The sequence below is a fragment of the Tamandua tetradactyla genome, chromosome 11 (assembly GCF_023851605.1).
Source record: "Tamandua tetradactyla isolate mTamTet1 chromosome 11, mTamTet1.pri, whole genome shotgun sequence".
NCBI classification, from domain to species: Eukaryota; Metazoa; Chordata; class Mammalia; order Pilosa; family Myrmecophagidae; genus Tamandua; species Tamandua tetradactyla.
The window spans coordinates 48,323,044-48,569,439 of record NC_135337.1 but is presented as its reverse complement, the minus strand read 5'-3'; the positions used below and the strand labels follow the sequence as shown (position 1 = coordinate 48,569,439).

Sequence of the window (246,396 nt, the reverse complement as noted above, 5' to 3'; positions counted from 1 at the left end):
GTATGTAAATTATATCTCAGTAAAGCTGCTAAAAGATAAATTTTTAAAATAGAATGCAATTTTAAAAGTCTAATGGCATCGTGGGATTTCTTCGGCCTTTCTTGAAGGTCATCTAGTGCTGAAAGTCTTTATAACATATGCATGAGTTTCTGAATACTGTGCTTTAGAAAAAGCAACCTAGTTATCCAGGCAGAAAAATATAAGGGACTGGTTACGGGCAGAAGAGTGATACTTAAATGTAATATTCACATTTATTTATGTGCCAGGCACTGTGGTAAACCATTTAATTGCCTGACCATTCAATCATTTACTCAAAAATATTTGTTGAACACTTTCTATGTGCTAGACAGTGTCCTAGGTGCTGAATCTAGAGTATGAATAAGACCAAGTCTCTCCTTGCAGTTTAGTAAAAAGAGAAAGACGATAAACATGTAAACACACAAATTAATACTTTCAAGTAGTGAGATGTGTGTTTTAAAAATAAAAATAAACACAGATCATGGGAAAGAGGGCTGGTTTTAAATTGAGGGGTCGGGGAAGGCTTCCTGGGCAGGTGATTTGCACTAACACCTTAAGGATGGGAGAAGTCACCCAGCCAGGGCAAGAGCGGCTTCGGTAGTGGGAAGAGCTAACGCAGCTCATTAGACAGGGATGAACTTGGTGTGACCAAGTGGCGGAGAAATGGCAATTGTGGTCAATGGAGGGTGCTGTTTCAGGAGATGCTGGAAAGAAAGACAAGGATTTAAACTGTAGATCTTGAAGACCAGGGTAGCATTTGATTGAGATTTTTTTATTCCCAGTGCAATAAGAATCCCTTAGAGGATTTAAGTAGGTGGGTGATGTGATCTGATTTACATAACAAAGGTCACCCTCGGAGCTTCCAGGAGACAAAAATGTACCAGCGAGGAAGAATGAGGGAAGTAGAGGCCAGTTAAGAGACCAACTGGGCAGGTGAACTCACTGCCCTCCTCCCTATGACAGACTTAACTCCCAGGGGTGTAAATCTCCCCGGCAATGTAGGACAGGACTCCTGGGATGATCCAGGACCTGGCATGAAGGGATTGAGAAAGACTTCTTGACTGAAAAGGGGAAGAGAGAAATGAACAAAATAAAGTTTCAGTGGCTGAAAGATTTCAAACAGAGTCAAGAGGTTATCCTGGAGGTTATTCTTATGAATTATATGAATATCCCTTTTTAGTTTATGGTGTATTGGAGCAGCTAGAGGGAAGTACCTGAAACTGTTGAACTGTGTTCCAGTAGCCTTGATTCTTGATGATCACATACCTATATAAATTTTACAATGTGACTGTGTGGTTGTGAAAACCTTGTGTCTGATGCTCCTTTTATCCATGGTATGGACAGATGAGTAAAAAAATAAGGAAAAAAATTAATAAATAATAGGGAGATGACGGATAAAAAATAAAATGAGTAGATTGAAATACTATTGGTCAATGAGAGGGAGGGATTAAAAAGTATAGGATATGTGAGTTTTTTCTTTTTTCTTGTCATTTCTTTTTCTGGAGTGATGCAAATGTTCTAAAAATGATCATGGTGATGAATACAAAACTATATGATGATATTGTGAGTCACCGATTGTATACTTTGGATGGACAGTATGTGTGTGAAGATTTCACAATAAAAATATCTTTACAAAAAGAGTGTGCTGCGGGTGTTAAGAAGAGATGATGGTGGCTTAGATAAAGGTGGTGGGAGCAGCGAGGATGAGAAGTGGTAGGATTTGGGATGCATGTAAGAGGAAAAAATCCAGCAGGATTATAAAGGATGTAGGGGATAGAAAAAGAGAGCTATCGTTTTAGTTTGTAAGATGCCAGAATGCAATATACCAGAAACAGAATGGCTTTTTTTTTTCCATAATGGCTTTTAAAAGGGGAATTTATTAGGTTACAAGTTTACAGTTCCAAGCCTGTGAAAATGTCCAAACTAAGGCATCCAGGTAAAGATACCTTGGTTCAAGAAGGCTGATGACATTCAGGGTTTTTTCTCTCAGCTGGGAAGGCACATGGCACACATGGCAACATCTGCTAATTTTCTTTCATTTCATAAGGTTCCTCTGGGGGCTTTTCCTTCTGCCCTTCCAGAGGTCTCTGGCTGTGTACACTCTGTTGGTTCTGGTGTCTCTAAAGCTTTTTTCCAAAATGGTTCCCTTTTAAAGGACTCTAGTAAGCAATCCCATCTCATGGAGACCATCTACTCAAAGATTACCACCCACAATTGGGTAGGACACATCTTTATGGAAACAATAAAAGAGGTCCTACCCAGCAACACTGGATGAGGATTACAGAGCATGGCTTTTGGGGGGTACACAACAGCTTCAAGCCGGCACCATTATCAGGGATGATGCTTGATTTTTTGGCTTGAGCAAACTGGTGGGTAGTGCACCATTCATTGGGATAGCAAACCTTTCCTTTGAGAATGGCTTTACTGTATCCATGTTACATATGAGGAAAATGGGGCTCAGGAAAGCACAGCCACTTGCCCAAAATTATTCATCTAAGGAACGGGAGAAACAGGTTCAAAGCCAGGTTGACTCCAGAGGCCATATTTTAAACATTACTCAGTATTGCCTCCTGTCATGGAGCTCCTTCATCCCTAGCCAGCCAAGAGATGGAAATCATATAATGTGGCAGTGGGTAGGGAGAGGAAGTCTTCTTGGTAGTGAAGGCTGATGGGTGGGTTTGTCTTTGAATACGAGAGAAAGTTGCAGCTTGGAAGAGGAACATTTTTCTGGTGAATCACATTAAATAAGCAGAGTGATTTAAACCCAGTGTCAGACTGAACTGAGATTGACAGCTAATAAAAGCCCAGTAATTACAGGAAAACATCAGAGTGGAAAGTATAGGGATTCTAGAAACACCTGCAGCTATTTAATATATCTTATGTTTGCTCCAGACCAACAGGCAGCTCCCAAAGCAGGACTGGTCTCATTATTGAGCTAATGGACATTATGCTCAGAGGTACCTATTCCTCTGCCAAATAAATCAGAATTTTAAAAAGTGAAGCCTGATACTGCCGTGCTGCAAATGTTGCAAGGACATCACTGAGTGCTTTAGGTGTCAAGTTTAATTTGACTTGGCCTTCTCGATTCTCTAAAGAAAGGCTCAGGAGGCATCCGCCTCTCTGCCCTTGCTTTTGGGGCTGTGACAGAAATCAGATCTGATTCCCTGGACATGGTTTCCCAAACAGGGATTGCTACTGTGGAGCAAGTGGTGATGTAAGTCGTCGTGCTCCTTATTCCCTAATTTTGCTTTTGTTTTGGGGGGTGGGGTACATGGGATGGAAGGAGAAATTTGTTCACTATTCTAAAATACTCTAAAAATAGTCATAAGCCCCCACTAAATGGCAGATACTATTCAAGGTGATGGTGACAAATGATTACAAATTATCAGAGCAGAAGTGACAGCAAAAATGAAATGGCAAAGTTCTGATACCTGTTAACAAGCGTTAGAGATAGCATGTGGAGGGAAGCAAGCCAGACACAAAGGACAAATGTTGTATGATTGCACTGATATGAAATATCTAGAATAAAGAAATTTATAGAGACAGAAAGTAAATTAGAGGTTCCCAGGGGCTGTGGCGAGGGAGGAAGGGAGTTGTTGCTTAATAGATGCAGAGTTTCTGTTTGGGGTGAATAGAAAAATTTTGATAATGGATGGTGGCGATAGTAGCACCACGTTGTAAATTAGTGCAAGTGAAACTGCACACTTAAAAATGGTTAAAATGAAAATGTCCATGTTATATATATTTTCCACAATAAATAGAGAAGAAATGGCACGTGTAGGTGTATGCACCTGTCTGTGTGTGCACACGCGCTCCCTCTCGGGCTCCTGCCCTCCTGTCTCCCATGGGCACCTGTGCAGAAGCCTCTGGGGGCCTGCACTGCAGCTGTAAGAATCAGCTGCCTGGAGGGCGGGCAACTCCTCTGAGTGCTGTAGATTTTCCTGGGCATTTTTCACCTCACAACAGCTCTAATGACCTTGGCATGAAGCTCTTACTAGGGATTAATAACTGGCTGGGCTTAATGGCCCTTACTGTGTCCTGGGCCATTTTCCCAGCCAGCCATTAATTCCAGGCAGTGCCCTGGGCTCTGGCCATTAAGGATCCACGGGCCTGGAGGCTGCTCTAAGGCAAATGACCACAGCTTCCTTCTCTGCAGACAGAGGCTTCACAACCCATTCCCACTTCTTCTCTCCACAGCATTAGTACCAAGGCCTGGGGTTTATAGGCAAGTTCTTGGTAAGGATGCTACATCTACTTCTTATGTCTCCAAAGGTAGGTTTTCTAAGAGGACTGAGAAGGCAGGAGGCTGGCATGCATTTCTACATTTACCCACCTACCCATTCATTCAGTATTAATGAGCATTTGATATGGTTCAGGATGGAAAAGAGATTTCCAAGGCTAGGGTGACTTGACTTGAGTGTCCATGATTCCTACCAATGGAAGGAATGCCTTCCCAAATGGGGCCTTAAAGAAAATGTCCCAAAGAAGCAGGGAGGTTGAATCCTAGGAGTATGGAGTTAAAGAATGCACCTGCGAGGGGATGAATCCCTGGGAGCCACCTGCCCTCTGGTGTCCTCAGGGGCATTTCATCTCCCAGACAGACTGGCAGAGTCACAAGTTTACTTTCCTGCAGTCCACTTAGGGATTCATCAACCCAGTGTACGAAGGCTTCAGGGAAGTACATGTAAACACTGCATCAGGAGTCTTAGCTTTTGATGAATAATAATGATATTTCCACCCAGATCATTAAGATGACGGTGGGACTGAGGAGTGGAGGAACATGGCTCTCTCAGAGGACTGTAAAACATTCTGAGAATCAGGGTCACACGTTGTATAATCTTTAGTCATTCTGTCTCTCAAGACATTGACAATTCCTCTGATTGCAGAAAACTTTCATTTCCTCCCTCTTTGGAAGTGATTCAGTCTTTGGTACAGGCTTTGCTCAGCGGCTGGAAGTGTAACATTATGTTTAGGACAGCTATTGTCATTTCATTGGCACCACTTACCAAAAGGCACTTAAAGCACAATTCAGACTTTGATCTTTTTTGCATTGTTTGGTGCATCTGCATAGTTCAAAGAATGAATTCTGGTGCCTGAGGTTCTCAATGCTTCAGAGCTAAGGCAGGTGGCAGGAATCCTGCAGGGAGGCCTTCTGGGACCGTGTGGACCCGAGGGTGTTTTGTAAGTGTCCAGTAATCACAGACCGATATGGCATGGCCAGGAACCTTGGCCTTCCCTGAAAAGGGTCTTCAGCTGGCCTCCTGGGGGAGGAGAGACGTCCTTGGAACCCCCTTCAGGCAACGGTTGGTTTAACTGTCCACCAGTCTCCAGCTGTGAGAATCACTGGCAGAATAATTAAATATGGGTGAAAGAGATGCTGCTGGGACCTTACTTCAAAATGTTTTTCTGAGGAATAATAAGCACAATGTCTTGAAAATTATAAATCAAACTGAGAAATTCAGGATGCCAGTTATAAGTGTGGTTGATGAGAAAAAGCCTTAGGTTCCAATGGGATAAACTCTTACAAAGTGACCTTATTAACAAATGTTCTGAGATAGCACAGTACCTCAGGGGTGTATTAAGTGCTTGGTAAACGTCTTGTGAGTGAATGAATAAGTGAATGAATGAATGTCATTTGGTCTCAAGTATCTCTTTGATCCCCTTCCTGTCCCCCACCCCGCTTTTTTTGTATGGGGTATGGCGGGGTCATATTTCATTAATTTTCCATGTGAGCATCCTGTTATTGCAGCACCACTTGTTCAGTTTTTTTTGTTTGTTTGTCCTTTGTTTTGCTTGCTTGTTTGTTTTTTGGGAAGTGCATGGACTGGGAATTGAACCCAGGTCTCCCGTATGACAGGCAAGAATTCTACCACTGAACCACACTTGCACCCCCTGTCCCCCCCTTTTTAATAGATGAGAAAGTTAATTTACCTCATAGGGATATTTGACAAATTAATACAATTATATAAAGAATTCAGAACAGTGTCTGGCACATCATGAACACTTGATAAATGTTACCTGGCAGCTCTTTTCTTTGTGCCCCAGCCTAGCTGTGCTCTGCCAGCCTCCTCCTCATATTCCATCACACTTTGTCACACTCCTACTCCCCCTCACTATACTATAAGGTCTCTAGCGGCTTCTGTTGTCTGCATGACTTTGCATTCGTATGGCCTAGCCCAGAGCCTGTCACCCAAGAGGAACTGAGGGTTGACTTAATAATGAGAATCTGCAACGGGAGAAGTTCCATTTCACAAGCACATGTCGCTTACAAACCCAAAGGGATAAGTACTGTATACTGAGTACTTACAATGCGCTCCACAGTGATCATTATAACAGCAGCTATATATTATTGAATGGTCCTTTTGTGCCAGGTTCTATGGTAAGTATTAGGTGCAACCACATGTACTGTTATTTTTGCAGATCAAATAGTCAAATATTGGCAGCTTCAAATGGTTCAAGTCAATACTGTGTGAGTCTTTAGTTTCTCATTCTACCAAGGTAGAGTGAGATATTATCCTCGGTGTAGAGTACAGAAAACTGTGATTTGTTGAGGTGAGTGATTTGCCACAGTCCTCTAGCTGATAGGGGCTAGAGACCAGGCAGAAACCACTTGTCAGATGCCGGAGCCAGTGTTCTTTGTCCCTATGCAGTGATCGATGAAGTTGGCTGCCCTCAAGGTGCTCTCCTTCTGGTTCTGAGAACAGAGATATGGCTAAGGAAAGTCCCAGAGTAAACACAAGTCTAAATATATAAGGTATTAAATTGGGTCCGATTTCCTGAGGCTGTGCAGGGAGCCAGCCTGTCCTCTGCAAAGTTAACAGTGAAGGAGGGCAGAAAAGGGGAAAATCGAACAATGCAACGTTCCCTTACAACACTGATTGTCGTTTCCTTGCACACTTGCTGCCCTCGGCCTCGGGCCTTAATTACATTATCTTCAAACAGCAACTAAGAGATATTTCTCATTAAACATGAACAGAGGAATGTTAAATTTGCTCAAGCTTGGATGCTCAGAAAGCAAATCATTGGTGTGCAGGGTGTTGAAATGAGCATTGCCACTGGAATTTTCCCCAGTGGGCACTACAGGGCCAGGACTTCCACAAGGCATATGCTCGCTGCAGGTGAGAAAAGGACTGGGGTCGGACAGGGTGGGAGGAGTAGGTGGGGGAGGGAATCCCCAGTGAGGTGTGTAGCCTGAGCTGGAGGCTTTCTGTACGCTTTCTAAAGATGGACCAACCCATTTTTCCCCATCCCCTTCATACAGGGGAAACGATTCTAATTCTCATTTCAGAATTATGGCATTCAAGAGGTTACATATTGCATGTTATTCCCCATGTGATTCTTTGATGATGCTAACTTAAGATAAGCATGTTTATACAAAGCATTCAGGAATATTAATAAATGCTTAATTCTCAATAAGGTGCATTAAGAGCATCGGAACTATGCAGTATAGTCTTTTTGCGGGAGGGAACTTTGGCTTCAGACAGATTATCGGTTGAAAATAACTGGTAACTAGTGAGTAACTTTACTGCTGTCTAGTTATACACCCTTAGGTAAATCTGAGTAGCCTCATCTGTAAAATGGTGACGATAGCAGCCTCGCTGGGTTCATGTGACAATTTGGTTATATTATATCATAAAGTCCGTAGCCCTCGGTTTGGCAGGGCAATGCTCTCGCTCTCTTTTTCTCTTGTGCAACTCTCCTTCTCAGCACTTTGGAACAGAATGTCAGGGCTGATGAAGTGACAGAGGGCTATACTCTTGGGGTGGCGGGGCGGGGGACGCCGCTGTGGGGGGTGAGCGCCTCGCTGCTGACAGCGCCCCTCTCCCGCTGCCTTCCAGCCCCTGAAAATGCACTGCAGGGACTGCGCCCTGGTCACGAGCTCGGGGCACCTGCTGCACAGCCGGCAAGGGACCCAGATCGACCAGACGGAGTGCGTCATCCGCATGAATGACGCCCCCACGCGGGGCTACGGGCGCGACGTGGGCAACCGCACGAGCCTCCGGGTCATCGCGCACTCCAGCCTCCAGAGGACCCTCCGCAACCGCCACGACCTGCTCAACGTCAGCCAGGGCACCGTGTTCATCTTCTGGGGCCCCAGCAGCTACATGCGGCGCGACGGCAAGGGCCAGGTCTACAACAACCTGCAGCTGCTGAGCCAGGTGCTGCCGCGCCTCAAGGCCTTCATGATCACGCGCCGCAAGATGCTGCAGTTCGACGAGCTCTTCAAGCGGGAGACGGGCAAAGACAGGTACCGAGCGCGGGCGGGGGCCGGGACACCGGGGGCCGGTCACCTCCCCGAGCGTAAAGCTCCTGCCACTCCCCGGACGGTCCTTCTGAGACTGGGCTGCCCAAGCTGAATTGGCAAAACAAAGTGAAACGAAGCACTAAGGCAATTATATGGGCATTTCAAACACAAATCCCTGCTTTTGAGGAGGAGGCTCTGTAGCCGCTGGGCTGCACCAGTGACAAGCAGGAGAGCTTTACTGCGTTTCATTTAACGTGTGCTCTTTACCTCTGTGTGTGGGCTTATTTTTCCCGTTAAAAGCCAAGCATTTATTCAGTCAACAAATATTTATTGAGTACCCACTACTGACACTAGGAAGTCAAAAGACGGCACAGCCCTAGACCCTCCCCTCACAGAATATAAAGTCTTAAGAATAGTGGGCATGTGAGGGGGGAAGGATGGTGCCATGACACAGAGCAGGCAAACCTGACGTGGTCCAGGGCAGTGTTTCCCAAACCGCTGGTTACAACTCCATGATGGGACATGAAATAATGTGGTGAGTCAATACGAGGTTTTTTTTTCTTTTGATGTAGTGAAAAGAATGAATAAAATAGATAATAACAGCATGCATCCCACATAGTTAGGGAAAGTATGGTTTCATGAAACTTTTATTTTGATTTAATATATATGAATATGCATGTGAATATTTTCTTTTGGGGGTGAAGAAAACGCTCTGGAAGTCAGTAATCATGATGGTTACACAATCTTGTGAGTATATTAAAACCCGCTAAATTATTTTTTTTAATAAAACGAAAACCTAAACATAGATATGTAACCTAAACATATATATGTACACATAAAACGTACATATATGTTTATCTACTCAATCATGATGTAAAATATCTCTAGGTTGAAATATTTTGAAAAGCACTGCTCTAGGGGATACGGTTGAGGCCTTCTTGACGAAGAGTATTTGAACTGAAAGCTTGGCTGAGAAGTATTTAGGCAGGTGAGGGAGGACCTGGGAGGGAGAGAGAGTGGCCGGCTCCCATGGGTGGGAGCGAGCAGGCAGTGTGCAGGAGGAAAGTCCTCTAAGGCTACAGTCAGACAGGCTGGGGAGAGCGGCCTGAGCTGAGGGAGAGAGATGAAAGGCAAAGAGCTGGCTGAATCTATGGAATATAAAAAGGCATCTAGGGATGGAGGAGGGCAGTGCAGTGTTAGCCAAACATAGAGCTTTGTATGGAATTCTGGCTCTCCTACTCACTAGTTAGGTGGCCTTAGACAAGTTATCTAACCTCACGGAGACTCAAGTGACTTTTATGTGTTAAAAGGGGACAGTGGGGCAGGCCATGGTGGCTTAGCAGGCAGAGTTCTCGTCTGCTATGCCAGAGACCGGGATTCAATTCCCAGTGTCTGCCCATGCAAAAAAAAAAGGGGGGGTGGGGGACAGTGACTACCTAATAGAATTGATCTAATGACTAAATGACCTTGTTTCCTGAATTCTAAAACAGGCAAATTTATAAATAATGCATATTTCATGGTGTAACTTACTTTAAAAATGTAATCAATTGCCTATCTTAAAACTGAACATACATGATAAATGGAATAAAGAATATAAAGTGCTGAATCCATTGCTTGGCAAGGATAGTCAGCTCATTAAAGAATAGAGCTTTAAAGAAAGACAAAAGTCTAGTCTCCCCAGATTATTTTGTGTGGAGCTTTTCTTTTAAATCCTGGAAACTTTGTGACCATTTAAAGACTGGGATGGGCAGGAGTGGGCGTTGAGTCTGCAGAGAGGAGAGCATGGCTGCTGCCTGCTGTGGCCTCCAGCAGATGCCATGCTTAGCCCCTGCCAGTGAGCAAGTAAAGGTCTAGCTCATTATCACAGGTTGCTACAAATCCAATCACTTACTGCCCTTTAAAAACCACAAATAAAAGGGACTGTCACCCATTTAAATGAGCTATTTAAAGAAAGCATTTTACAAAGCATGGAGAGAGGGGAGTTATATTCATAGTTTGATTTTTTACAGGTTGGAAAATTCAGAATAAGTAGAAATACTCTCTTCAATAGAACACAAGTCTCTCTTTTGAATTATAATGACTGTATTTATCAGGGTTCTCCAGAGAAACAGAACCGACAGAATATGTACATATATATGCATAAGAAATTGACTCGCACAACTGTAGGGGCTGGTACTTCATAGGGCAAGCTGCAAGCTGGAAACTCCAAAAAAGGTGATGCTGAAGTCCTTAATCTGAATTCTCCAGGGAAGGCTGACTGGCTAGAAATTCCTGCAAGATCCATTGCTGAAAACTGAGTCCAAATTCCTCTTCTGATGTCTGAAATCCTCAGTTCTGGCTTTTAGGTGCTTCAACTGATTGGGTGAGGAGTCTCCCCACATTGTTGAGGGAAATCTCTTGTCAATCATAGATGCATTCAACTGATTGTAGATGCAAATCCTACCTCCAGATGCCCTCACTGTTAACAAGCAGACCAATGCTTGACCAAGCACCGGGACACTATAACCTAGCCAAGTTAATATGAAATTAGCCACCACAATGACTTTGCTAAATTTAAGAATTCTTGGAACACTGCTATAGTGTTAGCCATTTAAGATAACAATTGCTCAGGATCTTCTTAAGAGATTATTTAAAACTGATAATACAGAGACTAAGCCCTTTGGTCGCTTAGATCGTTAGGGAACAATCCCATATTAAGGCACATCTCACTCACTAAATTGCAATCAATGGTGAGAAGGGAGCCGAATCCCTGGGCCTCTCTTTCCGCAAACAGCTGTCTGCTAGGCTTCCGCACAGTCCTAGATCTAGAATCACAATTATAGATTTGTAGGGTGCCAGAGTACATGGCCACTTCTAGAAACTCTCATCTTTAAGAAACTGGCTTAAAGAATCTAATAGTGATTCGATATTCTTATGACTTAACCTGCAGCCCACTCTAAACTAGAAAAAAGCCAAGTCAAAATCAGCTGAAGAATCAAGCTACATCTGTAAATTAAAACACAAAACCTTTAGGATCCAACAGTATTTCTGTTATGTGCTTTTTTTGAAACCCAGCTAAACAGTGTCGTGTATTTAGATACACAAAGTACGATATACTTAATTTTGCAAATCTCAGAGTCAAGACATTCATTTCAAGTTAATAGTTATAAGAAATGGGATCATTCAATAGATTTTGATTTATAGAAGTTTCACCCTACTTAAAACTACAGAAAAAAATGACTCAGGAACTATCCGCAATTAAGAAGCATGACAAATGACATAGATGGCTAAGTAGTATTCTTTGATATTAGAAAGTAACTGTACTTGAAAATAACTTTATAATTGAATAAGGGTACATTAGGAAAATATGATTCAGAACCAATATTATAGTAATTAGATAAAGGAAGCATAAATGAAATAACTGCAGGAGAATATTTCCATAGAGATTATAAATGAGATTCTGGTAGAGTAGAAAGGCCTTTAATTGTAATTTAGTATGCACTATAGAATTGTCAGCTCAGTGTGTTACTTCATCATATAAAAGAATATCTGATAATTTTCCCTAATAAGCACATGACAGCTCTTCATATTCTTTCATTACAGCTGATTAAGTGTGAAAACAGTAGATATTCCTTTGTTGGAAAAAGAGTGGAAATCTTTTTAGAAAGACAGCACAAGCAGTTGCGCCTCTATAATGCGATCCCAAAAGGCTATTATTTAGGCAGTCTCAGGAATTTTAAGTGGCACTTTAAAGAACTCTCCAGTTCAGTTTCTTTTGTCTTCCTCTTTGTATTCTCCCCGATTTTGTTCTGCCCATTTCTACCCATGCATCTTCTTATCTGTAAAGTCACATCCTCCTGTATTTCAGGCTGTGATTTGTGATCTCTCTTGCATCACATGAAACAAAGCCAAAATTATGGGGGAGTCCTTGGCCCTAGGAAAAGCCCCCTTTGCATTTCCAAGAGCTCCAAAAGTGTAAGGCTATACGCCTGATGCCCAGATCTGTGTGTTGGGGGTATAAGTGAGCCATCATTCTGTTCCTGGACTCCACATCCTCCTAGTTATTAACTCACCCAGTGTTTAAGTCTAGAGCAACTGTCAAATGCATCATCACGGCCTGATAGGTGAAGGCAGACTCTAATAGAAGGAAAGGCCCTTCCCCCTACAGCTCCACCCCATTCAGTCGGCTCTGCTCCATCCTGGCTCCTCCAATCCCAAAGGTCTTGTGAATATATAACACTGTTGTTAATGCTCCTGTGGACTGGAGGCTCCTGGCCTTTGTAAATACTTCCTGGCTAATAATTGTGGCTCCTACACAAACTCTGTAGCAGAGTGTTGGAACAGTATCAGTTTCTTCAAGGGAGCTAAAAAACACTGGAATGGCTGAATTATTTACTTTGTTTCCTCCAATCTAGCAACCAAAAGAGGAGGAAGGTACTAGGATGTATCAATGCACGAAGGCTAGTTGATTTTCATGGCTGTTCTTTCATTTAGTCCTTAAAATGGTCCAGTGAAATAGAAAGTCTCATGCCTGCTTTTATAGATAAGAAATGGAGGCCCAGAATCAGCAATATCCCGCCTGAAGCCATCTAGCTGGCTGGTAATCAAAAGAGGTGAAATTTGAGCCTATGTTGATCCAATATTTAGGAGCTTTTAAATGCTGCTTCCTGGAGTATTGCTGGATCAGGATGCAATGGAATAGAGAAAAAATGAGCAGAGATTAAGAACTAGAAAGTTGAAGCCATGAACTCAAGAATGACTAAATCATAAGACAAAGGACTCCTTAAAAGATACTCTTTTTATCTTGATCTGTATGTGAAATGAAAATAATGCAAACTAGTTAACAAAGGGTCTTCCTTCTTCTCAGGTAAGCGTGCTACATGCTGCAAGTAGAAAAGCTTTTCTGTCACTTTGTTATTCGGTTATTCACATCACATATGGTGCTATGGCCAGGCAAAGTCAGACAGTCTGACCTTGGGGACGAGGTGTTTGAAAATGGCTAATGAGGCATGCCATAAGCACTGGGAAAAAAAGCAAAAGCAGCAACCCCTGAAGAATTGAAATTAATATCCACAGCCACATAGAATGGTAGACCAAGGAGCCATTCTCAGAGTCAAATTAGACCTTGCTGCTTTGTCTCCATTTATTCTTAGACTTGGCATGTGGTCAGAGTGCATTATAGATGTTTAAGTGGACAAATAAGTGAATGTTAGAACATGTGGATTCGTTCCTTAGAAATTTGAAAATACTTGTATTTCTAATAAAAATCTTTAAAGGGCCCTGAATTTTCTAAGGTAAAAGAAAACAAATGTTCAACTTAAGCATAAGCATTCCTGTGACCCTTTTCCTCTGGTCATTAGTCCCTTCAATGAATGTATTCCTTCTTAAGGTAAGACATACAATCAAAATGTAGATGTTGGGTGGGCCATGGTGGTTCAGCAGGCAGATTTCTCAGCTGCATGCTGGAGACCCGAGCTGGATTCCCAGTGCCTGCCCATGCAAAAAAAAAAAAGTAGATGTTAATTAGTCTAATCAAAGGCAGGTTTTTACCATTTGATAGATAGATAGAAATTGATTGATTGATTGATTGATATAGACAGGCATAAACACCTACATGCTTATTCATGTTGAAAGAGCTCTTCATTATCTAGCTTTCTTGGGGAACAAGAAGTATTTCCAGTTTCTCAAGTATTCTGATTAATAAAGAGTTACCATTTACACAGCAATTTTCATAAGAAACTAAATGCGGTAACATGCATTTACATGTGGAAACACTGATCATCATCTTCGATAATAGAAAAGTCTTTTGATCACCATTTTAGCACCACATTTCCAGCCGTGGTGGAGCATTACCAGGAGGTATCATCTTTGTACCATGCTCTATGGTGGTGGTGTTAAGAGATTTCTATATGGTAAATTTCCAGGTTATTTACAAGATTGAGTGTGTGGGGGTGTATGTGTGAGTGCATGTATTTATAGTCAGCTTTGTTCCAGAGAAGATCTAAGATAGTATTGGCATCTGAGTCTACTTTGCCAGCCTGCAGACTTAATTGTCGTTCCTTCCAGGAAGATCTCCAACACTTGGCTCAGCACTGGCTGGTTCACGATGACGATTGCACTGGAGCTCTGTGACAGGATCAATGTTTATGGCATGGTGCCCCCAGACTTCTGCAGGTAGGATTTATTCTGCAAGTGTAAATCATCGGCAGTGTCGTGCAGTGTTCATAAATATCTGATTCCAAATATCAACCGTGAAACCTGTCTAACTGTCTTCTTGAAGCAATTCATTAACATGTCCCAAGTTCTGGTTTCAGAAACAACAAACAACATTTAATTATGTGATATAAAATATTGAAATATTTGTACTGCTGGAGAATTAATCCACCTTGTGGGCTTCATTTATCCTCTGAATATTTATCAGCCAAAAGGAATGCAATAATTGGCATAATATTAATGATGAACAGGCATTAAGAAATATTAGGTTTATTCTCATTTTAAAGGAATGTAGTAATTTTTTATGAATTAAAGAAGGCAATTTCTTTGATGTGAGGCCTGTTTTCTAAAATTTAAATATTCCTCTGAGCCCCTTTAGCTTGCTATATCAGTAACCTCTGATTTGTGCTTCTAAGGCCAAGAACACAGTTATAATTATTTTGATGTATCATTTTAAAGAGAATTTACAGGCATCTCTCTTGCTACTTTAAGTTACTGCCTAGCACATGCCCAAGCAGACTTCTGTGCAGACCAACAAATATTGGTACTGAGAAATATTCAGGGCCTGATTTTTTGGAGGCCTGCATGAAAACTCACCCTTAATTTAAAGTGGTGATGCCAACAAATGCCCAGTTTTCAGGAATGCCAGGTGCACCCTGCTTGTGACCTCAATTATGGTCTTCAAATGATGATTGTGGGATGGGGGTAGGGGCGCATTCCTGCTTGTTAAAATGTACACTTGCTTTGTGTCTTTTAAATCTAGTAACTTCTCTAAGGCCATTGGGCTTTTGAGGCAAAAGCTACAATTGGGAGGATTGAGGCAAGGGTGAGGGAGTGTTTAATCACAGTCATGCTATTGCATTCTGCCATTTTTATCTCACCGTTTGTAATCTAAAGCATCAACACAGCAGCAGTACTAGCTCCTATATAGGAGTAAAAGCCACAGAGGAGAAAGATAGATGTGGACAGAGCAGGTCTTTGACAGCTGCCCGGACTCACTCATTCCCAATAGTGACAGAAAGTAACCATGCAGGGTGTGGACTCTGGAGCCAGACTGCACAGGTTCAAAGCCTGGCCCAGCCACTTAGTAACCACGTGATCCTGAGCTAGTCCCTTCATCTCTCTGTGTCTCAGTTTCCTGATCTATACAAACAGATGTGATTATAATAATGACTTTGTCGCATAGGGTTATGGGAGGATTAAATAAGCTATGTATAGTGCATGGAACAGCACCAGGAACATAGCGTTAGCTTGGATTCTCACCCATTTCCTCATCACTTACTTCATTGCCCTCATTTCCCTGGTCAGCATCTCATGTGCCAAAAGTAGGGAGGATGGTATAAAAAAGCAATCTGCCTTCTCAAACCAACAGGCTAGCAAAGGCAGAGGAAATAGCACTAATGGACACACAAAGAGCTATCAATGTTGACGGTTATACAGCAGATATAATTATGTAGTATTGCCATTAGGAGGCCAGTGATAAAAGCATGAATAAATTGAAATGTTAATGACTTGGAGTGTTCAAGGAACTTTTCCATTTTTTATGGAAAACAAAAGAAAGGCAAGTTAACGTGTCATTTATCTTACTCAAAGTTAATTTGTCATGATTTCATGTACAGAAGATAGAAACAGTTTATGGAAGGATACTAACAAGGAGATCCAGATAATGTCCATGGACCATATGTTGCCCTTGGCTCTGGGTTTCTGTTCTTCAGCTACTATTCCAAAGAATTAATAGTTGTTCTTACAAGATGCTTTCAGCAAGAACTCTTCAAAAGGATCCCTATACCCTTGGTTCTGTCAGGGAATGGGGGAAAGTGTGCTAGGTGTCATCTGGTGGAGAGGGTTGGAGATAGAGAGAATTCTGCTCTCAGTCATGCCTGTTTAGGAAAGGGTAAGAAGGGATGTAGTGAAAGCAGCATGGATTGATTCACATGTTCGTTTAATCTTCTTTCCCAGCTCATGTTGCTGAACCACCACCAGGCACTTAGCATGGTGATTAAGAGCCTGGGTTTGGGGGAAGACAGAGGTAGGTTTGCAATATAGCTCTGCCAGCTCCTATCTGGGTGACCTTGAGTCTTGGTTCATTCATCTGTAAAATGGAGATAAGAAAACAGTAAGAGCAAGCAGGTCATGGTGGGAATGAAATGAGATAATGGAAATAGAGTATCAATGCTGTATTAGTCAGGGTTCTCTAGGGAAACAGAACCAACAGGTAATATTTGTAAATATTATGAGAGTTTATAAAATTGTCTCACGCAAATGTGGAGATGCACAAGTCCAAATTCTGTAGGGCAAGCTGCAAGCTGGGAACCCTGCTAAAGGTTTTCAACATATTCCCCAGGAAAAGCTGGCTGACTGAAGTAGAGATGAAAATTTTCTCTTTGACTGCTGAAGTCATCATTTCTCCTTTTAAAGCCTTCAAGTGATTGGATGAAATGTCTCTCATTCAGAAGGCAATCTTCTCAGTTGATTGTAGATGTAATCAGCCATAGATACAACCAACTTACTGACAATGTAAGGCCATGAAATATCCTCATAGTCACAGGCCAGTGCTTGCTTGACCAGACAACTGGACACCATTGACTGGCCAAGTTGGCGCATGAGCCTGCTGTCACAGACCAAATGTTCGGCATATAGTTCATGCCCAAGAAAGACTATCATCATCATTCCCAGCTTCCTTAGATTGTCCAAACTGCTATCACAAACACTACACAGTGGGTTGGCTTAAACCATGGGAATGTATTGACTAACGGTTTTGAGGCTAAAAGAAATCCAAAACCAAGATAGCAACCAGGCTTGCTTTCTCCCTGATTATTGGCATTCTGGGGCTGGCTTCTGACAATCATTGGAGTTTCTTGCTTGTATTTCTGCCTCCTGTCATGTGGTGATGTCTTCTCTTTCCTGGCTTCTGTGACTTCCTGGTCCTCTTTATAAGGCTTCTAGTAGTCTGGATTAAGGTCTCATACAGTTGGCCACACCTAAACCAAACTAACATCTTCAACAGGTCCTATTAACAATGGGTTCCACACACACACAGGAATGCGAATTACGATTAAGGGAATGTTTTTTTCTGGGGTACGTAATCTACCACATTAGCATTTGGAAGTTGTCGTGAAGGGTGCCAAGCATTATGGGGGATTCGAAGAATAGAACAAGCTCTTGTCTCCTAGAAGCTTGTGATAAACCTTGCCCACTGCAAATATAATGAACACTGCAGAGCCACTTACCATGTGAATGTAAACAGAGGCAGCATTTTGCAAGTCCCATCCAAGAGTTAAACGACTCTTGCAAAAGAGACTGAAACATGAACTTGTCAGTCAGTCTTGCTACTGGCCTCACCATTTTCCTTTGTGTCTTTATTTTGAAAGAAGCTGGATCCAAGGGGCAAAGAATATATAGAGGTCAAATCTATTAAATTCCGAAGTGTGGTACACAGGTTAAAGCTCTAGGATACTTACTTAAGGAAGTAAAATATCACCAGGTCCAAAAGAGGCAAGGGAAGATTTTATGAGAGGGCAAAACGTGAACTGGTTGAATCCCCACCCCAAATGTAAACTACCCAAGAGCAGATATTTTGTGTATTTTGTTCCCTCTTGAAGTTCTAGTGAGTAGGAAAATATTTATTTTCTGTCCTTGCATATAGCAACTGCTCTGTAAATATCAAGTGAAAAAGGACTCTGCCCTCCACTCCCTCCTTTGTCCTGTAGTAAGAAGGGCATTGTATATGACTCAAAATAACCATTTCTACCTCGCAGAAGCTCTGTGACCTTGAGAAAGCTGTTTGACCTTACCAAGTCTTAGCGAACTTGGACAAGTTACTTAATGACTCCATGTCAGGGAAGTCTTTACTTCTATATCTATAAAATGATGATGAAGACAGTATTTGCCACTAGTTTTTATGTGATGCTTCCATAAGGTCATAGATGAGAAATGCTTAGCAGAGTTCTGGTGTATGTTAAACACACAGTAAGTTATCAGAAGAAAGAACTCACTCATCTGTGAATGTGGACCAGTAGCGCTTTTTAAGGAAATGCCGAGATAACACCAGTTAATGGAGGTCAGTTGGTGAGGAGGCCCTAGCTGCTGGAAAGGAGGTGGGATGTGTGGCCTTCTGTGTGAACTGGATTCCACTTTTCTTCGCCATTGAGAATTAGCTTCACATGGCTTCTGGCTGCTCTCAGTTTACCCATTGCTTCCTTAAAGTGCCCAGACTCTCATTGGAATAAATAGACACATGGGGCCAAAAAGAGCCATTGGTCCAGTTTTAGCAAATTAGCTGTTTCAGACCTTAAGACACAGTCAGTACCCTCAAAAGAAGTAATTTACTACATTAATCACAGAGATTTTCATTCATTGAACTAACTAATGCTGGGCACTGGGGAGGTAATCAAAGATGAATAAGGCAGGGTCTCTGCCTTCAGTCCCTTGTGTCTCACTTGAAAGCAGTTCGATTTATGAGGTAACAAAGATTACAAAAAGTTCCTAATAAGAAATTATTCACTCTCTACCTGTCAATAGCATCTGACCCACTGAGCTTTATGGAAGCAGCCTTTTCTGCCTGTCAAACCTTACCCTGAGAGCTCGTACATTCTCCAGACCCTATCTGCTATAATAGATTTGGGTCAAGGCGCCAAGACAGAGAATGTTGAACCCTGCAAGCACACATCATCAAGAGCAGAATCACCTCTATCTGTTTTACATGTTTCTTTTGTATAAGTCTTCTTTTCAATAAAGTTTCCCTTAGCAAATCAGAACTTGGAAAACCTCTGGTCTAAGATCTAATCATGCTGCTATCAAATATAAATCAAACTCTCCCACACTTTTCAGAAGAATTTATCACCTTTTTTCATTGCAGGGAAACCAAGGCATAGAGAAACAAAGCATTGAACTTACTCCTGCAGTCTTTTCTACCACTTCAGATGACAGGGACCCAAAGAGAGTATGGCTGCTAAATACATGGCATAAAGAGGGGGGCTGAGGAGGGAAGAGAGTAAGGAACTAGATTATGTCTTAGGAGAACAAAAAGCTAAGATATCCATGAGTGTCTGATCTCTGAGATAGTATGAGTAAGATACCCTCTCAGCCTGATGCTGTCATTTTCTATCCAGCTGCCTTGGAAGTGTGGCCTTCTCATTCCACCCAAAAGTCTTAATCACTCCCAGGAGTCATTCAGTGGTCAAAATACTTCTAGTAGCCCCTCAAAGTATTAAGTACATGGGCTCTATAGGAAGAACCATAGCCCTGCATTTGTATTTAAAACCACGGATGGAAACAATGTACGTATAATTGGCCCTGGTGCAGATGAAAGACATATCTTATTCAAGAGTTGGCAAAATCTAATACTAACTAAAAGACATTCAAGAGGAATACAAACTTTTGCTCTTTAATCTGGTATAATAATAGACCCCAACTGCTCTCTGCAACTCTCTTTCCTCTCCAAACACCACTGTGATGCCAGATTAAAACTACAAATCTGGCCCTGTCACTTAAAATCACTCAGTGACTCCCCAAAGTTGTTAGAACAGCCTTTGTACTCTTTCGCTTAGCACACAAGCCCTTCAGGATTGGCTTCTGCCTACCGCTTTAGTCTTATCTTCTCTACTTATACAGATTTATGTTAGACATACTGAAAAATTTGTAAAGGAAGTCCCCCTGAAATCACCTGCCCTATGCTCTCAACTTGAAATGCTGATCCCCTGCTTTCTTAATCTGTCTGATTACTTCTGGTTCTTTAATAATATCAAAGGCTAGTATTTGTGTGCACACATCACATGCTGGCCATGTGTGAAGCATGAATACATGCACTATTACCTTGAACATTTATAATAATTCCATGAGGCAAATACTATTATGATCACCATTTTAAATTTGAGCTTTGAAGATAGGAGACAGCTTGCCAAGGTCATAGAGTAGTTAAGCAACAAAGGTAAAATTTAAATTTAGTCTTTAGGGCTCAAGGGACAAATCTTTTAACCCCTCACTCCACTGTTTTAGAGGAAGCAGGCATTCCTTTTTAAAGCTTTTCTGGACATCCTGTCGTGTCAGACATCTGTGTGCCCTCTAGGCCCTCTGCTTCTCCACTCCTGCCCATCTCACTGATGGATTTGTCAAGCTCCTTTATTTGCCTATAGGTTCCTTGATAAGAGAGACCATGCTCAGTCCACATTTGTATCTTTACCGCTTGTCATTATGCCTGGCACATAGTATGTGTTCAGTATATATTTGCTTAGTGAATGTATCAAAACTTTTCCTCTCCTGGAGGCTGTTTCAAAAGATTGATTCTGAATTTATCTTGAAACCAAAAGTGCCAAGTGAATGAAAAGACCAAATTCAGATTGTGAAAGGCCCCAGAATTCAACAGTGGCCACCTGAAGGAGGACCCTCACATCATTCTCAGACAGGTCCAGGGTTGAGTCCCCAAAGTGGGAGCTCAAGCAACAGCCCACCCGGCCTCCATCACCACTCTCTAGGCCTCATTAGTGTTCAGAAAGCTGGAGAAAACTAATGCCATGCTGCACCAGAGATAACATCAAATATGTTATCCTGTGGACAGTAGACCCTTAAATCAATCCATAGAGGAAGCCAAATCCATTCTTTCTAGATGGACTATAAATTTCAGTGAAAAGATGTTATCATTGCTTTCCAAACTAAGTTATGTTGGGTATTTTTACTCTCATTTTCCATTGTAAATTATTTGCTCTAATAATGGCCCAAGCATCTAAATTCTACCTTAATAATCTTATTTCCGGTTGTACTTAGCACATTGCCATATTTACAACTCTCTGTTACCCATCATTTCTCCAGTATTAATTAGTGGAGTAATGACTCAGAGTGATCACTGTCATGGAACTAAATTAATATCTCATCCATAATGTGAAGGACATCTCAAAGGTATCATGAATATCAGAGAGTTGATCCTACTAGAATTATTAGCAAGCAAATATTAATAAAGCTGCCAGCATAACCAGGAAAGTTCCTACTTGGCAACAATCCACTGCATAGGATCAGACACTTACAGAAAACAGGTATGGAATGATAATACTACCCACATGGTTTACATTTATTAAATAGACTTACAATACTTTGTTGCATTTCCTCCTAGATGTTCTTTGTTTCTTCCAACTTTGCAATAATTTGATCAGCTCTTCCCAGTCACTTTTGGGTGTTCTTATCGCCTCCTTTCTGTCTCCCATGAGCACTATTGATCTGTTCTGACACATAGGGCACCATCTGAGGTGGCCTGAGTCATGGGGTTCGGGGGTTCTTGGGTGATTCACTTTAGCTTCTTGCCCATGAAGGGTGGGAAGCTGAAGGCTCTTGTTTCTCATTGTATCCCAGACACATGAGTATTATCACACACTCATCAAAGATAAGCAGCAGTTTTCAAGTTGCTCCAAAGGCAAAAACTGAGGCAGTGGAGTAAGGGTTGCTCAGTGGGTCTCAGAAGTCTGGGCCAGATGTCCAGGAAGGGCTGTTTTAGGAAGATTTTCTTCTTAATGTCACATGGTGTCCCCAAAAGTCCCAATGCACTACAATTTCTAGAACCACCTAGACACTTGGCAACTATTAATTCAACTCTATCCCTCAAACATTTCCTGAGTACCTACTATGTACAAGGCACCATGGCAAGAATAAAGTATTGTTTAGAAAGAATATCTGAGAGCTCTAGGGAGTAGCAAAGGCATTGGACCTTCCTTGGGACATTGGCAGCTTTAGAGACAATCCAGTCCCAAATCCAACTTACTTGTTAATGTTAAGGGGTTACTTTCTACTTGTACACCTTAGTTTAAAAGAGTCATAGGGAAACATTACAAACCCTGCTGCCATTAATGTTAGTGGTCAGTATTAAAATGAGCATGATGTCTCTGCTTATCACCCTGACCAACTGCACAGAGCCCACCCATGCACAAATATGCTCCCAACAATGGGCTGCTGATCCCAATGGGAAACTGAGGTGCCATTAGTAGAGAAATCCCCACCTGGTGGAATAGGAGTGTTTCCAAGATACGGAGCCTCAGTCCTAAAGTATGGGAATCTAGAGTCCACTCACCTTGGTCTACATCTTAGCCCTGAAATTTCCTCAATTTCTCCATGTATGAGTTTTCTCATCTGTAAAGTGGGGATAACACTACAACCTCTCGTATAGGGATATTGTGAGGATTAAATCTGTATATGTAGAGTACATAGCACTGTGTCAGGGCTGAAAGGGTCCAGTCAAATAGCTTGGATAGTATATGAGCAAAGCTTAAAAGTCAGATAGTGAGTGGGCTTTCTACCTGTGTGCCACCTGGAGGCTCGGATTTCTCACCTATCAAAAGGGAGCAGTGATCCTTACCTCAGAAGACTGATGGAGGTAAAAAGGAGATAACCTGAATTAGTTAAGCACCTAGGCTTAGCAAGTATGTACTAATCAGTCATCTCAAAACTCACTATAGTTTAGAAACTCTTAAGGAGCTTTAAAATATTTATATACATATAGGTTTTAGTTTGTTAAAGCTGCCAGAATGCAATACAAGAGAAATGGAACAGCTTTTTAAAAGGGAATTTATTAAGTTGCAGGTTTACAGTTCTAAGGCTATGAAAATGTCCAAGCTAAGGCATTTCAGGAATAGATACCTTGAGTGAAGAGAGGCAGATGGGTCCAAACCCCTCTGTCAGCTGGGAAGGCACTGGCTGGCATCTTCCGAGGTCTCTGGCTTCTGGACACTTCTCTCAGTGGAAGATACATAGTAACATCTGCTAGCTTTCTCTCTTCATTTCATAAGTCTTCCCTGAGGGCATTTTCCTTCTGCATCTCCAAAGATCTCTGGCTGTGTGGGCTCTGTCAGCACTGAAGCTTTTTCCAAAATGGTTCCCTCTTACAGGGCTCTGGGAAGCAGCCTCACCTTGAATGGATAGAAACACAACTCCATGGAAACCATCTAATCAAAAGTTAACACCAGGCAGTGCAACAGTGGTTCAGTGGCAGAATTTACGCCTACCATGCCAGAGACCCGGGTTTGATTCCCAGTGCCTGCCCATGTCAAAAAAAAAAAAAAAGTTGACATCCAAAATTGAGTGGGCCACACCTCCATGGAAACAATCAAAAAGGTTCCACCCAACAATACTGAATGAAAATTAAAGAACATAGCTTTTCTGGGATACACAACAGTTTCAAACCAGCACAACAAACATATATACATATGTATTTTTTTAAATATTTATGTTTTTAACTTTTTGTTTTGAAGTGATTTTAGACTTAACGGAAATGTTGCAAAAATAGCACAGCAAGTTCCCATATATCTTTCATCAACATCAACATTCTATTGATGTTTACGTTTGCATAACTCTGATATACTTACCAACACAGGGAAATTCGCGTTGGTACAAAGCTCATAACTAAACTACAGACTTTATTCAGCTCTTACCAGTTTCTTCACTAATTTTCTCTACCTACGCTTGGCCCCAATCCCAAATCCCTTGGCATTTGCTTGTATCCTTGTATCTCCTTAGTCTCTTCCAATCTGTCACAGTTCCTCTATCTCTCCTGGTCTTTCATGGCCTTAACACTTTCGTAGATTACAGGTTAATAATTGTGTAGGAATGTCGCTCACTTTTGGTTTTTCTGATGTTTTCTTATGAGTAGACTGAGGTTATGCGTTACTGATAAGAATACCACAGAGTGGTAAGCCCTTCTTGGCACATCTCATTAGGGGCCACATGATATCAGTATGCCTTCTAACTAATTATGTTAACCTTAATCACTTGGTTAAGATGATATCTGCTGAGTTTCCCCATTGTGAAGTCATTATTTTCCCCTTTGTCATTAATAAATATCTTGGGAGAGTTACTTTAAGATTATGCAAATAACTTGTTTCTCCTGGTCTTTTCCTCCCCTCATGTTGCATTCCTCTGTGGATCCTACCTGCAACAATTACATCTGTGTTATTCTACTCCTGACTTCTCTCTTTCTCTCATTCATTCTACATTTATTAATTGGGATTCTTCTGTAAGAAAATTATATTTGTTTTTTCTTTTGGGAGAAAAGAATACAAAAAGGTGAGTTCATCTGCTATTGAAAAAAGAAACAAAAGAAAGCAAAATGTTTCTAACTATGTAACTTAAAAAGTGTATTGCTTTCATTTCAGAATAAGGCTGGCTAATGGGGAGGGAGACTTCTCCACCCAGAGAAGAGGTGGGAAGGCAGCATTATTGAGGCTGTGTAGCAAAGACCAGAGCAGTGCCAGGGAAAGCAGATGAAGGGAAAGCACCCACACCCTGTTTGAAAATTAAGAAATAAACAAGTGCCAATAATTATTTAGTTACACCAAACATTTTGGGGCAAAGTGTGATTTTAGTACAGGTAATTATATGATAGAGGCCTACTTAACTTTCAAAAAAATTTTCAATGCAATATCATTGGCTTTAAATAAAAATCTAGGTTCTCATGTTGACGGACTGTGGACTTTGGGCCCTCTACATGATGCCCAATGAATGCAGGTGTCTGAAGGATGCACTGACAGAGTAGATTGGTGAACAATGGTGTATACTTATGAACAAAGGTTTTGCAGCTCCAAAAAGAAACAAAATCATGAGGAGTGCAATGATGTGAATGAGCATGTGGGACGTTTGGTGAGACAAAATAAGCCAGAAACAAAAAAACAAGAATGGTATGGTCACCTTTAGAAAATGCTTATAAGAAAACAGCGGCCTAGATTGTAAACTTTTAAAGCAGACACATTAAGTCCGGAGTGGTTATTATCATTTCTGGATTTTGAGAGGCTTATATATATGATCTGATATTTAAAGGTAAGAACGAAGCTGAACAAGTTGGGGTTAGAGTAATTCAGAACGTAGGGGTAAAGAAGATAGTGTCAATATTTTAGAACCACATGTACTCTTTGAGACTAATGGAAGAAAGGTTTATTTGGTCTGGAACTGAAATTTTCTGTAGTGCATAATCTAATTCAACCTATCTGTATAGCTCATTTGAACAATTGAAACACAGGGAGCACAGTATAAGAAAGAGGACCCTTAATCCTGTATAAGTTATTGTAATGCCTGGATACATCTAGAGTATACTGAACAGAAAAAGTATTGGCAATGTCCCCTGAAGGATGGGGAAAAATATGGAACGATTAAACCTTACCATCAGGGAATTCCCTGATACTGTGTCAAACTTTAGGGACACCCAAATCAATAGGCCATGCCCTCAATCAGAAGGGCTTACTCTTGTGAAGCTTATGTAAGTAGTGGAGAAGCTTAGACTACCTATAGGCATGCCTAAGAGTTACTTCTGGAGGACCTCTTTTGTTGCCCAGGTGTGGCCTCAGTCTCTCTAAGCCAAACTCTGCAAGTGAAATCATTGCCCTCCCCACTACGTGGGACATGACATCTAGGGGTGAAAGTCTCCCTGGCAGTGTGGGAGAGGACTCCCAGGGATGAATCCAGACCTGGCACCATGGGATCAACAATTCCATCCTGACCAAAAGGGGGGAAAGAAGTATAATTAATAAAGTATTAATGGCAGAGAGAGTTCAAGTAGAGTTGAGAGGCTACTCTGGAGGTTGCTCTTACGCAAGCTTCAGTTAGACCTTGCTACCTATCATAACTTGCCAACCCCCAACCAGGACCATTCCAGCCAATCCTAAAGAACACCTAGGGCAAAATACAAGATTCCACAAGGATTCCATGCACTAGAGTAACTTGCCAGAAACTTACAACCTCCAGATAGGGCCCTAATCCAGATAAGTCCTAAAACCTAGCCCAGCCTTTCCAGAACCCCAGATAATTCCATCTCCTTACCCCATATTAGTGACAGACCCTTCCAATATGAGAAATTTAGAATTGCCATAGCCAAAACACCCCTAAAGAGAGGTATGGAAAGATTAAAAGTAATGGTGGAGTTATACATAGAAGATAGGGTTTAACAAATGAATATGATACTGAATCATTAAATTGATATCTCTTTTAGTTTCCAATATTTTAGAGCAGCTAGAAGTAAAAACCTAAAATTGTGAAATTGTAACCCATGTCAAACTCTGAAATATGTTCTATAGCTAATTGTGGTGCTGTGCTTTGAAATTTATAGCTTTTCGTGTACATGTTATTTTTCACAAAAAAGAAAAGAAGGGAAAAAATTGACTATGATGATAAAAAAAATACATTTAAGCCCTCTAGCCTCCTACATTCTGGAGTAGCTAGAAGGAAAAATATGAGAGGATCGTACAGTAGCCCATGACAAACTCTGGGATCTGTCTTGTAACTACTTGGTGAAGAGTACTTTGAAAACTAGTGCCTTTTTATATCTTTGCTTTGTAGATTTGTTATATTGTACAATAAAAAGAGTTTTAAAAAATCTAGGTTCTCAATAAAGGCTTTTAATCAAGCAAAGAAGCATGTGTTTCCCTTAAATATATAGTTCTCACATCTCAAGCACTTTTTATTTTGAACAAGTCCACTCCTTACATTTGTGCAGTCTGGGGCAAGAGTTCAAATAGAGGCCCCTACACCATATGCCCCCAAATTTAAAAGTGATAAATAAAATAAGTTTTTACATTAAGAAAAATGCTATCCCTTTTCCCCAATTTATTTTATTATTTCTTATTATTTCTTTTTTTGCATGGGCAGGCACTGGGAATTGAACCTGGATCTCCAGCATGGCAGGCAAGAAATCTGCCTGCTGAGCCACTGTGGCCTGCTCCCATTTATTTTTTTATTCACTGTGATGGTTAAGTTCCTGTGTCAGTTTGGCCAGGTGATGGTGTCCAGTTGTTTGGTTAAGCCAGCCTTGGCCTGATTATTCCTGTGAGAACATTTTATGGACTTAAATAATCAGCAAGTTGATTGTATCTATGGCTGATTATATCTACATTCAACCAAGGATATTGCCTTCAACAATGAGAGAAGGCTCATTAAATCAGTTGAAGGCCTTAAAAGAGGTGATGATTTCAGCAGTCAATGGAGAGAACTTCCAAGTCTGCTTCAACCAGCTAGCTTCTCATGATGAATTCATTGGAAACCTTTATTCGAGTTCCTAGTTTGCAGACTGCTGTATGGAATTTGAACTCAAACATAACCGCAGTGATGCAAGCCAATTCCTGTAAAAAAAAAAAACTCATAATATTAAATATATGTATATATATCCTCTTGGCAATATAATCCTATATAGCCTACAGTATATATATATGTATATGTATATATATATACACACATTCCTATATATATATATATATATATATATAGGAATGTGTGTGTGTGTCTCTGTGTGTGTATGTATAAAACATCCTATCAGTAATATAATCCTGGCTAATACAGATTTTAATACCAGAGGTGGGGTGCTGCTATTGCAAATACCAAAATACGGAAACAGCTTCGGAGTTGGATAATGGCTAGAGGCTGAAGAATTGTGAGGTACTTGATAGGAAAGGTCTAGATTTCTTTGAAGAAATATGGATGTTAAACATACTTCCAAAGAGGCCTTAGAAGAAAATGATGAATGTGTCATTGGAAATTGAAGGAAAGACTATCCTTGTTTTTAATTGGCAGAGAACTTGGTGAAATTGAGTTCTGATGGCAAATGGGAGGCAGAACTTGAAAATGATGAACTTGGATGTTTAGCTGAGATTTCTAAGCTTATAGTAAAATGTAAAAGGATAAGAGATAAGATGCAAACTGAATTCCAGGGTGCAAAGAAACCAAAAACTGATGATTTGGAAAATTCTGAGTTTCCAGAAACTGAGTACCCAGAGAACAGTGCTTCATATGAAGATGTATCTGAACATGGAACCAGTCATTAATTTCCATGGAAGCCAGGTTTGGAGGGGTAGTTATCCAGGAAGGATCTGTGGGAAGTCCTGTTGACTAACAGTATGGACCCCTGTGAACTATATGAAAATCTACTAAAATTTTTGTGTAATTTGCATGAACAGAACCACTGCCAGCCTGGCTAAAAGGAAAGAGAAGGAAAAATTGAAGGAAGAATGATTTTAAGGGCAGAACCGTGAAGACAATGTCTGGACTGAAGACATCTTCTCAGGCCAAGAGAGCAGCCCCACCCATGTGTGTGGAAAGGGCAAGTCTGTCCCAGGGCTTGGAGAAGACGGGCCTTCCACCTTATTGTTCAGGAAAAGTGCTGCCACCCAAGTGCTTGGAGAGGGAGGAACACGTGTCCTGGCATTCCAGGAGATCCTGGCTGCCATCTTGATGCTTGAAGGGTGGAGCCTTCATCCCAGTGTTTGGGGGGAATATGGTTTTGCACAAGCACTTGGAAGAGTTGGGGCTGCCACTCCATCATGCCTGGAGTACAAAACATCATTCCATAAATGACTTTCAGACCTTGAAATAATGGATTTTCCTCTGTTGGGCTCCAGAATTGTTTGAAACCAATGGCCCCTATTTTCTTCCAGTTTCTCCTTCTGGAATGGAAATGTGTGTCCTGTGCCTGTCCCTCCATTTTATATGGTTCTCTAAGTTTCACAGGTTCACAGACAGAAGGGAATTGTGTCCCAGGACAGACCAGACCCATAATCAATTTTTGATGAGATTTTGTACTAACTGTTGTTTTCTGAAGTGACTTAAGGCTGTTGGGATGTTGTGATGGAATAAATGTATTTTCCATGTGGAAAGACCATGTCTTTTGGGGGATGAGAGGGTGGAGTATAGCAGTTTGAAGCTGTATGGACCCCAGAAAAACATATTCTTAAATCTAATCCATTCTTGTAGGTGTGAACCTATTGTAAGTACAATCTTTTAATGAGATTACTTCAGTTAAGACATGGCCTAGCTCAATCAGAATGGGTCATAATCTTATTACTGGAGTCCTTTTTAAAGTGGAATGAAATTCAGACACAAAAAGCAACAAGCTAAACATCAACAAAACCCAGAAGAAAAAGGAGAGTCCATGTGACAAGCTAAGGACCAGGAATCACAGCAGTCAGCCCCAGAATGCCACAGTCTTCAGAAGAAAACATTGCCCTGATGGCCCCTTGACTTTCACTCCCCCCCCCCACTTCAAACCACGATCAAAGACAGTAAATAAATTCCCATTGTTTAACATGACCCATTCCATTGTATTTGCTTGAGCAGCCTAGAAAACTAAAACAATCAGTTATGCAGTGAAATCAGCATGAACTCAGGAATATTTAATTTTATAGGTTATATAACCGAATACTGCTGTTATTTTGATGTTCAAATCTAAGGTGCTTTTAAAAATATCCATGTCTGTGCCCCTCTCCAAATCAATTAAACCAGAATCTATGGGCATGGGCCTTAGGCAGTGGTATTTTTTTAAAGCTCTTGCAATCTTCCCACCTGCTTCCTCTGAACAAGAAAAAAAATCCTTCTTCACCTCATTCTGGTGGATTTATTCCCACACTGGCCTTGGGAGCTGATGAGAGGCTGCTCACACTTGGGGAACTGCCTCTGTGATTATCATCCCCCCACCCACTTCTCCGTTTGCTCAGCTTCACTTGTTGCCCAACGGGAACCGGACATCATTCCTTTTACATCTCCTAGCAGAAATTCTGCTGAAGTGTACTGTGATTTTCTTTGGGGTCCAATGGAGGAAGGAAAAACCATGGCAGCCTTTAGAAGGTCAGATTTGAGAGAAGTCCTCAGGAATTATTTTCTTCAGCTAGGAAATAATTTTAGGAATGGTGGATTACAGCTGACGGCAGGCTCACAGCTAGGGAGAGCTGGTCCTACAGGTACCACACTGTGCCTTCCCAGGACCTCCAACCACTTTTCCACTGGTTGGACAGATTTTTAAAGCATGGAACAACCTCCATTTACTTGAATGACTTATTTTGATGCCTTTGAAGTCATAGTAAAAAAATATGTAGATTTAACTCTCCCTTGTGGAAATCAATATGGAGCTAAATAAGTTTCCATTCAAAAAGATGGTCTTCCTGAATAAGGAAATTGATCCCATAGTATCCTTTAGACAGTTTCCAATTACTCCCTATTTCTAGGTGCCAAATCGATCTCCTGATATTTTTAGAAACCTAATTGTTTCTCTAGTTAGACTGATGCCAATAATGTGTCCAAATCTTAGATGAATCAGATTTAAAACGTTGTCCATGATGGAATAAAAGCTCAACTCTGAATATACCATGTCAGCATGAATTTGGCATTGCTCCCAAAATTATGTCCTGTGAATCTGGAGAGGTCCTACAAGTTCCTATTCCTTTTTGTTCATTTTTTTCTTCATAATGGTCAGGGTTTTTTTTTTTTTTTTTTTTTTTTTTACTACTATGCCAGAATTTTTTCTACTATGCATTTTCAGTATTGAAAGCTCTTTCTATAGCAACTGTAAGGGTATTTCAATTTCTAGTGTACGTAAATAAGTGAAATCTATAATAAATAGTCAGAAAAGGGCATGGACCGTTGTTTCACTGCAGAAAATAGAGATACTTCTGAGACAGGCATATTGGGATACAAGGTGTTAATTCAACACAACATCCAAGCCAGGATGAAGAATGTTTAAATGGTACATGACAAAATAAATCTCTTTCCCTGGAAGAACTTTAACCTAAAAGGAGAGGCAGCTCAAAGGTTTATTGTTGTCAGAGCCACAAACTTGACACTCTCGATAAAACACTTCGATCCCTGCCCCCAGCAAAGTTGCTTTTCCAGGAGCCATTTGTGTATTGATCTCCTCTGAAGAAAACAAATAGGTGTCTAACAGAATGAGCAGTCTTGGGAAACCAAGTTACTGTACTTAGAGTAGAACCCAAATGACCTGTGGGAGAAGCCCCAGGTCATCCAAGTGCTAAAAGGTGGGTAACAGGAAGCTGGCCAACCTGGGTCATTTTTCTTCTTAGGCTCTCCTAAGGGGCTGGTCAGTGAGTACAGCTCAAGGTAGGAAGCTTTGACGGCTGGTAAGTTTTGAGTAATCTCATCATTCAGACTTCAAAAGAGAGAAGAGGTGAGTGGACCAGCTTAGTATGGAGACCAGTCCCTGAAACCCGAGTTCTTGGGGGGTAAATCTTTTAGTAACCCTACAACAGAGGCCCCTCACCCACATCACCTTGAGGCAGTTTGAGGATGAGGTGATATAGAGGTAGAATCATGCGGGAACTACCAGGCTCCAATCTAGAGCATGAAGGGAAAAGTGGTGCCATCTTGCTTTCTGTCTTCTTTTCCTGTCCGTGGGAACAAACTAGGATCATCAGTTTTCCATAATTAGAGGAAAAGTTGTCTTTAGAGGCTTGCTATTAAGCTGCTAACTCCATGTAACTTTCTCTCAACATCAGAAATCCAAAAATTGTGTGTTGAACACCTACTGAGCACTCTTCTAGGAACAAAACAGATGAAGCACTCTTCTAGGGATAAAAACAAAATCCTGCCCTCATGAACAGACAATAAGGAGGTAAACTGCAATAGCAATTTCAGAGTGACTGATGCTACCAGGGAAATAAGGATAAGCTGGAGAGAAAGGAATAGGCATTGGGAAGGCCTACTTTAGGAGGTGACATTTGAGTGGATTCCCAAATGGTGAAAAGGAGGGAGCCAAGAGGAGGTTATCATGGGGGGGAAAGTTTTCTAGGTGAGGGACTGTCCTCGAGTGCAAAGGCCTCAAGGAAGGAAAGAGCTTGGCAGAGCTGAGGACCCGGAGGCCAGTGTGACTAGAGTACAATGGGCAAGGCCGGGGGATAGGAGACTGGAGAGGAACCGATCATGTAACTCCCAGGAGGCCACGCTCTTAGAATAGCAGGAAGACACTGAGGACTTAGAGGCTGTGGGAGGAGGGTGAGGAAGAGGAAGTTCTGTTTTATATTTTGTAAATACCTCTATAGCTACATCTAATAAATACACTGTAGGTGGCAAGAGTTGTATTGGAGTCTTAGTGATCTGGGAAGCCTAAATGCTCGTTTTCAGTCTCTTTGTTTGATATTTATGGTCGTTGCACTTATTTAATAACCTCAAAACCTCTTCACTTGCTTATTCTTTAAACATTAGAGTAACTGTTTCCTGAAATTCATTCAGCTAGAAAGTATGATTTGTTTTGTTGTTATGTTATGTTGTTAATCAGTTATCTCTTTTTCTTCCTATAGGGATCCCAACCACTCTTCAGTACCTTATCATTATTATGAACCCTTTGGGCCTGATGAGTGTACAATGTACCTCTCACATGAGCGAGGACGGAAAGGCAGTCATCACCGCTTCATCACAGAGAAACGCGTCTTTAAGAACTGGGCACGGACATTCAATATTCACTTTTTTCAACCAGACTGGAAACCAGAATCACTTACTGTAAATCATCCTGAAAATAAACCTGTGTTTTGAGGAACGAACATGCCAGACAGAAGTCCCACATGCCCACTGGGTCAGACACCAGGGCACTGACCTTCCCAAACCAACCAGACAGGAAAGAGGAACAGAACTTGTAGCGGGAAACAGCTTCATTTCTCAGCAAGTACCATGGACAGATGCCTCCCAGGTGTGACGACAAAGCAGGGCAGTTGGTATTTAAGGAAAACGTTCTGATGAGTGTTGTCCCTTTCAAAGGCATTACCTTAGAAATTGAACACTCATTTTAATGATGCTGCCATGGCTAAAAACATTTTGGATTCTTGAAGTATTGCCTTCAAAGCCAAAACATGAGCAACTCAACAATCTTAGTTGATTCCTTTATAAAAATGCCACATCAAAAGACATTTTTATAATCAAGTTGTATCCTAACCTGAACTATAACCATTGTCATCTCTTGGAATCTGTACGTGTGATTTGTGAAAAAGCAGCGTGAATGTATGGACATGATTTCTGAAGAGCACATCTCCACTGACTTTCATAAAGCAAAAGTCCAATATTTATTTATTGAGAGTTTTTTAGTGCACTCTAGGCCAGTATTTTTATAGATTATGATTATGTGGTAATTTATCCTTTCTAACTTTTTGATCCTGAATGATGGCTGGGAAAGGCCTTTATTGGGTTGTTGAGTTGTTGTGTTCATGATGCTCTTGCTTAGCATGCAGTTGGTATTTGACTTGGAAATGTTGTGTTACATTTTTTGAACCCCTGGTCTTCGGGAATTGCTTTTTCATAGTAAGAATAGCTTTTTCCAAGGTGCAGGAATGCTCCAAAATGACAACATTTAAACCAAAAACTGTGTATTCAAAAAACATGCTAACAAACTCTTAAAATCTACTCCAACTCTAAAATTCTGAGTCTCTCATTGAAGACATTGCACTTAGAATTTTAGGCTCCAGTATTAGCAGGCCATTATTTTTTGTGGCCTTTTATATTCCCCTACTAACTATCCTCCCTCTTGTGGTTAGAAACATACTTCCTTCCTGGCCCATTGGCTTAATTCTACTCCTGTTTCTCTTGTGCTTCTTGCACCTCTGCCTGTTCCCCCCACAAAAACACACGTCAGTGGTGTTCCTGCCTACAAGAGCAAGAAAGTGCCGTTCTTTGAGGAGAAGAGAAGTCAGGGAGGTTCCCTGTCAGACACTCACTTACCCTGTGAACTATTTACTCCCTTACTGCAAATCATCATATATTTTTATTCACTATCACTACCTAGTTTGGACTAAGTAGTGAAAGTGAATTATTTTATTCAAAGTCAAGATCAATTAGCATTAAAGAGCTCCATTTAAACAAGTAATATTGCTCAAAATAGGCTTTTAAAATATATGCCAGTGTTTTCTTTACATGGCTTAGGAAGCATTAGTTTCTCTAATGCCAAGTTTGGAGGCACCAGCAGAGATTTGTGTATGAAGACTGACATTGTTTTATAGAACATGACCCAGCCTGTAATTTAAAAAGATTTCTCACATTACTGCTTCTATTCCCTTTCCTTAATTAGTAGTATGATTCCAATCCCTTGGACTAACTGCAGGAGATAAAATTGCTATTAATTATATGGATTACTGTTACTGAGATTCAAATATAGTATGGATATTTACATAGCAGAAACAAAGTTGATAATATTATGATGTGGCGTGAGCTGTTAAAAGCCAATAAAATTTAAATGTCTTTCTAAAACATAGTGGTATGTGATCTTTAAATTTCCTCACAGTTACTTTGTTATACTTTTTTATGAGGGAAGTTTTAAGTTTACAGAAAAATCATGCAGAAAATACAGAGTTCTTATATACGCCCCATTATTAACACTTTGCATTAATGTGGAACATGTTACAATTGATGGAAGAATATTATTATAATTGTACTATTAATTATAGTCTGTTTATATTAGGGTTCACTGTTTATGTTGTACAGTCCCTATGTGTTTGTTTTATATTCTCTAGAATATTATATACAACCTAAGATGTCCTCTTTTAGCCACATTCAACTATATAATTCAACATTGTTAAAAATAATAACAATTTTGTTCTACCATAACCATGATCAGTGAGATCATGCAATATTTGTCCTTTTGGGTATGTCTTATTTCACTCAACATGTTGTCTTCAAGGTTCATCCATGTTGTTCCATATATTAGAACTTCATTCCTTTTCACAGCTGAATAATATTCCATTGTGTGTGTGTGTGTGTGTGTGTGTGTGTGTGTGTGTGTGTGTGTACCACATTTTGTTATTCATTCATTAATTGATGGACACTGGGTTGCTTTCACCTCTTGGCAATTGTGAATAATGTCACTACGAACACTGTGCAAATATCTGATTGAGTCTCTGCTTTAAATTTTTGGGGGTATACCTAGAAATGAGATTGAGTCATTTTATTCCAACGTAATCTCTTCTGCAGCATAGACTCTGAACGAACAATGCTTTATGAGCTTATGAAAAAGTGTATGAATTTTATCCAATTCACTTATAAGCCACCTTTACCATCACCTGAAGAGATTGTTGTTCATATATGTGTCTCCTTAAATAAATATTTACATTTATGAAAATTGGGAAAGTCATAATTGAGACATCAAGAATGGAGCTATATTACCTAATCTAGTAATATCTCATATGTCTGTGTATCTTCAGGCTTTACATTAAAAGCAAAAAAACCATAATGATAGCTCCATCTTTTTTATACATTTTCCCTCTCAAATACTCAAAAGAATAAAAAGCAACCAAATTCTGAAATTGCTAGGGAAATATTTTTAATCTACATGTAGCTTTACATGTCGATAGTTAAATATGTACAAGGTTAAATATATATAGTGTAAATAAGCATAAAAGAAATTATACCTTGGGCAATGATTTTATTACAGCATTTTTAAGAATGCCTAGAACTCTGGTAGATTGCTCTGAGGGACCTTGTTGTGGGTAATTGAATTCTTATCATGTCACTATCAATTCATGACTGTCAGTCAACACCACTCAGTACCATTAAGCATAATCTCCTATATAAAAGGTGACTATAGAGCCATGTTTACAGACCTCAGTGATTTCAAGATCCAATTGTGTTTGAAGCTTAAGTTGTACTCATTCTGTTACATACCTTTTCTTCTCTCCCCAACTGTGCCATCAGCTTCCTCCTAGCTTTTAAGATCACAGTAACACAATGCCACAGCTGGCCGATCCACAGCTTTTGTTATTTCAGTGTAAGAACATTTGGCAGAGACCACTACAACAGATAGCCATTATGGGCAAAGATGCAGGAATTCACAAACAAAATCAATCACTTCAAATGGCCCATAAAAAAGAGGAAGCTCACATTTAATATTCCACAGTAAATATTCACCCAAGAAAACATACATTAAAAGAACATTAAGAGGTAAATATCCAGTGTTCTGTGTGGGGACCTAGCTGTGTGATTTCCATTATGGTTAATGGGTGTTTGCAGCTAAGGCCCTGTGCTTCACTAACCCTGGTATGTACTTCTAAGGGCTTGACATAAAATTGAGCAATTCAGGAACTTTCAAGGTCCTAAGATTTCAGAGTCAGACTTTCTTCAGAAAAAATAAATGAAAACAAACCATGAATCACTGTGCCTATAGGAGAAATGTATGTTGTCTCTTGGGATCCTTAGTTTATAGCGAGATTTGTCTATCACATTTCACACGACACTCTCAAGGCAGATTAACCTTATTTTCAGAAGTCTCTCCACTTCTGATCTATTTAAATTACACCTCTTTTTTTGAGATTAAAAAAAACTCCCCTCAAAAACTAAAATTATTGACTTACAAGCTAAGTGAATGCTGGATAAAAGTGGAGAGAAGTTGAAGCCCTCTTACAATTAAGACAGTGCTAAAAAAAAAAAACTTCATATGTAAATATTTAATACCTGCCCAAATATTTGCCCTCATGTAGCAGTGACATTCTTTCAGCTATATACCCTGCTTTATGCCAGGGTGCCAACTCAAACGTTAAATAGACCTGCTGTCCGATTCTTCTCTGCGGTATTAGGTGACGATGTTAAACTCCTACATATTTCATAACCAATACCCATTCATTTCTTCTACTTCACCAAGTCATGACCTTCGATCAGTGTATTTGCCATCATCCTCTCCTGGTTTCCTTCTTTTGTCTACAGTGTACTCTTAAAGCAGCAGTCTTTGGGGATTGTCCAGGTTTTCTGTGTAGCATTTTCAACTAGAAAGTTATCGGGGGAACAGATTTGGCGTAGGTACTGCCTGAGTAACGACTGTGATAGGCAGGAGGGGTGTAGCTGGACAGGGTCCTTCAGAAGTACTCTCCAGGTTTGCCTGAACTGGGGAGTTGGGGATGGAGTGGTTTCTAAAATGTGGGACTTTTTGATACTATAACCTGAGCAATCTAGGACAGTGGGTCACCGTGTCAGGAGACCACCTAAAAGGGAATTTTAATACTAAGACCTTGGGAGGAAAAGAGTGAACCATTGCCTGGGTTCTAGTACATGCCAGAGATACTCTGCAATGGGAAGAGGAGAGAAAATGTCCATAGGCTTAAAAATGAGCTATTCCAGCTCACTCACCTCTACCTACTCAGGGTATTGGGCTACTATAGAAATGCAAAAAAGGCTGAAATCCTGTTTGTTTCTACTCAGTGCCCAAATATTTCATGCTACCTTGGATTGCCCTTTGTCCTTTTATGTAGATGTCCTGTAGTCTAATTAGATTGTAAGCTCCTTGAGGGCAGGGACTGTTTCCCCTTCGTCTTTGTAGCCTCAGCCTAGGACAGTGCCTTGCATACAATAGGCACTCAATAAATGTCTGTTGTTGATGATCTCTTTTTTAAAACGTAATTTTATTGAGATATGTCCGCACACCATACAGTCCATCCAAAGCATATAAACAGTGGTTCAAAGTATCATCACATAGTTGTGCATTCATCACCGTGATAAATTTTACAACATTTACATTCCTCCAGAAAAAGAAATAAGTAGAAAAAAGAAAACCCCAAACATCCCATACCCCTTTCCTCACCCTTTTATTGACCACTAGTATTGGACTGTATTCAATTTTAAGACCTACAATAGAGGTAGGTTAACTAAGACAGTGTAGTATTGTCAAACACATATATGTATGTGTGGAACAGAACAAAACATTTCAGAAGTAGATCAACACAAACACAGACAATTGACTTTTTGTTTCCTATATAGTTTTACAATCATTGCCAAAGACAAGTGCTACTGGATTACAGTTCAACTGTAGCATGCAGGCCCCTGGCAGCAAGCAGGCTCCTTGTTTATTCAACCTACTCCCTCTTTGGAAAATCCCAGCCCCAAGGACAGTTGAAAGCACATGTAAACAAAGATAAGAGGCTTCCATACGAATCCCCTCCCCCATAACCACTCATCCACTTCTGTAAACTCAGCCTTGCAATCCTTCCGGGTCTGATCACGGGCACACACCCAACCATCTCCCTCAAGCATCACCAGTTATCATACTGGGAAAAACCCTGCCCCAAACGAGCCATCTTACCTATAAATATCTTGTATCAGCCCCAGTTCAGGACTCTGACCTTCAGAGGCTACTTGGCTGAGCCCTATGGCCACAGACAAATAAAACCTACTTCCTGAAACTTCATACCCTTGATCCTGGTTCCTTCTGTTTCCGCGTAATGTTCCAAGAGGCTTGCAGCCTCGTTCCTGGTTAAGCACTCCAGTCCTGTGTCCATGTAAGATTCCTGGAGGCTGAGCCTTGCTTCTTGTTTTGTGATATACAACTTCAGGTATTTCCTTCTGGCTATTTTGAAACATTAGACACTAAAAAGAAGTATCTATGTATCAGTCAGTAGTCACAATCATTTGTTACATCCTAATTTCTCAGTTACAACTCCTACTTCTCATTTGATCTTCCTCTCAATCTTCAGGGAAAAATAAACTGACTAAAATAAACTTTTGAAAAGACTAGAAAAAGAACTCCCTAGGATTTTTAGGAATACTGTTGGTTGGGGCTCTTAAATTTGACACAATTGATTAGTAATTGTGTATAAATACATTTTCCATTTAAGAATAGGTGATGAGATAATTAAGCTATAAAGTAGAGAACCAGGAGGGAAATTAAGTGGCTTTTATAGGGTCCATCCTTAAACTTATAACCTCTTTCACCAACAAACTGACGGGGTTGGAGTAGGATAACGTTGCTGAATTCATTATGTGTGCTAATGCTGCATGCACTGAGCGCACAGGCAAGTAAAGTTCAGCAAGCTTTGTGTTCATGCTGTTAGCAAACTGCTCTTAGCACAAATTAAATTTCATATTGATAAATGCTGTGTACCATTTGCAGAAAAGTGGAAAGGCAGCTTGGGCTCTGTCCTCTGTGGCTCAACTGAAAGAGGCAAGAATGAGAAGATGAGTTATAGCCTGCCTTATATTGACAGCTCCCTAAAGCTTCTAGGAATCTACCTATGGTTACTGAGATTCCATAAAAAATAAGCATACATTTTTCTTTAAAAAAAAAAAACAAGAAAACCAGCAAAAAGTGGCCTTATGTTTCCATGAAGCAGATCCAAAATATTTTCATCTCTAACAAAGCGTAAGGGGGAAAGGGTGTCCTCAGGCAGTGTATCCCAGGCTCTTAATTCACTGCGTAGAAGCCCTGGCCAGCCCCTGGTGTCCAGTTATCTCTGGCATTGTCAATAAAGGTGAGTTAGCAGCTAATGGATGCCTTTATAGATATCATAATCATTGCATTCTTGACCATGCGGACACTGGATATTCCTTTTATTGTTGTCTACTCTTCTATATACTCCATTTTTTAAATCACAGGATAAGGGCTAGAAGATGCTACCTTAAAGTAAGAAGAGTGGCTATCTCTGAATGGATAGGATTATAGATTATCCCACATTTTCAAAATTTGTATTATAATCATAAAACATCATCCCATTAAATATTAAGAAAGACATTTGTAATAGGATTTTAAACAGAATCCCAATGCGTATATTAAGAAACATCTAGTATATGCCATATCTAACTACCTATCTTAAAAGAATGTCTTTGCTTATTAAGTAAAGCATCTGAAAGAGTAATATCTTTAGTTCTTTGCCATATGACTATTTCTTCAAGTTCAAAACCAAATGTAGAAAATCCAGCAGATTAAATCAAAACAATTATATTTCAATTACTGACTACCTATTGGGTGCTTTGCGCAGTGATAGTGGCTTTACATATCTATTACTGCATGCTCATCTTAATTGATTTTGCAAATAAACTAAGACTAAGAGAGTTTTTCTATTTGGCCCCCAGTCAATGAAGATTGGAGTAGACTCATTACTCGCCATGCACCAGGCACTCTTCTAAGTACTTTACATATATAAATGCTTTGAAGCCTCACAATAGCCCTTTTTTATTATTTTCTTATTCCCCTTTACAGATGCAAAAAACTGAGGCAAAGGGCACTTCAATAACTTAACCAAAGTCACACCGCTAGTAAGTGGGAGAAACAAGTTAGAAGTCAGAGGATCTGTCTCCGGAGTTTGTCCTCAATCACCATGTACTGCCTGCAGAAATTTATTCTTATGGGTAATGTAATTTCTATTAGATTATTCATCATATAATATTTGATACATACCGAATAATGTGCAAATATATAAATTATGAAGCAAATATAAGAATAAGAACATTATCACAACACTTGAAGCTGCTTGAAGCTTCCCCATCTCTTTCTTTCTTTGTTCCTCAGAGGTAATTACTGTCCTGAATTTTCTGTTTACTAGTTTCTTGCTTTTTAAATCATTCTATTATATGCAGATATATATGTGAATAATATATTGTTTAGTTTTACATATTTGTGAACATTATAAAAATGTTATAACACTGTGTATTATCTTTTACAACTTGCTTTCTTCCAAGATTATCCATTTGCTTTGCATATTATTCTAGTTGATTTTCACTATTGTATAATACCATTGTGTGCAGATACCTTAATTTATTTTTATTTGTTCTCATCTCAGTGAACATTTGTTGTGAATATGTACAAAGCTTTTATGAACATTCTTGGTAAGTACTTCTAGTATGTATGTGCAAGAGTTTCTATATTATATACCTGGAAATAAAACTGCTATACTATAGAGTGAAACTTGTTCACACCTGCTTGATATTGCCAAATTGTTCACCATATTGAATGGACACAATTATACCCTATACATAGTTATCCATGTCCTTGCTAACACTTGATATTCTCAGATTATAAATTTTTGCCAATCTGGCAGATGTAAATCTTATCTTATTGTGGTCTTAATTTGTATTTCTCTCATTAATTATGAGGTGAAGCACTTCTTCCTATGTTTAATTCCCATTAGTGTATTTTAACTATGAAATGGCTGTTTGTGTCTTTGTTCACTTTTCTACAGGATTACTTTTTCTTTTCTTTTTCTTTTAAGGTATTCTTTCTTTTATTATTTTTTTTTGCATGGGCAGGTGTCATGGGCAGGTTCATGCATCAACTTGGCCAAGTGATGGTACTTGTTTGTCTGGTTGGGCAAGTGCTGGCCTGTCTTTTGTTGTGAGGACATTTCATAGAATTAAATCATGATCACATCTGCTGCATTCACAGCTGATTCCATTTGTAATCAGCCAAGGGGAGTGTCTTCTGCAATGAGTGATGCTTAATCTAATCACTGGAAGCCTTTTAAGGAGGATTCAGAAGAGACAGGCTCTCTTCCTGGTTCAGCTGGTGAGCCTCTCCTGTGGAGTTCATCCAGACCCTACATTGGAATTGTCGGCTTCACAGCCTGCCCTCTGGATTTTGGGCTCTGCGCTCCCATGGTTACGTGAGATACTTTTATAAATTTTATATTTGAGAGTGTTTCCTATTGATTCTGTTTCTCTAGAGAACCCTAACCAATACAGCAGGCCCAGGGAAGCTCTGCCTTCTGAGCCACTCTGGCCCACCCTTAAGGTATTATTAATATATTTTTAGATGCTTTCTTGATGGTGGTGTTTATATGTCGCCTTCTAATTTGTGACTTTTCTTTTTCTGTCTGGCAGATGTAAATGAACCAGAAGCTTTTGATTTCAATGCAGTCAATTTTTAAATAATTTCTTGAAATTTTATCTTATTTAAATAATCATTCCCTATTCCTGATTATTAAGGATTTTCCTAGTTTTATTCTAAAAATGTGCTCTAGTTTGCTAGCTGCCAGAATGTAATATACCAGAAATGGAATGGTTTTTAAAAAGGGGAATTTAATAAATTGCTAGTTTACAGTTCTAAGGCTGAGAAAATGTCCCAATTAAAACAAGTCTATAGAAATGTCCAATCAAAGGCATCCAGGGAAAGATACCCAGGTTCATGAAGGCCAATGAAGTTCAGGGTTTCTCTCTCAAGTGAGAAGGCACATGGTAAACACAGTCAGGGCTTCTCTCTCAGCTGGAAGGGCAGATGGTGAACATGGTGTCATCTGCTAGCTTTCTCTCCTGGCTTCCTGTTTCATGAAGTTCCCCAGGAGGCATTTTCCTTCTTCATCTCCAAATGTCGCTGGCTGGTAGATTCTCTGCTTCCTGTGGTATGTCAGTCTCTGCTCTCTCAGAAATCTCTCGCATACTTCAAAATGTTTCCTCTTTTATAAGATTTCAGTAAACTAATCAAGACCCACCCAAATGGGTGGAGACACATCACCTAATACAGCTTAACAACCACTCTTGATTGAGTCACATCTCCAGGGAGATGATCTAATTACAGTTTCAAACATACAATACAATACTGAATAGGGATTAGAAGAAATGGCTGCCTTTACGAAATGGGATTAGGATTAAAACATGGCTGGTACATACATTCTTTCAAACCAGCACAAAATGTATTCTAAAATTTCAAATGTTTTCGTCTTTCTCGTGGCAGTCAGGTACTTATTTTTTTCTATTATGTGAGGTAGGAATCAATTTCATTTTTATATAGATACCAATTGTCTTAGTACCACTTACCGAAGAATCCATTCAATTGTCTATATATGTGGGGGGTTATTTCTACTCTCTGTAATGTGTTCCATTTTTATCACATTGCCTATCCTTGTACTGCTACCACACTGTTTAATTACTATAGTTTTGTAAGCCTTAATATCTTCTAGGGCAATTTCCCCTCCCTTTATTCTTCTTTTCCTAAGGAATGTCTTACTTTGTCTTTTTATTGTCACTTTTTGTTGTTTATATTTTTACTGAGGTGTAATGTTCATCCAGTTAAGCTCACAAATTGTACATATGTAAATTGATGAAATTTTACTGTATAGGGCTACTACAAATAAAATAATTATGAGCATTTTTCTACATGCATTTGGTGGATATTTCTGTTGGCTATATGGCAAGATTGGCATTCCTGATGTATAGGATATACCTGTATTTGGCTTTGGTAGACACTGCCAGTTTTCAAGATAGTTGCACCAACTTGCCTCACATACTTGCCAACACTTGTTACTGTCAGTCCTTTTAATTTTAACCCAATACCTGGGAGATATAGTGGTTTTACACTGTGGTTTTAAATTTGCATTTCTCTGAAAAGTAATGATGCTCAGCATATTTTCATATATTTAATGACCATTTAGATATCCACTTTTATGCAGTGTCTGTTCAAGGTTTTTCCCTATTTTTTATTGGGTGGTCATTGTTTTTCCTATTGACTTACAGGAATTCTTTATACTGTTTTGATTTAGGACTTTTGTTGAAAATACATATGTGCTGGCTTGAAATTGTTATGTACCCCAGAAAAGCCATGTTTTCTTTCCTAATCCAATCTTGCGGGGGCAGACTTATTGCTTAGGGTGGGAACTTAATTGGATTGTTTCCATGGATATACGACACACCCAGTTGTGGGTGTGACCTTTTGATTAAATGGGAATGTAACTCTGCCCATTCAAGGTGGGTCTTAATTAGTTGACTAGAGCCCTTTAAAAGGGGAAACATTTTGAAGAAAGCTCAGTGCTGACAGAGACACAGATATTTGAAGATGCTTGGAGTGCCAATAGAGGGAGAAGAGCCCTGACATGGACGTTTGGAGATGCAGAACCCAGCAGACATTGCCATGTGCCTTTCCATGAGATGCTAAGCAAGCTGACACCCAGAGGAACTAAGTGAAGGCCCATAGACACTTAGAAAGGAAACCGCTGGTATCAGAAGCTGGTGGCAATGGAACAGGAAGTAGAACCAGCATATGCTAGCCACATACCTTCCCATGTGGCAGACATCTGCCTTCTTTGAGTCAAGGTATCTTTCTCTGGATGCCTTAGTTTGGACATTTTTATGGCCTTAAAACTGTAAACTTGTAGCTTAATAAATTCCCTTTCTAAAAGCCATTCCATTTCTAATATATTGCATTCCAGCAGCATTTAGCAAACTAAAACACCACCCTATCAGTAACACCCTGCAATAGAATTGTACACTTGTTATAATTCATGAAAGAACATTCTTATGCTTGCTCTATTAACCACAGTCCATCACCCACAGCAGGGTTCAAAGTGTTACACAGTCCGATTTTTACCTTCTAAAAATTTCCTTTTTAACCACATTCACAAACGAAAATTATCCTCACAATAATGTGTTACCATCACCACTATTTCCAAACATTTACAAAACCTAGATAGAAATTCTATTCAAATTTAAGCATCAGTTCGCCATTCCCCTACCCCAATTCTATTCCCTGGTAACCTATTGTGTTAGTTTAAAAGCTGCCAGAACACAATATACCAGAACTGGAACAGCTTTTAAAAAGAGAATGTAATAAGTTACAAGTTTACATTTCTAAGGAAGTGAAAGTCTCCAAATTAAGGCACAAACAAGAGGTTACCTTCATTCAAGAAAGGCTTATGGGTCTGGAACACGTATGTCAGCTGGGAAGTCATGTGGCTGGCCTCTGCTGGTCCCTTGCTCCTGAGCTCCATTGCTTTCAGCTTCTGGTCCTGTTGGGGTTCCTCACTTTGCTTCTCCCAGGCTGGCTTTCATCTCTTGGCTTCTCTTGATTCTCTCCAGGTTCTGGCTTGCTTAATATCTCATGGCAACATCTACTGGGCTCCAAGCATCTCTAAACATCTGTGTCTCTGTTCTCTAAAGCAACTGTTCTCCAAGGGTCTACCTCTGCTCTCTCTGTTGGCTTTGAGCCTTCTGTCATTTCTGATTTTCTCCAAAATGTTTCCTATTTTAAAGGATTCCAAGAGGAAATCAAGACCCACCTTGAATGGGTAGAGTCACATCTCCATCTAATCAAGTTTACACCCACAATTGGGTGTGCCACATCTCTGCAGCGATAATCTAATCAAAAGTTTCTGCCTTACAGTATTGGATTAGGATTAAAAGAAACAGCTGCCCCCACCCCCACAAGACTGGATCAGGATTAAAACATGCTTACATGGCTTTTCTGGGGTACATAATACTTTCAAACCAGCACACCTATTTTCTAAATTCTAACTTCATGATTTTGCTTGTTATAAATTTGTTCATATTAATGATATCATGCAAAATTTGCTCTTTTGTGTCTGGCTTATTTCACCAAACCTAATGTCTTGAAGGTTCATCTATATTATCCAATGCATCAGGACTTCATTCCTTCTTACAGCTGAATAACATTTCATCATATGTGTATAGCCCATTTTGTTTATTCATTCATCACTTGATGGAGACTTGGGTTGCCTCCATCTTTTGGAAATTGTGAATAATACCACTATAAACATCAGTGTGCATATTAAGTCCCTGCTTTCAGTTCTTCTGGGTATATACCTAGTAGTGGGATTGTTGGACCATATGGCAATTCTATACTTAGCTTCCTGAGGAGCCACCATGCTGTCTTCCGCAGTAGCTGAACCATTTCACATTCCCACCAGCAGTGAATGAGTGTTTCTATTTTTCCACATTCTCTCCAACTACTGTATTTTCTGGGTTTTTTTTTTTAAGATAGTGGCCATCGTAGTAGGTGTGAGAAGACATTTAACTGTGGTTTTGATATGCATTTCCTTAATAACTAGTGATGTTGAGCATCTTCTCATGTGCTTTTTAGTCATTTGTATTTCCTCGTTGGGAAAAAATGTCTATTCAAGTCTTTTGTCCATTTTTAATTTAAGTTATTTACCTTTTTATTGTTGAGTTGTATGATTTCTTTATATATTCTAGATATTAAACCTTATTGGATATGTAGTTTCCAAATATTTTCTCCAATTGAGTCAGTTGTCTTTTCACTTTCTTGACAAAGTCCTTTGAAACACAAAGGGTTTTAATTTTGAGAGGTCCATTTATATATTTTTTCTTTCATTGCTTGTGCTTTGACTGTAAAGTCTAAGAAACCATTGCTTATCACAAATCTTGAAGATGCTTCCCTACATTTTCTTCTAGGGGTTTTATGGTCCTGGTTATTATATTTTTGTCTTTGATCCATTTTAAGTTAATTTTTGTATAAGACTTGAGATTGGGGTCCTCTTTCATTCTTTTACATAATGATAACCAGTTCTCCCAGCACCGTTTTTTTTAAGAAACTCTGTCCCAGTTAAGTGAACTCAGCAACCTTATCAAGTATCAATTTGCCATGCATGTAAGGTCTAATTCTGGACTCTAAATTCAATTCCATGGTCAATCAATCTGCCTTTAGGCCCGTACCATACTGTTTTGACCACTGTAGCTTTGTAATATGCTTCAAAGTTCAACTTTCTTCTTCTTTTTCAAGATGTTTTGGGCTATGCAGGGTCCCTTATAATAAATTTGGAAATTAGCTTTTCCATTTCTGCAAAGTAGGTTGTTGGAATTTTGATTGGGATTGCATTGAAGCTGTAAATCAGTTTGAGTAGAATTGGCATCTTAATGATATTTAGTCTTGGAATCCATGAATACAGAATGTCCTTCCATTTATTTAGGTCTTCTTTGATTTTTTTTAGCAATGTTTTGCAGTTGTCTGTGTACAAGTCCATTACATCCTTGAGTAAACTTATTCATATATACTTGATTCTTTTGGTTTCTGTTGTAAATGAATTTTTTCTTGATTTTCTCCTCAGATTGAGTATTACTAGTGTGTAAAAACACTACTGATTTTTGTATGTTAATCTTGAACCCAACAGCTTTGCTGAACTAATTTATTAGCTTTAGTACTTTGTTGTAGATTTTCTGGAACTTTCTATATATGGAATCACATCATCTGCAAGTAATCAAAGTTTTACTTTTTTTTTCTGATTTGGATGCCTTTTATTTCTTTTTCTCACCTAACTCCAATGGTGAATAATGGTGGTGACACTGGATATCCTTGTCTTATTACAGCTCTTAGAGGGGAAATGTCCAGTCTTTCATTGAGTATGATGGCAGCTCTGGGTTTTTCACATATACCCTTTATTGTGTGGAGGAAGTTTCCTTCTATTCATATCTTTCTAAGTGTTTTTATCAAGAAGGTATGCTGGATTTTGTCAAATGCCTCTTCTGTGTCGATTACGATGATTGTGTATTTTTCCCCTTTGATTTGTTAATGTGGTGTATTACATTACACCACATTTTCTTCTGATTTTCTTCTGTGAACCCCCCTTGCATACCTGGAGTAAAACCCACTAGATTATGATGCATAATTCTTTTAATGTGCTGTTGCATTCGATTTACAAGAATTTTTGAGGATTTTTATGTCTATGATCATTAGAGACATTATTCTTTAGTCCACTTTTCTTGAAGTATCTTATTTGGCTTTGGAATTAGGATGATATTAGCTTCATAGAATTATTTAGCTAGTGTGCCCTTCTCTTCAATTTCTTGGAAGAGTTTGAGGAGGAATGGTATTAATTCATCTTGGAATGATTGGTAAAATTCACCTGTGAAGCCATCTGTTCCTGGGCTTTTCTTTGTTGGAAAGTTTTTCATTTTTTATTTAATCTTTTTACTTGTAATTTGTCTGTTGATATCTTCTATTTCTTTCGAGTCAGTGTAGATTTTTTGTGTGTTTCTTGGAATGTGTCCATTTCATCTAATTTTTCAAATATGTTGGCATACAGTTGTTCATAGTATTCTCCTATGACCCTGTTTGTTTCTTTGGGATCATAAGTAATGACATCCCCCCCATTTCTGATTTTATTTATTTGAATCTTCTCTTTTTCTCCTTGTCAGATTTCTCAGTCTAGCTTAGAGTTTGTCAATTTGTTGATTTTTCAAAGAATTTTTGGTTTTGTTAATTTTATTGTTTTTTATTCTCAATTCCATTTGTTCCTCAACTATTTTTTATTATTTCTTTCCTTCTGCTTGCTTTGGAATTAGTTTGTTGTTCTTTTTTATAGTTCCTCCAGGTATGCAGTTAGGTATTTGATTTTTTTTTTTTTTTCAACATGGGCAGGCACCAGGAACTAAACCTGGGTCTCCAGCACGGCAGGTAAGAACTCAGCCGCTGAGCCACCAGTGCCCACCCACTCTTTCTTCTTTTATAATGTAGATGTTTACAGCTATAAAGTTTCCTCTCAGCCCTGCCTTCACTGCATCCCATAAGTTTTGATATGTTGTTTTCTCATTTTTATTCGTCTTGGCAAATTTACTGACTGCTCTTGCAATTTCTTCTTTGACCCACTGATTGTTGAAGAGTGTGTTGCTTAACTTCCATATATTTGTGATTTTCCGGTTCTCTGCCTGTTACTGATTTCCAGCTTCACTCCATCATCGTCAGAGAAAGTGGTTTGTTTAATTTCAATCTTTTTAAATTTATTGAGACTTGTTTTATGCCCCCAAAATGTGATCTGTCCCAGAGAATGATTTATGAGCATTTAAGAAGACTGTATACCTGCTGTTTTAGTGTACATGCTTCTCTATATGTCTATCAAGTTTAGTTCCTTCATCATGTTACTCAAGTTTTCTGCTTCCTTACTGATCCTCTGTCTAGCGGTTTTATCTATTGATGAGTGTAGTGTATTGAAGTCTCCAACTATTATTGTAGAGGTGTCTACTTCTTCCTTCAGTTTGTCAGTGTTTGCCTCATGTATTTTGGGGCACCATGATTAGGTACATAAGTATTTATGATTGTTATTTCTTCTTGGTGGATTGCCACTTTTATTAATGTATAGTGTCCGTTTTTATCTTTTTTACCAGTTTTTCATTTAAAGTCTATTTTACCCAATATTTGTACAGATACCTCAGCTTTTTTTTTTTCTTTTTTGGTTACTATTTGCATGGAATATCTTTTTTCAACCTCTCCTTTCAACCTATTTTTGTCTTTGGATCTAAAGTGAGCTTCTTGCAAACAACATATAGTTGGATCATGCTTTCTTATCCATTCTGCCAATCTGTGTTTTTTGATTGGGTAGTTTCATCCATTAACATTCAGTGTTAGTACTTTAAATGCAATACTTACTTTAGTCATTTTCCTTTGGTTTTTATATAAAAATCTATTTTTGTCTCTTTTTGTCCTTTATTGCAGCCACTTCTGTATAGCTGATCCTTTAAGATGTGTTTGACGGATTCCTTTTTTATTTCTGTTTCTGTATATTTTTAAAATCCTTTCTTTGTGGCTACCCTGAGGTGTATAACGCACAAGCTACATCTATAACCTACTGTTTCAGTTTACTAAAGCTGCTGGAATGCAATATACCAGAAATGGATTGCATTTTACAGTGGGGATTTATTAGCTTACAAATTTACATCTTGAGGCCATGAAAATGTCTAAATTAAGACATCAACAAAGATACTGTCTTTGATGAAAACTTCCAGCATCTGGGACACCTCTGTCACATGTGAAGGCACATGGCTGGATCTGATGGTCCTTCTCTCCCGCATTTTGTTGCTTTCAGCTTCTGGCTTCAGTGGCTCACTCTTTCAGCTCTTCCAGAGACTTTTTCTCTAAGCTTTATGGGCTTTTTCTGTCTTTTATTCTCTCAAAAAGGACTTCAGTAAAAGGATTAAGACCCACTTTGAATGGGCTGGGTCACTTCTCAGTTGGAATAACCTAACCAAAAGGTCTCACCTAAAACTGCTCTGCACCCACAGTAATGGATTAAAAGAACATGAACTTTTCTGGGGTACATAACAGCTTCAGACTACCATACCTATTAATTTAAAAGATACCTACTTAGCTTCAGTAACATACATATTCTCTGAATCTTCATTTCTTCACACCACTCCAAGTCACTCTCTTGTCTTTTCAACCACAGAACTCCCATTAGTAATTCTTATAAGACAGTGTTTTGCTCACAAACTCTCTCAGTTTCTTTTTATCTGTGAATATTTTAAACTCTCCCTTGATTTTGAAGGACAATTTTTCTGGATAAAGAATTTCTGGCTGACAGTTTTTCACTGAAAGTGACACCACTGCCTTTTCATCTCTTGGTTTCTTATAAGAAATCAGAACTTAGTTTATTGAGTATCCCTTGTATGTGAAGAATTGCTTATCTCTTTTTGCTTTCAGAATTCTCTTCTTATTTTTGGCAATTGACATTCTGATTAGTATGTGTTTCAGAATGGTTATATTAGGATTTATTTTGTTTGGAGTATATTGTACTTTTTGGACATGTATATTTATTTATGTCTTTAATAAGAGTTGGGAAATTTTGGGCCACTATTTCTTCAAATATTTTTTTCTGCCCCCTTTTCCCTCATCTTCTCCTTCTGGGACAACCAGGATGTTTGCGTGCTTCATGCTGTCACTCAAATCCCTGAGACACTGCTCAATTTTTTGTATGCCTTTCTTTCTCTTCCTTTGACTGTATGATTTTGACTGTCATGCTTTCTTGTTCATCAATTCTTTCTGTCTGTCCAAATCAATTATTGTTTGCCTCTAATGAATTTTTAATCTCAATAATTGTCTTTCATCTCCATAATTTCTGTTATGTTTCTTTTTATACTTTCAAAATTTTCTCTATGATCACATATGGTCTTAATATCCTCTATCTTTTTGTGCATATTTCCCTTCATCTCCTTGAATTGATATAGGAGATTTGTTTGAACATCTTTGATTTATTGTTCCAACTTCTGAGTCACCTCTCAAGTATTAGTTTGTTCCCTTGATTGAACCATATCTTCCTGTTTCTTAGTGTGGCTTGTAAAATTTTGCTAATGCCTAGGCATCTACTTATCTTGATGCATTACTTCTGAAGGTCCATTTCTCCCTCTTCTCTAGAGTTTTATTGTTGATTGGCTTTGTGTTAAGACTTTTCTTTGACACTTGGTCCAACTTATTACAGAGCTTTAAAATAGCCCTGTTTAACTGTTCAGATTTTCTCAGCTCTTTTTTTTATCTGATTCTTGCCCTAGATATGCAGTGCAATTTTTAAGATTGTACTTTTTATGAAATTGTTTCACCTTCAGGAGAAAGCTTGCTTCCTTCTGTTCCTTCTCTGGACATTGTGATCCAGAGATCACAGAAAGGTTTTCTGCAGACCTTTCTACTGAGCTCCTATGATTTGTTTAAATTCTCTCCCTCACTCAGTGCCCACTTTTCCCTACACTTTTCTATTCTGGCACCCATCCTATTTTGCAGCAGTTTGATTTAACCTGCTTTTAAAATATTAAAACATTTTTTTCTGTGGGATTTTCTGCCTCCAGTTTTTCCCTATTAGGGTATCCTGCCCTGGAATCAATCCAGAAAGATAGGCCCCCTCAGAAAACTCTGTTTTGCCTTTAGGCATCCAGCAGATGGAAACTGGCTGTGTGAGGGCATGGTAGTTCTTACCAGTCTTTTCTATTATGGTTTCTCTCCTTCTTCCCCAGGGGACACTTGTATGCATCCCTCTGCAGCAGTTTGTGTTCTGCTCTGGTTCTCTGCAGGTTTAGGTCCCTGTTCCTGGATATGTGTGGCATTCTAACTCGCTGCTGTGTGTCTGCTGTCTCAGTGGAAGGGAGCCGGGCTGTGGTGCCTCTTTGGGACTCCCAAGCTGGCAGGACCAAGTGAGGGGAAGAGGAATAGGTGCTGACTGGCGTCTGGGATGGAATTGTCCTACCTGAGATTTTTCTGTTTCTTCATTTCAGCATTTGTGAGGTCCTTCTACAGTCTCTACCATCCTCTAGAGTTCTAAGCAAGTAGAGTTGGTCCTTTGACTCATTAAATCTCTGTGGTGGCTTTTTTCAGGGGATGTCTTATGTTACCATGTTGATGATGTCACTCAAGTGCTTTTTTATTATTCTTATTTTTCTCCTCCAAAAGGTTTTTAATCATATGTTCTTTTGTTATTCTTTTAGCAGTTATTCCATGTTACAATAATTTTCATTGACTTATTGAAGTCTAGCTCTTATCTGTACTTTCCCACTCCTAAAACAATGCAAGAGTATACAGAGTTTAACTTCATTAACCTCTCTTCCACTCATTTGTGTTATTATCATAGACTTTATTTCTGTGTTAAAAACCCCACAAAACTTTATTATTTCTTAAAATAATTATTATTTCATATTTATCCACATTTTTACCCTTTATGATGTTTCATTCGTTCCTGCAATTATGTATTTCCAACTGAAATATATGATTTCTTTAGTACTTCTATTAGGCAAGTCTGATGAGGAAGAATTAGCTCAGGTTTTGTTTGCTAGAAGGGATTTTATTTTGTTTTCATTTTTGAAGGATATTTTTACTGCACATTGCGTTCCACTTTGACAGGCCTTTGTTTCTTGAAGCACTTGAATGATGTCATTCCATGACCATGTAGTTTCCATAGTGTCTATTGAAAAGTGAACTGGTTTTTCATTGTTCTTTTGATGGCCTTATTTCTTGTTTTCTTGGTTGATCTTAAGGATTTGTTTGTTTGCTAATTTTAATTAGAAATCTGTCATTTTCATTAGTCTTTCTGAAAAACTAGCTTTATCTTTACTTGTTATACATTTGTTTTCTCTTTCACAAATTTCTTTTCTTTTATTTGTCATATCATGCCTTCTTCCTTTAGGTTTTCTTCTCTTTCTAATATCTTACATCGAAGAAGTTAGTGCTTTAATATTTAGCTTCCTTTCATTTCTAATACAAAAATTTATGGTAACAAAGTGTGGTTGTCTCTGAATCCCAAAGGTTATATAATTTAGTTTTAAAATTATTTAGTCATGTATTGAATTTTCCATTATATTCACCCTAGGTTGGTCACATGTTTAATTTCTTTAATTTTTAATTTTGATTTTGAGATAATTTCAAACTAGAAGAAGATTGCAAAAACAGTTCAAAGATTTCCCACATACCCCTTATCCAGTCTCCCCAAATGTTACATTTTACATAAGCATAATGAAATGATCAAAATGAAAAAATTAACAATTATATATGGTATTAACTAATCTGCAGACATTATTAAAATTTTGAAAATTGTCCCATGAACATCTATTTTCTTGACCAGGATCCATCCAGAATCCCACATTGCATTTAGTAGCCATGTCTCCATAGTTTATTATCTGGGACAGTTTCTCAGTCTTTCTTTGTCCAGTGTAAATTCAGGTTATGCAATACAATAAAAGGGATATTGTGCTCTAATAAGTGCATCTCCTCAGTAAATATAAGATGTCAGCATGTGTCATTAACAGTGATGCTAATTTTGATCATGACATTAAGGTGGTGTTTCAAGTTTCTTCATTGTAAAGCTACCATATTTCTCTTTGTAATTATTAACAGTATTTTGGGGAGAAATTTAGAAAAATGTAAATATCTTTTTTCAGCATATTTTCATCTACTACTTTCAGCATTCATTGATGATTCACTTTGATAGTATTTTGTTGATATATTCATATGGCATGTTGATCTGTAAATTTTCATTTCTCCTGGTTCCTTTATCAGGCTTTGTTATTAGGGCGATATTGTTCTCATGGAATGAGTTAGGAAATGTTCCCTCCTTTTCAGTTGTTGGGAGAGTTTCAGCAGGATTTGTATTAATCCTTCTTGAAATGTATGACACCTCTGAAGTTATCTGGTCCTGTTGGGAGGTTTTTACTGGGAAGTAAAACTGATTCAAATCTTTACTGGTTTTTGGTCTTTTGAGATCTTTTATTTCTTCTTGAGTTAGTGTAGGTAGTTTATGTTTTGTGTGAATTTGTCCATTTCATCTGTGTTGTTTAATTTGTTGCTATACTTTGTTTATAGTATCCTCTTAAATTTTTTCTTTTTTCTATGGGGTCAGTAGTAATGTCTACCTTTTCATTTCTAATTTTAGTTATTTTGTCCTCTCTTTTTCTTTGTGAGTATAACTAAAGCTTTGTTGATATAGTCATTTTTTTCAAAGAACCAACTTTTCATTTTGTTGTTTCTCTCTACTGTATTTTTATGCTCTAATTCATTATCTCTGCTCTAATCTTTGTTATTTCTTTCCTTATTGTCTGTTTGGCTTTAGTTTGCTCTTCTTATTCTAGAGGTTAGGTCTCTGATTTGAGATAGTTCTTCCTCTTAGAGCCATAAATTTCCCTCTGAGTATTGTATTTGCAGTGTCCCATAAGTTTTGGAATGATGTGTTTTCATTTTCACTTGCCTGAAGATACTTTCTAATTTCCCTTGTGATTTCTTCTTTGACCCACTGTTTAAGAGCATATTGTTTAGTTTCCACACAATTGTGAATTTCCCATTTCTCCCTGTTACTGAATTTTCATTTCATTCCATTGTGATTGGAGAAGACACGTTGTATGATTTCAATGTTTTAAAATTTATTAAATCTTTTTTTGTGACCAAACATATGGTCTATGTTGGGGAATGATCCTGTGCACAAGAGAAGAATGTGTATTTACCTGTTATTTGGCGAAGTGTCCTACATATGTTTTTTAGGTCTAAGTGGTTTAGAGTGCCATTCAAGTCTTGTATTTCCTTATTGATCTTGTGTTTAGATGGTCTATCCACATTTCAAAGTGGTGTATTGAAATCTTCTACTATTTTTTTTTTCTCTTCAAATTTGACAGTATTTTGCATCAGTAATTTTGGGGCTCTGCTGTTAGGTGCATATGTTTACAATAAATAATTATAATTTAATTTATGATTATATCTTCCTATTTAATTGACTCCTTTATCAGTATATAATGACTTTAATTGTCCCTCATAAAAGTTTCTTACTTAAAGTCTATTTTATCTGATATCACTATAACTATCTTAACTTTCTTTTGGTTACTGCATGGTATAGGTTTTCCCATCCTTTCACTTTCAACTGACTTATGTCTTTGAATTTAAAGTGAGTCTCTTGCAAACAGCACATGGTTGGGTCATGCTTTTTATCCATTCGGCCAATCTCTGCCTTTTGACTGGAGAGTTTCATCCATTTACATTTAAAATAACTATTGATAATGCCATACTTTCTTTTTTTTAAAAAATGATTTTTTTAATTGTGAAAACTAACATAAATACAAAAAAAGCAATAAATTTAAAGCACACTGCAACAAGTAGTTATAGAGCAGATTTCAGAGTTTGGTATGGGTTTTAGTTCCACAATTTTAGGTTTTTCCTTCTAGCTGCTCTAAGACACTGGAGACTAAAAGAAATACCAATCTAATGATTCAATAGTCATACTCATTTGCTAAATCTTATCTTCTTTGTTATAACTCTACCTTCTCCTTTGATCTTTCTCCCAATCTTTAGGGGTATTTGGACTATGTCTATTCTAACCTTTTCATGTTGGAACTGACTGTTGATAATATGGGCTAAGGGGATGGAATTAATCAATATTCTGTAGAGGCTGGCCCCTCTGGGTTTCAGGACTTATCTGGCCTAGTAACCTATCTGGAGATTGTATGTTTCTGGAAAGTAATCATAGTGCATTACTATGATTTTGGTTGGGAGTTGGCAAATCATGATAAATATCAATATCTAGCTGAAGATAAGAGTAGCCTCCAAAGTAGCCCCTCAACTCTATATGAACTTTCTCAGCCACTGATATCTTATTTGTTATAATTCTTTGCTCCTTTTTAGTCAAGAAGGTATTGTCAATCCCATGGTGCTAGGACCATGCTCATCCCTGGGAGTCATGCCCCACGTTGTCAGGAAGAATTTCACCCCTGGATGTCATGCCACACATAGAGGGGATAGTAATGATTTCACTTGCAGAGTTGGGCTTAGAGAGAGAGAGAGAGCCCACATCTGAGAACAAAAGAGGTCCTCTGGAAGTAACTCTCAGGCATAACTATAGGTAGACTTAGTTTCTCCATTCCATATATAAGCTTCAAAAGAGCAAGCCTCAAATCAAGGGCTTGGTCTCTTGACTTGGGAGTCTCTAAAGTTTGAGACAGTATCAAGGGTTTCCACAATGGTAAAGTTTAATAGTTCCAGTTTTTCCCCATCCCTCAAGGGATTTTGCCAATATTTGTTAATCAACTGCTCAACATACTCTGGGATGTATCTGGGCATTACATTAAGCTATACAGAATTACAAGCCCTCATTCCCATTCTAGACTCCCTGTGTTTGGGTGCCATGCTTTCTTTTGTATTTTGTCTGTATAAGTCTTATTCATTTTTTGACACTCAATTGTTCATTAATTCCTACTTCCATAATAATTTGGTTTTGGTATTGTACCATCTTGGGTCCTTTTTCATTTCTCTCTGAATACATTTTTCATGTATTTTCTTTGTAGCTTCCATGTGGTTAAAATTTAGCAGACTACATCTATTACAATCTGATTTGAATTAATTCAAATTTATCTTTACTAGCATACACATACACTGTTCCTATGCCCTTGTCTCCTTTTTGGGTAGTTGCTACAAATTATATCTTTGTACATTGTATGTCCAAAACCAGAGATTTATTATTAATTTTTACACCTTTGTATTTATTGCTTGTAAGAAGTAAGAAGTGGAGTCACATACCAAAAACTACATTGTGTTATTCTAGGATTTATAATTCCCATTTTGTTACCTTTATTGAAGGTCTTTATTTCTTTATGCCACTTTGGCCCACTAATATCCTTTCGTTTCAGTCTGAAGAACTCCCTTTATCACTGCTTATATGGCGGGTCTAGTGGTAATGATCTCCCTCAGCTTCCATTTTTTTGAGAATGTTTTAATTGTTGCTTCCTTTTAAAAGAAAGTTTAACCAGATATCAAAACCTTTGACGTCAATATTTCAATTCATATCACGGCTTTCTTGACTCTATGGTTTCTTATGCAAAATGGGCAATTTCTTTGGACATAACTGGTTGCTTTTCTCTTGCAGCTTTCAAAACTCTCTCCTTGTCTTTAACACTGAACAGTTTATTATCTGTTTGTGAATGGATCTCTTTGAATTTATCATTTGTGGTTCATTGAAATTCTTGAATGTACATTTTCATGCTGTTCATTAAATTTGGGAAGTTTTCCCACCATCATTTAAAAAATATCCTTCTGCCCCCTTTTATCTTTCTTCTCCCTCTCATATTGCTGTATTACATATATTGGTATGCTTGATGGTATCTCACTAGTCTCTTAGGCTCTGTTTGTTCTCTTTTATTTTATTTTTCTTTCTTTCTGGTCCTTAGCAGAATTATCTTGTCTTAAATATCATCGATTCTTTCTTTGGCCACATACAATCTTCCATTGAAATAGTCTACCAAATTTTTCATTTCAGTTATTTTGTTCTTCAGCTCCAATATTTCTGTTTGGTTTACATTGAGTATCTCAAAAAGCATCCCATATCATTTATTCATTGTGTTCCCATATCCTTTAGTCCATTTCCCATGCTTCCTTTTATTTCCTTGAGCATATGGAGGATCATTTTCATAAATGTATTTCTTGATATATTGTCACATACCATATAGTCCATCCAAAATATACAATCAGTGGTTCACAATAGCATCATATAGTTGTGTATTCCTCATCATGATCATTTTTGGAACATTTGCATTGCTCCAGAAAAAGAAATAAAAAAAAAAACCCAAACACCCCATACCCCTTAACTCTCCGTCTTATTGACTACTAGTGTTGCAGTCTACCCAAACTTTTTTACCCCTTATCCCACCTGTTACTTATTTATTTTTTGTCCTTATTTTTTACTCATCTCTCCATACTATGGATAAGGGGAGCATCAGCCACAAGGTTTCGCAATCACATGGTCACACTGTAAATGCTATATAGTTATGCAGTCATCTTCAAGAATCAAGACTGAGGGGGCAGGCAAGATGGTAGCAATAGTGAAATGATGAATCTAGTTCATCCTCCAGAGCAGCTAGTAAATAGCTGGGAATGGTACTGAACAACTGTTAGGGGAACATCAGTGACCAGACACACAGCTACATCAGTCTGGATGAGTGGAATGGCTGAGATCCTACACAGAACTGTAAGGGTCCCCAAGCTGTGGAGGCTCATACCCCTCCCCTACAGGCATGGCAGGCTGGGTCCCTGAGGGGAAAGGAAACAAACTTTACTAGTAGCAAGGGCTGAGCTAAACCAAGCTCCAATTGTGGAACTAATTAACAAATTCTGACTACTGGAAACAGGCCTCCAGCACAGATGAAATAGGAATAAGCACTAAAGGACCTAGGAGTTTTTGTTCCAGAAGAGAGGAGGCAGGGCTGACAGAAAATAAAAAACAGGACTTTTTAAATTGGACAGCACAATATACTGGAAAAGGGCAGGACCCCAAGAAAAGGGGGGTACACAGAACCTGGAGATACGTAGAGTTATTTATCAATTCAAGTTCTTGACTGGCAAACCCAAGGATCAGAGGTCTGGCTCTGAAAAGGCTTTTTTCTTTTTTTTTCTTTTTAACTTTTTAACAGCTCCTTAGATAGAACTGCAAGCACTCTCAGATTCCAGCACTGCCCCAGGTTAGGGCCAGACTAAGGCATGTCTGAGAGATGAAGTAACTAGTCAGATGAAAGGGGTTAATTCTGTAAAGGAATTATCTTCACCAAGAAGAGGGGGGAGGGGCCCAGCTCTGCCAGGATTAAAACTGTAGGTGGAGCTTGGCTGAGCTACCTTCCCTTGCTCTCAGTAAAAAATACTTAAAGATACACCCTTTACAGAATTATCCCCTTCACCTGACTAGTTACTTTGTCTTTCACACATGCCTTAATTTTACCCTTGCCTGGGGCAGTGCTGAAGCCTGAGAATGCCCACAGTTCTATCTAATGAGCTGTTAAAAAGTAAAAAAAAAAAAAAAGAAAGAAAAGAAAAAGAAAAAGAAAGAAAGCCTTTTCAGAGCTGAACCCCAGCTCTCCAGATTTGCCAGTAAGAGCCAGAGTTGGTACATGGTTCTATGTGCTCCCTTTTCTTGGGTCCCAGCCCTTTTCCAGTATTTTGTGCTCATCCAACTCAAAAAGCCTCTGTTTTTTTTTTGTTTTTTTTTATTAACGGAAAGAAAGAAAAAAAAAAGAAATTAACACAACATTTAGAAATCATACCATTCTACATATGCACTCAGTAATTCTTAACATCATCACATAGATGCATGATCATTGTTTCTTAGTACATTTGCATCGGTTTAGAGGAACTAGCAACACAACAGAAAAAGATATAAAATGTTAATATAACGAAAAGAAATAAAAGTAGTAATAATAGTAAAAAACAACAACAACAAACAAACCAACAAGCAAACAAAAACAAAAAAAACCCCCTATAGCTCAGATGCAGCTTCATTCAGTATTTTAACATGATTACTTTACAATTAGGTATTATTGTGCTGTCCATTTTTGAGTTTTTGTATCTAGTCCTGTTGCAGTCTGTATCCCTTCAGCTTCAATTACCCATTGTGTTACCCTGTTTCTAACTCCTGCTGAACTCAGTTACCAATGACATATTTCAAGTTTATTCTCGAATGTCCGTTCACATCAGTGGGACCATACAGTATTTGTCCTTTAGTTTTTGGCTGGATTCACTCAGCATAATAGTCTCTAGGTCCATCCATGTTATTACATGGTTCATAAGTTTATCTTGTCTTAAAGCTGCATAATATTCCATCGTATGTATACCACAGTTTGTTTAGCCACTCGTCTGTTGATGGACATTTTGGCTGTTTCCATCTCTTTGCAATTGTAAATAACGCTGCTATAAACATTGGTGTGCAAATGTCCGTTTGTGTCTTTGCCCTTAAGTCCTTTGAGTAGATACCTAGCAATGGTATTGCTGGGTCGTATGGCAATTCTATATTCAGCTTTTTGAGGAACCGCCAAACTGCCTTCCACAGTGGTTGCACCCTTTGACATTCCCACCAACAGTGGATAAGTGTGCCTCTTTCTCCGCATCCTCTCCAGCACTTGTCATTTTCTGTTTTGTTGATAATGGCCATTCTGGTGGGTGTGAGATGATATCTCATTGTGGTTTTGATTTGCATTTCTCTAATGGCCAGGGACATTGAGCATCTCTTCATGTGCCTCTTGGCCATCCGTATTTCTTCTTCTGGTAGGTGTCTGTTTAAGTCTTTTTCCCATTTTGTAATTGGGTTGGCTGTCTTTTTGTTGTTGAGTTGAACAATCTCTTTATAAATTCTGGATACTAGACCTTTATCTGATATGTCGTTTCCAAATATTGTCTCCCATTGTGTAAGCTGTCTTTCTACTTTCTTGATGAAGTTCTTTGATGCACAAAAGTGTTTAATTTTGAGGAGTTCCCATTTATTTATTTCCTTCTTCAGTGCTCTTGCTTTAGGTTTAAGGTCCATAAAACCGCCTCCAGTTGTAAGATCCATAAGATATCTCCCAACATTTTCCTCTAACTGTTTTATGGTCTTAGACCTAATGTTTAGATCTTTGATCCATTTTGAGTTAACTTTTGTATAGGGTGTGAGAGATGGGTCTTCTTTCATTCTTTTGCATATGGATATCCAGTTCTCTAGGCACCATTTATTGAAGAGACTGTTCTGTCCCAGGTGAGCTGGCTTGACTGCCTTATCAAAGATCAAATGTCCATAGATGAGAGGGTCTATATCTGAGCACTCTATTCGATTCCATTGGTCGATATATCTATCTTTATGCCAATACCATGCTGTTTTGACCACTGTGGCTTCATAATATGCCTTAAAGTCAGGCAGCACGAGACCTCCAGCTTCGTTTTTTTTCCTCAAGATGTTTTTAACAATTCGGGGCACCCTGCCCTTCCAGATAAATTTGCTTATTGGTTTTTCTATTTCTGAAAAATAAGTTGTTGGGATTTTGATTGGTATTGCATTGAATCTGTAAATCAATTTAGGTAGGATTGACATCTTGACTATATTTAGTCTTCCAATCCATGAACACGGTATGCCCTTCCATCTATTTAGGTCTTCTGTGATTTCTTTTAACAGTTTTTTGTAGTTTTCTTTATATAGGTTTTTTGTCTCTTTGGTTAAATTTATTCCTAGGTATTTTATTCTTTTAGTTGCGATTGTAAATGGGATTCGTTTCTTGATTTCCGCCTCAGCTTGTTCATTACTAGTGTATAGAAAAGCTACAGATTTTTGAATGTTGATCTTGTAGCCTGCTACTTTGCTGTACTCATTTATTAGCTCTAGTAATTTTGTTGTGGATTTTTCTGGGTTTTCTACATATAGTATCATATCGTCTGCAAACAATGATAGTTTTACTTCTTCCTTTCCTATTTTGATGGCTTGTATTTCTTTTTCTTGCCTAATTGCTCTGGCTAGAACTTCCAACACAATGTTGAATAATAGTGGTGATAGTGAACATCCTTGTCTTGTTCCTGATCTTAGGGGGAAAGTTTTCAATTTTTCCCCATTGAGGATGATATTAGCTGTGGGTTTTTCATATATTCCCTCTATCATTTTAAGGAAGTTCCCTTGTATTCCTATCTTTTGAAGTGTTTTCAGCAGGAAAGGATGTTGAATCTTGTCAAATGCCTTCTCTGCATCAATTGAGATGATCATGTGATTTTTCTGCTTTGATTTGTTGATATGGTGTATTACATTAATTGATTTTCTTATGTTGAACCATCCTTGCATACCTGGGATGAATCCTACTTGGTCATGATGTATAATTCTTTTAATGTGTTGTTGGATACGATTTGCTAGAATTTTATTGAGAATTTTTGCATCTGTATTCATTAGAGAGATTGGTCTGTAGTTTTCTTTTTTTGTAATATCTTTGCCTGGTTTTGGTATGAGGGTGATGTTGGCTTCATAGAATGAATTAGGTAGTTTTCCCTCCACTTCGATTATGTTGAACAGTTTGAGGAGAGTAGGTACTAATTCTTTCTGGAATGTTTGATAGAATTCACATGTGAAGCCGTCTGGTCCTGGACTTTTCTTTTTAGGGAGCTTTTGAATAACTAATTCAATCTCTTTACTTGTGATTGGTTTGTTGAGGTCGTCTATTTCTTCTTGAGTCAAAGTTGGTTGTTCATGTCTTTCCAGGAACCTGTCCATTTCATCTAAATTGTTGTATATATTAGCGTAAAGTTGTTCATAGTATCCTGTTATTACCTCCTTTATTTCTGTGAGGTCAGTAGTTATGTCTCCTCTTTCATTTCTAATCTTATTTATTTGCGTCCTCTCTCTTCTTCTTTTTGTCAATCTTGCTAAGGGCCCATCAATCTTGTTGATTTTCTCATAGAACCAACTTCTGGTCTTATTGACTTTCTCTATTGTTTTCATGTTTTCAATTTCATTTATTTCTGCTCTAATCTTTGTTATTTCTTTCCTTTTGCTTGCTTTGGGATTAGTTTGCTGTTCTTTCTCCAGTTCTTCCAAGTGGACAGTTAATTCCTGCATTTTTGCCTTTTCTTCTTTTCTGATAAAGGCATTTAGGGCAATAAATTTCCCTCTTAGCACTGCCTTTGCCGCGTCCCATAAGTTTTGATATGTTGTGTCTTCATTTACATTTGCCTCTAGGTATTTACTAATTTCTCTTGCAATTTCTTCTTTGACCCACTTGTTGTTTAAGAGTGTGTTGTTGAGCCTCCATGTATTTATGAATTTTCTGGCACTCCGCCTATTATTGATTTCCAACTTCATTCCTTTATGATCCGAGAAAGTGTTGTGTATGATTTCAATATTTTTAAATTTGTTAAGACTTGCTTTGTGACCCAGCATATGGTCTATCTTTGAGAATGATCCATGAGCACTTGAAAAAAAGGTGTATCCTGCTTTTGTGGGATGTAATGTCCTATAAATGTCTGTTAAGTCAAGCTCATTTATAGTAATATTCAGGTTTTCTATTTCTTTATTGATCCTCTGTGTAGATGTTCTGTCCATTGATGAGAGTGGTGAATTGAAGTCTCCAACTATTATGGTATGTGTGTCTATTTCGCTTTTCAGTGTTTGCAGTGTATTCCTCACGTATTTTGGGGCATTCTGGTTCGGTGCGTAAATATTTATGATTGTTATGTCTTCTTGCTTAATTGTTCCTTTTAATAGTATATAGTGTCCTTCTTTGTCTCTTTTAACTGTTTTACATTTGAAGTCTAACTTGTTGGATATTAGTATAGCCACTCCTGCTCTTTTCTGGTTGTTATTTGCATGAAATATCTTTTCCCAACCTTTCACTTTCAACCTATATTTATCTTTGGGTCTAAGATGTGTTTCCTGTAGACAGCATATAGAAGGATCCTGTTTTTTAATCCATTCTGCCAGTCTATGTCTTTTAATTGGGGAATTCAGTCCATTGACATTTAGAGTTATTACTGTTTGGATAATATTTTCCTCTACCATTTTGCCTTTTGTATTATATATATCATATCTGACTTTCCTTCTTTCTACACTTTTCTCCATATCTCTCTCTTCTGTCTTTTCGGTTCTGACTCTAGTGCTTCCTTTAGTATTTCTTGCAGAGCTGGTCTCTTGGTCACAAATTCTCTTAGTGACTTTTTGTCTGAGAATGTTTTAATTTCTCCCTCATTTTTGAAGAACAATTTTGCTGGATATAGGAGTCTTGGCTGGCAGTTTTTCTCTTTTAGTAATTTAAATATATCATCCCACTGTCTTCTAGCTTCCATGGTTTCTGCTGAGAAATCTACACATAGTCTTATTGGGTTTCCCTTGTATGTGACGGATTGTTTTTCTCTCGCTGCTTTCAAGATCCTCTCTTTCTCTTTGACCTCTGACATTCTAACTAGTAAGTGTCTTGGGGAACGCCTATTTGTGTCTAATCTCTTTGGGGTGTGCTGCTCTTCTTGGATCTGTAATTTTAGGTCTTTCATAAGAGTTGGGAAATTTTCAGTGATAATTTCTTCCATTAGTTTTTCTCCTCCTTTTCCCTTCTCTTCTCCTTCTGGGATACCCAGTACACGTATATTTGTACGGTTCACATTGTCCTTGAGTTCCCTGATACCTTGTTCAAATTTTTCCATTCTTTTCCGGATAGTTTCTGTTTCTTTTTGGAATTCAGATGTTTCATCCTCCAAATCACTAATTCTAGCTTCTGTTTCTTTAAATCTGTCGTTGTAGGTATCCATCGTTTTTTCCATCTTTTCTACTTTATCTTTCACTTCCATAAGTTCTGTGATTTGTTTTTTCAGTTTTTCTATTTCTTCTTTATGTTCAGCCCATGTCTTCTTCATGTCCTCCCTCAATTTATCGATTTCGTTTTTGAAGAGGTTTTCCATTTCTGTTCGTATATTCAGCATTAGTTGTTTCAGCTCCTGTATCTCATTTGAACTATTGGTTTCTTCGTTTGACTAGGCCATATGTTCAATTTTCTGAGCGTGATCCGTTATCTTCTGCTGGCGTCTGGGCATTTAGTCAGATTTCCCTGGGTGTTCGACCCCACAGGTTGAAAGATTTTTCTGTGCAATCTCTGGGTTCTGTTTTTCTTATCCTTCCCAGTAGGTGGCGCTCGTGGCACACGTTTGTCTACGGGTTCCACCAGTTAAAGTTGCTGTGGGTCCTTTAACTCTGGAAAATTCTCACCATAGGGGAGGTTCGGCAGCCGAAGCGTCTTCGAAGAATGCCAGCCGGCCTGGGGTTCCGAATGCGGGGAGGGTCGCCAGCCACCGCAGCACGGGAGAGCGTCCGGCCGAATTAGCTAGTCGGCCCGGGGCACCAAGCGTGGCGGGAGGGCGCCAGCTGTCGCAGCCCAGGAGAGTGCACTATTCCCAGCTGACGGGGGAGTCACGTGTTTGGAAGGGATCCCCCGGTCACTGTTCTCCGCAGTCTGGGGATTTCCGACCCAACTATCTCAGTTGTTCCGGGGGGCCTCGTGTGGTGGGGGCACCAGTCGCCGCGGCCTAAGGGGACCGCCTGTCCAATTCTACCAGCTGGCCTGGGAAGGTGGAAGGGAGGGACTCCGGTCGCTTGCCGTCCCTCCCAGGAAAGCCCGTGCCCCTTGGTGATCTCACCGGAGCTGGTTCTCCCAGATAGTCAGCCGTTCCAGGATGGGGTACGCCGTCCCTTTGATCTCCCTCGTGGCTCCGGGAGCTGCTCTGTATTATCTCCACTCCCCCAGTAGCTGTTCTGGAGGAGGAAAGGTGAGGGCGGCAAGGCTGTAGAGGCTGGTGGTGGAGGAGCCGGTGAAGGCGGGGAAAGAGGGCACCGTGGTGGTTGGAGAGCGGCCGGAGCAGGAGGGGGAGGAGGGGGGAGAAGGAGGGCGGGCGGGTCGGCTGCTGCGGGGCGTGGGCGCCGCACGGCGGGCCGGCGGAGAAAGAGGGGGGAGAAGGAGGGCAGGCAGGTCGGCTGCTGCGGGGCGTGGGCACCGCGCGGCGGGCCGGCGGAGAAAGAGGGGGGAGAAGGAGGGCGGGCGGGTCGGCTGCTGCGGGGCGTGGGCGCTGTGCGGCGGGCCGGCGGAGAAAGGCTCTGTTGTTTTTTATCAGCCATGCCCCCTCTCTGCTGGGACAAAAACTCCTGGTTCCTTTAGTGCTTACTCCAGGTTTGTCTGTTCTCAGAACTCATTTTCAACAATCCAAATTTGTTAATTAATTCTGTAATTAGAACTTGGTTGAGCTATCTTCCTTGCTCCTAGTAGAGTCTACTTCTTTTTTCCTTTGGGTTACCAGCCTGGCATGTCCATGGGAGAGCTACACCAGCCTCCACGGCTTGGGAGATTTACATTTTTTTATGGGATCTCAGCCATCCCATGCATTCCAGACCATTGTGCAATGTGTTTCTGGTCACTGAAGTCCCCCAAACAGTTTCTCCATACAGTTCCTGGTTCTTTATTAGCTGCCCTAGAGGATGAACTGAATTCCACATCTCTTTATGCCACCATCTTGCCCCACCCTCGAGGATCTTTTTTTTTAAAGTCTCTATCTGGTAAGTACAATGTCTGTATTTTCTTCATTAATGTATTCTGGGTTTTAACCTTGTTCCTTCGGATGGGCCATCATTTCCTATTCCCTTGTTGATCTTATAATCTTTTTTTAAATGCTGAACATTTTAACATTTTAAAGTATTACCTCTGTGATTTAGACCTTAAGCTGTCTGTCCCATAAGTTTGTATCCAGCTAGTGATCTGACAGAGATTTTCTTGAGTGCCTGGAATGGTACTTTTCATAATTTACCAGAATTGCCCTCCTGATCCTCCCTGAATGATATAGAGTTCTGCTAAACCCTGGAGTTACAAAATAATTGTTTCACTCAGTTCCTACAAGTTCAATAGTTGTCTTGGTGAAGGGACTGACTCCTGGAGTTTCCTACTCCACCATACTCCCATAATCCTCCTTAGTGTTCTTTTGACTAATATTTTGAGGGAATGTCTTTTTTCTATTCTTTTACTTTTAATCTCTTGTTTCATTTATTTTAGATATTTTTATAAATGAAAAGATATTTTCCTTTACCAAATCTAATTGCTTCTCTTTTATTATAGAGTTGAATTCATTACTTTTTAGATGAGTGTTATATTTTGACTTACTACAATCTTACTTTGCAACCTCCATAAAACCTTCTATTTTTAGGCTTATCTCTCCTCTATATCTCTTTCTTTTGAGTTTGATTATTTCTTTTGAGTCTTTGATTATTATTTTAGTTTTATCTTTCCATTCCTTTTGGCAGTTATATACTTTACTTATATATTCTGCTGGTTGTGATTTTTGAAATGGAATTTATCTTATATACTTAATAACTTAAGAAATTCTATGATTAGTCAATACATGCAAATTGTTCCTTACCACCAGAATAATCAAAGACCTGAGATCCCTTTAACTCTCAATCAAATGCTATGCATTTAAATTATTTTTGTTGTTTATACATTTGTTTATTTGAATTTATACTTGTATATTTGCTTTTCATCACTTTTTTTTGGTCCCAGAATATTTTTCTGGATTCCTTTAATTTTACTGCAAAGGAAATCTTTCAGAAGTTCTTCTGGTGAAGATTTATTTCGTGAGTAAATGACTTCAGATTTGTGTATCTGAAAATCTCTTTATTCATCTTTGTTTTTCTAGATACCCAATTCTAGGTTGATAATTTTCTTTCATCTCTAATGATATGGTTCCACTATCTCTTCATATGTTGCTGTTGACAAATCTGCCATCATTTACTTTATTATTCCTTGTTAGTGTCCTTGGATACTTATTAGAGCTTATTTTTATCTGGGCGTTTTTTTCACAACATATCTAGGTATGAATTTTCTGTATTTATTTTGCTTGGTATATGAGATACTTCTTAAATCTGTAGACTTTGGTTTTTATCAATTCTGGAAATTAACCATTATCTCTTCAATTATTACCCCTCCTACATTCTATTTCCTCCATTTTGGACTCAGAATAGATATATATTGGAACTCATTTTCTCCTTAATACCTCTTAATCATTCTCCATGTTTTTTCTTTCCCTATTTCTCAGTGCCACATTCTGGGTAATTTAGAGTTATTCTTCAGTTTGCTAGGTTTCTCCTCAGTGGATCTAATCTATTATGTAATCTAACGCAACATAAAACATCTCACAATTCAGAGCAATGTCCTTTTGCCCAAGCCTGTATTTCTGGTAATATGATTTTTGGGGGGGCAAAGTCCTTTGTAAACTCCTTATTAGGCCTGTACCTATATAATCTATATATAAAATCACCAAACAGCAAAGGAAGTAAACCTCATGAGGGAAATTCAATAGGTGTTAGAAACAAAACTTTAGATATTTGAATTATTAGATACCGAACATAAAATAACTACATATGACTTATTAAACATTTTTAAATGGATTTTAAAATGAGCAAGTTGTCAAAGACTCACCTACAATTTTCAGTAGCATTTTCCTGTATTCCTATATGCCAGACCATGTTAACCTAAAGAAAAAAAATTAACCTAAACAAAGAACTTAAACATTTATCTATGTTAAATTTAATTTTATTGGTTTCGGCTTGTCAAAATAACTTTATTCTGTCATCTCTCACATATTTAATCCCTTATTGTTTGTGCTAACTGTAAGGTTGATAAGTATATTTTTCAGAAGGATGATATTCTGGCAGAGGCTTCCCTCCAGATTAATAGGAAGCTATTAATTTTGATATGACAGATCTACCACTATCTATTATTTTCATCCAGTGCATATTTCACCACTTTTTTTTTTTACAAGGATGCAATAGAAGCCTTTACCAAACACTATGCTGGAATAACAATATTCTGTCTATATGATCTCCTTGGCCTGTCACCAACCTAAAAAAAAAAAACCACAGTGGCACTTGGTGACTGCTGCATTCCCTCTATAAGTCCTTGTTTCAAACATAGAATTTTCAAAGCCCTGTTTTTGTCACTCTTGGCTCGTTTAGTATGTGAACCCTCTTTGCAGTAATCTACTATTGTTTTCAGTTTTCTCTTTTCCTTGTGTTGCTACCACATCCTTCCACTTCTTGGGCCCACATGCCTGTCTCCTCCCTCCACTGGATTTCAAGAAAGATATGAGCATCTAGCCTGGCATTTTAAAAACCAGGAACACAGCAAGACAACAGGTTGGAAGGGTTGTTTTGATTATATGTGTCATGTCTTTCACTATCAGTTCTTGTCCTTTCTTGTGGTAGTAACAAGGTCTGGGTTGATAGTTATGAAAGGGGCCCATTCAGCTAACCCCTCCAGGAGTCCACAGCTATCCTTTCTGTATAAAATATGAGGTGTGGAAGGGATGGCAAAGCCAGCCAGATCCAGTCATGAAGTGGGGGAAGGCCATAGATGGTTCCCTGGAAAGAAGGCTCTTGCTCTGATGATGTGCTAAAGTGGGGTTTCAGTCCTCAGAAGAAGTCTTTGGATTGCTGCCAAACATTTTCAGCATTGATAATAGCAAAATAGCAAGTTCAGACAAGTATTCAACAGTAGCAATAGGTTTCACTGAGGAGGCAAGACGAAAGCTAAACTTCCAGGATAAGCCCATGGTGTGGGTAAGTAGAGAGAAGTGAGTATAGACGTAGCAGAAAACTACAATAATATGGAGAAGAGAGCTTAGAAATAAAACTACAGCCAGATTTTGGTGAAATTATTGAGGGCTTTGAGTATCAAGATGAAGGGGGTAGAGTTGGTGTAAGCAGTTTATTACTAAAGTTCATTAAACAGAATATGAATATGAATATTTTATATGAATAAAGCAGTGCTTCATGGAGTTCTAGGATTGTTAAAAGCTTTTTCTGGTGCTAAGATTTCTTTAATGAAGACATAAAAATTACTTTAAGTATCAATATTTCAATTTTTACAAAATTATTCCTTGTTCTCAAGGTCATATGTGACTCTAAGGTAGAGAAAAGAATCTTGAGTTATTTTATTTATTTAATAAGCCTTCATCCTTAATAGCAGATTACTTTTACTATATTATTCTTTTTTTAAAATTATTTATTTATTTATTTTTAATTTAAAAAAATTAACTAACAAAACATTTAGAAATCATTCCATTCTACATATATAATCAGTAATTCTTAATATCATCACATAGTTGCATATTCATCATTTCTTAGTACATTTGCATCGATTTAGAAAAAGAAATAAAAAGACAACAGAATAAGAAATAAAACGATAATAGAGAGAGAAAAAAAAACAAAAACCTATACCTCACATGCAGCTTCATTCAATGTTTTAACATAATTACATTACAATTAGGTAGTATTGTGCTGTCCATTTCTGAGTTTTTGTATCCAGTCCTGTTGCACAGTCTGTATCCCTTCAGCTCCAATTACCCCTTATCTTACCCTATTTCTATCTCCTGATGGTCTCAGTTACCAATGACATATTCCAAGTTTATTCACTAATGTTGGTTCACATCAGTGGGACCATACAGTATTTGTCCTTTAGTTTTTGGCTAGTTTCACTCAGCATAATGTTCTCTAGGTCCATCCATGTTATTACATGCTTCGTAAGTTTATTCTGTCTTAGAGCTGCATAATATTCCATCGTATGTGTATACCACAGTTTGTTTAGCCAATAATAATATATTATTCTTGCCAAGTATATGTGTGTGCATGTATGTGTGCGCACACATGTGTGTGTGTGCATATCTATGTGTTTGCAGTTGTATTCTGTCTATCCTTGATGGGTTTCTGACATCAAGCACCTGTCAAACCTGAAGGATTGATTCTGGCTCTTAAGATGAGAAAGTGGCATAGCTGAGGACAGAAAAGGGAGCCCCAGTTCTCTGACTCCATTCAATACCAAAAACACAGTTATTGAAAGCCGAGTGGAGCAAAAGCTATGTGAGCCAGTGCGTCTTACAAGCTCATCCTCTACTTCCTTCTTCTATAAGCTGGGGTTCTTCCTGTCGCTTATATTTGTAGTGAGAATTAAATAAGAATACATGAAAGGTTCATGTGAACTGTAAAATGGTATATTGAGTTTCACCAGCTGGCTCAGTTCCAGCGTGGGCAGGTGCAGAACCAATGGCCTAGATCCCGAGAACTGGAGAGTTGCTTTGAAAGTGCTCTAAGGGAAATGGCTACATGTTTCTGTAGATACCCATGAGGCCAAAACGTTGTTATGACCATCCCCATGTTAAAATATCCACCGACTAGATAAGCACTCCCGACTCAGTGCTCTTCCCCTCTCCTCCATCTTCTCTGACTGCTTGTCTTTTTTTTTCTTTGTATGCTGTATGGCAGGGTCACATTTCATTCTTTTTCCATGTGAGTATCCTGTTATTGCAGCAACATTTGTTGAATTTTTGTTTGGGAAGTGCATGGGCTGGGAATCAAACCCAGGTCTCCTGCATGGCAAGCAAGAATTCTCCCACTGAACTCCCTTCGCACCCCACCTGATTGCTTGTCTTTTAAGACTTGATGCCAAGTGCTGCCTCTGCTGAAGCCCTTCTTGTTCCTGCCATGTGGAGCTGCCATGCTTTTCCTGTTGCGCTGAGTATACGTCCATTCCAGAACTTTTTAAATGGCTCACTTTCCACTCTAGACTGGAGACTCCTCGAGGTCAGTCTAACTGGGAGCCATTCTTCTCTTTAGCATCTATTACAGTGCTTAGATTCAAGTAGAGGTGCTTGGAAAGAGAGGTAGAGAAAAAGAAAAGAAATTATTTCACTCCACATGAAGAGGTTTATGTCCTCCAGTTTATAATTGAATGGGTGATAAAGATGGACATATGTAATGCTGACACAAGAAGGGTCTCTGGGATGGGGAGGAGAAGAATTTGACTAGAGGGTTCCAGGGAAGCCTTTGGAACCACTCTGGTGAGTTACAAGTGTCTTTATTTTACTTCATCTTTTGCAAAGTACTTTAACCAATTATTGGCTACACTTTTGTAATGAGTTAATAACCATTGGCTTATTTTTTTCTGCAACAGGTTATTTCTTCCCTTTTGAAAAGAAAAGTTTTCTGGAATTATTTAATCTATGTTTAAATCCAATTAAGTAGTAAAGAGTCTTTCCTGCCTTTGCCTAAGTCAACAGAATCTCAAGGTTCATGGAGTTATGAGATAAAGGAACACAGAGCTTTTGAATCAATTCCTCACCTCTCTCATACCCGTTGCTCCCTCCTTGTTCAGCACTCATTCAACTCTCATCTAGACTACTGTGATCTTCCAGAATTACCTTTCTCCAATTCAGTCTACCCACAGTGCCAAGTTAATCTCATAAAGTATAAACCTAAGTTAATCTCATAAAGTATAAACCTTTGCTCAGAATCTTTCTCTGAATTTTGACTACCTGCTCGATTTTTCTCGTTCTCTAGCCTGGAATTCAGGGGCCCCAGGTCTGTACAGGTCTTAGCTCTTGCTGCTCCTGGAATGTGTTCTTAAGCTCCAGCTATACCAAGGAACTGAAGGTGGCTCCAAGCTGTGCTCATGCTGCTCCCCCACCTATAATAATGCTACTCTCTTTCTTCTGTCCCCACCTGTCAACAAGACTCTGCCACAAGAGCCTTTTCCATCCCTCCGCACTGCCTTCAAGGCTTAGTGGGGAAAATGCCCATTGTTGGCAGCCCAGCTTCCATGTCCTACCTGCCAGGTCACATTTCCCCATATTTTCCTTGGGAAGTCAATCACTCCACTTATAATCATCTGGTTTGGGGGGGACTGGTCCTCTTCACAGATACTGGGGTGGGCTCTAACTGGCTTAAACCTATTGGCATGTAGTGTCTCCCCAGGTACAATTATTGTTTCAGGGATGGAAACACCACCTATGAAGTATACATACTCTTCCCCACAGCTCATGGTCCTTTAGGGTTTGGAACTGCTGCAGTCATTTTTGCCAGCACCACAGGAGCAAACTTCAGGATGAAGCAAGGCTGAGAAATGGATCTTAGACTCTCATTGGGTCCTGGATCAAGCTAAGCCTGGAGATAAATCTCTCCTAGATATTCAGTTACATGAATAAATTCTATTTTTTTTTTATTTAATCCTATTTGTGTTGGCTTTTCTATCACTTTCAAAACATTTGAGTCTAACTAATACTCTCAGTTCAACGACACCGTCTGGAGCCTCCCGGATGCCCCACACCCACACCCCCGCACAGCTTTAAGAGTTCTCCTCATCAGTGTCCCAGGTCCCCATTCCCTACTCTAAGCACCTTAGAGACACAGAATGTGTCATTTACACACTTAAACGTTGGAAGAATAAAGACACAATGTATAGATTAGATCAGCAACAAGGAGCGGGTGAATTTTCGTACAAAGATTTAAAAAGTGCCTGCTGGCCACTTTCCTTGGCTGTGGTTCCCTATGCCTTCATTTGACTCTGCTTGGTAGGAAGTTTGGAGAAGCAAATATAGCTAGATATTGCTGGAAAGCGATAAACTGATAGTTGTGTAGCATTTCTACACTATCCCAATGAAGTCAGCAGATTTTAAGGAAAACAAACAAACAGAAACAAAAACTCTAACTCATTTATTTTCAAACTGTGGGTCATGATCAATCGATAAGTTCTAAAATAAATTTTGTGTATTGTGATCAAAATTTTTAAAACAGAATTATAATGAAATAGAAAAGAAACAACAGGTACATTATAAGAAGAAAGAGCATTGTTTTGTAAAACTTTAATTATACAGGTACATATATATATATATATGTATATATTCCCTGGATCACAATGTAAAATATATTTCTTTCTGTAGGTGGAAGCAAAAGACTTTTGAAAGGCATTGTTTTAGCTTCCATGTGAGACGATGCTATAATACAGAATACAAACTAATAGAATTAACAGTCCATGTGACATTGGAGAGCATACTATTTTGTAAAACTTCTTTTTCTGTCATATAGCGATATATACATGTAGGTGTACTGGGTCATAATGTGAAATGTATTAATGTATTAATTAATACATTAATTAAAAAGTTTGAAAACCAATGACCTGTCTCGTATCTGAGGTCAGAAATGTTAAAAGACAGTAGATTGTCTGAGCTGCAGCCAGCGGCGTGAAAGGAAGCAAGAAGAGTCCATATGATGAATGGTGACGTCTGCTGGGTAGCAGGTTTGATCCAGAGCCCAGCAGACACCAGAGCTGGCCAAGCCAGGGCCTACCTCTTTCCATCCTTTTTCCGTGCCCAACTCCTCAAGGCATTTAATTAAAAGCCACAGAGACACCAGGTCCAGGAGCCTTTGGGGAAAGAGAAAATATAAGAGGCTAAGCATGCTGAACTGCTTGCTACCTTTGTTTTGGCCTAAAGGAAACCTGAGGGGTTTTCAAGAAAATCAATTGGGATTTGAAGTGGTTTCAGTTTCTGGAGAAAAGCAAGAATAAAAGCACCCAAATGTCTCTGGAAAAGTAGGTAACTTACTTTAAAAAATGTTTACTCGTCTCATGTTTTAAATTGTTCATCTCTTGTCTTCTCTATTTATTTTTAGTTTATTTTGTTCTCTAGAAGTTTAGCACTTAGAGAATGTTATATTTCTTTGACCAGTTTTAGCTTATTTTTAATCTTCCTTTAAAATAAATAATTTCAGCTTCTTGGCTTACTCTTTATATTCCATTTAATTTTTACCTCCATTGTTTTCACTTTAAAAAGCTTTGGTTTTCTTTTCTTTTTCTACTTTAGCTTTATTCACAAATATATCCTTGAAATTCTAAGCTTCTGATTTTACCAAGTTTTTAATTTTTTTTCTCATTTATCCTTAATTATACTTTTAGATTTCTGAGCTTCTGGTTTCATTTTTTAATCTATTTAATGCATTATTTTTATTGCTTTTATTTGGTTTCTTTTATTCAATCTCAATGTTTCTTCTCCACCTTTGATTTTATTGGCTTATAAATATATTTACTTTTAATTTTTATTACTATGTTTCTTTTATAGTGCACATTTATCATGGCTGACAAAACACTGAGCAAAATTCAGGCTCTTAATTCTGATACTATTGGCCTTCTTAATAGTTAACCAAACTAGAATAGTTCCCACACCAGTCTGCCTCGAATATGTTTTTTTCTGTTTGATCCATCTCTCTTTCAGGAAGGGTTAGAAAAGGATTCAGTTGCCGAATCTCCCATTCCCTTGTTTTCATTACAAGGGGTGAGGAGAAGCTGCCCAGACCCCAAAGAATCCAGCATTTTTAAAACAAAGGCAACAGAACTGCTTTAGAATGGCTTCCACCTACATGCTAGGTCTTGTGAATGGCCTGGGCAAGCCCTGACTGTCAGAGCTGTATCAGCAGGTGGCCCCCTTTCATCTCTTAACCCTCAGTTTTAAGTCTCCAAGGAAAGCCTTCAGAATAGGGGGGAGGTGGTGAGAATTGGTGCGAACTCTTTGCCCATCTCTCTGGGTGGGAAAAAGACTTTTCCTATAACCCATAGGCATAATCTGAACAATTTAAATGACTGCGGGCAAGAATCTCAGCACTAATGCCATCTGGTTTCTGTGGGGAGGTGTATCAGTCAAGGCCCAGCCAGTAGACAGAATCTGATAGTAACTTGAACAAGGAAATAGAGTAAGAGGGGATCTCCTAGTGAGCAATAAAGCGAACTATAAAGATTAGAGGAAGGGAAGATATTAAGAGAGGCCACCACCCCTAAGTCTGAGATACGACATTATGAGACAGGGGGCAATGTGGCCCATGGATGGCACGGAAGTTCACTGAGGTGTCCTTTCAGTGGGACTTGTAGAATGCCATTCCCTGAAGTCCTAGGAGGAGCTGTCCTGAGAAGAGGATACCTTGGAACACACCAAAAACCTACCTGAAGGGATGCAGGGAAAGCTGTCTGGGAGAGGTACCTTGCTAGCACCACTCTTGGATGAGGGTGTCTGAGGGGTGCCCTGGGGTGGGGGGTGGGTGAAGCTCATAGGGATATGCCCACCTTCTCACTCTGCTGCAAAGCCCCTGGAGTGAGGTTGCCCAGGGTAGCCATTAGAAAGAGAAGCTTCTTCCTCCTGCAATATTCCTCCAGCACTCTCTATTGACAAAGCTTAACATTGTGCATCCTATAAAGGAGAAATTCTTAAATGGTTAAGCTCCATTAACACAGAACAGGTAAGTGGATTTCAAGTTGAGAGACCAGTTGATAACTGGAACACTACACCCCTGTTTGGGATAGAATCATGCTCCCCACAAAAGATATGCTCAAATCCTAACCCCTGGACCTCTGGGTATGAACCCATTTGTAATAGAATATTTGAATATGTTATTAAAGTGTGCCCAAATTGAAGGAGGGTGGGCCTTAATCCAATATTGCTCAAGTCCTTATAAGTAAAGGAAGTTGGACACAGAAGTAGAAACCAGAGGAGACAAAAAAGAGACAGATCTCCATGTGATGGATGCAGAGATTGAGCCACCACGAAAATGCTACAGACTTCAAAGAAAAAAATAGTCTTGTCAATACATTGATGTGGACTTCTGGCCTCCAAAACTGTGAGACAATAAATTCCTGTTGTTTAAGCCAAAGAGTATGTGATATTTGTCATAGCAGCCCTGGCAAACTAAGACAATGCCTTTGGCTATTTGGCTTCCATATATATTCACTTTTCTACATATATATGAGCTTCTGTACAACAATGAAAAACCTATATTTCCATCTAACAAGATAGTGCTATCCTTTTTACAAATGAAATAATTTTCACCCTTTATCAAAATCAGAAGATGCGTGGTCCCAACAATCACTTTATCTATTGCTCACTATAGAAATTATTCTTCAAATTCCATCATAGTCCCATTGGACATTATGTTACCTAAAGATTACATTGTAAGGTTAACCATCACCAACTTGTATAAAAATAAAAATGTGAAAAAGGAGAAGAAAATAGCTTGTATACATATACAAGCAAAACAAATAAAGCTACTATAGTCCTTCTTTCTGTAGTTGGTTATGAGAACATAGTTGGTATCTATAGTTCTTTCTTCCTCTACCAATTCCGGATTTCTGTTACTCTTGCAGCCCATGTCTGATGTTCAATTTGTGCCCATTCATAGAAAATTTGGAACATGAAAAAGAAAATAGAGAAGACAAGCTGGATAGCAAGGGAAAAGATGGTATGTTCCATTTGGGATGTACTGAATTTAACATTCCTGGGGGGCTTTTAAGTCGAAAATGTACTTCTGGAACGTGGAGCCATTGACATATAGGTGATAATGGAAACCACAGATGGGGGGTGAAAATATCCAGGGACAGTGTAGAGTTTGCCTTTTTTTTTTTAATACTTAATGGTGGGGGTCACATTTCATTCTTTTTCCATGTGAGTATCCCCTTATTGCAGCACCATTTGCTGAATTTTTGTTTATCTGGTTTTTCGTTTATTTGCTTGTTTGTTTGTCCGGGAAGTGCATGGGCTGGGAATCAAACCTGGGTCTCCCGCATGACAAATGAGAATTCTACCACTGAACTACCCTTGTACCCCTCAGTATAGAGTTTGAAGAGTTTAAGGACAGAGCTCTTCAGAACATCAGACATGGGCTGCAAGAGTAACAGAAAGTTAGAATTTTGAAAAAGCAATAGTGGGAAATTGAGAGGGAGAGGAATAGAGAAATCTAATCTGGTTGCCTTTAGATCTTGTCTCATTTAAGTTTCACCTCCTCCTCAGTCTTCCCTGCCACTTTAGCTGACAGTAAATAAAGTTTTGCTATATACATTCATATAGCAATAAAAATCCAAGTTTCTCTTTAATTTTACAATTTTAGAATACTTAAGTGGCACTTGTCATTTTCTGCTATGCAGTAATTTCATCTTTTCATGTGCATTCTTTCTATAATAAATTTACAACACCTCAAGAACAAATCATGTCTTTGTATTCCTCATAGCACCTACTTGAGTGGGCAACACATATTAACAGTGTTTATATGTATGACTGCTGTGCAACAAACTGCCCTAAATTTAGCAGGGTAAAATAATTTTTTTCTAATCAGCATCTCTCAAGGCTCTGGGGGACAACTATGTGGTTCTCACTTGGGGTCCCTCATGTGAGTGTAGTCAGAAAACACCTGAAGCCTCCTTCATTCACATCTCTGGAAACTGATGCTATTAGCTGGGACTTCAGCTGTATCTGTGGCCAAAATATTTATACATGGCTTCTCCAGGTGGTTTGGGCTTCCTCAGAGCATGGAGGCTAAGTTTCAAGGTAAGTGTCCTGAAAAGTGAGCTAGATGGATGCTGTATCACCTTTTTTTTTTTTTTTTTAACTTTTATTGTATAGTATAACACATATACAAAAGCAAAGAATTAAAAAAGCAATAGTTTTCAAAGCACTCTTCAACAAGTGGTTACAGGACAGATCCCAGAGTTTGTCATGGGCTACCATACAGTCCTCTTATATTTTTCCTTCTATTCTGCTCCAGAATATAGGGGGCTAGAGGGCTTAAATGCTTTTTTTTATCATCACAATCGACCTTTTTTTCTTTTTTTGTGAACAATAACATATATACAAAAAAGCTATAAATTTCAAAGCACAGCACAATTAGTTGCAGAACATATTTCAGACTTTGACATGGGTTACAATTTCACAATTTCACGTTTTTACTTCTAGCTGCTCTAAAATACTGGAGACTAAAAGAGATATCAGTTTAATGATTCAGCATTCATATTCATTCGTTAAGTCCTATCTTCTATGTATAATTCCACCAATCACCTTTGATCTTTCCATACCTCTCTTTGGGATTGTTTGGGCTATGACAATTCTAAATTTTTGATATTGGAAAAGTCTGTCACTAATATGTATCACCTTTCGTGACCTAGCCTCAGAAGTCATGCAGTTTATTCTGCTACATTCTATTTATTAAAATTGAGTCACTAAGACCAACTCAAAGGGAGGGGAATTTAGATTCCACTTCTTGATGAGGGCAGTGGCAAAGGTTTTGTGGATACTATACACAGTAAATGCTAATTAGATGCTTGGCTTCAGGCATTAACTACATTTTTAAAAAGTCACAGACTGAAAAATAAGTGTGAATGAGAGTGGCTAACAGTCTTAAAGGTCTGAATATGAATTGATAATGCTACAGTCAATCATCCCATAAAATATGCCAACCATAAGTATTTGTTTTACAAGTCAGTGTTTGTAACCTTCTTTTATAATCTCTTTTTAGGAGATAAAAATTGAGCTGTTTAGTCCAGGAAGATGTCATAGATCAGTGCTTCTCCTACTTTCATGTGCATATGAATGACCTGGGGATTCTGTTAGAATGCAGGTTCTGATTCAGTAGGTCAGAGGTGGGGCCTGACATTCTGCATTTCTAGCACCAGGGTAATACTGCTGCTCCAGTGACCACATATTGAATAGCAAGTTAGTGTGATCCCTCTGTTTCCTGGGATGAGCCCTATATAGAGGTATGCCACCACAGATCCTGTAGCTGCTTTACATGGCCATGACCCTCTGCCAGGTGAACCCCTAATGCTGGAAAACTAATGTGCAGGCCTTTTAGAACTGGAATTAAAGGAAGAGAGCCATTTTCTTCTTTCTGGTAGAAGAGGCAGGGATGTGAAATTCTAGAGTTACCAGACATGTGGGAAAGCCAGTTTCCAGAAGGGATCAAGGGAAAAACAAAGGGAATCCAGGTGACATTCTAGTCCCTAGTGAGAGTCAAATCAGATCCCCCTCTGCAAAGATAATATGAAATATCCTATTACCCCATCCCAAATTCCCCTTTTAGCCTTCATTTTTTTATTTGGGTTCCTATCATGTGTTAACCGGGGTGTGTTGGTTTGAAAGTATCATGTACCTGAGAAAAAACATGTTTTAATCCTGATTCAATCTTGTGAGAGCAGCTGTTTCTTTTAATCTTGATTTAATATGGAGGCTGGAAACTTTTGATTAGATTATCTCCTTGGAGATGCGGTACATCCAATTGTGGGTGTGATCTTTTGATTAGATGGAGATGTGACTCTACCCATTCCAGATGGGTCTTGATTTAGTTTACTGCAGTCTTCAAAAGGGGAAAGATTTTTGAGACAGATACCACAGAGCCAACAGAAACTTCAGAGCAGAGCTGACACAAATGCCAACACTTGGAGAACAGAGACACAGATGTGTGGAGATGCTTGGAGCCCAGCAGATGTCACCATGAGATGTTAAGCAAGACAGAAGTTGGAGAGAACCAAAGGAAGCCAAGAGTTGAAAACCAGTCCTGGAGAAGTGAAGTGAGGAAACCTCACAGGAACAGAGGCTGAAAGCAATGGAGCCCAGGAGCAAGGGACCAGCAGAGGCCAACCACGTGACTATCCAGCTGACAGAGGTGTTCCTGACCCATCAGCCTTCCTTGAATTAAGGTATCTTTCCCTGGATACCTTAGTTTGGACATTTGTATAGGCTTATAACTGTAAACTTATTAAATTCCCTTTCAAAAAGCAGTTCCATTTCTGGCATACTGTATTCCAGTAGCTTACAAACTAAAACAATGGTGGCTGCAGGGATAACGCTTTTACCTCCTGGAAATTCAGCATCCACTGTCTTGAAGTAACAATGGAGAAATTCACATCAGATTATTATCCAGATGATCTGGGACCTGAGGTTAGATAGACAGTCAGTTAAATAATGCTTAAAGGGTGTACTGAACTAAGTGGTGGGTCATGGAGAAAGAAGACACTAGAAAACTAAGGCTAAAAGGAGACTGAGTAAAGCCTTAATCTACCTAAAATAGGAAAAATCCTGAAACAGAGGGAAAAGAGTCTTTGAGTTGAAATTCCTGGACAGTGTTGAAAGAACGTGAAACAAAATTGTTACCAAAAAACAATCTGCTGCAAATAGAAGGGAACAGGATAGTCTAGAAGCACCAAGGCTAAAGTTTAAAGGGTGAATCTCACCTGGCAGACAATGACTAGGTACACCTTGGGCAAATTAAAAGTCTCTGAGGCTGCAAGTAGCCTAAGTGGAAAAGAATGACAGTGACCATCTTCCCATGTTTGGAGTAAATGAATTTTTAATCACCACTTTCTTGGCTACACCTTCATCTATGATGAGCTACACAGTTAAATTAAACCAAATATTTCATAGCACATTTCCAAAATAAAAGCAAAAAGAAAACCAACAAAAAAGCTGGTTCCTACCAAGGTGAATTTCATGAATTGAAAGACTTTTATATTTAAGCAGCAGGTAGTTAAGAAATATTTAGATTCTTAGTTACATGTTTTCAGACAGGCACATGGAAAACAGACAGCAACAGAAGAGCAAATATTGGAAAACACATTCTTTGTAGTAAATGCCCTTGGGTATGAGATGTGACAATGAAGTAATAGGTTTATTCCATAAAGCAAAAATGGAAACTGATTATCACTATTTCATAGCTATACCTTGTGATATCTTTATAAAATATTTCTTTCACAAATTAAACAGTATCTCTTACAGATGAGCTTAATTTTGGTACAACCAACTGAAAAAAGTTCTATTTTAATGCAACATTTGTTACAAAGAGTCTAGAAACACACCAGTCAAAATTTCAAATTATGATTCCCACAGTAACTGTAACTCTGCTATACAACATACATAATGGAAGAAATGTTATCAACATATACCATAGTAGAAAATATTCAGGAGGCAGAAACAAGCTGAGTTATGCTTGTTGTGGGAATCATCATTTTCAAGTAGCCGAGGATATATAAAAATTGAAACCATAAATGCATGCATTATTTTTTAAATTTAATTCTAATTTTTTATCCAATTTAATCAGCTTTGCATCCAAACTATATTTCATCAACTGCTTTGCATCCAAACTACATTTCATCAACTGCAAATGACTGTCTTTTGTAATATTAAAATCGACATCATTTAGTTCCTTTTTCACAGGAAGTCTATCTTTGCAGGATGGCATCATTATACTTTGTCCCTCCCCCAAATGTCAGGACATGGCTGTTGGGAACCATTTATCTACACTCCTTTTCTCTTGGAAGGACACAGTCGGGGAGGAGAAAGGTATACCAAAGAGAATAAGAATCACAGAGAGTAGCTAAAAAAGGTAATAAGTGCAAGAAAAAGAGGGGCATCATCACAATTAACTTTCCCTTTGGTATCTTCCTAAGCAGAAGTAAGAACAATAATACCACCATATATTTACAATTTCTAAAGTGTTCAGTCATAACATTATCTCATCTGTCAGCAACATTATGAAAAAGCAAAAAAGAAAACACCTTTCAGTTGTTCAGCTCTTTGTGTCTCAAGCAGAATATATTTAAGGATGTGCTTTTATGTTATCATTTAAAGTCTGGACCATTTAATCGCACTTAAAATATTTCTTAAAAATACCCACTTACCTCATGCAGAGGATTTCTTACTATGGAAAGCAGAATAGACTTTATGTAAAATGATTATGGTTACAGGCTAAGTATTTAACATAGGTTAATCTTTTTGCTTTAACTATATTCCAAAAATTCAGTAAATGGAACAAAGAGAGAATAACTGCCCTTTGAAACCATCTGGGCAAAATTAATCCAGTATACTTTTCCCAGTTTGGTTTTAACTAAGAAGGGCACCTTTTACAACCTCTGAAGATGAATCTTTTTACTTTCCAGCAGTCCTTACAATCAGAATATGTTACATTATACACAAACTAAATTACTGTGGCTCAAGAACAATCCCACTTCCTTTACCACCCTAAGCAGCTCCTCCCTACCGTAGTGTTCATACCTTCGCAGTCAACCTTTTGGTCTCAGCACTCTGTGATCAGGCGATTCAAATTTAAGTTTGTCCCCCTTCACCTTTTCTATGTACAAAGGGATCCTTCTCCATATAATAAGATAAAATTTTCCTTCTTCACTTACCTAGTGCACCAATAAACTTATCAATTAAATGAAGTACCAGAGCTGGCAAAAGCTTCAATTTCAATTGCTCTAACTTAGAGGATAACAGTTAATTCTCTGCCTGGGAAAGTATGACCATTTTCTATGCGACTAGGGGCTAATATTTTAAGTGCTAAAGGAAAACAAATCCTAAGGAATATTAATTTTGGGAGGTTTTATTGTGGAGGAAGAGATGCAATGACTAAAGATTAACATGTAAGTTCTTAGGTAAAACATATAAAGGGATCTCCTGAGACAACATGAATACTTAACATTTGGTGTTTTATTTCCCTCTCATATGCAAAATTATGAAAAGAAAGAACAATATCTGGGGTTGATTACAGAGTACGATCTCAATACTATTTCCAGTTATGAGAAAGATGCAAAGATGTGTGGTGTGCTAAAAAATAAATCAGTGATGGGGATATGAGCTCTTGAATTGTCAAAGGCCATAAAGAGGGCTTACTGCCTTATGTGATCCATCAGTCATATATGAAAGCAGGACCATAAATACAAACTTTCCAAATAGGTCATCCATGCTATAGAATTGTTCCTAGGGAAAGTGTCAATCCAGCCATGTTTAACTTAAATAGAATAAAATAAAATGCTTTTGGCTATCTCTTTCAGGACAGAAACTAAAGAGGAGGTGAAAAATTCTAGAGGGTTATACTCAGACATGGGGGTGGAAAATGGGGTTTGTTTTTGTTGAGCAGTCAATATGTCAAATTCCAGAATGTCTTAAATTTTCCAGGCAAATTGACAGCAAAAAAAGGTCCTGGAAAATTATCAGTACCATAGACTAGAGACCAGTTTGCATACATACTTGCTTATTATTAAAGCTGAAGATTCCACAAGTAACTAACGGTAAAACACTGACACATTAAAGAATACCCAAAGGGAAATCTGGAACAAGTGGTCCAATAGCGGAATAGTGTTAAATAAATTACTATGCAGCTATCCATAACATGATCTCAAAGAATATCTAAGGAGAGGGAAAAGGCTAACACATTGTAAAGTAAAAAATGAGGTTACAGAATAGTATATTCTAAATGGTGTCTATTTTGAAAGAAGAAAAATATGTAAGTGCACAGAAAAAGAGAGGGAAGAAGTTCACAAAAAAATAGTAACAGGAGCTACTTCTGCTAGTGAGAATTTAATGTCTACACATTTTTTCTTTTCCAAATAGAAAAGGGATGAGGGGAAATTATTATTTTCAAAAAGAATCAGAAAGTTTTTTCTGACTTCTTTATCCCATTTTTGTCATAACACAGAAAATGAAAAACTGAAATATATTTAGTGGCATGAAGCTATAGCATTATGATTATTTCTCTTTAAGTTAAAAAAATCAATACAGTCCACCCAAATTTATAGTTTCCTTATACTTTTTGGCAATTCAAACAAGAGCAATCTATATCAAAACATATAGTAACATATTTTTATTCAAGGTGGTGGTCTTCTCTGCAGTCTTCTTCACAAATTATTGTGTCTAGAAAATGAACTTCATATGCTTGATTCCATAAGTTTTAAAGAAAACCATGATAATGAGCGCCCACAATCCCAGTATAAATCCCTCAGGAGGATGCCAATCTTTCAGCTTTGGTTTCTGCAAAAGAAGAATGTCTTGTTAATTTTAACAGTAAATAACTCAACAATGAATAAAGCAAATACTGATATAATATAGAGATTTCACTGATTGTGCTTTAAGGGGGGATGGTAATTTAGCCAAAATGAATATATTGGGATAGCAACAATGGCAAAAATTTCAAACAGGATAAATAACCTTAAGATAGGTCTTACAAAGATCAGTTTCCATTTATATTTTGTTTATATTTAATTTCCTTAAAGGGACTTTCCTTTGATCACCATATCCAACCATCCTTCCTCACCTAATTCAACTTATTCTAATAGTCTTTCTCACCATGAAAGTATTCATCCTGAGCTTATCTGATTTTTCTCTCTCCTATTAGGCTATAGCTCTAAAAGGGCCATCTTATCTACCTTGTTCATTCTATATTCCCTGTACCTACCTTCCACAGTGCCTGGTACATAGGAGTCACTTGTATACTCAGTAAATCAATGGAAAAATAAGTGCTTCCATTCATTTAGATATTTAACAAATATTGTTTGGGGGTCAGTGGCTTTGGACATGTTGAAATGCCAACTTTTTAATATCTCTTTGGGTTCTCAGGGTACTTTATCTGTAATTCCTTCTACTGTTACTTCTATCTATTATTGTAATTATCTTTATTGTTCATCTGCAAACTTCCTGGGGGCAAAGTTGGGCTAATCTGTTTCAATCTTCTTCTCCATTCCCTATCTTATAACACTGAGCCAAGTGCCTTCACTTTTCCTTGCCAAGCAAGGAAAGGTAGATCAATCTTTTCCCCCATTAGCTATCATTTCAACAGCTATATTATGGTTCTGAAATTTCAGGTTTCTAACTATGATTTTTTTTTTATTAGAGAAGCTGTGGGTTACAGAACAATCATGTATAAAATACAGGATTCCAACATATCACTTGTGGTGGTTTGAAGGTGTGCAAACCCCAGAAAAACATGTTCTTAAATTTAATACTTTCCTGTGGGTTGTGGACCCTTTGTAAGTAGGACCTTTTTATTTTTATTTATTTATTTATTAAATATGTGCACTGTTCTGTATATATGTTATGCTTTAATAAAAAGTTAGCTTAAACACAGGTTCTGGGAATGCACTGCTGATGGGAATGTAACATGGCGGAGCCACTGTGTTAAAAAGTTTGGTGTCTCATCAAAAAATTCAGTTTAAACCTGGGACAGAAATCCTAGAATGAGCTGTGACTCAGCAACAAGGAATTGAGAAAACCTTTTCAACCAAAAGAGGGAAGAACAAAATGAGACAAAATAAAGTGTCAATGGCTGAGAGATTATAAGCAGAGTCAAAAGGTTATCCTGGAGGTTATACTTATACATTATATAGATATCACCTTTTTAGTTAAGGTGTAATGGAGAGGCTGGAGGGAACTGCCTGAAAATGTTGAGCTGTGTTCCAGTAGCCATGTTTCTTGAAGATGATTGTATAATGATATAGCTTTTGCAATGTGGTTGTGTGATTGTGAAAACCTTGTGTCTGATGCTCCTTTTATCTACCTTATTGACAGACGACTAAAAAATATGGATTAAAAATAAATAAATAATAAGGTGAACAAATGTTAAAATCAATTTAGTAGATTGAAAAAAAAAATTCAGCATAGCATTACTAATTGATCCAGAAATTCCACACATTGGCACATAACCCCAAGAACGGAAAACACGGACCCAAACAGACACCAGCACACTGATGTTCACAGCAGCCAAAAGGCGGAAACAATAGCCAAAAGGCAGAAACAATAGCCAAAAGGTGGAAACAACCCAAGTGTCCACCTAAAGACAAATGGATAGATAAAATATGGTATATACATAGAACGGAACACCACTTAGTGATAAAAACATTCTAATACAGGCTTGTTCTAGTTTGCTAGCTGCTGGAATGCAACTCACCAGAGACGGATTGGCTTTTAATAAGAGGGGATTTATTTCATTAGTTCTTCAGAGGAAAGGTAGCTAACTTTCAACTGAGGTTCTTTCTTACTTGGGAAGGCACAGGGTGATCTATGCTGGCCTTCTCTCCAGGACTCTGGGTTCCAACATCTTTCCCTGGGGTGATTCCTTTTTGCATCTCCAAAGGCCTAGGCTGAGCTGTGAGGGCTGAGATGAGGTATGCTGAGCTGTTTGGGCTGTGGTACATTAAGTTCTCTCATTTAAACACCACACAATTAAATCAAACATCATTCACTGCAGCAGGCACACCTCCTAGCCAACTGCAGATGTAATCAGCAACAGATGAGATTCACATACAATTGGCTCATGTCTACAGCAATAGATCTAGGCACCTTCACCTGGCCAAGTTGACAACTGAATCTAACTACCACAAGGCTGAAACATATGTGAACCTTGAAAACACCAAGCCAAGTGAAACAAGCCAGATACAAAAGGACAAACATTGCACGATTCCAGTTATACAAAATATCTAGAACAGGCAAATTCATAGACACAGAAAGTTGATTAGAGGTTACAAGGGGGTGGGGAGTCAATCCCTAATGGGTACAAAGTTTCTGTGTGAGGTGATGAAGAAGGGATAGTGATAATGGTTGCACAACACTGTGAATGTAATTAATGCCACTGAATTGTACGCTTAAAAATGGTCAAAATGACAACATTTATGTGCTTATATTTTACCACAATAATTTTTTCTAATTAAAATAATCAGCTTCTGGAATGAAAGTGCTCAGGAAAGAGTAATAATAATAATAGAGTACGGACCAGCACTCACTGGGTCCCTGGCATGTACAAAGGACTTTGCCTTCATTGATTGTAATCTCACAAGAACCCAGTAAGAGGGTGATGATCAGCCCACTTCACATATGGGGAGAAACTTCAGAGAGATGAAGGAACTTGTCTAAGACCAAGGTAAGTAGCAAAGCCTGGATTTAAACTCAGGTGCTCCTCTCTTTCCAATAAATTAAGCTCCCTTTTTCCCAAATAAAAGGTGAGAGTAGTAAACTTTTGAAGCATAATAGAGGCTTATCTGACACAGAGCTCAGGGAGGAAAAGTACTAATACATGCTACAACATGAATGAATCTTGAAAACATTACTCTAAGTGAAGAAGCCAGTCACAAAAGACTATATATAAAATGTCCAGAATATGCAAATTCAGTATGATTCCATCCATATGAAATGTCTAGAATATGTAAATCCATAGTGACAAAAAGAAAATTGGTGGTTCCCAGGGACTGGGGAGCAGGGCAAATAGGGAGTGACTACTAATGGGCACAGGGATTCTTTGGGAGGCAATGGAAATGTTCTGGAATCAGTGATGGTGATAGTTGTGCAAACTTGTCCACATAGCAAACCACTAAACTGTACACTTTAAAAGGGTGAATTTTATAGTATGTGAATTATATTTCAATAAAAATATCTGTAAATGAATACATTCTTTGAAAATCAAAACAGATTTTACGGGGACTTCCTGGAAGATGGCGGCTTAGTAAGACGCGCGGATCTTAGTTTCTTCTCCAGGACACCTACTAGGGGAGTAGAAACGATACAGAAAGCGCCCAAAGCCACAACAGAGATAAAAAAAGACAGCGTACCCCATCCTGGAACGGCTGGCTGGCTGAGAGAAGCAGCTCGGGTGAGATCGCCGAGGCGCGCGGGCCTTACCGGGGGGGGTGGCAAGCGGCCGGAGTTACTCCCTTCCCCCTTCCCGGGCCGGCTGGGAGAATTGGAGAGGCGGTCCCCTGAAACAAAGACGGCTGGCGCCCACACCACGCGCAGCCCCCGGACCAACTGAGAGAATTGGATCGGAAACCCCCAGGCCGCGGAGAACGGTGACGGGTGGGGGAGGCCCCTTCCAAACCCGTGACTCCCGGGGAACGTGCACTCTCTCGGGCGGGCCGCTGCCGCTGGCGCCCTCCCGCCACGCTTGTTGCCCAGGGCCGACTAGGAAATTCGGACGGGCTCTTTCCCTGGCTGCGGCGACCAGCAACCCTCCCTGCGTTCGGACCGAGGGCCGGCTCAAGCCGCTTCGGCTAGCGAACCCCCAGGACGGAGAGAGTTTTCCAAAGTTTAAGGTCCCACAGCACCTTTTACTGGTGGGACCCGCAGACAAACGTGTGCCACGAGCGCCACCTACTGGGCAGGATAAGAAAAACAGAACCCAGAGATTTCACAGAAAAATATTACAACCTTGCTGGGTCCAACACCAAGAGAAATCTGAATAAATGCCCAGACGCCAGCAGCAGAAGATAACTGTCCACGCTCAAAAGATTGAGAATATGGCTCAGTCAAAGGAACAAACCAATAGCTCAAATGAGACACAAGAGCTGAGACAACTAATGCTGAATATATGAACAGAAATGGAAAACCTCTTCAAAAATGAAATCGATAAATTGAGGGAGGACATGAAGAGGACATGGGCTGAACATAAAGAAGAAATAGAAAAACTGAAAAAAAAAATCGCAGAACTTATGGAAGTGAAGGATAAAGTAGCAAACATAGAAAAAATAATGGATAGCTACAATGATAGATTTAAAGAGACAGAAGATAGAATTAGTGATTTGGAGGATGGAACATCTGAATTCCAAAAAGAAACAGAAACTATAGGGAAAAGAATGGAAATATTTGAACAGGGTATCAGGGAACTCAAGGACAATATGAACCGCACAAATATACGTGTTGTGGGTGTCCCAGAAGGAGAAGAGAAGGGAAAAGGAGGAGAAAAACTAATGGAAGAAATTATCACTGAAAATTTCCCAACTCTTATGAAAGACCTAAAATTACAGATCCAAGAAGTGCAGCGCACCCCAAAGAGATTAGACCCAAATAGGCGTTCTCCAAGACACTTACTAGTTAGAATGTCAGAGGTCAAAGAGAAAGAGAAGATCTTGAAAGCAGCAAGAGAAAAACAATCCATTACATACAAGGGAAACCCAATAAGACTTTGTGTAGATTTCTCAGCAGAAACCATGGAAGCTAGAAGACAGTGGGATGATATATTTAAAATACTAAAAGAGAAAAACTGCCAACCAAGACTCCTATATCCGGCAAAATTATCCTTCAAAAATGAGGGAGAAATTAAAACATTCTCAGACAAAAAGTCACTGAAAGAATTTGTGACCAAGAGACCAGCTCTGCAAGAAATACTAAAGGGAGCACTAGAGTCAGATACAAAAAGACAGAAGAGAGAGATATGGAAAAGAGTGTAGAAAGAAGGAAAATCAGATATGATGTATATAATACAAAAGACAAAATGTTAGAGGAAAATATTATCCAAACAGTAATAACACTGAATGTCAATGGACTGAATTCCCCAATCAAAAGACATAGATTGGCAGAATGGATTAAAAAACAGGATCCTTCTATATGCTGTCTACAGGAAACACATCTTAGACCCAAAGATAAACATAGGTTGAAAGTGAAAGGTTGGGAAAAGATATTTCATGCAAATAACAACCAGAAAAGAGCAGGAGTGGCTATACTAATATCCAACAAATTAGACTTCAAATGTAAAACAGTTAAAAGAGACAAAGAAGGACACTATATACTAATAAAAGGAACAATTAAACAAGAAGACATAACAATCATAAATATTTACGCACCGAATCAGAATGCCCCAAAATACGTGAGGAATATACTGCAAACACTGAAAAGGGAAATAGACTCATATACCATAATAGTTGGAGACTTCAACTCACCACTCTCATCAAGGGACAGAACATCTAGACAGAGGATCAACAAAGAAATAGAGAATCTGAATATTACTATAAATGAACTAGACGTAATAGACATTTATAGGACATTACATCCCACAACAGCAGGATACACCTTTTTCTCAAGTGCTCATGGATCATTCTCAAAGATAGACCATATGCTGGGTCACAAAGCAAGTCTTAACAAATTTAAAAAGATTGAAATCTTACACAACACTTTCTCGGACCATAAAGGAATGATGTTGGAAATCAATAATAGGCAGAGTGCCAGAAAATTCACAAATACGTGGAGGCTCAACAACACACTCCTAAACAACGACTGGGTCAAAGAAGAAATTGCAAGAGAAATTAGCAAATACCTCGAGGCAAATGAAAATGAAAACACAACATATCAAAACTTATGGGACGCAGCAAAGGCAGTGCTAAGAGGGAAATTTATTGCTCTAAATGCCTATATCAGAAAAGAAGAAAAGGCAAAAATTCAGGAATTAACTATCCATTTGGAAGAACTGGAGAAAGAACAGCAAGCTAACCCCAAAGCAAGCAAAAGGAAAGAAATAACAAAGATTAGAGCACAAATAAATGAAATTGAAAACATGAAAACAATAGAGAAAATCAATAAGGCCAGAAGTTGGTTCTATGAGAAAATCAATAAGATTGATGGGCCCTTAGCAAGATTGACAAAAAGAAGAAGAGAGAGGATGCAAATAAATAAGATCAGAAATGGAAGAGGAGACATAACTACTGACCTCACAGAAATAAAGGAGGTAATAACAGGATACTATGAACAACTTTACGCTAATAAATACAACAATTTAGAGGAAATGGACGGGTTCCTGGAAAGACATGAACAACCAACTTTGACTCAAGAAGACATAGATGACCTCAACAAACCAATCACAAGTAAAGAAATTGAATTAGTCATTCACAAGCTTCCTAAAAAGAAAAGTCCAGGACCAGATGGCTTCACATGTGAATTCTACCAAACGTTCCAGAAAGAATTAGTACCAATTCTCTTCAAACTCTTCAAAAAAATCGAAGTGGAGGGAAAACTACCTAATTCATTCTATGAAGCCAACATCACCCTCATACCAAAACCAGGCAAAGATATTACAAAAAAAGAAAACTACAGACCAATCTCTCTAATGAATACAGATGCAAAAATCCTCAATAAAATTCTAGCAAATCGTATCCAACAACACATTAAAAGAATTATACATCATGACCAAGTAGGATTCATCCCAGGTATGCAAGGATGGTTCAACATAAGAAAATCAATTAATGTAATACACCATATCAACAAATCAAAGCAGAAAAATCACATGATCATCTCAATTGATGCAGAGAAGGCATTCGACAAGATTCAACATCCTTTCCTGTTGAAAACACTTCAAAAGATAGGAATACAAGGGAACTTCCTTAAAATGATAGAGGGAATATATGAAAAACCCACAGCTAATATCATCCTCAATAGGGAAAAATTGAAAACTTTCCCCCTAAGATCAGGAACAAGACAAGGATGTCCACTATCACCACTATTATTCAACATTGTGTTGGAGGTTCTAGCCAGAGCAATTAGACAAGAAAAAGAAATACAAGGCATCAAAATTGGAAAGGAAGAAGTAAAACTATCACTGTTTGCAGACGATATGATACTATATGTCGAAAACCCGGAAAAATCCACAACAAAACTACTAGAGCTAATAAATGAGTACAGCAAAGTAGCAGGTTACAAGATCAACATTCAAAAATCTGTAGCATTTCTATACACTAGTAATGAACAAGCTGAGGGGGAAATCAAGAAACGAATCCCATTTACAATTGCAACTAAAAGAATAAAATACCTAGGAATAAATTTAACTAAAGAGACAAAAAACCTATATAAAGAAAACTACAAAAAACTGCTAAAAGAAATCACAGAAGACCTAAATAGATGGAAGGGCATACCGTGTTCATGGATTGGAAGACTAAATATAGTTAAGATGTCAATCCTACCTAAATTGATTTACAGATTCAATGCAATACCAATCAAAATCCCAACAACTTATTTTTCAGAAATAGAAAAACCAATAAGCAAATTTATCTGGAAGGGCAGGGTGCCCCGAATTGCTAAAAACATCTTGAGGAAAAAAAACGAAGCTGGAGGTCTCGCGCTGCCTGACTTTAAGGCATATTATGAAGCCACAGTGGTCAAAACAGCATGGTATTGGCATAAAGATAGATATATCGACCAATGGAATCGAATAGAGTGCTCAGATATAGACCCTCTCATCTATGGACATTTGATCTTTGATAAGGCAGTCAAGCCAACTCACCTGGGACAGAGCAGTCTCTTCAATAAATGGTGCCTAGAGAACTGGATATCCATATGCAAAAGAATGAAAGAAGACCCATCTCTCACACCCTATACAAAAGTTAACTCAAAATGGATCAAAGATCTAAACATTAGGTCTAAGACCATAAAACAGTTAGAGGAAAATGTTGGGAGATATCTTATGGATCTTACAACTGGAGGCGGTTTTATGGACCTTAAACCTAAAGCAAGAGCACTGAAGAAAGAAATAAATAAATGGGAACTCCTCAAAATTAAACACTTTTGTGCATCAAAGAACTTCATCAAGAAAGTAGAAAGACAGCCTTCACAATGGGAGACAATATTTGGAAATGATATATCAGATAAAGGTCTAGTATCCAGAATTTATAAAGAGATTGTTCATCTCAACAACAAAAAGACAGCCAACCCAATTACAAAATGGGAAAAAGACTTGAACAGACACCTCTCAGAAGAGGAAATACGGATGGCCAAGAGGCACATGAAGAGATGCTCAATGTCCCTGGCCATTAGAGAAATGCAAATCAAAACCACAATGAGATATTATCTCACACCCACCAGAATGGCCATTATCAACAAAACAGAAAATGACAAGTGCTGGAGAGGATGCGGAGAAAGAGGCACACTTATCCACTGTTGGTGGGAATGTCAAAGGGTGCAACCACTGTGGAAGGCAGTTTGGCGGTTCCTCAAAAGGCTGAATATAGAATTGCCATACGACCCAGCAATACCATTGCTAGGTATCTACTCAAAGGACTTAAGGGCAAAGACACAAACGGACATTTGCACACCAATGTTTATAGCAGCATTATTTACAATTGCAAAGAGATGGAAACAGCCAAAATCTCCATCAACAGACGAGTGGCTAAACAAACTGTGGTATATACATACGATGGAATATTATGCAGCTTTAAGACAAGATAAACTTATGAACCATGTAATAACATGGATGGACCTAGAGAATATTATGCTGAGTGAATCCAGCCAAAAACTAAAGGACAAATACTGTATGGTCCCACTGATGTGAACGGACATTCGAGAATAAACTTGAAATATGTCATTGGTAACAGAGTTCAGCAGGAGTTAGAAACAGGGTAAGACAATGGGTAATTGAAGCTGAAGGGATACAGACTGTGCAACAGGACTAGATACAAAAACTCAAAAATGGGCAGCACAATAATACCTAATTGTAAAGTAATCATGTTAAAACACTGAATGAAGCTGCATCTGAGCTATAGGTTTTTGTTTTGTTTTGTTTTGTTTTGTTTTGATTTTACTATTATTACTTATATTTTTTTCTCTATATTAACATTCTATATCTTTTTCGGTTATGTTGCTAGTTCTTCTAAACCAATGCAATGTACTAAGAAATGATGATCATGCATCTATGTGATGATGTTAAGAATTAATGATTGCATGTGTAGAATGGTATGATCTCTAAATGTTGGGTTAATTTCTTTTTTTCCGTTAATTAAAAAAAAAAAAAAATGAGAAGGGATAATTGGAGATGAAGGGATACAGACTGTACAACGGGACTGGATATAAAAACTCAGAAATGGACAGCACAATACTACCCAATTGTAATGCAATTATGTTAAAACACTGAATGAAGCTGCATGTGAGGTATAGGTTTTTTGTTTTTGTTTTTTTTGTTTTTTTTTCTTTCTATTATTGTTTTAATTCTTATTCTGTTGTCTTTTTATTTCTTTTTCTAAATCGATGCAAATGTACTAAGAAATGATGAATATGCAACTATGTGATGTTATTAAGAATTACTGATTGTACATGTAGAGTGGAATGATTTCTAATTGTTTTGTTAATTCTTTTTTTAATTAATAAAAAGAAAAAAGAAAAAAAAAAGAAAATCAAAACAACACACATAAAAGAATAGCATTTATCCATGCATCAGATAGACAGATATTAAAATGTTGCCCAGAGTGCAAGAAAAAGAATATCCCAATAGATTGCAGGTGGGAGTGTGAGAATCAGCACAGCCCCATGGAAGGCATTTGGCACATTAAATTGTAAAATGTGTTACTTTATCACCTATTGATTCCCCTTCCAAGCTTATTCCAGAGTATCACACAACAGCCACAAAGAGGCATGAACAAGGATGTTTATCACAGGATTACCTTTTTCTTTAATGCAATTCTATTGCAATAAATTCACATACCAAACAAATTATCTGAAGTATACAATCAATGGCTCACAGCATCATCACATAGTTGTGCATACATCACCAGGGCCAATTTTAAAAAGCTTTCATGACTTCCGGAGAAGATGGTGGCTTAGTAAGACGCGCGGGTCTTAGTTCCTCCTCCAGAACAGCTACTAGGGAAGTAGAAACGACACAGAACAGCTCCCGGAGCCACGACAGAGACCAAAAAGACAGTGTACCCCATTTTGGAACGGCTGACTGGCTGGGAGAACCCACTCCGGTGAGATCCCTCCCTCCCTCCTTCCCGGGCTGCCTGGGAGAATTGGACAGGCGGTCCCCTCAAGCCGCGGCGGCTGGCGCCCCCCCCACACGCGGCCCCCGGACCAGCTGGGAGAATTGGATCGGAGATCCCCAAGCCGCGGAGAACGGTGACCGGGGTCCCTTCCAAACAGGTGGCTTCCCGGTCTGGCTGGGAAAGGTGGATAGGCACTCCCCCAAGCTGCGACGGCCGGTGCCCCCCCCGCCACACTTGGTGCCCTGGGCTGGCTGGGAAATTTGGACAGGCGCTCCCCCAAGCCGCAGAGGCCGGCGACCCTCCCTGCGCGCGGATCCCCGGGCCAGCTGGGATTTCGGATTGGCACTCCCCCAAGCCGCTTCGGCTGGCGACCCCCCCCCTACAGCGAGAGTTTTCCAAAGGTAAAGGAGCCACAACATCTTTTACTGGTGGGACCCGCAGACAGATGAGGGCCACAAGCGCCACCTACTGGGCAGGATAAGAAAAACAGAGCCCAGAGATTTCACAGAAAAATCTTTCAACCTGCTGGGTCTCACACCCAGGGAAATCTGAATAAATGCCCAGACGCCAGCAGAAGATAACGGATCACGCTCAGAAAATTGAAAATATGGCCCAGTCAAAGGAACAAACCAGTAGTTCAAATGACATACAGGAGCTGAAAAAACTAATGCTGAATATACGAACAGAAATGGAAAACCTCTTCAAAAGCCAAATCGATAAATTGAGGAAGGACATGAAGAAGACATGGGCTGAACAAAAAGAAGAAAGAGAAAAACTGAAAAAACAAATCACAGAACTTACGGGAGTGAAGGACAAAGTAGAAAAGCTGGAAAAAACAATGGATACCTACAATGGTAGATTTAAAGAGACAGAAGTGAATTGGAGGATGGAACATCTGAATTCCAAAAAGAAACAGAAACTATCGGGAAAAGAATGGAAAAATTTGAACAGGGGATCAGGGAACTGAATGACAATATGAAGCGCACAAATATACATGTTGTGGGTGTCCCAGAAGGAGAAGAGAAGGCAAAAGGAGGAGAAAAACTAATGGAAGAAATTATCACTAAAAATTTCCCAACTCTTATGAAAGACCTAAAATGACACATCCAAGAAGTTCAGCGCACCCCAAAGAGAATAGACCCAAATAGGCGTTCTCCAAGACACTTACTAGTTAGAATGTCAGAGGTCAAAGAGAAAGAGAGGATCTTGAAAGCAGCAAGAGAAAAACAATCCATCACATACAAGGGAAACCCAATAAGACTATGTGTAGATTTCTCAGCAGAAACCATGGAAGCTAGAAGACAGTGGGATGATATATTTAAATTACTAAAAGAGAAAAACTGCCAACCAAGACTCCTATATCCAGCAAAATTGTCCTTGAAAAATGAGGGAGAAATTAAAACATTCTCAGACAAAAAGTCACTGAGAGAATTTGTGACCAAGAGACCAGCTCTTCAAGAAATACTAAAGGGAACACTAGAGTCAGAAACGAAAAGACAGAAGAGAGAGGTATGGAGAAGAGTGTAGAAAGAAGGAAAGTCAGATATGATATATATAACACAAAAGGCAAAATGGTAGAGGAAAATATTATCCAAACAGTAATAACACTAAATGTTAATGGACTGAATTCCCCAATCAAAAGACATAGACTGGCAGAACGGATTAAAAAACAGGATCCTTCTATATGCTGTCTACAGGAAACACATCTTAGACCCAAAGATAAACATAGGTCGAAAGTGAAAGGTTGGGAAAAGATATTTCATGCAAATAACAACCAGAAAAGAGCAGGAGTGGCTATACTAATATCCAACAAATTAGACTTCAAATGTAAAACAGTTAAAAGAGACAAGGAAGGACACTATAGACTAATAAAAGGAACAATTAAACAAGAAGACATAACAATCATAAATATTTACGCACCGACCAGAATGCCCCAAAATACGTGAGGAATACACTGCAAACACTGAAAAGGGAAATAGACACATATACCATAATAGTTGGAGATTTCAATTCCCCACTCTCATCAATGGACAGAACATCTAGACAGAGGATCAATAAAGAAATAGAGAATCTGAATATTATTATAAATGAGCTAGACTTAACAGACATTTATAGGACATTACATCCCACAACAGCAGGATACACCTTTTTCTCAAGTGCTCATGGATCATTCTCAAAGACAGACCATATGCTGGGTCACAAAGCAAGTCTTAAGAAATTTAAACAGATTGAAATCATACACAACACTTAAGGAATGAAGTTGGAAATCAATAATAGACAGAGTGCCAGAAAATTCACAAATATGTGGAGGCTCAACAAAACACTCTTAAACAACGAGTGGGTCAAAGAAGAAATTTCAAGAGAAATTAGCAAATACCTCGAGGTGAATGAAAACGAAAACACAACATATCAAAACCTATGGGACGCAGCAAAGGCAGTGCTAAGAGGGAAATTTATTGCCCTAAATGCCTATATCAGAAAAGAAGAAAAGGCAAAAATTCAGGAATTAACTATCCACTTGGAAGAACTGGAGAAAGAACAGCAAACTAACCCCAAAGCAAGCAACAGGAAAGAAATAACAAAGATTAGAGCAGAAATAAATGAAATTGAAAACATGAAAACAATAGAGAAAATCAATAAGACCAGAAGTTGGTTCTATGAGAAAATCAATAAGATTGATGGGCCCTTAGCAAGATTGACAAAAAGAAGAAGAGAGAGGATGCAAATAAATAAGATCAGAAATGGAAGAGGAGACATAACCACTGACCTCACAGAAATAAAGGAGGTAATAACAGGATACTATGAACAACTTTATGCTAATAAATACAACAATTTAGATGAAATGGACGGGTTCCTGAAAAGACATGAACAACCAACTTCGACTCAAGAAGAAATAGATGACCTCAACAAACCAATCACAAGTAAATAAATTGAATCAGTCAGTCAAAAGCTTCCTAAAAAGAAAAGTCCAGGACCAGACGGCTTCACATGTGAATTCTATCAAACATTCCAGAAAGAATTAATACCATCTCTCCTCAAACTCTTCAAAAAAATCGAAGTGGAGGGAAAGCTACCTAATTCATTCTATGAAGCCAACATCACCCTCATACCAAAACCAGGCAAAGATATTACAAAAAAAGAAAAATACAGACCAATCTCTCTAATGAATATAGATGCAAAAATCCTCAACAAAATTTTAGCAAATCGAATCCAACAACACATTAAAAGAATTATACATCATGACCAAGTAGGATTCATCCCAGGTATGCAAGGATGGTTCAACATAAGAGAATCAATTAATGTAATACACCATATCAACAAATCAAAGCAGAAAAATCACATGATCATCTCAATGGATGCAGAGAAGGCATTTGAAAAGATGCAACATCCTTTCCTGTTGAAAACACTTCAAAGGATAGGAATACAAGGGAACATCCTTAAAATGATAGAGGGAATATATGAAAAACCCACAGCTAATATCATCCTCAATGGTGAAAAATTGAAAACATTCCCCCTAAGATCAGGAACAAGACAAGGATGTCCATTATCACCACTATTATTCAACATCATGTTGGAGGTTCTAGCCAGAGCAATTAGACAAGAAAAAGAAATACAAGGCATCAAAATTGGAAAGGAAGAAGTAAAACTATCACTGCTTGCAGACGATATGATACTATACGTCGAAAACCTGGAAAAATCCACAACAAAACTACTAGAGCTAATAAATGAGTACAGCAAAGTAGCAGGTTACAAGATCAACATTCAAAAATCTGTAGCATTTCTATACACTAGTAATGACCAAGCTGAGGGGGAAATCAAGAAACGAATCCCATTTACAATTGCAACTAAAAGAATAAAATACCTAGGAATAAATTTAACTAAAGAGACAAAAAACCTATACAAAGAAAACTACAAAAAACTGTTAAAAGAAATCACAGAAGACCTAAATAGATGGAAGGGCATACCGTGTTCATGGATTGAAAGACTAAATATAGTTAAGATATCAATCCTACCTAAATTGATTTACAGATTCAATGCAATACCAATCAAAATCCCAACAACTTATTTTTCAGAAATAGAAAAACCAATAAGCAAATTTATCTGGAAGGGCAGGGTGCCCCGAATTGCTAAAAGTATCTTGAGGAAAAAAAACGAAGCTGGAGGTTTCACGCTCCCGGACTTTAAGGCATATTATGAAGCCACAGTGGTCAAAACAGCATGGTATTGGCATAAAGATAGATATATCGACCAATGGAATCGAATAGAGTGCTCAGATATAGACCCTCTCATCTATGGACTTTGATCTTTGATAAGGCAGTCAAGCCAACTCACCTGGGACAGAACAGTCTCTTCAATAAATGGTGCCTAGAGAACTGGATATCCATATGCAAAAGAATGAAAGAAGACCCGTATCTCACACCCTATACAAAAGTTAACTCAAAATGGATCAAAGATCTAAACATTAGGTCTAAGACCATAAAACAGTTAGAGGAAAATGTAGGGAGATATCTTATGAAACTTACAATTGGAGGCGGTTTTATGGAACTTAAACCTAAAGCAAGAGCACTGAAGAAAGAAATAATTAAATGGGAGCTCCTCAAAATTAAACACTTTTGTGCATCAAAGAACTTCATCAACAAAGTAGAAAGACAGCCTACACAATGGGAGACAATATTTGGAAACGACATATCAGATAAAGGTCTAGTATCCAGAATTTATAAAGAGATTGTCCAACTTAACAACAAAAAGGCAGCCAACCCAATTACAAAATGGGAAAAAGACTTGAACAGACACCTATCAGAAGAGGAAATACAAATGGCCAAAAGGCACATGAAGAGATGCTCAATGTCCCTGGCCATTAGAGAAATGCAAATCAAAACCACAATGAGATATCATCTCATACCCACCAGAATGGCCATTATCAACAAAACAGAAAATGACAAGTGCTGGAGAGGATGCGGAGAAAGAGGCACACTTATCCACTGTTGGTGGGAATGTCAAATGGTGCAACCACTGTGGAAGGCAGCTTGGCGGTTCCTCAAAAAGCTGAATATACAATTGCCATACGACCCAGCAATACCATTGTTGGGAATCTACTCAAAGGACTTAAGGGCAAAGACACAAACGGACATTTGCACACCAATGTTTATAGCAGTGTTATTTACAATTGCAAAGAGATGGAAACAGCCAAAATGTCCATCAACAGATGAGTGACTAAACAAACTGTGGTATATACATACAATGGAATATTATGCAGCTTTAAGGCAGAATAAACTTATGAAGCATGTAATAACATGGATGGACCTAGAGAACATTATGCTGAGTGAGTCTAGCCAAAAACTAAAGGACAAATACTGTATGGTCCCATTGATGTGAACCGACATTCGAGAATAAACTTGGAATATGTCATTGGTAACAGAGACCAGCAGGAGTGAGAAACAGGGTAAGATAATGGGTAATTGGAGCTGAAGGGATACAGACTGTGCAACAGGACTAGATACAAAAACTCAAAAATGGACAGCACAATAATACCTAATTATAAAGTAATCATGTTAAAACACTGAATGAAGCTGCATCTGAGTATAGGTTTTTTGTTTGTTTGTTTGTTTGTTTGTGTCTTTTTTTTACTATTATTATTATTTTTATTTTTTCTCTATATTAACATTCTATATCTTTTTCTGTTGTTTTGCTAGTTCTTTTCCTAAATCAATGCAAATGTACTAAGAAATGATGATCATGCATCTATGGGATGATGTTAAGAATTACTGATTGCATATGTAGAATGCAATGATTTCTAAATGTTGTGTTAATTTCTTTTTTTCTTTAATTAATAAAAAAAAAGCTTTCATTATACTAGAGAAAAAATGAAAAAAGAAAACCAAATCCTTCCATATCCTTTACCTCTCCATACTATTCCCCCATAGTATTGGTGTGGTACATTTGTTACTTTTGATGAAAGAATAACAAGATACTGTAGGTAGGATTTTTTGATGAGTGTACTTCGGTTAAATTGTGACCCAACCACATTCAGGATGGGGTCTTAACTCATACCTGAGTCTTTTATAAACAGAATTAACACAGAAAGAGAGAGAGAAAGGCAAAGAAGCAAGAAGCTGAAAGGAACAAAACCTGGAAGAGAAGGTAGAGACCAGCAGAAGCTGCCATGTACCTCACTATGTGGTGGAGGAGCCAAGGATCGCCAGAAAGAAAGCATTGCTTTGATGTTGCCTTGGACATTTTTCTCAGCCTCAAAACTGTAAGCTAATAAATTCCCAATGTTTAAGTCATCCCATTCATGGTATCTGGTTTAAGCAGCCTACGAAATGAAAGCACCACCCTATTAATAATACTTTGCATTGGTGTGGAACATTTGTTACAGTTGATGAAAACCATGTTTCTATAAATAAGTTTACTAATAACTATAGTACATGGTTTAAATTAGGTTTCACCTGTGTTGTGCAGCTCCATGAAGTTTATTAAAAAAACTATTTTTTAGTTTATAAAATTTATAAACCAAATTTTTTAGTTTATAAACATTTTTTAATGTTTATACTACTACTACATATGCACCTAAATTTTGTCTATTAACCACATTCAAATGTGTAATTTAGTGTTTTAATTATGTTCACAATGTTGTGCTACCATCACATCCATCAACAAAACTTTTCTATCATCCCAAAGAAACTGAACATTTTAAGCCTTAACTTTTATTTGCTACCACCATCCTGTCCTTTGCTAACCTATAGTCTAGATTCTGACTCTATGAGTTTGCTTATTCTAATGATTTCATATCAGTGAGGTCCTACAATACTTGTCCTTTTATGTCTGCCTTATTTCACTTAACATAATGCCTTCAGTGTTCATCCATGTTGTCGTATGTATCAGAACTTCATTCCTTTTAATGGCTGAATAATATTCCTGTGTGTGTGTGTGTGTATACATATAACACCACATTTTCTTTATCCATTCATCAGTTGATGGAAACTTGGGTTGCTTCCATTTTTTGGCAATTGTGAATAATGCCACTAGCAGCAACGTTGGTGTGAAGATATCTGTTTTGAGTCCCTGTTTTCAATTATATGGAGTATATATCTAGAAGTGGGATTGCCAGATCATGTGGTAAGGTAATAAACATTCTGGTAAACCATCAAACTCTCTTCCAAAGTGGCTGCACTATTTTACATTCCCATCAGTAATGAATTGAGTGTTTCCATTTCTCCACATTCTCTCCAACTCTTGTCATTTTCTGTTTTTTTCTTTTCTAATAGAAACTATTCTAGGGGGTGTGAAATGGTTTGGTTTTGATTTGCATTTCCCTAATGGCTAATGATGTTGAGCATCTTTTCATGTGCTTCTTGGCTCTTTCTGTATCTTTCTTTGGAGAAATGTTTATTCAAGTTCTTGCTCATTTTTAAATTGGGTTGTCTTTTTTTGGTGATTTGAATGATTTCTTTATATATTCTGGATATTAAAACCTCATTGGATATTGGCTATATGGCTTCCAAATATTTCCTCACACTGTGTAGGTTGCTGTTTTACTTTCATTGCTCATGCTTTGGTGTAAAGTCTAGGAAACCTCTGCCTAGTTAAATAAAACTTTTAGGAAGCCCTAAAAATTCTTCCCTATGTTTTCTACTGGAGTCTTATAGTTCTGGCTCTTATATATTTGGGTCTTTGATCCATTTGGAGCTGACCTTTGTATATGCCATGTGTTGGTTTGAAGCTGTTACCTGCTCCAGAAAAGACCATGTTCTTTTGTGGGTACAAACCTGTTGTGGGAAGGACCTTTTGGCTAGGTTATTTCTACTGAGATGTGATTCAGGCCATTCAAGTTGGGTCTTAATCCTTTTATTGGAGTTCTTTATTAGAGGATAAAGGATAGGAAAAGCATAGAGAGCTTAGAGAGAAAAGCCCCAGAGATGCTGAGAGGATTCACAGAAGTTCAGAGAGGAGACCACTAGAACTAGAAGCTGAAAGCGAAAAAACCTGGGAGTGAAGGACCAGCAGATGCCAGTCATATGCTTTGCTATCTGACAGAGGAACCCCGGATGCCAGTGGCCTTTCTTTAGATAATGCTGTCATCCTGTTAACGCCTTAATTGGGATATTTTCACAGCCTTAGAACCGTAAATGTGAAAACTAATAAATCCCCATTATAAAAGCCAACCCATTTGGGTATATTGCATTCAAGCAGCTTTGGTAAACTAAAACATGGTGTGAGGTAGAGTTCAACCTTCATTCTTTCGCAAATGGTGGTCCAATTTTCCAAGTACCATTTGTTGAAGAGACTGTTTTTTCCCAACTGAGTGGTCTTTGCACCGTTTTTGGCCTTTCTGAGTTCTCAATTCATTTCTATCAGTCTGTATGTCTGCCCTTGTGCCAGTACCATGCTGTTTTGATTATTGTAATAAGTTTTAAGATCCAACTTCATTTTCCTTTTTTGGGCCTCTTTACTCTTCTATATAATTTTTAAGATTGTCTTTTCCATCTCTGCAAAGAAGGCTATTGGAATTTTGATTGGGATTGCACTGAACCTATAAATCGCTTTGGGGAGAAATAACGTTTAACCATATTTAGTCTTCCAAACCATGAACAAAGAATGTCCTTTCATTTATTTAAGTCTTCTTTGATTTCTTTTAGCAATGTTTTATAGTTTTCTATGTACAAACTCTTCCCATCCTTGGTTAGATTTACTCCTAGATATTTGATTTTTTAGTCTTTTTTGTAAATGGATTGCTTTTCTTGATTTCTTCTTCTGATTGTTCATTGTTAGTGTATAGAAACACTGCTGATTTGGGGTGCTGCTCTTGTACCCAAATTCACCAACTTTGCTGAATTCATTTATTATCTCAAGGAGTTTTTTGTGGATATTTCAGGATTTTCTGCACGTAGGATCTTGTCATCTTCAGAATATATAAAGAAATCTTTCAACTCAATAACAAACTACCCAATTCAAAAATGGGCAAAAGACTTGAACAAGCATTTCTTCAAAGAATATATACAAATGGCAAAAAAGCACATGAAAAGATCATAAATATCAGCCATTAGGGAAATGCAAATCAAAACAAAATGAAATACCATCTCACATCCCTAGAATGGCTCCTATTAGAAAAACAAAAGATAAGTGTTGGAGACTATGTGGAGAAGCAGGAGCATGCAGCCATTGTTGTTGGGTATGTAGTATGGTGCCGCTAGTGTGGGAAACAGTTTGGCAGGGCAGTTCCTCAGAAAGTATAGAATGACACATGACCTGCCAATATACCTAAAAGAATTTAAAGCATGGACACTGTGATAATTAAGTTCAGATGTCAACTTGGCAAAAAAAAATATGTTTGCTATTGTTTTCTATTTAAAGATTGTGAAAAATATGTCTGATTGGTTTAAGGTGATGTGTTTAATTGCCAAATTGACAACGGGTGGATTAGTTAGGCTCAGGTGTCAACTTGGCCAGGTGACAGTCCTCATTGTTCTATTTCTGTGGACATGCATCATTTGCATGTGAAATTCATCTGTGGCTGATTATATCTGCAGTCAGCTAAGGGGGATGCCTTCTGCAATGTGTGAGGCTTAAAAGGAAAGGTCAGAAGAAAGACAAACAGTTCAGTACAGCTCACGAGAGCTCAGCACAGCACAGCACAATGCAGCTCAGAGCTCAGAGGTGGCTCAGACCCAGACGTTTGGAGATGCAAAAAGGAATTGCTCTGGGGAAAGCCATTTGAATCCAGAACCTGGGAGAGAAACCCAGCAGACATCACCTTATGCCTTTCCAAATTAGTAAATTTGTAACTAAATAAATTCCTTTTTTAAAAGCCGATCCATTTCTGGTGAATTGCATCCCAGCAGTCTTAGCAAACTATAAAAGATACAAACAGGTATCTGCACACTGATGTTTATAGTAGTGTTATTTAATTTCCAAAAGACAGAAGCAACCCAAATGTCCATTAACAGGTGAATAGATAAGCATGATGTGGTATATATCTACAGTGGAACATTATGCAGCCACGAAAAATGAGGTTCTGATACATGTGACAAAATGAATGAACTTTGAGAATATCATGCTGAGTGAAATAAGCCAGGCACAAAAGGACAGATATTATATGATCTAACTGATATGAAATAATTAAAATGAGAAAATTCTCATACAGTCAGAAAATAGAATACAGGTTACCAGGGGCTGGAGAGCACTAGGGAATGGGGAGTTAAAACTTAATTGATACAGAATTTCTGTTGGGAATGATGGGAAAGTTGTGGTAATGGATAATAGTGACAATAGCACAGCATTATGAATGCAATTAACACAATTATAAATGTGAATGTGGTTAAAGGGAGAAATTATAGGCTGTATATGTTAGTAAAATAAATTTCTTTAAAAATGGAAAATAAGTGTTGGAGAGGATGTAGAGAATTAGGAACACTTGTTCATTGGTGGTGGGTATGTAAACTGATGTAGCCAGTTTAAATTTTGGCAGTTCCTCAGAAAGTTAAGTATAGAATTACCATGTAACCCTGCAATCCCACTTCTAGGTATATACCCTAAAGAACTTAAAGCAAGGAATCAAACATATACATGCACACTGATGTTCACAGTGACATTATTCACAATTTCCCAAAAGATGAAAGCAACCTAAGTGTCAATCAACAGATGAATGGATAAACAAATGTGGTATATCCATACAGTGGAATCTTACTCAGCCACAAAAAGGAATGAAGTTCTGATACATGAAAAGTATACACTGCATATATTTTAGTAGAATAAAAATTTTATAAAAGCACCATAGGACTTACTACACAAATAGTGAACCTTAATGTAAACTATGGGCTATAGTTAATAGTAAAATTATAATAATATTCTTTCATCAATTGTATCAAAGTTACCACACTAATATAATAACAGGGAAACTGTTAATAACAGGGAAACTGTAAATAACAGGGAAACCATGGGGAGGGGGCAAGAAAGGAACTCTGCATTTTCTGCATGATTTCTCTGTAAGCCTATAATTTCTCATAATAAAAAATATACATATTTAATTATGGCCCCAATTCTCCATCTTTCCTTGTGGCCAGACCCTTTGTAATGTGGCTTTATAGCAGTTCTCAGCAAGGGATGGAGTCTTGATCACATCCTCTGATTTAGCTAGCCTCATGACAACTTTTGACAAACAGAATACAACATAAATAACAATATTGCAATTTGTAAAGTTCCAAGCATAGCCTAAAGAGGTACTACTTGCTCATTTGGTCTTGCAGACCTCTGCCAACATTGTTAGAAAAGCCAAGGCTAGCCTTCTGGAGTAACAGACACCATGTAAAAAAGGGCTTAAGTGCCCTAGCCAAGAACCAACCAACCATCAGAAACAGAACACCTAACCCACTCAGAGTTGAATGTAACTTACTGGTGGGAGTCCACCTGAAGCAGAAAGCAGCTAAGCCCAGCCTAAACAGCCAATTGCAAAAGTATGATCTAAAGAAATAGTTTATGTTTTAATACACTGAGTTTTGGAGTGTTTTGTTATGCAGCAAAAACTAAGAAATGTACCTACTGAGTTGACAAATATGATACAAAAAACCCTGGCCTTCACCATCCTAAGTAAGTAGAAACAGTTTCCATTTACATATTTGTAGCTTCTGGTTTCTGCAACAATGGTAAAGAATAGGTAGAGGGCATCTAATTACCTCCTTGTGTACCATTATACATAAACTTTGCTGGGGTAGGGGAAGTTGGTTAAAATAATCCTGTCTCACCCTCCATACGTTCCACATGGTAAGGATTCCCATAGTCACCTGCCTCACTTGGAAAGTATTCAACACTGGACTCTGCTGTAGCCTTCCAGGGAAAATACCTGCCACACTGTCTTCCAGAGGTGGAACTCATGAATATTCTGCTCCTCCCTTTACTTTAAGGGAGTTACAGTGCTGTTCACTTCTAGCTCTCCCTTATAATCTTCCTGGAAGGAGACTGACCCCACCTGCCACCATGGCAGGAATTGCTCTCAAAAAAGTGAAGTGGGAAAAATAGAGACTAATTCATCTAGTTTCCCTCGAGCCTTCTTCCTCCCATCTGCAGTCTAGATCTGAAATCTGGCACCATTCCTTTTGAAATGAGCAATTAAGTGTTAACCAGATGACCCATGGTAGAGAGATAATCATGACCCAGGATCCCTAATTTACCCTATGCATGGTGCATTTGCAAAGCAGTTAATCTAACCAACGATAATTAAAGACAATTTGTTTCAACTATGATTTTAGTTTTACTAGAAAACTAATATAGTTTTTCTTTAATCCTATTAATTTATATATTGCAGGGATATAAAATATCAACATTATTAATTAACTTTGGAATTTTTGGCTAATCTGGACATAACTCCTACGAAGAAGTAAAATTTTCATTATTTGCAAACATTATGGTTAGACACAACCCCAAGAAAAGCAACTGAAAATTATTGATAAAAGAGCTCATATTTGAGGTAAACATAAAAAATAATATCCTTACAATATGTCGGTAAAAAGAAGTCAAAAAACAGAAAAGAAAAAAATATTTCATTTACAATAGCAATAAAAACTAGGAATACCCATAGCACAAAGTGTAGTATAAACAAACTACCTTATTTGATAGAGAAAGGTAAACCATCAAGAATATCAAAAGTGATATGATAAAACTATAAAATAATATGCTTCTGCTGCAAGAATATAAAGAAAAATAAAACAGAATAGAGTAGGTAATCAGCCCAGATTAAAGAATTTAGTGTATAATAAAAAAGCCATCACAAATCAGAGGTCAAGGTAACAATTATTATTATTGGTGCTACAACAATAGGTTAGCATTTGAAAAACAACAGATTTTGTTCCTGACATAACACTATAAGCCAAAATATGTTTCAATTAGTTTAAAATTAAATGTGAAAATAATAAAAGAGATTAAAATCATAAAAACAACTAAAAATAAGATATTAACATTTTTTTCCTCTATTAAAAATTAAACCAATAAATGCTAATAAGGATGGTCAAGTATTGGGAAAACAGTTTGCTTACATGTTCAGAAGTCTTTAGAATGCTCATACCTTTTCATTCATTTATTATACTCTTAGGATCTACATTAAAGAATGCTCAGAAATACATGGTTTTGCACAAAAATTTTCTTTTTGGTGTTATTTACATAATAAAAAATAAGAAACAATCTATACAAACAATGATATTGTATATTCACAGAATTAGTGCTCTAAAATGTTTTGATTTATCCCAGAAATGCAAGGGTGGTTCAATGTAAGAAAATCAATATAACAGCATATTAACAGAACAATGGGAAAAAAAATACATGATCATCTCAATTGACACAGAAAAGGCATTTGACAAAATCCAATAATCTTTCATGATAAAAACACTATGAAAACAGGGTGGAATGGAACTTCTTCAACATGGTAAAGGAATTTATGAAAAACCAAAGATAACATCATACTCAAAAGCAAAAGACACAAAAACCTTCCCCCTAAGATCAGGAACAAGACAAGGATGCTACTTTCAACACTACTGGATATTGTACCGGAAGTTCTAGCCAGAACAATTAGGCAAGACTAAGAAATAAAAAACATCCAAACTGGAAAGGAAAAAGTAAAACCATCTCTATTCACAGACATGATCCTCTAAGTAGAAAATCCTTGATCATTCACAAGAAAACTAGTAGAGCTAATAAATAAATTCACCTAAGTGACAGGCTACAAGGTTAACACACAAAAATTAGTTGTGTTTCTATATACCAGCAAAGAATAATATGAAATGGAAATATAAAAAACAATTCCATTCACAATAGTTCCTAAAAGAATAAAACACCTAGGAATAAATTTAATCAAGGGGGTGAAGGATTTGTACATTGAAAGCTACAAAACACTGCTGAAAGCAACTCAAGTAGACCTAAATAAATGGCAAGACATCCCCATCTCATGGATTGGGAACTTTAACATTGCTCAGATGTCAATATTACCCAAAGCAATCTACAGATTCAACACAATCCATACCAAAATTCCAGCAGCCCTTTTTTGAATTCCAAGGAGGCTAGAATAGCCAAATAAATCTTGAAAAAGAACAAAGTTGGAGCACTCATATTTATTGATGTCAATACGCACTATGGTACAGTGCAGTAATTAAACAGAGTGATATTGGCATAAAGATAGCATATAGATCAAAGGAATGGAACTGAAGTTCAGAAATGAACCTATACAACTACAGTCAATTGATTAACAAGGGTGCCATGCACAATAAATGGAAAAAGAAATACCTCTTCAACAAATGGTGCCAGGAAAACTAGATATCTACATACAGAAGAATGAAGATAGACTCTTACTTTCATACCATGTACAAAAATTAACTCAAAATAATTAAGGACCTAAACATAAGTGCTAAAACCATATAGCTCTTAGGAAAAAAAAGGGAAAACCTTCATGACCTTGGATATGATGATGATTTCTTAGATATGATACCAAAGCATGAGTAACAAAAGATGAAAACAGTAAACAGAACTTCATCAAAATTAAAAACTCTTGTGAATTAAAGAACATTATTAAAAAAATGAAAAACAACCCACAGAATGGATAAAATAGCTGCAAATAATATATTTGATAAGGGTCTAATATCTAGAATATATAAAGACTGCTACAACTCTGCAGCAAAAAGACAATTCAATTAAAATAGGGAAAGGATTTACTTTTTATGCAATTTTATTGAGATATATTCACATACCATATGATCATCCAAAGTGTATAATCAAGGTTTCATAGTGTCATCATATAGTTGTGTGTTCATCATCACAACCAATTTTTGAACATTTTTGGGTAAGGGACTTAAGCAGATATTTTTCCAAAGAATTTAAAGAAATGGCAAATAAGCACATGCAAAGATGCTTAAATTCATGTTATCAATTCAAATCAAAACTACAAGATATCACTTCATATCAACTAGGATGGCTATTATTTTTACAAATGGAAAACAATAAGTATTGGAGAAGATGCTGAGAAATAGGAACCCTTGTACATTAGTTGGTGGGAATGTAAAATAATGCAGCTGCTATGGAAAACATTCTGGAAGTTCATCTGAAAAACTGAACACAGAATTACCACATAACTTGGCAATTCCAATTCTAGGTATAAAACTAGAAAAACTGGAAACAGGATTTGAACAGATATTATCATTCCCAAGTTCATGCCTATATTATTCACAATAGCCAAAAGGTGGAAGAAAATCATGCACCCATCATCAGATGATAGAGAAACAAAATGTGGTATATATATACAATAATAATAATACATTACTCAGCCATAAAAAGGAATGAAGTTTTGATACATGCCACAACATGGATGAACTTGAAGATATCATGTGGAATGAAACAAGCCAGACACAAAACAAGTATCATATGGTTCACTTCCATAAAAGAACTAGAATATGCAAATTAATAAAGACATATTAGATAATAATTAGAGACAGAAAGTGGGTGTGGCAAGAATGGGGAATTATTCTTTAATAGGTACAGAGTTTCTCTTCAGGGTGATAAAGAAATTTTAGTAATGGATGGTGGTGATGATAGCACAGTACCGTAATGAAATTAATTCTTGAACCAAACACTTGAACGTGGTTACAAGAGGAAAATTTGTGTTATATACATGTTACCTCGACACACATTTAAAAAAAAGATTATCAAACAATTTTAATGTTTTAGAAAGATACTTATAACTTAATAATAAGGAAATAAAAGCAAGATACAGTTTAAATATGAAATATGATCTTGATTTCTATAACAATATTTGAAGAAGGTAAATATACTAAAGTTTTAATAGTGTTTCTCTAGGGGAAGTAGGATTATGGGTGGTTTTTAATCTCTTCTCTATACTGTTCACAATATGTTTTCTACAAGGAGCATGGGTTTCTTTAATAATTTTTAGAGGGAGAAGAGTATGTGCAGGAAAAACTTAGATTAAAAGACTCTACCTAGAAAAATCTTCATATACTCACTGTTTTCAAATTAGGAGATACACAGCAATGGTATTGTTTAGTACTTGACATCTACTTTAAAAAAAGTAACATGACACATGAATAGCATGACAGCAACCTAATATAATAAAGGTAATGATATTGCTGCTGTATAACAACATTGCTATTTCTAAAACAACTTTTTAGACATTCTACAATGATCTTATTTACAGTAAAATGATATATTGCTATAATTACACCATTTTGTAGTAGAGTTGTATTTGAGTTAAATTCATATTACTGTATATTTTGTAAGTTAATTTGTGGCCCTCTTAGAACTTCTTTTTAAATGACATTTTGTATATTAAGATATTGTACTGATTGCTATTAAATACACTCTTCTTCTTTTTTTAACTTTCACAATAACAGCCATAATCAAAAAATGAAAAGCATATATCCTGTATAATCTCTTCTGTTATGGATGAATTGTATCCCCAAGAAAGATATGTTGAAGTACTTCGTAATCCCTAGGACCTCAGAATATAATCTTACTAGGAAATAGGTTGTTACAGATGGAATTAGGCAAGTAAAAATGAGGTCATATTATTAATCCAAATGTATCCAATACGACTCGTGTCCTTATAAGAAAAGGAAATTTGGACACAGACAGAAGGAAAAGGCACAGAAGCCAAGATTTCCAGAAAGCCACTGCCAGAAGTCAGGATAAAAGACATGGAACAGTTTGTACCCTAAAGGTTTAAGAGGAGGCATGACCCTAACAACACCTTGATTTTAGACTTCCAGATTCCAGGACTGGAGGCAATATATTTCTGTTGTTTTAAGCCACTAAGTTTGTCATACTTTGTTATGGCAGCCCTAGGAAACTAAGGCAACTTCCTCTTGAGTATAGACAGGACCTGTTAATATGATGGGATATCACTCCTGTGATTGGGTTGCATCATAAAGAGAAAGCAGAGGGACTCTGCAGTTTAGAACCTACAATTAAGGTTTTAATGAGTTGATTTTCAGTTAATCAACAGGTTGATTACTATGGGTAGGCCTGATCAAATCAGATGATCCCTTTAAAGGATATCAGAGACCGGAGTAGTCAGAGAGATTAGAAGCAGCAGACACACTTTCCTTTTGATCTGGACGCTGGGAAAGTCACAGACACACCTAGCAGCCATCTCCAAGCCCTCACCTACCCACCCCAATTTCTATTTAATGCAGATGTTTCAATGTTTCCATTCTACATCCCTAGGGAGGTGTTAGTTCTAATGGAATGGTTTAACGCTCCTTAAACCTGGGAAGTAGCAGTTCCAGCTGCTTATCAGTTTAAGAACTCTGCACAAAGGTTGCTTGAAACCTGCTTTTTGCTCAGTGGCAGGGTCCCTTCCCCCTAGGATGTATAAATATCCCATCCTTGGGCAGAACAGATTTGTCTCAAACCTCCACAAGAAGTAGGGCATGCTGAGCTGCCATCCACTGACCCAGATCTGAGCAGCTGGCCTTCCAGGGAGACCAGCCACGGTGGAATTTCTTCCCATGCTCTTTGGATTCTTTGTGCTGTGTAACAAAGTGGTCATTTGCTGTAAGCTTCTGTTGTACCTAAGCCTGTTTTCCCACGATGCACCATACAGCAACTTACTCAAGATTCAAATTTCCACACTGTGAAGAGGAATGTGACAGGGAACATGCAGGCAGTTTCTGGAAACTGAGAGCCTCAGTCCTATAGTTACAAGGAACTGAATTCTGCCAATAGCAAGCAAATTTTAAAGAACGCCCCAAAGGCTCAGATGATACCTTAATTAAAGGCTGTATGATCCTGAACAGAAGACCCAGTTAAGCTGTGCCAAGACTCCTGACCCTTGGGAAAATGTGAAATAATAAACAGGTATTGTTTAAGTTGCTAAGTTTGTAGCAATCTGTTATAAAGAAAAAGAAAACTAATTTACAAAATTGCCAAACTTGGATGAGCAAACAATAAATTAACAGTAAATGAAACTATTCATTATTACATCTGATACTTGCTCCTTGGGTGGAATAATGAATTTATATTAAAAAAAATAGAAGTAAATAGAATGAAATATTCAAGCATTTTTTTCTGCTCTTCCATGTCTATTTATCCCTTATGACTCAGGTCAAATATCACTTCCCTGGTGATATCATACTTGTCATCATAACTCAGTAAGAATGAATTTTTTCTCCTTGGTATACCAATAGTACTTGGTTTATATCTCAAACGATAGTTAACTTTTGGGTGTGATTCCACTACATTTGTATCTCTTTGTGATATTAATTTCTAAATCTCATCAAGGTCTCATAAGCTTTAAATATACTAAGGTAATCAACATATCTTGATTATATATTATTTCCCTCCCTTGAAAGTAATAAATTTAAAAATGTCCAAATACAATTAGCAAATGTTAAATACTAATAAAACTGAAAGGAAAAATTATAATTGCTGATTTCAACACATTCTCAGAATTGATAGAACAGGTAAACAAAAAACAGTAAGAACATAGAATACTTGAACACTATCAACCAAACTGACATAATCGGTTGTTTACTCCACCTAACAGCAGAATATAAATTCTTTACAATAACACATGTAGCATTCAACAAAATAGGCCAAATTCTGACTTATAATACAAGTCTCAATAAATTACAAAATAATAAAAACAAATAAATTTTAAAAAAAAAGGAAACCATACAGAGTATGTCTCTTACCAGAGTGGCATTCAACTAGAAATCAGTAACAGAAAAGATAACTGGAAAACCCCCAAATTCTTGGAAAGTAAGCAATAAACTCTGAAATAACCCATGGGGCAAAGAAAAAATTACAAGGCAAATTAGAAAACATTTTGAACTGAATAAAAATGAAAATACAAACATTTCAAAATGTATGACATATAAATAAAACAAGGCTCCATGAGATAATGTATAGCCTTAAATGCTTGTACTAGAAAAGAAAAGAGATCTAAGAGTCTACCTGAAGAATCTAGGAAAGAAAGAGCAAATAAAACCCAAGGTAAGGAGAAGGAAGAAAATAAAAAAGACAGAGAGTGAAATCCATAAAAGAAAGGAAAAAACAATAACTAAAAACTACTTCTTTATAAAGTCAATAAAACTGATACACTTCTTACATAATGGAATAAGAAAAAAGAGACAAGAAAAATGAAATAGAGCTATCACTTCAGACAATATAGACAATAAAAGAATAACAGGACATAAAAATAACTTTATGGCAATAAATTTGACAATTATACCTTGAAAGATTCAAACTATCACCTTATCCAATTTTAAATCCAAGTAGTAAAAATGACACACATTTTAAAAATAGTTTTACAGAAAAGTTCCACATCCCTAATGGATGTGGAAAGAAGGAGAGACTCAGTCTATAATGAGGAGAAGGATTTACCATCTGGGTCTCAAACAAATGAGATCCAAACTGATCAGAAAGTCCAAAAGAGAACCCAAGAGAGTCATGCAGACACTCTTAGCTGCTTCTGCATTAATAATGCCTGAACACTTTTGTTTATCACATGCAATGCATTATTCCAAGAATTTCCAATAGCTAAAACATTGTCTTTGAGGCAGATAATAGTATTATATAAATTTACAGATAAGAAAAATTAAGAATTGCTACAAAAACTGCCAGTTCCCACAAATATAATATTCATTTATGGCATGCTGACCCAAATCTCTAATCTACAGTAAGACTTCATACACATTATCTATATGTATATATACATTTTTTACAACAACAGCTAGACATCATTTATTATCGTATCTTAAATATGAATAAACTAACTACTAACGCTTTTTTTTTTGGCTAGGACTGAAACACAGTTTAGATGGATTTCAAAATATAAGCTTTTAACCACTATTAAATAGTAGAATTTCTTTGTAGGAATATATCCAGACTTTTCTTCCGCCAGGCAACTCCCTTAACCCCACAGATATTATATATTATATGTAAGACTAGTAAATTACAGAACATATACTGGATAAAGTTGATCTTATGATTCTGGGAGTGCAACTGGGAAAGGAAAGTTTGCTGTATCAACCAGGGAAGGGACTAAGGAGTAATGAGGCCTCATGCTCCGACTATCCCATAGTGTGCTGCTCTCCTGGCTACTGAAGGTCAAGTATAGATATAGTTTAAATATGAAGGCATATGTAATTGTTTCAATCTCCATTTTACACTGGCACAACCGCCTAGAGTGGTGAGGTCCTTGTCACAATATGCACTTTTGATAATTTATTCCCATATACACATACCCTAATCTGTATTTTACAGATAAATGGTTACCTTAAAATTACCAGAATTTATTTTATGTGTGTGTGTGTGGGAGAGTGGCGGGGGGGGGGGGGGCGATGTTAATCCTTAAATCCTTATAGCATTTATTTCCAGGTAGCAAAGGATTTTTTTTTTTTGCATGGGCAAGCACCAGGAATTGAACTGGTCTCCAGCATGGCATGTGAGAACTCTGCCTGCTGAATCAACATGGCCTGCCCGCAAAGGATATTTTTAAGTGCATATTAACAGATTTAAAGACATTGTCGCATCGTTTTCAGCATCTTTAACATGTAAAAATCTAATGTCTATATGTGAGAAAAGTAAAATGCTTTCCTAGTAGGTTGACAGCTGCTTTCAAAATTCTGCAATTCTATTTTAAAGGTAGAAATGAAGAGTCACTTTATACTGTGTGGTAGGTTGAATTTTGCACCCCAATTTAGATATGTTTTTAATCTTAATCAGTATTACTGTGAGTGAGAACTTGTGTAAATAGGACCTTTTAAAGATGTTGTTTTTAGTTAAGGAGTGGCAAACTGAACGAGGGTGGGTCTTAATCTGGGTCATTAAAGCCTTTACAAAGAGAAAGCCACGGAAGTCAGCAGGAACTCAGAAGAAGAAAAGATACAGTTATATGACAGGAAAGCAAAGAAACCTCAAGGAATGCTAGCAGCCAGTACCAGAAGGCTATAGATTTGGAGGAGAAAGCATGCTTTTTAAAAAAAATATATATTTTTATGGAGAAATATCCACACACGTACAGTCCAATCATATTATACAATCAGTGGCTCACAGTATCATCACATAGTTGTATACTCTTCACCATGATCATTTTCACAACATTTGCAACACTCCAGAAAAAAGAACTCATACTTTCCATCTTCCTTATTCCTCCCTCTCATTGACCCACAGTATTTCAACTTACCCAATTTTTACCCTTTATCTCCCGTTCTTTATTTTTATCCTTATTATTATTATTATTTTGCTCATCTGTCCATAACCCTGTGTAAAAGGAGCATCAGACACAAGGTTTTCACAATCACAAAGTCACATTATAAAAACTATATAGTTATACAGTCTTCAAGAATCAAGGCTACTGAAACACAGTTCAACAGTTTCAGGTACTTCCCTCTAGCCACTCCAAGACATTATAAACTAAAAAGGGGTACCCATATAATGCATAAGAATAACCTCCAAGATAACCTCTCGACTCAAATCTCTGAGCCACTGAAACTATTTTGTCTCATTTCTCTCTTCCCCCTTTTGGTCAAAAGGTTTTCTTATTACCATGATGTCAGGTCTTGGCTCATCCCTGAGAGTCAGGTCCCACACTGTCAGGGAGATATGTACCCCTTGGAGTCACATTCAACATGGGGGAAGGGCAGTGAGTTTACCTGCCAAGTTGGCTTAGAGAAAGAGGGCACATCTGAGTATCAAAAGAGGTTCCCCTGGGAGTGATTCTAAGGCATAATTATCAGTAGGAATAGATTCTCCTTTGAAGGAACAAGCTTCATAGGGGCAAGCCCCAGCCTACTGAATTGTCCCCACTGCTTGCAAGAATATCAGGAATTCCCCAGATGAAGAAATTTAATATTTCCTTTTTTTCCCTAATCCTCCAATGGGACTTTGCAAATACTTTTTTATTCTCTGCCCAAATGACTCTGGGATATATCGGGGCATCACACTCACCTGTGCAAGCCAACAAGATTTCATGCCCAATTCAAGATTCTAAGTAATTACAGTGTTCCACTGTAACTACATGGAATTAGATAATGCATTAGATTAGATAATGTGTTACCCAAAATATAAATTTTGCACCAAATAAACATCTCTCCCTTTGGTCTTGCACAGAGGCTGAAGTTTGAAAATATGGCCCTATCATCCTTTATCCAGTATTCTGATTTACATTAGTCCTATCCAGATCAGTTTCATTCATATCTCTAGATGAAGTCTGATCACTTTTTCAGTTTTTTAACAGTTGCTACACGGGGTAATGCTGACTTTCATAGCTTCAGAGCTCTAACTTTGAGTCTCAGGTGTCACACAAATACTCAAAATTTCAGGAAAAACGACCAGGTTATATACAAGTGGCTTTGTGTCTCAGAATTTAGAAATAACAGTTACAACTCCTAAATATATGTGACTTCTGTAAAAACTTACAATCTAAGAACCTTTACAATAGGCCCAACCTGATAACCCATGTTCTCGACTTCAATTCTCCGAGTCTGTATATTATAGTTAATCAAAATGAATGAGCATGATAATATTTGTCTTTTGGTTTCTGACATTTTATTCAACATACTGCCCTTAAGTTTCATTCACCTAGTTACAACTTCATTCCTTTTTGCAGCCACTAGCTGATAATCTTGTTTTGGGATGTCCTGTAGCTACAAAACCACAAGTTAAAAAATTCCCATTATTTAAGACAACCCACTGTGTGTTATTTGTCATAGCAGCCGGGCAAACTAAAACATACTGCATTCTGTCTTCTATTTTTCTAGATTTTTCATTGATAATAAATATTCCCTGAGGGCCTACTATGCAAAAACCACTTGGGTTAAGTGGCTTGTAAATGTGCTTAATATTTTCCTTTTAAAAGTAGTAACGTTTGATAACATAGGCTGCTTTGTATTTATGTTTAGGTCATGAAAAAGATCATTCTCACATTTGACAGAAAAGGTAAAAGTCTGTACTTTTTGAAATAAAAGTTAAGATGTATGTAGAATTTTTATAAATTAGACATTTTTGTAAATAATAATGCTGACAAAGAAAATATGTCAGGGTTTTACAGCAGGGGTCAGCAAACTTTTTCTGCAAAGGGTCAGAAAGTAAATATTTTAGGTTTCCTGAGCCACAAAATTTCTGTCACAATTACTCAACTCTGCCTCCTCATCTCTGTCTTGTGGTGCTAAATTAGCCTTAAATGTATGTAAATGAATGAGCTTGGCTGCATTCCAATAAAACCTTATTTACAAAAACAGGTGGCAGATTTGATTTAACTTGTGAACCGTGGTTTACCCACTCTTGCTCTAGGGAATTTGCTAGTGATTTTATCTTTTAGTCAGAATTTTTATAGTGTTTATACTTACACAAGAAACATTTAAGCATTCTTCAAGACAGAATCAAGTGGTATTTTAAATATCTGACACCTTCATGATATCCATCAGTTTAGTAAAGATGAGAACAAATCCTACAGCAAAGAAGCATGCAATTTTTAACTAAGCATTTCACAAACTTATTTTACTATGAAATTCTTGTTTTACCCACTAACAACATCCTGTAGAATCAGCTTTTCAGGGAACCTAGTATGGGAAACTCAGAGTTAAGCAAATGTAAATCCCACAGGTATAAGTAAGAATATGAATTTAAATGGCATAGTAGAAATATAACATATACAAGAAATTTGTTTTTTTAATGTACAGATTTATATTAGCACGTTTGCTTGGAATTTGTGTCTCTTACAAAAACAATGAAATAGGTGCATACTTAAAAAAATCTAAGTATTTCATGTATATTATCTAGTTTTATTCTTGTTAAATGAATTTCTTCTACCTATATATTCAGTTTTACCATAGATCAGTGACTCATCCATTCCATAAATATTAATTAAGTGCCTACCATATACCAGGATTACATGAGGTATTGGGGTACAATAGTGAGCAAAAACAGACATGATCCTTGGAACTTACAATATAGTGGGACAGACTAACAGTAAATTAATAAACTATAAAAATAATTACAAGTAGAAGGAAAATTCCTCTGTAAAAGTTCTTTGATAGATGGGATTCTGGCTATTCTCTTTAGAGAATGTCTATAATATTCCTTTGCATAGCAAGCAGATATTAGAGCTAACTTATACTTAAATTCCCAAAAAAATGTGCACAAGAACATTATTTTCCATTTGATTTGATCATTAGCAGTCAACACAATTTACTGCCAAACTCAATGGATTTAGAGAAAGGTGTAAATACTGACCTATTTTCTCCTCCCAATAATTAGGCATTGAGTAACTAAGTGACTTTTGTTGTATCCTTATTCTAACACATTCTCTGCCCCAATAAAACTGTGCTTCTAAATACATTCTTCTAAATGTGGATGGAGGGAAGGAAGAAAACAGTAGGAAAGAGTCAACATTTAAGTGTTAAGAACCAACATTTGTTGGTGTGATCATGGGTAGGTACTTTATATATACATTGTCTTGCAACAATTCTTTGAAGAAGGTATTATTAATACCATTTTAAAGATGAAGAACTAGACTAAAAGAGGTAAGTAAACTGTCCATGGTAACACAATTATTAATAATAAGCAGGATCTAGTGCCGACTCACACCAAAGTGAGTCTTCACTCTTTCCACTATACCATGTCTTCCTTAAGTCTGAATCTCAGAAAGCTGAAGAGAAAAGTAATAACCTCTTGGCTGATGGAAACCAGGATTAGATGTGTTTCATGTAGCCTCTAGAGCTAGAACTAAAACCAAAGAATGGAAGGTACAGAGAAATTTTTTTTTCAATTAAATATAAGAAAGGACTTTCTAATAGAATAGTCCAAAGATAGAAAGGGTTACTGTGAGCAGTGTGAAAGGACGATTCTCTCATTTACAGTTCTCTTAATCTATATTAGACAATGCCATCTAAGAGATGCATGGATTGGCTGGATTAAAACAAGTCTGGAGGATCTTCTAACCTTGAGATAATATGATTCTATAAAAGCAGCAAGGAATCAGTATATCCTTAGATTTTTTTTATTATTATTTCAAAACGTTAGGAAAATTTTCTCACTCACATATGAAAAATGTCAACTAATTAATTAGCACAAGTTACTCTAGCTGAAATCCAAAAAGTACATGTAAATTACATTTTATACTCTACAAAAAAAAACCCCAAAAAATACAAAAACCCCTAAAATCCTGATAATAAATAATGCTTGTTCTGAATTATACAATTGTTTTTAAATAGTTAAATAGTTAAGGAAAAAATGTAAGTTACTATATGGGCTTTTGTTACTTTCTGTTGAAGCATAAGTCAAAATCCAACTCCTTGATTTTGGGAAGAATTTATGTTAATTTCTTTAATGTAGTTCTTCCAAGAGAACACAATGCTTTCAAGTGTTGAAGTCTGAGGATTGGCATCTTCTCTTTTGACATATGCAGTCTCAAATAAGTAAGCCTCCCCCTGTGCTTAACTGATGTCATTCTTGGGGGAAGTTCATTTCAATCAAATTAATTTTTTGAACATCATTTGCTCAAACCTAAAAATTTACAAACTAAATCCCTTCAAAATAAATCATATGAAGTTTGACAAAAATATTTTTAACAAAAGTAATCACTTTTAGTAACTGTAGTAATTATGAAAACGTTTAACATATTTGCACAACAAAACCAAATCTTATAATTATTTTTCCACACTCTGCTTGTAATGATCTTTCCCATGATTAAAAGCCCTTAACATGGTTTAATCAATGACATACTCTGAAATAGACCTGTTCTTCTTTTATAATAGGTAAAGATAGCAGTCTAAGTTTTATAAGCTATTACAATTATTATTTTATTTTTAGCAGCAACAGCCAACTGGGATGTGTAAAGAAAGAAGTAAAACAAGAAGTCTGAAACTCTAAAGATTAATTATTGAAATGCTTATTTAATCTACTCTATCATAAACTTTAATAATTTTACTTAGAATAAATAGCTCTTTAGCAGAAGAAAGATTTTTAATTAGTGCCTCAACATATCTATTTATGACTATTATCTCCCTCTCTAGCAATATTATAGATGTAATAACATCACTTAAAACAGAATTAAGTCTAATTATTCCACAAGATTAAGATGTCTATTGGCACATTTTAAACTAGAAACTCCTAAGGTAATCAAAATGAGGTAACATGGATATATTTTGTTTTCAAAGGTATTAATAATCTTGGAGATAGCACTGGTAAATTAAAAAGATACACAAACAAAATCAAACAATTAGCTACCCTGACTAGGCACTCTGATGTTTCCTGAGCCACTTTTTTGTTCACAGTTCTGGAGGTTAGAAGTCTGAAATCAAGGTGTCAGCAGTGCCATACTCGCTCTGAAGGCTCTAGGATAGGATCCTTCCTTCCTCTTCCGAGATTCTAGTGGTTTTCTGGTAATCCTTGGTGTTCTTTGTTTTACAGCTGCAGCACTTCAATCTCTGCCTTCATTGTCACATGCCTTCTCATGTGTCTGCATCTGTTGCCAAATTTCCCTCTTCTTATAAGGATACTTGTAATACTGGATTAGGGCCCACCTAATCCAATTTGGCTCATCTTTATTAAACACATGTTCAAAGACCCTATTTCCAAGTGAGGTCATATTCATAGGACTAGGGCTTAGGACCTGAACATATCTTTTAAGGGCACACAAGCTAATCTTTAATAGAAACTGATAAATACATCCAAATGTAGATCAAATATTTGAAAGAAGAATCTTTACTTGTCTAAAAGATATTAGAAATTATATTCAGACATAGCTGAAATAATAATAATGCACTAATTACTGCCCAAATGTGACTGGTACAATGAAATGAAAGTTAACCCTGAACATTAAAAATTTATAACTAAACATGCTGATTCATTAATATAAAATATGACTTTTCTGACATGCATGTATAAGTCTTAAAGTGAATAACCTCAACTCTTAGCAGGAAGCAAATTAAGGTGATTTCAGGTCCATTTAGATGACAGATTAAATAACCCCTACTAATACTATTTCTATTTGTTGGAAGTCTGAACACTGCCAAGTATATAACATGAAGTGGAAGAAAATTGTATTTTCATTTGTCCATATCCAAACAATTAGATAGAAGAGATCCCCTTGAACTACATTTTCAGTGGAGCTTCTAGTCTTGCTTTTGGTGAATTTCTGGGCTTGACTGATGCAAAGTTTATTAAAGTGGGCATATACCATTGACAGCCAATTGATAAAAGCAATAATGTATCCTCTTCCCATTTATTTATTTTTGCTAAGACCTCAACATACCTCAAGGCACCATAAATTAAAATCTTCCTAACAAAAGCACAGGCTGTATGGGACACAAATGATCTGGGTCTAATTTTTCCAGAGTATAATGTTCAGTGTGTCTTCTTCTTTCTTGTATAGATTTTCTAAATTAACAATAGGTACAAATGAACATTTAGGGAACTGGCAAAGGAGCAGCTCCCAGTGGGACCACCTCCCCACTTTCAGTTGTGCTTACCTTACCTTACCTCAACCCCCAGGAAGTCAACATTTGTTCAAAATCCAACAATTCTCCACCAAAACACATTTATTCCCTAATATTACAGTTTATACATTTCTCTTAAGACAAATATAATCATAACATCTAAGAACAAATCAAAAGCTATGTGACACATTTTGGCATGACACAACATAGAAAATGAAAACATTCCTTATATTTTGACACATTTATAAAATCATAATATACTTTAAAAGATCAAAACTCAATTTAGAACTATTATGATTCTACCTGGTATCTCTTTAATAAAATGAAAATCCATCATAAAACATATTTCACAAGTCTTTATTATTTACAAAATTTTTAAGGAAACTTTTTATAATATATCCTCTATCCATCAAAAACACCATTCAGGAAGCCTTTTTTTCTTACTAAGATAATGAAACTTTAATACAAAGGGATGAAGTTAATTAACATCGACTATCTTAATATTCAAAATAAATAAAAAGGGCCAAATGTCTAATATTCCTTAGGGATGTTTGCTTTCTAAATGTGATAAACTCTAAATTACTTTGACTTGTGAAGAAATATGTATTTGTCTAGTTGTTTTTAATTTGATTGTTTGCATTGTGTGTAGCTAATTCTCAAGTATTCACAATCCACTCATAAAATAAGTGACTATCAAGGCTCTTTGACATTCATTTTTCTTGCCACTTTGGTCATTCTACTTTCTATTAGGCTGCCCACAGTAATGGGGAGCTGTGCAGGTTTGAAAGGATTTATGTGCCCTAGAAAAGCCATGTTTTAATCCTAGTCAGTCTTGTGGGAGCAAACAATTTCCTCTAATCTCTGTTCAGCACTATAGGTTGGAAACTTGATTAGGTTATCTCCATGGAAATGTGACTCACCCAATTGTAGGTATTAACTTTTAAATAGGGGGAGATGTGACTCCACCCATTCCATGTGGGTCTTAATTACTTTACTGGAATCCTTTAAAAGAGGAAGCATTTTGGAGAAAGCTTGAGAATGACGAGAGCAGCAGAGACACAAGAACTACAGAGTCCAACAGCCAGTGACTTCAGAGATGAAGAAGAATGCCCCTGAGAGAGCTTCATGAAGCAAGAGGCTAGGAGAGAAATCTAGCAGACATCACCATGTTCACCATATGTCTTCCTAGTTGAGAGAGAAACCCTGAACGTCATCAGCTTTCTTGAACCAAGGTATCTTTACCTGGATGCCTTAGATTACACATTTCTATATACTTGCTTTAACTGGGACATTTTCTCAGCCTTAGAACTGTGTGTTAGTTAGAGTTCTCTAGAAAAAAAGAATCAACAGGAATTATTCATAAATACAAAATTTATAAAAGTATTGCATGTAACCATGGGAATGTAGAGTCTAAAATCCGTAGGGTAGGCTGTAGGGCTGACAACTCCAATGGAAGGTCTAGACAAACTCACTGGCCAAAGCAGGAAGAGAGGCTGTCTCATCTGAATCCTCCTTAAAAGGTTTCCAGTGACTAGATTAAGCATCACTCATTAAAGAAGACACTCCCCTTGGCTGATTACAAATGGAATCAGCTGTGCATGCAGCCAACATGATCATCTATGAAATGTCCTCACAGCAAAAGACAGGCCAGCACTTGCCCAATCAGACAAACAGGCACCACCACCTGGCCAAGTTGACACATGAACCTGACCATGACAGTCTACCCCTTGTCAAATTGGTAGCTAAACTCATCACCTCAAACCATACCTAATTTCTAAATAAAAAACAATAAAAGATACATTTTTTTTCACCTAACCATATTCAACTGTCCTGCATATAACTGGAAACACACTAAATCTCTCCAGAATATGGTACAAGAACTTGGGTAATATTCATTCTTAAACTTGGTATCTTACAACTTAAATAGTACAACATGAAAAACACAGCATTACAGTCCTAGTTGCTGTAAACTGATCACGTGGTCAGAGTTCATATTTATCACTACCTTCTTCCACTACCCATTCCATGTTCCCTTTACTCTCAGCAAGCACTTCAGCTGGCCGTAGTTCTTTGCCTGGTGAGGTGACCCCAACCTCTATTCCTGAAGTTTCAGAGCCATTGGTAGTCCTGCCTGGATTGGGCTATTGCATTTTTCCATGGATTTTAATGACAGGGCATGGTAATACTATAATACGCCCTAGGGGATCTGCTATATTTCAAGAAAACTCTTCTTTACCTCCATTGTAAAGTCGCAGTCCTATTTTCCCCTGATAGTCAGAGTCAATCACCCCAGCCAGTAATGTAATCCCCTTCTTGGCTTGTTGGTCCAGGGGCAAGAGTAGCCCAAAGTGACCAGGTACCAGTCTTAGACTCCAGTTCAATGGAATCGTTGTTACTCCTGGTGGAAGCACTCCCCCTTTTGGAACTAAAACCTGTAGACCAGCAAGCTCAGGGTCGCAGGGTCAGGAAGCAAAAATTTTCCCAGTGGATCACTAGGGGTAATAGTGAGTGGTGCCACTCCATTTCCACCCCTTGGTTCCTGGACCCATGGATCCTGGCTAGGGGAGAAATAGCACCATACAGCAGATACTGATTCAGAGCATACACAGCTTCCTGGAGAACATTACCCCAGCCCTTCAAGGTATTGCCACCTAGTTGGTGCTGTAATTAAGTTTTCAAAAGGCCATTCCACCATTCTATCACTCTAGCTGCTTCTGGATGATGGGTAACATGGTAAGACCAGAGAATTCCATGAGCATGTGCTGATTCCTACACTTCATTTGCTGTGAAGTGTGTTCCTTGATCAGAAGTAATGCTGTGCGGAATACAATGACGCTGGATAAGGCATTCTGTAAGCCCATGGATGGTAGTTTTGGCAGAAGCATTGTGTGCAGGGAAAGTAAACCCATATCCAGAGTATGTGTCTATTCCAGTTAGAATAAATCACTGCCCCTTTGAAGGGAGTCGTCCAATGTAATCAACCTGCCACCACGTAGTTCGCTGGTCACCTCAGGGAATGGTGCCATATAAGGGGCTGAGTATGCGTCTTTGCTGCTGGCAGACTGGGCATTCAGCAGTGGCTATAGCCAGTAAGCCTCGGTGAATGGAAGTCCACATTGCTGGACCCACGCAAAACCTCCATCCCTACCACCATGACCACTTTGTTCATGAGCCCATTGTGCAACGACAGGAGCTGCTGGGGAAACAGGTTGACTGGCATCCACAGAACAGGTCATCTTGTCCACTTGATTATTAAAACCTTGCTCTGCTGAAGTCACCCTCTGGTGCACATTCACATGGGACACAAACATCTTCATGTTTTTAGCCCACTCAGAAAGGTCTATTCACATATCTCTTCACCAGACCTCTTTGTCACCAATTTTCCAATTATGGTCTTTCCAAGTCCCTGACCATCCAGCCAAACCATTAGCAACAGCCCATGAGTCAGTATACAAACGCACCTTTGGCCAGTTCTCCTTCCAAGCAAAATGAACAACCAGGTGCACTGCTCAAAGTTCTGCACACTGGGAGGATTTCCCCTAACCACTGTCCTTCAAGGACACCCCAGAAAGGGGTTGTAGTGCTGCAGCTGTCCACTTCAGGTGGTACCTGCATATCGTCCTGAACAATCTGTAAACCAGGCCCAGGTTTTCTCTTCCTCAGTCAATTCACTGTAAGGAATTCCCCAAGGGGCTACAGCTCTGGTCTGAGAAAGAGAAGACAATGTGGCAGGAGTGGAGACCATGAGCATTTGGGCCACTTCCTCAAATAACTTATTTGTGCCAGGACGTGCTCTGGCCCCATCTCGTATATACCATTTCCATTTTATGATGGAGTGCTGCTGCGCACACCCAACTTTATGGTTTGGTGGGTCAGATAACACCCAGCTCGTGATAGGCACCTCAGGTTTCATGGTAACTTGGTGGTCCATGGTTAAGCGTTCAGTCTCTACTAAGGCCCAGTAGCAGGTCAAAAGCTGTTTCTCAAAAGGAGAGTAGTTATCTGCAGCACATGGTAAGGCTTTCCTCCAAAATCCTAAGGGTCTGTGTTGTGATTCTCCTATAGGAGTCTGCCAAAGACTCCAAACAGCATCTCTATTTGCCACTGACACTTCCAGCACCATTGGATCTGCTGGGTTATGTGGCATAGCAGCTTGTATACCAGACTGGACCTATCACAGAGCCTCCTCTTGTTCAGGTCCCCACTCAAAATTAGCAGCTTTTCTGGTCTCTCGATAAATGGGCTGGAGTAGCATACCCAAATGAGGAATACGTTGTTGCCAAAACCCAAAGAGACCAATTAGGCGTTGTGCCTCATTTTAGGTTGTAGGAGGGGCCAGATGCAGCAACTTATCCTTCACATTAGAAGGGATATCTCGACATGCCCCATACCACTGGACACCTAGAAATTTCACTGAGGTAGAAGGCCCCTGTATTTTTGTTGGATTTATCTCCCATCCTCTGAAATGCAAACACCTTACCAGTAAGTCTAGAGTAGTTACTACTTCTTGCTCACTAGGTCCAATCAACATGATATCATCAATATAATGGACCAGTGTGATGTCTTGTGGGAGGGAGAAATGATCAAGGTCCCTGTGGACAAGATTATGACATAGGGCTGGAGAGTTGATATACCCCTGAGGTAGGACAGTGAAAGTATATTGCTGACCTTGCCAGCTGAAAGCAAATTGTTTCTGGTGGTCCTCACTAACAGCTATTGAGAAAAAAGCATTTGCCAGATCAATAGTTGCATACCAAGTACTAGGGGATGTACTGATTTGCTCAAGCAATGATACCACATCTGGAATTGTAGCAGCTGCAATTGGAGTTACCACCTGGTAGAGCTTACGATAATCCACTGTGATCCTTCAAGACCCATCTGTTTTCTGCTCAGGCCAAATAGGAGCGTCGAATGGGGATGTGGTGGGAATCACCATCCCTGCATCCTTCAAGTCCTTAAGAGTGGCAGTAATCTCTGCAACCCCTCCAGGAATCTGGTATTGCTTCTGATTTACTATTTTACTAGGTAGGGACAGTTCTAGTGGTTTCCACTTGGTCTTTGTCACCATAATAGCCCTCACTGCACAAGTTAGAGAGCCAGTGTGGGGATTCTGCCAGTTGCTCAGTATGTCTATTCCAATTATGCATTCTGGAACTGGGGAAACAAATACAGAATGGGTCCAGGAGCCCACTGGACCCATTGTGAGATGGACTTGTGCTAAAAGTCCATTGATCACCTGCCCTCCATAAGCCCCCATTCTGACTGGTGGACCAGAGTGACGTTTTGGGTTCCCTGGAATTAATGTTACTTCTGAACCAGTGTCTAATAATCCCTAAAATATCTGATCATTTCCTTCTCCCAAAAGCACAGTTACCCTGGTAAAAGGCCATCGGTCTCCTTGAGGAAGGCTTGGAGGAACATTAACAGTATAAATTTGTGGCACTGTAACAGGGTCCTCCCCCAAAGGGACCTGGCCTTCCGTTCATTCGAGGGGCTCTGGGTTTGTAAACTGTCTCAAGTCTGGAAATTGGTTAAGGGGCCGTGACTCTGTGTTTTTGTAATTCAGGTTAGACTTCTGTTCCCTTGACCTAGAACTCTTTTGTTTATACAGCTCAAACAAGAATTTAGTAGACTGCCCTTCTATTATACTTCTAGGTACCCCATGATTTACTAGCCAATGCCACAAATCTGTGCGAGTCATATAATTTTGACTCCTGCTTTGAGTTTGCTGTCTATTATAATAGCCACATGTACCCTGTCTTTGGCGATTAAGTGCTGCCACCTGGCTTCTGCTAAGTTGGGATCCCATCATCCCCATTGTATTTAAGGATTCCAGCTCAGTGACAGCAGTTCCTACAGTAATATCTGACCTACAGAGAAGTGCAACTATAGAGCGCTTCAGGGGTAATGGTGTTAGTCTCACAAATTTATTTCTCACTGTTCTGGTAACAGGTGCATCCTCCGGACATTCCTGGGATGTAAGAGCAGGCTTTGCATGATAAATCCACTCTAACATTCCAATCTCTAAGCCTCTGGATCCCCTCATCTACATTATACCAGGGAAGTTCTGGCATTTCAACCTCAGGTAATGTCAGCCACCTTTTGATCCATGTTTCAACCAACCATCCAAATAAACTGTTAATGCCTTTTCTAACCCCTTGAGCTATAACACTGAATGCAGAACCTCTGCTTAGTGGACCCATATCAATAAATTCAGCCTGATCCAGCTTATATTCTTCCCACCATTATCCCACACCCTTAAAATCCATTGCCACACATATTCACCTGATTTCTGTCTATATAAATTGGAAAACTCACACAGTTCTTTTGGAGTATAATGTACCTCCTCATGTGTGATACTTTGTACCTCACATTTAGGGGCCTGTTGGGACTTTAGTCTAGTTATAGGTCTAGAAGAAATGAGGGGTGGTGGGGGTGGGTCATGAAAAGAATCAGAAGTATCTTCCAAGCCATTTGCTTCAGGGCATTCATTTGCAGTTTCATCTGGTGAAACAGGATTAATCACTCTAGGGCTAATCTCTTTGGTGGAGGTTGGGTGGCCAACTCCTCAAGGCAGGCTGGAGGTGGGGTGGCTATGTTCTCAGGGCAGACTTTTACAGGGTTATCTAGAGAGTACTCAGTATGACCCAGGGTTTCAGCCTCACTACCAACATCATTATCAATCTATATGTCACCATCCCATTTTTCAGGGTCTCACTCCTTTCCAATCAATGCTCTCACTTTAAAGGCAGACATCATGCAAGATTGAGATTTCAGTTTACATTGTAAAATTGCTACTCTAACAATAAGATTCTGAGTCTGATTTTTGGAGATCTCAAGTCTACAGCTACAGGAAATAAGATTTTCCTTCAGGACACTTATAGAAACCTCTCCATCTGTCAGACAGCGTTTAAGCTTCTTGTTTGAAGCCTTAAGCCCATCTCCTTCACTCATTAATGTATATAGTGTATTTAACAAAAACCAGCCAACATCTCTATACCTCCTATTTCCACAAAATTCTGCAAAGGTGTCAAAAACATTATCCTTCAGAGCCTGGCTTCATACAAGCAAAGTATCAGAAGAATTGAATGGTGATATTTTGACTATCTGTTTTGCCAACTCACTCCACGGATTGGCAGTGTCATTCTGATTATAGGAATCAGAATCCTTAGTGCCTTTGAGTATAGTCAGAGTAGAAAACCATTCATAAAAACCCATTTTTAAGATTCTGTTTCTTAAGAACCATTCCTGATACCAAGTTGTATGAGTTAGGGTTCTCTAAAGAAACAGAACCAAGAGGAAATATTTGTAAATATAATAAAATTTATAAGATTGTCTCACATAACCATAGCAACCCAGAGTCCAAAATCTGTAGGGCAGGCTGAGAAGCTGACGACTCTGAAGGAGGGCCTGGATGAACTCTACAGGAGAGGCTTGCCTGCCAAAGCAGGAAGAGAACCTGTCTCTTCTGAATCCTCCTTAAAAGGCTTCCAATGATTAGATTAAGCATCACTCATTAAAGAAGACACTCCCCTTGCCTGATTGCAAATGGAATCAGCTGCGGATGTAGCCGACATTATCATGATTTAATTCTATGAAATGTCCTCATAGCAAAACACAAGCCAGCACTTGCCCAACCAGACAAACAGGCACTACCACTTGACCAAGTTGACACATGAACAAGACCATGACAAACTGTAAACTAGCAACTTATTAAATTCCCCTTGCATTCTGGCAGCTAGCAAACTAGAACAGATTCTGGTACCAGGAGTGGGGTGCTGCTGCAGTTTGCAAATACCAAACATGTTGGAGGGATTATTTCAGGCCAATTCCTAAATAAATAAATATGCATCTGCCAAACATTGAACTAAATTTGTTGATATTTACTTTCTCCAAAATTAACCAGAATATTCCCTCCACTTGTTGAGGGAATTTTATCAAATTTTCTGGGGACAAAGTTCCTTTGTTAGAACTTGAAAATATTCATAATGAGGAAGTACAGCATAATAGTTAAAACCATAGGTGTGGAGCTTTAAAAGACCTAGATTCAAGTTCTGGCTTTGCCACTTATGAGCTGGAAAATCTTAGGCAAGTTATTTAAACATTATGAACCTTAATTTATTCACATGTAAAGTGGGAGTGATAATACCTTCTTCAATGGTACTAATTATTTTATGACGATGATGATGATCATTTAACTGTGAAATATGATGTTTTGCACCTGGTTGCAGCTACACAACAAAAAGGGAAAAGAATAGGTGAATTTGGGAGCAAGAGAATTAAAAAGGATTTATATATGGATAATGTGTGTGTATGAGGGACAGCGAGAGTGAGAGCAAGAGAGAGAGAGAAAAAGAAATATTAAAAAAAAAAATCCAAGTTTCTGAACCTGCATGATTGAAGATAAAGCATCATTAATTAAGATATAAAACATAATAGAAGAACCATTTAGGAAAGAGGTGGATTCTGTTTTAGATAACATGTTGGAGATACTTGTGAGACAACCAGGTGGAGCTGTCTTATAGAGAGAGAAATTCTGTTCTGCAACTGAAGAAAGAGGTCAGGACATTTGATGGGGTCACTGGCATATAAGTGATATTTGGAAACCATTAGGACAGATTACACAGTAGGGAGTGTATGTACAGTACAAATATAAAATAGAATCCTAGAGAGATCCAGTTAGAAATCAGCAAAAGATTTCAAAAGAAGTGATCAGAGAGTTTGGAAGAAAATCAGTATACGATGATGGATCAAGAGTAAAGAAAAAAAGGTTACAGAGCGATTGATTAAGAGTGCCAAATATCATAAAGTAGTTGAGAATTAAGATGATTTTAAAAATTAGGAAATTTTAGTGAACTTTGAGAGAACAGTTATAAGAACATTATCTGGGCTAGAAGCTCGAATACAGTAGGTTGAGAAATAAGTGAGAGTGAAGAAATGATCTTAGTTTTCCCAGCTGTGATCACAAATACCACAAAATGGGTTGGTTTACAACAGGAATTTATTGGCTCATGGTTTTGAAAGAATAGAAGTTCAAAATTGAAATAACAGCAAAGCTATGCTTCTTCTCCAAAAACTGTGATGTTCTGGGGATGGCTCCACATGAATTCTCTTGTCTCCTTCAGTTCTGCTGACTTCTGGCTTCTTCCTGTGGCTTTCCTTCTGAGCCTTCTCTATAAGGCCTCTAATAATAGGATTAAGACACATTCTGACTTGGTTGGCCACACCTTAACTAATAAAAACATCTTCAAAAGGTTCTATTTACAGTGGGTTCACAACCACAGGAATGTACTAAGATTAAGAACATGTGTTTCTAAGGTACATAATTCAATGTGCCACATGAGCAGAGCTAATTTATTTTTAAAACATCACTGAGAGACATAGTGCTATTGGTATTAAAGAAGGAAAAAGAATGATGCCTGAAGGGAAAGCAGAAATGAGGGAGACTATTTTTTTAAGGACACCTAAGTCAGCAATGGAGAGACCATAAAGACAAGAGAAAGGCATAACTGATGGAGCAATGTCACTGACGGAGAACATAAGGTTACCCTTGTTACAATTCATATACTTCTTCCTCCAAGATGGATACAAAAGATAAAAGACTAATGAAGTCATGAAAATAAAAATAAGTTTGAAGGTATAGGGAAGGTATGCAGAAGGAGTTTTTGCCTAATAATTTCAATTTTCTCCAGATGTAGGAGGCTAAGTCATAAACTGAGAATGAAAGATAATAGAGGTGAGATAGAGGCATGAAGATTGTGGCAAACATTTGGAACATCTGCTATGGGAAATAGGAAAGGGACTCTACTAGATTAAGTCAGCAGCATTTAATGCAGATGAAGTTATCACTGTCCTGACTGTTATCAGGCTGTTTTGATCACCACCACCACCACCACTATATTTCTAGTGTATGGCTTGCGAGAGAAAGATAAAGAGACTTGAAGATCAGACAGTTATTAAATAGTGAAGCGTAAATCAAATCCAGTTCATTCAACAAATATCCTGCAATGTCATTCTATTACATCATGCTGCTTCCTAAGAAATGCTGTAATGAGCATAACATTTTAAAACATAAATCTTTATGCCCTGTGCTGGTTTGAAATGATGCATGGCCCCTTGAAAAGCCATGTTTTAGTCCTAATCCCATTTTGTAAAGGCAGCCATTTCTTATGTGATTTAATCAAGACTGGTTGTTAAAGTGGATTAGATGGAAGTGTGTCTCCAACAATTTGGGTGGGTCTTAATTGGTTTACTGGAGTCCTATAAAAGAGGAAATATTTTGGAGAAAGAGATTCAGAGAGAGCAGAGCAGAACGACACAGCCACAAGAAGCAGAGTTCACCAGCCAGCAACCTTTGTAGATGAAGAAGGAAATTGCCTCCCAGGGAGCTTCATGAAATAGGAAGCCAGGAGAAGAATATAGCAGATGATGCCATGCTCACCATGTGCCCTTCCAGCCAAGAGAGAACCCATGACTGTGTTCATCATGTGCCTTCTCACTTGAGAGAGAAACCTTGAACGTCATTGGCCTCCCTGAACCAAGGTATCTTTCCCTGGATGGATGCCTTTGACTGGACATTTCTATAGACTTGCTTTAACTGGGACATTTTCTTGGCCTTAGAATTATAAACGAGCAACTTATCAAATTTCCCCTTTGTGCTGGTTTGAATCTGTGATGGACCCCAGAAAAGCCATATCCTTTAATCCTCATTCAATATTGCTGGGTGGGAGCATTTTGATTATTTCCATGAAGATGTGACCCACCCAATTGTGGGTGGTAACTTTTGATAAGATGATTTCCATGGAGATGTGTCTCCACCCACTGAAGGTGGAGTTCCTTGCTGGAATCCTATAAAAGAGGAAACATTTTGGAGAGAGTCCCTTTTGGAAGAGCCACATGAAAGCCAGCAGATGCCGCCATGTTCACCATGTGCCCTTCCAGCTGAGAGAGAAACGCTGAACGTCATTGGCCTTCTTGAACCAAGGTATCTTTCCCTGGATGTCTTAAATTGGACATGTCTATAGACTTGTTTTAATTGGGACATTTTCTCGGCCTTAGAGCTGTCAACTAGCAACTTATTAAATTCCTGTTGTTAAAGGAACTTCCGTTTCTGGTATGTTGCATTCCGGCAGCTAGTAAACTAGAACATGTCCTAATCTAATTCTTTTCAACTGAATAAAATCCTAGAAGTGAAATTACTATTATTAATTACAAATATACACACACTGGCAAATTACTTTTCAAAGCTGCTGTACCATCATATATCTCATCAGCAATTTGTGAGTAGGCCCATTTCACTGCCTCCTTATAACATCAAATATTCTCCTTTTAAAATATCTTTTAAAATTTGGTACAGTTAGGAATCTATTTGTTTTTATTTTGAAATATTTTAAGACTAATGAGGCTAACATTTTTCAGTTTTAATATAAAATTCAATATATCAGAAACTATGAGAATAAATTGATAGATGAACTGAAAATTTTCATACTCACACAAAGTTGATGAAATATCACTATTGATATCTTGATCACTATTTTAAAACAGCTCTATTATTTCATTTATTACTTGAGAAGTGACATTTTTGGAGGTGACTACCATAAGTCATAAATGAGAGCTGAGGTTAATTTACATTAATTTAAAGACATATCCCAGTTGATATTAAAAGAATAGTTCATGACCTTCAAGTAGTTCCATTTTTATTACTTGCCTTATAATTTGAAAAAAAATGAGTAGAATATTATTTTCACTTCAGTTTTACAATTGCTATGGTTAAGGAAGGCTTTATAAGATTTCAAAGTAATCTAAGTTAGTCCCTAGGCAGGGAGAGTGATATGGATTCAACACCCTTTTAATGTGTTTCCAGATATTTAGAATTCAATAGGCACATTTTCAAAAAGAAGGTATCAGAGATTTCCTAACTGATAGATATTTCAATCGAACTTTAGGAAAGTTTAGCTATAAAGGGTAGTCATTGGTAGAACAGAAAAACATTAAAATGCTAGTAGAATAGGATTTGAAGAGTAATCATAGACAGTAACAAAGAACTGAAAAACTACCCATCCATATCACATTTAACAGGAGCTAGGATTGCAGAGTCCAAGACATAACTCAGAATGTGGAACAGTGAGAAGAGAATCTCAATTATACATATTTTAAAGTATCACAATTCTATGATTAAGAGACTGGGCTATACAAATAAAAGATTCTATGGGTAGACACTACAAATAATCACCTGCAGTGGTGCTGCTCTGCAGGAAACATTCAGAAATGGTGAGGGCATTTTTTGATATCACAACTAAGTAGTGTTCCTAGTAATTAGCATCTGGAGGAACAGGGATGCCAAACAACCTGTGATGCACAGACAATTTCTGCACAATGGAAGAATTCTCCTACCCAAATGCCAAGAGTACCCCTAAAGATAGACAATGGACACACCAGAATACTAAATACGAACTAATTATACTGGGAAAATTACCTTTAGGACTAAAAATGAATAACAAAGAATAAATAAAACAACAATTTAAAGATAATCATTTATGTTTTAAGGTTGGACCTGGCAACAATACTGCCTGTACTTTTTTCCGGTAAACTGAAACTTTAAAGCATACATAGTTCTATAGTAATCTTTTGTGCGGTCTGTTTGAGTAAAAGAGAATACTAAGGGGTGGGCCACGGTGGCTCAGCAGGCAGAGTTCTCGCCTGCCATGCCAGAGACATGGGTTTGATTCCCAGTGCCTGCCCATGTAAAAAAAAGAGAGAATACTAAGTGTATTAGTTAGGGTTCTCTAGAGAAACAGAATCAACAGGGAACACTTGCAAATATAAAATTTATGAAAGTGTCTCACGTGACCGTAGGAATGCAGAGTCCAAAATCCACAGGGCAGGCTGCGAAGCCAATGACTCCAATGGATGGCCTGGATGAACTCCACAGGAGAGGCTCACCAGCCAAAGCAGGAATGCAACCTGTCCCCTCTGAGTCCTCCTTAAAAGGCTTCCCATGATTGGATTTAGCATCACTAATTGCAGAAGACACTCCCCTTTGGCTGATTACAAATGGAATCAGCTGTGGATGTGGCTGACGTGATCATGACCTAATCCTATGAAATGTCCTCATTGCAACAGAGAGGCCAGCGCTTGCCCAATCAGATGAACAGGTACCACAACTTGGCCAAGTTGACACCTGTCCCTAACCATGACACTAAGGTTACCCTGTATCACCATCATGTATAGTGTACAGAGATGCTTTAAAATATAAAGAACTTGCAATCTGTCAATCTTACCAAAAATATTAAAGAATTAGAAGTCTTATAATTGAAATAGAGATCCAGAGAAAGATTGAATATAAATTAGGAACACAGAAGGATAATAAGCCATAACATATCTTCAAGGCTAAGTATTCCTTGATATTTACATTTTAGTTAATCTGAAGTATTCTAAAGCATATATGAATTTGTGCCTTTGTTTGCACAGAGCTTTAAATTAATGGAAAGTCTTAAATTAATGAAGAAGATAAAATGGTTCATTATATCAAGTCTCAGATTGAATTTCAAACACATCTTAACTTCCAGGAAAGCGTCTACCAAAAGGTCTCTAATCAAGATGTTTACATCATACATGGATGTATGATGCTTTCCTGGATAATAAAGGAACAGGCTGAGGAGGTAAAGAGAGAATCTCACAAATGGAGACAATAATCGTTACGACCAAAAGAGATACTAACTGAATCTAAATCTACATGCAGATTTGGATACAGTTATTATTCACTTAGTTCACACCATGGAACTGATGGTTTCCTAGCATAATGTAGTGCAGTGAAGAAGGGTAAAGGCTATTGAGCTAGACTACTCTGATGGTTAATATCATGTGTCAACTTGGCTAGGTTATGTTGATGGGTCAAGTGAGCACTGGTTTGACTACTGCAGTAAGGGTACTGCCTGTATTTAAATCATTAGTCAGTTGGTTTTTTCTATAGCTGTTTATATGCGCAATCCACAAAAAAGATTGCCTTCTGCAATATGAAGTTTTCTCATCCAATCAGTTGAAGGCCTTAAACTTGTACTCAAGAATTTGTACTCTAATTTCTGTCTCTGAGTTTGCATTATACTCCAATATTTTCTTTGTGGTTATCAAGAGGCTTAAAGTTATTTTTGAAAGACAATCTTGCTGAATAGACAATTTCTGGTTGACAATTTTTCTGCTTTCAGCACTTTAAATGTTTTCCTACTTCTTTCTTGCCCTCATGGTTTCTGATGAGAAGAAATGGGCACATATCTTATTGAGGGTTCCTTCAATGTGACACACTGCTTCACCCTTGCAGCCTTCAGGATTCTCTCTTTATCTTTGATAGTTTGATTATAATATGATGTGACATGGGTCAGTTTAGGTTTACCTTGTTTGGAGTTTGTTGAGCATCTTGGATGTGTATATTCACGATTTCATCAAATTTGGGAAGTTCTCAGTCATTATTTTTTGAATATTCTTTCTCCCCATTTCTCTCTTTCTTTTTCTAGGACTTCCATAATGCCTATATTGGTATGCTTCATATTTTCCCAAGGTTCCTCTGGCTCTGTTCATCCTTTCTCCTTTCTGCACCTCAAATTGAATTACTTCAATTGTTTTATCTTCACATTCTCTGATTCTTTCTTTTGCCAGCTCCAATCTGCTGTTGAAGTCCTCTAGAAAATTTTTAATTTCTGTTACTGTGGTCTTCAGCTCTGCTTGGTTCCACTTCATAATTCCTATCTTTCTATTGATAAACTCTTTGGATTCAACTATCAGTCTTTTTCTGATTTCCTTTAGTTCTTTGCCCATGTTTTCTTTTACCTCTTTGAGTATACTTAGGACTCTTTTTTCAAAAGTCTTTGTCTGATATGTTCCAGGTCTGATTCTCCTAATGGATGGTTTCTAATTCTTTAATCTTCTCCTTTGCCTTGGCCTTCACTTCCTATTTCTTTGTATGGTTTGTGACCTTTTGTTGAAACTTGGATATTTTGATATCTTAATGTGTTATAACTGGAACTTAGACTGTGGCATTTGTTTCTCAACCATACAGCTAGTGTTATGATAGAGCTTGTCTTGAATCGCTATTTCTTTTTTAATGAATTTTTGGTATTTGTGCTGGTTTGAAAGGATCATGTGCCTTAGGAAAGCCATGTTTTAATCCTGACCCATTTGTGGCTGCAGCCTTTTCTTTTAATCCCTATTCAGTACTGTATATTGGAAACTTGATTAGGTTACCTCCCCGGAGATGTGGCTCACTCAATTGTGGGTATCAACCTTTCATTAGAGGGAGATGTGACTCCACCCATTCCAGGTGGGTCTTGATTAGTTTACTGGAATCCTTTAAAAGAGGAAATGTTTTGGAGAGAGTTTCTTTAGAATGACAAGAGCCATGAGGAGAGCCCATGCAGTCAGAGACCTCTGGAGATAAAGAAGGTAAATGCGCCTGTGGGAGCTTCATGAAGCAAGAGGCCTGGACCAGAAGCTAGAAGACAATGCCATGTTCGCCATGTGCCTTTCCAACTGAGAGAGAAACCCTGAACATCATCAGCCTTTCTTGAGTGAAGGTAACCTCTTGGTGCCTTAATTTGGACATTTTTATAGACTGGCTTTAATTGGGCCATTTTCATGGCCTTAGAACTGTAAACTAGCAACTTATTACATTCCCCTTTTTAAAAGCTGCCCATTTCTGGTATACTGCATTCTGGCAGCTAGCAAACTAGAACAGTATTTATCTTACTTTGCCAGTGCTATTACAAGGTTTGCTTAAACAATAGGAATTTCTTGGCTTATGGTCTTGAGGCTAGGAGAAGTAAAAAAAATCTACATATCAATAAGGTTTACATTCTTCCTGAATATTAAAGTATTCTGTTGCCAGGTTGCCATTAGCCTTGGGGTTCCTTGGCTTAAATCTGTGCTTTATGTTAGGTGGCACTGCCCTCTCCTTTCTCTTCCAGGCTCCCAGTGATATAACCTACATCCAGCTCTTCCCCTTGGTTTTCTCCGGTAATGTCTGAATGTTTTCAGTTTATGAAAGATTCCAGTAATCTGGACTAAGACCCCCCTCATTCAGTTATGTCACATCTTATCTAAAAATAGCATCTTCAAAAGGTCCTATTTGTAATGGGTTCAGACCCACAGGAAAGCAAATTACGATTAAGTATCTTTTTTTTTTTTCTTCCTGGACTACATAATTCAATCACCATAGCATTTATATCATCCTAGGAATTTTCCATTTCATCTTAATTGTCTAAACTGCTGGCATAAAGGTCCTAACACTCACTTAAAATCCTCTTAATTTCTGGAGGCGTTGTCCTGATGTCCCCTCTTCCATTCTTAATTTTGGTCATTTATGTCATCTGGGGTTTTTCTTGGTTAGTCTGGCTAGAGATTTATTAACTTTTGTCATCACCGAATTTTCTTTATTGCTTCTCATTTTATTTTTATCAAACTACTACCTGAAAATTGTTTTAGAAGCTAAGTAATGTGAATCTCATAAGAAACAATAGCTGTCCTCTTACCACCTCATCCCCAATTCTCCTTCTATAGAGGCAATCGTCCCCAATTATTTTTCCTATGAATGTACCTCCAATATTTCTAGAAAAAAACGCATATACTATTTATTATTTTATTTCAATCTTAGACATTATTCACTGATATTCTATACAAGAGGAGAATTTTGTTTCTTGACACTACCATTCTCTCCTCCCCCCTTCAATTCCCCACCTCCCACCCTCCTTTTACATTTATGCATAGCTTCAAGTTAAAACAGTCAGTTATTTCATTTTTATAACTATCCAACTGTTGTTTGTAGTTTAACCACAAATGTACTCTGATTATATCTTTTGTTCTCTGACTTTCATTTTCCCTGAGATTAATAGTTACCTAATTCTCCTGTTTGCTTAATTTTCAGTGTAGCTTTTACTAAATCTACTCTTAATTTTAAAAATTATCTTACTATGGTCAAACACTTAATGTAATTTACCATCAATTACACTGGTTCCAGAGACAGCCATTTTTGGAGTCTTCCATCACCCTGCCCTGATTTGTATGCTTTGCTTGTTAAATCTCCACACAGCTGTCACCCTAAGTCTTTCTTTCTGGGAATTTCACTTAGCTTCTTGTCTTGCTGGATCAATCTCTTGTTTTCTGGAGCATATGTTCTCAGATTTTTTTGGTTTACTCTTTCATTTATAGAAGCACATCTCTAGCAGCATCTTGAAAAAGGATCAGTAAAAATATTTACTGAGACTTTCAATATATTTCCTATACCATGATACTTAAAGGATAATTTAGCAATAAATATAATCTTAAATTGGAAATTATTTTCTCACATAATTTTGAAGATATTACTCCATTCCTTTCTCGTTTGCAATGCTGCTATTGAGAAGTCTGAAGACATTCTGACTCATTTCTTTCCTTGTAGCTTTTTTGGTCTGGAAGATTTTTTTTTTTGGTAGGCTGTATGGCAGGGGTCACATTTCATTCTTTTTTCCATGTATCCCGTCATCACAGTACTATTTGTTGATTTTTTTTTTTGTTGTTGTTGTTGTTGTTGTTAGTTGGTTTGTGTTTCGGCAAATGCATGGACCCGGAAGCGAAATCGGATTTCCTGTATGGCAAACAAAAATTCTACTACTGAACTACCCTTGTACCCCCTGCCTAGAAGATTTTAAAGTCTTATTTTTATCTCTATGTTCTAAAATTTCACAAAGATGGTCTCTGGTTTTGGGTCTATTTGTTATTCATTATTTGTTATTCATTGAGCATTTCGTGAACCATTCAGTTCTGGAAGTGCTCTTGTTTTATTTCTTTAGTAATATCCTCCTCTCCATTTTCACTGTCTTTTTTTTTTTTAGGCAATTTTATTAGTCAGGTGTTGGCCCTCATCATTTATTGCCTAGAACTACGAAGGGTCTGAAATTTTAAGGTATTTGCAAGCTAACAAGTCAGCAAGACAGTTTCATGTTTGCAGGCAAAAATCATGAGACTCCTGAGTCAGAAACAAAGGATTATATTACTCACAGCAACATAAGCTTCATGTTTACAACATGAAGTCCGATGAGGGTAATAACAGTGGTGGGTCCAGGTAAATGCTGCACACACAGTAAGTTTATGTAACAGCTAAGAATTAATGAGATTCAGAAATCCCAATCTTTTAGAGGAGGCTGCAAGCAAATTTACCCAACTTTGCTCTGGAGGGAGACTGTTTTAATCTGCCAAAGTTGCCAGAATGCAACACACCAGAGATGGACTGGGATTTATTTAGTTAAAAATTTATAGTTCTTCAGAGGAAAGGCAGCTAACTTTCATCTGAGGTTCTTTGTTACATGGGAAGGCACACAATGACATCTTCTGACTTTCTCTCTTGGTTTCTGGGTTCCAATGGCCTCAGGGTGATTCCTTTCTACATCTCCAAACGTCTAACCTGAGCTGTGAGCTCCGAGGTGTGAGGTATGCTGAGCCACTTCGGCTGTGCTGCATTATGCTCTATGCTCGCTTCTGACCTCTCTCTCTTAAGCCTCTAGCTAGCTAAATTAATCATCATTCATTGCTGAAGGCACTTCTCTTAGCCAACTACAGATGTAATCAGCCATAGATGAGCTTCACAGGCTAATGATTCAAGTCCACAGCAGCAAAACTAGGCACCATTACCTGGCCAAGTTGACACCTGAACCTAACTATCACAGAGGCATTATCTTTATCACACTGGACAGCAAACAAATCTGTCCTTTATTTCTGAGGGAGCCACTATCTCTATCTTCCAAGTCTATTCACCATAACACATTCTTGACAAGACAGGCCAGAACAAAAGACTGTCAGATCCTCTGTCATGAGACTTACAGAAATGTGAGAGACCCTGGAGAATTGCCAATCCCAAGAGCTATTTCTCTTTTTTTTCATCTTTTCTCTCAATTTTCCTTCTTTGTCTTTTTGTTCTATCTTCTAAGCAATTTGTTCAATTTTGCCTTCAAATTTTTCATTGAAGTTTTTTATTTCTACTCTCATAGTTTTAATTTCCAAGAGCTCTTGTTTTCTGAATATTCCATTTTTGTTTGATAATCCTGTTCATGTATGAAATATCTTTCACTTTTTTCTGCAGATATCATTATTATTATTTTGATTTTTAAGTTTTCTTTTATTCTTGCATTTTATCTGTCAAGTCCTCTTTTTCTATTGCCTTTGGCCTTTGTCTTTCATCATGGAGACTTTCCCCAAAAGTCTGATGATTCTTGGTTGCATCTTCATTGCTCAGAAAAAGGCAATAGAAAACCGCCATAAACTCTGTATATTACCAGCACTGTGATGGTCAAATCTTTTTTTTTTGTATGGGCAGGCACCAGGAATGGAACCCAGATCTCTGGCATAGCAGGTGAGAACTCTGCCACTGAGCCACTGTTGCACCACCCTGTGATGGTTAATTTTATGTATCAACCTATTACAGTGTCCAGTTGTTTGGCTACATACTGGCCTGGATATAACTGTGGAGGTACTTTGCAGATGGGATTAGCATCTGCAATGAATTAACTTTAAGTAAAATTAAATTTAATCAGTTAAGCCTTAAAGGCATGCACCTGAGGAGTCCAGAAAGGCAACCTGCTTCAAAACAATACCATCTACTCTTTTTTTGAGTTTCTGGCCTGCCTGACTGCCTTCAGGCTTCAGACCTGCTAGTCCCCACAATCACATGAGTCAATATCTTAAAATAAAATCTCTTACTACACACACACACACACACACACACACACACACACACATATCCTGTTGGTGCTGTTTCTTTGGAAACCTCTGACTGATAAAAGCACTTTTCAACCAGTGAGGTAACCATGGGGTGAATAGACTGGGACTTTGCTATTAAATTGCAGTCTTGTAAATGTCAAAATACATACTGTTTTACTATTGAACTTGTATCTTTAGGGAAGAATCCTCCAGTCTTCAGCCTAGAAGAATATAATCTTGGTTACCGGTGTTTAGAGAGCTAAACATGAGAAGGGCACTGGGGAGTTCACTGCACAGTTAGTGAATTTTCATTTTTCTCCTTATATATGTTTTCTCACCTTTACTCCCAGCTAGACTGGCATGCCAAAGTACACAACTTCTCTGATTTAATGTCTTCAGATGGAAAGAGTGGGGAAAGTATACTTCACTGCCTGCATATTGGGTAGAGGAAGGGCATCTAACAGCAATATCAACAAACTTTAAATCATGTTTTCATTTCCTCTATGCACCTGGCCTTCGAGGTACCTAGCACTTACCTTTCCAGGGGTCTGAAATATAAATTGGCATGATTCGTATGACCACCCCCATGCTGGAAACTACGGTTCACTTTTTCCACTCTGCTAAGTTGGTTAAACAACTTTTCTTCTTTCAAATTTTTGTGGGTACTCATCTGCAATTTTCTCTTTGTCCATTTTCTTTGTCTTTTGAGATTTACATCATATTATGTCTTTACTGTTATTTTACTACGATTTTTCAGGAAAGAGAGATAAACATGTATGTTCAATCTGCCATATTTGACTAGCTTATAAACATAATTGTAAGTTCTGGTATGAATTACCCAAATTGCCCCCAATTTCTACTAATTTATACCCCTCGAGCAGTATGAGTGTCCTAGTCATCACTATTACTATTTTTCAAATCTTTCTTAATTTAAAAGGCAAAAAAAAAAGTTATCTCTGATTTAAATGAACAATTCTTTGATTATTATGAGTATGTTTTCATGAGTTTATTGGCCACTTGTATTTAACCTTTTGAGGTATGTCTGTTTAAGTTCTTTGTTCCTTTTCCATTGGGGTATTGAATTTCTTTCCTGTCACTTTGTGAAAGCTCTCTATATGGAGAGATATCAATTCTTTAAGGAATTTTTTTTTTACTTTATCTGCCTTTAATTTTGATGTACAGAAAGTTTCACATTTTTACAAATTCAATACCAATTTTACCATTATTTTCATGTTTATCATAAATATTTATCAACATTTTTTTCTAATTGTTTTGATAGTTTTCATTTTTTGCATTTAACTATAATTCAATTAAAATATATTTTTCCACGTATTGAGATAAGAATCTTGTCTTTCCCCCCACATGGTTAATCAATTGTCCCCAAAATCATTTCTTAAATAACTCTTCCCTTTCTCCCTTATTTGTGATGACTACACATAATAATAATTTATCTAACCCCTATGTGGTAGTTAGAGTCAGTTGTCAACTTGCCCAGGTGAAGGCACCTAGTTCTGTTGCTGTGGCCATGAGCCAATGGTACATGAACCTCATCTGTTACTGATTACATCTGCAGTGGCTAGGGGGCATGCCTGCTGCAATGAACGACGTTTGACTTAATTAGCTGGTGCTTAAATGAGAGGGTTCAACGTAGCACAGCCAGAGCCACTCAGCATACCTCATCTCAGCACTCACAGCTCAACCCAGGCCTTTGGAGATAAATCACCCAGGGGAAAGCTGTTGGAACCCAGAGGCCTGGAGAGAAGGCCAGCAGAGACCATCCTGTGCCTTCCCACGTAAGAAAGAACCTCAGTTAAAAGTTAGCTGCCTTTCCTCTGAAGAACTAACAAAATAAATCCCCTTTTATTAAAAGCCAATCCGTCTCTGGTGTGTTGCATTCTGGCAGCTAGCAAACTAGAACACCACATATATATACTACTCTGCTCATATCTATTCTGTTCGTAAGATATACCTAAATTTTTGCATCAGTGCTATCTTCTATAACTAAACACAAGGCCTAAATATTTTAATATCAGGCAGCACTAATTAAAATTGATTCTTGATACAAAATAAAATAACATGTCTGAATAGATGAGTCTGAATAATAATGATCATTATTACTGATTTTTTCAGTACATTTCTAAAATATTTTACATCAAAGAAAGTTTAAGTAACATCTGTATTCGCATATTTATCCTTTCTAAAAACCTTTGTGTCTATTTTTATATACCTAATTGTCATTATTTTATAAAGTGAATAACCTACTAATAAATTTTTTTAAAAAATTATCTGACCCTTCTGCATCCAATTCTTTTCACAAAGGAGAAAAATATTTCATAAAAGCACCTAATTAAGTCATCAATTTAAAATTTTAATTCTAATTTTACACAGAGAAGTAAATGTAAATTTTACTTATATCAGAAAGTCATCCACTTTTTTCTCTATCTGTCTCAGTAAGATGGTTCTATCCCTGCCTTCTTAGTAAACAAATTCAGAGAGGAAAACTACTACCTTTAAAGAGAAATTACCAAGCACAAAAGTTTAATAAAACTACTGTCTTCATATCTATTTTCTGCTATTTCTTCTTAATATTCTAAATTCTAACAAATTTAATGCATACCTAAAAAGTTTAGTTACTATTTCATATACAGTAATGCCCCTTGCATAAATAATTGCAATTTATTCTTCTCCAGGATTTGTACTCCTTTCATTTTGCTGCAGAACCACTAGATTTCTTAAAATGTTAATATAATGAATCCTACAATTTGTATTCCTTCTTAGAAATGTTTAATAAATACAATAATTGTTGGCTATGAAAGGAATCTGAGTATCATACACTGGTTTGTCCACAAGCTATGACCCTCTTTGAAAACTCCTTAACTCTTTTTGCTTCTCGTTCTGTGTGTCAAAAACACCTAAGTTCGACAACCAATGATCACCATCTTTATCCAATGTCTTTTATGTGTCAGATATTCACTGCATTTAATTTCCCTAATAAATTCACCAACTTTTGGAAAGGGTTCATATCCCTTTGGCTGTCAGGAATGAAATAGAAGAAAGAAATACAGCTGGAGGAGGAAGAAAAAAAAGTAAAGTCAAAAGACAAAAGTGGGGAAAATAAAGATGGAATGACAGGAAATGAAGGGTAGTCTTTCATATCTCTGTTCTCTTTCTCTAACCTTTTCTAATCGCTCTGGTAACATACAAGCAAGTGTGCAGAGATGACATGTTAAGTATTATAGGATATGCTGTGCACATCAGTCACCTCAGTGGATACTGTCAGGGACAGGTGGTAATCTAAGATCATACGATATAACACTTAAGTGGAGGAACACCTTGAATCTCTTGGTGCCATGAAACCATGTCAGTTACCCTTAATCCCTTGAGCTGCAATTCCATCACCCTGGAAAGAAGTAGAAGAAGGAAAAAAATACTTGTGTGTGAGTAATTTTATCTAAAAATGACTAGGTTAAGTTTTTTGCCTTTAGGTAGAAACAGGAGAAGAAAGTGGGTTAGTTGATAAGAAAATAAAGAAAAATATGTGCTTTACTAAAATGTAGCTTCTGAAAACTATACCCGCTATATCAACTGTGCTGAGGGACATTCACATTTTTTCTAGTTTTTGTGGGCACAAAGTAATGCTACTTTCAATATCACTATACTGAGATTCTTATACATTAATATTTTTATTTATATATTAGTACTTCAGGCTAGATTCTCATAAGTGGAAACAGTGAGCTGAATAGCATAAACATTAAATATGAAAGGACACTGCAAGTTGGCCTTCTAAAAAATTAAGAATCTTATCTATCAACAGTGTACTTATGTGCCTTTTTTCTAGCATCTGTGCCAGAAATAGATTATTTAAATTTTTCAATTTTTTTATTGAGGTATAATTCACACACTGTAAAATTCAACCATTTAAAGTGTATACTTCAATGGCTTTTAGTATATTCACAGAGTTATGAAACCATCACCAAGTTTAGAACATTTTCGTCACCCCAAAAAAGAAACCTGTATCCATCAGCAGTCAGCCTCCATCCTTCACCTCATCCAAGCTCTAGGCAACCAATCTACTTTGTATCTCTATAGCTTTGCCTATTCTGGACATTTCAAATAAATGGAATCATATAATCCATGGTCTTTTGTGACTGTTTTCTTTCAATAGTATAATGTCCTAAAGGTTCATCCATGTTGTAGCATATATCACTATTTTTATTGCTAAATTATATTCTACTGTATGAATATATCATATTGATACATTCACCAGTTGTTTTTACTTTTTGGCTTTTCGAGTCGTTTCCACTTTTGGGCTATTACAAATAACACTGCTCTGAACATTTGGGTACAGGATTTTGTGCGGACATGCTATCATTTATTTTGGGAATAAATTTAGGATTGTAATAGCTGAGTCATATGATAACTCCAGATTTAATCACCTGATGAACTGCCAAACTGTTTTCCAAAATGTGATTTTAATTGTTTCCAATTTGATGGGTATAAAATAATTTCATTGACTTTGCAATATGCATTTCCTTACTGAGTTTAAGCCTCTTTCTTCATTCTTTGGCCATATAGGTTTGTTGTTGTTTTTTTTAAATATGTTATTCATATCCTTTATCTTTTCATCAACTGGGTTGTTTTGTTTTTCTTTTGTAAATCTCCAAGACTTCTATGTATTGCATAATTTACTGCTGTTTTCTTTATGAATGTATTTTATTGATGCTAATATTTATTTTTAATGTTTTTTCTGGTATAATTTTATCATATATAACATTCTATTTTTATGGAGCTGAACATATCTTCTGGGTTTCTTTGTTCATTAAGAAGTTCTTCCCTACTTCCAGATTATACATATAGTTGCCTAAATTTTCTTCTAAAGTTTTTATCTATTTTCTTTTTTTACATTTAGGTTTTAATATATATCCTTTTTTTTTTTTTTTGATATATGGCATGAAATAGAGGCCTAACTTTATTTTCTTTCAGATGGATAGCCTTGTGCCAATGCTATTTATTAGACAAATAATAAATATTTCCACTAAATGAACTATCTTTATCATATACTAAGTTATAAGATATAGTGAAATCTTTTTCTAGAGTCTTTATTCCAGTGTCTTTCAAACCACAGGTCAGGACTCATTTATTGCTTGTGAAATCAATTTAGTAAGTTTTAATCAGCACTTAAAATATATATCTATAAAAGAGACTAGGAAAAAATATCAAAGTACATCACATGTAAAAAGTAAATATTTCATGAAATTTTTATTTCAGGTTTTTATACTCACGCACATACACACACATGCACAAACACAAAAGGTCATTATATGGGTAAAATATACTTCTTACTGTGAATTATAATAAAGTTTGAAAAACATCTCTTCATTGTTCCATTGGTCTATTCCTTTGTTCACATCATATTTGTCTGATTATAGTGGCTTTACTTTTTTAGAGTATGTTCTGATATCTAATAAGGCAAATGACTCCTTTCCTTTGAATATTTTCTTTGGCTATTCTTAAACATTTATTCTTCTACATGAATTATGTGGATTTGTTCCTTAACAGTAAAACAAAACAAAACAAAAAAATTCTTCCCATTCTAATTGGAATTGCTAACTTAGAAGAATCTATACTTTTATGACACATAAGTTTCCTTAACCAAAAATTTGGTATTTCCTTCTGTTTCAAAAATATATGTTTCCATGGCTCTTACTAAATAGGTCCTATGACTTGCCTGCTAAATTTAATTCTAAGCACTTTAGAGTTCTTTTCATTGTCAATCGGAAAGAAAAGTTTTCCCATGCCATTTCTGTGTGCTTACTGCAAATACAGAGAAGCTAAACATTCTCTTTATTTACCTTACAGCTGACAATCTTACCAAATTCTATTAATTATATTATTTATAATTGAATATCTTAGGGTTTCAAGAGTCACAATCATATTTTCTAGGACCCCTAGGAAAATTATAATTTGGTAGGACAAAATGGCAACAATGAGAATCTTGCCTTGTTCCTGATTTTAAAAAGAGTTTGAGTACCATAAACAAGAAATTTATTACTCAAACGACCAAGACTCATCCCTTTGCCTTCTATTCCTCAAGCTGCTCCTCATATTATAGCCTCTGTCCCTGCTCCTTCCCTCAAAGCCTCCTTCTGAAGTCTGTCTTCTGATGCCTGGGTGGTAGAATAAAGAGAGAAAGAGAAAGATGTTCCTGGTTCTTAAGGTACTATCAAATATTCATAGCCAACCATTCAGATGTATACAAACACGGCACAAGGAAAGATGCCAAACGGATCATCAAGAACTGAGGAATGACAAGAAAGATAATCAAATAGGGAATATAAAACATGTAAATAAAAAACTGACTTCAAAACAGAAATGATACATGCTTTAAAATAGGCATAGATAAAGCACAATGGAAAATTAGAGGGTAGGTAAACATTTCCCGTAAAATAATTACAGGTGGTTGTTATATAGTATAATAATGATTTTGTAAAAATATTATAATTTTAATATACTATGGATTAAAAAGCCATTTGTGAGACTGTCTTATAATCTAATTATAACAAATGAATCACTATTCTTTTACAGGAAAAACTCCTTTCAAACAATTTGCTTATAAGTGTATTTCTGATGACATGTATGTTTCTTAAAGATCACTTGAACAGACCAATGGTAAGAGTCCCAGGGTTGCAGGATTGTCAATAAAGGGAAATAACAAAAGGAATACATTAAGAGTCTGGTATTAACAATGACCCTTCCTGACTGCCCCTTTAATTGAGAACAGAATTATTTTTATTCAATAAAAAAAAAGACAAAATAAATAAATCCCTATCATGCAAAATTCTTATGGATCAAAATTTATAAAAATCAGGTACCATAGGATTTTAATTATAATTCGATGTTAAAATTAATATATTTTAAACTACAAAAAAAAACACAAGCTAAAATTTTCACCAGCTTCAAAAATTTTCATCTTTGAATGCATACAGCATAAAATAGCAAAAACATGGCTGCTACATAAACCAGGTAGTTTATTGCTCATTTATGCTATAAAAATATTACTGACATTTCATCTGGTCAACCATAGTAAAGATTAATTCTGTTTCCAGTTTCAGATTTTATTCTAGGTGAACCTGTTCTGTGCAGATTCTATTTACCTATTCTGAACAAACCACAAACTGTTTCATTGCTCACTCTTACTGTTAAGAACATATTGACTTGCTGCCTGCTCTGCTGTTTAATTCATTTATGCTGAGAGTCAGGCATGAAGATAGAATTTTAAATGTGACATTTGCAGGCTGTTAGGTCATTTAAGTTAGAAAACACTAGGGAATTCCTGACATATAAACTGGACCTGATTACCAAGCACAGATGCGTTTCCCAGAGGGGCAAATTTCTGACCATTTTTATAATTTCTCAAAGAATTTTAATATTAAATTTTAATGTCAATGGAAAGATCTATATAGCCAATATTTTTAAAGTAAAAGCTTGTTTCCTTTAAAACCTCAAACTAGTACTTCTAATCAGTCCTTAGCAGCTAAATAAAAGTTGTTTTGATCGACAAAGATATATGGAAAGCTCACAACAATAATTAACATTCATAAAAATACTAAGAAATTCTGACATTCAAGGGCTTTTAATGTGCACTATAATCTGTAAGGTTAGAAAAAATCTACTAGGTTTAAAAGCTGTAATTCGAGTCTAGTCAACAAAACACTTAAAATTTATTAGACTCTGGCCCAGCAGGGCAGAGGTTATATGCTGTTAAAATTACAGTATAAAACCTAAGCCTAAATGCTCATAACACTGCCTTCTCTGAGATTACAGTTAGGAAGAAGGGATGATAGAGTCACTATAATTGGAAATGGAAAAATTGCCCATATGACATTTCGAATTACACTTCACAGGGTTTGATAATGGGGTGGAGTGGAGGAAGTAGGGCAAGATTGTTTTCTCTTTTCAGTTACTCAAAATTATACCAAATGTATTTTTTCAGCTCTTTTTCCTTGTCATTAACAAGACTCAAAATGAAAGTTTTTTGAAATTAAGTTTGTCGTTAAGGAATGCACAAAAGATAATTCTGATTTACCCTGTACTTTATACTAAATAAGAATTCCAGTGTTACACAGCAAGTAGCCTTTTATTATTGTGCTTGAAATGAGACTTCCAGCTGTAATAGGTGTTGTCTAAATAGGGATAGACAGCCCTGAATGCCTTCAGCTATAGCACACTGATTCCAAAAAACTAACAAATGCAACTATTTCTCCAAGATTAAAAATCTTATTTTTTTTAAAGAATAAAATGTGAAGCAAACCTGGTGTATTATCTGAGCTACAGGAAGTTGTTCAGCATATTTCAGAGGTTCCATTAGTTCCTCATCCATGTGGCCTTCCTTATAACTGGAAAGGAAATTAAAAAAAAACATGAAGCTAAGGTAAGTACAATTTTTAAATATGCCAAATATAAAATACATTAAAATACACATGTTTAATGTGTTTTTAAATAATCAGTATTTATCAATAATCTTTGAAAAAACACTTACTGATAATTTTTTAAATGACATAACTATAAATGTATTCAGATGGCCTATAATTAACACGTAGTAAGATTAGCTAACACCAGCTAATGTTCTCAGATACTATCTTTTACTCTTTTCACTTAAAAATGTTTAAGAAACTTGTCATTTTTATGGGGAGGGTGCTTTTTAACAGTTTTTTAGTTTGACATTTATCAGGAAGGTCTGCTCAAGGTGAATGTAGTGTGTAGGGTTTTTTCTGTCTTTCTGAGCTTGTATCTTGTCCTGAGCTTTTGATTATTAGTTGTTTTGAATTTCCTCTGTTTATAGGAGTTTAATTATCCCCTCTGTTTCCCAGGAGACACATCCCAGTCTACTGGGTATGTGGTGCCAGCAGACCTTTGTCCCAAATCGTCAGTCCTCCAGTATAGTTTTTACACTCCTTTCTTTATCTTGTGCTTTTGCCTGGAGAGCAAGTTCTGGAAGAATGGTCACTGGAGAGAGTACTTTTCCCAAATCAGTCTTTCCAGCAAATTACAGGACCATGAACCAAAAAAAGGGGCTCTGCCCTGGGGAAGAGATCAGCTAGGGCTCCAAAATCTTCTACAGATCCCAAAGTCAAGCTTTCCAGGCCTGCTCAGCAAATGCAACCCTTAGATTAACTGTCCCCAGTAGCCGAGAGATAATGCAGCATGTTTAAAACTCCACAGCCTCCACCCCTGTTCAGGAAGGCTTGAAACAACGGCTGTAGCTGCCTTTCTCCAGGGCTGGTTGAAACAATAGCTAACCTCAGAGCTGGAAACCACTGATCCGAATTTGCTAATCAAAAGCCCATAACTGGTGATCAGCTGTGCCCATTCCTGTTCAAAGGGAAAAGGATTTTTAATCCTTCCTCTTACCAGCAGCTAGCCAGGGACTGGATCCCATGGCACCCTATCATGAGTGGAAGTTAGGTTCCAGTAGCCAATACATGGAAAGAGCAATTTATAGTTCTTTATGCTAATTTATCTACTTCTTCCTTCTACTTTTCCCTGCATGCTGTACAGTACTCTTCCGACTTCTGGAATTTCAAAATAATTGTTTCCGACACTTCCTGCTTGTTTAATAGTTGTTTTGGTGGGGGGATTGAGTCCAAGAGCTCCCTACTTCACCATTCTCCCCAAAAGTCCCTCAAAGAACTATGTTTTAAAACATTTTACACTGGACATTTTAAAAGCCTATCCACATTGTTATGTATAAAAAACAAACAAGCACAAAAAACAAAAAAATAGAAAAATTGGACCCTCAACAAATTAAAATTTGCTTCAAAGGAGACCATCAAAAAAGTGAAAAAATAGTTCTCAGAATGGGAGAACAATTCTACAAAATCATGTATCTGATAAGGGACATTTATCTAGAATATATAAAGAACTATTCCAATTTAACAATGAAAAGACAAATAATCCAATTTAAAAATTAGCAAAGGATCTGAATAGTTTCTGTGAAGATACACAAATGGCTAATAAGCACATGAAAAGATCCTCAACATTATTAGCCATCAAGGAAATGCAAATCAAAACCACAAATGAGATACTGCTTTCACAACTGTTAGTATGTCAATAATGATAATAATAATAATAATAATAAAACCAGAAAATAAAAATTGACAAGGATGTGGATGCTCATACACTTCTGGGAGGAAAACTATCAGCTCATCAAATGTTAAACACAGAGTTATCATATGACCCAGTAATTCCATCCCTAGGTATACACCAAGAGAAATGAAACATATTCACGTGCAAAAACTTGTCCACGAATGTTTACAGCAGTGTTACTCGTGACAGACAAAAAAAAGAAACAATTCAAATATCCATTGACTAACAAATGGATAAATAAAATACGGTCTGTACATACAATGTAATATTATTTGGCAATACAAAGAAATGAAGTAATGATACACTGCTACAACATGGATTAAACTTGAAAACATTATGCTAAGTGAAAAGAAGCCAGTTACAAATGGCCACATAGTAATATGATTCCATTAATAAGAAATGCACATTATATATGCAAATCTATAGAGACAGAAGTCCTAGGACTGGGGGAGGGAAAGGGGAGCTGAGGAGAATTAAGGTGTGATGGCTAAGGAGTGTAAGGTTTCTTTTTGGGGTGATCAAAATATATTAAAATTTACTAAAGTGATGGTTGCACAACTCAGTGAATATACTAAAAGTCATTGAACTGTATTCTTTTTTTTTTCCTTGAGAAGGCACTGGGAATTGAACCCAGGTCTCCAACATGGCAGGCGAGAACTCTGCCTGCTGAGCCATGAACTGTATTCTTAACTTATGTGAATTGTATGGTATGTGAATTATATCTCAACATAGCTGTTAATAAAAACAAAACAAAACACAGACACATTTTGCCAAGGCCTAGCTGGGCCTTCTTTTTAAACCTTTTTTTTTTGTATAATATAACATATATACAAAGCAAAGAAAGAAAAAAGCAAGTTTTCAAAGCACTCTTCAGCAAGTAGTTACAGGGCAGATCCCAGAGTTTGTCATGGGCTACCATACCATCATTTCGGATTTTTCCTTCTAGCTGCTCCAGAACACAGGGGGCTAGAAGGAATAAATATTTTTTAATCATCACAATTGACCTTTTTTTGTGTGTGTGAAAAATAACATGTATACAAAAAAGCAATAAATTTCAAAGCACAGCACAAGGATTAGTTGTAGATTTCAGAGTTTGGTATGGGTTACAATTCTTATCTCTGTCTATATAGAAAATTATGTGTATTCTTTATTTTAATTTATTTTTAGCTGTTTTATAGAATATAATATCAAACGGAATTTATTTGCTCTATGAAAGGATTTTGGATCTACTATGGTAATGCTAACATCGCACATGAAAATGCAATTAAAATATAGTCCAAATTTTCTGCATAAATAAATAAATTACTACTGGCAAAATTACAAAGCATATGAAGTTCATTTTTATAGTACCCAGTCTCTTTTTGTCCTTTTTCTCTTTTATATATGCCCAATGTCCCCCCAAAATCTTTCTCCTCTGTGCTATCCAAGCACTCTTAAAACAACACTGAAAAATTACTTACCCTGCCCACACATAAGGTTATTTCTGATTCAGAATGAGGTAAAGGTTTTATTCTATGATCCCATATTGAGATCAGATTATTACGTTTACAATGACATAGTTTATTGCAGGCAGTAGGCCGAAGGATCTTTCCAAATACTGGAAATACAACCAATTGAATGAAGAGAAAAGCAGAGATACTGTGCTATATCACATACAACTAATAATTAAGAAAATCTATAAATTTTTCAAGACACATCATATCAGGTCATCTAAAATCATTGAAAAGAAATTCCCTAAATATATCAAAGACAGGAAGCCAGCCAAACAGTTAGTACAACCTCTTGAAGATGATAGCTCAAAAGAACTACTTGAAACTATAATAGAGTACAGTGCATTAATTGTGGTCCACCAAAAGATATGTCCAGGTCCTAACCCTGAGAACATGTAGAAATGGCCTTATTGCAAATAAGGATCTTTGCAGATGTTCTTTCATTATGAATCTTGAGATTAAATCATCTTCCACTTAGGATGGGCCCTAACTCCATATAAGACGAAGTCCTTATAAAACAAAGGCAGAAGCATATCTGAGACACAGAAACAGAGAAGGAATGGCCATGTGAAAATGGAAGCCAAGATTAGAGTTGTATAAGCCATGGAATACCAAGCATTACTGGCAGCAACCAGAAGCTAGGAGAGAGGCACAGGAATGGATTCTCCCTCAGAGCCTTGAAGAAACTAACCCTTCTGATACCTTCTGATACCTTGATTTTAGACTTCTGGCCTACAAAACTGTAAAAGCATAAATTTCTCTAGTGTTTAAATCATCCAGTTTATTGGAATTTGTCTGACAGTTCTAGGAAGCGAGTATACAAAGAGAAACTAAATTAATTTTTTATTGTAATCCTGTTGGAAAAAAAGGATGAAAAATTTCTACTATTCAACTGCATTTTTAAAACTTTTCCGAGTCATTTAACTGACAACACATGTTGTTCAAAATATAACGGACAAACCTGTGGCCCTTTAAACATTCTTGAAAGTTTAAAGACATCTAAAGAGGAAAAAAAAAACCTCAAGTTTATTGGTCAATAGAGACAAACACAAAATAAAATGTCAGAAATGTTCCAAGAGTATCTGCATATTTTTGTGAAGAAAGTTTATACAAGAATGAAACAACAATAAAATGTACCATCTTTCTTGAAATGAGACCAGACTCCCAAACTCTTAGCAATACCATTCTTCTAATTATCAAACTGAAAACTTGTTAGAGAATATATGAAAACATAACCCTGGTTACAATCTACTTGAAAGAAGCACAAAAAGATGATTAGCCAACGGAAAGAGATGTAATATACGAGGTAGAGGACAGAAAGTTAACTCCCAAAGGAATGAAGGTTACACTAACTTACAGCCCAAGTGCTATAATGCATCAAATTTACTATCAGTATCAATGTAGTATAAAAATGCACATGTAGTGTAAAAAAATTACCTCCCAGGTAACTCAGGAAACCTGATATAATAAAATCCCAGAAAACCAAGCTCTAGGTCTCATTTGAGGGATTTCAGCAGTAACCTGTTGTCTGGAAGAGGAAGGCTTTCCAAAACTTGTATAATTAGCAAGCGTGTAAACATAATGAACTACAACTGTGGCATCAAAGGTAATTTTAATATAGCAGTGTGGGGGGGGGACAAAGAAAAATTGTTAATATTATTGAGCATTTACCCTATACTAGGCACATTACTAAAACTATCAAGAGTTTTATCGTACTGTTGAAGTCATTCTAGTTTGCTTTTTTTTTCAACTTTTTTTATTGTATAGTATAACATACACACAAAGCAAAGAAACAAAAAACAGTAGTTTCCAAGCACTCCTCAAAAGAGTCACAAGATAGATCCCAGAGTTTATCATGGACTACCATACGATGCTCTCATAGTTCTCCTTCTAGCTGTTCCAGAACAGAGGGGGCTAGAGGGCTTAAATACTTTTCTATCAGCACAATCGACTTTTCTTTCCTTCTTTTTATGTGAACAATAACATATATACAAAAAAGCTATAAATTTCAAAGCACAGCACCACAATTAATTGTGGAACACATTTTAGACTTTGACATGGGTTACAATATTACAATTTTAGGTCTTTACTTCTAGCTGCCTTAAAATACTGGAGACCATAAGAGATATCAATTTAATGATTCAGCATTCACATTCATTTGTTAAGTCTTATCTTCTATGTATAATTCCACCATCACCTTTGATCTTTCCATACCTCTCTTTGGGGTTGTTTGGGCTATGGCAATTCTAAAGTTTTGATATTGGAAGGGTCTGTCACTCATATGGGGTAGAGAGATGAAACTATCTGATGTTCTGGAGACGCTGGCCTAGATTTCAGGACTTTTCTGGACCAGGGACCCATCTGGAGGTTGTAGGTGTCTGGAAGGTTACTCTATGTTTTCTTTAGGATCGGCTGGATGGTCCTGGTTGGGGGTTGGCAGGTTATGATAGGTAACAAGGTCTACCTGAAGTTTGTGTAAGAGCAACCTCCAGAGTAGCCTTTCGTCTCTATTTGAACTCTCTCTGCCACTGATACTTTAATAATTACATTTCTTTTCCCCTTTTTAGTCAGGATGTAATTGCTGATCCCAAGGTGCCAGGTCTGGTTTCATCCCTGGGAGTCCTTTCCCATTCTCCAGGGAGACTTTCACCCCTGGATGTCATGTTCCACATAGGGGCAAGGGCAATGATTTCACTTGGAGAATTGGGCTTGGAGAGAGTGAGGCCACATCTGAGCAACAAGAGGTCCTCCAGAAATAACTCTTAGGCATGCCTATAGGTAGTCTAAGCTTCTCTGCTACCTACATAAGCATCACAAGAGTAAGCCTCATGATTAAGGGCATGGCCTATTGATTTGGGTATCCTTTAAGTTTGACACAGTATCAGGGATTCCCTGATGGTAAGGTTTAATAGTTCCATAGTCTTCCTCACCTCCCTCAGGGGACTTTGCCAATATTTTTTGATTATCTGCTTAATATACTCTAGGATATATCCAGGCATTACAGTAATCTATATAGCATTAAAGGACCTCTTTCTTATTCTGTGCTTCCTGTGTTTCAGTTGTTCAAATGAACTATACAGATAGGTTGAATTAGATCATGCACTACGGAAAATTTCAGTTCCAGATCAAATAAACCTTTCTTCTATCAGTCTCAAAGAGTATGTGTGGTTATAAAATAAAGACACTGTCTTCTTTACCCCAATGTTCTGAATTACTTTAACTCCAACCTGTTTGGCTTCGTTCTTATCTCTAAATATCAGGTTATATATATATAAAACAGCCTCTCAAAATCCAGAAATAATAATCACCACTCCAGACTTAATGTGTCTGCTCTAAAAGCTTACAATCTAGGCCCCTGTTTTCTTACAAGCATTTTCTAAAGGTGATCATACCATCCTTGTCTTTTTGTTTCTGGCTTATTTTGTCTCATCAAATGTCCCACATGTTCATTCACATCATTGGCATGCCTCACGACATTGTTCCTTTTTGTAGCAACACAGCCTTTATTTATAAGTATACACCATGGTTTGCCAATCTACTTCTCCATCAGTGCATCCTTCAGCCACCTGCATTTATCAGGCACCATGTAGAGGGCCCAAAGTCCACAGCCCATCAACATTCTCAATTTCAGATAATTTCATTGTTTCCAAGAACACCAACAAAGAAAACCAACAAGCACAGCCTTACCAAATAGGAAATCTAAACCTCCTTTTAACTCTTGTCCCTTCCCCTATTATCTACCTCTGCTGCTGCTGTGGTAGTGCTCATGGTTTCCTTTTGAACATAGCTCACAGCATGCAACAGCAGTTTTCCCCTTGTACTCTGGACTTAAACACTTTTTGTACAAGAATCATATCTCTGAAGTGATTCTTATGACATTTTAGTTTGCTTTTACATACATATCTACATATACATGAAAAATATATAGAATATTAACAAACGATTTCATTCATAAACTATACTCTATGTCTAATTCTGTCACTTGCCTTTTTCATTTGCTACTATGTTTCTGAAACCCAAGCACGTTAATGTGGTTATCAATCTAGTTTTTTTCTTTTTTGGGGAGGGGCGTGCATGGTGTGAGAAATGAATCATATTTTTTCCTCTAATTTTTAGAAAACCACATCTATCATATACCTTTGTACCTGGATCTCTTTTTGAGCTTTCTATGCTGTGGTACTGAATAAATCATAAGTGATTCTTACGACATTTTAGTTTGCTTTTACATACATATCTACATATACATGAAAAATACATAGAATATTAACAAACGATTTCATTCATAAACTATACTCTATGTCTAATTCTGTCACTTGCCTTTTTCATTTGCTACTATGAATTGAACCCGTGTCTCCTGCATGGCAGGCAAGAACTCTGCCACTGAGCACGCTTTTATTGTAAAATATAACCTTTAAACAAAGTCAAGAAAGAAAAAAGCAATAATTTTCAAAGCACATTTGAACAAGTAGTTACAGAACAGATCCCAGAGTTTGTTATGGGCTATCATTCCACTATCTCAGATTTTTTCCTTCTAGCTGCTACAAAACATTACAGGCTAAAAGGAATATTAATATAGTGATTCAGTTTGTTAAATCCCATTTTCTCTGTTACATCTTCTCTTTCTCCTTTAATCTTCCCAATCTTTAGGGATCTTTGGGCAATGCACTTTTTCATACTGAGAAGGGGTGTCCACACTAAAGGATAGGGGGATGTAATTAATTGATCATCTTGGAAAGGCTGGTTGCTCTGAGTTTCAGGACCTATCTGAATGAGGAACCCTCAGGAAATTATATGTTCCAGGAAGGCAAACCTAGTACATGAAACTTTTATATAGTCTCAGTTAGAGCCCTAGGTGTTCTTAAGAGTTAACAAGAGTGATACTAATTGGGGTTTAGCAAACCATGGAATTAGAACTATCTAACTGATGGTTGCATAAACAGTAGCCTCCAGAAAACTTGACTCCATTTGATCTCTCTTGGTTACTGATGCCTTATTTTATATTTCTTTTCCACATTTTGATCAGGAAGGTGTTGTTGATCCCACGGTGTCAGGGCCAGATTCATCCCTGGCAGTCACATCCCATGTTGTTAGGAACATTTTCAACCTTGAAAAGGCCTTTACCGTTTAAGGGGGAGGGCAACAATTTCCCTTGCAGAGTTGGGCTTAGAGGGAGAGGTTGCATCTAAGCAACAAAGAGCTTCCTAGAAGCAATTCTTAGGCCTTGTTATGGGTAGTCTTATCTTCTCCCTTACAGAAATAAGTTTCATAAGGGCAAGCCTCAAGAGCCAGGGCTTGGCCTATTTTCTTAGGAGTCCCCAGTGGTTGAGAGAATACCTGGGGTTTCCCAAATGGAGAGTTGAATAGTTTCATATATATATACGGAACTATATATATGGAGTATTGGTAAAGTTCCCCTTTGGTCCCTCAAGGGACTATACCAATGCTTTTTGATTAACATCCCACCATAGTCTGAGATGTATCCTAGTATTATATTAAGCTATACAGAAGTACAAGGCCTTATTCTTGTTCTGGACTCCACGAGTTTGGGCGGGTTAAATGAGCTATCTAAAGAGGTTGATTTAGATTATGCGTTACAGAAAATTTAAGTTCTAGACATAATAAACCTCTCTGCCTTTGTTCTCATACAGTAAATGAAGGTCTATAGTACATGTACTATCATCTTTTACCATGCTTCTAACTTAGACCCAACTAGATTGGCTTTGTTTTAAACTCTAATTGAGGCCTGATCTCTTTTTTGGTTACTTAATATTATATATAGCTATGCTAATTTTCAGGGCAGCAGCACTTCATTTCTGGGTCTTAGGTGTCACAGTTACACAAAGTTCCAGGGAAACACCACCTGATACACATATAGCTCAGTATCTCAGAATCCAGAAATACATCTACAACTTCAGACCAAATATGGCTGCTATAAGGGCCCACAATCTAGGCTCCCATTTCCTTATAAGTATTTTCTGAGAGAGATCTTAATATACTTGTTTTTTTTGTTCTGGTTTATTTGGCACAACACATTGTCCCCCAGGTTTACTCAGTTTATCTGCCTCTCAACACCCTTCCTTTTTGTAGTTACATCATGTTCTATCCCATAAATATATTACCATTCCCCATTGTACTTCTCAGTCATTGTATCCTTCAGCTCCCTCCATCTATTGGTTATCATGGATAATGTCCAAAATAAACTATGTCTTATAGTATCTTCATTCAGTTGTACAATCAGCAGCACTCTCACTTTTAGACAATTTTCACTGGTCCATAATGACAAAGAACTGGCAAAAACAATATCACCAACTATGAAATCAAAACTACCCTTTATCACTTGTCCCTCCCCGTCAATTAGCTGCCCCGGCAGTGCTGTGGTACTGTTAATGTCTTCCTGTTAACTACTGGTCATAGCATACATTTTTAGTTTTACCCTGATATCCTCATATTACTGACTCTTTGTCCACTATCAAACCACTGAAATAGTTCATAAGAGAACTTATTTATAATTATAGATTAAATCAGTGGGATACATGACACTATACTTTCCCTTTCAATCATATTCACCTTCAATATGGCAATATTACTTATAAACCCGCTAATTAGTTACCATCACTTCTATCCGTTCCCTTGAGTTTAGTTTAATCCTCTTTGGATAACCTTTCCTCCATTTTTTGCTTTTGTGTACCTCTAGATGTGCTATAGTCTACAGTGTAACCTCTGAGATTACCTTTACTAGACTCATAATAGCAAAATCATACAGTATTTATTCCTTTTGTCTGCCTTATTTCACTCAGCATTATGTCCTGAAGGCTCATCCACCTTGTCATATGCTTCACGACCTCATTTCTTCTTACTGCTGCATAACATTCTATATATGTATATACCACATTTTGTTTATCCACTTTTCTGCTGAAGGGCACTTGGACTGTTTCCATCTTCTGGCAATTGTGAATAGTGTCACTGAGAACATCAGTGTCACTATGAACAGACACAAATGTCTGCCCTCAGTTCTTCTGAGTATATAAAAGTATCGGTATTGCTGGGTCATAGGCACTCAGTATTTAGTTTTCTGAAGAATCGCCCAATTGTCTTCCACAGCGGCTGCACCATTATAAATTCCCACCAACAGGGAATAAGTGTTCCTATTTCTCCACATCCTCTTCAATATTTGCAGTTTTCCATTTAACAGCAGCCATTCTTATAGGTATGAGGTGATACCTCATTATCATCTTAATTTGCATTTCTCTTATAGATAATGAAAATAAGCATCTCTTCATGTGCTTTTTAGCCATCTGTATTTGCTCTTCAGAAAAGTGTCTATTCATATCCTCTCCCCATTTCATAATTGGGTTGATGGTTCTTTTCTTGTTTAGTTGTATAATTTCTTTGTGTACACTGGATATCAATCCTTTATCGGATCTGTGGTTTCCAAATATTTTCTTCCATTGAGTGGCTGCCTCTTCACGCTTATAACAAAGTCCTTTGAGACTCAGAAACTCTTGATCTTAAAGAGTTCCCATTTGTCTATTTTTTTCTGTTACTGTTTGTGCTTTAGGTGTAAAGTTTAAGAAGTTATCTCTTATTACTAGATCTTGAAGATGTTTCCTGTATATTCTAGAAGTTTCATGGTACTGGCTCTTACATTTAGGTTTTCAATCCATTTTGAATTAATTGTTGTATAGGGTGTAAGGCAGGAGTCCTCTTTCATTCTTTTGACTATTGATATCCAAATCTTCCATGCCCATTTATTGAAAAGATTATTCTGTGCCAATTCAGTGGATTTGGGGGCCTTATCAAGGAACAATTGTCCATAGATTTGGTAGTGTATCCGCACTCTTGATTCTATTCCATTGGTCAATACTTCTGTCTTTGTGCTAGTACCATGCTGTTTTGACCACTATGGCTTTACAGTAAGCTTTAAAGTCAGGAAGTACTAATCTTCCCACTTCACTCTTCTGTTTCAGGATATCTTTCGCTATTCTGGGTCTCTTTCCATTCCATATAAATATGATAACCAGCTTTTGTCTTCAAAGTAGGTTGTTGGATTCTGGTTGGTACTACATTGAATATGTAGATCAGTTTGGGCAGAACCAACATGTTAACAACATTCAGTCTTCCTGTCTATGAGCATAGAATATTTTTCCATCTATTTAGGTAATTTTTAAACTTGTTTTAGCAATTTTTTGTAATGTTCTGTGTGCAAGTCCTTGACATCTCTGGTTAGGCTTATTCCTAGATACTTGATTCTTTCGGTCGCTACTTTGAATGGAATTTTTCCTCTAATTTTCTCCTTAGCTAGGTCATTACTTGGGTATAGAAACATTACTGATGTACTTGGGTATAGAAACACTATTCTTGTATCCCACCATTCTGCTGAATTTGTTTAATAGCTCAAGTAGTTTTGTTGCAGATTTCTCGGTTTTCTAAGTATAGGATTATGTCACCTGCAAATAATGAAAGTTGTACTTCTTTCTTTCTTATTTGGATGCTTATTATTTCTTTCTCCTGTCTAATCACTCCAGCTAGGACTTCTAGTACAATGTTGAATAACAGTGGTGACAGTGGCCATCCTTGTCTCTTTCCCGATGTTATGGGGAATGCTTTCAATCTCTCACCATTAAGTATGACGCTGGCTAAGGGCTTTTCATATATGCCCTTTATGATACTGAGAAAGTTTCCTTCAATTCCTACCTTTTGAAGTGTTTTTATCAGGAAAGGATGCTGGATTTTGTAGCATCAATCAATATGATCATATTATTTTTTTTCCTTTTGATTTGTTAATGTGCTGTATTAAGTTTACCGATTTTCTTGTGTTGAACGACCTTTCATTCCAGGTATAAACCCCGCTTGGTCATGATGTATAATTCTTTTAATGTGTCACTGGATCTGATTTGCAAGTATTTTGTTAAGAATTTCTGCATCTATGTTTCTTAGAGAGATTGGTCTGTAGTTTTCCTTTCTTGTAGTGTCTTTACCTGGTTTTTCTATTAGAGAGATGTTAGCTTCATAAAATGAGTTAGGTAGCATTCTTTTTTCCTCAATTTTTTGGAAGAGTTTGAGCAGGATTGGTGTTAGTTCTTTTGGGGATGTATGATAAAATTCCCCTGTGAAGCGTCTGGTCCTGGGTTTTTCTTTGTGGGAAAGATTTTTGGGGACTGATTGAATTTCCTTACTTGTAATTGGTTTGTTGAGATCTTCTATTTCTTCTCGAGTCAGTATAGATAGTTTGTGTGTTTCTAAGAATTTGTCCATTTCGTTTAAGTTGTCTAGTTTGTTGGCATATAGTTGTTCATAATATTCTATGATTTTTTAAATTTCTTCATGATCTGTGGTAATGACCCCCCTCTCATTTCTTATTTTCTTTGCATCCTCTTTTTTTTGTTAGTCTACCTAGGGTCCATCAATTTTGTTGATTTTCTCAAAGGACCAACTTTTGGTTTTGTTGATTCTTTCAATTGTTTTTTGTTCGGTAGTTTACTTATTTACATAGTTTACTCATTTAATATTTGTTATTTCTCATCTTTTATTTGCTTTGGGATTAGTTTGCTGTTCTTTCTCTAAATTCTCCAGGTGAACAGTTAAGTCCTTAAGTTTTGCTCATTCTTGTCTTTTAATATAGGTATTTAGGGCAATAAGTTTCCCTCTCAGCACTGCCTTTGCCACATCCAATAAGTTCTGATATGTTGTATTCTCATTATCATTCATCACCAGATATTTATTGATTTCTCTAGCAATTTCTTCTTTGACCCACTTATTATTTAAGAAGATGTTGTTTAATCTCCATATATTCGTGACAGTTCTGGTTCTTTGGTGATTCTTAATTTCCAGCTTCATTCCATTGTGGTCAGAGAAAGTGCTTAGGATAATTTCAATCTTATTAAATTTATAAAGACTCAGTTTGTGTTCCAGCATATCTATTCTGGAGAACATTCTATGAGCGCTAGACAAGAATGTATATCCTAGTGTTCTGTTGTGTAATGATCTATGTATGTCTATTAGGTCTAATTTATTTATCCCACTGTTTAGGTTCTCTATTTCCTCATTGATCCTCTGATTGTTCTATCTATAAAGGAGGGTGGTATATTGAAGTCTCCCACTGTTACTATTGAAACATCTACAACTCCTCTCAGTTTTGCCAATGTTTGCTTCATGTACTTTGGAGCTCCATGACTGAGAGTTATTTATGATTGTTATTTCCTCTTGGTGAATTATCCACTTTATTAATATGCAGTGTCTTTTTCTTTGCCTCTTATGACATCTTTACATTTAAAGTCTATTTTAAATTCAGTAAGAAATTACCTTTTATTTATATTTTGTTTCATCAATATTCATTTATTTTAACCGATTTACCTATTCTGGTGCTCTTCATTCCTTCCTGAATTTCTGTATTTTCCTCTGGAATCATTTCGTTTATGGCTGAAGAACTCCATTTAGTTTTTATTTTAATTCAGGTACACGGACAACAAATTTCCTGTTTTGACTGTCTGAAAACATTCTTATTTTACCTTAACTGTTGAAGTATATGTTTGCAGTATACAGAATTATAGGTAAGTAGTTTTCTTCCTTTCAACATGTTAAACATGTCATTCTATAGTTGTATGACTTCCACTATACATGTCAGTTTTAAAAATAATGTGTCATTTCTTCTCTGGTGGTTTTTAAGATTCTTCTGTTTTTGATATTTGAGCATTTTAACTATGATATGCCAAGGTATGATTTTGTTTGTATTCCTCCTGCTTGGGGTTAGTAAAGTTAATTGAATGTGTGGTTTGATGTGTTTCATTATTCATTCGTTTTAGAAAACTTGTGTCCATTATCTCTTTAAATATTGCCTCTGCACCATTTGCAATCCACTCTTTGGGATGCTACTTACACAACTTTTACTATTTAACTCAGTCCCACATGTCTATTATTCTCCTTTTTATTTTGTTTTGTTCCATCCTTTCTGTGCTTCAGTTTGGATATTTTCTATTGTGAGCTCATTAGTCCTACTACCTATAGTATCCAATCTGCTGATTAGTTATCCACAGAGTTCTTAATTTCAGATGATATACTTCTCAATTCTAGAAGATTCATTTCATTGTTTCAGATTTTTAAAATTCTGTGGTCAAATTCTCCATGTTTTCACTTACTTTAAAGAATTTTTCTCTATCTATAGATGAGATGAAAATATATTTTAAATTTTATTTACTATATCAATAATGAAAATTCAGATGAATGATTTTAATTTCAGTTTTTAGATACAGTTTGGTTTTATTAAAATAATTTATTGTGAAATTTCACACTACTTACTAGCCCTGAGAAAAATCATATTTTTCTAATAAATTTAGTAACTGTGCCCCAAAATTGGTATCAACCATTGTTCTAGTTTGCTAGCTTTTTTAATAAAAGGGGATTTATTTCGCTAGTTCTTCAGAGGAAAGGCAGCTAACTTTCAACTGAGGTTCTTTCTTATGTAGGAAAGCACAAGGTGATCTCTGCTGGCCTTCTCTCCAGGCCTCTGGGTTCCAACAACTTTCCCCAGGGTGATTTCTTTCTGCATCTCCAAAGGCCTAGGCTGAGCTGCAAGTGCTGAGATGAGGTATGCCGAGCTGCTTGGGCTGTGCTACGTTGCGCTCTCTCATTTAAGCCCCAGCCAATTAAGTCAACGTCATTCATTGCAGCAGGCATGTCTCCTAGCCAACTGCAGATGTAAGTCAGCAACAGATGAGGTTCACGTACCATTGGCTCATGTCCACAGCAACAGAACTAGGTGGCTTCACCTGGCCAAGTTGACAACTCAATCTAACTACCACACACTGCATCAGCTGCACTGGAGGAAAGACATCAGTACCACTGAGATGATCTGTAGTTAGCATTCTTTTAAAAGGCACTGACAAAGTATGCTCATTTCATATATATTACCACAATTCTCACAATAACACTGAAGGTAGAGAGTATATTACAAATTATACAGATAAAATATTGGAGTTTCAGAAATAGCAAATAATGTGCCTAAAGACACAAAGCAAGTAACTGAGCCAAAAGGCAAATTCAAGACCAGTCACGTCCATGCTCTTCTACTATACCAGGATTCCTTCAAGGTTCTTTTTAGCTGGAGCAGAGCATTAGGAATAACTCAACTAGAAAATACTCAAAAGTCAAGTAACAATGCATACCATGATTTCAAAAAAAACAGCATTTTCTGAAAGGGGATTACAATTTACATAATTAATATCAACATCTTCTGTCCCTTGTTTTACCAGCTACAATTTTAAAGTGCTTTATGTAAATCCACCAATAATTGAATCTAGTTTTCCCTATCAATAAATTATAAAGATCACTTTATCTTCATTACTAATTAACCATTAGTAGTCCCCACATTCTTATCTCTAATTTCTTAGTCAAGTAGTTAATAACATGCAAACTAGTGCCTAAAAATATGCCAGAAGAGTGGTACTTCAAAAGAACAATTTATCTATTTTATATTCAAACATGCATATTATAGGTTTCTTAAAGCAAGACAACATGCATATAGGGAGAAAATTTTTTTTCACTTTTTAACTCATTATTTACTTTTTAAATACAATTTTATTGAGATATATTCACGTACAATATACTCATCCAAAGTGTACAATCAATTATTCACAGTATTATCATATAATTGTGCATTCAACACCACAATTTTTGAACATTTTCATTATTCAAAAATAAATAAATAAAAATAAATAAAAAAGAACACCCAAAACATCCCATATCCCTTATCCCTGCCCCCATTATTTTTTTTGTCCTTATTTTTTTCTCACCTGTCCATATACTGGGTAAAGAGAATAGTACAATAGATTGTAGCACAAATGGTAGTACAAATAGAAGGCTTCCACAATCACACAGTCACAATAAAGAAGCTACATAGTTACATAATTGCCTTCAAGAATCAAGTTCACCTGATTACAGTTCAACAGTTCCAGGTATTACCTTCTAGCTATTCTAATACACTAAAAACTAAAAAGGGATATCTGTATAAAACATAAGAATGACCTCCAGAATGACCTCTCAACTTTATTTGAAATCTCTCAGCCACCAAAATTTTGTTTCATTTTCCTTCCCCTTTTCAGTCAAGAATCCTTTCTAAATCCCACCTAGGTCCAGGCTCATCCCTAGGAGTCATAGAGCATGCTGTGAGGGAGATTTATACCTCCGGGAGTGAGTCATGTCCCACACAAGGGGGAGGGCCACTGAGTTTACCTACCAAGTTGGCTTAGAGAGAGAGAGAGAGGCCACATCTGAGCAACAAAAGAGGTTTTCTGGGGGTGACTCAAGCAAAGTTATAAGTAGCCTTAGCATCTTCTTTGCAGGAATAAGTTTTATAAGGGTAAGCCCCAAGATCAAGCAAGGGGTGGCCCTGTTAACTTGGTAGTTCCCAATGCTTGTGAGACTATCAGAAATTCCCCAGATGGGGAAGTTTAATATTTCTACGTTTTTCCCCAGTATCCCTAAAGGGATTTTGCAAATACTTTTTAATCTCCACCCAAATTACTAAGGGATATATTGGGGCATCACACTAATCTGTACAAACCAACCAGCTCTCACTCCTTATTTAAGTTTCCATATAATTATGGTGTTCAAATAAACTGACCATACAAGTTAAATTAGTGTGCTACAGAAAATAAAACTTTCGCACCTAATAAACATATCTTCTTTTGGCCTCACACAGAAGTTTAACTTTTAAAACACAGTCAATCTCCTTCTTTATCCTTTAGTCTGATTTACCTTAGTCCTAAGCAGTTCTGCTTCATTCTTATCTCTAACTGAAGTCTGATCTCTTTCTCAGCTTTTTAACAGCTGCTGTATGGGATAATGCTGACTTTCAAAGCTGCAGAACTCTAGTTCTCAGTCTCAGGTATCACACAGATACTATAAGGAAAAACTTTTACCACCCGTTTTTAAACTGGCAATTCAATATCAAAAGTCTCTTTCTCCTTTCAGTTCTCTGAAAAAGCAAATAGCATGATTTACTTGAAAGTACAGCCTATCTCAATGTCTAGCATTAAAAGTTGATTGTTCGATATGTACAAATATATAATACTACTGCCATCTTCTGGTAAAACACAATTTCTCAATTCTTTATAGTACTTCTACAAATGAGAAATCCCCAGACAAGTAAGTATTTTCTTTGAATAAAAGAAGAATAAATAATTTAACCAAATGGCTAAATAAGTAGTACAAATAGAATTCTAGCAATATTTAATTTTTATCTGTGCATGTAATATGGTCTCTAAATAATGTGAATACTTATCAGCACTTTAATAAGTCTGAGACACAGGACTAAGTGCTTTATAAGCAAATGAAATTTATGAGTTGTGGCTATTATTCCCATTTTACAGATAAGGAAACTAAGAATCAGAGAGGCCAACTACTTGGCTCAAGGGTGTTGAGCTAGTTAATGATAGAGGATCTGAATCCAGAAGCTGACTGAGTCCCATAAACCTGTTTTGATTATTATGCTGTAATGCCCCATTTAATGTCACATAATAGACATTAAGTCAATTTGTTACATCATTTAGGATATCAAGGCTTAATTTAGTAGGGTGGAGCAATATTCCAATTAATATGTAGAACAAGATAATCACTAATACTTAAAATCAAAGAATTAAAATACTTAAAATTAAAGAGCTAAAATAAACATTTTCCATATAATTCAGAACTTTATTCTCTAAACATCCCAAAAGAGTAATTCCTAGTGATTATATAAATAATACCATATCATTTTAAACTTTATATCAATTAAAATTTTCAGTTTCTACATGTTTCGTGTTTAAATTAAAATTAACTTGCTAAGTAAAACTCTCATTATTTGCAGATGATATGATACTATACTTGGAAGATCCTGAGAAATAAACAGCAAAGTTACTTGAGCTAATAAACAAATTCAGCAAGGTGGCAGGATATAAAATTAATGTGCAAAAATAAGTAAGATTTCTACACACAAGCAATGACCCAGCTGAGGAGTGAGTAAGGAAAAAATTCCATTCAAAACAACAACTGAAAGAATCAAGTACTTAGGAATGAACTTAACTAGGGACGTAAAGGACTCATACACAGAAAACTACATAACATTGCTAAAAGAAATCAAAGGAGATCTAAATAGGTGGAAAGACAAGCCCTGCTCATGGATAGGAAGGCTAAATATAATTAAGATGTCTATTCTCCCCAGATTGATCTACACATTCAACACTGTACCAATCAAAATTACAACAACCTACTTTGAAGATTTGGAAAAGCTTACTACCAAAGTCATCTGGAAGGGAAAGAAACCCCAAATACCTAACAGCATCCGATAAAAGAACTAAGTGGGAGGATTAACACTCCCTAACTTTAAAACTTATTATAAAAGTCACAGTGGTCAAAACAGCATGGTACTGGCACAAAGATAGAAGCACTGACCAATGGAATAGAATTGAAGCGCAGAAATAAAACACCAAATCTATGGTAAACCGATTTTTGACAAGTCCTCCAATCCTCTGAACTGAGACAAAATAATCTTTTCAATAATTGGGCATGGAAGAACTTGATATCAATAGCCAAAAGAATGAAAGAGGACCCCTATCTTACAGCCTACACAAAAATTAACTCAAAATGGATCAAACACCTAAATATAAGAACTAGTGCTATAAAGCTTCTAGAAGAAAATGCAGGGAAACATCTTCAAGACCTAGTAATAGGAAGTAGCTTCCTAAACTTTACACCCAAAGCACAAGCAACCAAAGAAAAAATAGATAAATGGAACTCCTCAAAATCAAATGCTTCTGCACCTTGAAAGACTTTGTCAAAAGGTGACAAACTCAATGGGAGAAACTCAATGGGACAAACTCAATGGGAGAAAATACTTGGAAATCACATATTGGACAAAGGTTTGATTTCCTGTATACAAAAAGAAATTATACAACTGAACAACAAAAGAACGAACAACCCAACTATAAAATGGCCTAAAGATATGAATAGGCATTTTTCTGAAGAGCAAATACAGATGGCTCAAAGGCACATGAAGAGACGTGCATTTTCATTGGCTATAAGGGAAATGCAGATCAAGACTACAATGAGATACCCCCTCACACCTGTAAGAATGGCTGCTACTAAAAACAATCAGGAAACTATAAATGTTGGAGAGGATATGGAGAAACTGGGACACTTATGCACTCCTGGTGGAAATGTATAATGGTGCAGACACCATGGAAGTATGGCGGTTTGGTGGTTCCTTAGGAAACTAAATATCAACTTGCCCTATGACCCAGCAAGAGCACTACTTGGTATATATTCAGAAAAGGTGAAAGTAACGACGCAGACAGACATTTGCACACCGATGTTCACAGAAGCATTATTCACAATTGCCAAAAGATGGAAACAAACCAAAGAGGGCCCATCAACAGACGAGCGGATCAACAAAATGTGGTATATACATATGATGGAATATTACGCGGCAGTAAGACAAAATGACATCCTGAGGCACAGGACAAGATGGATTAGCCTTAAGGACATAATGCTGAGTGAAATTAGCCAGACACTAAAGGACAGATACTGTATGATTCCACTTTCATGATCAGCATAAAGGTATAACTAGAGGCTTATAATACAGAATATAGGGGACTTAGAGATACAGAGAAGCTAGAGATGGGTGAACCATTAGCCAGTGAGGTTGAACTCCTATGTAATTTCAACGGAATAGATAGGAGTGAGGTACTTCTCTAGTGGCTCTAGAAGTAATATTACCATATTGAAGATGAACAAGATTGAAAGGGGCTGTATAGACCTACATGTACCACTGATGAACACTAGAAATGTGAGTTAGTTCTGGCAAGAATTACTTCAAAGCTAGGATTCTTGTACAAAGAGTGTTTAAGTCTAGGGTACAAGGGGAAAACTGCTATTGTATACTATAAACTATGTTCAAAAGGAAACCATTAGCACTACCACAGCAACAGCAGAGGTAAAAAATGGGGGCAGGGACAAGAGTTAAAAGGAGGTTTAGATTTTCTATTTGGCAAGGGTGTGTTTATTGGTTTTCTTTCTCTTGAGAACAATGAAATTATCTCAAATTGAGAATGTTGATGGGCTGTGGACTTTGGGCCCTCTACATGATGACTGATGAATGCAGGTGGTTGAAGGATGCACTAATGGAGAAGAAGATTGGCAAATGATGATGTATACTTATGAACGAAGGTTGTGCTCCTACAAAAAGGAACAATGTCGTGAGGCATGCAATGATGTGAATAAACACGTGGGACATTTGGTGAGACAAAATAAGCCAGAAACAAAAGAACAAGAATGGTATGGTCACCTTTAGAAAATGCTTATAAGAAAACAGGGGACTAGATTGTATGTAAGCTTTTAGAGCAGAAACATTAAGTCTGGAGTGGCAATTTCTGAATTTTGAGAGGCTGTTTTATATATATAACCTGATATTTAGAGAGAAGAATGAAGCTGAACAGGTTGGGGTTAAAGTAATTAAGAACATAGGGGTAAGGAAGACACTGTCCATATTTTAGAACTACTCATACTCTTTGAGACCAATGGAAGAAAGGTTTATTTGATCTGGAACTGAAATTTTCCATAGTGCATAATCTAATTCAACCTATCTGTATCGCTCATTTGACCCAACTGAAACACAGGAAGCACAGAATAAGAAAGAGGTCCTTTAATCCTGTATACACTCTTGTAATGCCTGGATACATCCCAGAGTATATTAAGCAGATAATCAAAAAATATTGGCAAAGTCCCCTGAGGGAGGGCAGAAAGAACATGGAACTATTAAACCTTACCATCAGGGAACCCCTGATACAATGTCAAACTTTAGGGATACCCAAATCAATAAGCCATGCCCTGGATCAGGAGGCTTCCTCTTGTGAAGCTTATGTAGGTAATGGAGAAGCTTAGATTACCTATAGGCATACCTGAGTTACTTCTGGAGGACGTCTTCTGTTGCTCAGATGTGGCCTCATTCTCTCTAAGCCCAACTCTGTAAGTGAAATCACTGCCCTCGCCCCTATGTGGGACATGACATCCAGGGGTGAAAGCCTCCCTGGCAACATGGGAGAGGACTCTCAGGGATGAATCCAGACCTGGCACCTTGGAATCAACCATTATATCCTGACCAAAAGGGGGTAAAGAAGGGTAATTAATAAAGTTAATAAAGAAAGGCTACTCTGGAGGTTGCTCTTACGCAAGCTTCAGGTAGACCCTGCTATTTATCATAACCTGACAATGCCCAAGTTGACTATTCCAGCCAATCCTAAAGAACACCTGGAGCAATATATAAGATTCCACAAGGGTTCCATGCACTAGAGTAACTTTCCAGAAACCTACAACCTCCAGATGGGTCCCTGGTCTAGATAAGTCCTGAAACCTAGGCCAACCTCTCCAGAACATCAGATAGTTCCATATCTCTAACCCATATTAGTGACAGACCCTTCCAATATGAAAAATTTAGAATTGCCATAGCCCAAACACCCCTAAAGAGAGGGATGGAAAGATCAAAGGTGATGGTGGAGTTATACAGAGAAGATAGGATTTAACAAATGAATATGAAAACTGAATGATTAAACTGATATCTCTTTTAGTCTCCCATATTTTAGGGCAGCTAGAAGTAAAAACCTAAAATTGTGGAATTGTAACCCATGCCAAACTCTGAAATATGTTCTACAATTAATTGTGGTGCTGTAGTTTGAAATTTATAGTTTTTTTGTATATATGTTATTTTTCACAAAAAAAAGAAGGGAAAAAAGTTGATTGTGATGATAAAACAATATTTAAGTCTTCTAGCCTCCTATATTCTGGAGCAGCTAGAAGGAAAAATATGAAAGGATCGTATGGCAGCACATGACAAACTCTGGGATCTGTCCTGTAACTACTTGCTGAAGAGTGCTTTGAAAACTATTGCTTTTTTGTTTCTTTGCTTTGTATATATGTTATACTATACCATAAAAAGCTAAAAATAAAAAAAATTAATTTTGCTTTGATAGATTTTCAAATATTAATACACATTAGTTGGAAACTACTACTCTAGCAAGCATGACATTTACCAATTTATATTCAGGGAGGTTTTATGTATGCAGAGGGGTTTAGGATCATATTCTTCTGTATGATTTATATACACTGATTTTTTTAGGTCATAAACCAACTCAATGGATATTTTTGTTAATTGCAGGTCATACAATAAATCATTTAAAATTAAAAAGATGCTCATTAATTGATCAACTCATTATTTAAAAACTATACAATAAAAACTTTACATATAAAGCGACAAAATGGATTTCAATTATCAATTATCAATTTTAATAACTCAAATAAACCACATGTAGTCTGTGCTCTGAAATTCCACTTTAATGAATTCCTAAATAATAAAAGGTACAGTTATAAATAAGAATAAAAAATAAATGGCCAAATAAGATGCTTAAGATAACTCAGAATAATACTGAAGAATAACTGCCTCACTTTAAGAAGTAAAGTTGTAGGTAGAAAAGTGAGAGATAAACCCTGTCAACCATTATTTAAGCCATTTTAGTGACTCTTTGGTTCATAAAGTTTCACAGTCCTATCAATTTACTATGAATACTTTTCAGTGACTCATTTGATTACAAAGTTTCATATTCCTCACAATCCATTTTGCCCAAATTCCAGACATGTTTTTACTGAATATTACTCAAGTTTTTATTTAATTTCTTACTAAGCATTATAGAGACTAGAATTCAGCTATTCTATGATATAATAAATACTAAAGTAGATAGATACTGCACATTCTATATAAATTTTGAAATCAGTTTGACAATCTCTACAAAAAACTTCCTGGGAATTAACTGGGGTTAGGTTGGTCAACTACTAGAATCAATCATTAAGAGTCTAGAATACAGAGTTGGTGTACAAAAAATCAATTGTTCTTCTATATTTTAGCAACAAAGAATTGGAAAATAAATCCTTTTTAAAATCCCACTTAAAACTAGCATCAAAAAAATTTTTTAAATACTCAGAAATAAATTTAATTAAAAGTGTAAAATAGGGCGGGCCATGGTGGCTCAGCAGGCAGATTTCTCACCTGCCATGCCGGAGACCTGGGTTCGATTCTCAGTGCCTGACCATGCAAAAAAAAAAAAAAAAAGTAAAATACATCTATACTGAAAACTATAAAACACTGCAAAGAGAAATTATAGAGTTACATAAATATAGAGATGTGTTCATTGACTGAAGTATTCAGTATTGTTCAGGTATCTGTACTCCCCAAATTAATATGCAGAACCAGCCAAATCCCAATCAAAATTCCAGCAGAGGTTGAAGAGGTTGTCAAGCTAATTCTAAAATTTACATGGAAACAAAAGGATCTAGACTAGTCAAAACAACTATGAAAAAAGATAAACAAATTTAGAGGACTTAACCTGATTTCAATATCTACTACACAACTACAATAATCAAGACAGTATGATACTGATACACAAACAAATACATAGTTCTATGCAACAAAATAGAATCTAGACATAGACCCATACATATATGGTCATATAATTTCTGACAAAGATGGATGCCAACCTAATTCAATGAATAATAAAAAACTTTTTCAACAAATGCTGCTGGAAGAATTGGATGACCATATGAAAAAAATTAACCACAACCCCTACCACACACCATATTCAAAAATTAATTCAAAATAAATCATAGACTTGCTCCATTTGGATGACAATGGCAGAGTAAGATGCTTCCGGACTCCATTCCCCGACTTCAAGATGTGAACTGACAAGAATTGAGAGAAAACCTTTCTAAAAGCTCCAGAAAACAGTTAAAGGACTATAATAATAGGGTAGGCACTAAATCAAGAGAAAGGTTACTTAAAAGCAGTAGGATCTCGTGGCATCCTGGCTGGCCCCTACCTCCACCTGCTCAGTGAAGAGACGGTCTGTGCTCCCAGTGCAGATCCCTGGTCCTGGTTCTGGAGGGAGCAATATAACCCTTATGCACTGGGAGCATATGTATCTGGTCTCATCTGTCCGGTGGTGGCCTGAGGGACCCACTACTCCAGAACTTATCCTGCATGTTGAAGAAGTTCATAGAGCTATTCTACAAACGCAGTGGGAGAGCAGCCTAGGGCAAGCACTTGCTGGCTGTAGGACATGCAGTGCAGTGCCCAGAGTCATGACAGAACTATTTCCTAGAGAAGAGGGGACATTCAGTACTACATTGAGACAGTTTGAAAGGATCTATGTACCCTAGAAAAGCCATGTTTTAATCCTAATCCCATTTTGTAAAGGAAGCCATTTCTTCTAATCCCTATTCAGTACTATATGTTTGAAACTTTAATTAGATCATCACCCTGCAGATGTGACTCAACCAAGAGTGGTTGTTTAGCTGGATTAAGTGGAGTCATGTCTCCACCCATTTCAGGTGGGTCTTGATTAGTTTACTGGAATCCTATAAAAGAGGACACATTTTGGAGAAAGGAGATTCTGAGAGAGCAGAGAACGACATAGCCACGAGAAGCAGAGAGTCCACCAAGCAGCGACCTTTGGAGATGAAGAAGGAAAACGCCTCCCGGGGAGCTTCATGAAAAAGGAAGCCAGAAGAGAAAACTAGCAGATGATGCCGTATTTGCCACGTGCCTTTCCATACAAGAGAGAAACGCTGAACTTCATCAGCCCTCTTGAACCAAGGTATCTTTCCCTGGATGACTTAGATTGGACATTTCTATAGATTTGTTTTAATTGGGACATTTTCTCAGCCTGAGAACTGTATTTAATTTCCGTTTTTAAAAGCTGTCCATTTCTGGTATACTGCATTCTGGCAGCTAGCAAAGTAGAACACCTGTGATGGGGGAATTCCTAGGGTCAGTATTCTCTCAACAAATTGTGTGGGTAAACCATGAAGGAGGGCACTTGTATCAGTCTGCAAGACTGGGGGAAAGTGTTTTCTTTATCCCTCCTCCCCTTCCTCCTCTTCCTCTTCTTCCCTTCCTTCCCCTTCTCTACCTAGTACTCCTCCTCCTCCTCAAGAGTTCTGTAGGCTGCCAGAGAGTTCTGTAGGTTGAAAGAAAGCACAATAGACAACAGAACACAGCCACACGAGAAATAAAGGTCTCTGATGAGGATAATGACCTGGGTAAATATAGATGCCAGTACTATTGTATTTTGGTTTGTAACTCTACTTTTTACTTCCTACAGGATCCAAATCAGTGATTAGTAATGACAAATCAGTAGTTTGAGACTCATAAAATATGAACGCAATTCGGACAGAGTACAGGAACATAGTATATACTATTGAAGTTAAGTTGGTATCAAAGCAAACAAGATTGTTATAGATTTAAGATGTTAAATTTAAGCCCCATGATAACTACAAAGAAAATGTCAGAGAATATGTAAGCTCACAGAAAAAGAAATTAGAGTAACGGCTTCTAGGGGTGGGGGTAAGGAAGAATATGGAGTTAATGCATAATGAGTGTAGGGTTTCTTTTTAGGAAGATGGAAAGGTATTAGTAAGGGATGGTGGTAAAAGTACTTCTATATTGTAAATGTGATTAATTCCTACATATATATACATATATATATATATACACAATTGAAGAAAAGAAAGAGTAACTAAAGCAACAATGACAAGTAAATGTAATACATGATCCTGGATGGAATCTAGCAAAGGAGGAGAAAAGGTTCAAAGGGACATTATTGGAATATATGAAAAAACTGGCAAATATGCTTATATGAACTCTACATCAACGGTAAATTTCTTGAACTTGACAATTGCACAAAATGTGGTAACATGATTATCCTTGTTCTTAGAAAATGAACATGGCACTATTAAGTGTTCAAGAAGTATAATGTATATAATCTATTCTCAAGTGTTCAGAAAATGGATTAAAATTGATGGAATTGGGTATTGGCAGTGGTAGGGATACACTGGAGTTGGTATTACCTTTTTAACTGTCCTGTAAGTTTGAAAGGATTTCCAAAAAAAAGTTTAAAAAATAGATCATAGATCTAAACTAAAAAAATGCAAAACTATAAAATTTCCAGAAAATATTTATGTCCTTCAGTTAAGTAAGATTCCTTGCATAAACAGCACTAACCATAAATGAAAAATTTATAAATGAACTTCATCATCATTAAACCTCTACTTTTCAAAAAATACTATTAAAAAAATGAAAGGCAAGCTATAAATTTAGAAAAAAAATTTCATAACTTTTCTAACAAAGAGCTTGTATCCAGAATATATGAAGAACCCCTACAATTCAACCAGAAAATAAGTCAATTTTTAAAAAATAAGCAAAAGACTTGACTAGACACTTCATGAACAAATGTATGAATGACCATATGAAAATATGTTCAATATCCTTTTTCATCACAATGAAATATTACTACACACCTACTAGAATGGCTAAAATTAAAAAGACAATACCAAGTTTTGTCAAGGACATGGAACAACTTAACCTTTCTTACATTGTTGGTAGGAATGCAAACTGGTTCAGTCACTTTGGAAAACAGTCTGTAAGCTTCTGATAAAGTTAAACATGCACTAACCATATGATCCAGTAATCTCACCCATAGGCATTACTCAAGTGAAATGAAAACTTATGCTTATGCTCAGACAAAAATCTGTATGTAAATTTTATAGCAGCTTTATCCATAATCACCTACAACTGGGGAAAAAAAAACAAATGTTCTTCAAATGGTAAATGGACAAATTAACCGTAGGACAACCACAATACTTAGTATTAAAGAGGAACTACTAATGCATGTGACAGCATGGATAAATCTCAAATGCAATATGCCAGTGAAGTCAGACTCAAAAGCTACAAATGAAAAAAAAAAAGCTATAAATGAATGATTCCATTTATATAACATTCTGGAAAGGCAAAACTATGGAGACAGAAAACAGATCAATGGTTTCTAGGGGAAAAAGAAAGAAATTAACCAAAAAAATATAAGAGAATCTCTAGTGGTGAAGGATTGGCATGGTGATTATATAACTTTATACATCTGTCAAAACTCAGAACTAAACAACCAACAAGGATGATTTTACTGCAAGTAAATTATTCCTCCATTTAAAAAAACTCAAAAAAAAAAAGAACTACAGCTAAACATAACATGAGTGAATCCCACAAACGTGATATTAGCAAAAGAAGCAAGATACAAAATGTAGGTAACATGATTTCACTTACATAAAATAAAAAACACAGGCAAACTGAAATACAGTGTTTAAGAATATGTGCTTAGGTGATAAAACAGAAATGAACAAGAAAAAGAGATGTGTGATACAAAAGAATAAAGGGCAGATGGGGCATAAAGATTCATTAACAATAACAGGTTTGTCAAATACAAAATTGAACCCAAAGAAATAAAACTTGACTGGCATCATTATGGTTCAAGCATATAAAGGGTGATGGGACAGTTTCTATTCTCCCAAGGCTCTCTTAAATCAAATATTCTATTCTGGCATGATATTCAAATCATAAAAATTTCAATAATTAGCAAAAGCATTTGTAGGGAAAGAGGAAAGGTACTCATACATTTTGGGTGCCTATTACGCTATACGCAATGTCCTAGTTTTTACATGTTTTTATTACCTCAAGTTATGAAACCAACAATCTGTTAAATGCTAAAAGAACCAAGATACACATTTTTCACACAAATAAACCAAGGGTTAGAGAAATTACCTAACTGATCTAAGATCACACAGTCTAGAAATGACAGAATCAGAATTCAACTCCTGATACATCTCTAAAGTTCCTGACAATTAACTACTATTTTTGTGAGTCACAAAAATAATGTTGAGCTTGTATAAAGGGTTCTTAAACTCTGCTAAATCACAATGGCATAAAAATAGTTTGCCTCATTAATAAGTTGTAAAAGGGGGGACATCCCAAGGAAAATCTCTCATCAAGTTCCTAAACTCCAAACCATTCACTCATCCAAGCCTCTCAGCCCTGGGATTCAAAAAAGATAGCATGAAACTTAATCCTAGACCCTACTTCAAAATAACTCTATTCAATGATCAATAAGTAGCTTAAAATATTTTAATTAGTGAGTGGACAGCCTACCTCTACAACCTGCAAAGTATTTCTCTACATCAGTAATCCCCAAACATCAGTCTCTGGATTAGTACTGGGCTAGCTGTATAAGACTCACCTTGGGAATCTGCAAAAAACACTGTTCGAGAGTCTCCTAAGAGATTCAGATTCATGTGTCTGGGTAGGCGCTAGTAACCCTTATTTTTAAGTGCCTAAATTGATTCAGTCAACATGCTTTTACTGTGAAACATAGTTTGAGGTAAAGATTATGATACAATGATAGAGTATGCATACATTCAAAACAGTATTAATCCTCAAAAAGAAAACAATGGATGATTTATAAGTCATCAAACTACACAAGCAAACTCAGGGGAAAAAAGATGAGAAATGTAAATATTAAGATCTTCAGAGCAACAAATGATAGTTGGATTACTCTTTGATACAGATGGCTTAGAGCAAAATGGAAAGTATACAAAAATAAATCGCAGCAGGTCTTATGGATTCTCCCTAAGTAAAGAAAAAAATTTTTTTCCCCTAAAATAACTTGGAGGTCAAAATGGTATTTTTTTTAAAACCATAAACCTAAAAATTTAAAACCTGAAACCATTTAAAACCTAAAAATCTTAGGCAAGCAGAGGATAGGCAATGTAAATAAAATTTGTAAGAAAAGGGTTCAGTCTCAAATGTCCTGCTAGATTCACATATTTTCAATCACTAAACACTGCCTCAAGAGAGAACAAAATCTCAGTATAAACAGACAAAAATTATAACAAAAAATTTATAGGGTCAGCTGCCTAAATTTAAAGCCTAACATAAAAGTCATATTAGGTAAATGTTTTATCTAAGTGGGCAGGATAAAAACTGAAAGGTTACAATTTATGTTTTTGTTGATTCCATTTTTTACCTTGGGCAATGGTTACAGAATTTAGACTGTCATATTTTTGAAGATTATACTGTGCCAAAGTTTTGACATTCATAATCTACAGGCTGTTTTCCCTATATAGTAAGGACAGAAAACTGGTAATCTGAGTAAAAGGTATGCTGACCTTGAATTATTACTATATAAGAAGTCCTAACAGTAATTTGAGTGGGTAAAGTATATATTTGCCTGTATATTTCACCAAAGTAGAGCTAGGTGTATTCCTACAAGGTAATTTAGAAGTAAGTTATATAAACTAAGCTTATTACAACCAGTCTGTGATGGTTAACTTCACGTATAATTTGGCTAGGTTATGGCATCAAGTTGTTCAATCATGTAAGCACTGGCCTGATTATTACTGTGAGGATATTTTGTGGCTTTAAATCACTTTAAATTGATTGCAACTATGGCTGACTATGTCTACAACCAACTAAAGGGTCTCTCATCCAGTCAGCTGAAGGCTTTAAAGGGTAAACTAATGTTTCAGCAGTCAGAAAGAATTTCCACCTCTACTTCAGCCAGCCAGCTTCTCCTGGGAAAGTCATCAAAAACCTTCATTGGAGTTCCCAGCTTGCAGCCTGCCATACAGAATGTGAACTTGCCCATCCCTGCAATCACAGGAGCCAATTTCTGTAATTGGTTGTCAGTTCTTCTTCCCTGAAGAACTCTGACTAATACAGATTTTAATATAACTTCATCTGCTCTTACAAATCAATAAAGAAGACATGATGTGTCGGTTTGAAAGGATTATGTCCCCTAGAAAAGCCATGTTTAATCCTGATCCATCTTGTAGAGGCAGCCATTTCTTTTAGTCCCTATTCAGTACTGTAGTTTGTAAATTTGATTAGATTATCTCCATGGAGATGTGATGCACCAATTGTGGGTATTAACCTTTGATGAGAGAGAGATGTCACTCCACCTATTCCAGGTAGATCTTGATTAGTTTACAGAAATGCTTCGAAAGAGGAAACATTTTGGAAAAAGCTTCAGAATCACGAGAACCACAAAGCCCACGCAGCCAGAGAGACCCTTAGAGATGAAAATGGAAAACACCCCTGAGGGAGCTTCATGAAATAAGAAGCCGGGTGAGAAAGCTAACAGATTTCGCCACATTTTCCAGCTGAGAGAGAAACCCTGAACTTCATCTGCCTTCTTGAACCAAGGCATCTTTCCCTGGATGCCATAGATTGGACATTTCTATAGACTTGCTTTAATTTGGACATTTTCACAACCTAGAACTGTAAACTTGCAACTTACTAAATTCTTTCCTTCTAAAAAGCCGTTCCATTTATGTTGCATTCCAGTAGCTTACAAACTAGAACACATGCCAAAACAGTGTTGTTACTAATTATATGAATGTGCCCAACTCAATATCCAAATTTCAGAAAAATACAAAAAAATTTATTTCATATAGCTCCCCCAGTCCATTTAAAAAAATATATTTTTATTGACAAGTCTTCACACACATACAGTTCATACTTTATACTTTATACATCCATAATTTGGTTAAGTATACATGGTGTATAATCAGTGGCTCACAACATCATCACATAGTTGTGTATCCATCACCATTATCATTTTTAGAACATTTGCATCACCCCAGAAAAATAAATAAAAAAAGAAAAAACTCATAATTCTTACCTCTCCCTCTCATAGACCACTAGTATTTCAATCTATCCAAATTTTTTTTACCCCTTATCCCCCCATTATTTATTCATTTTTGTCCATATTTTTCACTCTCTCTATTTATAATGCATAAGAATAACCTCCAGGATAACCTCTAGACTCTGCTTGAAATCTTTCAGCCACTCAAACTTTATTTTGTCTCATTTCTCTCTTCCCCTTTTTAGTCAAGAAGGCTTTCTCAATCCCATGATGCCAGGTGCCGGCTCACCCCAGGATTCCAGTCCCACATTGCTAGGGAGATTTACACCCCTGGGAGTCTTGTCCCATATAGGAGGAAGGGCCATGAGGTCACCTGCCAAGTTGGCTTAGAGAGAGAAGCCATATCTAAGTAACAAAAAAGGTTCTCTGGAGGTGACTCTTAAGCATAATTATTAGTAGGCTTAGCCTAGCCTATCGAATTGTGAGAATATCAGGAATTCTCCAAACGGGGAAGCTGAATAAGCTGAAACTTGGATATTGAGTACGGCACAGTCATATAATCCTTTCTCCCCAGACCCTCAAGGGAACTTTGCAAATACTGCTTTATTCACAGCCCAAATTATTCTGGAATATATCAGGGCATCGCACTAATCTGTACAAACTAATAAGATCTCAAGCCCTATTCAAGATTCCATGTACTTATGGTGTTCAACTAAACTGACCATATAAGTTAAATTAGGTAATGTGCTACTGAAAATATAAATTTTGCACAAATACGCATCTCTTCCTTTGGTCTTACACAGAAGTCAAAGTTTTAAAATACGGATGATATCATCCTTTACTGTGCATTCTAATCTACACCAGTTCTATCCAGATTAACTTCATTCATATCTCTAGTCAAAGTCTGATCACTTTTTCAACTTTTTAAACAGTTCCTGTATGGGGTAGTACTGATTTTCATAGCTTCAGAGCTCTGAGTCTCAGGTGTCATAAATACCTGAAGTTTCAGAAAACGACCAGGTAATATACACACAGCTTAGTATCTCAGAATTTAGAAATAACAGTTACAACTCTTGAATTTATATGACTGCTGTAAGAACAAATAATTTGGGGCCCTCTACAATAGGCCTCAACCTGATAACCCATGCTCTTGACTTCAGTTCACCAAATTTTTATATTACAGTTGGTCCGTATGAGTGAAGCATGATAATTTTTATCTTTTGATTCCTGACATTTCATTTCATTCAACATACAGTCCTTAGGGTTCATACACCTAGTCTCATGCCCCACAACTTCATTACTTCTTGCAGTTGCTCAGGAGTCCATTGCATGAACACATCACAGTTCTTCCTGTCATTCCTCCGTCGTATCCTTAGGCCACCTTCATCCTTTGTGAATTGCAAACACTGCCGCCACAAACACCAGTGTGCAAATGTCCACTCATGTCCCCACACTCAGTTCTTCCAGATATATACTGATCAACGGGGTTGCAGGATCATATGGCAACCCTAGCCCTAGCCTTTTGTGGAAACACCACAGTGCCCTCCAAGGAGCTGCATTTCTTAGTTTCCCTACTAACACTGAATAAGTAAATCTCTTTGCCTGCACTTTCTCTAGCAATTGTTTCTCTCGATTCATTTTTAAACAGTTTAATTTGGATATCATACAATCCAACCTAAGTAAATACACATGCCTTTGCTACCATAATCTATATTAAGATATTTCCTTTTCTTGCACAAAGAATCATACCCCTCCCCCAAGGCCCCCCCCCCCCGCCACCTGTTGACAGTTAGTTTTGGTTTAAGGCCTTTGTTACATTCAGTATAATACAATGTTACTGTTGACCACAGACCCTAGCTTGCATCGACTGTACTTTTTCCTGTATACCATCCATTTTCAACACCTTGCAATACTGACATTCATTTGTTCTCCTTCATGCAAAAATGTCTTTTTATTTGTACATTTAATCCCCATCAATGTATAATCTAGACATTCCTAAATTATACCATCTCAGTCTTTATCTTCTATCTTTCCTTCTGGTTTCTTATATGCCCCCAGCCCTTCTCCCTCAATGATATTCACATTCAGTTCCATTCAATGTATCTATATTATTGTGCTACAATCAAGTAGTATTGTGCTATCCATTTCTGGAACTTTTACAATCATTCCTGTTGTACAATCTGTATTCTTTCAGCAGCAAATGTCCAATCTCTACTCTATTTCTATCTCCAGATAATCTGAGTTCTTAAATTCAACTCTCAAAGTTCACTCATTAGGACTTCCGGAGAAGATGGCGGCTTAGTAAGGTGCGCGCGTCTTAGTTCCTCCTCCAAAACAACTACTAAATAACTAGAAACAGTATAGAACAGCTCCCGGAGCCACAACAGAGACTGGACACAGAGTGTACCCCAGTCTGGACTGGCTGGACCAGCTGCGAGACTCCGCTGCAGTGAGGTCCCCGAGCAGCGGCGCTTCTCCGGGAGGTGGCGGCTGGCGGCCGGTGCCCCTCCCTCCCTCCTTCCCAGTCCGGCTGAGAGACTCGGAGAGGAGAGTTCCCCAAGCCGTGGCGGCTGGCGGCCGGCGCCCCTCCCTCACGGGCAGCTTCCCGGGCCGGCTGGGAGCCTCGGATCAGCGGTTCCACAAGCCGCAGAAGCCAGCGCCCCTCCCCCACGTGCGGCTTCCTGGGCCGGCTGGGAGCCTCGGATCAGCGATTCCCCAAGGAGTGGCGGCCAGCGACCGGCACCCCTTCCACACACGCAGCTTCCCGGGCCGGCTGGGAGCCTCGGATCAGCAGTTCCCCAAGCCGCGGAGGCCGGTGTCCCTCCCCCACAGGTGACTTCCCAGAGGGAAAGGAAAGAGTCTCCAACAGTAGTAGAGACTGAGTCCAGCCTAACACCAATAGTGGCATTAATGAACACCTTCTGACTACTAAAAATAGGCCCTCAGATCAGGTGAAACTGATCAAGGCGGAAGTCGCCTATTGTGCTAACTGAAAAAGAGGAAAGGGGGCGAAACAGAGCCTTCTGCGGCTGTTTCTACAGAGGCTTGGTTGCCTCTGGGCTCAGCGCTGGGATTACACAGGTTGCAACTGCCCCGAACGCAGAAACAAGCTGCTTTCAGGGCTCTCCACCACGTGGACCTTCCCCGTGGGAGGGATGAAACGCAACTCAGGTGGAATCCCTCTCGCAAGGAATTCAGATCCCAGGACTTCACAATTTGAAGACATTAAAACCAGACTACAACCTTTCCTCTGTCTCCACCACATACCCAGCAGCGAGAGTCTTCCAAAGTTAAAGGAGCCACAACATCTTTTGCTGGTGGGACCCACAGACAGACAAGCGCCACATACTGGGCAGGATAAGAAAAACAGAGCCCAGAGATTTCACAGGAAAGTCTTGCAACCTGCTGGGTCCCACACTCAGGGAAATCTGATTAAATGCCCAGACGCCAGCAAAAAATAACAAATCACACCAGGAAAATTTAAGATATGACCCAGTCAAAGGAATAAACCAATAGCTCAAATGAGATACAGGAACTGAGACTACTAATTCTGAATATACGAGCAGAAATGGAAAATCTCTTCAAAAACCAAATCAATAAATTGAGGGAGGACATGAAGAAGGCAAGGGATGAACAAAAAGAAGAAATGGAAAGTCTGAAAAAACAAATCACAGAACTTACGGGAATGAAAGATACAGTAGAAGAGATGAAAAAAACAATGGAAACCTACAATGGTAGATTTCAAGAGACAGCGGTTAGAATTAGTGAACTGGAGGATGGAACATCTGAAATCCAAAAAGAAACAGAAATTATAGGGAAAAGAATGGAAAAATTTGAGCAGGGGCTCAGGGAATTGAATGATAATATGAAACACACAAATATACGTGTTGTGGGTGTCCCAGAAGGAGAAGAGAAGGGAAAAGGAGGAGAAAAACTAATGGAAGAAATTATTACTGAAAATTTCCCAACTCTTATGAAAGACCTAAAATTACAGATCCAAGAAGTTCAGCGCACCCCAAAGAGAATAGATCCAAATAGGCATTCTCCAAGACACTTACTAGTTAGAATGTCAGAGGTCAAAGAGAAAGAGAGGATCTTGAAAGCAGCAAGAGAAAAACAATCCATAACATACAAGGGAAACCCAATAAGACAATGTGTAGATTTCTCAGCAGAAACCATGGAAGCAAAAAGACAGTGGGATGATATATTTAAATTAGTAAAAGAGGAAAACTGCCAACCAAGACTTCTATATCCAGCAAAATTGTCCTTCAAAAATGAGGGAGAAATTAAAACATTTTCAGACAAAAAGTCACTGAGAGAATTTGTGACGAAGAGACCAGCTCTGCAAGAAATACTAAAGGGAGCACTAGAGTCAGATATGAAAAGACAGAAGAGAGAGGTACGGAGAAGAGTGTAGAAAGAAGGAAAATCAGATATGATATATATAATACAAAAGGCAAAATGGTAGAGGAAAGTATTACTCAAACAGTAATAACACTAAATGTTAATGGACTGAATTCCCCAATCAAAAGACATAGACTGGCAGAACGGATTAAAAAACAGGATCCTTCTATATGCTGTCTACAGGAAACACATCTTAGATCCAAAGATAAACATAGGCTGAAAGTGAAAGGTTGGGAAAAGATATTTCATGCAAATAACAACCAGGAAAGAGCAGGAGTAGCTATACTAATATCCAACAAATTAGACTTCAAATGTAAAACAGTTAAAAGAGACAAAAAAGGATACTATCTACTAATAAAAGCAACAATTAAACAAGAAGACATAACAATCATAAATATTTAAGCACCAAATCAGAATGCCCCAAAATACGTGAGGAATACACTGCAATTACTGAAAAGGGAAATAGACACATCTACCATAATAGCTGGAGACTTCAATTCCCCACTCTCATCAATGAACAGAACATCTAGACAGAGGATCAATAAAGAAACAGAGAATCTGAATATTACAATAAATGAGCTAGACTTAACAGACATTTATAGGACATTACATCCCACAACAGCAGGATACACCTTTTTCTCAAGTGCCCATGGATCATTCTCAAAGATAGACCATATGCTGGGTCACAAAGCAAGTCTCAACAAATTTAAAAAGATTGAAATCATACACAACACTTTCTCAGATCATAAAGGAATGAAGTTGGAAATCAATAATAGGCAGGGTGCCAGAAAATTCACAAATATGTGGAGGCTCAACAACACACTCGTAAACAACCAGTGGGTCAAGGAAGAAATTACAAGAGAAATTAGTAAATATCTCGAGGCGAATGAAAATGAAAACACAACATATCAAAACCTATGGGACGCAGCAAAGGCAGTGCTAAGAGGGAAATTTATTGCCCTAAATGCCTATATCAGAATAGAACAAAGGGCAAAAAATCGGGAATTAATTGTCCACTTGGAAGAACTGGAGAAAGAACAGCAAACTAACCCCAAAGCAAGCAAAAGGAAAGAAATAACAAAGATTAGAGCAGAAATAAATGAAATTGAGAACATGAAAATAATAGAGAAAATCAATAAGACCAGAAGTTGGTTCTATGAGAAAATCAACAAGATTGATGGGCCCTTAGCAAGATTGACAAAAAGAAGAAGAGAGAGGACGCAAATAAATAAGATCAGAAATGGAAGAGGAGACATAACCACTGACCTCACAGAAATAAAGGAGGTAATAACAGGTTACTGTGAACAACTTTACGCTAATAAATACAACAATGTAGATGAAATGGACAAATTCCTAGAAAGGCATGAACAACCAACTTTGACTCAAGAAGAAATAGATGACCTCAACAAACCAGTCACAAGTAAAGAAATTGAATCAGTCAGTCAAAAGCTTCCCAAAAAGAAAAGTCCAGGACCAGATGGCTTCACATGTGAATTCTACCAAACATTCCAGAAAGAATTAGTACCAACTCTCCTCAAACTCTTCAAAAAAATCGAAGTGAAGGGAAAGCTACCTAATTCATTCTATGAAGCCAACATCACCCTCATACCAAAACCAGGCAAAGATATTACAAAAAAAGAAAAATACAGACCAATCTCTCTAATGAATATAGATTCAAAAATCCTCAACAAAATTCTAGAAAATCGAATGCAGCAACACATTAAAAGAATTATACATCATGACCAAGTAGGATTCATCCCAGGTATGCAAGGATGGTTCAACATAAGAAAATCAATTAATGTAATACACCATATCAACAAATCAAAGCAGAAAAATCACATGATCATCTCAATTGATGCAGAGAAGGCATTTGACAAGATTCAACATCCTTTCCTGTTGAAAACACTTCAAAGGATAGGAATACAAGGGAACTTCCTTAAAATGATAGAGGGAATATATGAAAAACCCACAGCTAATATCATCCTCAATGGGGAAAAATTGAAAACTTCCCCCCTAAGATCAGGAACAAGACAAGGATGTCCATTATCACCACTATTATTCAACATTGTGTTGGAGGTTCTAGCCAGAGCAATTAGACAAGAAAAAGAAATACAAGGCATCAAAATTGGAAAGGAAGAAGTAAAACTATCACTTTTTGCAGATGATATTATACTATATGTCGAAAACCCGGAAAAATCCACAACAAAACTACTAGAGTTAATAAATGAGTACAGCAAAGTAGCAGGTTACAAGATCAACATTCAAAAATCTATAGTGTTTCTATACACTAGCAATGAACAAGCTGAGGGGGAAATCAAGAAATGAATTCCATTTACAATTGCAACTAAAAGAATAAAATACCTAGGAATAAATTTAACTAAAGAGATGTTCTAGTTTGCTAGCTGCTGGAATGCAATATACCAGAAACGGAATGGCTTTTACCAAGGGGAATTTAATAAGTTACAAGTTTACAGTTCTAAGGCCTAGAAAATGTCCCGATTAAAACAAGTCTAAAGAAATGTCCAATCAAAGGCATCTAGGGAAAGATACCTTGGTTCAAGAAGGCCGATGAAGTTCAGGGTTTCTCTCTCAAGTGAGAAGGCACATGGCGAACACAGTCAGGGCTTCTCTCTCAGCTGGAAGGGCACATGGCGAACACGGCATCATCTGCTAGATTCCTCTCCTGGCTTCTTGTTTCATGAAGCTCCCCGGGAGGCATCTTCCTTCTTCATCTCCAAAGATCTCTGGCTGAAGGACTCTCTGCTTCGTAGTGTCACTCTCTCTGAATCTCTCTCAATCTTCAAAATGTTTCCTCTTTTATAGGACTTCAGAAACTAATCAAGACCCACTCAAATGGGTGGAGACATGTCATCCCCTAATCCAGTTTAACAACCATTCTTAACTAAATCACATCAACTAGGGAGATGATCTCATTACAGTTTCAAATATACAGTATTGAATAGGGATTATTCTACCTTTAAGAAATGAGATTTATATTAAAACATGGCTTTTCTTAGGGGGCATACTTCCTTTCAAACCAGCACAAGAGACAAAAAACCTATACAAAGAAAACTACAAAAAACTGTTAAAAGAAATCACAGAAGACCTAAATAGATGGAAGGGCATACCGTGTTCATGGATTGGAAGACTAAATATAGTTAAGATGTCAATTCTACCTAAATTGATTTACAGATTCAACGCAATATCAATCAAAATCCCAACAACTTATTTTTCAGAAATAGAAAAACCAATAAGCAAATTTATATGGAAGGGCAGGGTGCCCTGAATTGCTAAAAGTATCTTGAGGAAAAAAAACGAAGCTGGAGGTCTCACGCTGCCAGACTTTAAGGCATATTATGAAGCCACGGTGGTCAAAACAGCATGGTATTGGCATAAAGATAGATATATCGACCAATGGAATCGAATAGAGTGCTCAGATATAGACCCTCTCATCTATGGACATTTGATCTTTGATAAGGCAGTCAAGCCAACTCACCTGAGACAGAACAGTCTCTTCAATAAATGGTGCCTAGAGAACTGGATATCCATATGCAAAAGAATGAAAGAAGACCCATATCTCACACCCTATACAAAAGTTAACTCAAAATGGATCAAAGATCTAAACATTAGGTCTAAGACCATAAAACAGTTAGAGGAAAATGTAGGGAGATATCTTATGAAACTTACAATTGGAGGCGGTTTTATGGACCTTAAACCTAAAGCAAGAGCACTGAAGAAAGAAATAAATAAATGGGAGCTCCTCAAAATTAAACACTTTTGTGCATCAAAGAACTTCATCAAGAAAGTAGAAAGACAGCCTACACAATGGGAGACAATATTTGGAAACGACATATCAGATAAAGGTCTAGTATCCAGAATTTATAAAGAGATTGTTCAATTCAACAACAAAAAGACAGTCAACCCAATTACAAAATGGGAAAAAGACTTGAACAGACACCTCTCAGAAGAGGAAATACAAATGGCCAAAAGGCACATGAAGAGATGCTCAATGTCCCTGGCCATTAGAGAAATGCAAATCAAAACCACAATGAGATATCATCTCACACCCACCAGAATGGCCATTATCAACAAAACAGAAAATGACAAGTGCTGGAGAGGATGCAGAGAAAGAGGCACACTTATCCACTGTTGGTGGGAATGTCAAATGGTGCAACCACTGTGGAAGGCAGTTTGGCGGTTCCTCAAAAAGCTGAATATAGAATTGCCATACGACCCAGCAATACCATTGCTAGGTATCTACTCAAAGGACTTAAGGGCAAAGACACAAACGGACATTTGCACACCAATGTTTATAGCAGCATTATTTACAATTGCAAAGAGATGGAAGCAGCCAAAATGTCCATCAACAGACGAGTGGCTAAACAAACCGTGGTATATACATATGATGGAATATTATGCAGCTTTAAGACAGAATAAACTTATGAAGCATGTAATAACATGGATGGACCTAGAGAACATTATGCTGAGTGAGTCTAGCCAAAAACTGAAGGACAAATACTGTATGGTCCCACTGATGTGAACCAACATTCGAGAATAATCTTGGAATAAGTCATTGGTAACAGAGACCATCAGGAGTTAGAAATAGGGTAAGATAATGGGTAATTGGAGCTGAAGGGATACAGACTGTGCAACAGGACTGAATACAAAAACTCAAAAATGGACAGCACAATACTACCTAATTGTAATGTAATTATGTTAAAACACTGAATGAAGCTGCATCTGATCTATAGTTTTTTTTGTTTTTTTCATATATTTTTTTATTTTTTATTTTTATTTTTTTCTCTCTATTATCATTTTATTTCTTTTTCTGTTGTCTTGCTATTTCTTTTTCTAAATCAATGCAAATGTACTAAGAAATGATGATCATACATCTATGTGATGATATTAAGAATTACTGATTGTATATGTAGAATGGAATGATTTCTAAATGTTGTGTTAGTTAATTTTTTTTTTAATTAATAAAAAAAAAGTTCACGCATTAATGTTAATTCATATTGGTGAAACCACACAGTATTTGTCCTTTTGTTTCTGGCTAATTTCATTCAGCATAAATGTCCTCAAGTTTCATTCACATTGCTTCATGACTTTATTCTGTCTTACAGCTGCGTAATATTCCATTGTATGTAAATACCACAACTTGTTTAGCCACTCATCCATTGATGGACAGGTGGACTGTTTCCATCTCTTGGCAATCATAAATAATGCTGCTATAAACATCCGTGTGTAAATGTCCGTTTGTGTCTTTGCCTTCTGTTCCTCTGAATATATTCCTCGTAATGGGATTTCTGGATTATACGGCAATTCTATACTTAACTTCCTGAAGAACTGTCAAACTGCCTTCCAGAGTAGTTGCACCATTTTACATTCTCACCAACAGTGGATATGTGTCTCTTTCTCCATATCCTCTCCAGCACATGTCATTTCTGTTTTTCCGATAATGGCCATTCTCCCCAGTCCATTTTAATACTAATGTTTTCAAGCATGTCTGATTTTATTCCAGTGTACTTTAATACACAAAACATGAACTATGGGCCATCTAAACCCATAGATTGCACTGTTTCCCTAGTATACACAGAATATATATTTAAAAGTGTAACTAGGAATTTTAATAACACTCTATTATTTTTAACCTAAGATTTGAAAGAATGTATATATACACATATATATATATACATATACACACACATATACATAATTCTCTTAACAAAATAGATTTATTTTGCTATCTGGATCTCTCATGAATATATTTTCTCTAAATAAACTTCAGATTGCCATTCATGTTTGCATATAAATATCATCTGTACTCAAGGCATAATATTTCTAGCATCCATGTAAAAGTCCCTAGAGTTTACTAGGAATTTAATTCTTATAAATTAATCAAATAAAAGAATGCTAGTAATTATGAAACCTTCTGGCATATACCAACATCCTTAATAAAATTTACTTATAAACACTAGAGGGAGTTCTAACTCAACAGTGCCTGGAATCTTTGAAGCTTAAAATATCTTCAATTAAAGATAAATTAAGACAATCTTCAGCATCAAAAACTTTTGCCTTTAAAATAAAAACATGGGGAGGGACACGGTGGCTCAGCAGGCAGAGTTCTTGCCTGCCAGGCCAGAGACCCAGGTTCGATTCCCAGGGCCTGCCCATGCAAAACATAATAATAATAAAATAAAATAAAAACATGGAGACTACTTGATTCAAAATAAAAACATGGAGACTACTCTTACAGAACATAACACAAAACTCAGTAGTATTCCACTGAAATCATTCTTTTATTACACAATTATTACATATTTAATATTGTGTTGAGTGGAGAGGAAAGAATATAGGTACAAAGAAGTATGAAGATAGTCCTTGTCTAGAAAGGATATTAAAGCAACGTTCAGATGGTTAAGAAAAAGCGAACACTGATATGAAATAATTAGAATAAGAAATTCATAGAGTCAGAAACTAAAATATAGATTACCAGGGGCTAAGCTGAGGTTTGCGAATGTTAAGTAAGGCTATAAATGTACAGAGATTCTATTTGGGTTGATGGAAAAGTTTTGTAATGGATGGTTGTAATGGTAGCACAACATTGTGAACATAATTAACAGCACTGAATTATATATTTTAGTGTGGCTAAAAGGGGAAATTTTAGGTTGTATATTATGTTACTAGAATAAAAAATTTCAAATACCAACAGTGAACCCTAAGATCAACAATGGACTATAATTACTAGTAAAATGATTAAAATGGTATTTTCATCAATTGTAACAAATGTACCACACTAATGCAAGTAGTTAAATAACAGGGTAGTATATGGGAGCTCTGTATTTTATGCATGATTTTTCTGGAAACCTACAACTTTTCTGATAAAAAAAGAAAGTAGGGGAAAAAAGGTGAATCTTCTATTTTATAGGTTTCAGTTCCAGTGAAATTATAAAATGAACTTGGTAAAAGACATATAGAAACCCTAAACTTCAATTTTAGTTGTTAAGTATTAAGATATAATTAAGCCATTTTACAAAAATAATCTGAAAGCTGCTTTTTAAAGAAGATCCTATTGTTGTAGGATATCATCTGATATAAGAAAATATTTTCAAAGTAAGGATCTGTAGAGAACTAGGGAAAGAAATCCAAGGCTTGACTATCTGGAATAGTAAATAATTGATAATAATAATATAGAAACTTAAAATTTTATTAAGAGTATTTTTGCTATTTAAAAAAAATTTATTCCTATAACATTCAAAGGCTCAATACAAATCTTTAAAATAGTCAAAATTGTAAATAATGTGTATGTTGCCATTTGGCAATCCAGAAAACTTTCCTAGAGTAAAAGTTTCCAATAGATGGCATTATACATTCACAAATAACAAAGTTTGATGGTTAGCAAAATAAAATGTCTGTAGATGTCAAGAAAGTGGCTATTAATGGAGAAACTATTCCTAAAAAAGTTGTTTTGCCTTTAAAAATATTTAGAGAGAAACAAACAGAACATTATAAATATTTCTGAAATTCACTTTCCCCAAAATCAACCAATTTCTCTCCATCTCACTCTCTCTCTTGCAAACACACACACACACGCTTGTGTACACACATGCTTGGGTACACACACACTGTGTACACACTCACTGCTCACCCACACACAATCTATTTCTAAAAGGGAAGCACCTGTCCTAAACTTCTCTCATTCCTTTCCCCATTAAATTACCAAGAGCCCCAAAAGAAATACTGAATAGTGGTACCTGTTGATAGTGGGCAATCCAAAATTTACAATAGTCCCAAATATGTTGTTTCAGATTAATACAATGTAGCAATAGGGAAAAAGCTGGAAATATGACTGCACCAGGCTCACAAACTACCCAGACTCTAGGAACCAAAATATGTAGTAGTCTGAGAATAAATCTAATTGGTGGACCCTGGAAAAATTCTAAACATGGAAGGATCGTGTTACAGTTTGAAGTCTGTGTTTGGTATTTGATACCTACATTCTTTTGGAACTCACTTTCCCTTCTTATGTTATCTGCCTCACATCTGCCAGATTCCTAGAGCCCTTATTACATGCTAAATGCTTGGCTGGCAACTTCCCTGTTCAATGTCCCATTACTTAAAACCTTTTACTCTAATAGGTGACAGCACATGCATACATAAGAGAGTACCAATGGACTGAAATGTTCACAAACCTGAACTTTCACGAAGGTCTTCTAAATAATTGTATACACCTTCGCTGACAGAAAACTATAGCTCTGATATAACTAGTTATGGGGAAAGCTTTAGGCCTTCTTGGCAAGTCTCAAATCACCTCCTATTAAGTATTATATTTTGGAGCTCCAACATAATTCTAATCATGAGCTTAGTTTCCCATTGATACTTGTTTCTATCTATAAATCTGAAAGCCTAGTAGGGTAGGGCCTATATAAAGTGGAGATTGAGTAGAAATGTGTAAGCATAGGATAGGGCCTACATAAAGCCAATACTGAGTAGAAATATTGAGTAGAAATGAGTAATTTTATTTACAAACACAAATTTTTATCTCTTAATATTATACTACATCAAAATGTAAGATTTGTGAGACTAGAATATTCCATTCAAATAATAATTTAAGATGAATACCTGTTTTCGATGATTTCTGAATCTGGTTGCAAACTAATAGTCTCTGTTGTAATTTCCACTTTCCGTACACTTCCAAAGAAATCAGTTATCAGGACATTTTTAGGATCCCTCTGAAAAAGATCAGTGCGATGTCCAGGAGTAGACACACACAGACTTTTGGGACATACCTGAAACTAAAAGAAATAAATAAAAATAATGAATACACAAATTTTTTGTTAAAGCCAATGATACAACATAGTAGATTGCAGTGTAGTTTTAAAGCTCTCTCCACCTAAAGAAGTGATTGGTTTCAAACATTAAAGTTTCATTACTGTTTTAATGCTTGACCATCCAAGAAAGCTATCAAGACATTAGAACAGTGACAAAAGGAAAGTTGGGCATAGAGGGCAAAAATATCCACTTTCTAGAATCATATGCCACAAAATACATTGAATCCTTAAATCCACTATGAACTCACCTCAACCACACAACAATAGAACTGCTTTATTCTGCACCTACATCTCAGTGGGGTACTCTAGCAACAGTGGTTTCCAAACATTTTGCAATCATGACCCATCATTCAAATAAAGTATTACAATATGTAAAAACAATGAAAATGGAGGAGCTCTGAATTGCCAGGAGTTAAAGTATAACCTCCCCTTACTCTCTTGCTGTGAACATATGTAAACAATTTTATAAATCAAATAAACCTCACAGACATGCTAGTTCTCAAAAGAATACCTGAAAACCATGACTTTATATCTACTTAGATCTCAATATAATTTTCATGTTACTCTTATTCCTGATATTCTACATGAATGAATTACCAAGGACAGACACATATTCACTCAATGAAGCATAAAAAGTATTTACTACACACGTCAGGTTATTATCTTTCACAGAGGATACTGTATGGGTTTGACACTATTATGTACCCCAGAAAAGCCATGTTTTAACCTGATCCAATTTTATGGGGGCAGCTGTTTCTATTAATCCTGATTCAATATTGTAGAGTGGAAACTCTACATGGAGTTGTGGCGTGCCTAACTGACCTTTCAATTAGATGGAGATGTAACTTCCCCCCATTCAGGGTGGGTTTTGATTAGTTTACTGGGATCCTTTAAAGGAAGAAACATTTACGTGAAAGCTCACAGCCCATGCAGACTCTCAGAAAACAGTTACTTCGGAGCTGATGGAGACATGGATGTCTGAAGATGCCTGGAGTGCTGACAGAGAGAGCAGATGCCTGTACACAGGCAGAGCCCAGTAGACATTGCCATGTACCTTCCTGTGAGATACTAAGTGAACCAGAACCCAGAGCTGTGCCCCAGAGAACTAAGTGCAGGCCCATAGATGCTTAAGAAATGAAACCACTGGCCTCAAAAGCTGGAAGCAAGAGAACCAGGAAGAAGGACCAGTGACACCAGCCACAAGCCTTCACAGCTGAGAGGTGTTGCAGTCAGCACTGACCTTTCCTGAGTGAAGGTAGCCTCTTCTTGGTGCCTTAATTCAGACATTTTCATGGAACTATTAAACTATAAACTTACAACTTAATAAATTCTCTTTTTAAAAGTCATTTCATTTCTGATATATTGCATTTCAGCAGCTTAACAAACTAATACAGATACAAAGGTGGATAAAACATGATCCAGTTCTCAAGGCTTTAGTCTATTAGAGGTAAATAAACATAACAAGGTAGAAAGAGTTTCTACTTCAGACCAGGATAAACTTCTTATAGTTGGAGGATGGGAAAAAAGAGGAAGTGGTATTTAGGCTAATTTTTTAAGGAAAAGGATTTACAGATGGGAAATGACAGCATTCATAATAAAGGAGCAGCTACAGAGCTGTGTAAAGTGTAAAATAAACAATCTACTTTGGCTGAAGTATAGGACAGATGAAGGGAAATAATTACAGGCATGCTAGTAAAGGCAGGACCCACCGCACCTGCCCACTTATGGAGACAAGACTATCTGCACAGGTAACCACCAACATGACAGGGAAGAAAAGGCAGAGGAGCTAAAATTTATGAAATAGTGTATGAAGCAGTAAACTAAGGCATTTATAAATATCTTCATGTACGCCTACAAGTAACTCTGAGGTATGTGAAAATTACTACCTCCACTTCAAACTAAGTTTCAAAGACATTAAGTAATTTGACTAAAAATACACCAAGTGGAAGATCTAACTAAGCCCAAACACTTGCCTTGTGTTCAGAAAAGCAGTACAAGGAAACATAAAGAAGAGAGTAGAACATAAATTAAGAAACAAAGAAGGAAAAATACAGGGGAAGCTCAAGAAAGAAAAATGCCAAGTAGGAAGGACAAAGCAGATGGAAGGTTGAGGAAACTGTAAAAGATAAAACAAGTAGAAGTAACACTGAAATCCCAAACAAACTGAAGTCCTCTCAGGGCAATTTGGTGGGCTTTATTAGGTATGGTCACATTCTTACATTAGTAAAACTACACCTAATAATAACACTCAAAGATAAGGTAGGGTCATATCATGAAAGACTTTGAATGAAAGGCTGAGGAAGCTGTATTTTATTCACTAGATCATTGGCAAATGAAGAAATATATTGAGTTGGGCAGAAACAAGACCGAAACTGGATTTTATATGTACACTAACAATGTAAAGGTTGAATCTAGGTAGTGGGTATATGGGTGTCCACCAAAAAAATCCTTTGAATTATACTATTTATTTGAAATTTTTCATAATAAAATGTTGTGGGGAGGGGAAATAACTGTGCTTAGAAACAATTTGGGGCAATAATTTGTAAAATGGATTAGAGGAATCAGAGACTAAAACCAGGGCTAGCAATTTCTAGGGACCTATACTATCTCAGATTTATTAGTGACAATCATGGCACTAAACACATCCACAAAAGCAAATTCTCCAACTTTCCCTCCTATTACTCTTCCATGTCTTGTCATGGTTTCAATAATAAATTTCCTAATTCTGTGAGCTCCATGTTAATTTAAGAACACTTACTGCTAGGCTTTTTGCCATACATCACATAATACCTTTATAAGTGTAAACTCACTGTGAAGCCTCTGAAAACTTAGAAAGGTAAGAATCACATGGTAGCTATGTAACATTTGTTGAATTTTTATTTCTAAAAGAAAACCTCCCTGCTCCCTTTATTTTATTTTAGAATAAAATCTGTATTATATAAAATAAATTATAATTTAAATTTTTACTGAACAGATTTAGCTATGGTTCCATTTAAACCAAAATGTCTTCACAAAAATTTAGTCAATGTGTTCAATTTTCTTTTATCATACATTAAACGAAAGAGTAATTCCTCAATATAAATTAGATTGGGTATTTTTTTCCTATTTCCTATAGATGAGCATCCTTTAAAAAGCCAAAATTAAATGAAATATTAGGAATGGCTCTGATGTATGATCTAAAAGTTCACTGCCTGTTAAATGGCATACAACATTCAGCAAAAACATACCTGCATTTGAACATTTATATTCTGTTAGAGCCATACACTATTTTCATTAGAATTCAAGTAAGTGCCTTCAAGGAAATAAATAAATGAACAAATAAATAAGCAAACAAATCCAAGTGTGTATTAAATAAGTATTTAAAGCATCATGCTGGTCTGCAACTTTGAAGAAAGCTTCAAAAAGGCAAATTTTTTTAACAACTTAATTCATTATGATTCACAGTCATTATTCAGTTTAATTTTCAGTAATCTCCTTCACTTATAGAGTCTCGCACTCTAACCAGGCTAAGTATTTAATGTCAAATACAAGGATCATCTAATTGCAGCTTCTGTGCCTTACATTCCTAGAGTATGCTATCCTTCTTCTCTTCTTTCAAATCTGAAAACCCACCTCTTTCAACAAAATTTTTAATCCTGAATCCCAAAGTATTTAAAGGAACCATATAAATGTGAATTATTATCATGTCCTTTCATTCATTCAATAAATATTCACTGAGCATCTATAATTATACCAGGTACTACAATTAAGTTCTATGGATAGTATCAGGCATGAAGCATGGTCCTTAGCCTCTTATTCAAGAAGTTCAAAGCCTAGAAGGATAATCAGAAATATAAAAATTACAGCACTATGCTAAAAGTATTACAGAGGTACACAGCAAAAGTTAAATGTTCACAGAGCAAAGAATGTTACCTAAAGGGTCCAGAGACTTCATATAAGAGGTAATACTTCATAAATGAGTACTCTTCAACTGTTACCAATGATACTATAATTTTAAGGGGCTAAACACCAAGTCAGCTGCTCCTAAAGCACCTAATATAGTACTCTGAATATAGCTCATACTTAGCAAATTTTACCATAGAACATAGGTATTATTACAAAACTGATCTAGAAATGTGCCAAACGAATCAACTAGTAAACTAGTTCAGAAGGAAATGGATCATTCTTATGTTCCCCAGAAAAGCCATGTTTTAATCCTGATTTAATCTTGTGGGGGCAGCCATTTCTTTTAAACCTGATTCAGCACTGTAGGTTGGAAACTTCTGATTAGATTATCTCCACAGAGATGCAAATATGTAGAAAAAGAAAGCAGATTAGAGGTCATTGGGGGAAGGGGGTGTTTGTTGGTAAAAATATGAAATGTTTCATTGCTTTGGAGGTTTAATACACCAATACCGGAGTAAGTACTGTCAAATACAACAGGAAGAAACTCATTCAGACTTAAAGATGCTAAATATATATATATATGTATTCCCTTCAAAATGTATTTGCTAAGTAGTTCTAGTCTATCAAATTTAATAGCCTATAGCAATGGTTTCAGAATTTTGCAGAATAACTCCCTTAATAAATGAAAACTTACCAGAAGTTTTTTATATAGGAGATAGATGAATACGAAGCTGCTTGGCTGAAGCAGGGCTAGGAGTCCAGAACACTGCCAGTTCAGCCTCTACTTCATTTGGAAGCTCCGTGAAGGTAGGGCCAGTGTCTGCCTCTCTCACTATAGTATACTCAGTACCTGGCACTTAGCAAACACTTAGGCAACGTTTATGAGTAAATGGAAAAAAGATGGAAAAAGACTAATGTACAATAATTACCTAGTCTAGAGTTGTTGTTTCAAGGTTTTTATTATGCATTCTTTCAATAGCAACTTGAAAACAGATCTAATTGGAAAGATTAAACCAGCATAGAAAATTCAGGAAAAAACATTCTGAAATTCAACAAGTAATGTCAATAGAAGTTACAGAGCACACAAAAATAACATAAGATTCCTCTCCTTCAGGAGACTGCTGTTAAGTACAAAAGATTTGTTGAGGATTGAATCACATGCCCCACAAAAAGTATGTTCAGGTCCCAACCCCTCGTTCTACGAATGCAAGCCCGTTTGTAAACAGGACCTCTTTTGAAGATGTTTTTAGTTAATGTGTGTCCAAATTGAACAAGAAGTCCTTACAAGCAAAGGAAATTGGACATGTAGAGAGAAAACTACTGGGAGCAGCCAGAAGCTAGAAGTCAACAGAACCCCTAAGAGAAAGGAGAAGATGCTGCCATGCTCTCATCACTACGTGAAAAAAAATCCAAGGAACCCCAAAGACTGCCAGCCACAGAAGATACTGACTCCGGGAGGGAGCAAGCATTCTAGTCTCTGAAACCATGAGCCAAGAAACTCCTGTTGTTAAGCCAACCCATTGTACGGCATTAATTTAAAAGTGGAGAAACTATTACAATATGCATCTGCAATAAATTAATTCAATAAAAAAGAAAGTGTATAAATGCTATAAAAGAGAAATAAAATTTAATGGGATCTAAGAAAAGTAAAGATAAATTTCAACAGAGAAGACTGAGGGATGACTTTCTGAAGGAGTTAGGATCTGATTTGAGATATGAAGAACAAAGCAGCTTTTCAAGAGATAAATATAAAAAAAAAGCACACTTCTGGTGGAAAAAGAGTACAAACAAATGAATACAAACAGGAAAGTACCTCATGCAATAGCAAGTACACTGGGCTAAAGCTTTAAGCCTCTTGTAGTAAAGACAGAGATACTACTCAAAAGGTAGATTCAAAACATTTTAACAGGCCATCATTCAACATATGAAACAGAACCTTAGGAGTAGAGGAAATAATATTCTGCATTTTCACATTAAGATTTGCATATCTATATGCTATAATTAAAGCAGGCAAATACTTACAAGGTCATTCATATTAGTTTGGCTAGCAGGATTAATTTCTTCCAAAAATTTCAAGACATAAAACGTGTATCTATCCATAAGATGGACTCCAATTGCAGGATCAGGTTGATGCTATGAAAAAGAGGGGAAAAAAGACATGTCCAATAGCATCATTATAACAAAATGTTTGAAACATAATCAACGTTTCCTTCTAAAGTATTTTAAAAAAATCTAAGAACAAGAAATAACAGATACATTCATAGGGCATATAAGTGATTTCAGAAATAGTTACATATTCCAAAGGTACTGAGGTTTACAAATGGGCAAATTCACCTACCGAGAGTGAATCTTCTCCCACTTGGCTACTAGCTAGAGCCATTATGTTAGGAGAATAAAATCGTTCATACATGGATGCTCCTTGACAAGTATCAATAATAAACAGTAGCTCGTTGTAGCTGAAAGAAAAGTGATAATATCTTTGATGTGAATAATGTTGTTAATCACACATTGAGTAATATTTATATACTACTTGCAGAAGATAAGACGTATATGTCATACCCAAGTCAGATTGTTAGTTAAATTTTTTAAACTTTTCAGAATTCCCAATAACAATTTGGCAGAAAAGCTAAAGGTATAATCTTATCCAGGGGAACTATCTCAATAGGGAGAAGTGGTTGTGCCACATAGTAGCTGCCCCAACTCCTTCCTCCTCCCTTGTCTATTCCACATGATTCAGCATCCAAACAAATATTCAACACTTATTGGTACCCATAGTGTCCTAGAAACTGGAGCAGATTCAGAAAAAAACAACAACAAAAAAATTAACTGGTTTTTGGTCATACAAACACATAACTTAACTGGAATGTGCTGTCACAAATGTTTATTGAGAGCCTACCACGTGCTTGGCACTCTGCCAGTAATACAACAATCAGCAAGATCAACATAATCCCTGTTGTCATAGAGCTTTGAGTCTAACAAAGTCAAAATGCTCAGAAACCACTGAGAAGGGAACAGATAGAAGGAAAAGGGTCAGGGAAAGGTGATGCATTACATAAGCAATTAAAGGTAGGCATTATTTTATCTAACAGAAAGGAAGACCACATTCTAGAAGAGAAAAAAGTAAATACTAAGGCACCCAAATATGAAAAAGTATAAAATGTTCCAGGCAAAAGAGAATTTTCATTGAAAATTTGGAAGCGGGGGGAAATTAGTTTAAAAAAGGTAGGTTAGAGACAATTTGTAAAGCATCCCATACGAAGCATGAATCTTATCTATAAGTTTTAGGAAGTCACCAAAGGTTTTTGAAGTGAAAGAATAATATAATGAGCTCTATATTTTAAAATGAGCTAGCTAGCTATTGAAGGTGAAATGTTTTCTGACAGTTTTTTCTCAGACACTAGATATAGATAAATGGCTAATGTTATACCTAGAAAAGAAAGTATGAAATCTTAAGCACAATATCTAAAAGGGTGGTGGAAGATACAATTAATATGGCATATTTGTTCTAAGGCAAAATCTGTGGAAGTCCCTGAAGATTGGAAATATCTGAGGTTATGGAAGTGGTACAGTTAAGCAAATAAGAAAGCAAATTCTGGAATAAGATCAGTTAGGTCTGAAACCTAGCTCTGACCCTTACTAGGTGTGTCTATTTTGACAAGTTACTTATTCTATCTGTGCCTCAGTTTACTCATTTGTAAAAATCAGAATAACAGTACTTATCTCATAGAGCTGCAGTTAGGATTAAATGAGACAATACATGTAAAACACAATGCCTAGCACATAGATGCATTTAATAAATGTAAGCTATGAATAAGACAGAATCATTACATAGTAAAAGCTTCTTCCTCAACACTTCCATACATTCTGACTATGGATTCTTTTCTAATATTTGCAATATTTATTTTTTAGCACAGTTGTTTACATGTTTCTCTTTTCAGTTATATTTCAAATATTTTGCAAGCAGACTGAGCATTATATTTCCCTTTGTAACATATGCATAGAAGCCAGCACATAAGTGCTTATTGAAGGTAGTCAATATAAAAACTATTCTAATGTTACTATAAATGCATTTAAGTTCATGTATATGACAAATTTCAACACTTTTAAAAGGGTGCTTATCATGGATTACTAACAATATATCATCCTTTCCTAAAAGAAGTTTCCTAAAGAAGAAATAACATATTGTTATCACACTGAGGGCTAGAGAAGGAGCTAGAAAGTAAGGAATAGGCACAAATATATATATACACACATATTTCTTAATCCCTATAAATAATAGGGAACTTGGTTGGAGGGACTCTTATTTCCTCTGAAAAGGATGCTAAATTACAAGAGATGTGACCTTAAAAAATTATTTTTTTTTCACATTTTTGATAATCCTGAATTTCTCTTTGAAAACTAAGTCAGTCTGTGGAATTAATGAAGATAAATTTAAAAGGATAGACAGAAGGATTAGATTAAGTTAAAATCTTATAAAATAGGAACCACACATCTACTAACCATGGGAAAATCACTAAGATAATACTAATTTATCTTAGGAAAAAAAGTCATTTGCTAATTACCGTCTTTTCTGCCACATTTGTTCAAAAGCATCTGCAAGTTCTATGTTGGTAATTTCTTCAGAATCTTGAAATTTCAAGAAACCATTTCCACCATGTCCTTATAAGAAGAGTCAAAATGATCAAATACACATTTTTTAAATGCAAATTACATACATCCTAACTTATGCACAATGCAATGTTTCAATATCATTTGTTAATTTATACTCTAAAATAAGAAGCACTGTGAAAACAAATGAATTTAATTTCCTATTATATCAATTAAAAAGAGAATAATGATAGACTTTGTAAACACTAATACATTCATTATATACTTTTCTGCTGGCTCCAATATTACATTAGAAAGGAGTTCCCATAGATAAAAATTCCTCAATACACTTAGCAAACATTTTCGGTGGGAAAGGAATTGAAGACACTAACTAGTCCCATGGTATGCTAGTACTATCAACAGTGTATTCTTAGAATGCTACTACTACTAAGAAATGCAGCTCTCACCTAAAAATTAATGTTTTCACTAGCATCAACCATGTCCCATAAAAGTTCATCGGAAGATTCTGACATTAAGTATGCATGATACAGTCATTCTGTCTAGATTTAAAAAACGCAGCTTTGATATTTTAGATGCATAATTTCATCTTTCTATGTTCAGTTTCCTCAGCAGTGAAATGAGAAATATACCAGTAAGACCATCAGTAGCCTGCCTGTACAACTCCTTTTAGGCAAATGTTTAAAAAGCACCTGCCTCTGGGCATCAAAATAGAAAACTCTGACTATTTTAGTGTCTCCTCCAGAAATATGCGGGCCTGTGATCTGACAAATGGTTAGGGACAATGCCTTTGAAGGGGAAAGAAGAGTACTTCTCCCCTTAAATACAACCCTTTGCCAGGGCATATACCTTAGGAAATGTAAATACATACTAGATTTCCGTTCCCACTCACCTACTTGGCCAGGCCAAACATTTTCATATGCTATGCACAACCACATTCCCATATATATTAGCCCTGAATATCAGCATCTAAATCATGAGGTTGTTGTGAGGATTAAAATAGTTAATACATGTAATACATTTAGAATATCGTTGACAGTAAATAGTAGCTAGTATCATTTTTATTATAATAATCAGCCCTCTTATCCTCTCAAATCACATTCTCTCATGTCAGCAGACTCTTCTGTAAAGGGCCAGATAATAAATGTTTTAGGCTTGTGGGCCATATGGTTGAATAGAATGCCCTCTGAAAAATTACTGAACATATGATCAAAATTCCTGAATACAACTATAAGATGAATACTAGTGATGAACAGATTAAAAAGACATAATCAATGACATCTTGGAGTTCATCTTGGAGTGTCTTGGAATTTGAAGACACTAGATATGCAAAGAAGGTAATAATTTAAATGCTGTGATAGAGGTTAGGAGAGCCAAAGAAATGTGAAAGGTCTTAGGTAGGACAATAATAACATACAGTGTTCAAGTAGGTGAGTTCATACTCTTAGAAGGGAGAAAGGAGATGTTATAATAATTACATTGGGACAACAGATAAAAACTTGGGCTGTCTTAGGGAATTTGAGGACATAGGTCACTCTAGACCTAGAAAATAAGTCACTGAAGGAAGTTGACACCTGAGCTGAAACTAAAATAGGTAAGGAGTAATAAGGCAGCAAGGTGAATGAAAGAAAATCATAAGCAAAGACAACAGCTTAAGCAAATGTTTGGAGCACAGAAATAGACAAGTGCTTGCAAGAGAATTAGAATAAGTATAAGAACTAAGATTGAAAAATTATATTACGAAGAACTTTATCTTCAAAAGATCTTAAAACACAGTCAAAAGATTACTTCATCTCATATCTAGGAGTACATTTACAATGCAAATTCCTGAGCCCCACCCTGAACCAAAACTGAGTCTGAATTTTGCAATAAGGCACAAGTGCCTGAATTACAGATAGTCCATGTGCACACTAAAATTTCAGACTCAAAAGGAAATCACTATGAAGTTTTAAGGAAAAGAGGAACAGATTTGCAGTTAATCACTTTAGTAGAATGGTTAAAAAGAGAACAAAACTAAAGGGAGGGACATTATAGCAGGACATTAAGTAAAAGGTGATGAACTTTACTAGAGAAATAGTAAAAAAGAATGGAGAAAAGAAAATAAAGAACAGCACAAATATTATATTGTTTTTAGATACCAATTTTAAGTTGTTATATACCATGGGAAAAGAGAACTGCATGACAATTGTAAAAAAAAAATCATTTATGTTGTTTAAATTTCTTTTCACATGGATTTCTTTTTGAAATAAGGTTCATTATGGTGTATGATAAAATCTCTAAATTCTTAAATTACCTGTCATATATATAAGAATATTGCTTCTATCATCAGAAAGAAGACGTTTTGACCTAGGAGTACTAGGTGGGATCCTCCCAGTTAATACTCGTAAAAAATTCTCCACAGTTACCTGCAATAGTAAGAAAAAATGGAGAAACCTGAGAAATTATTTATACTCTCAAAAATATTCCATCCTCTTTATCTACATATCACTCAACATAAACTGAAAACAAAATACAAAGAAGTGTAACAGAATATATTCACAAAATATATATATATTAATTAAAATATATAACTCAAAATAACTTCACTTTCATGAATATATATATGCTAAAAACTAACAGAAAAATAAATAGGTTCATTCTGAATTTTAAACTTTAAGTGCTATGCATAGTATTGCATTTAAAAACAACCCCAAAACTTAAAAAGTATTAATCACTCTTCAGAGACAATTCTTCAGGGAGATACAAAATATAAAAATGTGTAACTAAATTAAGCCACATTTAACTATTGCAGTTAATCTGTGTGAATATTCAAGTTAATTCTTGATTAACCACAAAAGAAAATAGTAATAAATTACTATTACTCCAAATTACATATCTTTGATTTTTTAAATTAAAATACTGAGTTGATTTCATACACATGATTTTTGTCACTCCACCATGTCCATTTGTCTGATCACCTTTGCAAGTATGTCTTATCAACATTCCATACATACTTATAACCAAGCAAATGGTGGAGGTGCATCTTCAAAAATGAAGCGTTTTGGATGACACATTCTTTTTTTTTTTCCTTACTTTTTTTAGGGTTGCCAGATAAAACACAGAACATTGGTCAAATATGAATTTCAGATAAACAATGAATATTTCTAATATAAATATTTCCCATACAAAATTCCTTATTCATCTGAAATTCAAATTCAACTGGATGGACAACACATCCTTGACAAAGGAGCCTGGATATTTATCAAACAGGTAGGGAAAGTTCTTACTCTGCATTATAAAAAGGACCGCCAGATAGATATCGGCTGTTACAAAATGAAAAAAGATAGAAAATTTTAACAAACTGTTTAAATTGTTTTCTTAAAGAGACTTCCTCCAGGGATGAAGACTCTTTAAGATGCCAGGGATCTTGAATAGCCTCCTGGTCAGTCATCCAGATGCCATTCTTCACATAATTGATGAATTTGGCTTCCACTTTGGGAAGGGAACCATATTTTTCTATACTTGCTTCCATTTTTGCTAACATCTTTCAACAAAACTAGATCCTTTCAGTGTCCTAGGAAGTTCTTTACCTGTTTTTTGAAAGATTCTTGACATTCAATCTTGGTGTTGATGTGGGCCAAATCAATCCATTCTGATTTGATTTCCGTACATTTTTGGCTAGAGTTTCTTGTACAGAGTTTGCCACTGGAGCTTTTTTCAGTTTCCTCCTTTTTCCTCTCTTTTTTTTACATGGGCAGGCACCGGGAAACGAACCCGGGTCCTCGGGCATGGCAGGCAAGCATTCTTACCTGCTGAGCCACCATGGCCCGCCCTTTTTTTATTTTTTCTTTTTCCTCTTTTACTTCTTCTTCATCATCAGCAGCAGCAGCAAGTATCACTTTTTGTTGTAGAAACTTGCTATCACTCCAGGATCGGACTGCTTTCCAGATATACTTAAGAGTTTCACATCCTCCTCCTCTTTATCTTCTGATACTGCATCTTCCTCCCTAGCCACTAAGTGCTGTTCTCTAATATGCACAGACGCTGAACCACACCTCAACTGTAAGACCACAGGTGGCATTATTCCAAATCCTCTAAGGAAAACCATTGGCTGTACAGATGTTTTCACAGTTTCAAAATTGGGTGGCTTTCACAATTCATTACCTTTGCTTCATCGATGTGTAGTTCATCCTTTGGGACTGTCCCTAAACTTAACTTTTCTTAAAGATGACTGGTGCTCATTTTCAGCATTATCTACCTTAAAGCGACAATCTTCACTGGCCTTTAGTTCATAACTGAGAAAACAGTTCCAGGACCTCGGGACTTATGCCCATGTCCAGTGAATCTCCACCACTGAATGGTGGCATGCACTAAGGTGGAAGAGAAGGTTCAAATTCTAGTGAAGACACTAGATATGCAAACAAGAAGGTAATAATTTAAATGCTGTGATAGAGGCTAGGAGAGCCAAAGAAATGTGAAAGGTCTTAGGTAGGACAATAATAACATACAGTGTTCAAGTAGGTGAGTTCATACTATTTGAAGGGAGAAAGGAGAAGTTATAATAATTACATTGGGACAACAGATATAAACTTGGGCTGTCCTAGGGAATTTGAGGACATAGGTCACTCTAGACCTAGAAAATAAGTCACTGAAGGAAGTGACACCTGAGCTGAAACTAAAATAGGTAAGGAGTAATAAGGCAGCAAGGTGAATGAAAGAAAATCATAAGCAAAGACAACAGCTTAAGCAAATGTTTGGAGCACAGAAATAGACAAGTACAAGGATAAACAAGTACAGCAGTACAGAACAGAATCACACCAGAGGTGTCTTTGATTTTCAATGTATTTGTTATTTAGATTTCAGTAGGTTTATCTCTAACATGTAATAACTTTTAAACTAGATTTCCCAACGTGGAATTTCTGGATCTCTGAGATTCTTTGAAGGTGTATTTAAAAAAATCATAGAGAGTAAAAAGCTCACTTAAACTGAATAAATTTAAATTTAAAAACTATAAAATCTATTGAGGTTTCTTCTTCAACTTTTCCCTAGATCATGGATGGGTAAAATGTTGACATATATGTATACATATACATATATATACTACTCATGTATACATACTGTTAGGTTCACAGTTTTCTTAGAAGATAGCAAAACGTTAAGTGTTTTAGTAGGACTTTATGTTAGCAAGTGAGGAAGGGAAATTTTGGGTCTACATTTTGAGATGAATGAATAAATAAGCAAAAATTCAACCATTCATACATATTTCATCATTGAACAAATATTTCTGAGTGCCAACTATGGGGTACAGGTGCATGCTATGTATAAGAGAAATAAGATCCAGGTCATATCCTTAAGGAACTTACAGTCTGGGAGTGGACAGATATACTTCAAAAGAGGCCTGGGAACACAGAAGAAATTGTATCTTACTTTTAGAAGACTTGGTAAAAAAGGAAGACGTATTAACAAGGAAAACTTCATAGAGAAGGACTTCAAATTTTAAACATACTTCAATCTACTATTAAATTTAAAATGAAGTTTCAAAAGCAGAAAATACAGTATGTTGCCATTTTAAACATTTACATATTTAATTATCTATGCATTAATTAAAACACTGGAAGCACATGAAAAGTAGTTATTTCCATGTAGTGAAAATATGATTAAATTTTTTGTTAGTCATTTTTCTAAATTTTCCATAATTAATATATTTATTAAAAGTACTAAACTTGAAATTTTAGATTGGATATAAAAGACAAGCAATACATTTACTACCAAAAAAAGTTGATACATGAAACCTCACTAAAGTAAATATTAACATACAAGGCAGTATAAAGTTTTTCTATTTTAAATACTGTGGTGGTTTAAAGATGTTAGATACCCCAGAAAAGGTCATATTCTTTTAATACATTAATGAGGGTGCAGACTTGTTGTAGGTGGGACGTTTTGGTTAGGTTATATCAACTGAGATGTGACCCAACCCATTCAAGAGGGGTTCTTAATCCTTTTACTGGAGTCCTTTAAGAGAAATGAAATTAAGAGAAGTTCATAGAGAAAACTCCCAGAGAAACTAAGAGAGGACCCACAGAAGCTCAGAGAGGAAGAAACTCAGAAGCAAAGAAATTCAGAAGTAAAGGACTAGTAGATGCTAGCCCTGTGCCTTCCCGTGTGACAGAGGTATTCCAGATGCCAGGAGTCTTTCTGCAGAGAAGGTATCGTCCTGCTGATTCCTTAATTTTGGCATTTTCATGACACTACAACTGTAAATTTGTAGGCTAATAAATTCCCATTATAAAAACCAACCCATTTCTGGTAAGCTGCATTCTGGCAGCTTTAGCAATTACAGATACATATTTGAAACAGATACATATATGAAAAAGTTCATAATTTAACAGTTTTCCATAATTTCCTCAATATAAGTTCCAGAAATAGAACTATATCAAGGCTTCAGTGATAATTATGTAGAGAGTTTAAAGGAAAAGAATAAGTCAATTTTATTCTACCACTATTTTAGAGTTTAAAAGAGAAACTACATTTTTAAAATGTTGCAAAATTAAACAATTTACCTCATAGCTTCTATAATCCACTTCCACATCATCGCCATATACATTTAGTTCCATATTCTTGTGACTAAACACTGTAGCCGGTTTAGGATTTCTAGCATTGCATGCCATATCATCTGCAAGCATTAGAACAATGTGACTAGCAAAACAGAAAAAAGAATTTGTTAACATACTATTCAAATAAAACCAAAGAAATTTTAAAATATACATTTTTATATATCATGTTAAAATTATGTTCACTCTTTTCTTCATTAAAAGTAACTCCACAACTCTAAAAAATTAAAGCATACATTTAAAGGGACTTTAAAACTGTTCTTTATACCCTTTTTAGCATAAATTTTAAAGAAATTAGAGCAATCTGGCATGAACTTACCCTCAGAATGGGAGGTTACTAAATAAAATTTTTTCCCAACAAAGGATACTTTATTCCATAAAGCAAAAGAAAGTGAGTTACAAGAGCTACACTATCTTTCCTAGATGTTTTAAAGAATTCTAGTATATTTGATATTCTCACAGAATCCAAGTGTAGTGGTATGAAGCTGTTATGTACCCCAGAAAAGGCCATGTTCTTTTAATTCATTTCTGCAGGTGTAGACCTGTTGTGGGTGGGACCATTTCATTAGGTTATTTCAATTGAGATGTGACCCATCTCATTCAGGGTGGATCTTGATCTCTTGCTGGAGTCCTTTTTAAGAGGATAAAACACATACAGAAGTTGAGAGATGAAATTAAGAGAAGCTCATAGTGGAAGAACCCAGAGAAGCTAAGAGAAGACCCATAGAACCTCAGAGAAGAAGCCACTGAAGCCAGAAGCTAAAAGCAACAAAACCCAGGAGTGAAGGATGAGCAGATGCTGGCCATATGCCTCCCCACATGACGAAAGTATCACAGATGCCAGCAGCCTAGCTTCAGACTCCAGGTATCTTCCTGTTGATGCCTTGAGTTGGACATTTTGATAGCCTAAGAACTAAGTAAGTTAATAAATCCCCATTGTAAAAGCCAGCCCATTTCTGGTATATTGCATTCCAGCAGCTTTAGCAAACCAAAACACCACATAAAACTATGATCTTCCAAAGAACTGAACTTACCGATTTGAAGCATTTTCAAATGCTTAAATATGAAAACATGCAATCTACCAACAAGTATTATCAGCAAAACACATCTTCAAGTCAATCACTAGCTCCAACTCCATCCCCCTAATACCTGTTACCAGCTTGACTAGATGCTGGAATAGCTTCCTATCTGGCGCCCTGCTTCCACTCTTGCCCCCTTACTATTCATTCTCCTTATAGCCACCAGAATGATCTCTCTTAAGCCAAGTCATTAAACTTGACAATTTAAATCCTTCAAGGATTCCCCAATATAATTAGATTAAAATTGAAACTCCTGAACATGGTCTAAAAGGCCCAAATAACCCTTAGCCTACCTCTCCAACTTCAGCCCTGCCTACCCACACTCACTCTGCTCCTTCCACACTGGCTTTCTTTTTGTTCCACGGATATCCCAAGCTTTTCCCACATCAGGGCCTTTATGTTTGTTGTCCCTACTGACTACATTTAGACTTCTGTCCTCCAAGATCTTCATATCATTCCAAACTCAACTTACATATCTCATTACCTTATTTTATTTTCTACAGATTATTTATGAGTCTGAAATTCCAATCACTACCCCCCACCCCCCACCCCCATTGTAAGCTCTCTGAGGGTAAGAGCTTTATTTCTTTTACTCAGCACTGTATTCCCAAGACACACTACAAGTGTCTGACCTATAGTAGGTGGTCAATAAATACTTGCTGAATGAATGCAACATTTTCATTTTTGCAATATTTTTTGAAAGAAAATTACAAATCTCTCTTACTTAATTTTCAACTTGATCCTACCATAAAACTGGCAAATATGAATCAAGCAATTCACTATTCTACCATATACTTAACTTTCCAAACCTAAGGGAAAAATTAACGTGATATACTATTTGCTTGGCAGGAGACAACAAGAAGAAAATGTTCTGCTGCATATGCTCCAAATACATTAAAGTTCAAAACTGAAACATTATGATTTTCCTTGAAACTTGGCTAGATTTTTATTTTGAAAGGGATCCAATCCTGTCACATTCAAAGATCACATCTTCAGCTGTTACTGATTCATACTCCCAGAACAGTAAAAATTAGTCCACTTAAAATGGAAAATATATCTGTTCTTTTTCATTACTTAAGGAGATCATTAAATTATATTGCTTTTATCAATTATATCTTGTTGAGTTATAGGCCACTATTGTACAAGACTGAACTGACCTCCAAATTTCAATATAGATAAGAGTATTCTTTTGTTTAAGACTCACTTCACTCTATAAAACTAAATGTTTATTTAGTATCTATACAATATCCTCATAAAGAAGTAGCAAGTTCAGCTCAAAATCATAAATTAAATCAACATTTTTCCCACAGATAATTTTTACCATCAGTATAATTATAATAACCCTTAGTTAATATAACCTATATATCATAAAAATTATAATATTTGCAGTAATATGGATAAATAAGAAATGAATCAGGAAACAGACTGCATTTCAAAGGTCTATAAGTCCAGCCAAATATTCTAATTTGTTATTTCTGAAACTTAAGAAATGCTTGAACTCTTCTGGAGGGGGGAAAAAAACATACTCACTTGGCCCAAGTGCCTCATGCACTTTTATAAATGAAGGAGTCCCAAATATATAGGGCAGGCTGCGTGGCTGGCAACACCATTGAAGCCCCTTGATGAACTCCAGAAGAGAGGCTCACTGGCTGAAGAAACAGTGAAAATTCTCTTTTCCCTTAAAAGTCTTCAACTAATTGGATCAAATCCAACTGGCCGTGTTTTCTCATATGCAGGAGACACCCTTAGTTGATCATAGATATAATCAGCTACAGCTACAATCAACTGATGATTTAATAAACCAGCCTTCTAGTGTATCACCCAGCCATGAAATATCCTTGCAGTAAAAGTTAGGCCAGTGCTTGCCTGACCAGACAACTAGGCACCATCAACTGGCCAAGGTGACATCAGAACCTAGCCATCACAATACACAACATAAAAGTAAACTCCTATGGTAGGATGAAATATGGACCTCATTAATCTTAATCCATTCCTGTAAATGGAGTGTAAATAGAACCTTTCAAAGACCTTTTTTTAGTTAACATGTGGCGCAAAGAATGAGGTTGGGCCTTAATGCTATTAATCCTATTATTAGAGGCTTTATGAACAAAAAGTCATATGGAAGATAGGAAGCAAGAGGCTGAAAATCAACCAGAACCCAGAAGAAAAAGGAGAAGACATTGTCGAGTGACAGAAAAGCCAAGGAACCCCAAAGATCATAGGCCAGCCAGAAGATATTAACCCTAGGGGGAAGCAAGTCTGCCTATGAACTATGAGCCAATAAAATTCCTATTGTTAAGCCAATCCATTGTATGGCATTTGTCTTAACAGTCAGAAAACTAAGACAACTCCTTAAGCTTACTGTTCTTATAAAAAAAAAAAAAAAACAAGACAAAATTATAAATTAAATTCTAACAGTACTACAAAATTAATAATATTCTAAGAATATTAATTCAACTTTTATTACGATGTTTTTTAGTATACTAAATGACTGTTGCTATGTGAACACACACAAAAAAGCCTCAGGACTGACTTCATACTTATTTTTTTTTTAACATTTTGACATCCACACTAAATATAATTTGATGAGACAGAAAATGTCTCCTCACAAAATATGTTGTAAGAAAATGCTATTCACTTCCAGCCTTTGTTTACCAGCTCAGGATAATCAGATCTAATATTTAACTAAGACTTCGCCAATAAACATACATTAAATGTATGTCACTTGATGACGCTTTAAAATGTCTTTTTCACTTGAATATTAGTTAAGCATCACAGCAGTTATTTAAATCTTCTGAAGCAAGGTATCAAATCAATCACTGCTAAAATAAAGACCAAAAAAATCTACACTGAAGACATACTACTATATTCCTGCAAATAGTGAAAGCAAGTTGCTTCGTATTAAGACAAAATTCACAAAATATATCCACTTCACACTAATGATATTCTTAGAGTTTGGCAAGTCTATTCTACCATGTGTGATGACTCAATTCTCACACTTTATTCTGTTCAAGCCCCAGTAAGAGCCTCCATCACACTACAAAGCATATGGTAATATGGTCTTCCCTCCTACAAAACCAAAAGAAAAAGTGAGCACTGAAATTATATGGCAAGTTCAGTTATGTAGTGGTTATTTACATAAATGGTTTCTACATGTTTTGAATCATGCAGTCCTAACAGTAAAAAAAAGAAAAGAAATGGGAAGACACATCCAGAATTCTATTTTTGTTATACGTATTTACACATTTACTACTTTAAATACATATATTTAAAAGTAAGGCATAGGGCCGGCCACAGTGGCTTAGCAGGCAGAGTTCTCGCCTGTCATGCCAGAGACAGGGTTCAATTCCCGGTGTCAGACGACGTGAAAAAAAAGAAAGTAAGGCATAACTTCCTTCTTTTTATAGAAGAAAAACAGACATTAACAAAACTGCAAATATTTTCTTCCCTTACCACACTTTGGTATCTGATGATCATGTAGATTTTTAAAAGATTATCATCAATATGTAAATGAAATTTTAAACTTCTCAAAAAAAGGTGTGGTAGGTTAAATAAATTATGTGCCTCAATTGAGATATGTTCTTAATCTTAATCCACATTCCTATGGGTATACACCCATTGTAAATAGGATCTCTTAAAGAAGTTATTTTAGTCAAGGTGTGGTACAACTGAATAAAGCTGAGCCTTAATCTGGATTACTGGGGTCTTGTATAAACAGAAGCTCAGACATAGAAAAAGCCACGAGAAGGAGCCAAAGCAGAAAGTCAGAGGGAATGCAGGAGAAAAGGAGAGGACATCACCTTATGGTGGGAAACAGAAATAAAGCCAAGGAACCCCAAGGATTGCCAGCAAGTCAGCATCAGAACGCGAATGACCCCTAGAGGAAGCAAGCCTTCTAGCCTCTGAAACTGTGAGCATTTCCCATTGCATAGTATATGTTATAGTAGTCTGGTTAACTAAGATAGAGGGTGTGAAACCCAATTTGAGAATCACGTAAGAAAAAAATGGCCTAAAATAAATACTTTCCCATTACTATGTTGTCAAACATTGCAGGAACTGCTAAGGTCTGTATCTGGCTGCTAGGCTGTTTTTAATCTGCCTTCCTGACATTATTCCTTAGTCTAACCAATACCAAGTATCCAAAAGACAAAAAAAAAAGGAAAAAGAAATTTAAATATTTTAGTAATTCTTCACAGTCCTGGATCATTAGAGTTTGACATTTCAAAAGTATAACTTCCCATTTAAAATAGACTGCTATTACCTTAATTAAATGTTTTCACTGAATGAAGTTTAAATAAATTTCTATATTGTTCAAAATGTTTTTAAACCGTTCACTTAAAAACACTGTGCATCTGTAACCATGCTATTAATCTGATATTACTAGCTTGCAGCATCTTCAACTACCAGGGATAAGATCACCAGACTTACCTTCAATAATATCGCCATTACAATCTAGACCAGTAGCTGAAATTAAAGTAGCAGGAGATATAAGGGCCAAAGGCATCTTTGATGCTCTGTTAAATCTCTCCTTTCTGCCTCACAAGTGCTGGTTTTTTCCTGAAAAATTATTCAGGATATTCTGCAGATTATTGCTTTTGCAGTATAGTAATGAGTGTTGGACCAAGCAAATTCAACATATTTTGTTATTTAATTGGTGGCTTCATGCCAGGGTAATTAACTTTTAGGCTTTTTCATCTTTTCCTCTTCAATTTCCTGAGGAACCTCCAAGTTAACTCTCTTCAAAGCACTAAGAAACTAATCATAACAAATCTGCTAGTCACAGATGCTGATCCATCATGATTTTCTGTATTACTTTCCAATCTCCAAACGTCAAACAATTGGCATTACTAAACTATAGATTGCTAAACACTTTGTACTTATATTGTTAGAAATTAAAACTAAAAAAAATGGTATCACCAGGACAGAGTCATGAGTAGTACACATGTTATCATATTACCAAATTACCTAAGAGTAGAGCTGGCTTTAGGTTCATATATTTAAAGTGATACGTGACTTACTATAATAACATAATAGCTAATATTTATTGAACACTTGGTATGTCTCAAGTAATATGCCAACAAGCACATTTCAAGTATTATCTCACTCATTACTTCTATTAGATATATATTATTATCATTCCTAATTTTACAGGTGATAAAACTGAAGCACAGATAAGCTCTAGGTCACATAGCTGGTTAGCAGTGGAGCTTGAATTCAAATCTAGATTTGTTGGACATGATCCTGAAACCACGTGAACAGAATCTGAAAGGATTTAATGATGTGGTTTAAGCGGTACCAATAATTTAATCAACTCGTGATTAAATGAAATCATTGCTTTGGTTCAATATCTATGGCCCATAACTGAAATAAAGTAAGACTCTTGAAATTCTAAATAGAGTCGCCCAGAGACCTTAGCAAACTCTCAAATTGAAGAACAGCACCACAGCATATAATTTCTTCTTTAAAAGTAGTGAAGTACAACAGAAAAACCTAAGTGCCTCCCTGAATGCAGAAATCAGAGAACAGAATTTCAAGGAGATGTAGAGGTTAAGGCCCTAGACAGTCTCTACTCAACTCCCCAAAGCCTCTATCTCTTACAAAAAAAAGCACTGGGGTTACATCCTGCTGCTGTCTCTTCTCTCAGGAGGTCTCATCAGTATCAAGCCTGACATTTTCACTCCCAATCATCTGCACCAGTACCCTATGCCCTAAGTCTTTCATATTTCACTTCTACTTCAAATTCCCCCCCAATGTTAACCACTTGTCCTACATGGGGAGGTGAAAGCAGCAGAGACCCCATTCTACCTTTACCCTTTTCTCTCTGAGTTAATATCACTACTATGTAGACAAATTCCCCATCTCTTTTTCCCTGTTTTCCAATGCTCTATTGACCACTAAATGGTTACTCAAACACACCAGCTCAAGGCTTCGAATTTAATCTGTGCATTACATTAACAAAATTATAAGTTATATTTTAGATGATAACTTCACAGAAATAGTCAAACTAACAATGCTGCATTCATGAATGTCATTGATCCAGTATAATCTATTTTTGCCAAAATACATCAGATAAATCTTTTTAAAAACTTGACATATAACAAATATATCATTACAATAGAAACCAATATGTACAATTTTTCATATATTCCCATGCTTACCAGAAAATTTACTTTTGTTCAATTCCTAGTAATGTTCTTGTACCGGTTCGAAACTGTCATGAAAAGCCATGTTCTTTAACCCTCATTCAGTATTGCTGTGGGGGGGGATCTTTTTATTGTTTCCATGGAGATGTGACACACCCAACTGTAGGTGGCAACTTCTGACTAGATGGTTTCTATGGAGATGTGTCTCCACCCATTCAAGGTGGGGTTGCTTACTGGAGCCATTTAAGAGGGAACCATTTGCAGAAAAAGCTCAGAACCAACAGAGTCCACACAGCCAGAGACCTTTGGAGATGCAGAAGGAAAACATCCCCCAGGGAATTCTTATGAAATGAGAAACCAGGAGAGAAAGCTAGCAGATGTCACCATGTGCCTTCCCAGAGGAGGGAAACCCCAAACTTCATCAGCCCTTTCTTTGGAGTTAAGATATCTTTCTCTGGATGTCTTAGTTTGGACATTGCTATGGTCTTAGAACTGTAAACTTGCAACTTATTAAATTCCCTTTTTAAAGCCCATTTCATTTATGGTACACTGCATTCTGGGAGCTTTAACAAACTAAAACAGATCTAGACTGATTTAGTCTGTCTCCCTGACTCAACTACTTTTATGACAAGAATCTTGGACTCTTCCTTAACACTAACAGAAGATTTCAATAGTCACTATGCCTCTTTAGAAGGCTGCAAACAATTTCTTAGGACTTGACCACAAAACCCAAATTATACATTTTGCCTGAAAAACAAATGCAAACACCATTAATAATGCTTTCTTTAGTACATTTTTATTCTCAAACGGTAAGAAAATCAGAGGTCTTTATAATTTTCTCTATACATTAAGCAAGATAATTATGATATTCTTTTCATGAAGAGGACATTTCTTTTGAGGTATCACTTTCATTACTATTTTTTAATCTGTTTGGCAAAGGATAAAATATAGAGACACAACACTGGTGGTATGAAGCACATTGCCACTGATTCTGCTCTTCAATTTGAGCATAAAAGTCAACTAGAACAAAAATTAAAGGGGAAAAATACAAAATGGGAACTGTCACAGAAAAAAAATCAGAAAGTAATTAATGAGAAGATAACAATAAATCTCAAAATATAATTCATATATATATATATATATATATATATATATATATATATATATATATTTTTTAATAGTATAAGTGTTGATTGGCAGGAATTGGCTTTAACTATTCCATGATACTAAATTGTCTGTTGCTTACCAAAAAATTTTATCCAAATTAACACATTTGGATTCCACATTTCAATAATGTTATCGAAAAATAAGATTAGCAGTTATGGAAAATGCAAACAAGATAACACTATAGAATTAACCATTGTACTTCATTTTCCAGAAAATAAAAGAGAAAACTGATTTAAATTCAGAACAGCTACAATATGGCAGAACTTTCAAAAAGATCTCTCAATGAATTTTAGACAAGCAAGTTAAAAATAAAAGAGAAAACAGAATTCTGGATAACTTTTAAAATTTCTTCCAGGTCTAACATAGGAATGGTGACTACTAATATTCAGAATTTAGCCACAGTATGCTAGATGTAATGGGATATAGTTTGGGATATTGGAGACAAATGTGTTGTGTATATGATATGACAGTCACCACAGTGGGGTCCTTTCAGATACTTAATTCTGATTAAATCACAATAATCTTGTGAAGACTATTATTATCTCCATTCTAAAGATAGGGAAATTCAGAGAGGTCAGATCACTGCCCAAAGTTGCATGGATGGTTAACAGAAGAGCTGAGATTTGTCTGTTTAGCCCACACACTTTTCACCCACTACTGTCTTTCTTTAGCACAAAGAAAATCACTGTTTTGCACCCCACCCCATCCCCATTAGTAAGCTAAAGGAAAACCTTAAATAATTTCTATACTTGTATTTACAAAGACTATAGGACAACATTTTTCCTTAAAAGAACCTCATCTGAATGCTTCTATTTTCATGGCTAAATGAAATATATGCTTCAAACTTAATTATAATTTTTAAATTTTAAGTAAGTAAATCATTTAATTTTAGAATTAAAGATTGACGTCTGTTTTTACCTTAAAAGAACTGAAAATCTTTTAAAATTACAACAAAATCTGAATTAGTGAGAATGCTTAAAGGATGGGGTGTGTGGTTGTTTGAAGCTGTATGTACTCCAGAAAAACATTTTCCTAAACTTAAGCCATTTCTGTGGTTGTGAACCTATTGTAAGTAGGACCTTTTTGATGAGTTAAGGTGTAACGGACCTCAATCAGGACAGGTCTTAGTCCTATTACTGAAGTTCTTTATAAGAGAGTGAAATCCTGACAGAAAGAGAAAGCCACAGGAAGCAATAAGTTAAAGTTCAACAGAATCTGAAAGAGAATGGAGAGGCCAGGAGAGGCTGCCATGTGCACTGCCGTGTGACAGAGGAGCCAAGGACTAAGGATCACTGGCAACCAGCCCCAGAAGAAAGCATCACATCGTCAGAATGATGCCTTGATTTCGACTTTTTCCTAACCTCAAAACCATGAGCACTAAATTCCCATTGTTGAAGCCATCTCATTGCATATTTGCTTGAGCAGAGAAGGAAACTGAAACAGAATGTTCTGATTTCCGTTCTTTTTTTTCCAAAATCAACAACTAAACTACTTTCTTAAGTAAGTAAAACCTACTAAACATAACCTTTTTTATCAGCATATCAAAGCTAGCATTTGAATAGTTACTTTTACTAAGCAAACAATATAGATAGAATGAGATGAAGTGCAGGAAATTAGGTTGAATGCTATTTGCCCTAGAACCCTAAAACAAATTAGTAGAACCAACTCCCTAGTAAGACCTTATTTGATTGTCCTTTCCTTCATTTCCTTAGTTGTCCATATAGGTGGGAGGAATTAGTTTAGAAAAATTAATTATGATTAAAATGGATTTACTTTCTAAAATAACAAATCAGAATTTCATGATTTGAAGCTTTGGAGACAGCAATTTTAAATACAATTTAATGAATGGGTGTAAAGATTTAATGTCAGGGTGTCTTTTACTGAATTGAGTAAACTCCAACAGATGTTCAGGCAAATTCCTGGAAACCATTAATTTGAAACTTTGAAATATCTTTTCTCTAAAGAAGTGAAATTATTTTCACATATGCGTATCAGTGTCCACATAAATTTTCATCTTAGTTTAGAAATAGTAACATAAATGGAAGAGCCAAAGCAGATACTTACGAATCCCAAAATTTTATTCCTTCTCTCCAGTTTTTTACTTTTCCTCTCTTTTGACAGTTTTCCACAATCTATAGACTGTTTCTGTCTCAAAATAAAAAATATGTCTTGATTCTAAGTCCCCTCAGTCTATCTCCCTTTCTCTTTAAATACCCGCCAAGGGGTGTTCTTTGCTTCCCAATAACTCTTCAAACCACTATAATAATACTTTTACTCACCTAATTCAAAAAAGAACTGAGTGCATCTCTAATAGGATGTTTCTATATTTGACACTGTTGGCTACTGTCTTTTCAAAATTCCTCTCTTGGGTTCCATGATTCCTCTCTTTTCCAGTATTCCAACTCTTTCTACATTGCAACAACCATGAGTGTTCTTGATAGTACCCACTAAGCGGTCAAACTAACAGGACTTCCCACCAACCATACTTAGAATTCAATTCAATTAGGATATAGGAAGGAAACAATGCTGAATAATGCCCACCCGATCCCCAAAGATATCCATGTTTTATTTCCAAGTACTGTGAATATGTTCTTTTTCATGGTAAAGTATATATGATTAAATTAAAGGTCTTGAGATGCAGACTATTTTGGATTATTTAGGTGGGCCCAATATAATCATAAAGATCGATACAAGAGGGACTCAGTAGATTCAGAATCAGAGAAATTGATGTGATGACAAAAGAAAGGTCAGAAAGAGGTTTGAAAATGGAGAAAGGTGCCACAAGCAAAGGAATGTAGATGGCCTCTAGAAGCTAGAAAAGAAATAAATTCTCCCCTAGAGCCTCCAGAAGGCACACAGCTCTCTTGAATTCATTTTGGACTTCTGACTCCAAGCACTATAAGATAATAAATCCGGGATATTTTAAGCCACTTTGCGATAACTTTTTAAGGCAGCAACAGGAAAAGGATGCAGGCCATCCTAGGCAATCCTCTTCCATAGGAGTAACCTCGCAACAAACTATACAGCAATTCAGAGAATTGTCTAGGATCTACTCTCTGGTCCTTCAGGTTACAACTCAGGTATGAAGGAATGAGATTTCATCAGGTAAGCAGAATGCCCACTTTGGCTTAGAAGCAGCATGCCCCACTGGAGTTGATATCATATGCAACAACTTCATAAATAGATTTTTTCAGGATCCCAAAAAAGGAACAAGTCCAACTACAAGAGTCGCCACAGTACAGAAGCCCAAAATGCGGCTCTCTCCTCAGGTATTTATAATTTATTGATCCCAGTCCAATAGCAGTCATCTAATCAATAAGGGGACATTTTTATCATAAGCAATGTTGTCTACCTATATAAAATCTCCAAGGGAACAGAATTAGAGAGCGAATAAAGGTCAAATTCTTATGTAGAAGGAAAGGGCTTTGCCAACCCCTTGCCCACACCTTAATGTTTATTCTATTTAAGCTCTTTTAACTGCAAGGAATCACTAAACCTGGTTCAAGTAAGAAGGATGAGCATTAGAATAGCACACAATTCTATGGAAATTCAAGAATAACATCTTTTAGAAACTAGCACTAAAAAGTAATATGAGTGGGTGGTGCAACAGTGGCTCAGTGGCAGAATTCTTGTTTGCCATGCTGGAGACCCGCGTTTGATTCCCAGTGCCTGCCCATGCAAAAATAAAAAATAAAAAATAAAAAACAGTAATATGAACTACATGAATAAATGTATGGAACCTGAATCCAGTGTTTTGCCATTAATGAGACTCAGCCATTCTGAAAACATCTGCTTCTTTCACTTTTCCCTACTAATAGGTTTATTATTCCCTTCTATTCTGTATATAGACAACTCATGACTGAAAATGGCTCAACTTACAAATCACTACCTTTTCATGATCTTTCTTATGACAAGACTCTCACAGTAATAAGAAAACTAACTTTTAAGATCATTAAATTAATTCCAAGTGAACTGATGTGAGGCCAATGCAATCAAAGTAGTATGAAAACAGGATGAATTGAGAAACTGTGGGAAGAAGCAAGGGAGAAGGGAGCTGAGAATTACTGTGGGATGAGCCAGTCAACGATATTCATGCCAAATGGGTATTGTTTCACCATCTCTCAATGAGGCTACTAAGGCTGAGAGATTGAATAAATTTTCCAAGGTCAAAAAACTGAGAGGGAGTGTGGTAGTTAGGCTCAGGTGTCAACTTGGCTAGATGATGATGCCCTGTTGTTTTGTTTCTGTAGACTTAAATCATCAGTATGCAAAACTTATCTATGGCTGATTACATTTGCAGTCGGCTAAGGGAAGTGCCCACCATAATGAATGAAGTTTAATTTAATTAGCTGCAGGCTGAAAAGACAGAAGTCAGAAGAGAGCTCAGCAGCTCAGCATACATCATCTGAACAGGAGCAGCTCAGTCCAGACGTTTGGAGATGCAAAAGGAACTGCCCAGGGGAAAACTGTTGGGGGAACCCAGAAGCCAAAAGAGAAGGCCAACAGACATCGATTGCCCTGTGCCTTCCCATGTGACAGAGAAACTCAAATGAAAGCTAGCTGCCTTTCCTCTGAAGAACTATAAATTTTTAACTAAATAAATCTCCTTATTAAAAAAGCCAATCCATCTCTGGTGTGCTGCGTTCTGGCAGCATTAGCAAACTAAAACAGTAAGTTTCACAGCTTACTAGAGTCCTGATAATGCAGTAAAAATACATCACCTAAGTATGCACCTCCAGCACATCAAAGACTTGCCTTATATGATATTAGGTAGAACTCTGAGTGCCAACATGGGCCTTCCACTAGTGACTGCTCTGGATTCCTCTGACCTGAGGGGATTCTCACTTTCTGCAAGCTGTGCCAACTGTCAAACCTCAGGATCATCACAGTGAGAAACTAGGGATACGGAGGGGGACTGGGGCCATTCACTCATATCCTTATATCATATATCCTTTGCATTGCTTCTTTGTTGGTTTGGTAATAACTTGAAATGAAAGCAATTTAAGTCAAGTCATCATTCTTGCCCAGTCTTTGTGGTCTGACCTAACTCAACAGAACCAAGATTTAAAATACAATAGTCTGATTCTAAAGCCTATACTCTTAAACACTATTTTAATTGCCTCTTATTTCACTTGTAGTTCTCTTTCATTGCCAATCCTTAGAAGCATCTGAGGTTTATGACTGATTTTAAACAATCCTATCACAAAAACTCAGGAAACCAAGTCATTATATACCCAAGCATCAATACAAGACGTAAGAAGCCAAAAGTTCATTCTACTCTTTGATACCTCCTATACAGGTATTCTATTTTATCAAAAATAAAAATAATTTGCTGAGTTATCCTCATTTAAACAGATGGATAATTTTAGAGAAAGCTTACAGTAGAAAAGCTCTGAAGATGGGCTACTGTAATTTTTGTAAGGTTATTAGGTGTGATGGTCAAGCTTATGTGTCAACTCAGCCAGGTGATGGTGCCAGTTGTCTGGTCAAGCAAGCCCCAGCCTATGTTGCTGTGAGCACATTTCGTGGACTTAAATCATGAGCATGTTGGCTGCATCCGTGGCTGATTACATCTGAGGTCGGCTAAGGAGGGGTGTCTTCTGCAATATGATGCTTAATCTAATAACCTGAAAGCTTTTAAGGAGAACTCAGAAGAGAGAATCTCTCTCTCTCTGCTTCAGCCAGCCAGCCTCTCCTGGTGAGTTTGTCAAGGACCTTCATGAACTCAGCTCGTGGTGTGCCCTACAGATTTAGGACTCTTTCATCTCCATGGTTGCATGAGACACTTTTATAAATCTCATGTTTACAGAAATCTCCTCTTGGTTCTGTTTCCCTGAGAACCCTAATTAATACATGGAGTTATAGTTTACAATAGTATATCAAGTATGTTAAGTAATCATGCAAACACCAAGTTCACAAGGCCAATCAACATTTATCTTTACTTTTAAATAAGTGCTTCATGTGTTGTTTCAGTTTGCTAAAGCTGCCAGAATACAATATATGAGAAATGGAATGGCTTTTTAAAGGGGGAATTAACTAAGTTGCAAGTTTACAGTTCTAAGGCTGTGAAAATGCTCAAACTAAGGTATCCAGAGAAAGAGACCTTGATTCAAGAAAGGCCAATGGGTCCAGAACACCTCTGTCAGCTGGGAAGGCATATGGCGATTTCTGCTAGCTTTCTCTCCTGACTTCTCATTTCATAGGGATTTTCCAGGGGTGTTCTTCTTCTGCATCTCCAAAGATTTCTGGCTGTGTGGGTTCTCAGTTCTCAAGCTTTTTCCAAAATGATTCCTTCTTAAAGGGCTCCAGTAAGCAACCCACCTTGAATGGGTAGAGACACATCTCCATGGAAACCATCTAATCAAAAGTTACCACTCACAAGTGGGTGGGTCATATCTCCATGGAAACAATAAAAAAAGATCTCACCATTGAATGGTGGATTAAAGAGCATGGCTTTTCTGGGATACATAATAGCTTCATACTGGCACATGTGCCCTTTTTCTTTTTTATTTCATTTATTTATCTGATGAATTGGACAACACAGTACAATATAATCACCACAGTAGGATTCTAGTAATAGGTCTGCCACTACCTAATTGCTGATCTTAAACATCCCTTTATCGCTCAGGGACATGTTTTTTTCACATATAAAAGAAAGGATTTCTCCGGACAATTAATTCTGAGGCTTTTAAAGGCAATTTTATCCCCAAATATTCCAATTTGAAAGGTTTTTGAAGATTAAAAAAAAATGTGTAAAGGGCACAAAACCTGGAGAGGAATAAAACTATCATTGTTTACAGATTTTCAGGCTATCACAGAAAGAGGAGAAGAGTCAATTATTAGAATTAATAAGAGTTCATCAGGTTGGTAAAACAATATACAAAAATCAAATGTAAGCAAAGCAAGAGGAGTCAGAAAATATATTTTTTAAAAGATACCATTTACAGTATCAACAAAATAATGTAAAAAATTTCTAACAGAAATGTTGTGGTTTGAAGCTGCATGTACCCTGAAAAGCATGTTTATAATTAAATCCATTCCTGTGGGTGTAAACCCACTGTAAAGAGGACCTTTTGAAAAGGTTACTTGAGTTAAGAAGGTGTAGCCCACCTCAGTTAGGATGGGTCTTAATCCTATTATTGGAATCCTTTATAAGCAGAGTGAAATTCAGACAGATGGAGAGAAAATCACAGCAAGCAAGAGGCTGGACACTGGCAGAACCTGGAAGAGAAAGGAAAAACTAGGAGACATCTCCATGTGCCTTGCCATGTGACAGAGGAGCCAAGGATCACCAGGAGCAGCCCTAGAAGCTGGTCTTCAGGAAGAAAGCACTGCCTTGATGATGCCTCGCAAATGACTTTCTTTTAGCTTCAAAATCATAAGCAAATAAATTCCCATTGTTTAACCTGATTCATTTCATGGTATTTACTTGAGCAGCCTAGGAAACTAAAACAGATGCTTACAAAGAAAAATTTCAGTTTATAAAACGTGAGTGAAAGCCATTAAAGAAGACATAATAAAATGGAGAAGACTTGTTGATAAATTCAAACGTTTAATACCATAAGGAAAGTGATTCTCTCTAAATTAATCTATACATTCACTACAATGCAAATCAAAATCCCAAAAGGGTTTCTGAAGACCATGACAAACTGATTCTAAAATTAACATAGAAGAACAAGACCTAAGAAGAACAAAGATGATTCTAAAGAACAACAAAATCAAGATCAGGTTATCAGATACAGGATGGGAACAGTAAAGAAGACAGTGTTGTATTTGTGAAGGGATAAGTATCTCTTATTTACATCATTCCAAAACTTTCCTATCTATGTATAAATTAATAAAGAAATTTCCCTTTTACTCCATAAAATCCCTTCATGGTATTATCAATCTTGCAAATTGTTTCTATTTATTACCTAAACACAAAAGTATGATGGTAGTTGCCAAAATGCTTCTTTTACCTTTATCACGATTCTCTTCCCTACATTTCAACTTTCAGACTATTCTAAATGCTTCTCTATTCAGGATATTTTACACTTTTCCACAAGAAACATCATGTGGAGTGGCAGACAAATCAGCTGCCAATGTGAGAATGAAATGACAGATTTGTTCATAAGAACCATAAGAATCCATAAGAACCTATATTCAAATACTATTATTTATATTTTTAAGGACTAAATGAGAAAAAAATGGTTGGTAAGTCATAGGGGAACAGAGAAAGAAGATGCAAAGGCTTGAGTTAATAACTCTGATACTATACTGCAAATTATTTACAAAGCACATTTAATCCAGTTCCAATTCTTTTGCTCATAGAAAAATATGGGGCAAAACCATAAAATAAAAAGAACAAAAATTTGCAGATACATGTATTTTAATTATTTATAAAATTCTATAAGTTGAATTGTAATGACTAAAAATGAAAATGAATCAGTGACTTCCCTGTACAGAGCATTCTATGAAATTCTATATAATGATACAAAGAAGAGATATATGGGTAGGCAAGGAGAATACAGTAGGCACTCTAGGTGAGAAAAATGATCACAAATAGAATAGGAATGACCAAATAATGTAGTAGATGTGACAATAAATCAACAATTGAACATAGTTAACTGGAATAGCAAAGCAGTCAATGACAACTGAAGGCTGATTGAAAATTATAGATCTGTTAGAGAGGCAACAGGAATCAATGAAGGATCTTGATCACGGGAGTAAAAAGATGAAATCAGTGTCTGAGAAAAATAATTCTAACAGCTGTGTTTAAGAAACACTGGAGGGGGAAAGAGACTAATGGCAGGGAATAAACAGCTACAGAGCTGATGAAGTACAGGCATGAAACAACAACAAAAAAAAGCAATGACAATAATGGAAAGAATAAGCAAATTTAGGGACAGTCAAAGAGGCATTTCTTATATTAATTAATATTAACTACTTTCACAACCCCAGTCACTACATACAATTTATAGATATACATTTAAGAATTTAATAAGATATTTAAATGACCTGTTTGCATAATTATATCAATCTCTTGTTATAAGAATAAAATGAGATAATATATAATAAAAGAATTCTCTAATTATAAATGTTACATAAATATTAACTATTGTAAATTGTGAGGGAAGAGATAACTGAGACAATAGAAAGGCTCTAGTCACAAAGTCAGAAGACCTGAACTCAAATTCTGGTTCTATCATTTAATGGTTATAAGACCTTAAGTTTTTTAAACATCCTGAATAACCATTTTTAATATGTAAAATAGGAAAAACAATTTTTTATAAAGCCCTCAAGGAATAAATGAAATAATTCATTATTACAAAATCCCTAACATTACATCAGAATTTTGATGAACAATGAACGTAAATTGCAGGGAAGGATGAGGGAAGGGATCAGAAATAGGAATACATTTTAGCTGACCATACTGAAGAGAAAGCCACAAGCATTTTTAAATGACCATAATGGCAATGTCCTTCTCCATATCCTTTTAATGTGGAATTATACAAGAAGGTTGCTGAAATACTTTATTAATCCTCGACTTTAGATGTGCAATCCATAAAGAGTAACAATCAGTTACATTACCAAAGGTATTTAAAAGCAACAAAAATAGGAAGTTAGTAATTTTTTAAATTTAGAATTAAAAGTTAGAAATTTTTAATCAAAATTCATGTACCTATCCAAATAATCCCACTTTTAATATTCTAATATTCATTACCTGAGAAAAGTTAAAAAGAACAAGGGATAAAAAGGAAAAAGTATATCTTGAAGGAATTTAAATGGTAAAAAGGTAGGGAATAAGTAAGGGTGAAGTTGATTTGTCTTAGGCAAGACTTCAAACTGAAAGAAAAAAATCAGTCTGAAGTGCCTTTGTGAGATTACCCCACCCACATATCTGTAAAGCAGGAATTAGGGAAGAGTTTATATAATCAGCTACAGAGCACTTTTAGCTCAGTGGGGGTTGAGAAACAAAAAGATTAAAAGAGGATATAAATAAACTGAGTACGTAAATATTTCCTTTCTGGCTAGTCCAGTAAGGTCCACTTAAGCTACAGATCTTTGGTAGTCACTCATTCACTCAACTCTGCACAACATAGCAAAGAAGGTACTGTGTGGAATAAAAACATAGTGTCAGACCCAGTCTTCAAGAAATAACATCATTACATATAAGCAAGAGCCATAAGAAGCATAAATAAAATATTATTTGTGCAAGGAAGACCAGGAAAACCTTAGGGAGAGCATAAATTGAATTTGGGCATAGGAAAACTGGAAAGGAGGGAGGAAGGAACTGTAACTGGAAGGACCAATGTCAGACAAAGTACAAAGGACAATATAGTGACTAACAAAAAGGAATTTAGCTGGAGCACAGGGATTGAAATGAAATGATCAAAATATCAGAATTGGGCCCAAATTCCAAAAAGCCTCGAGTACTAAGGAAAGGCATTTCAATTTACTCTGCATACATTAAAAATTTCTGAATAAGGGGAGGTAAAGAATAAAACATTTAATTTAGGAATATTCATTTCACAGCAAAGACAGAAATATGAAGTAAGAAAAAAGTGCTAGGTGAACTCAGAAAAGTTGTTGGATTTACCTATAGAAATAGATGGTTTATCAGATAAGGATTATTATAAAAACTTCACATCCACCTAACTTACAGTAGAGCTAAATCATATTTTTTAAAAAATCATATACACATTCAACTCCAAAACTAAACTTAGTTTGTGAGCTCCACCAAAAAAAAAAAAAAATCCCCAGGTATACATGACATGGTATGAGAAGTATAAATCTACATTTCCTCCATCAGTTTCAATTCCCATGTGACTCTCACAGCATAAGCATCACAATTTTAGTGTTAAAGATATGTGTTTTAACTTCATAAAACATGGCCCCTAATCAGAAGTAAACCAAATCACTAAACGCTCACCAAAGAAAAGAGTAATGTAGTGTCCTGGCACTGGAGGGAAACCGGCTGGGATAGACCTGATGAAAGACAATACTATACTCTATGTGCTAGGAGTAATTTTTACTCAAATATTGGAAGTAGCTAAAGAGGAATTTAGTTCAAAACAATTATTTGAGGGTAGAAAATGACCTAAAAGTATTCAAATATCTTCTTTACAACGAAGCTAAAACCAGACAAATAGCAAAATCTCCAAAAGATGGGAGAGATTAAGAAGCAGTGCTACAAGAGCCTCTCCTCCATGGAACTGAGGTGAGAATAATAATTATCAAGCTGGAGAATGTTCCTGAGGGTCTGATGAGTACGTCTTTTCACCTTTCCTGAGAAACATAAAATCCCCTTCTTCTGAGTCAATATTTTGAAATAGTATTATAAAACTCTGGCAATTTATTTATTAAAACCTCTTTAATATCAGATTAACATTTGCTAAAATAGACTAACACAATTTAAGGGGTAGAATTTTTTTTTTTCACATGGGCAGGCACCAGGAACCAAACCTGGGTCTCCAGCATGGCAGTCGAGAACTCTGCCACTGAGCCACCGTTGCCCAGTAGAAATGTTTTTAATGTACAAACTTCTGATAACTGTTTGATTAACTGATAAAATGTTTCCATGTCACACTTTTATTTATCCAACAACACCTGCTGAGCACCTACTATGTACCAGGCACTATAATAGATGCTGAAGGTACAAAGTGAAATAAAAGACAATCCTTACCTTTAAGGAGTTTAAAATCTAATAAAGGAGACACATCTATAGATGTACAACAGTTATAGTAAGAGTATACACAGAATGCTATGAAAGCAAATTAGAAAATCAGGAATTGAGGTTTTTTTTTAAATAATTTTTTAAACATAACAGCATACAAACACAAACATTCTTAACATATGATCATTCCATTCTTGATATATAATCAATAACTCACAATATCATCACATAGTAGTATATTCATCAGCATGACCATTTATTAGAATATTTGCATCAAGTCAGAAAAAGAAATAAAAAGAAAACAGAAAAAAATTCATACATACTGTACCCTTTACCCCTCCCTTTCATTGATCACTAGCACTTCAATCTACTAAATTTATTTTAACATTTGTTCCCCCTGTTATTTATTTATTTTTAATCCATATGTTTTATTCATCTGTCCATAAGGTAGATAAAAGGAGCATCAGACACAAGGTTTTCACAATCACACAGTCACACTGTGAAAGCTACATCATTATATAATCATCTTCAAGAAACATGGTTACTGGAATAAAGCTCTACATTTACAGGCACTTCCATCCAGCCTCTCCATTACACCTTAACTAAAAAGGTGATATCTACACAATGCATAAGAATAACCTCTAGGATAACTTCTCAACTCTGTTTGAAATCTCTCAGCCATTGACACTTTATTTTGTCTCATTTCACTCTTCCCCCTTTTGGTCAAGGTTTTCTTGATCCCTTGATACTGAGTCCCAGCTCATTCTAGGATTTCTGTTCCACATTGCCAGAAAGGTTTACACCCCTGGGAGTCATGTCCCACGTAGAGAGTGGGAGGGCAGTGAGTTTGCTTGTTGTGTTGGCTGAGCGAGAGAGGCCACATGTGAGCAACAAAAGAGGTTCTCTGGGGATGACTCTTAGGCCTAATTTTAAGTAGGCTTAGCCTGTCCTTTGTAGGGATAAGTTTCATATGAACAAACCCCAAGATTGACAGCTCAGCCTATTGCTTTGGCTGTCCCCACTGCTTGTGAGAATATCAGGAATTCTCCACGTGGGAAAGTTGAATTTTCCCTTTAGGAAATGAGTTTTGAAGCAGTATTTGAGTAAAGAGAATTTGGAAGGTCAGGTAAAAGTGAAAGCTGTGCTTCCCAAACTTGGCTGTGTATCATAATAGTATATGTAGTGGCCTCACTTAAGATTTAATGTACTAGATTCTCCAGAGGTGGAGTCAGGAAATTCATACTTCTAACATGCACCTCAAATGATGCAGAATTACAGACAAGGTTGGGTAGCTGTGCTGGTTTGAAAGGATGTATGTCCCCTAGAAAAGCCATGTTTTAATCTAAATCCCATTTCATAAAGGCAGAATAATTCCTATTCAATACTATATGTTTGAAACTGTAATCAGATCATCTCCCTGGAGATGTGATTTAATCAAGAGTGGTTGTTAAAATGGATTAGGTGATGACATGTCTCCACCCATTTGGGTTGGTCTTGATTAGTTTCTGGAGTCCTATAAAAGAGGAAACATTTTGGAGAATGAAGGAGATTCAGAGAGAGCAGAACGACATAGCCATGAGAAGCAGAGAGCCCAAAAGCCAGCAACCTTTAAAGGGAGATGAAGAAAGAAAATGCCTCCCAGGGAGCTTCATGAAACAGGAAGCCAGGAGAAAGCCAGTAGATGACCCTGCTCACCACGTGCCCTTCTAATCAAAAGAGAAATTGTGACTGTTCACCATGTACCTTCTCACTTGAGAGAGAAATCCTGAACTTCGTTGGCCTTTTTGAACCAAGGTATCTTTCCCTGGATGCCTTTGATTGGACAATTCTATAGACTTGTTTAATTGGGACATTTCCTCTGCCTTAGAACTGTAAACTAGCAACTTATTAAATTCCCTGTTTGAAAAGCCATTCCATTTCTGGGAAATTGCATTCCGGCAGCTAGCAAACTAGAACAGTAGCACTGAGTTAAAATGAAGTATAGAAAACCATGCTAGGCAGAGAGAATAGTATGGCTTAGAAAGAAATGAGAACAAGAATAGTGAAATAACTAATCTGTAATTTAAACAGGACCTCTGGAATTGGTGTGAACTTCCAAAAAAAAGACAATCATCTGTATCATATATCACAGTAAATGATTTGTGACATGAACCAATTTATTATTGAAACATATGGGAAAACTAAGTGGAAATACACTGCATTTCAAGATAAAAGTAAAATTCTCCTTTAAATACATGAACAAAACCAGAACTTTAGTCATAATTTTTATTAAATGCTATGACCAATCATTTCTCTCAGGATACATTTCTGGAATTATGAGCGAAGTTATGATAAAATTGTTTTAATTGAAAAGGTTCTATAACATATAAAATAAATTCAACCTGTACTTGAAACTCAAGTTAACTGATAACTGTTCCTAATGATTTAAACTTTTCAAACTGTTGTTTAATAATAATTTATAACTTTCTGACTAAAAGTTTACCTATAATTATATTTTATATTCAATTCCAGGTAGGAGTAAAATGGCACAATCACCAAAAAGAGGAATATTTACCATAATAGGCTAAAAGCTAAACAAAATATGTTTTTATTGATATCTATGTATTAAATAAATTGTTTAAATCATGAACTGTTTATAGCTCTAGCTCACCACCCAATAAAGACTTCATAAACAAAGATGTAGACAAGCAGTCATTTGAAAAAGAAAAAGCTTTTAAAAACATTATTCAGAAACCTAGGGACAAATCTGCTAAACATAACAGAAACACAAAATACATCCTATTGCTATATTCTATTTCTAAAAGAGTCCCTCCAAATCTTAAACAGTTTAAATGTATCCTAAAGATTCAAAGAACAAAGATTCATTTACCACAATGAAAACAACTGCCACACCACGCACAGCGATCTCCTATAGTAGTTAAATAGCAGCTTTAACAACAGTTTAAAACCCAAAGCCAAAGAACTAACCACATAGACCTATTTGAGGAGAACCCAGTTGACAAATTATAATAATTGGCTAATTACAAGAATTATACCTGTATATTTGATATAACAAATGATCCTTTCTCAGATTTCATTTAATGTATTTTTAAAATGTACTATTATCTGGTTGTCTTAATTTTCAGATGAAATACGGAATTAAATGATAGCTTTGCTAACTTCTTAGACTAAAATTATCTATTTTACACATAATATAACTTTGTTTCCGGAATCATTCACTGCTTCCTTCCTACTCTTGTAGGACTTTTCTCATAACTATTTACTTGACTCCTATAAAGAAGATCTTATTATCACCGTGTAACAGATGAGGAAACAGGCTTATTGTGGTCAGGTGACTTAATCAAAATCATCACTAAAGTCAGATTTTGAACTCAGATCTATGGGACCTCAAAGTTCTTTCCACACTACCTCACAGGTAGAAAGGAACATGGGATTAAATGAATCAAACCTAAACTGATTGCAGTCTCTTACTAGAACTACTTTGGTAGCAGCAAAGAAAAAAAGCTGTCATAATTGACAAACCAAATGTAGAAGACATGTACCTGGGGGTGGAAGTGCCTAGGACCTAAGCTCCCTCTCTGAAATTAGTAAATTTCCCAATTTATGAGTCTTCACAGAAAGCAGAGCCCACCTTCCTACACAGAAGTTAACAACACTATATACTCATTTTCCCAGCTACCCCCAAGGATGGATATGGGTGCTTGACCTAAGCTCTGCCAATAAGATATTTTAACCAAGTGTTCTGAATTGAGAGCTAGAGACAACAGTCTAGACAGCAAAGACTTATTTGGGCAACAGAGCGCAGCAGCAGCATTCTTCCATGTATCCACTGGCAACAGAAGCAGTCATGTAATGGCTGAGTGTAGTGCTCAGCAACGACAGCTGCATTATTGTCACCGACAGGTTTTAAGCCATGATTTTTCTCTGTCTTTCCTGCTGCATAGCCTCTCTTGTTTCTGACCATTTAATGTTAACCTTTCCCAATAACTTGGTGAACCAATCATTATGCTTTCAATGAATTCCTTTCCTATCTGAATTAGTCAGAATTGTCTTCTGTTGCCAGCAATTAAAATCCATGACTGAGATATTTAATAATTAAATGAATGACACTAAATGATTATCATTCATCAGATATTTTTACCTTAGTATTGATTGTTCTTTTATATAACTTGCTTTTATGGTCTTAAGTAACATCTACTTTATACAGGCGGTATGGTCTAAAAATAGCAACAACAAAAATTTCAAATCAGGTTTATCATTTTTCCCAAATCAATGCAAATATCCAATATATACAAAGTAAATAAATTATCCAAGGATTTTCACTGAGGTTCAGAAGTGAGATTTAATAAGGTTTCTTACCTGTCAGGAATACCTAGTCTCTTGACGCTTCTATAAACAGAAAGGGTATTTGCAACATGTCGATAATTAAACCAGAATCGCGAAGTGCACACCTAAAGTATTAAAATATATTATTGTTGTGAATCAAAATAAGCCATGTAAAATAATTACAGAATTATTTTAACAATACTGATTATTATATTAGGATACTAAGATGCCTACAGAAAGAGTATAACATAATTCATTCTTAGAAAAAGTAAGAACTTAAAGAATTGCCAATAAAATTAACCTCTATAAAGAGAAGTACTTTATAACTTAGTATTAAATAATAAAGGTCATTAAGCTTAAGAGAAAACAAATCTTTGGGTAATTTAATCAACGTTGGAACTGACTTAGTTACTGTCAATTTCTGTGATTCGAAAATGTTCCCATTTCTAAAATACTAAAGCTCTTTAGAATAAAAGATAATGCCCTTAATCTCCTCACAGAACAGAAAAGAAAATTAGCTACCTCGGGTTATATAATATTCCTTTCACTCTGAATTGCTTCCTAGTTTTAGCTGTAAGAAATGTAGGACACAGACTAAAACATGACTTATAAAACAAGAACTGTTTTTATAAAGAAGCTGTTGAACTGAACAGAAAACTAGAAAAAATTCAACCAACTTTTACACTAAAAAAAACCCTGACCTCTAAAAATGATAACAAAGATGCTAAGTATATTTAATACCATGTTTCAAAAGTGAGCCTTCTTGGGGACCCATTCAAAGAGAAGTAAATAGAGATGAGGGCCAGTAGTACATCTACCAAGCACCCTCTTCCTCCTACCACATGCCTGTGCTAATGGTAGGTAGAATCACAATTCCAAGAATGGCATAAATGCTCTTGCCTCTGTCAAACAGAAAGGAACTACATGATTATTTTTCTTAAAATGAACTCTCAACTGGAAGCCAAGATGGAAAAGACTGAAATTTTGATCACATGAAAATATTAAAATTCAAAAATTCAAAAATACTATAAAATCCTAACAAACCAAAAATTTTAAATATTGCAAAGGTGAATTTCTTTACTTAGAACTCAATAAGGAAAAGATGAACAACCCAATTTTGAAAACTGGGTAAAGGATAAGAACAAGCACTTCATTTTAAAAAGTATTAAAAATTAACAATAAAGCCCTTATAGATATTCAACTTCAGTCATAAAATTGTACTGATAAGAATCAAAAAGTATGAGAATGTACAGTATTGGGAAGAGGCATGGGGAAATTAGTATTCTATATATTAATGTAGAAATGTAAATTAATATAAACCTTTTTGGAAGATAATTTCCAACATACATGAAGTTTGAAAATGCACATATTATTTGATTTAGCACAAATAAGTTTGCAAAAAGTATGTATACAAGATTTTCACTATAACATTATCCATCTTGGCAATAATTAAAGACAAAAAACTAGAAACAAAATCAAGGCCCACCCATAGCAAAGAATCTACAGGCTTCCAAACTTGAAGCAGAAATAGGATAAAGCAATTTATATGTGAATTAGTCATTATAAAAAACAGTATTTTTAGTTCACTCTCTCATTACACATTATATATATTATTTAATAAATTTTAATGTAAAAAACTGCCCTCATTTTCACCAGCAGTATACCAGATAGAAAATTAAAGTGGGAAAAGAGAATGGACCAGGAAACACTAAATTAACAGAAATCATGATACATATCCAGAATGGCATACCAAGCAAAATAAGGAAGCAAGTTATAAAAGAGCACTAGTTTGATCCATTAGTCTTTAAAAGGGGGAGAGACAGAAATAAATGTGGACATATGAACAGGAAATTTCTGAAAGGATACATAAGAAACTGTTAATGGTGATTACCACAAAAGAATAAAAACATGGATCAAAGAGGAGGGCTTTAACTTTTCCATCTACACCTTTTCCTACTGTACTTTTTTCTTTTTAACCTGGAGTAAGGATTATCGTTATAATAAAGCAGAGACAAAAATGTTTTTGGAGACTTCCGGAGAAGATGGCGGCTTAGTAAGATGCGCGGGTCTTAGTTCCTCCTCCAGAAAAGCAACTAAAGAAACAGAAACAATACGAAACAGCTCCCGGAGTCACGACAGAGACCAAAAAGACAGCATACCCCATTCTGGAACGGCTGAACGGGCAGGGAGAATCCGCTGCGGTGAGATACCCGAGGGGCGCACGTTTTCCTGGCCGGGGCGGCTGGCAACTGGGGTCCCCTCCACGCATGTGGCTCCCCGGTCTGACTGGGAACATTGGATAGTGGGGCCCTCCCGCCACGCTTGGTGTCTCGGGCCAGCTGGGCAATTTGGACCGGCACTCCCCCAAGCCGCGGCCAGTGACCCCCGCCTCCATGCACGGTTTCCCGGGCCGACTGCCCCGCAGACAAACGACCACCACGAGCGCCACCTACTGGGCAGGAAAAGAAAAACAGAGCCCAGAGATTCCACAGAAAAACCTTTCAACCAGCTGGGTCCCACACCCAGGGAAATCTGATCAAATGCCCAGACACCAGCAGAAAATAATGGATGATGCTCGGAAAACTGAAGATATGGCCCAGTCAAAGGAACAAACCAATAGTTCAAATGAGATACAGGAGCTGAGACAACTAATGCTGAATATACGAACAGAAATGGAAAAACTCTTCAAAAACCAAATCAATAAATTGAGGGAGGACATGAAGAAGACATGGGCTGAACAAAAAGAAGAAATAGAAAATCTGAAAAAACAAATCACAGAACTTGTGGGAGTGAAGGACAAAGAAGAAAAAATGGAAAAAACAATGGATACCTACAATGGTAGATCTAAAGAGACAGAAGCTACAATTAGTGAACTGGAGGATGGAACATCTGAATTCCAAAAAGAAACAGAAACTATCGGGAAAAGAATGGAAAAACTTGAGCAGGGAATCAGGGAACTGAATGACAATATGAAGTGCACAAATATACGTGTTGTGGGTGTCCCAGAAGGAGAAGAGAAGGGAAAAGGAGGAGAAAAACTAATGGAAGAAATTTTCACTGAAAATTTCCCAACTCTTATGAAAGACCTAAATTTACAGATCCAAGAAGTGCAGCGCACCCCAAAGAGATTAGACCCAAATAGGCATTCTCCAAGACACTTACTAGTTAGAATGTCAGAGGTCAAAGAGAAAGAGAGGATCTTGAAAGCAGCAAGAGAAAAACAATCTGTCACATACAAGGGAAACCCAATAAGACTATGTGTAGATTTCTCAGCAGAAACCATGGAAGCTAGAAGACAGTGGGATGATATATTTAAATTACTAAAAGAGAAAAACTGCCAACCAAGACTCCTATATCCAGCAAAATTGTCCTTCAAAAATGAAGGAGAAATTAAAACATTTATAGACAAAAAGTCACTGAGAGAATTTGTGACCAAGAGACCAGCTCTGCAAGAAATACTAAAGGGAGCACTAGAGTCAGATACGAAAAGACAGAAGAGAGAGGTATGGAGTAAAGTGTAGAAAGCAGGAAAATCAGATATGATATATATAATACAAAAGCCAAAATGGTAGAGGAAAATATTATCCAAACAGTAATAACACTAAAAGTTAATGGACTGAATTTCTCAATCAAAAGACATAGAATGGCAGAATGGATTACAACCCAGCAATACCACTGCTAGGTATCTACTCAAAGGACTTAAGGGCAAAGACACAGACGGACATTTGCACACCAGTGTTTATAGCAGCATTATCTACAATTGCAAAGAGATGGAAACAGCCAAAATGTCCATCAACAGACGAGTGGCTAAACAAACTGTGGCGTATACCTACGATGGAATATTATGCAGCTTTAAGACAGACTAAACTTATGAAGCATGTAATAACATGGATGGACCTAGAGAACATTATGCTGAGTGAGTCTAGCCAAAAACTAAAGGACAAATACTGTATGGTCCCATTGATGTGAACCGACATTCGAGAATCAGCTTGGAATATAACATTGGTAACAGAGACCAGCAGGAGTTAGAAACAGGGTAAGATAATGGGTAATTGGAGCTGAAGGGATACAGACTGTGCAACAGGACTAGATACAAAAACTCAAAAATGGACAGCACAATAATACCTAAGTGTAATGTAACTAGGTTGGAACACTGAATGAAGCTGCACCTGAAATATGGTTTTTTGCTTGTTTGTTTGTGTGTTTGTATCTTTTGTTTTTGTTTTTTTCTTTTTCCTTTATATATATATATATTTTATTAGTATTATTATTTTAATTCTCTTCTCTATATTAACATTCTATATCTTTTTCTGCTGTTTTGCTAGTTCTTTTCCTAAATCGATGCAAATGTACTAAGAAATGATGATCATACATCTATGTGATGATACTAAGAATTACTGAGTGCATGTGTAGAATGGAATGGTTTCTAAATGTTGTGTTAATTTCTTTTCTTTTTTTTGATTAATAAAAAAAATTAAAAAAAAAAAAATGTTTTTGTATAAGCAGATCCTGAAATGAAAATGGAATCCAACTTTACTTCTATCTCCCTCTGGTGGCAAAAGTTTTCTCTGGTGACAAAGGGGCATTTCACTACCTCTAACCATCTAGTCAAGACTAAAAGCAAATTAACTCAAATCAGGGGGAAAATTTAGATTTTTTGTTTTTCAATCTTAAATATGTAATATCGAAGAAATACATTTTTAGTACTTTCAATTTGGTTCTGCCAAATTTCATAATTTTCCACTTAAGAGAGTACAATTTATTATAGTTTCAGTATACTAAGTCTGAGTTAATGTGTAAGATATTTGGCAAAATATGAAAACTGCAATTGTTGGGAAATGTTCAATAATAACTCTTTTTCACCTTCTATTTCTCATCAGGAGCCCAGATTACTGAATTGGAGAGCGGCTTGGTTAGAGGTTTCTCAGAATAAGAAAGGATTTAATGTGTGTGTGTGGTATAAACTAATAGGCTCTTAGCTCTAAAAGTTAAGACCTTGTGTATCTATAGGCAGTTAACTTCCCTTCTAAGAATTCCCCATAGAGAAACCAATCATAAAGAGCCCTTAGTTCACTGTACAGCAAGTTTATTCTCTCAAATTGGAGAATCATGGCCTGGCTCCTGATAGTTTTCCCCTCTTCTGAGTAGTCAGTGAAAGCCCATCTTCTCATCTCAAGCAGTTTTTGTTCAATTCCTTCATAAAATCTCTTGTGAGGAGTGGCATATGGGTGCTCTCTCTTGGAGAAGAAGAAAATAAGCCATGAATCCATATTATACTGTCCCAGTTAATCATAATACAATTATAGTTAATAGAAATATGTATAGCAAGTACAATCACGATTTACCTCCAGCAACTCACAGATAATTACATATATTTAATAAACTACTCTCAGTAAACTTACAAAACATCAAACATTTGAACAAGTCACCTTTGGCCTTAGTAAAGCTAATTATATCCTTGTTCTGCACTTTTAGTTTAATTTCTCCCCTATCTCCTTTACATTCCCATTGTGCTGATCTGAAACTGCCATGTACTCCAGAAAAGCCATGTTGTTCTAATTCAATCTCGTGGGACCAAACCTATTGTTGGGTGGGACCTTTTAATTAGGTTGCTTCCATGGAGATGCAGCTCACCCAGTTGTGGGTTGGACCTCTGAACTTGATAGAAATAAAACCCTGCCTATTCAAGATGTATCTTAATCTGCTTACTGGAGTCCTTTACAAGAGGGACATTTTGGAGAGGACACAGATGTTTGGAGATGCAGACATAAATGCCCTGGGAGATGCTAAGCAAGGACCCACAGAAAGTAAAGGAGCCAGAACCTGGAGAGAGCCAAGGGAAGCTCTGAAATCCAGAGTTCGCCCTCAAGACACTAGGAGAGGACTCACAGACACTTAGAGAGAGAAAGTCACTGGAATCAGAAGCTAAAAGCAATGGAAACAGGAGCAAAGACCAGCAGACACGGGCCACATGCCTTTCCAGCTGACAGAGGTGTTCAATACGCTAGCAGCCTTTCTTCAAAGTCCAGGTAACATCTTGTTGATATTCATGGACTTAGAACTGTACATTTGTAACATAATAAATCCCCTTTGTAAAAGCCAATCCATTTGGTCTCTTGCATTCTGGCAGCATTAGCAAACAAAACACCCACTAAATCCTTAAAATTCATGTTTCCAGTTTTCCTTCTTTTCTAACATGAGTTACCAGCTTTAAGATGCTATACATTCCCTATTTCCCTTTGTTCTGCAAAAAAATCAGCTTTCTTTCTTGCCTCATTGAACTGATTCATTTCCTTGTCCTTTCTTCCAGTTAACCCTTTATACATTTTTTTCATTAAGCAATCTCACTGTCTCTTTTAATCATGTAAATGTCATTAAATGAAAACACAGTAGTGAAAATATTATTCAAATATTTTCCAGGCATAGGGAAAACAAAACTCATTACATGCATTCTAATTTGGGGAACTAAAAACATGAGTTTATGAATCCAGATAAACTAAAGATGATAATTCACATTAAAAAGACAAAAAAAGGCAGAAGAAAAAAATGGGCTCATAAATAAAGCTCACTAATAATCAAAGCAATACAAATTAAGACAAAATATAATTTGTTGCCCAGCAATTTAAAAAAGGTAAACATTAATAAACCATATAACAAACTAAATTAATTGATAAACACAGCTGACTTAGGTTTAGAAAAATAAGTGCTGGCTTTCTAGAGAGCAATTATGCTCTATAACTTCACATTCTTTTGGCTGGGAATTTATCCTAATCAGAAAATCAGTCAAGTTCTCAAAGATGCACATACAAGATAATGGTGATAAGCACAGTACTGTCTTAAAAAAATGAAAAGTTTAGAACCTAAATGCCCTTGAAGTGGGGGTTATGGTGCATGTATAAAATAGAAAACAATAGAGACTTTAGAAAAGACTGTGTATCCCCATATATAGTGGTAGGGAATGATCCACAAAATCTATTGCCAAGAGCAAAAAAAAAAGAGAGTAAAAATGTAGGCCAAGGGGTTGTAAAATAGTAGGCTTAATACAATCCCACTTATATAAAATCATTTATCCATAATTCTGATGCTTAGTTATGAAGAGAAAGAGGGATAGAAAATGCTCACCATAATGTTGATTCTGGGATGTGGTACTTAATGACATTTTTCTATCTTCTATTTTCTTGTTTTAATTGAGGTAAAATTCACTTAAAATCAATTCTGCCTTCTTTCAAACCTTTCTGTATAATCTGAATTTTCTACAGGGATCATTTATTATTTTTGTAAACAATTTAATAAAAAATAAAACAACCCAGGTAGAAAGTATCTACAAACTAATATTATACATAAGAATAATTATTCCAGCAATAAAATAAAAAGTTTCCAGCATTAAAATAAAAGGTTTCTACATTTTACAAAATGTTTCCTTTAAATAGTGACACCCCTAATCTGTTCTTCTTTACAGATAACCACTTGACAGGCATATTGAAGGCAAAGAATATTATTAGAATGTTATTATTAGTTCATTCTATCAATTTAAAATAAATTGCCAAAATCAAAATAAAGAATTACTGACATAAAACATAAGGAAGTAAAATTTTATTTTAAAAAAATTTGAATTACATGAGATTTCTCAGATAGATATCTAAGTAAACCATTATATAAAGTATACCTTATAGAATATACTTACCAAAACAGCCCAATTGTTTGTATGACCACTTCTAAAGAATTGTTCTGCTTGATCCTAACAGTGAAATAATAAAAAGATTAGAAGAGCATAATTTCCCAGAATAAAGACTAATAAAGGACAGTTAAGATTTATGGAATTTTTACAATTTAATAATGTAATCTATTATTATAAAAGTTTACGGAAATTTCAGAATTTGAACTTATGAAGAACAAAATGAAAAATCAAAAAGATGTTATTATTTAAGATACTACACAGGAAGACACCCTGAACAGGAGGTCTAGAGATTTGGGTTTCACCCTGGCTTAGATAATGATTAAACAGAGTAATCTTGAACAAGATCCTTAACAAGACTCAGTTTCCTAATACGCAAAATTAAAGCAAGATCAACACTACTTCCATTTTAAGAAGACAATAAAGACATATGAAAGAGCTTCTGCTTATAAATTACTAAGCATTTTACAAATGAGAGCTGTATTATACAATTTATTTCTTAATATTTTCCATACCCTAAGCACTATTAAGAAAGTAGAAAGTTTTCTCAGTAGAGAACCCAAGGTTGGTTTGTTCAACGTGTTTAACAAGGCTGTTATTTAAATGCAACCTCACTCAATATTTTCCTTACCATAATTTATTTTTTCCATTGTGTTTATCATCTTCTTACATTATATATCATTAACTTATTTATTACGTGCATTATTGTCTGTCTTTTCCCAATAGGATGTAAGTTTCAGAAGAACAGGGGCTTTCATCTGTTTTCTTCACTGATTTTTCCCAAGTCAACTTGGCACATTGTACATTTTTATGATTTTTTGAAAGAATGAACACATGGTCCAAACATGCCTACTGAGAATGGACGAAGCAAGAGTCTGCCCTAGAAAACTGAAACTCATGGATGAGGGGTTCAGAGTAAGGTCCGAAGATATTAGCACATAAAGATTATATCATAAAGTTGTAAACTTCAAAAGCTCCTCTGAGGTGGGGGACGGGGCGGGGGGTAGGCGCAGGGTGCAAGGGTATTTCAGTGGTAGAATTCCTGCCTGCCATCCAGGAGACCCTGGTTCAATTCCTGCCCATGCACTTCCCAAACAAACAAACAGACAAACACAAAATTCAACCAAACAAAAATTTAACAAATGGTGCTGCAAACGGGATACTCACATGGAAAAAGAATGAAATGTGATCCTACTATACAGCATACCCAAAAAAAAAAAACCCTCCTGAGTTTGTACTGATAATCCCTCTATTAGAGTGATCAGTCTCTACAATGAGATTGCAAGATAAAAATGTTTATGCTAGGAATTTCTCAAAGATTAATATTTCACTTTAAATAATACTGTACAGTTTTTATCCCTATAAGTTTGTTGTCAGAAAGTAACATAATTTACCTCAACCAAAAAAAAAAGCCATTCCTCTCCATAACTTCTCATAGATAATCTTTTTTATCCTCTAACTATTCAGAAATCATCTATCGATTTTCTAAAATTTCTGCAATTATTCTAACTCACTCTTTAATGCTGGTCACAATATTAAACATCAAGGCTCAGACACATGTGCTGAAAAATTCACAAAGATTGCTGAGATTTTTGTTGGAATTATGGGGACAGATGTTTGTTTTTAAAGACTTTATCTCAAACACAGTCAAAAACACGTCTTCCATATGCTTCTGATTTTTCAGTCAGTTTTCAAACTGTGAACCACTTATTTCATATCTTGATTCTACACATAAAAATTAATGTCTTTTCTATTGAAATTTCATTCACTATTCATTCCTGCTATGTGCTGGGTGCTTTCAATTATGTTATTTGAACACAACACTATATCTGATTGAGCACATCCTCTAACATACTGACATGTACCATTTCACTAATTTGTTAAAGTAATTCTGAATTATATTTGCCATCATGAGACATTAAAAATCTTAACATTCAATGCCAACCTGAAATCTAATGAATGTGATTTTAATGATATATTAAAATAACAGTGGATATAAACCATACTGACCCCAGATCTGCTGGGGTCTTAATAGTATTACTAGAATAGTCAGACTTCCTGGGTTCAGATCTGAACTCTATTACAAACCTCTGTTTAAACTTAGGAAAGTTGCTTAAGTTTCTGCCTCCATTCCCCTTCTATAAAAAGGCTATAAAATGACATGACTCACAGAATGTAAAATAAAGACTGGAACATAGTAATTGCATAACAAATTACTATGGCTAGTATAGTATTCAGCTAAGAAAATTTCAGAAAGAATGAAAATTCAAAATTCCACTAATTTGTGTGTGTAAGCTGTCTAGGTACAAAAGAAAATTATGCAATTGTGGATAGAGCATTGGTTTAGGAATTCAAAGACCTGGGTCTTAGCCCAGGTCCTATTCTCCAGTTGTCTATGAGATTGGAATAAGTCACTTAGCTCATTGACTTTCCTCATGTAGAAAATAAGAATTGACTCAAGTAATATACAATGTGCCTTCCAGTTCCAAAATTCTTATATCATTAAGATATAATCTTTTGTGATTGTTAAGACAACATAGTCACTGTTGTCACTTTACATATAGTTAAGGGAATATCTACTATATGCCAGGTACCATATTAAGCAACATATTAAGTACAGTGATACAAAAATCACTAAAAAGCAGCTGCTTTCCCTCAAGAATTCCAGTGTTCAATAAAGAAGATAAACATGCAAATACACTACAATATAATGTAACATTCACCCTTTCATCACATTCATTGGGAGTCATGGGCCATTCATTGCCCTAAGTGCTCAGAACATGAAGGACAAAAATAGCAATAGTGCTTGCCTTCATTTGAATAAACATGGTTAAATAGATAATAGTAAACTTTAAATTCTATAAAGAAAACTATACAACATAATGAAAGTATAATAGGGGAACCTGACCTGGTCTGAGAAGCTCAGGGAAGCTTTCCCTAAAGAAACTGACATTTTGATTAAAATCCAAAAGATGAAAAAGGAGAAAAGACAACTCCAGAGAGAGGAAACATGGGCCCTGATAAGCAGGAGAGAGCTTAAAAGTTTTGAGAAATGGAAAGATTAGCATAGCTAGAAATTTGAAAGAGAGGAAGAGAACTGGAGTTGTACGTAGGTGCCAAAGTATGCAGGGCCTTTGTCAGTCATGATTCTCCAGGCTGCAGCTTGGAGAAAAGACTAAGGAAGAAAGAATGACTTGACTCAGACTAGGTAGTGAGCTAAGTAAAAGTTGATGGAATAATAGAAAGTATTATTTCTATTATTATAGCACCTGTAACAAAGCATACAGGTATTATAATAGTTGAGTACAACACTAGGTAAATGTGCAATATACAACAATAAGGCAAAAGTGGGGATAGGGAAAGGTTCTACAGAGGTTATGCTTTTACTGCATCTTAGTAAATGATCAGAGGAAACTGGAGGTATAAAACTTGGTAATGTGAAAAGCTCAGTAATAGTGTAACTACAAAATGGTATCCAAAAAGAAGTAGGCCAGATGGTCTACTAAAATGAAAGAACAAAACTTCTATTCATATTTATTTATCTAAAAATGTTTTATATTAAATAAATTAATGGTAAGTAATAATACATGGAGCATACATGCTTAATATCTTCTTTTAACAGATGGGGTGTGTATTCACCAACTTGTAGTTCACTCGTCCTAAGTTCAAGGACCAGATCATTATGTTTAGGCTTCATTCGTTGAATGAAGAAACATTGAAAGGATTCAATCAGAAACATAAGATAGTTAAGTTTACATTTTATGAACATCAATCTAGTATCAAAGTGAGAGAGTCTGGTAACCTGGGGGAAACAAACAAAGGTGTCATAACACTCTAGGCAAGAAATGATCAGGACCTAAATTAAGGCAGTGGAACCGGAAAGGCGAAAGCAACCTTGAGAGTTCAGACAGAATTAAGTGATTGTTAGAATGAGGGGGTAAAGAGAGGAGTATTAACACTCTCAGGTTTCTAGCTTAAGAGCAATACTATTGGGTTAAGAAAAACAAGAGGAAAGGGCGCTTAGTAGACATTACATAAAACTTTGGACACGGATTTTCAAATGTCTGCTGACCATCCCGACCTCTTAGCCAGCTGCATACGCGGCCTGGAATGATGCTAGAGATCTAATCGTAGAAATGGACTGAGAAATCATCAGAGTACATGGGGATAATAAGGTCTTCATAGAGAACCAGAACTTCCCGTGACCACAAAAAACGGGGGACTTGGGGGATCGGGGTAAGCGGGTGGCGGATGGTACGAGGAGAGAAGGGCCAGAGATAAAACACCGTACTTATCTGACTCCTATCAAAGGGAAGCGGTGCTGTTTAGAAGTAGCAAAGTTAGGCTTAGTGCTCTTATGCTGACATTTCACCTGCCCCATGGCCATATTTCACCTCTTAGGGACGACACATGCATAGAAGCAGAAGATCAAGTCCTCGTCTCTCTCCGAGGATTTGCCTGTCTTTCTAATTTGTTGTTTTAAACGGTTGAAATCTACCGATACTGTTCTTTGCAGGTCCCCGGGGACACCCTCCCCACAGCCAAGCCTGGGTCAGAGGCTTCCCTCAGCGGCTCTAGATCGGACATCTGCTGGAGCACTCGTAAATACGCCACAGCCGTCCTTTCAGAGCCCTGCTGATTAGAGGAGCCTGACTCCTACCTCGATCTGACTAGCGGCCAAGCCGCGGAAGAACAGCAACCCTGCCAGGGAAGCCGCAACCAGGCAAAGGGAGTAGGTGGCAGCCATATTTGCCGGCTTCAGACTTCCCGCACCTGGGGGGGGGGGGGGGGGGGAGGCGGAGTCAATGCCGTAAGGCAGCGCTGCGGGCAGCTTTTTTACGACGTCAGCCCCACCGCCATAAGACTTGCGGCTCCCCAGTACTGCAGATGTTGGCGCATTCGCAGAGCTGTGGTTTGCGATTATCTGGGACGAGACAGATGGAAGAAAGGAAATCAGCTATCTTTAATTATATTTTCAGTTTCGTATTGCACAATAATACGAATAAACTTTTACAGAATATTTGAAAGGCTAGAGGAGAAAAATCTATGATCCCATAAACTTTGAGAAGCTGTTTCTCTTTTTCCACAGTGCTGTCAGTTTGGCTATGTGAAGCATGGTGTGGTGGGAAGTACAAGCGTTCGGGCACAAAAATATGATTAACAAGATAAATTTCTAAAGGAAAGATGAGTAGGTACTACAGCTAACAGGCTTGGATTCTATCAGTTATTAAAATGATAAACATGAGAAACAGTTAAATTTCTGTTTCTTCAGTAACTATAGAGCTAAAACTTATCTCAAATAGACATCTGATTATTTAATGATATAATGTGTGTAAAATACCTGGCAAGTGATAGCTTATGCGTTCCATTCTCTTCATTTTATACGTTTTATTTTTAATTCTACTTTTCATCTAGCAGGACATAAATGCTTTTCCATTCTACTTCATAATCCTTGTAATTTTATCATTTAATAGTAAAAGGAAATTCCATTCATTATTGAGGCCTCGACCAAAGTAATTGCCCTTCTGCTGGACAATGTGAAGTTTTCAAGTTTTCCTATTAATATAAGATTGTAAAACGTATCATTGTACATTTCGCTTTTTTTTTTTTTCATTTCTTTGGATAATTTGCTTGGAATAGGAATCTTGAGTCAAAAAAT

The 246,396-nt window shown here is 36.8% G+C and overlaps 2 protein-coding genes across 4 annotated transcripts in view; one reads left to right on the top strand and one right to left on the bottom strand.

Annotated features, from left to right (window-relative positions):
- The window catches only part of ST6GALNAC5 (ST6 N-acetylgalactosaminide alpha-2,6-sialyltransferase 5), a 189,825-nt gene extending 152,297 nt beyond the window's left edge, over nucleotides 1-37,528 (top strand). The window contains exons 3-5 of the mRNA XM_077120576.1: nucleotides 7,857-8,266; nucleotides 14,309-14,416; nucleotides 32,494-37,528. Coding sequence (XP_076976691.1) covers nucleotides 7,857-8,266; nucleotides 14,309-14,416; nucleotides 32,494-32,725 — 750 coding nt within the window. The 3' untranslated portion in view covers nucleotides 32,726-37,528. The remainder of the gene's footprint in view (nucleotides 1-7,856; nucleotides 8,267-14,308; nucleotides 14,417-32,493) is intronic.
- A 45,809-nt stretch (nucleotides 37,529-83,337) lies between these two features.
- PIGK (phosphatidylinositol glycan anchor biosynthesis class K) lies at nucleotides 83,338-245,509 on the bottom strand. Of its 3 annotated transcripts, XR_013159392.1 has the most exons (12): nucleotides 245,398-245,509; nucleotides 240,747-240,800; nucleotides 233,096-233,187; nucleotides 208,641-208,776; nucleotides 204,395-204,506; nucleotides 202,059-202,155; nucleotides 199,835-199,952; nucleotides 199,519-199,629; nucleotides 193,403-193,575; nucleotides 149,510-149,594; nucleotides 117,388-117,488; nucleotides 83,472-83,576 (listed from the first exon to the last, which is right to left on the bottom strand). XR_013159392.1 is itself a non-coding variant. In XM_077120573.1 (11 exons), exons 1-11 carry the CDS (start codon nucleotides 245,482-245,484, stop codon nucleotides 83,460-83,462), a joined length of 1,182 nt encoding a protein of 393 aa, XP_076976688.1. In that variant the 5' UTR covers nucleotides 245,485-245,509; the 3' UTR covers nucleotides 83,338-83,459. The 3 variants fall into 3 exon arrangements, 2 of the variants coding, with proteins under 2 accessions (XP_076976688.1, XP_076976690.1); XM_077120573.1 differs by lacking the exon at nucleotides 117,388-117,488 and having other exon boundaries at nucleotides 83,338-83,576; XM_077120575.1 differs by lacking the exons at nucleotides 83,472-83,576; nucleotides 117,388-117,488 and adding an exon at nucleotides 140,257-141,419.
- Between the last annotated feature and the right edge of the window lie 887 nt (nucleotides 245,510-246,396).

Coding starts and splice junctions, on each gene's coding strand:
- PIGK (XM_077120573.1), bottom strand. CDS start 245,484: ATGGCTGCCACCTACTCCCTTTGCCTGGTTGCGGCTTCCCTGGCAGGG. Junction 208,777..233,095: donor AGACTAGGTATTCCTGACAG/GTAAGAAACCTT, acceptor CTGTTTTGCTAG/TCACATTGTTCTAATGCTTG. Junction 202,156..204,394: donor TATTCTTATATATATGACAG/GTAATTTAAGAA, acceptor TCTTCTTATAAG/GACATGGTGGAAATGGTTTC.